This window comes from Tiliqua scincoides, chromosome 3, assembly GCF_035046505.1.
Source record: "Tiliqua scincoides isolate rTilSci1 chromosome 3, rTilSci1.hap2, whole genome shotgun sequence".
NCBI lineage: Eukaryota > Metazoa > Chordata > Lepidosauria > Squamata > Scincidae > Tiliqua > Tiliqua scincoides.
This window is the reverse complement of record NC_089823.1, coordinates 155,216,828-155,457,386: the sequence shown is the minus strand read 5'-3', so window position 1 is coordinate 155,457,386 and position 240,559 is coordinate 155,216,828. Positions and strand designations below refer to the sequence as shown.

At 43.2% G+C, this 240,559-nt stretch overlaps 3 protein-coding genes across 5 annotated transcripts; 1 reads left to right on the top strand and 2 right to left on the bottom strand.

The window, feature by feature from the left end:
• The first annotated feature begins 22,972 nt into the window (after nt 1-22,972).
• Nucleotides 22,973-36,190, top strand: PLA2G12B (phospholipase A2 group XIIB). Of its 2 annotated transcripts, XM_066622293.1 has the most exons (4): nt 22,973-23,207; nt 31,884-31,972; nt 33,133-33,298; nt 36,072-36,190. In XM_066622293.1, the coding sequence occupies exons 1-4, from the start codon at nt 22,973-22,975 to the stop codon at nt 36,188-36,190; spliced, it is 609 nt and encodes a 202-aa protein (XP_066478390.1). The 2 variants fall into 2 exon arrangements, with proteins under 2 accessions (XP_066478390.1, XP_066478391.1); XM_066622294.1 differs by lacking the exon at nt 31,884-31,972 and having other exon boundaries at nt 23,178-23,207.
• A 4,581-nt stretch (nt 36,191-40,771) lies between these two features.
• Nucleotides 40,772-73,525, bottom strand: OIT3 (oncoprotein induced transcript 3). Its single transcript, XM_066622285.1, has 9 exons — nt 73,456-73,525; nt 69,088-69,462; nt 65,499-65,609; nt 59,420-59,542; nt 58,348-58,470; nt 53,165-53,325; nt 50,450-50,865; nt 42,926-43,025; nt 40,772-40,948 (listed from the first exon to the last, which is right to left on the bottom strand). Exons 1-9 carry the CDS (start codon nt 73,523-73,525, stop codon nt 40,772-40,774), a joined length of 1,656 nt encoding a protein of 551 aa, XP_066478382.1.
• Nucleotides 73,526-91,976: 18,451 nt separating this feature from the next.
• Nucleotides 91,977-216,181, bottom strand: MCU (mitochondrial calcium uniporter). Of its 2 annotated transcripts, none has more exons than XM_066620439.1 (8): nt 215,989-216,181; nt 110,601-110,670; nt 104,077-104,247; nt 103,173-103,277; nt 98,852-99,012; nt 96,816-97,019; nt 95,316-95,432; nt 91,977-93,890 (listed from the first exon to the last, which is right to left on the bottom strand). In XM_066620439.1, the coding sequence occupies exons 1-8, from the start codon at nt 216,133-216,135 to the stop codon at nt 93,813-93,815; spliced, it is 1,053 nt and encodes a 350-aa protein (XP_066476536.1). In that variant the 5' UTR covers nt 216,136-216,181; the 3' UTR covers nt 91,977-93,812. The 2 variants fall into 2 exon arrangements, with proteins under 2 accessions (XP_066476536.1, XP_066476535.1); XM_066620438.1 differs by having other exon boundaries at nt 91,977-93,886.
• Between the last annotated feature and the right edge of the window lie 24,378 nt (nt 216,182-240,559).

Below are 240,559 nucleotides of genomic sequence, written 5' to 3'. Positions count from 1 at the left end.
GAAACCCAAACAACCAAATGAAAGATGAGCATTCTGAAAGTGTAATTTTTTTTTGGGGGGGGGGGGGCGTGCAGCTTGGGCAGGGTATTGGCCAGCGTGACCTGCTAGCAGCTTATAGTATTCCAAACTGTATTTTTGTAGTATTCCAAACTGGAGCGGAATATCCCTGATGGGGGTTTGGGATATACTGCAGCTTTTTATTGCAAGTTCCCACTAGTCTCCTTTTTAAAAAAAAAAATCCTCACCTGGGAGCAACAACATTTAGCTCTGTATGTTTGCTCAAAACTTGATTGGTGTTTGAATACTATGTTTCGACACTTTTCTCTTGCTGGTGTTACATATAGATTGCAGTCATAATTTTCCTCTCCTGCATGTACCAAGGCAACATACTTTCTCCCAGTTAGAATATCCATGACTTGTAAGGAGACACGGAAGATGCAAAGAACATACTGGGTTTGGGAGCATGGGATGGTTCACTGATGGTATACTATGACCTTACTTCATCTAGTTTGGTCTGCCCAGTAGCAACTCCTTTCTTAAAAACAAGAAGGAAAAACACATTAGTTTATTTTCATTTAAGGTTGCAAAATAATACTGAATATGAATTCCAGCAAAGTTTCAAGAGGTAGAACAAAAAAGTACTGGGACATATTTTTAGCGGATGGAAATTTAAAGTTGTTGCTTGGATTTGGCTTAAAGCTGAATAAGCAAAAGAGTGGATTGTTTAATTGAAGGTATTCCGTTTGAAAATTCATATATTAATAAGAATAAGGATATATACTGCTGTTCAACAACAGCAGTTCACAAAGCGGTTTACATAGTAAAATCAGATGCTTCCCTGTCCCAGAAGGGCTCACAATCTGAAAAATAAAAACACAGAAGACGCAACAGCTACTGGAAAAGATGCCAGGCTGAGGTGAAGAGGGATCGTTGCTCTCCTCCTGCTAAAGATTTTTTGGAGTGTGTACTTGGACAAGTGACCACAATGATTTTGGAGCTAGGGAGTTAGGAACTTGTAAAAATACCATTTTGCCCCTGCCGATTTGCTGGCTCTTTTATTACAAAACCAAATTGAATCATTTTCATCTCTGAATAAGTGAAACTTAAGGCAGTACTTTCTGTTCAGGCAGAAGTTCACTTGAATGCTTTCCCTTTCTGAAAGAATCTCAGTTTTGTATATAATCAGATCATTCCTAGTCATGGAAGATACATTTATCCCCATGGTACCAAAAGCCACTTTTTATTCCAGTGTTCTCCATAATTGCACAAAGTCTCAGGGCTTGCTGCCTCCTCTGTTGCTTTCAGGATTTAGTGCAGGTCTGGTGTGAATGCAATTTTATGTGAAGGATGACTGACAGCTGTTCTGGCTCACAATGATGGATATTTGAGAAAATGCCTTGGTGTATATTTTTTTTGCAATACAAATTTCAATCTTAAAAACTCAGGCTTTGAATAAAAGCCACTGCCATCAGAGGGGAGAGTCCTCCATATTCATGGTGTGCATCTTTCTGTTGTGTCTCCATCCTCGAATTCAGTTGTCATCTGGTGCCATGAAACTATGCAGAAGTCCATTTGAGGCCTCAAAAGATGGATGTGTTGTAGTTTGTTGTGTCTTACACATGTTTAATAAAATCAAATGGGAGGATTATGCTGTCTCACTCAAATGGCAAGCAAGAAAGAGTGTGCATGAAAACAAGTATTTAAGTGATTTTGCATTGAGTCCTTTGCACTGCTTCCCTGCTCTTTATTGGTATTAAGCCATCCAAAGTTGTGTAACATGCAGAAAAAGGTTGAATGTACAAAATTTTTCAGTGTGTTATACCACAGATTGCCACTCAAAGATTCTGTCATAACATTAGCCTAATGTTACTTTAATTCAGTTATCTCATAGGGGGGACTCGAAACAGGCGGAACTTTTATTTCATTGGTACAAATCTAGAATCCTGAGTTGTTTGGATTGGGGCAAACAAAACATAGTGTTTACTGTAAAAGCAGAGTAAGACTCTGAACCCCCAAAGGAGCCCAATAGGGAAGCTACTACTTTACCTCATTTCAGCCACTGAGCCACTAAAATCAGGCTAGTATTAGCTTGTTTATAGCTCTAGGCAAGGCTAAAGCCTAGTTCTCACAAATAACAGATGATAGGTAACTATGTATCTGGGCTGTCACATGGCTGGATGTTACTCCTCTTCCCACAGAAAAGCAGCATGGGAGCTGTCCTCATGTTGTCTAAGTCCTAAATGCAGGGAATACTTTCAGGAGGAGCATTTAGTTATAAAGTGGTGCACCCCTAGCACAATGTTCTAATCTACCATTTGTGAGAAGGCACAAACCACCCAGAATAAAACCGGTTGTCATAAGAGTACTCTAAGGGCCCAATCCTATCCAACTTTCTAGCTCCAGTGTAGCCACAGTGTAGCCCCATGGTAAGGGAACACATGTTCCCATACCTTGAGAAGGCCCTAGTGACTGCCCCTCCATCACAAGATGCAGCGCACACCCCTCTGGCACAACTGAACAGACACTGGAAAATTGGATAGGATCAGGCCCTCAAGCTGCTAATCTGGTGTGCATTGGCTTGTTTTACTCTTCTATAGCTGCTTTAAATTCATTCTTGAGAGTACTATCACAAAACATAATTTAAAAAATGCATGTTTCCATAAACTCAACAGTGGCACAAATTCTTCTGTACTTCAACTTTATCATGGGAGCAGAAGTGCTTGCCTATATGAAAGCCATAACATAGGAAGGACCTCCTTAAACGTTTCTATTTTTGTGTCAAACCTGTTAGTGGCTTTTTATCAAAAGTTGCCCTTCAAATGACTGTCATCAGCCCTACTGAGGAGATTTGATGGTCAGTGAAGATTTTCCTGAAGAATTCTGCAGCTGTATTCAGGATTGTTTGATCAAGGACTGCTTGTTCCACACAGGGTCCAGTACAGTACTTGTATAAATGCTACTACACGGCAAGGCTAGATCTTCTTGACTCTGTTAATGAAAGCAAGATTTGCTTCCCAGGTAGGCTTTTATACATAGAGGTGTTTGTTTCTGGTAAGATAGGTTTAAAGCCTAAGTCTTACCGAATACAATGAGCTTGCTTCTGAGTAAAATAACACAGTTTTCAAACATGTCTATAGTAAAATATGGTTTGTAAAGTGTTTTTAAAAAAATCTTCATAACTTTGGCAATCACCGCCAACATTGACTTAATTCTGTTTGGGGAGATGGCAACAGTCTTAGAAGCAGAGTTTATAGATAGGTGGAAAGATCTGTGTTTCTGTAATAAGGACTGGTCTCTTGATTGCTCCTGAGTCTTCCTCCATAGACTGTACAGGTGGAAGTTGCTGACATTGACAGTGATTTGGAGAACCCATTTATACAAGGAAAAGGGAAACATGTACATTTAGCTCTGTATGTGTGTTTTCAAGCAAAACAACCCTCCTCCCTTTTCTGCCACATCACAAGCAAGTTTCAGTGTAACCCACTGGTGAGAGGAAATGCTATGCTGAAAACAGTGAAATCTGTCATATGCCTCAGATTATGGCCACCAAGTTTATTTTAATTTTGTCATCAGAATTCATTATTATTATTATTTATATACCTCTTTTCAACTAAAAGTTCACAAAGCGGTTACAGAGAAATCAAATAACTAATTGCTCATAATTATTATAATTCATAATTATATGAAGCTAGAGTCAGCTAAGATTTTGTCAATCAAAGCAGATTTGCTAACTTGTCAAAATTATGTAAGTGATTTAATTATGTAGTGATTTAATTATGTAAGTGATTTGAATGCTGTGAAGAGGCTTAATTTTCACAGCTGCACTGAATCCTTGGACTAAATTTGGAAACACCAATGAAATACTGGGTTTTCTTAGCGATTGAAGTGGGGGGGGGGAGTGCAAGGACAGTGATTCATTTGTTGCCACATTCTTCCTTTTCGATATGGGTTCACCTGACCCTGCCCATACTCTGGGAATGAGCATAGCCCCTTTGTGGCTCAAGGGTATGTGCTACCCTCAGTCAGTGTGCTTAATAGCTGAGAAATCTCCTCTGGAAGCCCCATTCCATGACCATGCTTGCACAGAGGCAGGTCTGCAGGGAAGTGCAGTCCATATGTTTTTCACAATAACATGTAAAGCATCTTAACTGCATGTTACTTTTAAGTATGTACTTTTGAAGTGTCCCTTTGACAAGGAGGAAAATGCCCATGGGACAGTTTGCAACCATCAGGCATGAGAATCTGGATCAGAAGTCATGGTAGGTGATCCACACCACCATCCCCATCTAGTTGCAATTTAACTTTTTTTAAAGCACATATTTGAAAACTACATCCCTGGAGTAACATAATTTGGTACCTTACTTGTACATCTAAAAATGAAGGGCAGGGGTCTGTGGATGTATAGATTCTGAAGTTTTGGAGGTGCATATAAAAGAATGTAAATAAAGGATATTTGTCTTAGCTGCCCTTCCCTACTGTGTGCTATTATGTCCATGAGTTCCAGTATGGCATTTTCAGTGGTTTGACTGGGGAGTGGTTAGTGAGAGAATTGCATTTACTGAGTGTGGGTTTCAGATTTGATCTATTCAGGACACTGTGTCTGCAGTTGACAGGATGTGATTTTTTCCTCTGGCCAATGTGGAACCTTTAAACAGCAGCTGTTGAGTACCAGCAAAAACCAAGTAGTGAGGAGAGAAAAATCTCCATAATCATTCCTGCTGCAGCACCTTCACCAGTCACTACTGCTTAAAGAAAATAAAAAATATGCTTATATCTTGATTTTCTCTAATTGCCAGTCACTTGGGAGAAAGGTAATAAATACTATTCTATTCTAAATAATAAACAGGCTTCTATAGGCTCAGGCCTTTCAAACAAGAGAAGAAAAATGTTAAGACGGGGTAAATGCCTTAAAATCATGTATGCTAAGGATTTCAGCAGCAACAATTTGCTGATGAACAACACATAATCATCATGTGCTAGAAAAACATTTATTTTTAACAGAAGGGCAAACTTACAGCATCAACTAATTCCCACCCTTCCCAGAACTGAAGTGCCTTCTCAGCAGCTAGCAACTCATCCCTGCCCTCTTAATACCACATCTAGTGTCTAAACTGCAGGGTAATGTGCTCTTCTTCCATGCTCAATCCATTGAGATATGCATTTTTCCCAACTCTTTGTATGAATAGCAAAATTGTGTAAGTTACTGTTGTGAAATGTAATGCAAAAGACACAATGTAGGTTACATTTGGAACTTGAAACCAAGTTCAGTATTGACGCCTTAACTGAAAGCCATATTTCAATTTCATTCTCATAGCTCACAGGTTCAGTTATTCTGGCCAAAATCTGATCCGATTTTCAGTATTTCGTGATGCTTCCCCCCCCCCCCCCTTTAAAAGACACACACACACACACACTTTTCCCCTTTAAAAGACAGGCATACACAGCTGGAGTTTCATTTAAAGTTACATAACTTAGAAAGACTGCAAGTGAAGGTTGTTTGGAATCCTTTCTGGCAATGTCCTCTGCTGAAGATGTATTCAGGAGTGAGAAGATTTATTCTTGTGCTGAGCACCTCAAGTGCTTTGCATCAACATCTTAGAAATGACAGAACGGGTTGAATTCAAGGACATATGAAAGACTTTCTGTGCAATTGCACCTGCAAAGTCAGCAGAGGGAGCTGGTGTGCTGAGATTTTTCAGGCTCAGGGGCAACAGAGCTGTGAATTTTGGTCTTTGAATTCCTAGAAAGGCAATTATCAGTCATCTTGGTTTCCGAGCAGCTTATATATCAATAGATTTGGCCTGCCTGAAAATGGATATACAAGTTTCACCTTTAAACCAGAAAGGAGTGCTAGTACATTTATAGACAGATGGTGAGAGTATGCAAATACACTGGCAATCATTTTGCCATAAGGGGCAAGGGCAATGCAGGCTCCTGTCTTTATACTGTACTGTCTGTTTCAGTGAATCTCAAACTTTTAGCACCAGGACCCACTTTTTAGAAAGTGAATCTGTCAGGACCCACCAGAAGCGCCATCATCAAGCAGGAACATTTTGACTATCCTTGGCTGCAATCCTACCTACACTTACCCAGGAGTAAGTCTCATTTACTATTATTGTTAAAAGTATATACACAGTACCCTGTTAAAAGTACAGATGTGTAACATTTCTCCAAGTGCATTCATATACCATGGTGGCACCAAGTCTAATATATTAAAATATTGAAATGAATGGAGACCCACCTGAAATGGGCTTGAGACCCACAGTTTGAGAAACACTGATCTGTTTATCTGTGCAGTGGATGAACCTCTCCTTATAACACATTTTGGAAAGTTCTTTAATGTCCAGCTCTGTGTTTCCTTGAGATGGCAAAACAGAACAGTGGTGGTAAAAGGTTTTACTTTGAGATGATTGATCTTAGCCTTTAAATATATCCCAGCAATACCTGCAGGGACTCTTAAATTTGTCAGGGAGAGCCTTTCAAAATATTGTCATTTGATTATCTTTTTAGTGTTGCCAATTTCCAGGCCAGTTTATTCAAGATAAAACAAACACGCGGCACTTTAGTAATGGTAGTGGCCTGGCCTTGCTTTGTTCCCAGATGATCATATGCACCAAAGAAAAAGTCAGGTGTGAGTCAGCTCTAAGCCATGTGCTGTCATAAGCAAATTGAAGCTTTTCAACTCTTTAAAAAACAGAAAAAGGCAGTCTTTATTTTGAGAGAAAACTGTTTTGTTTTATGCGACTCAAGAACTTTCAACTATTTGGCCCTTCAGGATGACCCCAAACCATGAATCTAGTTTCACTTTAAGGTTTATAATTAGGTGTGCATTTCAAGTATTAGTGAAATGCCAGTTTGATACTAGAACTGCTCTCTTATCTGATTATCTTTATAACCATGCATAGTAAACCTGCATAGGTAGAAGACTGTACTCCCCATCTAGTATGTGTGGGAGTACATATAATTGAACTCTGATAGGATTGGCTACCCAGCAGCAAACCTAAACACAACTTGGAAGGATGTTCCTTTGAATCAATACAGTTAAGCCATAGACTGCAGATACATCTCTGTGGATTACATAATGTTTGATTTTTCAGGAGAGGAAAGAAAATCTCATGAAAGCCAACCATTGGAAAACTTGGATTTTGGGTTCCCAGAAAAGTTTGCTCAAAGACTGGCAGATATTATCGAGTGTGTGTGCCTTGTTTGTCCACATGTGGACAGATACCAATCAGATGTCCATCTTGGGCTAATCACCATCATCTATCCCACATATTTCTGGCACTGTGCCAACAGGGCATGTGCTACATTCTGTGGTTGGGGGCAGTCATGGGGTGGCATCCTCATGGTAAGGGAATGTTATGTTCCCTTAGGACAGGGGTCGGCAACCTTAAACACTCAAAGAGCCATTTGGACCAGTTTTCTGGAGGAAAAAAACTTCAGGAGCCACAAAACCCTTTTGACATCTAAAAGGAAGATAATACTGCATATATAGTTTTTTTTTAACCTTTATGCTCTTATAGGTCCCATTTTTATAATGTAGCCCCCTCTTGTAGCTTTTAGTTAGTTTTGTCATACATTCTTGTCCTGTGTTTTCAGACGCCTGGTCCTCTATGGTGTTTTGCCTGATTCCAAGGCCATTCTCTGCCTGGAGAATTATGCCCACTTTAAGCAAATTAGCTCCCCTTCTTTCCCCCAACAAATGACCCTGGTTCTGCCCTGCACTCCTGCTGGACCCCACCTCCAGGGTAGCTCCCCTGTTCAACCTGCAGAGGTCCTCTCTCCTGCCAGTAGCCTCCCGCCACTACAGCAAACCCTGGGTCATCAGCAGGTCTTGGGCACAGCAGCCACACACCAAACTCCAGTGTCTCCAGCAGTCCATTAGTCACAAAGTCAGTCAGAGTATCCAGGGCAGAGTCCAAAGTCAATAAGCCAAGTCACAGTCCAAGGTCAGATTCCAAAGTAAGTCAGTCAGAGTATCCAAGTCAAAGTCAATAAGCCAAGTCAGTCTCCCCTCCAACCTGCACTCCTTCTACAACCCACACCCCCTTCCTCAGGTGCCTGTTATATCCCTGAGGGCCCTAATGCCTTCAAGTGGCTGCAGCTGTGCAGCACACTCTGCTGGATGCCCAGGCCTTACCCTTAAAGGGGCCACTGCTGACACCACATCTACCTCCTCACCAGATCTTCCAGGATTCCAATACATATGGTGGTTATGACATCTGCTTATCTTACATGGATACTAAAGAACTCCCCCCCCCCACCTTCCAGAGGCACCCTGCTGGAAGGAAAAAAGGACACAGACTCCAGAGGTGGGGAAGAGAAGAAGCCAGAGCTGGGGGGGGAAAGGTGGGGGGCAGCCACAGGCCAGCTTCTGCCCTGCCTGCCTGCCCTCCCTCACTCAGGCTGCAACCCTCTCCACACTATCCTGGGAGTAAGCCCCATTGGCTACAATGGGACTTCTGAGCAGACAAGTTGGTTGGAGCTCTCAGGTTGCAGTCCTCTCCACACTTTCCTGGGAGGAAGCCTCACTGACTACTTGTGAGTAGACCTGCATAGGAGGGGGCTGAGGCTGCAGCCCTCCACACCTTCCTGGGAGTAGCCCAGGGACTACATGGGGGCTTACTCTTGAACAGACCTGTGTGGGCTCCCACTCAGCCGTCCTTGCGCTTGGCCTTGAGCGGGTTCCAAGGCTGCCATACCAGGCACCCTTTCCTGGGAGTAAGCATCATCAGCTGTAATGGGGCTTACTACTGAGTAGACACACAGGATGTCTCCTCTGCTATGGAGGAAAATCCTCTCCTTGCACTGAGTGGGGACCTGCTCAGGGAAAGGCGGGCTGTAAGGGCTCGCAATGGCTGAGGAGGAGGGCGTCCTGCTGGAGAGTTGGGGAAGGGAAAAACAGGGAGCTTAAGCCTGCAGAGCGGGCAAAATTGAACAGGGAAACCAATGTGGAGCAGGTGGGGGTGAAGGGAGAGGAGGGAAGCAGCCTGCCCTCCCAACACAGGTGCCTCTTGTTACCCCGTTTGCCACTTTCACCAGGAGGAGCCGCAGCAGACAGCTGAAAGAGCCACATGCGGCTCTAGAGCAGCAGGTTGCCGACCCCTGCCTTAGGACTGCATTTTGGCTGCACTAGCACTGGAAATTTGGCTAGAATTGGGTGGAGCCTTATCACAACAGCATTCATAAGCTCATACAACAGCTTGCATTCAAGCCTGTGAGAGTGGAAGAAATTGCTTTTGAATTGGTTTGGAATATGAAAAACTGCCTGTTTTAAGGGTACTGGCTACAGTCGGGTGTTCCCTGTGAACATCTAAGAAATCACCCATCCTAACTCTATGGGAAGAACTGACGTAAGAGGGGAGAGTCAGGTAGGTGGATTTCACAGGAAACAACCTAGCTCAAGGTTGCTGGCAACCAAGGTTGCCTCAAGAGTACCTGGCAACCACTGATATACACACTTTTTGGAAGTGGGCATGTGGGTGGGGGCTGCTAGGTCTGTTAGCATAGTATGCACTTGCCAGCCTTTATAAATCTATATTCTAGACCAGGGGTGCTCAAAGATTTTGGCAGGAGGGCCACAACATCTCTCTGACACTGTGTCAGGGGCCAGAAAAAAATAAAGAATTAATTTACATTTTAAATTTGAATAAATTTACATAAATGAATATATTAGAGATGAATAAATGAATTCAATCCAGTTTATGATCCATTCACCCTAATAAGGGGGAGATCTTCATGCCAGTTTATGATCCCATTCACACACACACACAAGTGGAGGGGGGATCTTCCACACTTTCACACACATACACCCACCTGCTCACCTGCCCCCTGGCCCTCCCTCCTTCCCTCCTTCATTTGCTTGGGCTGCCTGCCTGCTTGCCCAGCTACATGCCTACCTGCCTGCCCATGTGCTGCTGCTGCCTGCCTGCCTGCCTGCCTGGCAGGCTGGTCAGCCAACCAGCCCTCCCTCGGGAGGGAGATGTGGTGCGAGCTCGGCTGGGTTCCCCTCCCTCAGGATCTCTCTCTCTCTCTCTCTCCTGCCCTCCCCTGGCTCAGGTTGCAGGAGGGGAGCCGAGCCAAATGGAGCTGAGCCCAGTCCAGCCCATGGGCAAGAAAGAAGAGACTAGCAGGCAAGCACGCAGGGTCTTTTATAGTGGGAAGTAACGCGAGACCTGCAAGTCTCACATTACTTTCCCACTATAAAAGGCCCTGTGCATGTGCTGGGCTTGTCTTTCCTTTGCTGCCACTGAGCTCAGCGGCAGCGAGGGAAAGCAAGGCACGGAGCTCATGCGGCGGCCAACGCAGGCTGGGGTGATGGCCGAGTGCCCATTGGATGGGGACCCGCAGCGGGCCGCAAGTGGCCTGTGGGCCGGGGTTTGGGCATCCCTGTTGTTGTTGTTGTTGTTGTTGTTTGTTGTTATTAACAGTATTTATATACCCTGTTCTAGACCAGTGTTTCCCAAAGTGTGCTCCTAAGATCTCTGGGGTTCCCTGAGACCCCTTCAGGGGCTCTATGAGCACACCATAAGTGGTCAACATTTACCCCCTGCCCAATTAACTTGTCTGTCCCTTTTGCATCCCCCTGTTCATGGCTTTCCTTCCTCATTCCCCTCCTGTTCTGACTCTGCCAGTAGTCAGTGTTAGGCTTGGTACTGTACCACTTTGTGCGTGACCCAAGGGGCTCCCCAAGACACTGGGCTTACACTGATGGGGCTCCCGTAAAAGAATCCTTTAGAAATGTTAAGGGCTCCAGAGATGTGTGTGTGTGTGTGTGTGTGTGAGAGAGAGAGAGAGAGAGAGAGAGAGAGACTGTTCTAGACTTCTCAGTCACTCACTTTTTATGGGGCAGGTACATGACATCAATCAGCTGAGCTCCTTTATATTCCCTGTTCATTGTCTATCTCTTTTCACACCAGAGAAAATCTTTTTGGGACTTTGAACAGAACAGTAGCTCAGTCTCCACAGGTGTCGATCCCATTAGTGCTATTCCTCTGTCTTTTTGAAAGGGGGTGGTTTGTACAAACGCACCAACATATTAGGTGGTTGAAGCTTTGGCACCACTATTATCTTTCCTGATGAGTGTCTTTTTGGCACCATGTTTATTTTTTTAATTGATATTTTAATTTGTGCTATATACCTTTTTTATTAATTAAAGTATTTCAGCACAAATTTAAAACTGACAGAAAAAGGGGGGATTATTTTCCAATCAATGCCATTTTATGAATACTGGGCATTGAGTGAGTTTTATTTTTCAGTCTTATACTAAAAATATTCTTTTGCCTAAGTTTAAAAAGAATACATATATTTGCACGATATCATGTGAAGGGTCTACAGAGCTTGCGTCTTGAGTACACTTCTGTACTGCAGTGTGTCCTGGTCTCTTCTAACACATCAGGAGAGGAAGCTGAATGTTTTCCACATGCGCTGCCTCCAACGCAGCCTCAGTATCACCTGGCAGGACAAAGTTCCAAACAACACAGTCCTGGAATGAGCTGGAATTCCTTGCATGTACACACTACTAAGACAGAGACGCCTGCGTTGGTCATGTCGTGAGAATGGATGACGGCCAGATCCCAAGGATCTCCTCTATGGAGAACTAGTGCAGGGAAAGCATCCTACAGGTAGACCACAGCTGTGATACAGCTGTGGATATATGTAAGAGAGAGCTGAAGGCCTTAGGAATGAACCTCAACAGATGGGAAACCTTTGCTTCTGAGCATCCCACTTGGAGGCAGGCTGTGGAGCATGGCCTCTCCCAGTTTGAAGAGACACTTGGCCAACAGACTGAGGCAAAGAGGCAAAGAAGGAAGGCCTGTAGCCAGGGAGACAGACCAGGGACACACTATACTTGCTCCCAGTGTGGAAGGGATTGTCACTCCTGAATCGGCCTTTTCAGCCACACTAGACGCTGTTCCAGAACCACCATTCAGAGCATGATACCATAGTCTTCTGAGACTGAAGGATGCCAACAATATGTAAAGGGTAAAAATTACAGTTCAAATCTAAACAATTGTTAAAAAATAAACATGCTGCTAAAATGGCAAGCTCAGGTGCATTGTCCTTATGTCACACCTACCAAAGGGCATGGAACACAACCAGGTATGCGCACACAAAATGCACTAAACCTGTACTCATGAAGCATGGAATGTCGGTTGTAATTCTGCATGTGGCTTACTGTGGAATAGCAGTGCCTGGGTCCTTCTGTAAGCATCCCCAATTACAGAATATGCCTTCAGGATTTTACTTTATCTTGCCTTCATTCATAGTTCACCCCAATGTAGAATTTGTTCTTAGACAAGATTTTAACTGGAAGCAATTCAGTATGGTGCAGCACTCTCTTATTAAAATTCATACTGAATGTATTTGTTAAACATGACTGCACAACACATTATTACTTTGGTTGCAAATGTGATTTTTGAAGACATCTTTAATTGAATTAGCTCACACAATTGTTTTTTATTCATAAATGTTGGAAGCATGGAAATACAGTTGAGCTTTTTGATCTGCTTGATCTTCATTCTGTGTTTGAAAGTGGTTTTTAAAAATATTGTACATTTAGGAAAAAAACACACGTGCTGAAAAATAATATTGGTCAGATCATCATTTTGATAAAGTGGCATGGTCAACTTGGCCTGTGTGTGTGTGTGTGTGTGTGTGTGTGTGTGTGTGTGTGTGTGTGTACACATCCTGCTGTCTGATGAAGCCAGAACCTGTGGACTCAGCATCAACAAGTGCAATTTCTATTGATCCTGAATGAGAACTCAGACAGAATTGTCTGTTCCTGAGAAATTCCAATTTGGAGAATTGATTCTTAACCTAGTGTGTCACTTCTTCCCCAGGATAGAAATTGCTGTTTTAGAATAGTCACACACGCTACTCTAGATTCCACACACTGTACAGCATTTCCTTTGTTATATTGAGACTGAAGAGAGTTTATTACTTCCTTAAGTTGTAATTCTACATGTGGCTTACTGTGGAATAGCAGGGCCTGAGTCCTTCTGTAAGCACCCCTAATACATGTTTCCTCAAAAGTATGTTCAGCAGGACGTACTCCCAGCAGGACTTAGGAGATAAATCTGTGTATAATTGCATCTTTAAATATAATATGAGCTACATACAACCTCTCAGGCAACCATTGGGAAAGATGATGACCTGGTCATTAACATATGACCTACAGCAAATTTCTCAGTTTGCTTCCTGCTGAGCCGGATGATCCTTAAAATTTCTTTAAGGTCTTTAAATTTCCTTTAAGGTCCTTAAAGTTTCAAAGGCAGCACCTGAGTTTTTCTGCTGATGACATCATTGCTTCTGCTGTAGGAGAAGTTCCAGAGCTTTGCCTCCCCCACCCCATTACATCCCAGATTATAAAGAAGGACAAAGAAATAGGTCACATGTGTTGCTAGCAGGAGCTCTCAGGTTCACCCACATAAAGCGTAGATAGATCCACAGAAGGAGTTTGAAAGTGGTACAATTTTCAATCCAGTACTTTATGTGGAGAGATGATTCAGCTGAAAGGTACTTTAATTGCTCCTACAAGCAAAACAAAGTGGACAACATGACTCTTGAAGCTCATTTCCCCTGCCTCAGCATTTGCTGATAACAGATCCTCCAAATAACAACTAGAGGGCAAGAAAAACACATTTACCATTTGCTGTATGTAGGTCAAATTGATCTGATAACTACTTGACATGGCAATATGAGTATGTGTATGGAGAAGTGTTTCCAGCATCTATGAAGATGAATCCTCTTATCAGACCAACTCTGTATATGCTTCCTACAACTTTGCAGCCAGGGTTTTACTTGGGCAGAAAATTGCAAGTTTATTTCAGCCCATTAAATGATATAATCTTCTGGCTGAAGAGGTCACCTTTGGATCCAATCAAACTGAGTAACTTTTGCACCATTTCAAATCTACCATACTTGGGTAAGTCTACTTGAGTACATGGTGGCAAAGCAGCTCCTTGTTTTCTCAGATGGAAGTGACTGGATGCCTTCCAATCTGGATTCTGGCACAATTTGGGAACTGACACTTTCCAGGGGATGATTTGTGCGAATGGAGTATGACCAGTGGCATTGCCAATGTGGGTACCACACAAGGCAGGTGTCACCCCACTGCACTGCACGACATCCCCATGCACACCTGGAGGGACATGAAGCACCAGGAAGTGATTTGGCAGTGATGCGATGACATCATCTCACATACTGCCGGATTACTTGTGACCATTTACATCAGTTCAGAAATTTGGGGAGAGCTAGAAGGCCCATTGCCACCAAATGCACTCAGCAGGGGCTTATATGACATGCCCATCACCCCCCAAGGTGCGCAACTCAGGGTGGACTGTCCCCATTTGCTATGCTACTGATTGTGACCCTGTTGACTCTCCTGACTGCTCAGCAGTTTTCTGTACCATCAAGCATGGCACCTGTCTGCTCTACCTAGTTATGCTGAGATTAAAAAGTTAAAGTGGCTCTGGTCCTTTCTGGCACATAAGTGTGGGAGACTACTGGTCCATCCAAGAAGTGATGCGTGGATCAGCTATGGGCCTTTCTGGGGCCCCTAGGCCCTTGGCTACTGCCCAATGATGCTGAACCATTGCACCAACCCTGAGCATTAATGTGAAAAGGGCCCTCTGCACATATAGCTGTGCATGCATAGGTCTCCTTGCACACAAATGTCCAAGTTCAGTTTCAGACGGCCTTCAGCAAACTAAGCCTCATGATCTCAAAGGTGAGTTCTTAAAAGCTTCATGGTGAGGCTTATTTTGACAGATGAGATGGAAGAGAGGAGGTAACAATGGATCTTCTTAACTAAAAGAGTTGCTTTGTCACCACTGCATGCAGGTTACAGAAGTGCCTCAGAAATCAGAAGTAGGTCCTTCTGATACAGCAGTGGACTCTTGGCAACTGCCCAACAATACCAGCATTAGCTCAGTCCCTGCAAATGTCAAATGCATTGTTATGAGGGGGATGGGTTGGCATTTGGGATTGTGGCCAGAAAGTGCATTGTCCCATGTGTCCAGTATATGTGTGTGTGACAAGGGAGGGGTTTGTCTGCATACTCCTAGAGCCCAGAATCAGAAGCCAGGCATCACAAACTAGAAGCTAAGCAGATACACTTTCTGTCCAGATAAAGTAACAAATGTGTAAGCCTTCTGGGTCAGTGGGAGCCAAGGTCTGCCCATGGTGGGCAGAGTCTCTCCAGAGCCTCAAATATCTCAGTGCTCTGCATTGGTTGAAGTAGGAGGAATGAAAGCTTGGGGGATGAAAGCTTTTTGTTTGAACAGAAGCAGCAGCAAATTGAATGATCAGAATCATACGAGAGCCATTGTGTTTGTAATGTTGTAATGATCATGTGTCAAATGTATGACTTAGTATCACTCCCAAGGGGGAAATTACCTAGGCTTGCCAAGTTACCTCTGCCCTAGCTTTTAGGAGGTTGGCAAAACACTTATTTCACAAAAGGTATACAGGTGTACGGTTAATTACTCTGAGGCAGGCCCATAGCCAGGGTTCTAGAGGTGGGCGGCCAACAATTTTTTCAGGGGGGGGCAATTATATCAGGTATCTATACTGGTGTGCAAAATGAAGGACAAGTATGGAGAAACATCAAAGACCCATAACTAACCCAAATTTCATTAGGAGGAAATATTTTGAGTTGTTTTTTGTTTTTGAAAGATGCATTCATTATCTGTAAAGCAATCTAACAATGATCTGCATAGAATTAATGCATCTCCGTATGCAATGTAAAATCTATTTGTCTACATAGAAATAACATGCAACTTGTCCTTTCATTTTGGACACCAGTGCAATACACAGACTTGCAACACTGCAAAAGTAAAACATATCACTATGATACAGGTAATATTTACTTGTATATACTTTACATCAGTATTTACATCAGCCTTTCATTTGCCGATGACAAAAGTAAATTTACTTTACCTAAAAGCAAGAGGAAAGATATTGAAATAAACTATAGCAACGCCATGGAACATTAGTTTTTTACATTATTCATTACTTTTAAAAAGCAAGGTACAGAAGATTTGAAACTACCTAGTAGAGTTGAATTCTCCTATCTTTCTGAGAATTGAATCTTCTTAGAACTTTTTCCACACTTAAATTCTTGGTTCTCTTTAGCTCAAAAGCTAGGTATACTAAATTAGCCATTCTTGAGTGAAACATTGATAGTCTTTGAGGTCTGTTAATTCGTGTAAGCACTGAGAAGGTCAATTCACAAACTGCTGTGCTACATGCAAAAGTTCTTACTGCCACTAACATGCTGTAGCAATCTTCAAAGGCACTCAGGTATTTGTATATTTCACTGAAGAAATTTTACTTTTCAGTTTTGTTCTTCTCAAGGAAATGTTTTACTACTTTCATTTCTTCTTTACTTGGAATGGTAATATTGAAATTTTTTAGATAATTAAGTCTACCATTTTCATCATGTAAATTTTCTGCTGCAATTATTGCCTGAAGAATCTCTTCATTGTCATGGAATCTTCTTTTTATTTCGGCTAGCACTACATCCAGAATTTCAAAAAATTCAGAAGCATGCTTACTGTGGGTGTCGCTACATGATGCTCTGTTACCTGTTTCAGACACCTGTTTCAGACACATAAACATCAAGTAAGGAATTAAATTTCCTTTTCCTTGGCACTTTTACTTCTTCCTCTTTAGCCAGTTTTGATGTTTCCTGCAGAATTGATTTCAAAGTCTCACTGTTTCTTAAGTCTTCTAGTGAACTTTCTGTAGCTTGAATTAAGCTATAGGCCTGCTCCAAGGAAATGTCATGACTTGGAGTCCCTTATCTACTAGAGAAAGAATTTCCAAAATATTTTTCATTACCACTAGACAAAATCTAAACTTTTGCTTCCACATTATAAGATGGAGACCAGTGCTAAGAACCACATCTTCCCCAGCAAATTTTTTTCCATTATTTATTGATATTAGTTCAAGAGTTTCTGATATATGGTTGTATATGTTAACCCCTGCTAATTGGGTAAGAGGCACTTTTTCAAGTGGGTGCTCCTTTTTTTAGCAGGGGGAGAGTAACTGGCCCACCTCACCCCAGCACTGTCTGTTCTAGTGGCTGTCTGCTGGTGTTCTTTTTGCATCTTTTTAGATTGTGAGCCCTTTTGGGACAGGGAGCCATTTAGTTATTTGATTTTTCTCTGAAAACCACTTTGTGAACTTTTAGTTGAAAAGCGGTATATAAATACTGTTGTTGTTGTTGTTAATAATAATAATGATAATAATGATAATGATAATGATAATAATATTCTTCAAAAATTGTCCTACACACCTGAAGATGTCCTGACCATCTCTGTTCCAGCAGACGAGAAAGAACTTTGCCTTCATACTCAGCAGCTACTACCCACGGGATAAAAAGTTGTATAATTCCACACATTGTCCAAAAAATTCCCTCACCATTGGCACAACTTCAACTGCTTTAACTACAACTAAATGCAGCCTGTGGTTAAAACAATGGATGTATGGAATTTCTTCAGTTTTTTTTAATTAATGCCTGGACGCCACCTTTCTTGCCACTCATAACTGATGTTCCATCATAACATTGGCTCAACAGATTGTTAGGATTTAAACCATACCTTTGAAATGTATCTAAAGTTGTGTTTGTAAAAGTCTCAGCAACCAGAGCAGTTGTTGTCTCTATGGATAGCATGGATTCATAAATTTCACCGTCGTTAACATATCTAGTAGCAATTGCTATATTTTCTCTTCGATTTTTGTCTTTTGTTCCATTCTCCAAGACAGAAAAAAATGAGACATCTGCATTCTTTTTGTCATTGGAAACTTCCTCTTGAATGAGATCAGTCATTACTTTAACTATTTCATTTTGAATTTCTGGGGATTGGTAAGTGGCATTCTTTGGAATAATTTTATAAGATTCAACTAGTTTTGGGTCCTTTTTGAGGGTATATTTGAAAATGTTTTTAAATAAACTTTCCTCCACATGTTCTTCAATGTTGTATATTCCCCTCATTGGAAGCTCATTAGCTACAAGAAACTGAATGATTTCAACAATGCTTGAAATGTAATACCTATGTTTTTAAAGCACATTGTCATTAATTAGAGTTGAAATAGGTGTGTTTGAATCAGTTCTTTGGTTTCTTTCAGACCACATTAACACAGCCTGCACTTGGATCTCAGATGATGCATGCTTGAAAAATCCTGATTTAGTTTTATCCAATGCCTTACTGGTGCTAGCAGAAGCAATGATATCTCTATCTCCACCTGTTTCCAAAGTTTCTTGATTACACGAGTTTGAAGCTCAGTTTCTTCAGACAACAAAATGGTCCACGTTGAAAGATTTCAACACTAATTCTTTTGCACTCAGGTTCTTCAGAGTAAATATCTGTTTATTTGGTGGTGTATAGTCACAAAATTGCACCTGTCAACAAACCATTGCAAAAAATCACACTTTTAATGAAAATATAACAGTTTGCAGGAGCAAAGAAGTCAAGTGTTCAGTGGTCACCCAACATATGCACAGGAGGGCCACACCATATATCAGGCATGGAGTTTAGGGCCTAGATCTATTTTATTCCAATTTATACTAACTTTGAATTCCAATACCTGTGAAAAAAACTCTGAGATCTCTAGGAAAGATTCAAAATCTTAGAGGCCAGACCCTTGCTTTCCTCTCCCCCCTCCCAAAGAGAAAGGCCCTACTAGACCCAAACAGCAGAAATGGTCCATCCAAAATCTCAGAGACCAGAGCCATGCTTTTCTCTCCCCCCCCAAGAGAAAGGCCCTACCAGACCCAAACAGCAGAAATGGCCCATCCAAAATCTCCTGCCTGCTCACTCCCAAATGATGCCAGAGTCACTCAGCAGCAACCTCCAGGGTCCTGCAAAGTGCCTGCACAGCCACTCAGCCCCCAGGAAGGTGATTGAAGACACTGAGCACATTCCCTCCAGGCTTTTTCACACCCGACTCTCTAGTGTCCTGTGACTATCGGCAGGTGATACAGCAGGTGACTACCAGATATGATTGGCCCCTAAGGTGAGTTACTAAGCATCAGCAGCCTGAGCTGATTGGAGGAGGCTGCCTGCAGGGAGGGGCTTAGCTCTCAAGGAGCAGGAGCTAAACTGGAGGACATTCAACCATATTTACAAGACAAGTGTGGAAAAAATGCCAGGGGGGGCAAACTGCTGGCTTCGGGAGGGGAACCCTGCCCCCCCTAGCTACAGCCCTGCTCTGGGGATCTTTGTGCCCTTTTTCTGATTTTGTGGTTCTTTGGTGGCTTTAACTGTGCATTTTAACTGACTGATTTTAAAGGTTTGAATAGTCTTCATTGTACTTTATTGTTTTATGTAAGAAGCATCTGGGTTCCTAAAGGATGGAAACACAGAGTGGAAAGGAATAATTTGGGTCTGCACTGTGTTGGCAACCTTCAGTCTCGAAAGACTATGGTATTGCGCTCTGAATGGTGGTTCTGGAACAGCGTCTAGTGTGGCTGAAAAGGCCAATTCGGGAGTGACAATCCCTTCCACAACGGGAGCAAGTGCAGTCTGTCCCTGGTCTGTCTCCCTGGCTATGGGCCTTCCTTCTTTGCCTCTTTGCCTCAGACTGTTGGCCAAGTGTCTCTTCAAACTGGGAAAGGCCATGCTGCACAGCCTGCCTCCAAGTGGGCTGCTCAGAGGCCAGGGTTTCCCACTTGTTGAGGTCCACTCCTAAGGCCTTCAGATCCCTCTTGCAGATGTCCTTGTATCGCAGCTGTGGTTTACCTGTAGGGCACTTTCCTTGCACGAGTTCTCCATAGAGGAGATCCTTTGGGATCCGGCCATCATCCATTCTCACAACATGGCCGAGCCAACGCAGGCATCTCTGTTTCAGCAGTGCATACATGCTAGGGATTCCAGCACATTCCAGGACTGTGTTGTTTGGAACTTTGTCCTGCCAGGTGATGCCAAGAATGCGTCGGAGGCAGTGCATGTGAAAAGCGTTCAGTTTCCTCTCCTGTTGTGAGCGAAGAGTCCATGACTCGCTGCAGTACAGAAGTGTACTCAGGACGCAAGCTCTGTAGACCTGGATCTTGGTATGTTCCGTCAGCTTCTTGTTGGACCAGACTCTCTTTGTGAGTCTGGAAAACGTGGTAGCTGCTTTACCCATGCATGTGTTTAGCTCGGTATCAAGAGAAAGAGTGTCGGAGATCGTTGAGCCAAGGTACACAAAGTCATAGACAACCTCCAGTTCATGCGCAGAGATTGTAATGCAGGGAGGTGAGTCCACATCCTGAACCATGACCTGTGTTTTCTTCAGGCTGATCGTCAGTCCAAAATCTTGGCAGGCCTTGCTAAAACGATACATGAGCTGCTGGAGATCTTTGGCAGAGTGGGTAGTGACAGCTGCATCGTCAGCAAAGAGGAAGTCACGCAGGCATTTCAGCTGGACTTTGGATTTTGCTCTCAGTCTGGAGAGGTTGAAGAGCTTTCCATCTGATCTGGTCCGGAGATATATGCCTTCTGTTGCAGTTCCAAAGGCATGCTTCAGCAGGACAGCGAAGAAAATCCCAAACAAGGTTGGTGCAAGAACACAGCCCTGTTTCACGCCGCTTCGGATGTCAAAGGGGTCTGATGTGGAGCCATCGCAGACAACAGTGCCCTTCATGTCCTTGTGGAAGGATCTGATGATGCTGAGGAGCAGGTCGAAAGCCTTCATGAGATCTATGAAGGCTATAAAGAGTGGCTGTCATCGTTCCCTGCATTTCTCCTGCAGTTGTCTAAGGGAGAATACCATATCAGTGGTGGACCTGTTGGCTCGGAATCCACACTGTGATTCTGGATAAACGCTCTCTGCAAGTACCTGGAGCCTGTTTAGTGCAACTCGGGCAAACAACTTTCCTACAACACTAAGGAGAGAGATGCCACAGTAGTTGTTGCAGTCACCCCTGTTGCCTTTGTTCTTATACAGTGTGATGATGTTTGCATCCCTCATGTCTTGAGGTACTCCACCTTCTCTCCAGCAGAGACAGAGGATTTCATGCAGCTCAGTGACGATGATCTCTTTGCAGCACTTTAGGACTTCAGCAGGGATGCTGTCTTTTCCAGTTGCCTTGCCAAAGGCAAGGGAGTCCAGGGCCACGTGAAGTTCTTCTATGGTTGGTTCACTGTCAAGCTCCTCCAGCACAGGCAGGCACTCAATGTTGTTCAGTGCTTCTTCGGTGACTACATTTTCTCTGGAATATACGAGTAGCTCAGAGTAGTGCTGCACCCAGCGTTCCATCTGCTGCGCCCGATCCTGGATGACCTCGCCTGTGGCAGACTTCAGAGGGGCAATTTTCTTCTGCGTTGGACCTAGGGCCTGCTTGATACCATCATACATCCCCTTGATGTTGCCCGTGTCAGCTGCTATCTGTATCTGGGAGAAGAGCTGGAGCCAGCTCTGCACTGGTCCATCAGTGAAAACAATCTTTTTAGGTGTGCAGTGAGTGCAGGGAAACCTTCTTTGAAGAAAACCAGTCATTAGCAAATAATCTGGGTCAGAAATAAGCACTGAGGCTCTGGCACTCTGAAAAAATTTGGCCACACAAATGCTAAGAAATCTCTCTGAACAACTCTGGTATCTACAAGATAGCATGGCCTGAGGTCGATGAAGTTCACTGAAGTGTGTCGAGGTCACCATATGCACTACACAGATAAGGCAGCTCATGTTTTCTAGCTAGACCTAAGCAGGAGCAGGGCATAAACTAGACTTCTTTTAAACAAAGAGAAAAAAAGAAAAAAGTTTATGTTGTGGAAAAGACATAGTTCAATGACTGTCAGCAGACATATTGGGGTGGGGGGCTGGCAAGGCCTCACAGCACGGCCAGTAGCTGGGAAACTGGCAAGCCTGAGGGTAAACTGAGCAGGCACTCGTCAGGGCTTGCCTCAGCTAACACAAACAGCACTCGGGGGAACACCTGGGAGAGGGGGAAGGAGAAGACCTGCTGGCTGTGATGAGGAAGTCTTGAGGGAAGGAGGCTTGGCTTGCTGGGTACCAGCTACAACCTCTCTGGGAGTTGTCTTAACTCTCAAGGGTGGAGAAGAGAAAGGGGTGCCTCAACCCCCTTCCCACTCCAGCTTTGAGGTGGCATTAAGGGTTTTGTGAGCTCTCCCTCAATGTTTACAGCTTCCACAATTGTCTATTCCAGAAGAGGGCACACTCCCTCAGTAGTGAGGACCTCTTGCTGTGGTACCTCAGGGTTGCAATACTCCATGTGAGCAGCTGGGCGACATCAATGCACCTCTTACTCTTAAGTTATTTTGCTACCCTAGACATTGGTTGACACTACCACTCTGACACATGCCATCTTTCTGTGTGTGTGTGTGTGTGTGTGTGTGTGTGTGTGTGTGCGTGTGTGTGCGCACGCGTGCATGTGTGTACAGGAGTGGCATCTGGTGGTCTGAAAGGGTCCATAGCTATGCCCAGCTACACCTCACCAGGCTTCCTTTCCCCCATCACCAAGTGAGTGTCCCCTGACCTACCAGATGATAGGGGACAGAGTAGTAGCCACAGTAGCCTGCCTTCCTTTTTCCTGGGCACCATTTAAAAATTCCCAGATGTTTCAGCCTCCAGTGTTACTGCGACTGAGGCATCCAGAGTCTGGAGTGAGGAAGGCAGATGTCTGTTCTCACAACTAGATGTTTCTGACTAGCCTGGAGTCCATGGAACCCTGCAACTCCAGGCATCCAGTTGCATTGCCTCTTAGTCCTGGGAGCAAACAAAACAACCTTAAGTATTGGGCAATGTGTTCAATACTTTGAGCTCTGCTTGGACCAAAGTATCTGAACTTTGTGCTCTGTAATTGGGAGTGACCTCATCCCATGGCTGCAGCAGTGTTTAAAGTCCATCAGAGAGACATGTGCCCTGCTCTCCAAACGGCTCTGTTCTGATCACTCCTTCACTCTCTTCCTGCAATTCTGTACATTCAGGTTCCCAAGGGCTGGATTTCTTTGGTCTGACTTTAGCGATGAAGCGCACAGCCAGTGCATTGATTCTGTGCTTGGCTCTGTCTGTAGGGAGGTGCACTGAAGGGATAACACAGGACAACACCATCCACCAAGCAGCGGTGCCAGAGGAAGGCTTTTCGGACTGGGGAATTGGGACTATCCGCGGCAGCTTTGAAACTGTTACAGGCTATTTTGACTCCTTCATGGAGCTGCTTGGAGGAAAAAATGGAATCTGTCAATACAGGTGCAGATATGGTAAGCTTCTCGTCCTTCATTTCCAGACAGGGTTGATCTAAAGTTTTCCACTCTCCTGTGCCAATTAAACCCCCCATGCCTTCTTTCCATAGGAGTCAATGTGGAGAAATTACCCCAGTAAAACAGTGTTGAGAATGAATGTTGATGTACAGGATTTCTTTCACATCCTGATTGTAAATACAAGTTACCCTGTACCCAGCCATTGAGTACTAAAATGAAAATACTGCAGCTTGCCTAGACCTTTGATTAAATAGATAAGAATGAAGAAGTGCAAAGACACTAGCAATGCAGGGAGTATCATCCGTCCAACAAGCATCCCTTGCAAAATGTGCCACTGCAGGAGAGAGGTCTGCCTTCCTCTCCTGCTTGTAGACTTCCCAGAGGCAGTTGGTGGGCCAGGGCCACCCTGGGAAACAGGATGCTGAAACTGATGGGCTTCTGGCCTGGTCCAGAAGGGCTTTTCTTATGTTCTGACATAAACTGCTAAGGTTCCCAAGAAGTTGACTTCTTCCAGTTGTGCCCCTGGAATTTTAGCATCCTAATGACACCCTGTTCCCAGGTAGTTACCTAGTTTGTCCTTATGGTTGGGCTGCCTCACAGTCCAATCCTATTCATATCTACTCAGAAGTAAGCCAATTTATAATCAGTGGGGCTTACTCCCAGCTAAGTGTGGATAGGATTGCAGCCTTAAGCCTCTGGAACTGAGCATGTAGTTTGTGTCAATGCAATGGCAGCCAATCTATTAGACAAATCATTCACATTGAGATGCAGGCTCATATGCAGGCTGGGAGTGATGGCAAACTGGCAGGGAGCACACTGTGTCCTATACCCACCTGACCACTGCTCCATCCTTTTCTTGTCCTTGTGTAGCAAGTGAGGAGAGGATGCAGGTGCTTACCTTCTCCAATGCTGCTGCAATGGACCTGGTGGAGGTAGGGGTGTTTCTTAGGGTCCTGTTCCAAATCTCTCTCCATCAAACAATAAGAGGATTACTGCCTCCTTCCATCTCCTTCATGACTTCACTGGCCAGGCAAGGAGGGTCCTGGGAGCAGAATGTGGCAGGTGCAGGTGCTGGAGCTGAGAAGGAGGAGGTGGCAGTGTATGTGTAAGTTTGCACATACCCCCCAAAAACAAAACAAATGAAGTTGTAATTTGGGCCACCTTCATGTGCCATCTTAGCTCGGGTTGGGTCAATAAATCAAGAAGCAGGAGCACACCTCCAATTAAAAGGTTGGTGTTACCAACTATGAGTATTTGTTTAGGATTAGAGCAACTGAATTCATTCCATCCTCCCTCCTCCCAGGGCCATAGCTGGTGTCTTTTTCCTTCTTAATCAGAGAAGAGCATGCAACCTGTGTGAATACCTGGATCAAGCCATTAACCATATGTTGCCATATGTTTGCTGTTTGATGGGACTGTGGGACAGTGAAGAAAAGGGCACCTCAAAATGCTGGGAATTGAACCTGGGACCTTCTGCTTTTAAAGAGCTGTGCCCCTAAGCTACAGGATGTTGCCAAAATCATCAGCCCTGTTTTTGGACTCAAAATATTTTGTGTCTTCTCTCTCTCTCTCTCTCTCTCTCACAAACTCAAGACCATGAATTTTGCATTATTGATGCTGCCCACACTCCATTAACTTTCAAAATTGTTACTAATGGGGTCCCCAAGAGCTGTTAATCAACTCCCTGCTCTTTTTTTCTTCTTCTTCAGACTAGGTGGTGATTATTTTGCCCCGACTCTTGTTCTGCAGGTTCTAAAAACTCTCTGAGGCTTTGCATCTTTAAAAAACTAAGAGTCTTTCCTTTCCATAACTTCCAAATATTACAGATGGTTTTGAGCCATGTTTTTTGTGTTGTTTTTTTTTGACAGCTCCTAATATTTTTAAGTGTACTTCTAAAAATGTGCTGTGAATGAGACAAACAGGTGCGTGGCAATACGTGTATTATAGAGTCGCAATCATCAGAGAGCCAAATTGGCTGCAGCTGCTAGACAAGTGTTGACACATTAGCCATAAATCTGAGTTTCATGTCTTGTGGTGAACGCCCCTTCACCACTGCAAAGGTGCAGTAGCTCAGTGGGAGAGTGCAGGCTTTGTATACTGAAGGTTCCAGGTTCAATTCCTGGCATCTCCCATGCAGTGCTGGGGAAGACTCCCAGTAAATAGCCACGGTCAATCAGCACAGAAAATACTAAAGTAGATGAGCCAGCCATCCATCCAACTCAATATAAGGCACTTTCCTATCCTTCTAGAATGGTAGCTCAGATGCCAACAATGAAAGGCAGGGATCAGGCCCAGCCCAAAGGGAAATGGTTCCAGATGCCCCCATCCCATTGCCACTGGTGCTTCTGTGCAGGGGGCATGCCTCTTTAATGTCCGTCTTGAGAGGGGAGGCAAGGCAAAGAGGGCAGCAGCTGCCTACCTGCCCCTGCCCAACAATCAAGAAAGAGGAAAAGCCAGTAAAGACTGCAACAACAGTATTCCTCCCAATCAGGACTGCCATTGCCACTGCCTATTCCCCCCCCCTTCTCTGCCATGCTAATTTAAAATAGTGGGACAGAAAAGGAAGGTGGGAGATGCACTGTCCCACTTGTGCTTCTCTTGGCCTTCATGTTCCACCCCACACTTCCTCTCTGTTTCCAACTGCAGAGTAGCAGAGAGGGGGAAGAGGTAAGGGGTACCTGCAAGCTAGATGAGGTGTCTGTGGAGGTGGTCAGTGGATGCAGGGTGCCATCTGCAATCATCTGCTCCCTGAGGCAAGTTGCCTCCCCTTGCCTTATGGCTGAGCTGACCCTGAGAGGGACCCAACCTGCCAGTGCAAGAAGGGTCAGGGCACCTTATTCCTCTGAGATTCTTGGAATGCTGACAATTAGCTTGACAACCAATTTCAGTTTAAATAGCCTTCTGTCTGTGCATCAACTGCTGGAACTTCTGTAGACTATTAGACTACTGAAGGATAATGTGGCTCCCTGAAGCTCCAGTTCACCTCTTTACTACCCCACAGGGTTTACTTGGACCAACACCAGTATTTTGCTAGCACAAGTTCGAGTGGACCCGGTCTGTGGATTGTGGTCAGAAAGGGGGCTGGGATAGCTGTGGAGCTGCTGCTACTGCCCCCTTTTTGGCCTGGGAAGGGTGTGGTTTTGACACACCCTTCCCTGCCCTGGTCTCTACCCAGTTCCTCCTCCCCACCCTCCCACCGCCCACCCCCTTGCGCAGGGGTTCAGGGGCTTCTCTGGTGGCTGCTGGTGTGTGGCTGCAACTGCTTGCTACTTGCAACAGACTGTTGTGTCATGTTTTGTGACTGCTGCAAAGCATACAGCTCCACTGGAACACGTGTTCCAGCAGTGCAGTTGCTCAATAGCATTGGGCCCAGAGTAAATCAGGGATCTGTGCCAAGTGGTAAACAAAATCTTATTAGATGTCTGCATCTGATCTAGCTGGTATTGCAAGGCTGCAAGGGGCATCATTCCATGTCACCTCAGGTGATGGTGGTTGGGTCTGAAAACCCAGGAAAGCAGAGGAGTACACACATTCAATTCATCATTGGGCCAGACAGTGCAGATGAATGCCCATTTGTGAAGTGGGTCTAAGCATACAAATGGCAAATCACCATTTGGTAAATGGTTGTCAAATGTTTTACTATTTGGTAAAACATTGTTGGACATTATTGCTATACTAGACATATCTGGCCAGAGACCTCTTTAATCGAGAAATGATCTCCATCTCTCTATGCATGAGTGATTGGGCTTGGCTGTCAAAATGATTTTGATCATAAGAGTCTGTCCTTGAATGGCTTGGAGCAGCTGGAAAGGTCACCAAGAGAACCCTAGAATTCCAGAGCAATGTTGGCAAGAAGTGAAAATGCTCATTCTGCCAACAGATTTGATTATCTGAACATTTATATCCCACCTTTTGGGCCCCAAAGGAACTCCTAAGGTGACTTAATGGCCTATCCTGGGCAGCATATCTCACAAACCGCTGCTGTACGTTCTAGTCTGGTGCAAAATTTCAGTGCAAACAGTGGCATAGCTAAGGCATCTATCTGCAACCTGGGATCAAAGAAGATTTTGTAGCCTCCCCTGCATTACAAAATCAAACTTAATTAAGGAAAAAAATAAAAAGTTATTTTTTTGGCTGTATCAAAAGTTATTCCATGCTGTATCATAATAACATCTCATTGGCACTCAAGACTCATAAGTCAGTCTGGAGTTAAGCAAATCCACTTTTTGTTCCACAAGACGGTTGTGTTTTCATTTTCTGGTTAATTGGCCGTAACTTTTGATAGAAAACAGATATTCCAGTGCAGTTTGTTTCATTGCATTCTGCATTAAATTACCTTTCTAATGATATATAACATGATGATATTATTCATACATACCAAGATTTTCACAATTTTGGTCACTAGCATCAAGTTCAGCTTATTTCTCCCCTAAAGCTTGATGTCCGGTGCAACTGCTACCCCCTGAACCCCCTTAGCTATGCCACGGAGTGCAAAAGCCATGCTGCTGTTGTATGCTTCAGAGCTGCCAATGCAAATGGCCAGAGGCCCTGAACCCCCTTAGCTATGCCACGGAGTGCAAAAGCCATGCTGCTGTTGTATGCTTCAGAGCTGCCAATGCAAATGGCCAGAGGCCCTGAACCCCCTTAGCTATGCCATGGAGTGCAAAAGTCATGCTGCTGTTGTATGCTTCAGAGCTGCCAATGCAAATGGCCAGAGGCCCTGTGTGTGTGCCACTGACTCACCCAGCCCAAGCAAGTAAGGTGGTGGCAGGAGCAGTTCAGGTGAGGATCAGGGGAGAGTGGACCAAACTGGGAATGATTCAGGGGTGGTTTAGGGGAGGATCTCAGCAGCAGTAGCACATGCCAAGATCCTAGACCCCTTTTCCTGGCCCTACACACTCCAGGGCTCCTTGGACTTATGCCAGCTAAGGTCTGAGGAGACACTTTGGCAGCCAGGCAGCTTACAGGGGGGTAAGTAAACATTATTTTTACTTAACGTCTGGCTGCCCCTCCACGATAGCATACAGTGCGTGATCGGTTGTCATAGCTTATTGCACATGCTGGTGTGGGATAGGTTTGGGCTGTAACTCAAAATTAAAAACAAGAGAAACCAAGATAAGGTTTTAGTAGATGATTATGAATGTAATTTGTTTACTGACCACAGCTATGGTTTTCATTGCTTTTAAATGGAAATTATCAGAGGCAGCAGCATCACACCATAATTAATAGGTACAAATGTATATGAAGTGAGGTCTTACTAACAAAAATGACTTCATATAGAAGTTAAAAAGAAAAGCATTAACATGACAAGTTTGTTTAAAACTGGACATTATTCCTCATTCACTGGACAGCTAAATCCCCAGATAAGATATCACTTTATGTTCCCTTCTCATCGTTGTAAATGGAATGTACTTAAAATTTGTTAGATTTATATTTTATATGTCATATAGACTAATCCTAACTAAATTCCCATATGGTGATGCAGTGGTGCTGACATGGATGCAACTGCATCCTGCAAAGGGATTTTGGCTGCTGGATGTTTCTTCAGGGTAAGGGGACATTTGTCCCAGGGTAACCCTGAGTTGCCACAGTGGGTCAGCTCATACTTGTATATCGCTGGCACAAGTCCAAGTTGATCCATGCAGGCCCAGGAAGGGGGATAGGATACACCAGCAACCCCGCCCAGGCCCAATCCACCTACCCCTGCCCTCCCCACACCCCGTTCCACACCTCCTCACCCTTATCCGCTACTGCACTGGACTCACCTGGTCAGGCAGGCATCTCTGTGACTGCTGGCGCATGCAGGAAGGCATGTTAGCTAGAAGTACTGTCACAAAGCACTTTATAGCACTTTTGCAACAGCATGTGCTGGTGAAACACATTCCCTGGTGCTGAAGAAAAGGGCCAAAAATGTATTTTTAGCAGTGGGTGAGCAGCTTCATCACAGCTGAAAGCTATCTCAGTTCCCCGGGCCTCACTCCACCACTGGATGGCATAAGTAATGAGGATTGCTCTGGAGGCATGTCTTAGGACCATTCCTGATGAACATAGCAGCTATATATGGTGAGACAGCAGATTGCAGTTGCCTGCCCACTATGAGCCTCTGTCCTGTGGAACACCTACTTTGGGGTGTCTCGTTGGCATATGCATGTAGTGCCTATTGTGATAAATCTGATATGCATAAGACTGAGTCATTCAGCTGATTCCCAGACTTTACATGGGTTATCAACTGCCCAGTTGGCACCTACGCTTGTTTGGACACTGTGTCAATGAGATGTTCCTCGGTAGATGTCCAGTGGATCCGGAGGAGGAATAGGGTGGGTGAAGCAGATGCAATCCCACTTCCCCACCATGTCCACAGGCTACATTAATCAGACTTGGTCATCCTTGTTTTAACTGCTTTATTGCTAAACCAATCAGCAGTGAATGATGATAACAGCAAAAGAAATGAATTAAGAAGAAAAAAAACTACCCATGCTGGACTACCCATTAAGCCAAACAGGAGGCATGAATCTGACACACAGATGCCTTCCGTTTGTCTAATCCAGCTCTGTGTGTGTGGCTTAGACACCATAAGCACAAACTGTATGTGCTGCCTGTCTACACAGATTCTATTGAATTGTTAGGATTTTCTCCCTAAATATGGCAAATTCTTCAAACAATAAGTGAGAGCATTTTGCCCATTAAATTAGAAGTTCTGTCCCACTTAAGAAAATCTATGTTATATTTGGAGTTTAGTTTGAACTTATATTTTCCAGTATTTGATACACTGAAATTGTAGATTCTCTCTCTCTCTCTCTCTCTCTCTCTCTCTCTCTCTGTGTTGTTTTGCAAAATGCTGTTACCTGCTACTTTTCAGTTATTTATAGTTCTGGAAAAGCATTTCACATTTCAGCAGAATATTTGTCTTTTTCTCTCCCCCCCCCCCCCAATATTCATTTTCTAGGTGGGTTTCTTTCTATTATGCAACATGCATTGAAGTCCTAAGCACAAAGAGTACTATACATGTATAGATCAAGGCACATTTGTCATTGAGTTAAGTAAGGAAATGAAGGGTTCCTTGCTAAACCAGCTGTAGTACATCCTTTCCCTTGAGATGAAAGAGTGAAAAGAAGAAGAAGCCCTTTACTCACAGGTCCAACTTTCACTTGACAGGCTTTTGAAGCTGCCAGCTAGAAAAGGCTATCCAATACTTGTGATAAAGAGATTTCATTAAAAATCTGAACTGAAGCTTAACCTACTGACAGGTTCATTGCCTCCAACCACATCAGAAATTAGGTGTCTGATCTCTTCTTTTAAGGGCAAATAATCCCAACTCTTTGGCTGCTTTTTAAATTCTCTGCCTAACTAATGCTGATGAAACATGCTTTGCTGACATGCAGGCCACTGTTATACTCATCGTAATAAGTAGCAACAAGGCCATTTCCACTTTTAGCTGGTGTTTCCCCTCTTGTGACTTTTCATTCGTTTCATTCCTCACTGAGGTCTCAAAAACCTGCTGCACTGCAGAAACTAAGCAAACAAACCCAAAATGTTTCTTGACCTTTCATTCCCACTCCCCCTGCTATGGCTGTAGAGTATTGTGTTTTCATTCTGCAGATGTGTTGTATTTTATCATATCAGCTCATGTGGCAAGTCTGTTGCTTGACCTTATTGAATTTCCAATGCGTGCATGACCTGGAACATTAAACATGACTGGAAAGCAGTCACAATATTTTACTGTTGGCATGCCATGGTACTTTGAATATTTGGCGGTATTTGGCATGTATTGGTATTTGCTAATTGAAATTGATTGCATAAAAACAGTCATACCTCACATTTGCTAAAATAAAAAACAATCAAGATGGCAATGTCATGTCCAAAAAACTTGAATTTAGAGGAAAAGATCATATTCAAAATGAGGATGCAGATTTCAAAGGTGAAGTTGTGCATTCAACACTTCAAAAACTTAAAATTTTGCCACATTTTTGCTTAATTTCAATTAGGTTCCAATCTAAAGTAATTAATATGAAACACAGGCATATGCATATCTTTTCTATATATGCTTTAAGTCTCCCAACTCAGTTTGTCTTTCTTGCTGTGTGGCAAACCAAAACTCTGTGTGTTCTTGTAGTTCTGGAAACCTGTGCTGGGATTTGTATGTTGTTCTTTCCTAGATGTGTACATTTATGTATTTGATTTTTATTCAAATCTTATGCACAAAAGCATGGAACAGCATATTCGTTTCCCATGCTCATTTGATCTTCACATCCATCCTGTTAAATAGGTTAGGCCAGTGGTTCCCAAATTTTTGGCTGCTGCCTGATCTATAAATGCCAAAGGGTGTGGCTATAATGGTGATTGAGCAGCACTGCTTCCCTTCCCCCTCCCAAGTAGGTAGCTTGTTTAACCCCATGATGCACATAGCCTAATTTGTCCTGTCAGTTTTGCAAACCACCAAAAATTGGGTCATGACCCACTGGTGGTCAGTAGATCATGACCCACTGGACCAACAGTTTGGAAACCGCTGAGTTAGGCTAAGATGTAATGACTGACCAAAGTCACCCAGAGAGCTTTATGTCTGAGTGGTAATTTGAAACTGAGCTTCCTGGTCTACAGGAAATACACTAACCACTAAACACAGTACCTTTCTTGTGTACTTGTGATTAGTTGTTCCCTGTCTTGTTTTTCTTACAGGAAAGGCACCAACGCCCAGACCAGATTACAAGCCTCCAGAACCTAATGGCTGTAGCTCCTATTTCCTGGGTCTCAAGGTACCCGAAAGTGTATGTACTGCTAACATTTACCTTCCTGATGAAACAGGCACTAACCAAAATAGCCAGAGAGGAATAAACAGTTGACGTTGTAATTGCTTGCTTATTTCTGTTCCTAAACGTGTTGTCCCTGGCATGCTGATCAATAATCATGGACATCCTGGTCAATGTTCGCCACTCTGGCTATGATAGCAAGTGGAAGCTGTATGCCTGGGCATGCCAAAGGTGAAGGCTGGCTGCCAATGGCAAGTGAAAGGACTGTGTGTCAACTGAATGCTCTCCACTTAATTTGCTCTTTGATTGGCTAGGCCCCAGAGCATTTAGCCCCTGTCTGTTGGTGGCTGCTTCAGCAAGCGAATAAATCCTCTGGCTAGGAAGTGCATAAACGGATGCAAGCTCCAAAACTCCAATTAGCCTAATAATTATTGAGAGACAAAAGTGTTCCTCGCGGGAGGAGCAATAGGTTGCAATAGTAATTGGAAGAAGCAATATCACGGCACTTGGACAATGTCCAGGTTAGAAGGCATTAATGGGTGCCTGGCCTAATGCCAGTTGGTGCCAGAGCCTGAGAACAGATTCAGCAGCTGGCAGTTCAAGGCTTATGAACAATACAGAAACAGCAGCGTCCCCATGTTCATAGGAGCCGTTCGCAAGTGTGAAATGCTGTTTGCTGGCAGAAGCCTCTCTCCAGATGGCTTTCAGCTTCCTTTGTGCCGCCTAAACTTTCTTTTATATTGGGCAGCACATGAAATATATATCGCCATGATCAGGATGTTGTTTGGTGGTGTTGGCCCTTTTAAGATGATTAAACAAAAGGAAAATGTAGCATGTACTACGCTGGTGTTCCCTGTCAACTTCTCCCCAGAGAGCCGGGATAGTGGTTTCATTGACACATTCAGGGCAGCTGTAACAGAGAAAGTACATGTAGAGGAGGAGCAATCTCTGGAATAGAACTTTGTGCAGTTAAAAGCTATGGATGCAGCTAAGTGATAATTGACCTCACAAATGGTTACTCTCACTGTAACGTTCTATCTTCCTTCTGGGTTAGATGGATATTCACTATAAGGCAGTTGCATAAGTTGCAGAGACCATGATGGCATTTTATGAGCAGTGTTTAGGGATTGCAGGTGGGGAAAAAAAGTTCAGATATCTCTCTTCTCATCCTTGTACAGATGGATCTGGGCATCCCAGCCATGACTAAGTGTTGTAACCAGCTGGATCTATGTTATGACACCTGCGGCTCCAACAAATACCGCTGTGATGCAAAGTTCCGCTGGTGTTTGAACTCCATCTGCTCCGACCTTAAACGTAGCCTTGGATTTGTCTCCAAGGTGGAAGGTGAGTTTTCCATTCAAATACAGACAATGTGTAGAGCAAGGATGGTTGACTTTCTAAGCCCTGGGAAAGGGGTGTGTGTGTTGTGCTCTCCATGACTCAGCTATTTGTGTCTCAGTTCAAAAATGGCTTTTGAAAATGAGCCACACTTGTGCATGCATGAATGAGAGTGATAAGAACATCCCCAATTCAAACTGTGCCACTGCCATGCACTGGCTAGATGGTTTCAGGTAAGCAATTCCCTCTCAGTCACAATTGCAAGATAGAGATAATAATGCTACTTTCCTGGATTGTTGTAAGCATGAAGCTAAAGCAAGCAAAGCCCTTTGCGCTCTCAGAAAACGCTCTACAAATGCTATTTTTACATAGTGCTGAAAATGATGGTAGACGCACCAAACACTTGGGGGAATGTTGTTTAAACAAAAAAGCTGTTACTTTTGTCATGGATCTATGGGACATAGCAGTCAGGCATGGGATGTAGGCTGGACAAAATTATTTTGTGAGCTGTTCTTTGCCCTGGGCTGTGTTGACTGTGGTACTGGTTGCCTGTTGCCTATCACCAGTAATAATCTGCTTTCACATAGACGCCTTCGGACTGCAGTGCCCCTGTTCCCTAAAGGAAATGTGCAGAAAGTCCCAGGTTCAATCCCTAGCTTCTCCAGGTAGAACAAAGGAAACTTCAGGTCTGAAACGCTGGCAAGTTGTTGTCAGTCAGTGTCAAGAATCCTGAGCCTGAATATGGCCTGACGCAGATAAGGCAGCTTCCTGTGTTCACTGGCACTGCAACCGTAGAAGCAAAATGCAACCTTGCTGAAGATGATGATGAAGGGGTTCAAAACAGAAACAAAATATCCTCCTTTTAAGGACTGTTCTGTATGACAAAACTTCAGAAGTTTAAGAAGGACATGAAATGCACCACACATTGGTTTAGAAAATGTGGTTCTTTCAGAAATGCAGAGCCTGGCATTTCGCTCCTACATGCCATTCACCTCTCTCTGGTTCAGCCCCCAGCAATTAGATGGCTAAGGGGTCACTAATTTATTTTCCAAGTGTAACAATTAAGATAAATGGGGAAGTTCACACTTCAGTGCTGATGATGCAGACTCATTGCAGATTCCTTAAAACATTGCCTCTTGTCATTGGTTTCCTGTCTCATTAGGATGATTAAACATGTAGCCTCTAGTACTTAATAGGTGCCCATGACCTACCAAAAACAGCAGACAATGTCCAGAGCCCTGCATAGATTACGCCAGTGGTTCTCAAACTCTCTGGGAATGTTCAGTAGAAAAACTCTCTGGGAGAGTTTGAGAGCCACTAAGTACTTGCGTGGGCAGGGGGAGAGGCAGCGGGGGCGGGGGGGGAAGGCAGCAGCACGATCCCCAGGATCGTGCCGTCCAGAGGGGCTGCAGGGGCTTGGGTGCACTTACCCAAGCCTCCTTCAGCCTCCCCAGGCTGCGGGGAGCCCGGCGCGACCTGTAGCAGGGCTCCCCGCAACCGTGAAAGTAAATGCAGAGCGATCGGAGGCTTAAGCAGAGGCGAGGCGTGATCGCTCCACATTTACTTTCACTGCTGCGGGGAGCCCTGCTGCAGGTCGCGCCGGGCTCCCCGCAGCCTGGGGAGGCTGCAGGAGGCTTGGGTAAGTGTACCCAAGCCCCTGCAGCCCCCCTGGGTGACGTGATCCTGGGGATCGCGCCGTTGCCTCCTCCCTGCCTCCAGGCTGTTCCCGCCCCTTAAGGGGGCAGAGGCCAGGGCTCACAGGCTGGGGCGTCATGACGCCCCAGTTTGAAAAGCCCTGGGTTACACTTTGAGCACATCTTATCCAAGCTGCTGTTCCTCAAGGCTCTTCATTGTTCAGGTTCCATTGACATTTCTGTGCCTACTTCTTGTAAGAGATGAGAGAACACCAATTTTTGTTATGACCCGTGGTAGGACAGTGTTCTCAGGTTCCATTTCATTTGCATTAGGGGCTACCTTCTCATTGTTCAATCTATAGCTGGCCAGCAATGGCTGTAGCTGCCGCAGTTCAGAAACTGTTTTTGGGCAACTGACTCAGCATGGTTTACACAAAACTGCTTTGGGTTTTTAGAAAAGTGGTATAAAAAAATCATAAATAAATATCAGGCAGAGGGCCACAGTTGATTTGCACCTTACAGTAATGATTCAAAGAGGCACTCTCTTCCCCATGTAGCAAGTTGGGCATGTGTTTCTTTTAACCATGGCCCCTACAAACAAACAGTGCAATTCTATTAAGGCCTGCTGCCAGGGAAACATGTGTTGTCGTAAAAGATGCTCCAGTGGTGTGCAAACTCATGCACTACTGAAGCACTGGCAGGAAAGCCAGAGCCTTTCCTCATGTGCTGGAGGATCACCAGTTACCCACCAAGGTAGGTAGGTTGGCAGGGGAGGTGGAACAGAGGTGGGGAGGGCAGAAAGAGGAGGTGATGGGGGAGGGTGGATTGAGTCTGGGAAGGGTCGGGTTCAGTGGTAGTTATGGCCACTGAATCCTATCCCACTTTCTGGACCCCATCCTGCAGTCTGGGTTCACATGAACCCACACCAGCAAATTCACTAGTGCAGGTCTGAGCATTGCAGAGACTTACCCCCAGGTAAGGGAATGAGGAGACTCTGCAACTGCCACCACTGCAGGATGCAACAGTAGCTATTTTTGGCGTCATTGAATCAGTGGTGAGGAAGGATTGGGCTGTAAGTCTTTTAAAGCATGCAGTGAAGACATGGGATTGCTTCTGACATGCCTCCTCTTTTCTTTTTGCTACAGCATGCGACTCAGTCGCTCAAACAGTATACAAAATGGTCCGAACTTTAGGCTGCCGCCCCTTCATGAACAGCCAAAGAAGCGCATGCATTTGTCATGAGGAAGAGCGTGATGAGTTGTGATATGAGCATCCAGCTGCCTGATGGTGATGACTGTGGTTTCATATGTCCTTTGTGCAGAAGGGGCTCCGACTTCTGCCTTCCTAGCAGGTGCAGTCTTGATACCTTACAGGATAGGGGAGCAGCTCATTGCAACTAGCAAATGCATTGATTGCAGTTTGTATGGTGGCATTGACTGAGAAGGAAATGCAGCAGGAGACCACCTTGGCTGAACACCCACTTCAGTACCATGCAATGACTTCCACCTCCTTCTCTGTGCAACTGCCTGACGTAATGACAGTTCTGAAAACTGCCTGGGACACATATGACCAATTCCTACATAAAAAAAAGGACAGAGGCGGCAATCTCAGGTTTGCTGTAATAAGTTCCTGAAGCAAACATGTGCATAATAGACCTACCATTATCACCTGACACATCAAGCTACTGTAGCTCTTTCAGTGGTACATACACATTTGGACTGTTCCCCTGTCATGCATTGCCTCACCCAATTGGAAAAAGATATCAGCAATCCTGGCCTATAAATCACCTCACCACGTTATAGAATTGTATATTCGCCTTGGGATGCAGACGGATATAATAGGACCATACTCTGTATCATCTTTACAAGTCATTTTATTCCCATTAAGTCATTACTCCACGTAAAAAGAGCCAACATATGTATCACCTAATTGGGAGGGAGGGAAGAAAAAGGGAAGAATAAAAGTTATGCCAAATGGGAAAAATGTTTAAAATATGGGCAATTGTAAATCTAATTTTTATTAAATAATATATATTGTTCAAAATGACATCAGAGATTGCAGGTCACATTTATCATGCTTCTTCTAGCTATATAGAATTACTATTATTTTACAGTTTAAGGAGCTTTAACTATATATACTTTTATAATCTTACTTCCAAAATATAACTGTTACATCTTCCAGATTATTACCTCCATAAACACTGTTTTATTTTTATTTTTAATCACTCATCCCAAATGTAAATATCACTTAAATTTTGCCTATTGTCTTCTGAGCGCTGAAATGACTTTTGAAAGCATTTCTTGTTGGCAACCTTCAGTCTCGAAAGACTGTGGTATCGCGCTCTGAACAGATTTGCATAATTTGTTGCAAATGAACTTCCACAATCTGACTCCCAACAACCTGAAATTCTTGGAACTATTATTGCACTGCAGTGGCATTTTGTGTACTTCCAACAATTTACACAATGGTGTAGATGCAAATTTGGAGATGTGGCCATGACGTGGCTCCCTAACCACACCCCACTAAGATTAAACTACAACAACAAAATCAACTTTAAACTTCTTCATTAGAATGATTTTTCCTCTTGCCACTCATTCCAACTTTGAAATTTATGACACTTCATTTTAAGCATGTCATCCCAAATTTTGGAGTGGATTGCCATAAATTAAACTAAATACGAGGGTCGCCCAGAAAGTAATGCACCACATTTTTTCTTCAACAATTATTGAACACAATGAAACTTACACACAAGAAAGAATGATGTTTCTTCTACACTCCCTATTTTTCCACGTAATCTCTGTCTAGTTCTATGGCCTTCCTCCAGTGAGACACAAGGGCATGTATGCCCTGTCGGTACCACTGCTTGTTCTGGTCACGAAGCCATTTCTGCACTGTCCGAATCACCTCTTCGTCATCCTCAAAATGTCTTCCACGAATGGCATCCTTTAATGGCCCAAACAAGTGGAAGTCTGAGGGAGCTAGGTCAGGGCTGTAGGGTGGATGGGGTAACACAGTCCAACCCTGTTTAGTGATGTGTTCCGAAGTCCTCAAACTTGTGTGAGGCCGAGCGTTATCATGTTGAATCAAACATTCACCTGGGTTGTTATGGCGCCGAAGTCGCTGGAAGTGCTTCTTGAGTTTGGTTAATGTCTTCACATAAGCTTCAGAATTAATGGTGCTGCCTCTTGGCATCACATCAATGAGTATGATGCCCTCACAGTCCCAAAACACAGTGATCATGACCTTACCGGCGGAAGCAGTTGTTTTGAATTTTTTCTTCTGTGGAGATTGAGGATGACGCCATTCCATTGACTGTCGTTTTGTTTCGGGCTCACAATGGTGAACCCAGTTTTCATCACCTGTCACAATCCTGGACAAGAACGCTTCCCCCTCATCTTCAAAACGTTTCAGCAACTCAGAAGAAATGTTTTTTCTGAGAGATTTGTGGTCCACCTTAAGACAGCGCGGAACCCATCGTGCACACACTTTTGAGTAATCAAGAGCACGGATGATTGCATCCACACTTCCTTTGCTGATTGACAGCTTCAGCGCCAACTGCCTAGTCATTATGTGTCGGTCCTCCCAAATGAGCACATCAGCAAGCTGCGTCTTGTCAGGTGCGACAGCCGTGGATAGCCGCCCTGAACGCTGCAAATCTTGGAGCTCTGCCAAACTGCCTTCTAAGGGCCTCACCCTCTGTGCCCAGCGACTAACCGTACTTCTGCCAACTGCAGATTCTCCATAAACTGTACACAAACGTTTGTGAATGTTCCCAACAGTTTCTTTCTCTGCAGTGAGAAATTCAATGACGACACACTGCTTGTAACGTACATCACTTACAGACACCATTACGAAACACTGCTGCAGCTACGCTATCTGTCTGAAGAAACCAAAAATTTGTGTGCGCACTCCTGAAAATTCAAATAATGTATATCTAAAGTTTCGCATTCATACCATTACTGTAGGCTGAGAAAAAAAATGTGGTGCATTACTTTCTGGGCAACCCTCGTATATAAAAAATGAAATTAAAAAATACTTGATAAAAGGTAGTGTTAGACTCTGCATGTTTAGTCAGAAGTAAGCCCCGCTGTGTTCAGGAGGAATTTTTCCCAGGTAAATCTACACAGGAGTGTAGCATTAATGTGACACGAACTATCTCCTGCCTCTCAGGCAGTCCTTGGGAAAGAAAATTGTCTAGACATTAACATATGCTCCCAGATGAATTTCTAAGTTTGCCGCCTGCTGAGCTTGATACTTCTTCTTGGCCAAAGTCCTTTGAAAAAAGGTTTCAAAGACAGCATCTGAGCATTGCTGAGGCTTTTATAACTGCTCCTGCTCAAAGAGAAGACCCAGAGCACCACTCACCCCCCATTACACCCCTGAGGGCCCAATCCTAACCCACTTTCCAGTGCCAATGCAGCTGCAATGCAGCCCCAAGTTGTAGAGTCCTCCATGACTTCTCCCCCGCTCCGCCCCCCCCCCACAGGAAGCAGCAAATGTTCCATTGGCATGGCTGCTTCAGTGCAGGGAAAGTTGGTTGCGTTGCACCCTGAATATACTTTGTATTTCTCTTGCATTGGATTGTTGGTCCTTTTCTGTGAACCAATCACTCAGGGCATTTTCTCTTTCCCCATCTTGGAAGATGTGTGTTGACTTTCAGGAATGGAAGTTGTTAGCTCTGTCATTTCCCTAAAGCTTAGTCTGTCACATTATTATTACATTTTTAGCCTCTGACAATAATGTTGTATGTATAATAGCAGAGCAACAGCAATCTTGCCAAAACAAAGTAAAAGGTAAATATACCATGAACCATGCATGGGATGGAAGGTCAAAAGGGAGAGCACAAAAACATTGGGAACAGTGCAATTCATGCGATTTCTATCAATGCACATTTGGCACTGAAACAAGTTCAATTTTCAGCACTGTAACTATTTTATCAACATCTATTTCAAAAACATATTTTGGTGCAGATGATGCAGACGGATGCCTATTGCAAATTACTTCAGTTAGTACACAAATTATGACCACTTTACAAATAGGTCCTTGGGATGCAAGCCACAATTTCTTCTGGATAATTTTACAGAAGTAGAGAGAAGGGGTAGAAGTGGAATGGGAAAAGCACTAAAAACAATTCTGGCATCAGCTTTGTAGTGATCTCCAAATTCAATATCAGTTAAATACACACAATTTACCAAAGAGGAAATGATGACATTTACATCTGAATTAGTTCTACCAGCTTTAATGGAACAAAGGGTCGAGTCACACAGCCATTTTTTACAGGTTGAAGACAGCACAAACTGGCATTTGGATTTGTGTGTTAATCTGGTGGCTTCAACACATGTCCAGATTGCAAATGACATCTAATTTTTGGAAGGCTTGATGATGGATTCTCTCACCATGTGTTGCAACAAGACTGGCTCAGCATGTCTGGGTCCACCTCTTAAAAATCAAACTGTGTTCATGACAATGCTAAAAAATGATTGTGTGCCAGTTGAAGTTGATGGTGCATTTCAGTTAGTGTTCCCTTCCTCACTTTTATCTCCTTGCCAGTGTAGCTTTATAGAAATACAAAACTAGCCAACGATTTGATTGTGTGAACATTTTGGGTGCCATGTGGCTAAATACAACAAGTGGGTAATATTTTGGTCTGTGAATAAACACATTACTTATGGCTACAGTCATCCCTTGGGGGGATTAGCAGGTATCAAATAAGATTTGGATGTTGATTGCATCTAATTTGACCTCAACAAGGGCTTTCAATGAAAAATTAGACAACTACTACTGCTCATTATCAAAAGGTACATAGGAGACAGCCTCAGTAAGACAGTGAGCTACTGAGACAGATCTACTCCTCCAAGTCAATTCTAATGGGGCCACCCGTCAGGATGTGATTTGCCATGTGACTGGCTTCCTCTTCCTCTGTTTTAGCCCATCTGCGCATCCGTCTGAGGCAGCCCTGGGCACAACGAGACCTCTCATCTGTCACTCCACACACAAGGACACGGCAATGCAGGAACACTTCCTGAATATAAAAGGAGAAATGCATGAAGTACTGCAATAGTATGGCTAAATTTGTAACACAGCACTGGGGAAGCATTTTCTCTCTAGAATACTCAGTAGGGATACTAGGACTTGCAGGTTAAAGGGAACAAGCCAAGCTGATTAAGGGGACGGACATTTGCACTGAAGCAAAATGCTCTTGCATCCTGTTTTGCCATCTCAGCCCAGGGGAATGTATAGGACTTTCCTGGAAGTTACACTCTGAGCTTTCGATAGGAACTGAGAAAAATGTGGTTGAACATAAGAAATGGTCTTCCATCAGAACACTGCTCCATGTAGTTCAGTACTGCTGACATTGACTGTTTCCAGGGTTTCAGACAGGGGTCTTTCCCAGTCCTATCAGAAGATGCCACAGCTAAGACCAGGGCCTTTTGCATGCATAGCAGGTGCTCTACCACTGCCTTATCACTCCCCAACCACTTTGATACCAGGAACTTGTAGTTGGGAGTACTTGATGTGCTTGGGAGCACCTGATGTACGGGCTGAGCTAAGAGGCATACACTGACTCTGCCTTGAGACTAGTGTTAAAATTACTGCATTGCTAAGATTTATTCTCAACCTTCAGTGTATTTTCCCTTAAGAGAAACTGGCCGGAATGATATGGATCAAGTATGAGTGAAATATTCATCTCTTCCAGTTAAGAGAACCCCACCCCATTCCAGGCTGCCAGTCTCATTTTTTAATGTAAATTCAATATGAACATTCTGAGTTTTCCAGCATTGAAACTGAGTGTTAGGAAAATAACCAGTCAAGTCACAACATTCTGATGAGGGTAGCTTTAAACCAGCCAGGTGGCAAGTAGCTTGAGATGGCAACAGAATGTCATTCCAGAACAAGGGCTGAAAGCCATAGCCTGACATTAACAAGCTTCGTGTATCATAAACCTTGAACTTTAGCGCTTGAAGAACAGCTGGGCTCAGCAAAGTTCTCTCTTTGCTAAGGAAATAGGAGCATATCTGTAAAATTAAACTGGTTCAGTTACCAACTCCCTCTTCCTACTGAGCTAAAGAAACTGTAGTTAGAATTAAGGCTCTCTAGACTTGTTGGGAATTTGTGAGAACCTCACCAAAGCCTTGTGTGGGGAACCATGTCAGTCAATGGTTCAAAACTAAGGCTGCAATCCTAACCACACTTTCCTGGAGTAAGCCCCATTGAACAAAATAGGACTTACTTCTGAGTAGACCTGGTTAGGATTGTGCCCTAAGTCTGTAGTGTAGATGTGCTCTCAGGGGAAGTTCACACATACCCATTCATCACTTGATTGGTGATGTTCACACATGAAATAGCCATTGCAGATCAGGCACCATAGAGAGCACTTTGATATCCCAGTTGTGTAATAGGTACACAATTCCTATGCACACAGATGGCCCAATCCTACACTAACTTCCTGTTCAGCGATGCTGCCACACCAATGGGGGGCAAACTATATCTTGTGGGGGAATTTCAGGCCCTGAAGGTCTCCTCTGGGTAAGGGAACATTTGTTCCCTTGTCCAGGGGCAATCCCTTGTTGCCTAAATTGGTCTACTCAGACCTGTATCAGCTATATTGCTGGGGCAAATCCAAGTGGACCTGGGAAGGCGGATTGAGGCCAGGAATAGGATATTGGCAGTGCCCCAGTTGCTGCTACCACCTTCTTCTCCTCAGTCTGCTCTCCTCCCAACACCATTCCTCCCCTTCCCTGCCTCCCTTCTGTCCCCCATGCTGACTCAGGAAGGGAAGTCATCATGCACTGGTTTCCTGGTCCCATTTCCAAAATGAACTGAAATGAATGAAGGCACCATCGGGTACCTGAAGGACTAGTTCTGAGAAAAATAAGGATGAAGGTAATGCTACTCTGATTTGCATCCCACAGTGGTCCCTAAAAGCTCACTTCCTAGATACGGTGTCAGGCATATAACAGGCATTTTGCTAGGAAATTGTTAAGACGCAGTTGCTCACCTTATTGTCTTTACCCACAAATTTGAACACTGGGACCTGGAAGTGTTTGGCAAGGTGATCCTTGGACAAGTATTGCTTCACGGAATCATCGGAAACACAGCTGAAGAAAACAAAGAAAAATGTTAATGGTTTTCACAGATATAGTGGTGACAATCCCAGCATATTTTGGTCAGAACACAGTAAGGAATGTGGCTCTTCTTGTTTAATAGCTGCATTAATATCTGTGGTCATGTCATGAGGTTCAAAAATGAAAAGAGAAAAAAAGCAAACAAGGTTGGTAGCCTGGCCATTGAGCCAAACACCCAAGCAGCAAAAAGAGTTGTCAGTATGCATGTAGCTAATCTGTCACCACACTCTATACTGGCTTGTTTGAGCTGCCTTCCCAGGCTAAAGTCCCATCTACCCGGTGTCTGTTTAGTCACCTCTTACGACAAGTACAGCCAAACCGAGGGCTTATCCTCAGCCCCCAGGGGAAAAACGTCACAGCTGTGGATTTATAGATGTTTCTGTTATTTTCAGCAATCTGCCCTTTTGAAGAGAAAAAAAAATCTGCTTTCATCGTAAATTAAAGCGCTACCCAGCATATTCTTTCCTACAATCTAATCTCAGGAATGTGGACTTTGGATGTTATAAACACTGCAATAGAGGAAAGAGGGAAAGCAAAAGCTTCAGAACATGGACGACTGCAACCTTACACATCCAATAATCTTTAATGCATCAATTTGTGGCATAAATAGCTCAAGGGACAATTTATCCAGGGTGGGAAAGGGTTCATAGGATAGGATTTAATTACATTTTGGGGAAAATATTGATTGCCACCTCTGTGCACTTGCATAAATTACTATGGAGGGGAAAGTGTGCATTTTCTAAAAGTGTGTTCAAAAATGTTGTTTCTGTTGCAGATGCACAAATCAGGCGGCTGCCACAGATATTTTCTGCCCAAAGGTTAACAACCAGGTAGGGAAAGTTAATGGGCTGTGGTGATTGAAGCTCTGTTATGCCAAGTGCTTCTCTCTTAGGCTTTGATACGGTCAGCCTTTGAGCGGGAACAGGGGGCAGTGAGGTTTCTGGAATGTGCACAATACCTTACTTCAAGGAGATTGAAGTTTTGTCTAAATATAGACACGGTGCATTTGTTGCACAGGGAAACAGGGCCAAATCAAGCTGATTCACTGCCTGAAACAGTGGCTCATGAGCTGCCCTACTCCAACCCCTAAATTGTGCTGCCCCTCACCAGCATGCACATGCACCAGCACTCCCCACATGCCAGCAATCTCAGCACCAGACAGCAGACACAAGCAGAAGTTGCTCCCCCCCTTATATGTATTGGCACATATATTCGCCCATGCCCTTTTTTACCACTGATACTTCCTCTGAACTGTCCAGATCACCCTCTCTGTCAGTTTTGAGGAACTGGTAGAAGATGGGAGAAGGTGGCAATGAGATGCTGGCAGGAATTCCCCTGGTAGCAGGATCTTCCCACTTTCTCCAGCTTCACTGCCACAATCTTTGGCAGCAGCACTAAAAACACTCCCCTCCCCCCCAGCTTGCCTGTTCACCCACCTACTGCCCTATCTTATCTTTTTCCTCCTCCATCTTCACTCTGTTGCTGTTTTGAAAAAGAGCAGCAAAGCAGGCTTGAACAGGATTTTGGGAGAAGCACTGCTCCCCTCCAAAAGGGGAGTCCCCCCCCCATTTTTTGAATATGGGAAGATGCTTCTCCTGGCCTCCTTGTTTTGGACTACTTTGCTGCTCCATTTCAAAACAGGATGGCAGGAGGCAAAGCAGGTAAGTAGGGGCAAGGAGGCAGCTGTGGAATTGGCCAATGGGCTGGGTGCCCACCTGGCAGCTGAGGCAGCCCATCTCCCCTTGTCTCACGGATCCTGTAAAGAAGGATGAAGACCAGCAACAGTTCACTAAGCTGGAGTGGATTCAGATCATGGGGAAACAAACTAAATGCTAGCACTCCTTGGGTGCTTGTTTTTGTACCCCTATAGTCCCCACATTTGTAAATAAAACAATGATTCCAAAGTCCCTATCAGTCTCCAGTGCGCTGTCTACTGAAGGAGGCTGATCTGATAAAGACTACCACAGATCTCTTACTAACAGTGAAATAAAGAGAATGATGCAGCACTAAGGCATCCAAAGAGATTATTCACCAGCTAAAACCAGCTGGATATCAGACAAGTTGGCCTACAGCAGGGGTGCTCAATAGGTGGATCGCGATCTACCGGTAGATCGCGAAGCAAAATGAGTAGATTGCGGAGTGCCGACCCCCCCTTCAGGTGCCTCTGGGAGGAAACACTGGGAGTAAGGCCCATTGTACTCAATGGGGCTTACTCCCAGGTAAGTGTGGCTAGGATTGCAGCCTCACACCCTAATCCTAGGCATGTCTACTCAGGAGTAAGTCCTGTTATACTCAGTGGGGCTCAAGGTACACCAACATACAATGTACACATAAATGTTATATGTTATGATGGCGCGAACATTGTAAAAAAAACTCTGGTAGATCTCCGGGCCTTGCTGGGTTTCAAAGTAGCTCTCGAGCCAAAAAAGTGTGAGCACCCCTGGCCTACAGTTATATGATGGCATAATCTGACTGTCCTCGATACATGCATGCCAAATAGCTTAAAGTAAATCATCATTTAGAAGGAAAGACTGAAGACCAACGCTAAAGCCTCAATCCAGCCACAGGGAACACTGAGCCATTGCTAACTTTCTCAGCTCCTCATCTGAAAGTGGGAGTAGGAGCAACCTACTTTGTAGGGTGGCTGTGCAAGACTAAATGAATGGAGCACTTGTAAAGCGCTCTGCACAATCTAAAATGATGTACACAGTATTCACAATGAATTTCCATTTTCCAAACAATCTGAGAAATTGACCCTACTTTACTAAAAATGTAACTGCACTAGCAAAATGCAGTCAGTCCAGTACAGATTCAGCAATCCTCCATAGGCTTTGGAAGTGCCCTGTATATTTCAGGATTTCTTATAGGACTGCCGCACTGGACAACAGTCACACTAGACCAAAAAACATGGAGCGAGTGTGGGCCACTCTGGAAAGATTGCCAATGAGGATGGACCATCAATGTATCAATGTACTTACACTATATACGTTTATCAAAAGATGTTAGAAGTCAGTATCACACAGCTGTTTGCAGATGAAAGCCACAGATTGTGTGGCTGGCATTTTGTTTTTTTTACTTTATAATAAGATTAGTTTAGGGTTAGCACTTTAATAACTGCTCAAGAGGCAGCAGACAGAAAGAAAGAACGAGCTCTGCAGAGAATTTATAAATGTATGAGGTACATCTGAAAAGACAATACCCACATATCTTACTAGACAAGATAAACACCAGATGCTACTGAAGCACCATAAGGCTGTCCTTTAAGGCATGCCTCTTAATTGACTGCAGAGGGTACCATTTAAAGGAAAAACACTCAGCTGTCATCTTGCAAGGAAATTTCACTCACTGTTTATAATGCAGGCATCTTGTAGTTCAGTTTGAACAAAAGACTATAGATTCGGGGAGGCGGGGCAGGGCAAGGAATTATTTTAGAACAGACATGGTTGAGACTATATAGCTTCAAGTATAAATATATTTGTTAGAGTGTTAGTTTCCCCTACAACCAGTAGATTGCTTTTTATAAATGAGCACATGAAGAACACTAAAAAAAAAAAATCAAATTTGCTATAGTTATCTTGTATCTCTTTTAGGGCCCAATCTTATGCAGCACAGGAGCATCCGTGCTAAATGCCCACTGCTGTATCCTGTGTTGGACACAAGCAGTCTGGCGGTCTTGTTGGGGGAAGGGAACATTTGTCTCCTTACAAATAAAGCCCCTTACAAGTAAAGCCCCAGCCTGCTCAATGCGGCTCCTTGAGTCAGCACCTGCTAAATTGCTAGTGCAGACTCAAGAAGACCCACATTGGGCTTCCGAGCCAACAGGGGATAGGATTCAGCAGAGAAGGCCTCCCCTGGTCCAAACTGCCCTCCCGGGACTGTCCCTCCCTGTTCCACCCTCCTCCACCCAGGAACGCCTCCCCACACCCTCCCGCCATCCTCCCCATTCCTTCAGGCTGCTTGGTACTCAGCTCTGCTCTGACAGTGACTGGGGCTCCTTTTGTGGTGATAACACAAGCCTCCCCACTGGTGCCATTTACTCACAGGGTGGCACAACCCAGCACCAGTTTGGATGAGCTTTTAGAGATTGTCAACATCATATGATGTGCTTTGCTGGTCCACAACACTTTATACTGCATTAATGGGACTAAAGGTTTGCGTACTTTCCCATTAAAAAAGGAAATAATCATGTACACAGAAAACTAACATGGCCAGTAGTAGGTTGTAGCCTATCCTTCTCCCTGACATGTTAGTTTTCCTTATGCAGTGAGGTTTTTTTCTTTTTGATGTGGGAGAACATTTCAATAGTAAGTCCACACCACCTGACATCTGAAGTGGTATAAGCTAGTAGCAGGTACATCTCAAGAGGTCATTGATTGTGCCACCTGTGCCCTGAATGGACAGGAATGTAATTTATTTGATAAACTCTTTTATTGTGTGGGTTTCAAGCACTTCTTTCTGAATGGCAGAAGAATCCACTGGATGTAGTCAAAGTATATTTCAACTCCCAAGCAGGAAGATTTCAGGCATTAGAACAACCTGATTTGCTTTCTCTCACTGTAGCTGCTACAATAACACAGAGGCTTGAGCCTCTGGAGCAACAGCTGCAATTTACAGTCTTCTATGCAAGAGAAAGAGGGCAAATTTATCTTGCTTTGTCCAATTTGCCCCTTGAAAGTCCTTGAGTTCATGCCAAAGTTAGGCAGATGTACCCCCCCCCCCCAATGACTCAGGATGCTACTCACAGATTAAGTGGGGAGACCTGGTGCTGACTTTGCAATTCCCTTGCCTTGTGCCCCTGCAAGACAGTGTGGCTTTCTCCAACAGCACAAGGAAAGGATCAGCTTTAAGCAGAAGAAAGTGTGCAAGGTATACCTCCTTGTGTCAGTGCAAGGTAAGTCTGGCTTATAAGAACATAAGAACATAAGAACAGCCCCACTGGATCAGGCCATAGGCCCATCTAGTCCAGCTTCCTGTATCTCACAGCGGCCCACCAAATTCACAGCGGCCCACCAAATACACAGCGGCCCACCAAATTATGGTGATTTCTGATGATCCTTTGCTCAAAAAGGAAAGCTCAAAAAGGTTTTTGATGATGATCCTTTGCTCAAAAAGGAAAGCTCAAAAAGGTTTGCTTCAAAGCTCAAAAAGCTTTGAAGCAAAGCTTTGCTCAAAAAGGAAAGCTTTGCTTCAAAAAGAAGCTCAAAAAGCTTCTGATGATCCTTTGCTCAACTGGATTCTAAAGGAAATAATTCCTAACCACATTTCATCTGCACCAATTTGTACAGCACAAGCAAAATCCCCCTCTGAAGTTTCCAAAGAAGCTTCATAGCAGGAATGTGCAACTTGTGACCCATCAAGTTCAATGTAGACCTTCAGGCATACTCTGGGATCTGTAAGACAGTTAACAACCTCTGTGTTTTTGCAGGACCCAATAGGCAGCAAAATTATTTGAGCTATGGGGTTGTCTGTAGCGTTGACACCAATTTGCTGGGGCCCTGGGGCAAAGCTCAGTAGTGGACCTCTCATGACCCCACCTGCCCAGACTATTGCATGCTACCACTGCCATCAATCCTAAGAGTTCAGGAGCTGCCCTAACCAGGTGAACCCTCTGACAGGCATGAGTCCTCATCCAGTGCCTCATCTGGCTGTCCACGAATCCCACCCCTCACTCTTTAAAGCCACAGTCTTACAAATGGCCAAATTCACAAGTCTTTCAGCATTGTTAAATTGGGTGTTGGGTAACTTAACATGGGTGTTGTTTGACCTAGCAACTATCCAATAGACAACCCAGTAGAACAATGTGCTGAGAGTTCTAATCCTATAGAAGTCAGACACATTACATCAATTCAACTGGCCCCTGCTTTAGGACACATGGGAAAATCTGAAGAGCTTCAGTCATTCTGAGAATAATTACTGGGGTGTGTAACACTGATAATAAAATGTATATCAAAGTGAGCGTCATGTCCAGCCCATCACACCTAGCTTCCACTTTGCAGTGTCTCCATGCCCTCTAGAGGACAAAAGTAGCAGATGAGTTGCTGCATATATGCACCATGAAGTAATCCAAGCCTTTTAATACAAGGAATATTCTGCATGTATGACTATTGGATGGTATTGCATGTCAATATGCAATAGTGGAGATGCCAGTGCTCTCTCCTGTTTGCCCTGGTGTTATGTGTAATACACACAAACGTCCACAATGCTCAGAACTGCAAGACATTAGTGGGTGTTTGGAGCATGAGTTTGTCAGCGTCAAAAGGCATCCTTGATAACCTAGAAATACAGCATAATCCTTGGGCCAAGTGGTAATTAGCCTTGGTATAGTGATGCTGACTTACTACTAAGCAGTCCAGGAACAGGTCAATTAAAAGCTATTGTGCATTACTGTTGTGGACATGCTCTTTTGCTTAGGCCAAATAGCCTTTTGCTCTGTAGATACTGTTTAACCTGGCACTGGATGGTGAACAGGAGGCTTAGAGACCTCTGGTGGCTGGTGGCCATGCTAGCCAGTGCAATTTGTATAAGATCCCCATCTGTCTGGTTAGGGCCAGAGGAGATTTTGCAGTTTGAATGTGGGCAGTAGAGAGAAAAGGCAGTTTGCATGTGGAATATGAAAGAAGGATGCTAAGGAATTTCCACACAGCTCTGGAATTTCTTAATGGGGAACTGGGGACCATAAATTTATACATAATTTTTTCTCATTAATTTCAAAGGTGGTTAATCATGACTAACTTTCTTTGATACACACACACACACACACACACACACACACACACACGCTGTGGTTGGGATGATCTCCACACAGGACAAAAGTTGTATATGAAATAGCATCTAGAGATTAGGAATATCAGGTCTGTAAGAAGCTCCAAATACAGTACTAATCTGCAACACTAATCATGGGGCTTGATCTGTCAAGAAACACTGTGCAAGGTCAAAAATTTTATGCCTGGTCTGTGGTCTTGTACAAGCTGCCCACTGAGGTAACCCAGCCACTAAAGAGGGCAATTTTGCTAATTGGTTAAATATGCTCTAATGGTGGGTCACCAGCTGGCCAATACAGAAAGGCACAAGGGTTTTACTATGGGAGCCAAATTCATTATCAATCAGTATAATTAGAGGAAGAATTGCCCCCTGTAAATGCTGTTGTAAGCCATCTATTTGCTCACTCAGTGGCTCCCTCTGGATCCTTTTATGAAGTGAGAAGTTTTGCCTGGGTAGACCTGACAGCTGGTGATCGTCCTGATTGGCAGACTATCTATTCCCTACCTGCCAAAAGCCATTTTGCTTTGGGAAAGAATTGGCACTTTGTATATTCTCCAGGCTTTGGGTGACCCAAACAGCAAAGGGAACTGGGTTCAAACATTAAATACATGGAAAGGAACAGCAGTGACACTTGCCCATCTTGAATTAGGTAGTACTTCAGGATTTCATCAGTCTTGGATGTAGGAGTTGCAAAGCAGCTTTCCACTAATGTCTCCAGACCACTCACGTACACCAAGGGCTCAATGCCAAAATACAAAGAGTCTCGGAGTTTCAGAACAGGGACAGTATCCCTATAGGACTCTTCAAACCCATTGTCTTTGAATATCTCCAGGATGAAGGGAAAGACACCCCGGTTCCGGCTCATGATCTCCAGCGGTGCGCTCTTGACATTGGGGACGTAGCCCTCTGAGATGGTGTAGTGGCGAGGGAATTCACAAGTAATAGGGATCAACAGGTTGCCGGTCCGAACAATGATGTCGCCATTACTGCCAGGAGTTTGCTTTGGCAAGCCAGTCACCATATTTGTAGCAATGATTTTGTCATTTACTACCTGTACCCCAAAAGAAAATATTGTTATGTCAGATGGGCACAGGCAGCAAAACTATGCCAGGAACAGCTTTATTAGAACTTGGGCTGTGTGTACACTGCAAAAGTGCAGGAGAAAGGCAGGATGTGGTACTGGGAGTGGAATTCGACTTCCTACTGCCCAGTCCTATGGAGGATTGGGCTTCTGGACAGAGTGGGTTATGATAGTGGAAGTGACTTCTGCTGTTGTAAAATGGATGTTGATGGCATGCGCAGCACTCTGTAAGTAGCCATTTTGCACGCGCTGGTACTAGAGGCAGCAGCACTGCAGCTCCATTGCTGGATCCTGCCATGCCCGTCAAACCCAATGGGTCAGTGGTCACGATGAGGGGTCTGCAGGGAGGGAGTGGGTGCATCTAGTGACAATGGCATACACCAGATCCCTGTCTCTTTCATCTCCTTGGAAATACTCTACCAAAAGTGGTAGCACCAGGGTTTACTGGGAGGTAAGTATAAATGTGTTACATTTACCTCCCCTTTGCCCTTGGGTCGCCTGTTCCCCTACTGCTGGATGCAGCACAAACCTTTTTGGTACAGCTACATCGGTGGGGGCGGAAGAGGATAGGATTGGGCCCTCAGGCATCTTGGCTTTTTATGAAAAGTGATTCCTAGTTCTTGTGGCTGCAAAGTTATGCTTGAAGACAAATGGGCAATATTTGCTGAAATGTCATGGGTGTCCAAATAAGAATTCCAGTGGTTGGTGCTTAGGGCTTTAGGGCCCTGTATAGCTTCTCCCTGGTCCCCTAACAAACAAAGCAAGAAATATGCAAAACCAGACTAAACATTGCAAAATAGGGACATTATGCACATTTGCTCAATTTGCATAATGTATACAGGCCACTCTAATTAGCTGAGATTTTCAATTGCCCAAGCATGGTATTTTAATATTTTGAGCAAGGATTATGCAGAGGCTTAATTATAACTAAAAATACAATACTGGGGTTTGGGTGGAAGTGTGTGTGTGTGTGTGTGTGTGTGTGTGTGAGAGAGAGAGAGAGAGAGAGAGAGCGAGAGAGAGAGAGAGAGAAGCTAGTGCAGTGCAATGGCTAAGACACTGAGCTATGAATCAGAAAGTCCCCAGTTTGAATATCACTTGGAGACCTTTAGGCAAGCAGTCACTTCAGCTTCCTCTCCGCAATATCATAAAGCTCATTTACTTTATTATAAGGTTGTTGCAAGGGTTACTGCAGGACAATCAGTGCCCACTTAGCAGGTGAAATGCATTGAACACTTGAAAACACTATACCAACGCTATATTATTGTTGTTATTATTGCTTAGAGACGAGACAGTGGCAATGCCTGCACTAAAGGAGTTTGAAGATGGAGGAGAACATTGGAACAATCATTAGTCTAACAACCTCACTACAAAGGCCTTGATATAGGTACTGACTCATCCTCCAATGTTATGTATCACTATGTAATTTTCAAGAGCCACACTTCTATATTATGGAAGCTGTTTCATTTTATTGATATTGTAGGATACAGACTTCTTACTACCTGAAAGTGCAGTCTTCAAATATTTATCATTTGGAAAACTCAGCCACTAACTCTTCCTAACTGCATGACTGTCTCCTCCTATTTCACTGTCCTGATATTCAGAAAGAGAACTGTATGGATGTATACACACACAAAGGCTAAAATGTGTCTTGCTTCCATCAGTTCTGTCACGCAAACAGAAAACCTACAAAATGCTCATTCATGTGACAGATCTCTCTCTTTCACTTTCTCTTCTTCACAAAAAAACATGTGAACATGGCTGATGTAAATCTTAAACATGAAAACACCCTCCAGCATTTGGTTTAGATACAAACCAAACACAGCTCTACTGTGAAGCATAGCATTAAAACCAAGCTGGAAGGAGAAGATGCCAAACTAACTTAAGCAGACTGGGTTTGGTTGAATCAGTATGTGGTACAAATATGGCATCTTAGGATATCTCCACACAACAGATTTAAAACAGTAAAAAAGAATGAATAGCAATTATTTTGCCTTGGTCCCGAGGAACTGTATTCATTCTGTGTGTGCATCTCTAACAAAGAATTCACAGCACCTTTGTCCAACTGCAAATCACAGGATTTCTCAGGCGAAGCCATAACAATTAATCTGGAATAAAACCTATGTAAATTTGTACAATAGGTATATTCTTGAGTACATTCTTAAGTTACATTTAAAGTGGTGCACATAAAATGAGTTTATGGAAATTATGATCTCAGAGACACATTCAGTACTTTCAGATGATAAGGAAAGTGAATGTCAGTACATACATCTATAATGGTGCCACAGGACTTCAGACTGAAGACGATGTTGACATGTGTGCCATTGGAAACGCCTTTGCAGGAACCATTGATGAGTGAGAGGTCCATTCCTCCAACAAGATCCTTAGGAATGTTCACCTCTATGGATGTAGATTTGCATAGGACTGGGACTATATGAAAGAGCAAGTGAGGTGGACATTAAATGCATCACCTTGTGAGGAAAGTCAAGCAACTAGACAAGCCTTCTTTTGATGTCTGTTTCTCTGATACATGTTCACCTTCCCCCATGAAAACCTTGCTTTGATCTGTCTGCTTTTAAGAGGCGATGATTATTTTAGGTTTTACATGCAGCTCCTTTTCACCCCCAGGGAGTTGTCTGTCTCCTTTACTGTGACATTCTTGCCCATCAGTAGGTGAATTTACTGTGCTTACGTTGTATTTCTAGGATCCAGTAGCAGCATTAGCACTTTTATGATGATTCAGTATTAGAGTGGGTTATTTTTTTAATTCTAATCTTCTGCAAACCAGGAGCTCTTCCAGATGAGCTCTTCTCCTGTTACAGCAGAACTGCAGTGGCTAGCAGCAATAGCCTCTTCTTGACAGCCCAGAAGAGTATGGGAAGCTGAATTGTCACAGACGGGAAATTCAAAATGCCCAGGGGAGAGAATTTGAGCACCTTCTCTCATACAACCCAGTGCCATTCAATCAGCCAAGGTGGCTATGATGCATGCTGGGAGTTTTAATTGTGCCACGTGTTGGGACTGAGAACACTTTTCACACCATCCTCTGTGGGGTGCTATCATAAGGATTGTTTGGCCATGGCCTTGAAAACCTCACAGCAAAGTATTCTCTAAGATACTTTATCCTCTTCCTTACATACTGGTTCAGCTTGTTGTACGTCATGGCATTACCCTGTCTTCTACTACTTTCTCTTTTGTCTAAAATACCAAGCAGTCCTCTAAATATTTGCATTAGATGTTGAATCATCAATCTGATGTGCTCCCTCTCTGTGATTATACAGCTGCAAGGGACAATGCCCTCACGTGTACTCATTTACATCCAACTTAAACGGGCCCTACTAGAGAACTGTGTCATTGCATTTTGGTCTTTCAGAACTTCAAAAAAAGCAACAACTAGCAACCATGCCCCCCCCCATCTGTATTGGGACCACAGTGAAGGAAGAAATTAGTTACTCTTTTGTCCCCATATCATTTTCCGAATTAAAATTGCTCCCCTCCCAACTGATATTTGCCCTGGGAGGAAAAACAGGGACCATTCATATTTTTTTCCTACAGGGAAAATAGAATTGGTGGATTTTGTCAGGAAAACAGCATGGGGGGAAAAGGTTTAAAAATCCTCCTGCATGGTACAGTCCCAGTTTAACATAAAAGCATAAAAAGAGCCCTGCTGGATCAAGCCAAGGGCTCATCTCATCCAGTTTCCTGTATCTCATAGTGCTACCAGACACCCCAGGGAGCACACAAGGCAACATGATGCATGTATCTTGTTCAAACTCCTTCGCAACTGAAGTTCAGTGAAACCTACCTCTAAAACCAGGTGGTTGCATATTATAATCATCATAGGTTGTAACCAGTTTGGATCAACCCTGCCCACTGTAGCTTTTATTGCAAAAGCAGTTCAAAAATACAAAAATGCAATCACACCTAAAATCGTCTACATTGGCCCCAAGTTTGGCCAACTTGCATTTCTTTGCTACTGTAATTATTCTACAGAGAAACATTTGACAGAAAAAAGCAGCACTATCGGCCAGATTCTGAGAATTTTTCACAGCCCAGTTTCCGCTGTTTTGCTTACACGTAATTTTCTAGCTTGAGGGATGGATATACTATAAATTACTTTCAGTAGGGAAAGGTGTAGATTTATGAATCCTGCTAACAGCATAATATTTAGCAAACACCCATTTTGCCAGGTAATTCGGAACTACAAAAATAGGTGTTACCTATACGTAAATGTGATATATTGATTCCCAAGTCCCTGGAATTTGAGTTAAAACAAGCACCTTGAGGCATACTTTTCTTTTCTCTTTAATGTAAAATGTTACTCTTCACATTTACATTTGTTTTTAAAGCCACCTATCTACTTCAGGGATGAGTTTTAGGGGGGGAAATGTGTGTGTGAAAAAAGAAAAGAAGATAGCCAGTAATGTTCCTGGAAATGGGTTTCCCCACTGCCTTTGCCAAAGTTGCTGTTTTGACAGAAGCAGAAAATGAAAGGTAAAAGGCACTTCTCAGCTCCTGCTCTGGTAGATAAACAGAAGGAATCAATGCATATCAAATATCACAGAGCAAATCCAGGATAAAAACAAACAAACCCAAAAGAAGATGAATATTACTTGCAAGCCTCCAAGGGGCAATTTGCAAACCATTGCAAATCATGTCTGGCTGACAGATAACTTTGCATAGATGAATTGATCAGCTCAGGGCCCTGATTTAGGATGTTTATTAAGTCGCTGAATGAACTCTTTGATAAATGGCTCTGCTTGATGGTTTTCTGCTATTTAGATCCCAATATGGGGACCCGTCTGCATTAATCAAACAGGATGGAAAATGTACGTTTACTCTAAGCTTTTTTTTAAAACAACAAATTAAATTATTGTCTAGGTCTCTCTTCTCCCACCCATCCTCACAACTGAAGGCCAGATTAGACAGCACAGCAGCAGATCTGTGTATACAAGGCGAAATGATGCTAAAGTGTGCCCCATCCCTGGTTGCCTTTTGCAATCTGTTCCTCAATCTCAGTAGTCCTTCTGATGACAAGAGCTCAGCTGGAACAAAAGTGCTGGGGTAGTGTGTGTGTATATGCATGTGTACAATGGAGGGGGGAAGCTGCAATGGAGGGGGGAAAGGATTCACTGGTATCCAAATTAGAAGTGGACCCAGCCTGATAACCCTACCTTTTATGAAGTCCATCTTCTAAGCAATTGCTTCTAGAAGGCTACCAATAGGAGATTTTTGCTATATCTTTTAAAATACAGGTATAACCTAATTATCCACAGATTTTCTAGCTTGAGGTGATTTTCTAGGCTGATGGGTTCTGAGCTGTCTGTGACAGATCAGGAGAGAGATCTTGGGGTGGTGGTGGACAGGTCGATGAAAGTGTCGACCCAATGTGCGGCGGCAGTGAAGAAGGCCAATTCTATGCTTGGGATCATTAGGAAGGGTATTGAGAACAAAACGGCTAGTAATATAATGCCGTTGTACAAAACGATGGTAAGGCCACACCTGGAGTATTGTGTCCAGTTCTGGTCACCGCATCTCAAAAAAGACATAGTGGAAATGGAAAAAGTGCAAAAGAGAGCGACTAAGATGATTACGGGGCTGGGGCACCTTCCTTATGAGGAAAGGAAAGGCTACGGCGTTTGGGCCTCTTCAGCCTAGAAAAGAGACGCTTCAGGGGGGACATGATTGAGACATACAAAATTATGCAGGGAATGGACAGAGTGGATAGGGAGATGCTCTTTACACTCTCACATAATACCAGAACCAGGGAACATCCACTAAAATTGAGTGTTGGGCGGGTTAGGACAGACAAAAGAAAATATTTCTTTACTCAGCGTGTGGTCGGTCTGTGGAACTCCTTGCCACAGGATGTGGTGCTGGCGTCTAGCCTAGACGCCTTTAAAAGGGGATTGGACAAGTTTCTGGAGGAAAAATCCATTATGGGGTACAAGCCATGATGTGTATGCGCAACCTCCTGATTTTAGAAATGGGTTAAGTCAGAGTGCCAGATGTTGGGGAGGGCACCAGGATGAGGTCTCTTGTTATCTGGTGTGCTCCCTGGGGCATTTGGTGGGCCGCTGTGAGATACAGGAAGCTGGACTAGATGGGCCTATGGCCTGATCCAGTGGGGCTGTTCTTATGTTCTTATGTTTTTTTTACCTGCAGTTTTATCTCAGTGCGATGAGAGGGGCTCTTTAAATTAAAGGAAAAACGTCATTCAGCAATAGCCTTGTTAATGTGAGAGAGAGCAACCTGCTGACAATCCATCAATCATTCTCTCTCCAGGCACTTAGAAGGGCTTCACTCCAAGGCAAGTGACCCCTCCCTCCCCCCCCTCCCGAGCACGTGAAAGAAAAATAATCATTTTGCATTATTTCCCAGCAGTGTGATCTGGGTGAAGGGAAGGGTCGCTGGCTTGGAATGAAGCCTTTCTAAGTGCCTGGAGAGAGACTGATTGATGGATTGTCTGCCTAATGACTCTGTCTTACATCACAAAGGTCAGCAAGGCTGTTTTTAACTCACCTAGCAAAAGGACATTTTTTTTAAAAAATGGATTTGCTTTAATGTGATTTTTGCCATGCACAGCAGTTCTGGAAAGGGAACCCTTGCGACTAACGAGGCTCAACCTGTATAAGTTATTCTTTAGAGGCAGCTAATCAGTGAATGAGATACTATGAATACAGTTGAAGAAAGTTAATGTTTACTACCAATTTACAGCAAGAGTGAAAAATGGAAGTGGAATCATTAATGTGATACATAAAAACTGCTTTAGGTAACTACCGGCACAGCTATCCCTCATATCACCATGTGCCTAATTAGAATTAATAAAATTCTGTATTTATGCAGAAGAAGGCAGGGGTCTACATTTTATGCCCCCATAAACTATTGTATGTGGTCATAAATTTGATACTTAGCTGTAATAAAGAGCAATGGTTATTTCTTTAACATTTCCTTAAAGCTGTCCTTCAGCACAAAATCTGTTTGAGTCTTGCCTTCTGCTACATATTTAAAGGGAAGCACTTGACTGCAGGGATGAGCCACTATTGGAAAAATGGGACATTTACCCCATGCATTGGTCTTGCACAGGAGATTGCTACAGGGTGAACTGCTAAAAGCCCCACAGATGTGGACCAGACCACGGATAGCACAGCCATTTAGTTGTAGCAAGGGAATGTGGAATCGCATGATTGCCCACCAAGGGCCCAATCCTATCCAATTTTCCAGTGTCGGTGCTGTTGTGTCAGTGGGATATGCACTGCTTCCTGTGTTGAGGAAGCAATCACAGAGGCCTCCTCAAGCATGGGAGCATTTGTTCCCTTACCTCGGGGCTGCATTGTGGCTGCACTGGTGCTGGAAAGTTGGATAGGATTGGACCTTAAAATGGCAGCTAAAGCAGACTTATTGAGCCAGACACAATGTACTGCTTACCCCTAGAGATCCATACTGGCCTACCTTGGCAGGTGTGGTTGTCATCTGACAAAGCAAGACCCCGTGGGCACTCACACTGGTAGGTGCCTCGCACTGTGATACAGATATGGCTGCAGCCTCCATTGTTATTGTGACATCCTTCAATTTCTAGGACAGAAAGAATAGTTAGACACATATATAGCCTACTTTCTAGAGAATGAGCAACCCAGCAAAGGATCTGTTTGAGATACTGCTAAGAATTTTTCAGTTTCCTGACATTGGTTCCTCTAGTTAAGAGTCACTTAACCGAAAAGACAATTTGAGGAAGCCTCTGAACATCTTGAAAAGCATTATGAGTGTCTGGGTAAGATTTCCAAACTTTTGAGCTTTTTAGATGGAGGAGCTCTGGCCAATACAAATGAGCTTTAAACTGGCGATCGTGTGATGTGCTTGAATACCCCACCATTCTGCGACTATTTAAACACATTACGTCCTTTGAGAAAGTGGGGATATGCAACAAGTGTTGGGAAGGCTGCAGAGTGACTGATATCTTTCCTGGAATGGCTCATAAACTGCATGGCATGTCTGTAAATGGGAAACCACAAACCCTGTTGTATATTGCTTAACCAATTCCATTGAGAGTGTTACTGTCTTGAAAGGTGCCCCCTATTAACCCAGGGCTTCAAAAATATCTGCACAGCCAGAACAACCTTCCAATGTTTAGAGAAAAAGAAGCAATTTTTCTGCTTTAAAAATAAAATAAATGGATGTTACCGGCCCTTTTCCCCAAAGACTGGGAACTGTGAAGAACCACATGCTTGATCAAGTAGGGATCAGAATACTTTCAGTGGGGGTGAACCGGATGGATGTCTTGGCCTTTGTTTCTCCTTCTGTGAATGCAGCATCAGGAACAGTTGCTGATTACTGCCAGAAGCCACTGATATGACTACCTCACTGAATTTGTGTAGGAAGTGTATGAGCCCCAGGGGACATTAGCAGATCCTGTGGCTCCTGGCAGAAAGTCCTAAAGTGAAACGGTCCTTTCATTAGCATCAACGCGTTAATCAGATTGTGCCATTTCACGCAGGCGACTTAGCTCATTTATCTCTTTCCTCACCATTACAGGTCTTTCCGTCCGGCCCCAGAACACGCCCAACTCCACAGTCACAGCGGTAAGAGTTCTTCAGGTTAACGCAAAACTCACTGCAGCCTCCATTATTCTGCTCACATTCATTTTCATCTATAGAGGAGTCAAACATTGACAATTGAGCAATATGCAATCGGTATCATGCATCACACCGTATCACACAGGTCATGTGACCTAATTCAGGATCAATCCAGATCTTCACACGCTGGCTTATCACTGGTGTGCATTGTCTCAAACGGGCCATAAAGCATGTCTGCAATCCTTACTACAGGCCCAGCACTGGAGCTAGTCCACGATGGGCCAGCTCCAGCGCTGGGCCCATGGTCCGCCACGCAGTGCTCTGTGTGAAGCCCTGGGCAGCAGAGAGGTAAGATGGGGTCCGGGAGGCAGGGAGGAGGCATTCTGGGACAGGTGGGGGTGAGGGAAAGGCATCGCAGGGGAGGGAGTGGGGTGGGAGGGGGGCAGGACCGGCAGAGCTGAGCTCTGCCAGATCCAGAGCCCCATGTTCGGCCATGCAGCCCAGCAAGGGACTCCTTGATTCTGCACCAGCTAAAGAGCCACCGCAGAATCAAGTAGCCCCATTGGAGGGCTACTTCCCTTTCCCTGAGGAGCTACAGGTGGCTGCCCAGCACACTTAGGATGCTGTGACAGTCCCATGCGCTGGGCAGCTCAGGATTGGGCTGCCCACCAATCACTGGTTCATTTATCTTTGGATGTCATGGGATAGTATTTATTTCCTATAGGATATCATAAAAGAATAACCAGTATTTTACCTCCGGTAAAATAGGTATGGTCTCAATGTACACACATGAGCATGTATAAACACATACATGGATAAAAGATAGTTATATGAACCAGATTTATGTAACATCTTGTTTTTTTGGGGTGCAGGCAGACAGAGATTTTATGACACAGCACAGCTAGGTAACAAATGAGTTTGGGTACACCCCCAACCTCATACATAACTAAAACCTGAGTCAGGTGGATTACATTTTCTATAATGTAATTCACTGAGAATGCCTGCTTAAAACAATATTCAGGACAATCCTGAATGAGAATCTATTACCTTCCTAATAAAAATAATAATAATAATAACAACAACAACTTTATTTGTATCCCGCCCTTCTCCCTGAAAGGGACCCTAATCAATCTACCATTAAAGTGGAAATGCAGGAAAAACTAAGGAAAAGCAAGCCGCAGATTCCTGAAGAAAAAAGGAATCCTGGGGGAGGGAAGGAGTGAAAAACTGTTCTCAATATAGTCTTGTTAGTCTACTCATGCAGTTCAATAAAGCTTTCACAGGGTATCTTAATTTAACCTATGTTTCTCAACCCCATTATGAGCTACTCATAGGAAAGACTATCCACTAGGCCTGATTTTATGGGTGGGAGTTGAAGGATTATATGCAGAAAAGATTTACTGGGGCTCTGTTTCCAACTCGTACTTAATCAAGGATTGAACCAAGATATTCAAGAGGTTAAAAAAATGTTATGGCATATTCTTAACCAGAAGTTGTTCTAGTGAGTAAAGTGGTGTCAGTCCTACCCTTTTAAACCAGGGGTGCCCAAACCCCGGCCCTGGGGCCATTTGTGGCCCTCGAGGACTCCCAATCCAGCCCGCTGGAAGCCCCCAGTCTCCAGTGAGCTCTGGCCCTCCAGAGACTTGCAGGAACCCACGCTGGCCCAACGCATCTGCTGTCAGCATGATGGCCAACTGCTTGACCTCTCGTGTGAACTGTGGGACAAGGGCTCCCTCCACTGCTTGTTGTTTCATGTCTGTGATGCAGCAGTGGCAGCAAAGGAAAGGCCGGCCTTGCTTTGTGCGAGGCCTTTTATAGGCCAAGAGCTATTGCAAGACCTTCATTCATTCATATAAATTCCATCTTTAATATATTCATTTATGTAAATTTAGTCAAATTTGAAATGTAAATTAACTCTTTTTTCCCCCTGGCCCCTGACACAGTATCAGAGAGATGATGTGGCCCTCCTGCCAAAAAGTTTAGACACCCCCTATTTTAAACCATCATTAACTTTTAAGTTAGCTGCAGTGAAATTGAAAGGAATGTCAGAATCAGTAGTTGAGAACATGCAGCCAGGAAACTGCATTTTAAATAAGAAGCTAATCTAGTTACATGATTGATTAAAGACTTCCCAGATGATGGTGTTTAGTATTGCTGTAGCACTGCCAGTCACCAAATTCACTACATTGCGGAGAAAATAAGTGGCGTGTAAGAAAAACTTGGGAGGCTAAAGTAATTTCATTTTAAATATATCCGAAGTAGCTATTACTCAGAGCTCAGGCAATTAACTGGGAAGCTGAATGGGCCTTAAGGTTCAAGGCAGAAGAATGTGAAATATTTGTGCTGGGAGGCTGTGGCCTCTGGTTACTCTACATCAAATATGGAATAAAGTTGTTAGTCATGACAGCATGGACACAATCCTTAAAGCCATTCCCAAAACAGCCCTTTAAAGGGTTTTTTTTTTTTAAAAAAAAGCCAACATCTGGGAATCATTCTAACATCATCCACGGAGACATAAGAAAATGATTAACCATAAGCACTATTCAAATGTTTTACCAAAGGAGACATATCCAGGTAGGAAGGAGCATTAACAGTGCACTGGCAAGCTGTGCCAATGCATGCACAAAACATGCATGCACAAAACAGTCCTCTTGGCCTCACCTGTATATAGGATTTGAATGAAAAACATTCAACTTTGAATTTCAATTTTTAATTCAATATTCAGTTTTGAATTGAAAAACACTGAGTACCCAGAGTTCCAAATCATGGAAAAGATCTCTCCCCAGTACAGCATTTGTCACTGCAGACAAACATTGAATGTGTGTATGGTGGAGTTCATTGGTGTAGGGGGGGCCCTGAAGGTACACTCTGTTCCCTCCCCCACAACATGTGGGCGAGGGTGAATCTTTCCAGGGAGGTGAATGTATGAAAAATACTACTGATGTGCAAGTACATTACAGTATATTTAGGGCCAGACTACACATGGTGTTTAGTGCATCATTAGATTAACAGGTTAACTGTTCTTTAGCAGCCAGGGGGTATGTGTGATCTCAATTGTGACCACCTTGAGATGACACAAGGACGAATGTTGCATTAAACATCCCGTGTAGTTCTACCCTTAACATATGCTTTTGCAGGCATGCTGTAATGGACTTACAAACATCTATTCCAGGGGTGTCCAAAGTTTTTGGCAGGAGGGCCACATCAGCTCTCTGACACTGTATCAGGGGATGGGGAAAAAAAGAATTAATTTACATTTAAAATTTGAATAAATTTACATAAATTTACATAAATGAATATATTAAAGATGGACTTTATATGAATGAATGAAGGTCTTGCAATAGCTCAAGGCCTATAAAAGGCCTTGCACAAAGCAGGGCTGGCCTTTCCTTTGCTGCCGCTACTGCATCACAGGTGTGAAACAGCAAGAAGTGGAGGGAGCCCTCATCCCACAGCTCATGTGAGAGGTCAGTCGCCCTCATGCTGTGAGCAGTTGCGTCGGGCCAGTGCGGGCTCCAACAAATCTCTGGAGGGCTAGAGGCTCATTGGAGACTGGTTGCTTCCTGAGGGCCACATTGAGAGGCCTCGAGGGCCGCATGTGGCCCCAGGGCCGGGGTTTGGGCACCCCTGATCTATTCTAACAGATTACTTAAAATGGGTAGCTGGTAGCCTGTAAATTGGATCCAGACTCTCAGACACCCAAAATATGTTCCTGTCAATCTTACTGAATTTTAATTATGCTGAAATAAAAGGTTTGCCCACAGTTTTACTCATAAGGTAAGCAAATACATTTTCAAGTTGTAAGAAATACATGTCACATTTCAATTTTTACTTCACATGTAATATGTGAATGCATATATTTGCATATTATACTATATTCCAGAGCTGGGAACCTCTCACTGCTAGATGGTGCTAATTTCATTGTGGAACCTGGGCACTCATGAGGTGCTTAGTTTGTGACATAAAATATACTTCTGAGACCTGGACCAGACTGTTGCTTCAAGGACAGAGATGGCCCTGAGAATCCTGAAGTCGATGATCCTTACAGATCCAAAAGTAGATCACCCCAAAATCCAAACAGATTTTGCATCACAGAACTGTCGGCTATTGAAGGAACAGAGAATTTTTGGTAAGAGCAATATTAACAGTGTGTGTGTGTGTGTGTGTGTGTGTGTGTGTGTGTGTGTGTGTGTGTGTGTGTGTGTGTGTTATCAAGAGTTGGGAGGAGGGCAAGAACCTGATTCTGAAGGAGAGAGGAACTGAACAGATCAGCAAAGTCTCTAATGAGAGGTAGCAGGCTGGTTTTTTAATGTGTTTGAGACCAACTTGCTGTACAGTACCCTTGTAAAGTGATTCATTCTTTGCAAGCAAAGCTAGCGCCCTCTGACCAATATTTCATTAAAATATTTGCTGTCTCACCTTGAGGGGCGAACTAGAACCACGTACTACATGATACCAGAATAATTAAATCGTAGACAGAATGCTGAGCCTGAGTTAAATCAGAAGAGGAAGCTTTAGACTACAAACAATATATCAGGAATAGGAAAGGGGTGTTCAGCCCTCAGAAGCTTCTCATCTAGCCCCAAATATTGCCTACATCAAGGATGCTCGCTACATCTTATGCCCCTCAGCTGCTTTCTTCTGAGCAAGCTGTTAACTCTCTTCAGAAACTCCAGGCAGATAAAGTTCTGGTTAGCAAAATCGGGAGGGGAGGAATTCTGAAGAAAGAGTGGGAAACAGTACTGCTGACTGCAGGGAACCAACGGGAAGCTTCCCAGCTTCCCTCTCGGAGCAAATGGGAACCATGGACTCAAATCCAGGTTAGGATCATGGTGGAGCCAAGAGTTAAAGCTTCCTCCACCCACAGCACTGTTCCAATCCTGATTCTCTCCCTGCTACTGGCTGCTATTTAAGTTATACAAAACAAGCACATCAGCCCCAATCATGGGGCCACATAATGTGTGTCCTGGTGGTAGGAATAAACCATGATTTGGGTCCCCATAAGTGACCCAGGACTGTGCCAGAGGTAGCCATTGTAATGGTCCCTGGCCCTGTATCAGAGATTAGTACAGTCAAATGTTTGACTTGTTACCTTCTCCTTTTGCAACTGCAACTTCAAACCTACGCTCACAATTCTTTCTCATAAATCAATGTAAAGATTTATTTATGTATGCAAAACACTGAAAATACCATCTGTTTTCAGATAGAATGTTTCTTTTCTATCTGACAACCTTCTCTTTTTCTACCATTGTCTCCTTCCAAGTTTTGCCCCCTTCTGCTGAATACCTAATTACCCACGTTACTTGGTATTCCCTGTAGGAAAGTACAAGTAGAACCTTAAGAAGACCAACCCAACACTCCTATAGCTGCCAATGAGGAACAGAGACAGCCATTTCATGAAGTGAGAGGAGGCAATCACCTCAGATGGTGGTGTGTGGGGCACCACTTTGCCATCACCCCACCTTCCCATCTGCTGTTACCCTCTCCCCCTCCTCACTGGTCACACCTATTCTCCCTCTGTCACCTTGCCTGGACACTCCCCCACGCAAATGCTGCCCAGTGCCTACCACCCACCGCTGCTCCTGTGTCATCACTGTCTTTTATTCACACCATTCCTCTTCTTGGAGGCGGAGAGTGGAGCTGGCTGCTGCAGCAGGGGGGAAGGTTGCTGATAGCTCTTCTTCTCACCCTGTGTTCCTTTCAAAACCTGCAAGGGTTGAAGTTAACGCTTGCTTGGAGCTCCCAATGACACTTGCAAACTTAGAAAGAGACACAGGTTGAGGCGAAGGGGCTGCCAATTGCCTCCCCTCTTTACCTCTACTCCCTTTGAAACCTTAAGGACGCAGGGTGAAGCTGCCTTTATTGCCTTGCCTCAGGTACCCAAAGGCTTTGGGCCATCCCCAGTGAGAAAGTAAGGAACTGAATTATGAATTGGCAGGGAAGAAACACTTCCGTAACTGGCTTGTTTCTTTTTCCCCCTTGGCACTTCCTGCTGACTTCTTGTGATCTCAATTCAAGGTTCTTCCTTACCAAGGCAGGTCTGTCCATCTGGTCCCAATGTGGTCCCTAAAGAGCATACGCATTCTCCATTGTCTGAGCAACGTCCATGGCAATCAACCACATCACAGATGTCATAGAAATCTGCAGAACGACAAAATACACATATTTCACAAAGACACAATACGCTTGTCACAAACACACATATTTCATATCACATAGTCTCAGTTAAATTAATAAATTCATAAAGAGTAAACTAAGGGCCAAATTAGATGCAACAGCTCAGCACAGTGTGTTTGAGTCAGTCACTGCAGAATTTCTAAGATGTGGGGCTGGGTGCACAGGAGAGGGATGCTGAGCCCTTATCCTGCCCAGATTTCCTTTGCAAAACCGCTTCTCCTGAGCAACTTGTCTCCTAGTGGACTCCAAGACTTGAAGAAATTTTAAAAAGTAGCTGGAGAGAAGAGATTTGGAGGAAAAGCATGGGTGGGGGAAGGGTTCAATACCTCTCCCCCATGAAACACTTTAAATCGTCTCCTTCCCCCCCCCCCCTTAGCTTATAGGCATTTAGCATGACTTCTAACTAGAGGTGGGTGAAAACAATTTTATTTTTTCGCAGATTTCAGTGTTTTCCAAAGTCAGAGGTGCAGAAAGCAGTGTTGTGTGTTTTTATTCCAAGAGCGCCTTTTTATACATTATAATTCTGAATTATAATTGCATTAGAAGTATACTAGATAAGTGATACAGGTGGTATAGTGTCAGCAGATGCAGCCACATGCATGTAGAAGTGTTAGAGAGCAGTTTTATTTTTTTGCAGATTTTACAATTTCAAGGTTTTTTTTTTTGCCTTTTTTTTTTTTTTTTACAAAAATGAGAAGTACAGAAACTGGTGTTATGTGTTTTTATTTCGTTATCATCGATGGCCGAGGCCATCAACAAATCACAGAATTTTCAGTTGATTATTCATCCATCCTTTAATTATTTGTTCATTAAATTTGCATGTCAAATCTCAGTCTATAAGTCGTTCCTTCGTACTGAAAGAAGTGTGAAATACCTAAGCAACAACAAGGATCTAAGGACAGGTCAAGATTTTAATACTTTCATTTAATTCTTTATATAGTAGCACATATTTACCAAAGTAATCCTTGAAAAATATTCAAGTGTGTTCTTAATCCATTTTTGCCTGGACCACAGGTGTACATATTTGGTCCCTGTTGCATATATACAACGTTAGGCAGAAACGGCTTAATGCTAACTGATGTTGTTAAATTAATTTTTACCCCTCCTTTCTACTATCCAATGGGGCACCCAAGGCACCTTACAATGTAAAAGGAACACAATACTGTACAATAAAAGATTAAAACAATATTGTCATTGCCCTTTAAGGGCAATAAAACAAATGTCATTGCCCATAGGTTGGCACAAAGAGAGAGGTTAGATGGTGACAGTAGATTTTTCCCCCTCCTTTTTCAAAGAGTGTTTTAAATGCATCGTGGTGGCCGAATTCTGCATTAGAGATTTTGATAATCTCTATTTCTGATTTGCAAGAATCCTAAATAACTCTCTCTTGCAAACTCGGTATACATTTGTCTGCATTATAAATCCAGTTGACAACACTCTCAGGAAAATGTAACAAGTCACAGATTTTATGATTGCAGTGAGGGCTGGGACCATGTTGTATGGTCCATTCATTTTGTATAAGTCAAATTGACATTGTCACAGCGTCAGTGCTTGTCTATTAATATTGCTTTGGAGGGAAAGAACTAGAGGAGACATCTAGCAGGTGAATTTGTCATCTATGCAATAAAAGATAGTTTTGATTACCTGCAAGGAAAAGCAATTTTATTCCACTTTAAGATAGCAAACGGCTTTGTTTCTAGTGCTGGTTTAATTCATTCAGTTGAATGAGAAAAATGTTCAATAACAATGTCAGTAAACCCAGATCACTTCTTCAGTCACGAAATTAGGCCAAAATTAAAGTACTGTTGCCAGAGGGCTAGAGCATGCCCAGTGGAATATTTGACTTCATTTGGAACAATCTTATTTTTATTCATTGTATTCTTACTCTAGCCTTCCTTCAAGAAGATTCAGAAGTGGTGTATGGGTTCCCCTACCATCCCAAGTTTTTCACAAAATCCTGTGAAGTAGCTTATAGCTCAGCAGGGATTTGTATCCGGGTCTTCCCAGTGTGAGGGCAAAACCAGCCCCCCCTTACCTGGTGGGGAGCAACCTGCTGTATCTGCTGCTGTGCTTCTTCTTCCTGATTCCTGGATTTGAAAAAGAAGAGGGGAAGAGGATAGAGAAAAGAGTGGTGAACCAGAGCACTGGAGACGCTCTAGCCCACCTCCCGCCTCTCGTCCACACTCCCTTTTCCACTCTATTCCCTTCTTCCTTTTCAAATCCAGGGAGCAGGAGGAAGAGCGGTGGAGGAAGTGAGCAGTGGCAGTCGCAGTCTGCTGTCTGATGCAACTGCCTTAGTCATCCTCCTGGGTAGGCTGGCCTTTCTATAAGGGCCAGCCTATCCAGGAGGAAGACTAACAGTCCATTTCTGAGCTGCTGGGCACGAGGGACTGCAGCAGCACCGGAAATGGCTGCCGCTGCATCCAGCGTGCCCCAGGCAGCCGCCACTGACTCCTTGGTAGAAGGGGACTTTAGTCCCTTCCCACGGGTAAGGCAAGTAGCCCTGCAATGGGGCTACTCAATTCTATGGCGACCCAAGCGTCAGCATTGGGTCTCTGTGTTGGGCGGATGGCCCAACATGGAGGCTTAGGATCTAGTGGAGTGAAGCTCCACTGGTCCGGCCTCCCTCCCACCCCACTTCCTCCCCTGGCACGCCTCCTCCCCACCCTCTCCCCACCCTCCCTCGACCTCACCCGCCCTGGAGCGCCTTCTCCCCGCCTCACCTACCTCTCCACTGCTCAGCGGTCCTCACGACCGCTGAGTGTCGGAGCTCCTGTGCTTCATCAATGCTAGGGACCGCAAACATACCTTAAGGCCCAAAAATGTCAGAGGTGATTGAATTTTCCATCTCTTTAATTTTCTTTAATAAACAACTATGGAGGGCAAGGAAAACTATAAATTTCCCCTAACAGAGCAAATAGCAGCTAAGGAGGAAATGGATAATTTATTTTAGGAAAATGGTGCTGAGAAAAACAGATGAGACTTCCCTTCCCCAGCACCATGGTATCAAGTCTTTTGAGGCCCCTATTCTGTGAATACTTTAAAATGTTTTCCTATCCTGAAAGTTGATTTTAAAATTACAGTGTGTCTGAGAATGGGCTTGCTGGATGTTGGCACCATGCCGGCCTTTGACCCCAAGGCAAGCTCGTGAGCTCTCCAGCCATTAACCCCATGCCAACAGGGAGTGTGTTTTATCCTGCAGGGGAATTTTGGGCCTTGGTGGTCTAATTGGGTTAATGGAACACTTCTTCCCTTGCCCCAGGGTAAGCCTGTGCTGGCCCACTGAGTCTACTTGTTCTGGTGGCACGTTCTGGCAGTGTAAGACCTTTTTAGGATTGGGCCATTAGTGTACTGTATATACTCAAAAGAGAACCACTTCACGCACACTTTGCCTGAAGAAGTGCTTGAAAAGAAAAAAAATCACTTAGGTGGCGTCACTTACGCCCACAGTAGGCATGAAAGCAAACGCTGGGTTTGGGCAAGTGGTAGACATAATAGCCTCCTGGGCATGCCTTGATATCAACTGTACTGTTCCAGTAGCAGCAGTTTCCACTGAAGGTTGCGCAGGCCTGCCTTTGGACAATGCCGTCTGACTCTTGAGGATGGCTGCCATTCAACCAGATTGGGGCATGGGTACCACAGTGGTTCTCAGGGATGCAGAAGGTGGGCATGGCATCACCAGCCATCCCAGTGAAGCGGTACCATTCCCCATTGACATGGCTGTCACACTCAGGCTGGTCATACGAACTGTTGAACTGGGATTCGGTGTTCCTCCAAGGTTCATTCAGACTGATGTAGGCAGAGCACGGATCAAGAGCTGGAACACAGATAGGAGAGATAACCTACTGACAATCACAACAACACAATACATGCCTGCCCTGAATCATTTCATTGATTGCTTTTCAGTTCTGAAAACAAAGAGGCGTCTGTTGAGGCTTGTACTTTATATACTTTCTATACTGGGAAAATGAAGCCTCAGATCCCTAATATGTAAAGGTTTATATAGGTTGGAAGCAGCCCATAGTTTGAGCCTTGACTCTAATGAAACACAAAATATGTTTTCACCTGGTAACTGAAGAAAAGCGTTTTATTTATTTTAAAGCAATTGCTTGCTTTTAGTTTTCAAAATCATTTACAACCAATTAAAAAATCCCCTTGAAATATAATGAAATCAAATGTTTAAAAACTAATTTAAAACACAACCAGAAGTGCAATTCTTAAACAAGATTCCGAGGAAAGGTCTTGCTCATTGGAAAGCTCTTTCATTTTGCAGTGGAAAGGAAACAGAATCATTGAATTGGAAGGGCCTACTTGATCATAGACTCCAAGCCCCTGCCAGTGCAGGCTGGCATAATTAGTCCATAATTATGTCATCCCTGGTAAATGACTGTCCATCCTCTGCTTAAAGACCTCCCATGATATCAATGATTCTACCATGTTCCAAGGCAGACTGTTCCACTGCTGAACACTTCATACCATCAGAAAGTTCCTTCTAATGTTTAATCAAAACTACCATTTGTAATTTAATCTCCCTTTGAAACCGATTTACTCTCTGGAGCAGCTGAGCAGAAATCAGCTCCACCTTCCACATGGGAACCTCTTAAATTAGAGGATAGAATTATCATGTATCCTCTTAACCATCTATTCTACAAACATGCCCAACTTATTCAATGTATCCTCATAGGACATGGTGCCCAGCTTCCTCACCACCCTACCTGCCCTCCTCTGGATCCACTCCAGTGTCAAAATCCTTCTTAAAGTGTGATGTTTAGAACTGGACACAATATTCAAAGTGGTGTCTGAGAATGGATGATGGCCAGATCCCAAAGGATCTCCTCTACGGAGAATTTGTGCAAGGAAAGCACCCTACAGGTAGACCACAGCTGCAATACATCTGCAAGAGGGATCTGAAGGCCTTAGGAGTGGACCTCAACAGGTGGGAAACCCTGGCCTCTGAGCTGCCCGCATGGAGGCAGGCTGTGCAGCACGGCCTTTCCCAGTTTGAAGAGACACTTGGCCAACAGTCTGAGGCAAAGAGGCAAAGAAGGAAGGCCCATAGCCAGGGAGACAGACCAGGGACAGACTGTACTTGCTCCCAGTGTGGAAGGGATTGTCACTCCCGAATTGGCCTTTTCAGCCACATTAGACGCTGTTCCACAACCACCTTTCAGAGCGCGATACCATAGTCTTTCGAGACTGAAGGTTGCCAACAAGTAAGTCTATCGGACTATAGCAGATGCATAGTGGTTTGATGGATCTTCCTAGACAGGGAACTCCAGAGGACAGGTACATCATGATAAAGGTGTGACAAAGTGTCCCAAACAACCTTCTACATGAAAAAGAAGGAGCATGGAGCAAGTGATTTCTCTGTGGGTGAGGAATGGTACATGAAAGGCGGGTTTCCTAGGGGGCCCAAGGTATTTCAGGGCTTTACCTTGACAACTGCCTTGACAGCAAGAGGACAAGTTCTTGGATCTGTTCTGAAAGTGAACTGCCAACCTGTGCAGATAAGACCAAATTTTCTTGTCTTAAGTGGGCCACAGAGTTCTGTAGCAGTTGAAGTTTACAAGCTGCCTTCAAGGGACATTTGTTCCCTTACATTGAGACTGCATTGCACCTACATCAGCGTTGGAAAGTTGGAGATTGGGCCCTTAGAACCGAGATTCTCCTATGTGGGTGACAATGAGGGGATGTTGAGAGATGTCACTCGAGCTGTGTCCTTTCCTTGATTACCCACAAGTTCCTTGTTTACCCACAAGTCTGCAGTGGGAACTCTGTGTATGCGCAAAGGACATTGAGGGGACCCTCTGTTCAGAGCGTTTAATAAGATTCTGAAAATATTTTAAATGAAGTCATCAGAGAGAAGAATGTAACAAAAAATATTCATTTCACCTTTCATCAAGGCCGTATTTAATCTTTCTTTAGCAGCTTCTGAAGTGGAAGTTAGCAGCTTAAATCTTTGCATACATTTAACACCCAATTAAGGACCCGTTAACCATGACTGACCATGTTCACAATTAAAGCAGGATTTATGCTAATATTTTTCTGACTTAGGCAAATGCAATACCTTTTACTATCATTATACTAAAAAAAGCCAGTTGATCTGATTAGAGGCATCCAAATTGGACAAAACACATTTTCTTCCTTTTTGAGATTTGATTTTTCACAAAGAGGCTTATTATGTCAAGCTGGCACCATTTTATAGGTACGATGGGATACCGTGCTAGTAATTCAAACTTAGGGTCAAACTAAATGTTATTCAGGAAATCCATGATCAGTGTGTGTGGACACACACAAGCAAATGTGAACACGTAAGTCACCATTTCATTCAGAGCACTAGAGGGATGTGTTTGTGTACATTTTATCCTTTCTTCCTAGATGAATTTTTCAATCAACATCCCCTTACCAGCAGCTCCTATATGCCCGGGAAGGGGGGGGGAGAAGAAACAAAAGCCATAACCCACTGTGGTTCAATGGCTCAAGTACTGGGTCTTCACAATTTAACTCTAAATAGATTCATTCTGGATTGATTCATTGCAGAAGCTTGCTTTCTACCATTGCAACCTTCCTTCATTCCTTCTTCCCAAATTCAAAACAGAGCCTTTCTGAACTCAAAATAAGAATTTGGTGCATTGGTCTCCAGTGTTTCACCTTAGTTATTTTTTCAAGTACATTATTCAGATTCTGCCTTAGTGGTAAACCATCAAGGAAGGAGTGCAGGAATGTCTTGCCCATTTATTAAATTAGCATTTTCCTGCACCCTCCTACCTGACTCCTTGTTCAGCCCTGAAACTCACTGGATGGCACTGGCCAATTTCTGTCTCACCCTCAGTCACCTCATGGGGTTGTTGTGAGGATAGAATGGAGTAAATCTCCATTATGAAGCACTTGAGTCCCTTGGTGAAATGGCAGGAAACAACTTGATAAATAAATAAATAACACACTAGAGAACTCAAAGACCATCTGAAAATTTATCTGGCTATGGTTTAGTTTTTTCAGAGCATTGGGTTTTCAATTTCATGAAGAGAAACATGCTTAATTTTGTTCTCATAAATGGGACGTCATGTTACCCATTCCTGGGTCTATGGTACCATCTTTGAACTTAACTTATCAGCATTTGCTCCCACTTTAAAGCCCTAGCTCGATATTCAGCCTGCACATGATTCATGTAAGAAGGGGAAAGAGAATTACCCTCTGTTGCTGCTCTGATTTTTTTTCCCCTCTTCCATGCTAGCACTAGAGTCAGGAAGCTTTCCACCTTCAAAGAGCTAAATAAAATTGGATTAAGCTGAAAATAACATCAAAGTAAAACATTTCCACAATGATAGGGCAGTACTACAAGGTGAGGTTTGTCGTACTCAGGCAAGGGAAAGGGGGAACATTGTATCTTCTCTAAAGTATTAAAAAACACTTAAAGTGTAATCCTATCCATGCTTACCCAAATGTTAATCCCACTGTGTTCAATAGGGTTTGAAAGTGTGCATAAGACTGCAACTGCACTGGTCCTATTGCACATAACCCATCATGCTACAAACCATGTCTAGTAGGTGCCAGTTGTTCAAACACGTTATGCCACAATTCCAAGATCTGTGGTATGGGATGGATAACATTTTCCCCAAGCGACAAAATTCAGTACATTTAGTGCTGGGGATATGAAAGAGAAATGCAAATGAGACCATGGCATGCAAGAAATAGGTAGCACCCTATGCCTTTACTGCTCTAAAAACTGGCTACATCCAAGAGAAGGACATGGTCACTGGAAGAACACGGCCTGTCCTGGCTGCAAATAAACAATTTGGCGTCTACTCACCCACGGTGTTCTCCTGTATGGGCTGTGCCTCAACACAGAGGCAGATGGACAAAACCAGGAACCCAAACATTGTCCTCTGACAAAAGTTAACTTTGAGCAGCAACAGAATCCTTTTAAGCACCTGCTGTGAATTCAACAAGATGTTCTCCCAATAGCAGAGATATCCTCATAGGTTTTGGAGTTTTGAACCACATTAACATGAAGATGGACTCTATTAAGGGTACTGGAAGACTCTTTATCAGAGGAAACAGGTGAGGGGACACTGAGACCAGCTTTAGCCTTGACCTGTCAGAGGCAAGAGGGCTGTTTTTTTCCCCACATGTTCATTTTGTTTTTAAGCCCATCCTTCCATTGTTTTGTTGCACAATTGCTCAACAGTGACATGCCTGCTATCTTATCTGGAAAGAGCTGCTAAGGAAGGGATCCATGGACATCCTGTGGAGGAGGAGGATGGGTCCCAGTTGTTATCATTCCTTCATGTTTTTCTGCTTCCATTCATGAAAAAGGACAAGGCTTCCCTTCTGATGTTGTCAACATGGAGCTAAAAGCCCAAACAAATACTAAGGTAAAAAGATCCATCTCAACTAGATATTTGGTGACTTTGAGAGACATGAGGTTTTCTTTTATTGTACATAAGTGAAAGGCAATTTCTGCTATTGGGTGGGTCCCTTTGAGTATTCCTCAACAACTCTGAGCCTTTTTGGCTTATGAGCAAAACAATCAACAGTTTCAGCCCAGCAAACATAACTAGTGTGTACACACTTAAAGGAGCTTGCTTTCCCCCCACTCCGCTCTGTCCCTGCTCTTTGACCATTTTATGAATGGATTTCCTGATCTGCCCTTATGCAGACTATCAATTTTTCGTACTACTGCAAATCCTCCTCAGTGCGGATTGAGGCTATTTCAACACTTCAGAGTAAAAACTGGGAGTTCTGGCTCCTTGTTTCACTGGGACTCCTGGCCAGGAGCACAGTGGGAGAGGAGGAGAGTCAGAAGTCTAACTCCTGTCTTTAAGGATAGGATCCTAATCCTATCCCCTACCAACCTAGAAAGTGCCACCGACAGAGCACGTAGTACATGCTGTAGGCTGGGGAAGGGGGAACACCAGATAGCTCAGGAGAGGCAAGTAAACTTTTTTACTTACCTTTCTGTAGGCTGCCTGGCCTCCAATTGGACTCCTCAAACCTATGCCAGCTCTTTTGCTGGTGTAAGTCCTGGTGGCAGGTCCTGGACAGGTAGGAGGGATAGGATCTCAGTGTGCATGGCTGTGGCCAAGATCCTTCCCCTCCCTCCCCTGGCCAGGCCCACCCCTGCCCCAATCTGCATCCAAACTGCCCTCACTGCCACTCTATTTGCTCCAGTAGAGGTTCTGCCGCTTGCTGCTGCTGATGTGGCTCCTTCACTATCGCTAGCAAAGCACAAACCACCAGTCAGATCCAGAGCCAGATGTGCCAGTGTAAGGCCAGAGCAGGACTGGGCCATAAGACCAATGCTAAGTCATCATTATCAGAACCTTTATTGGCATAATAAATTTGTATACAATACACGACATATATTCCACACAATTCTAAGCTACGTGATTCACCTTACAGCCCAAAATCTTCCTGGCCTGGAAAGTATTAAAGGCAGTGCTTTAAAAAATAAAAATAAAAAATTGTAACTTGTAAACATGGAGGAAAAACATTCATGTGCAGGGATCCAGTATTTTGGTCAATGGCGTGTCTATGTAATTTAACGGAGAAAGGAAAATGGTGGTGAGGTTGAAGGTGAACAGTAGAAGTACTCAAATTTCCAAAAACTGGGGGTTTGAACTGGAACTACCCAAATTAACTTTCATTTTTTATTCCATACAGGGGGGAATCTGCCACTGACAGTCACACTCAGTGGAGAAGTATGGAAACCCATTAGGAGGAGGGGGAAAGAGGATGTGGAGGAGAGCAGAAGTCCTTAAAAAGAGAAAGGGCAGAGGAATGAGGGAGAAATCGGGGGGGGGGGAGAGAAGGGATATTGGTAGATTAGATGGACTTTCCAGAGATTTTGAGGTGCCAAGGAGAAAGAGGAAAGGAAAAGAAGGAAACTGGGGAGCATTAATGGAAGGGAAAGGAGAATGGTTAGGATGGCCTGGGCCGTGGTTGGGAACGGCTCTCTGTAGCCTGAACTGAGGGCTACAGGCAAGGGGTGAGCCTAGAACAGGCTATGAAAGCACTTCACTTGTGGTGGGGGTGGAACGACTGTTCCAGAATGGCACCCCTCCACCAGCAATCTGGAGTGGTATAGACCATTGTGCCCCCTTAGGAGTCTGGCACCTCATTTTATGGACTGCGTGGAGCTTGGGCAGCCCAGGCTGCTCTGCTGTTTAGTCTGCTTGCCTCAGAAACCATATACCTTAAGGCTGCTCATGAATTGCTGAGGAGACATTTATTATGCAGGCGGATTCAGTACTTGGCATTTGGCTAGTTTCTGAATTATTGTCAGAAATCCAGCCTCCCCACTGCACTTTCAGCTGCTCTAGCAATATGGAAATAACCCACACGCCCTGCTTTCCTCCCCTGTGCATAACCTTTTGCAATAACTATACAGTATAGCAAGAGGAAGTAAATAATCTGAAGGGGCCTTGTTCACAATGATCTTCACAGCCAAGCCAATGGTAAGGTTCTCTGAATCTAATTGTATAAACCTACCCCATTTAAAACATCCCAAGGGTGCATAGATACTTGCCAAGGGTGACTAAACCTAAAGTAGCTGGAAGCAAATGAAAAGATAAAAGGTATGCATCAGGCAATTATCTTTTTCCAGCCTCAGCCTGTAAAAATGAGAGGAATCTCCACATCCTCCAAAAAAATAGCTAAAAGCACTCAGAAATCTGGCAGCAAAACACTCCGTCCTCACAAGCCTTGCCCAGAAGCAGAGTGTTCTCCAGCATAGCAGAACTCTTCCACACAGAAGTAGGATCACAGGAACATGTTGTGACCTGTTTGTAGGATCACCACTCAAGTGTGGTGGAAATGGACACATCTGGGCAGGGGTGATGACACATCTGGGGGATGACAACAAGTTGCCTAAGGGGTTGTGACAGCAGTCCCACTCTTTCCTTCTTCCAGCTGGTTGATTTGGGAGATAATGGGGTAATGTCAGCAGATCTTAGCTACCATCACTGGTTTTGGCAGGGAAAAACCAAACAGGAACAGGCCACCGTGGAAACAGTTCTCCTTGGTCTGTAAAGGGGTTCCCAAAATCCAGTGGATCTCCACTTGCACAAACAACCCAGACAAAAAATAGTAAGGACTGAGTGGTCTTGGAAACTGTGATAATCCCAGTTTGAGAACAGGGGGGGTAATAAAGAGCAATAAAAAGGAATTTATTAAAACTCTGGATACATAACAGAAATAAGGGGAAGTAGATGATGAAAAACAAAAGCAAGAGACAGATCAAAAGGAAAGCAGGGTTGTCCCAAATGGAATTTGTCCTGTTGGCACAGAGCTAAAAAAACAAGTGGAAAATAAAATAAAATCCCTGAATGCAAGATACTAGATACTCAACTTTTGCTACTCATGCTGCCCAAGAGAAAGGGAAGAGAGTCCAGTTACCACAAGCCTGTAATGCAGTGGTTCTCACATATTTAGCACTAGGACCCACTTTTTAGAATGAGAATCTGTCAGGACCCACCGGAAGTGATGTCATGACCAGAAGTGACGTCATCAAGCAAGAAAACTTTTAACAATCCTAGGCTGCAATCCTACCCACACTTACCCAGGAGTAAGTCCCATTTACTATCATTGTTAAAAGAATATACATAGTAGCTTGTTCAAAGTACAGGTCTTGAACATTTCCCCAAATGGGGTCGCATACTATGGTAGCATCAAGTCTAATATATTAAAAATAAAATATTGAAATGAATGGGGACCCACCTGAAATTGGCTCACAACCCACCTAGTGGGTCCCGACCCACAGTTTGAGAAACACTGATGTAATGGATAGGCGTCCTTCAGTAATGTGCAGACACAACACATCAGTGACAAACTAGAGGCAATAGCATAAGGCAGTTCTGTGCATAGATTTGACTATCCTGAGCTACCTGCAGCGCCCAGGCTCGGCGGCTCTGAGGAGGGCTGCCGCTGAATCCTGCACCTCCCGCACTACCATGGGAGGCACCTTGGGAGAAGGGGACGTTTGTCCCCTTCCCCCGAGTAAGATAAGCAACCCCGCAATGGGGCTACTCTCTTTAGCACCAACCAAAAGGTCGGCGCTAAAGTAAAGGCGCTCATGTAGGGCACGCAGCCCTGCACAAGTGCCCTGGATCCTGCGGAGCACAGCTCCGTGGATCTGCCTCTCTCCCTCCCTCCCCCCGACATGCCTCCCGCTCGCCCCCTGGCATGCCTTCCACCTCCCCGGAATGCCTCCCCATGCCCCCGCCCACACCCCTACCTCCCATTCCGCAGCCCGGCAGTCCAGGAGACTGCCGAGCTGCGGAATCTGGGCCACCACCCGGCGCTAGCCCAGCACCGGCTGGCACTGGGCTAGCACCAGTGGGAGCCTAGCGGTGAGCCCCGCAAATGTGCCTTATGGCACGTTTGCGAGTGTGGTCCACGGCACGGCTCCGTGCTGTGGACCACAAGATTGGGCTCTAAGTTTGCTGATATCATCGGGTCATCTGATAGGTAGAGTGAGGGTGGTTTGCCAATATGCTCAACATCAGATGGAAGAAACTGAAGGCAAAGGTACTTTGTGAATGCAAGGGGCTTTGTCGAACAACATTTTAGCATACAAATATGAAGGATTGTGGGGTAAACTAGCATATACTTTTTGGGGTCCTAAGGGCTAATCAAAACATCCCCCTCCCGGCATCCATATGCCACCAAACATTCTTGACAGAGCTGTCAAGCAAGCCAAAGGGAAAATCCCACAGCAATGACTTTACAGTATATTTCTCTAAGGGTGACAATGGAAATTTTCACTGCAGTCTTTCAGAACAATCATAGCTTCAGGACTCCCACAAGATAAATGATCAATGAAGGAGCAGCAATACTGCAAGTCAAAGGGAGTTATGAGTTGTCATATGAGTGGCTGATGTATTCAAGTGGCTGACTTCAGGATCAAATAAAAGGCAAGAAGTTTCAGCTGAACATCTGACCTGTAGTATAAGTGCACACACTCTCTGATTTCCTGCCCATTTATATGTTCAATGCCTGCCCCATCTCAGGTTTCCAATCTGGCATTATTCATTTTGACACTAGTTGCATGGCTGCTGTTGATCAAAGAGAAACCATTATAAGGAGAGGATCAGTGGCGTCTCTTGTTTACATTTGTGCTCCTTTGTCAGGAAAACTTTTTTTTTCTAAAAAAAATTTTATTTCCCAAAAACAACTACAAACAAAAACACACAACACATAACACACAACACAAAACCCATCACTACACACACAAAAAAACCAAAGGGTGCAGGAAATCATACATCACCATCGTATATCACTAAAACTAATAAATCATTACATATCTTAATCCATTTCCTCTTTTAAATTTACCTCTCAATATCATTTTTCATCCATAATTCAAATATTATATCAAATATAATATATATGTAATACAATTATCTAAATGCCCTATCATATTTCTAAAACTTCATTTTCAACCAAGCATAAAAGGGTTTTTTCCATTACTCAATTTGTATCGGCCTTCATTATTGATCCAAAATTTCCAAAAGTCTGTCCATCTCCACCACATTCATCACTTTCTGTATTAATTCATTTTTCACATAGATATTGGAAGTATTTTAAAATACCAAACACATAAAATCCTCGCTACAATTAAAATCCTAATAACTAGGTATACATCATTTTCTTTATCTATAATATCTAAAATAATAAAAAATTTGCTCCTCTAGTAAGTTTCTTATTATGCTTCCAGATCTGTTCCCATTGATCTATTGTGATATTATCTGCATCATGCTGATTTTCTTGTATCTCCGATATTTTAGCTTGATCTTTTCTTATCGTTTTTCCCAATCTCTCAATCTTTTGTTTATTTTCTTCTGATGTAACTTTCACCCGTATCAGTTGTCCACTAAGTTCATCTAATTGTTTGGTGAAAGCATCCACACTAACTTGAGTTTGTACAGATTGGTTTGTTAGTTGCTGTACCATTGCCAACAGTTTTTCTATGTTGTCTTGCACAGTCTGTTTCCAGTCTTTCCCTTTCGGTTCCTCTTGTGCTAATTTTCCAAGTTCTGTCTCAGACACTGGTGAGCCTTGAACTTTCACTGTTTTGCCTGCCGTCTTCGTTCTTCCTTCCTTCTGCTTGCAATGTTCTTTAAGACCACTAGATGTCCTCAGTGTATTATCTTCCTTGCTTCAATTATAAACACAAATCCAATTCTTGCAATGTTTTTTTAAATCCACTAGATGTCACTGGTGCACTGTTCTTGTTTTGTTTACATTTCTCTTATCTTGTTTATAGTTGTAGCCTTGGCAACGCCATTCCTCAATCCGTAGGAATGTCAGCTTTTTCAGCCAGCTCTTTCAAGCAATCCAGCCACTCTTTCAAGCAATTCCAGATAACAGCATCAAACCAAGGCAATAAACGCTCCAATACACAAACTTTCCACATACAGTTAATTTGTAATCCACCGAAATTCAAAGTTGTAAAGTTATAATTATATTTTCATATATCCATAGCAAGCTTGGTAAATCTCCTCTACAATTTCTCCTCACACTGATAAACAGCTGGGGGGAGCCTTCATCCCCCCTCCTCTTCTCACAGCAAGAAAACAAATCAGACAATCAAATTACTCAGTCCACGCCAGCCATACACAAATGGAATAACACTTTCTTAAGTCTTTCAATGTCTTTCCCTGCAGGGGCCTTCAGCTTGATTCAAAATGAATTCTTCACCATTGCTGCCAAGATGGTGAAATCTTCTGGGAAAGCCCCCTGGCTGGGCTGTATCCCCTCAGCAATCGTGCCATCACATGGGGGAGTTTGTCTCTCCTGACAAACAATCCTTGGATCTCCTCGGATCCGCAGTTTTTGGGAAAAACAGGGTGCCTTTCAAGAGCTTGAGAAAGACACGTCTGCTCGGCTGCTGACTGGCCCCTCCCCTCCCCCTTTGTCAGGAAAACTTGTGCAAACGCATTGCCATTAGTGCACATGAGATGGAGGAATTTTGAACCTCCAAAGACTTATCTGACAGAAGGAAGGACTGGCATTTGAATTACTCACAAAGAAGCAGCAATGGAGAGCACATCACGCTGAAAGAACCATAATTGTCCAGAGAACGCCCGTCTCCAGGATGCCACTTTCTGATTGATCATCACTTCAACCTGTTCTTTGATGCAAATAATGCATTTATTTAGATCCCAAAGTTTCCAGACAGGTGGCACAGCATTAAAACATTCATTAAAAGAACATAAACATTGCCTGAACAAGCTGGGGTTGCATGCTTGAATACTTCCACATTTTTATTTTTTAACTCGGCCTACAGACCTAGAATGTCCACGAGGGGTTTTCTTTTAGATATTTTCCTGAAATGCTATTTTCCTACATGGTTCTGTTGACTTGATTCTGTTGAACACATTCACTGACCCTTACAATTTATTCAGGCTGGCTTGGACTGGTATTAACTGGTAATGTTCCAGAGCTTTGAGGATCCCTCTAACTTGGCACGCAGGGGCAATTTGAGATCATTATGGCAAGACACCTGAACCAGTGTATTGTACCACTGGTTAGCCCATGAGCCCACTGCCACACTTCCACAGGAGTACAACAACATCCACACCTTTCCATTTTTTCTTTCACTGCTTGTGGAAGGCCCCTGTAGAGGCAATAGATGGGTGGCCCCTTAATTTTTCTCAGTATGTCAGCATATTGTCATAGTACCAATAACTTAATTTTTTTTAAATGACAGATGCATAGACAGATGTAGCTGCTGTATCCATGCAAAATTAACAGGAGGAACACCACAGGTAAACTCCATCACAGTACCTACGACTTTGTTACATTTAAAGCACACACTGCGATAGTGTCTAAAGATGAATATATCAACATGATACCAATATTTGTGACACAATTCTGCTTTTGACTTGTTGCATGGAAGCAACATCTGAGTGATGTTACAGGTGCCCCATCCAGAAGTATCCTACAAAATGCTGTTCAGAATGATTTTTTTTAAAGCAGGCTTACAAACAATCAGTCATTTGTAATGAACAAGAATGTCCTCCAGACAAACAAGCAGAGAAGTTGTTGTAAACTGGAAACGAAAGGAACTGGTTTCTCTCCTCCCAAATATCTGATCAGGCTTCAAATTTGCCACAAATAGCTAATGTAGGTCTGTGGGGTCAGAAAGACTGGTAATAGTTTGTGGGCTATGTTACCATATGTGCTCAGGGACACACGCGCACATGGCAGTAAATGCATTTGTATGGGACCATGACCATTGGACAAAAGCTGCCCACCATTTATAGAAAAATATGGGAGAGTCAGAAATAGATGCAAACATATATTATTTATTGGAAGGATAAGCAATTACAATGGTGGGATCAAGAACAAGAGTGGTATTGAATAAACAAGTGGAGTCAAGAAGTTGTAGTCACAGTAGCATTATATAAAAAGTGGTGCTAGACCTAACAAGCACTGGTTTCTGGGAATCTGAGAAAGAGGGAGAGAGAGAAGGTGACAAATAATGCTGCTTTAGCTCCTTGAAAGAGTCAGAGGAAGATGTAAAGACACAAAGTAGAGAGATATTAACACTGAATGGAGATGAGAGTGTTTACCTAGTGGGCAAATAGGTCTTTGGGAAAATAAAGGCTCTAGGATGAGTAAGAGAGGGACAGAGAAATCCAGCCACTAAGCATGGAGAAAACAGGAGCTCAAGCTGAGATGTGGAGATGTGGCTTCTGCTTGGCTTGAAATAGCAAAGGAACAATGGTCAAAACATGACACGGACCCTCTAATGAGCTAGTTGGCAAGTCACTATAAACGCTAGATTTAGAACATAGGATGTACACTTGGAACATAAACTCTGGGAAGAACAGGAGTGAGGCACAGCAAGTCATATTGTCAATGGGCCACGTGCAGGAACTGGAAGATAAGGAGAAGGGCTGATGGCCAAGGTTACCTCTCCTTAATCTGCTGAGACAGCGTCTTGTCACTGGAGCACAGAGGCGGGGTGGAAATCTCAGGGCTGGATAGCCAAGACCCAGCAGACTCCCAGAAAAGAACCAAGAATAGCAAAGCACAGATAAGAGGCAAGAATAATTCCCAACTGGGGCGCTAAACAGGCAAACTCAGCAGGCACTTGAGACCTATATATTACTGTGATTTACTGGGCAGAATGGGGCAAAAAATGTTCACAGGGTGCTTGAAGCAAGGGCAACGGAGATGCCACCTGCAGTATCAGCCCTGCTGCATGGATCATGAGTACCAGCTTGCCTGTGGAGAGAGAGGAGGGATGAGAAGGGAGGAGGACACAGAAGGGGAGAAGGCAGGGCAGGAAGACAAATGAAGAGGCAGGCTACCCTCCTAGTACCTGGATAGGTCTGCAATTGGTGGGGTGGAAATATGTGGCCCAGCCCAGTGATTGATTCTCAAACATACCAGAGTGAGTTAATTATGGACTGGAGAGTGAACAAGCTGAGTGTCTCCAGCCAGACTTCTTATAGGAGTTTTGAGTATCGAGGAAGAACAATCCTCTGAGCTAATAGGGACTTATTTCTGTCTGTCTTCTGTTCCCCCAAAGGTTTAATTCAGCGGTTTTCAAACCCTCTCAGAGAGTTTGAGCTACTCAAAGTCCTTACGGGGGCAGGGGGGAGGCAGCGACGCAATCCCCAGGATCGCGCCGCTCAGGGGGCTGGAGGTTTTCCGGAGGCAGGGTGCGATAGCTCCACTTTTGCTTTCTAAGCTTCAGGGAGCCCTGAGACAGTCGCGCAGGGCTCCCCGCACTCCTGGGAGGCTGAAGGAAGCTGTGGTAAGTCCAGCCAAGCCCTTGCAGACCCCTGAGCGGCGCAATCCTGGGGATTGCACCACTGCCTCCTCCCTGCCTCCTGGCTGCCAGGAAAGAGGCTAAGGCCCTCAGGCTGGGGTGTCGCGACACCCCATTTTGAAAACCCCTGGTTTAATTGTTTACAACAGTGTTTCTCAATGTTTGTCCCCCACTGTAACACTTTGCATGATCCACCTATTCGAGGTACCAACAGAAGTTACTGGCAATGACATCATCACCAGTTACTTCTGGGTGGGAGTCCAGATGCGACAAACCAACACAAGTAAGAGGCTCAAGGTGGTTGGGAGGGCATTTTCAAGAGCAGAAAAGCATGCTTTGGAGCTCTGCCTGCTGAGCTGAATCTCCTACTGCTGTTTGTTGTGTTGTGTTCCTGGTCTTGCTGCCAGGCAGCAAGTGTCCAGGGGTCCTGCAAGTACCACCAGATACCACCTCAAGTACCACTGGTGGTACCCTTACCACTGGCTGAGAAACACTGGTTTATATTCACTTCCTTGGGGTTGGGCTGGTTCAGCTTCCTCAGCTTCCTAGATTAAAATAAAGTTCAGGTGGGTCCATGGACTGCTCTGAGCAGCAGGGTCACTAGGGATTCTGTCAGCTGGTGCAGAAGGCCAGAGCATCACTCTTTTGATGGGCCTCCGCCCATGCAGTGGGCATGGTGATGTACCATTGCCCCCCTCCTGCTGGTTTTTTTTGGCTATAACGTTTGATAGAATAGAGGTATTTCAACATGGTTCATTTCATTGCATTCTGCATGAAATCACACATCTATTGATATAAAATATGATGGTATTATTCAAAAATACCAAGATTTTAACAATTGTGGTCGATAGTGATGCCACGCCCCCCCCGTGTGCGTCACCCAGTGCTGCCCACTCCCAGTGCAGCCCCCTAGTGATGTGACTGGCTCTGAATCAGAACAAGATATTTTAATTTAGGGTCTGGTCAATGGTGGAGATCTTCAATCTTTCAAAAATGCCTTAGTTGCTGCACCCTTTTGGATCCATGAGGAGGCATAGAAATTGAACTAGGTTTGGTGGGAGGCTCCTGAAGTTGGGGCCTTTGTCCTTCTGGTGCCACACTGGCCTGGTTTTTCTTGTGGCATCATATCCCAGGATTGTGTCATGTCTTGTTCGCCTCCATACTGCAATTATGCAAGTGGAATCACATCTGGAAATGTTCATGCCAGTGGTGTAGCTAATGAAAATGTAGCCCAGTGCCAAGCGCAAAATGATGCCCTGGAAGTGACGTCACACCCATGCCCAACTAAAAAATGGGGCAGTGGCATAGCTAAGGCATCTGCTACTGAGGGTCAAAGAAGATTTTGTAGCCCCCCATGACAAAATCAAATTTATTAAATAAATAAATAAATAAATAAATAAATAAATAAATAAATAGTTTTCCGGTTAATTGGCCACAACTTTTGAAAGGATACAGATATTCCAATGTGGCTTGTTTCATTGCATTCAGCATCAAATTATCTTTCTAATGATATATAACATGATGGTATTATTTGTATATACCAAGATTTTCACAATTTTGGCCACTAAACTCACCTTGTTGCCCAGTAAAATTGCCACCCCCTGCACCCCCTTAGTTACGCCACTGGTTCATGCAACTTCTCCAAACAAGGAAGGGGGGAGTTGGAATAATAGGTCTGGTAAAATAGTGGAGGGGAATAGATGGTCTCTTAAGTTGGACATGGCCTACATGCATCTCTGACATTTGACTCTTGACCAAAGACCTGTGTTGGGGTGCCCCAAAGTAAACAGTTGTTATTGATTAGAGCTAGTAACTTCTGCAGACTTATCTGAGGATGTGTTTTAATTCTTATTGGGAAAAACAGCAATAATGAGTGATAAAGCCCTATGAATGCCCATCATCACTCTCTACCCAATGTGAAGTGAAACAGGGACACTACTGAACATTGCATTGCAAGCCCTTCCTTTAACCTTTCATAGAATATGCTGCTATTATATATTCCTCAGATCGTGAAATGCATCCATGCTGACACTTACACACTGCACCATTTCATTGTGCATATGTGCCATAGATATGATTTATTTCTGGCACCAACTCTACTGCACCTAACAGGTGATGCAGCTAACAGGTGATCTGAAAAATGTTGTGAATCCTGTGTCTACTACCAATTTTGCAGAAATCTTCATTTTATGCCACATACTATAGCCAGGGCAGACCCAAGGCATCCCGGTGCCTGAGGCAGTATGCCACATTCCTGCTCCCCTTATTTAGTGGTGCACCAGCCCCTGCTGCTCCTTCTCCTACTGCTAGATTGCAAAGGAAAGACAGAAATGGAGTGGAAGAGGAAGTCAGAGACACTCTTGCCCAACCCTCTCATCTTCCTTGTCTGCTCTGCTCCCTTTTTCCATTTCAGATTCAGGAGTTGTGGTGGAGGCAGGTGGGCGTTCCCTGTCCATTCACTGTCTGAGCCAACCACTTTAGTCAGCCCCACAGATGGTCCAGTCCTGGCTATAGCAAACATACAGCCCAATCCCCCATAACTCCCTGCACAGCGCTTAAGTGGTGGCAAATGTGGTGTCCACTGCTTCCTGCAGGGGCATTTCTGCTTCTGGAGACCTCCTCATGGAAATTGAGCATTTGTTCCGTTGCCCAGGGTGAGCTTGTGCTGGCCCATCTAGTCTACTCGGAGCTGTGCCAGTGACATTGCTGGTGCAAGTCCAAGTGAACCTGGGAAGGTGTTTTGAGGCCAAGAAGGGGATTAGGTTTCGGCGTGTGCTGCCACTTCTGAAATGACCCTCTTCCCAGTTCTTCCTCTCTGCCACGTTGCTGCTCTGTTCCACCCACACTTGCCTCCTTCCTACTCCCTGCATGTACTCACTTGTGCCAGTAGGCATCTGTTGTCTGCTGGCGCTTAGAGTAAGCCATTCAGCACTTGCAGTGGTGGCCAGGCTGCATGCTCTGGCGTGTCACCTTTGGCAACAACTGGAAAGTGCCAAAATGCTTGTTCCAGCAGCATTAGGCACCAAGAGGATTTGACCAATAGTCTGGACCAGTAGTTCTCACACATTTAGCATAGGGACCCACTTTGTAGAATGAGAATCTGTCAGGACCCACTGGAAGTGATGTCATGACCAGTAATGACATTATCAAGCAGGAAAACTTTTAACAATTCTAGGCTGCAATTCTACCCACACTTACCTAGGAGTAAGTCCCATTTACTATTGTTAAAAGAATATACATAGTAGCTTGTTCAAAGTACAAGTCTGCAACATTCCCCAAATGAGGTCGCATACCATGGTAGTGTCAAGTCTAATAAATTAAAAATATTGAAATGAATTGGGACCCACCTGAAATTGGCTCACAACCCACCTAGTGGGTCCCGACCCAAAGTTTGAGAAACACTGGTCTGGAGAGTTAGGGAAAGGAGAAGGAACATTCAGGAAAAAAGAGCACTTCCTGGGAATCCACCAGGAAACAGTCTCATGTGGCAAGGTCCTGCCTAAAGTTGTTGTTTCCAACTGAGCCCAGACACACTTCTGAAAAGGTGTACTGAGCATTAAGGTGAGGAGAGAGCTCAGTTGGGATAAACAAGTTATACTAGGATTCCATTGGATCATATTCCTTCAGGGCAAAAGTAAAACACAAAAAATCACTTGGAACAGAAGACACAAGTACGGCAACAGAATGCTGAGATAGCAGTATATAAAATAAATAAGAATTCAGGAGAAAATGAGAAACATGAGAAAATAAGCTGTGGAAATGGGAGAATCCAAATCTCTTAAGCCCTAACCTCAGAACTCCATTATCTTTCTTTGCTTTGAAGGATATGCACACATTTTACTTCCAGTTGCCAGGAATATTTCTCAGTGTAGTCCTCCATGTGCTTTGTTGACACATAGGTAAGTGGTGGTTGGAAAAGAGCTAAGCAGGTCATAAGAGTGACCGGTAAACAACAGCACGGCAGCACCATTACACAGGAGGAACATATCATGATGCCAGCAGGCTTACAAGAATGATAGATGTCTCAAATGTTCTCCAACATACCCAAGGAATACTAAAGAACTTGTGAGATAAAATGTATTTTACCTGACTGGTAACTGGAACCTCCTAACTCCCCCTGATGGTGCACTGGGGACCACTGCTACCACCTGTGCTAAGTGTTCAGATTCAGCCCAGCTGGGAGGGCCTAACCAACTCACCCATGCCGGATACCAGTTCTGATTTCAGGTTTAAATTCCTCAATCAAGAGCCCAAGCAAGAAAACTCTTCAGACACAAATGCCATGATCAAGTAGCGAGGGCCCTGGAGAGTCTCCCTTGGGGGAGCTTAGGGGAGGACAAGGAAGTTCATTGTCCTGTAGATTTAATCAAAAGAACGCTATCTAAAAATGAGAACTCTTTTGGACTCTGCTCTCCCTCTTTTTGTTTCACCACCCTAGAGAGGCAGACATGAGGCAGCCACAAAGATGCTGCCCCCAACCAGGATCAGGAACTAACCACAAGGAGACTATGCTAGGAAAATCTGCAGGATACTGCACATGTGTAGGGAGAGAAGGCACATTTATCCCATACTTTTATTTCTTGTTTTGATCAAAGTAATGATCAATAACTCTTTTGTTTGCTTGTTTGTAGTTTTTGTTAGAAACATAATTACCTAGTAATCTTCTATCTTTGTCTTTAAAGAAAAACATAGTAGGTGATTTTCTTTCAGGTTTGCTCTAATTAACACCACCTAATTATCATGCTACTGAAAAGGGTGAGGGGGTGGGAAGCAAATCCTGTAAGCAAGCATGTCAACCTAGAGAAATTCCCAAGAGCTGGATTTTCTAATTACTTTTACTAGATAAACCTCTTTCACATATTTTGTTGATGTTGTTTGAGAAGCAGGATATAAATAGCAAATTATCCCTAAACAAGTGCCCCATGCAAATTTCAAGAGAACATTACCATGGGTGTCAGAACTGGCTGTAAAATGGAACTGTTCTAATGCCACCTCACCTTCCCCTGAAACTCTGCTTTTTAATGCTAATGCAAGTGTGGGGAAAAGCTAATCCCCTAGTTCCACACTTCTCTCTGCATTTGATATCAAGGATTTTTACTAGCTGACAGGAGGAGAATGAGAAGGAATGTCACTGGGGACCAGTTCTATACATAATCTGATGCAGACAGCAGCACCTGGGAAAGAGTGTGTTGTGCTTGTGTTATGGCACACAGTAAAATGCTACTTTTTGTCACAACCAGATAGATCGAACAAGGATAGACGGAAGGTACAGTACTGTTTTTCCAACACAGCTTTCACACTCCATAACGGACTACTGGTCTGAATGCTAATCAATCACGAAATCAGTGAAGCATAATAAGAAAATCTCCTGGCACCAGATATTTAGGGGTTACAGCCAAGAAACTAAATATCCTGCTGATTCTAATCTTGAGCAAGCAGCCAGGTACGGAAAAAGATTGTTGGAGCTGGAACACAGCCACACAAACCCTTCTGCATATATCTCTCTGCAAATAATCTCATGAGGGTCTTAGTTCCCTCTATAATGTAAATCTGTGTTTGGACTGTACTGCTTCGGACACGGACTCACATGCTGGTTTTATATATAAGAAAGACAATGTGAAGATCCTAGCCTTGCTTCCTCTCAGATATGTCAGTTTTCCATGTGCCACAGATGTACGTCCTCAGTGAGATCTCCGCTTAAATGCCTAGCAGGAAACAAAAACAAAATGGCAGAGTCACCATTGGCACATCCACTTGTGGGTGCCTCTCTATGTAAAGGGGTTTGAATTGGTTCAATCCAAATTCACCAAGTGCCCTGTGTGGAGAAAGGTAACAAGGCATATTCCTGCCCCTGCCCCTCCCTCTGTTTTTTTCTGTTGCAATGCTTTTATGGTGATGTTTTTATGTTTTTACCAATGTGTTCATGTCTTTCATTGATGGAAACTGCCCTGGGGCTTCTTCAGAGGCCAAAAGTCAGGATAAAAATATCCAGAAGGAATGATCAACATCCCTTAGTGCTACTACTCATCTAGAACCCTGATTAGCATTTTCTTTGCCAAGAATTCATGAAATTTGGCAAAAGAATGTGTGTTACTACTTTATAGGGATTGCCCCAGGCACTATTTTTAGGTTTAAAGGAAGTCAATTGGAATCCAATGGAAGTTTTCTGAACCAAAAAAAGCTTGATAGGAAAGACTGCAATCCTGTCCAAAACTGCAGAGGCAGCAAAGTGCTAGTACTTCCCTACACCCAGCCTTGCTTTTGCCAAGTTTCACAGGCCCACCCCCCCCCCCACCTTTTTGCTATTGGAAAAGAAAGTTGGCTTCTAATACAGAGTATTGTAGACTTACACATACTGGGTTTGACACTCAGAGAAAGGGTTTGGTGAATAAAGTGATGATATAAACAAAATGAAACATTCAACCAAAATTGGGTTGAAAGAAGAAGAGTTGAGGCAGGGGAGGTGGGCAAAGGAGATCTGGAACGGCCAGTTCCATCTTACACGCGCATGTTGTTAAGCAAATGATGTTCTGCAGTGTGGACTGACTTTATTAGGTGGTGGCAATTGCCCTTCATTCCCCCTTGTAACACACTCGGATGACATAGATTATTTTGATCCACTTAAAGCCAGGTTCTTGCACCGGTTCAACAAAAATAGCTTGGTCACGCTGAAAGGTTAGTTTTGACAGACAGTGGGAGTTTAATTCACTTGGACCTCTCAGTGGCTTTCCACACTGTCAACTGTGGTATCCTTCTGAAATGACTATTTGGAGTAGGGATGGGGTAAGATTAGGCTTCAGGGACTTTATACCTATCTTTGATAGCTCTTTATGGAAGATGGTGCAGGGGGAACATTGCTTTGCCCCATGGCAATTGGACAGTGTACAGTAGAGCTGCCTCTGGTCTCCCATGCTTTTCATTATCTACATGAAACTGCTGAGTGAGATCTTCTGGAGATTTGGTGTGAGATGTCATCAATAAGCTGATGACATCCACCTCTAAGTGGTGGAAGTGCTGAACCAGTGCTTGGATTTACTAACCGACTGGAAGATAGCCAACAAACTGAAGCTTCGTTCAGACAAAAATGGAACTACCATTGCTGGGTGGTTTGACTGGAAAGAAGATATAAATCATGGTCTCAGTTGAAGTCACAGTCCCTCTGAAAGATCAGGTGTGCAGGCTGGGATGTTATTAGAGCTAGCCTTGCTTTTGCAGATCCTAGTTTCCTCTGTGGCAGGAAACACTTTTCATGACCTTTAGGCTTGTGGGCCCTTCCTAGAGCATGGCTGAAGTTATTCATGCTCTGGCAACATCCCATTTTGCAATATGTTGTACATGGGGCTAACCTTGAACTTTGCTGGAATACTGCAGTTAGTTCAAAATACAGTGGCTAGCATCACCAGTCTTAACATAGCTTCAACTATTCAAAGTCATTTTTGGACACAACTCAAAGTGGCAGTTTTAACTAGTGGTAGTTTTTAGGGTATTAAACAGCCTGGGATCCAGGTATGCTTTTCCTTGCATGAATCTGTTAGGGTATGATAGTTTCTTGGACAACCTTCTCTAGGTTCCCTCATCATCAGGTTACTGGGTGGTGACTGGTGATGAAGGCTTTGCAATAACAGCACTCTGACTTTAGAATGTCAGCATCCAGGGAAGTGTGTCTGGTGCTGAGTTTGTTTTCTTATTGGTCAGGTGAAAACCTTTTATTTGCTTAGGCCATTTACCATAGATCTTTGTTTGAATGGTATTTTATCATTGAGACTATCTGCTCTTTTATCCATTTTATTGGTTTGCTATTTTTATCAGTTTTATAGATTGTTATGTAAGGTGCTCTGGCAGCCTTGCTGGCTAATCCCCACTAAAAAAATAAGATGCAATACGATAAAATAATGCCACCTATAAGACAAGCAAAAGAAGCTAAGATACACATGTGCTTCCTACTAAGTTTTAAGGAATACTGTAAGGCCTACAAATGAAGCTGCTTCCATCTAGTTCAGTGATGTTAATATTGACTGGCAGTGGCTCTTCAGGGTTTTGGACAAAGGGTTTTCCAGCTCTACTTGATAATACCAAGTATAGAACCTTGGATTAAAGATTTACCTCTACCACTAATTTTATAAATATCCACTGAAGCAGCATTTCTAGGTAGAAAATAATGCAAAAGCAGGCACATGGTCAGTCGCATGTGATCACACATTAGTTTCTCACACCATGCACACATTTGGGGTATATGCATTGGAGAGTCACTCAGCCATGGATTTCTAGAACATACACACAGAGCACAAAACCCCACACATGATCACAAACTATGATATATGCACGCTACTTTTCTACTAGAAGTACTGGTGCTATCTGTGTGGGGTTTATATGTTATGCATGAGGTGGCCCTAAGACATCTTGGTTTTCTCTTGACTGTAACTACCAAGACCAATCAGGTATTTTATTTAATTACAAGAGAGGAGACAATTTGCCATATCAAACTTAGCAAACTTCTTCACCAAAGATTTTCTCCCTTTTGTTGGGCACAAAACAATTTCAACACACCATTTTCAAAAACTGAATATTTATTGATCCAGAAGTACATTGCTCTTTTATACATATTTAATAAATGATACAGGATTTTACACATGTTCAGTATTTTATTATTTTTTTAAGGACTTTTCTCCATGCCCCCTCCCTCACCCCAAACACACAGAAAGGATTCCGCTATGGGACCACTCATTGTCTTCCTTTTAAAATGCTGCATACAAAGAGGATACAACAGATCTTAAAAAAAACAAAAAGAAAATCAAAAATGTAACTAAAACAAAAAAAAGAGGGTGGGGGGGAACACCTTGGAACATGCATCCATTCAGTCTAACATGCCATCGAGTGAGAGGAGGCAGCAACATTCCCATCTGCGCTTCCACATCTGCAAGGCACCTGGCGTCTGGTTTATATTTATTTTATACACTTTAAAACATGGTTCTCCAGAAAGTGGGAGCCTCTTGCCTTGACACAGTGAGAAGTGGTGAACTCAAAAGGAAACACCTGGCCTTTCTGCAAATTAAGCTTAGAGCCCTTCTCCAACCTCCATCCTGTCTCCACAGTATTTATCAAACAGGACGATAAGTGGTGGCTGATTCCACTCAGTGCAGGATGCGAGATCCGCTTCAGGAAAAAAATCAGCTGGTTTGCAAGGAGGTGGAGGGCAATGAGTGCCATTTCCTTAATTGTTTAAAATAAGAAAGAGGTTTGCAATCTGCTAGCCCACAGAAACCCTGACCCTTAAGGCATCAGAGCATTCATTTAAAGCTACTTAAATAGGAGAGGGCTTGTGAATCAACATGGAACTCGGTGTTTTTTGCCCCTGTCTTTGACACAACCTCCAGACCAGGCAATCTCAGCAAGACACGCAATTCTGCTACACAAACATAAAATTTAATTGTTCCTGCTCTAAAGCTGCTTTGTCATTATTTTAAACCAAGTACCCAATGCATAAATATTTTAAAAACACAACCTTTTTGATTTGGTAATCCAGATGGCTACCTGATTTGGGGGTGGAAAGGGTGGGGAACTTCCCCCCTTAAGACTGAATATTCAAAATTCTCTCATGCAACATCACCGTTTATATCTAAGAAGTAGATCTGGGGCCTTGGGACTTGCTGAAGTTTAACAAGGTATTCAGGAATAATTCAAAGTGTCAATTGTTCCATGTTCAGGACATGGATCATTTTAGTTCATGATCCTGATAAAACTGATCAGTGACATAATCTTCCAATAAAGAGGAAAGCCTGATTGACATCAAGTGGACAAGGAAGTGGACAAGTGTTTTTGTTTTTAAGTAAAAAGCAGTTTCACATTAATTTACAAAAGACTCACAAGCCCCAATCTAGACCGCATGTGGCTGAAGGCAGAGCTCTAGTTTGGACCACCAGCCATAACTTCTTAAGAGGGCCAGATTTTTTTCCTTTACTTTTTTGGTGCATTATTATTGGTGCTTGGAAATAGAAGATTTTTTATTATTATTAAAAAGCTGAGCAGGCTGCTGGTGCATCATCAAGAGGCAGACACTGCAAAGCTGGAAAAGTATGCCCCCCAACATTCTCTTCATGAAATGCCCCATTGTTGAATATATATTTTCATTCAGAAACAAAGAACATTTGAATGTGACAATACTTGCCAAGTCTTTTGAAAACAAGACTTAACATCCCACCATGCCTGACCTTCTGATTGAACACATTGCCCCTTCCCCAGCTAAGGTCCTTGTTCTTTTTTAATGGTAAAAAAAGCCCTCCACTCTTACGAGATCTCCCAGCTTCCACCTGCAATGCTTTAGTTAGAAAGGCGAGAGCTATGAACACATTTGCCAATTCTGCCAGGGTTCAGAGGTCCTCTGCTGATCAGTCTTTATCACTGATTTGTCGGACAGGCAAATGCACTTGCAAGGGGTCTCGAAGCCTCTTAAGATCCAATTCTGCCTGAAAATTAAGAAAAGCAAAGCCATAAGAACCATCTTTCTGCTTAACACAGTGCATAATATTTTAGGCTCTACACAATTAGAAACTAACCTCCACCCCACATACAACTTTGCATCAGAAATATTGGCAATATACAAGCAAAAACGTTATCTAAATATTCAGTGAAATATCCTAATTCACAAAGAATTTCATCTGCAGTAAGATACTGAACAAACTGCCTCTCCCTGTCTTAGAGACCGTATGCGCATTCCATCAGAAAATGCTCAGGACTTGCCTACATACAACCCAGAATCTAATATTCCACAGAACCCAATGGCAGGGAAGATGGCATTTCATGAAAAAGCAACTTTGGTTTCAAAAACCTGACAGACCAGAGCCAAGGCCTTAGGCAAGACAAATGCAGGAATCGTATCAATTAGAAGATTACTTTATTTGGCCTGTTCTGAAGTTCACTGGACTGGGAAGCACGATACTGGTTACATTCCAGAATGCCATCTAACCAGTCGGAACAGTAAAATAAAGAAAAAATTGTACTGCTAATAATAATAATTGTAAGAATAAGATGGCATACGACAAACCCACATTAATGTTAAACGTAAATGGAAATTTAACAGAACAGCAACCTTTTCGGGAAGAGAGAACACAATTATGAAATAGCTTCTTAATCTGCAACTCAGGTGTTATCCCCACATCTGGACAGTCTCCTTGTTACCTCCTCTATTCCCCTATTGTTCTAACAGCAAGGGCCATAACGATTCATATCTAAATCTAAATATGGCTAAATCTAAATAGATTTAAAAATAAATCTGTTTGGGAAACAATGTTATAAAATCAGTAAAGCCTTACTGCTAGGATATACTATGGAGAGGAGTAGAGTTTCTTGCATAGCTCACATGACCATTAGTCATGAACTAACTGCATGAAATTCCTGCATGTGTTAGATCACTTTCCTGGCCATGTGAATCCTCTTAAGCCATTTGCCTTGGCAAAGAGTAGGCAAAATGTTTGGTGTGTGATGCCAACTACTTAGGGCTTGTGTTATACTTAAAGTGGCTGCTATGCACCCCATAGACATATCCAAATCCTTCTGGCACACCCGCATCAGTCACCTCAAAACAGAAGCAGGGCTTTGTTTTCTCAGGTGATATCCTTACAAGTTTAAACAGCCACCCCAACTTTGTACTAGGATGTTATCAAAGTCAAAACATCCTTTGTACTAGGATGTTATCAATATCAATGTGATCAAGTCTAACTAAACATGCAATGCTTTTCTTAACTTTTTAAAAGGTATACCTCTTGGTGAAGTAGAAAGGAGATGGGAAAAATTCCGACCATCAACTTGCAACATAAAATGCATCAATTAATAATCAAAAACAAACATGGAGGAATTCACTTCACCCCTGCTGAGAAATTACTTTTTATTACCTGAGCAATAGCATCCTTGAGTTGATTGTATTTTTCTAGGTCAAAACGCGTCTTTTTGGCTCCTTTATGGAAAAATAATAAGTATTGCCTGTCTCTGGCATCTGGGTATACATACTCCTGAGGAAAGTGAGGAAGAATGAAAATAAATTATCAGGACATGACTTAACATTAATGTTCATCAAGGTTTGGGGAAGAGAAGAGGAAAAAACTGCTGATTGATTAATTCCTGTACTGACAAAGTATGGGATGGGGAAATAATACATCACAGACCACCAAATCTGATCTATATCCATGAACCTCAGCTGGAGCTTTTCCTGTTGTAATGATTTCCCATTGTTTACGTAAACCACTGAGAGAGCCTTGTTGGCTGACGGGCGAGATACAAATTCTCTAGCACACACACACGCACGCACGCGCACAAGGACTGCAATCCTATGCACACACTCCTGAGAGTAAGCCTCATTGAATAGACAAGCATAAAATTGTGTTCCAGGTCTAGTAGTCAGTTGCTCTGCCTTCTCAGAAATGCAGTGGTAAGCAAACTCAGAACAGGGCAAGCATGCAGTGCCTCTTTATATACACAGCAGTTTGGAAACAAGACCCTAATTTAATGAGGGCGTTTACTCAGCCCAATTAATGTTCAGGGAGCCTTTGCAAGGATGACAGTAAAACTCTGTCTCCCCCAGAGCAGGGGTGTCCAAACTTTTTGGCAGGAGGGCCACATCATCTCTGACACTGTGTCATGGGCCGGGAAAAAAAGAATTTACATTTCAAATTTGAATAAATTTACATAAATGAATATATTAGAGATGGAACTTAATATGAATGAATGAAAGTCTTGCAATAGCTCAAGGCCTATCAAAGGCCTTGCACAAAGCAAGGCCAGCCTTTCCTTTGCTGCCGCTGTTGCATCACAGATGTGAAACAGCAAGCAGTGGAGGGAGCCCTCGTCTCACAGCTCACGCAAGAGGTCGAACAGTTGGCCATCACGCTGAGAACAGTTGCATCAGGCCAGCGCAGACTTCAGCAAGTCTCCGGAGGGCCAGAGGCTCATTGGAGACTGGGGGCTCCCTGAGGGCCGGACTGAGTGTTCTCAAAGGCCGCAAGTGGCCTCATGGTTGCAGTTTGGGTACCCTTGCCCTAGAGCTTAGCATTCCAGAATGATAGCTTGAAAAACACAGAAAGTCATGTAAATCAAGATGGAAAAACCGATCACCTCTCTTTTTGAGGGGGATTGGCTAGATCAGAAAAACCCTTAAGGACTGGTTCACATATGCATGCATATCACTTGATGAGTGACAACTGAACAGTACTGCATTTGAGGTGATATGAAAATACTCTTTGGTGAATCCTCAATTTCATGAACATATGCATGTGAACCAGGCCTACGATTACTCTGGTTTGCAAACAAGAAGCAGTACTGGTGAAAAACATTTAAGAAAATGATTTTTCATAAACCTTATTTTGAAAAGGTAGAATAAAACCAAATTCAAGTCTCACCTGGCGCGTTACTACGAAGTATGCATACATCGCCATGGCACTTCCATATGTGATGAAGTAGGTGACTGGCTCCATAATGTCCCAAGAGTATTCCCACCAGGTGAGCCGAGCCAGAATCCCAAACTGAGTGGCCATGTAAGCCAGCCCACCCCAAAGCACCCAGGTGGTCCTCTTCTCTGATTTTCTGCAGATTTCCATCTTTATCTGCAGGACAAAAATAGTCAGAACTAGCCTGTTGTCTACATCTCAAGATGCTGAGTCATTTTTCAGCTCTCTCTCTCTCTTTCTTTTTTTTAAAAGGTGAGATAAGCACATACATTAAGACTGATGTTCTCAATACTGCTCTATAGAGTGCTTTTTATAATGATTGACTGACATTTCAAGTTCAAACTGAGACTAAGTATTTCATGAAACCATATTTCTGCTAAATACACCAGCTTCATTTTTGAACCATCAGCCACTCTGAAGGTGTGTTTATAACCACTCACTTCTTTCTTGAGGAAGCGGCAAGCTATCCCTTTTTCCTAAAACTCTTATGATGCTCTTTGTGGAAATGCCTATGCCAAGGAGCACAAAAATGTTTGAGTTTGCACCTCACCCTATTTATGAAGCAAAAAACTGGGGTGCTTACTCATGAGTAGTTATGCTGTTGGGAAGGATTCCAGTCTGCTTGCTGAAATAAAAGGCTAGACGCCAGATGAACTGCTCCAAGGAAAAGATACTACCTGATGCCAGAGCTTTTTCTTGAGTACACAATACCTGACTAGGAAGGGCTTCCACATGCCATTTCAAGCACCTGGCTGGAGCCCTTTCAAATCAGCCAATTTGCTTCCAAAGAAGTACACAACATTTCTCAAAGCCCTCTGGAAAGCAACTGCCTTCTTAACAGTGTACTCACTTTCCGGCAATGAAAAACAGAAGTGGTGAAACATCCTACTAGCTTTTATATTGTATATGTTGTCTGGCATAGTTTACAGCTGTGATTAAAGAAAAATAAGCAGAATGATTTAGCAATTTAGCTAATAATTCTCACTTGCTGGCATTTAAGCAAAGAGCTTAAAAAAAACAGACAATACACAGTCCAAAGGAAAGTTACTACAGATCACTTCCAAAGTGCTGCACTACTGCTTTAGTCCAGCTCAACATATCTCAAGGAAATCAGTCTATGCAAGCACCACCTGGGAAAGAGGGTCAGGATTAAAGTACTCTTTGCCCAATTTATTTCTTTGGTATGTAGAGTGAATAACTTTTTTGAAAGAGGCTACTATGGTAATATCTGACATAAGGGCAGGCCTTAGGAGCAGCAGGGCTCAACTGGAAAGATTTTTTGTGGGGGCCCCAAGGTCATAGTCAAGGTCTGTAGAATCTTAAAGATATAAATAAAATTATAGACTTTATATTTCTAGGGTAGAATGGAAAGCCATCAAAATGTGCATTTAAATTGCATGTGAGTTAATGGACCAAATGGATCTAAAAACATTTTAATATAAAATTGCATACATGTCATCCTACAAGTAAAAAAAATGTGTGATTACCATTGGAAAGTAATCAGTTACAAAAACACTCATTTTCGTGACTATGAAATGATGTACAAAAAATAGTTTATTCTTTGTTTAGAAAAAAAAATCAATATGTCCATTTTGACAAGAGTAGATTACCCTAGTGTGGGGTCCAACTGGGGCAGTTGGACCAACTGGCTTAAAGTCGGTTCTGTCTGGGATACATACTATAATTACTTGAAAGTTTAGCCCAGAAAATTTATTTTGTGTACGAGTGTGCACTTTTATCCTCCACCCCAACATAACTCACTTTCAACATATTTAATGTTTTGGTGCTCTTGTAGAGGCCTGAGAGGAGTACATACTCTAGGTTTTCCTTTAGGAGCTAAATCTTATTAGCAACAAAAAAAACTACTAAGTTCTACTTTTTCAATTGAGCTTATTGTTGGCTCTCCAATACAACTGATGCCCAGTCAGTCACCTATTCATTTGTCAAAGCAAATCAGAATGCAACCCAATGAAACAGAGATCCCCCACCTTTTCCAAGGGTGCCAGCTCCTGCTTGAGGTCTTCTAGCCTTCCAATGAGTTCCTTCTCCTTATTCAGCTGGTGTTCCTCAATACACAGCGTGGTGTAAAGCTGTTGAACCAGTGTCTTTACATCATTCAGTGTGGTTGCATCTTCGTGGCTTAAGAGAACTAAAGAAACAGAAGGGATTTTTTAGCATTCTAGCCACCACGTTTTTCCAACAGCTTATAAAAACCAAAGTTACAAATGTGTTCCTTTCACACAGGGTTTTATAGAACCCATACAATCCGGGTTTCAAACAAAAACTCATGGAAAGACTAACAACCGCCATATTCTCACAAGCTTACTACAAGTCAAATGATAATTCAAAAACAGTTAGTAATTTTCTTGTACTTGCATCTCCTGTAATAAAAGCATATACATGAGATCAGTTTTCATCAGCAGTTACAGAGATAAAAAGGCCCAGGATCTCACTTTTGTTCAGTTTTTGAGAATCTAATTTCAACAATAGGCCAAGTTTACAAATTGTATTATCTGTTGTTCAGAGCTAGTCATATAGCTCCCAATGATACAAGCAGAAGCTTCCCCATAACCTGGGTGGACACTGATCTTACAATACAGGCCGGGAAGAAAGGAAAACATGGCATGCTTTTGAAAAGTCAACGCCTAAATTCATCATTCATGATTTAAGATCCACTGCCACTTGATCTACCTCAATTTAATGCATCAATAGCAACACTAGTGGTTTAAACCACATATATTAGCTTAATCAACTGGAATAAATTATTCCATAATCAAATAGAGTAGCCATTTTCAACCACTGTGCCGTGGCACACTAGTGTGCCGTGAATGGTCTGCAGGTGTGCCGTGGGAGTTTGGGGGAAGCTCATTTATTAATAGGGCCTTTGGGGGATGTGAGCCCCCTGTTGGCAGTACAGTGTGCCTTGTCAAAACACTGATGGTGTGCCTTGACAATTTTAGTACCTTGTCAGTGTGCCATGAGACAAAAAAATTGAAAATCACTGAAATAGAGGATGCACTTACAAGTTCAGTAAGGAAACAGCCTTCTATCTTACGATAACTTAAATTCATGCAACATACTGCAACCAGTATGACAGCATATAAGTATTAAGAAATAAAATACTAATAATATTAAGGTTGTTAAGATTAGTAAAAACTCTTGGTTGAGTTTCTACCTCAAAATAAAGTATTATGAATTTTGTCAAGATGAGGCGAACTAAAAATATATAGAACCTTGCATGCAGTAAATTTCAGCACATAATCTTCAGGCTTAGCTTGCCTTTGTAAGTCTCAGTGAAATCTACAAAACAAGCCAAGTTTGACAGACATCAGTTCAGCAGTTAATATAACAGTGGACGATCATCAGAAACAAAGTCAGCATAGCATCTGAACCACACCAATATCTGCAAACTCTCATCTTATATCTAATTTGACGCATAAACAGAAATGTTTTATGAAGTACAAAGTAACTACATATTAATGTGGTTCAGGAGACCCCCAGCATCTCAAACAAAAATATTCCAACTTTATCTGAATTTGAAGTTGGCATTTCAAATTTTTTGAAATCAGACTCTTCTAAACTTACCCTGGTTTCTGTACCCCTTACCAAGGCAGTGTCAATTTTATATATGGGGGTATTTTGTTGTGACAGACTGAGTGCACAATAGTCTTGGATAGTCTTGTAGAAAGGTGCTTCTTATGAATATTGCCAAAAATCATAGTGGCCAAGAAAGGGCATAAAATGGAGATAGGCGGTACGAGATTATGCCTTAAGAAACTCTAGAGAACAAAATGAGAGCAGCTCAGGTTTATCTTGAGGGAAGGGGAGAGCACAAAGGAACGTGGCCTATAAAACAATTGAAGGCTTTATGGACACCACTGTTTGTTACCATGAATTTTATTACCAGTATTATACCACCACTGTTGTGATCAAAGTCGAGTACAGTAGTTATGATACACAGGATAATCTTTCAATGGCCAGTATTACTCATACAACTAAATACCTCTACCATCATTCTACCTAAGGTATAAACTTCTATAAAGAATTGTGTGAATATTCAATGCATCTGCTAGTGGCAGTCTTACCACTCCACGAAGTTACAACACACTCCTGAAAGAATACAAAACATATCATGCAAGCACAATCATTGCCCTCCAGTGCTCTTCCCTTTTCACTAGTGTTATATGTGACCAAATAATATGGGGCTAAAAGGAACTTCATATGTGACTTTCTCTATTTTTCTCTGTCACACATATTCAGACCTGCCACATACATGAGCTACTTGATCCACTTACTTAGGTGCAAGACATGCTTCCTCTAGGCATCATTACTTATATTCTACACGTTTCTACATGGACACTGTGTCTGTGCAGAAAAAGCATAATGTCTGAAGTGGCCCTAAAAGGCTATTACCTCTCATGAGAACAACCAATGATAATAGAATCCATAAATACGATTGTCCTCAGTACAAGTTTCAACGGAGAGCAAAATGCTGCTATAATTCTTTATAGGCCATTGCATAGAAAACAGTTTGTTTCTCATACCCAATGAAATTTTTTTTTTTGATATTACAAAATCTGCATTGTACAACTTTTATTTAACAGCTGCATACTCATGAAAATGATAACAAATCACCTGAATTGAGGAATGCCATCTTGAAAACTTTTCAATCACTTTTCATCACAAAAAGTAGTAAAGCAAAGCATAGACAGTTGTGATACTGGGAAGGGACAAATCAGAAAGGGAGGTGGTGCTTGCAATAAACTCAAATAGGAGCAGCAGAGAAGCAGATGCACATGCATACTAAAACAACAACCTGACCCTACTGGGCTGCAGTGCTGGAGGACCACACATTCCACTGGGGCCAGCTACTGAAAAGTATCTCATGGACTGGGCCTGGGAGAGGGCAAGGTTGGTGGCAGCAATGCGTGCCAAATTCAAACCCTCTTCCTGGGCCTGATCCACCTGCATGGATCAACTCAGACTTGCACTAGCTATAGAGCTGGCACAGATCTGAGTTGACCCATAGCAGCTGCTGGGGCTTATCCTGCAGCAAGGGAAAAATGTCCTCTTATGCCGAGGAGACCTCCAGCAGCCAGAACTCCCCTACGGCATACAGGAGTGGCTGCACAGCTGCCGCTGCATCACTGCACTGGTAATTAGGATTAGACTGCACATCTGGGAAAACCTCACAATCATGTTAGGAACATTGCTTTCCTTGAACATTTAAAAACAATCTTTGTGACACTGATCCTTGCTGAAACATGTTCACAGAATGCTGAACTGGAAAAGGTAAAAAAGCAGAAGCAGCTTGGGCATACTGCTTAAAAGTTATGGTAGGGATGGAAAGACAGAGTGTACTATTCTATTCAAGAACAGTCACCATGTGGTCAATTAGCACTGTCTATTACACTGTAGGTGCTTTCTGTCCAGTGGTCATATGCTACTTCCCCCCTTTAAATTAAAAAAGCCAACATCTAAATGCATTGCTAGCCACAGGTATTACAAGAACAGGGTCTTCCCAAACAAACTCTAGCAGGCTATTTAGCTACCTTGAGGTATCAGCAATGTTTGCAACAGTCAAATTACAAGGCCAATAATTGCCACATACCCAATGTCAACATTAGGTTACTGGGGGCCATGGGGCAAAGCCTTGCACCAAGCCTCCCCTGTGACACCCCTAGCCTGCCCTCGGCATTGCACTGCATGGTACTCCTGCCACTGGTACTGATAATTCCAGGGTTTGGCCTAGGCATGTGGACCCTCTAATGGACACTGGCCAAGAGCCCACACCCAACTTAGATAACTTCTGATGCTACTCCTACATATATTCAATGATTTGCATTCTTATTGGTTCTACTGCTACAAGCATTCTCTTAACAATGCCTTGGAGAAGTCTCTTCTGTGAAAGGGTAGTAATGTTTTACCTGGAGCATGCTTTCCTTCTAATGGATTTTTTGGTATTGCAGCAGAAAATCCTTCCTATAGAATTGGAATTTCTTTTAAAAGGATTAAAGCTGAGAACTAAGCATGAGGGTGCACATCTGCAAAGGAAAATGGTGACCGGGGACTGAGGGGATGCATAAGACTATGCAGAGTTTAGTCCCGCCCTATAAACACTGAAGACTTAGTGATGATGCTTGAATGTTTTTATATTCATCTCTGCATTACAAGGACCAGAGATAGTAAGGCAATTCTGAACACATGGATTTGCTAGAAACAGACCATCAACTGTCCTTCTCACCACAGATGGAGAGTCTTCCTGAAAATGACTTCTGGAAATATATCCTAATTGCATGAAGCTGTTACCTCTTTTTGGTGGACGAACATGGTAAGTCAAGTCATTAATTACTAGTTTGAAATCGTCAAGGAGCAGAAGATCTATGCCTGTTGAAGAGGCTACACGTGTCCCATCTGTAAGGAAAAGTGAGGATAGAATTTATTAAGAGTTGGAAATAACTTATTACCATTAATATCCACGTACCGCTTTCCAGTAAAATCAGTGTACAGTACCCTACGAATTTAATATATTTTTACAACACCTGTTTCCAGAAGATCATTCCATAGTTTCAAATTTGTGTAATGGATGAAGCTGGAATGAACTCCCAAAGGTGCCACTGAAACAAATGGTATTTTTGCTGCAGCAGTGGGGTTGTGGTGGTTCAGCTGCAAGAGGGTCTCCTACTTCTGAGCTGCCTTTCCAGTCCAGAAAAGACCCAATACAGCTGTTTTTACTTTAAAGTAATCCCCAATCTAGGCAATTATGAATTTAATGTCTCATCTAGAGTTCAGCCCTAAGTGATTCACTACTGCTAAATTTTTAAATCACCTCAAGCAGAACACAGCCTAAAATCACAGCACATTGACTATCCCAAAAACAAATAGGTCAGCAGTGATGTATAGTTATCAGAACTCCAAGACATCTTATATTAAATAAATATATGCATTATAAATCCTAGGCATACCCATTAACACAAAAGCACTGTCTAAAGGTTACTGATTTTCTGTGTGGAGAATTTTCTTCAATTTTATCACCATTAGCCCCAATTCAGAAAATAGTACAATATTCCTAACCTGAAGTGGTGTCTGACAAGCAGCTTTGGTTTCATTTAATTAACATAAGCAAAGGAGTTGTAAGGACAGATATGAAGTGCAAGGTTTAACTGTATATTGAAGAAGCTCATTTCACTGCCCCAATCATGCTTAACAGTACCTGGTGAGTAAATTGCAACTCGGTCAATCCCCCGGTCTTCTGCCTGTAGTTGCCGTAGGAATACTCCAACAGAGTCTGAGATAGGCTTAAGTGTAAACTGGCAACGCTCACGACGGGATGGAAGATTCACAGATATCACAGGTAACCCGTTTTGGTAAACCACTGTCACATCTAATGGAAGAAAGAAAAATTAGCCAGTTAAGACAGTTTCTGTTCCAATTACATCTTATAATTTAGAAGAGAAGAACTGGCATGAATAAAACACACAACATGTCTTTCTGAAGTTGTGAGACAGAACTGCAGAACAGAACCCAGATCTATTCTGACTACTGATGTCTAGATTTCACCTAGCCAGAACAAGGCTGGAGCTGGCTTGCACATAAAAGGAATAGGCATTTTTACTTTGATCAGTGTTTTGGGAGGTATTCCAGGGCAGGAGTCCCACCCACTCTAATAATAATAATAATAATAATAAAGGTATTTCTATACCGCCTTTCTTGGTCCTCAGATTTCTCCTTAGACTTTATTCAAGGCGGTTTACATAGGCAGGCAAATTAAATCCCCGTAGAGATTTTTACAATTTGAAAGAAGGTTTCTATCTTTTAAGAAACCACAACATTCAAGATGTTTCTTTCTTGATCTGGTCGCACATTCTGGCCTCCATCCTCCCACGCTCAGAGCAGATGGAATAACTCGGCTCAGCTTGTCAGCTGCTTCAAGGTCGCAGGGTGCCGGTGGCCTCGAACTGGCGACCTTCAGATGTTATCTTCAGGCAAATGGAGGCTCAACCCTCTAGACCAGACCTCCTGCCCATTCTCTTTCCCAGTTCTCTATATAGAGCCTCAGTGTGAGCCTTTCAGCTTTGTCCAAATGTCCTTCAGGTCTCAGGAAGAATCTAGTACTCTTTCCCTATCTATGTTAACCAAGTCTGAATACATGCAACTGAAACACTTGCATATTCTTCCTCTGCCTCTCTTTCTCCATTTACCTAGGTTGTAAACAGATCAGTGTTCCCTGCAAAAATCACGCAGACTGTGTGAAGTCATACATTTGCAAGGGCACTCTCCATACATCTCCAGAGCACTCAGAGATGATGCCATTATTGCCAAGTTCTAGATCATCATGAAGGCAGCTGTGCAGGGCTCTGATTTGAGCTGCAAGGCCACACAGCTTAAAGGGAAAAGTGGTAGGGATCCACTGTACATACACTAATGGTGTGACAAGCTTTTCTTATAGCAAAAACTTTTGAGTACAGCACATTTGGTGCCCCTTTCTTCAGAAAAGGAGCTGTGCATATTCAAGGGAAAGACAACAACAGGTCTGTGATGCCCAGTAGCATAGCTAGAGGGGTGCAGAGGGTAGCAAGTGCACCAGGCTACAGGGTGGATGGGGGCAACAACGTGGCTGAGGGGGCAACAACTTGCAGGTAACAGCACCTGTGCGCAACAATTGGGCTGCTGCTGGCAGCCCTGCCAGTGCCAGGCACTCTGGAGGGAGGAGGGGCAACAGTCACGGAGAGGGGCAAAACTGCATGTTGTCCCTCCCTGCAGCCTAGATGGAAGGTAGTCTAGTTCGTCACTTCCGGCAGAGCTCAAGAACCACAGGTCTCAGTAGGCACGAGGAGCTGGCCCTCTCTCCCTCCCGCAGCTGAGATGCTGGCGACTGGCACAGACCTCCCCAGAGTCTTCCTTTCATGCACCTGCCAGCCCTCATTCCCTCCGTGATTTCCTCCACCTGTCCCACTCAACATGCTGCCCCTTGAGGCCCTATTTGGCTTAAATGGCAAGAGAGGCATTCTCTCGTGGGGAGCGGAGTAGAGTGCATCAGTGCTTGTTTGTGTTTAGAGAGGGAGGAAGATGTGCGTTGGTGAGGGGGGGCTGTTGGATACTGATCAGGACACAGGGTGTGTGTGTGTGTGTGTGTGTGTGTGTGTGTGTGTGAGAGAGAGAGAGCCCCTGGTAGGCAGGAACAGCCCCCAGAGACCCTTGTGGAGCCCAGCCTGGACTGAGGAGGGGGTTCCCCTTGTGCAGCAGCACCAGTTGCTCACCACTCCCCTGCCCTGCACCGCCTACTCTCCTCTGCTCGTCACAGTCCTCGCTCTACCTGCCTGCCCCCTTATCCACCTCTCTCCTCCTGGCAAGGATGCAGCAGCCCAATTGTCTCAGCAATCTAAGCCAGTAGAGGTTGCTCTTGAGTAGACATGCAGGAGATTGGGCTCTGAGGCTGCAACCCTATCCACACTATCCTGGGAGTAAGCCCCATTGACTAGACTGGGCTTGCTTCCAAGTAGACAGGCAGAGGATTGGGCTCTGAGTTGGCTGACTGTGATAGGTTACCTGCGCATGTGCAGGAACCTGAAGAGGGTAGCAAGCAAGGCACAGCAACCTGGGAGGCAAGTTGCAGCAGGAGCACTGAGCAGCAGGTGGTTTGGCCTCATCACTTATTCACATAATTCCTCAATTCCACTTCCTAAAGGTAAGCTGCTGGCTCTTATGATTGTCACCAGTCCCCTCCGGCACATCTCAAACTGTGTAAGGTTGCAATCCTACCTTACTTCACTTACCAGAGAGTAAGCCCCATTGAACACAATGGGACTTACTTTTGAGTAGACAATAGATTGCGCTGTAAAAGTGCAATAAGTACTTTCAATAAGTGTTTGCTATTTTAAAATATTAGCTAACATTTCTTACTCACTTTAACAAATAAAGAGACCCAACATAATTAATTAAATTTGATGTCATTGCTGGGAGAGGAGCTACAGAATTTTTTTTGCAGCGGGCAGCAACTTGGTTAGCTATGCCACTGGTGATGCCCTTAGTAGTTATGCAACCCGTGAACGGTCGGCGTCCAACTTCTTAGAGGGAAGAAGCTTGGCCACCTGAGACTGAGCAATTCAAGGGACAGACCTGTTTGAACCAATTCTACATTTCACTGAACATAGGAGCTGATCCTCTCCCATTTACGATCCCAGTCTAAGCACTGCAGGGGACAAGGATGTGCAATCTTTGTGCCATTTCAGGCAAGAATGTATTTTAGTCAAGCAACTCAGTCTGTACACCTTTGTGATTTATCCAAACATTGCACTTCCATAATGGATTCACTGCCACCTTTGTAATAGGAGATGGCTGGACCTGTCTGTTGGAAATAAGTGCCACTAGAAGAGATATATAGAGCTGAACCTGGGTAGCGGATCCATATATTCACTAGAGATTTTAAGACAGACACATCTCCTTTCTGAACTGGAGCATTTACTCAACTTTCACATGCTTAAGCAGAATGTTCTCCTTTGTCCAGAGGGAGAAAAGAAGGTTTTCTGATGGAGTTGCACATTTCTCTTCAAAAAAAAAAGGACAACAACATTTTGACAGTCCTTATTTGATTCTGCTCCCTCAGTTATGAAAAAGCAGGGTGTTTTGGCTTCTGGGCTAAAAATCTTTTCTCCACTGTGGCTGGATACAAGTTTGCCTTTCATTTTTTCTTTTCACCTGAAAAGTTGGTACTGGAAGAGAGAAAATCTCTGCTTTCTTCATAACCATTCTGCCTCAGAGGGACTTCTCTGAAGGTTAAATGCCCTTCACTCTCTCTCTCTCTGTGTGTGTGCGCATGCACACCCCCAATGTGAAAATCACTAGAAATCTGTCTGCGAACATTAGACCAAGCATTAGCATGCGGGTTTCCGACATAGCAAACAGCTGGTCAATCAATGCCCCAGCAGCTGGCTCTAGAAGTCATTTGGGAAGCTTGAAATTCTTGCACAATAACAAAGAAATCCAGTATCTAAAAAAGCAAAGGTGGCATCACAAGTTCAACATGCATAAGCCACTCTAATCTATACAGAACAAAATTTGCATCATGAACTGACACACCTTAGACTAGGGGTGCTCAATACGTCGATCGCGATCGACTAGTCGATCACAAGGCAAAATGAGTCGATCGCGGAGCCCTGTCTCTCCAAGCCTCGTCCCTGCCTGCCTGCCCAGCTCAGTGCCTGCCCGCCCGCCTCTTGCCCACTAACTTTATTTATAGCGCTTGCAGCGCTGCACTTCAAAGGCACAGGCAGGTGCTCATCACTGGCTGAGCGGGGAGAAGACCCTCCCCTCCCCTCCCAAAAAAGAGGGCTGCCTCTCAGCTCAGCTCTCCAGGCTGGTCTCTTCCCTTCACTGCCTGCTGCCCTTTCAGCAAGCAGCAGGGCGAACAGACTGCTGCCTTTCTCTCCTGCGGGGGGAGAGCCAGTGCTGCTTTCTCCAAAGCCCAAGGCTTGTACATCAAAGTTGTGCAGAGGCTCTGATCAAGACAGCCATTTGCTGGAGGGGCTTTGGATTGCTGTGTGACTTCTGGAAAAGGTGGCTTGCAAACCTAACAAGGTAGTTTTTTTTTTACATTTAAAAAATATTTCAATTGGCAGCCTAATCCTAAGCATGCCTACTCAGAAGTAAGTCCCATTAGAGTCAATGGGACTTACTCCCAGGAAAATGTGGATAGGATTGGGCCCCCAGTTTCCTCCTCATACATGCCTGCGCACATACAGAGCTAAAGAGTAATGTTCTTTTCCCCACCCCTTAACAAATATTTTCCCTGGAGATCCAAAAGCAAAGCCCCCATTCTTTCAATTTGCTCACTTGTTTTCCTAAAGGATTGGGGGGGGGGGGAGAAACTGATTTCCCCTAGGATAATTCTGTTATGGCAAATGCTATTATGTTGAAATGCCAGCAAATATACTACTATGAAGCAAAATAATTTACTGGAGGCACTGTGTATTGCTTAGCCCTGAACCAGGGAAACTGCCAATGCCTGATTTTTTATCTTTATTGATTTATTTCACTATGTAAACTGCCAACATACATTGTACACATAAATGTTATATGTTATGATGGCCCGAACATTGTAAAAAAAACTCTGGTAGATCTTCGGGCCTTGCTGGGTTTCAAAGTAGCTCTCGAGCCAAAAAAGTGTGAGCACCCCTTCCTTAGACGTTTTCAAAATCTGCTCACTGTCAAAAGGCATTAAGTTACTGTACGGTCATTTTACACCACAAACCTTGTGTGAAACATTATAAACCTCATCACCAATTTTTGCTGACTAATTGCTACATTTTGCTGGAGATGCCCTGATCTAATCCACCATTTTTAACAGCATTTTAGATTTTTTTTTAAAATGGTAGGTTGTGTCCCATATCACTACCAAGCTTCTCAATCCCAAAATTTTAAAAAATATTCAACATATATTCAGCATATTTTTTTTAAAAGGATAATCCTAACCAACAAACCATTCAATCTTGTTGGGTTAAGATATCAGGCATGTTTTAAAGTGCATTTCAAGTGACCTTTAAAGTGCATTTCAAGTGAGTTAGAGAACAAGCACACTTTCTGTTACACAGAGTAGAAAAAAGAACTTTGAACCAATCCATGTACACAACATCTAGCCAGGCCACGGATCTTGTATTTTTAGATTCAATTCAAAGAATGTTTCCCTTTAGAGGCCTCTGAAATTTTAGAGGCCTCTGAAATAAAAAATAAATTGTTTGGTTAGTTATATTTTGCAGTAACATGATCTGTTTACCAGCTTTTAGTCAGCAAAATATTTCAGTACTGTTTGTAGATTCCACAATTGTGAGCACTCTCATTTCCATTTTTGGCTGAATAAGGCTGACCAAACTTGTCTGCAGCATTCCCAGGAACATATGACCCACAAGCAGACAGTGGGGAAGGAGTTAATGGCTCCTTGGAGAAAACACAACTGTTCTCAAACACAAAAACAAGACATGGACTGAACAACTTGGAGATACTGGGAAAATGAATCCAAGAACGCCTGGAATACATCCATTGTGGACACTGAATCTATAGTTGAGGAAGCTGAGGAGTGCCAGTTTAAAATCCCATGTGCATTTTAGCTAATATAGGCTTCACACTCAAAATAAGATGAAGAAATGCAAAACTTATAATATTTAGATATTTCAGTTGTAATGATTGCCTACACTAAGTATACTTTTGTAAATTAAACAAAAAAGAATGAAAATGCAAAATTAAATGATGCATTTCAAGACAGCTGAAAACCAAGTCCCAGAAAAGACCAAGCACAGCTATGTTACATAGTAAGAAGAAATTTGACAGAATTGACCTTGAATTACTACCTTAAAATTAGGTTGGCACGGTTATGTTTTGGAGAAGAACAAGCCGCATGAAGTCACCAAGAACAGCTAATCATGAAGAAAGATCTTTTGATGTGTATGAAATGGGAAACACGGAAAAAATATCAGGAAGCTAACCTAGAAAAGGATGTAATCCTTTTTGCAATTGAGAATCGTTAAAATACCAGGGCAGGCAAAATGCCTTCTAAATTTCTTTCAACAAAATATGTTTTGTTTTGAACTGCTTCCGTTTTGAACTGCTTCCGTTTATAACAATGCCCACTGCCATAACTTCTATAAAGTGCCAAGTTACACTTCTGATTAAAAAAGCAAAAACCCTAACTCTTGAAAATAAGAATAGAAATACTTGATTAACCAAATTATTTATTGTACTCACCATCAGAGGGCACTACAGTACTACAATAGACCACTCTCATATTCTGCCATGGAGGAAGCCTTTGGTGTGCCTAGAAAGTGAACACAGCAGGGCAAGATTTATTAATAAAACAGCAAATGCTGGGTTATTTCAGATGACCTGTGACAGGATGCAAATCTAGTCACATCCTACTACCCACTGCGGAGAAGGCAGAAAATCAGAACCATCCAAGAACAGAACTCCTTATTCCTATATATTATTCAGTATGGATATTCTTCATGAGTTAAATCTCATGCCTTACACATTTTTGCTCACCCAATCAAGAAATAAAAAAAGAATCATTTAGGAGTCCTGAAACTGTTAAGTAGCACTTTCATGTAGCAATACTTTGCTTAAAATGGAACATTTATGTCCAAAGGCACATGTGTGTGCGTGTGCATGGTGTGTTGAACTAACAGGGTGGGTTGTGAACACATTCCATAAAGGTGATGTATTACTTTAAGAATCCTAGACAGCACAACTAAACCCATTGTTAAATGTGGTATATTTCACTCAGGCAGGCTTCCTGAAGTAGAAGGAAGTAGGGAAAACTGAAAGAGTAACTACATCACTAGCTTTCAGTTTATTTGGCTATATCAGTTGCACAAATTAATTACTGCCTTGAGCAATTTGTTCATTTGTTTAATCAACTCCACATAGTGGCAAAATTCACAACCAGTTCAATTTAAAATGTGCTCTATTCTTATAACATTTGCACTTAGTTGGTGATGAAATCAGAGTTTCATTCACAAGCTATGGTGGCACAATTGAACAAAGGGTTCCTAGAGACAGAGGTGCACAGTGAATGTATCAAAGGTCTAATAATTAGACTAATTAATTAACCTAATTAATCAAATTAAACCACCTAAATACATTCCATGTTCCTTAAGCATTTACATCTCTCTCTCTCTCTCTCTCTCTCTCACACACACACACACACACACACACACACACACACACACAATACTAAATTTGTCTTACAGGAATTGCCGTCTAAACTTCTTATAATTTAAAAAGCTAATCAAAATTCTAAGTACCTTACACTTGCACCACAACCTTCAATCTTATCTGAAAGGGAGACCCAGCAATTTGGACAAATGTAAGCAGACTGAAGGCTACAATTTAATTATTTCTAATGTTTAAGACAAAGAATTCAGCCCAATCCTATCCAGCCTGGCGCAGCAGAGCCATGTGGCCTATGCTGTATCCAGAGCTGAGACTGAGCAGGCTGGAGCAGACAGTGCATAGCCTTCTTGAAATTAATGATATGTAATAAATTATAAGCAACATACTTTTAAATTTAACAAAAGGAATATAGTGTTTAAATTAGCCACATGGAATCAATATTCGAGCGTTTTTAGCATGTCCTACATTTTTGGGTGCCTTGTTCTCTTTTGCAATTGTGACATCTGGTCACCCTGTCTCTGCTGATTCTGCCTCCTCCCTCTTCACCCTCCCCTGCCCAGAAACATCCCTTCCTTGCAGCACACAGAGCAGCTCTTTAAACACACAGCCGAAGGTCCAATCTGCAGCTGGCGGGAAGATGCATGCCTTCCCACTCCTTTCTTCCAAGGCACTGAAAAGCACTTTTGCACTGGTGCCAGCAAAGCTTAAGATTGGACCATAAATTACTTTTCAGAAACGTGTAAATTTAAAAAGTGGATACAGAAAAATAAAAGGTGCCTTGGAAAATATGTGATAAATCTCAGCGCCAACATAACATCTTGAAAAACGTTTTTCAATATATGCTTTTCTGTATATAACATTTGAAATGAGGATGTTTTGCAAGTGACCGCTTCCATATTTGTAACTGAAGGAGTTCCTGCAATCACCTGCAAGACATTTCCACTTCAGATATTACAGTACACCGTTAATGTGTATAGTTCATGTGCGCTGTTAATTACAGGGACTAGCCTGCTGCAATAACATCTGTGCTGACTCAGACTGGAGGCTTCCAAGAGAAAAAGAGGCTGCCCACTATTTCTGCTGCCCAGTAAAACAATTTCACCTTCTCCAGTTCCTTAACCCAATATTGTATTTAGGGTGATTGTTAAAATATACCATATCAAATTCTTCACGGTTTTATTGAGCTGAATGAGTAGGCATGCCTGTCCTGTGCTTCCTTATACCGTATGCCAGGGGTGCTCACACTTTTATGGCTCGAGAGCTACTTTGAAACCCAGCAAGGCCCGGAGATCTACCAGAGTTTTTTTTACAATGTTCGCGCCATCATAACATATAACATTTATGTGTACAATGTATGTTGGTGTACCTTGAGCCCCACTGAGTATAACAGGACTTACTCCTGAGTAGACATGCCTAGGATTAGGCTGTGAGGCTGCAATCCTAGCCACACTTACCTGGGAGTAAGCCCCACTGAGTACAATGGGCCTTACTCCCCGCGTTTTCTCCCAGAGGCACCTGAAGGGGGGCGTCGGCACTCCGCGATCTAGTTATTTTGCCTCGCGATCTACTGGTAGATCGCGATCCACCTATTGAGCACCCCGCCGTATGCAAACTTATTTTTCTCTCATGCCTGCATTGTCTCAAGCATTCTGGAAAGGATGCTGCAACATCAACACACCCACGGCTGTATTCATTTGTAAGTAAATTGTATTTCTACCAAGGATGTTTGCTATTATTGCTGAACACGAGTCAGTAGCTATTTGGAGGTATACAGTATCTCGGTACGCAACGAATTATTTACTATTGGAGTGAGTGGGCAAAAGAGAGGGTGACCTTTACTTTTGCCTAGTTACCTTTGAAGCAAACCCATTCTCTTACTGCATAGGAAACAAGCTACCACTGGTGTTATATCTATATTTTAGGACCAGATGCAAGGTATAAGAAGCATTGCCAATAAGAGATTACCAGGGATCACTTGTTGCAAGTCCAGGGTTTCTCAATTGGTTCACTACAGTTTAAAGACTTCACTGTCTGTGCGCTAGTGGTGGTAGTGAGGCTCCTCTTGTCAACAGAGCCTAATAGTAAGGTGGGAAAGGGTCTGGTACAGCAGGGGTGTCAAACATAAGGCCTGGGGGTCGGATGCGGCCCGTGAAAACTTTTTATCCAGCCCTCAGGTTCTCAGCTGCTGAGCAGTGCTGAGGAGTTACTGCTGAATTGAACTCTCCCATATCTCAAAATATTATCAAGGTTTGCATATTTCTCTTCTGCCATTGCAGCTAATGAATTCCTAAGTGAGAAAAAGTGCTTATTTTTGGTTATGACCTATTTAATGACATCACTTCCTGCCTAATGACATTACTTCCGGCTCTCAGCAGGCATCATGAATGCTATGAAACGAGTCTGACACCCCTGTGGTACAGCATAAAGTTATCTTCCTGTCCTATGAGTGATAATCCAAAACAATTCAAAAATTACATAAGGTGGGGGACAAGATGACCCAAGACAGTCAACTTGCTTCCATTGACAAAGGTACTGCTGTTCAGTGGCATGGTATCTCCAAACTTTTTACAAGAAATTATTCTTCAGATGAGCATCTGAAGTGTTATATTCCTGATGGGAGGCACCATAATTAAAACTCTAATGAGCAAGATTACTACTTAGATTTACACAAAAATGATTTTTTTTCTGTTACTCCTTTTCTGTAAAATAGGATGAAACAAACATTTGAACAGAAAGATACATTCACGTCTCTGTTCAATTGTTTTTTTCATCCCATTTTACAGAAAAGGAACATGCTTAATCAGGATAGAATAATGAGAGATAATTTATAATTTGCAATACAAAGTCTTAAACCTCATGCAGTCATTCAAAGAGTTCACAAGCACTTTCAAGGTCCACTTTACTAGCACTATACAATTATTAAGGCCCAAGTAGATTTACAGTATGATACTGCTCCACTTTCTGCTGTGATTGGAGAATAAAATGTTTGCTATTGTCATGTCATGGTGAAAGTTTGTGGAAGTCAGATCTAGAAACAGCAGACTCCCTTTCTACGCATCTTGAACTGAAGTTTCAGTTTATAAGTAGCACAGATCTGGTAGGTTGAAACATTCTGCTCTGAAGGCAAACACAAAAGCAAGCAAACAAATTACATCCTGTTAGTGCTGGCAGAGTGAAAGGCACCCACTGGAGCAAGTAAGTCCACTGCAGGGATAGAGAAAAGGGACTGAACAGGATGGGGGAGGGATCTGCAGTGCTGGTGTGTGAGCCTGCATGGATCAATGAGGACTTGTGCCTGCGATATTGCTGGTGCAGTTCCAAGTAGACCTGTTGCAGATACTGGAGTTTACCCCAGGGCAAGGGAAACAAATTTTACAATGATTACTTATTTCTGGGAAGCTTCCTTGCTGCACCCACTGTTTGAACTATGTTAAAGTTAATTGGGCTCTTCTTTCATGGCATAAGCTGTGTGGTTGTTCTGATTTGCCCAAAGCTTCTGCTCAGGTGTATACTGTACATTTACCAGATAGAACCAGGGAGACAGGATCATTAATTTTCTTTCCGCCTACGCTCATGTATCCTAGAGCTAGATTGAGGCTGTGACAGGTGCTTTCATATAAAACGTTCTTAAGGAAGATAAGATTGAAACTCTGCTCCATTGTACAGACAGTACACAACTGTTGCTATCTTGACCGCTTACTGCAAGATGCTACAGGAGTTCCTGTTTGTGAAACACGGGCACAATGGAGTAAGTTAAGCACAATGGAGCTTGGTGTCAAGGTACACCATCAGCTTTTTGGTAATTGACAAGGCACACCATGCTGCTGGTGGGGGGCTAACATGCCCCAATGGCCCTAATAATGAATGACATTTCCCCCAAATTCCTGCAGCACACCTACAGACCATTCACAGGTTAAAAATTGCTGGTCTACACTTTTGTCCACCCCCCCCCCCCACACTGTGAATAATAAAATGGCAAAACAAAAACAGTGAAAAAAATCCAAAAAACAAAAGAAAAAAGGAGAATATAAAACAAAGGACAAAAAACCACATTCAATAAACATACAAATAAACAAAGTAATCTATAACAGCTGAGGTATTCAATCTGTAAGTCCCGCCTCCCTAGTGAGGCATGGCTAGCCTCCAGGGGCATCACTAAGCATCTTGGGGAGAGGGGTGGCTGCAGCTGCTCTGCTCAGCTCAGCTGCAATGGCTGCCTCCTGACTTGCTGCTTTTCTGAGGCTGAGAACGAGGTGGGTGGGGCAGTGTGAAACATGGTGGGGTGAGGTGGGAGAGAAGGCTGGCTGGGCAGGCAGAGGTGCTGCATCTCATCATGGAGCTCTCTCCATGTGCAACCTTTGCCCCAAGGACTACATTTCCCAGTGTGCCCCTCGCCCTGGGCATCCTGGGATTGGTCAAGGCTGGAGGAGAGAAGAGTGCGGAGGTACTGCATCTCATCAGCACAGGGCACGCTCTTGGCATTCTTCAAACTGGGAGGGAAACATAAGTACAGGCAGTGCAGTGCTTTCCTCTGCTCCTAGTTGGGGGGGGGGTGTCCAAATGCCCCAGCCTGCATCTCACCATCTTGCCTGGGGGAACAGGGGTGGCATCTGCATGCTGGGTGTATGTGTGAGCAGCCCCTGTCTACTCTGGGGTGAGTTGTAATCTTGCCATATGTGGCTGCAATCCTTTCCACACTTTCCTGGGAATAAGCCCCATTGACTCAAATGGGGCTTACTTCTGAGTAGACCTACATAGGCTTAGGATCTGTGTCAGTTTAACCCAGGATCTTCACTTTTCTCTTTCCCCCCCTTCAAAAAAAAGAAAAAAACCCACTCTTGATGGCTTTGTCTCCAAAAACTGATTAAAAATGAAAAAACCCCATTTCTTTTCAGCCATCCGCTTTTTCCTCCTGCCTCCTTTTTTTTGGGGGGGGGGGGGTACTCTGTTGGCTGCTATTGTAAGACAAAAGGCACAATCCTAGCTAGGTCTACTCAGAAGTAAATCCTATTGTGTTCAATGGTACTTACTCCCAGGAAAGTGGGGTTAGGATTCCAGCCAAACAGTCTCTAGGTGTCAGTCTGCATCTAGTAGATACACACAAAACAAAGTCTTTCCCTCCCCCCGGCAAATTCATCACTTCCCCCCTCCCTTCCCAAAACCCTCCAGGTGTGCTGCTAACAAATTCAAGGCACAATCCTAACCAGGTCTACTCAGAAGTAAGTCCTAATTTGTTCAATGGGGCTTACTCTCAGGTAAGTGTGGTTAGGATTGCAGCCTCAGAGTGCTGGCAGCTGTATTTTTTTGTTTCTAGAGTATAATTATAACACCTTCATCCCCATTTTGGGGGTAACTGAGGTGAGGTGTTGTAATGGGGAGCCATGGCCAATGGCTACAAGGATCAGGGGAGGTGCGAGCTGGAAAAGTTCGAGAACCACTGTAAAACAGTCTACGAATAAGCTGCTAAAAAAGGCTTCCAAATATCCAAAAACAGATTTGGACACAATTGTCTTCTATAAATTCATATGATGATAGAGTCCACTGCTGAATATTAATCTTTCCAGCACTTCAATGTAAGTCATTTAGCTATGGTAAGGACACAAAGAGTTCGTTTATATTGTCCGCAGACAACTTTGTGTTTCTTTTTCTCTGAGTGTGCACACCTGCCAACTAACATCACCCCTTCCTATATCTCAGCACTGCTCAAACCCAGGCCCACGAGCCACTTCTGGCCCACGGGGACCCCCATCTCCAATGGGTACTCAGACCACTGAGGACTCACCAGGGCCCGCACTGGCCCAACACGCAAGCTCTGTGTCTGGCTTTCCCTCGCTGCCTTGAGCTTCGCATCTGCAAAGCTCAGCTGGCAGCGAAGGAAAGATTGGCCCAGCGCATGCGCAAGGCATCACATTACCTTCTCAGTATAAAAGGACTTGTGTGCGCGTTGGGCCAGTCTTTCCTTGCCTGGCTCATAAGCAGCTTGCACCGGAGCTCTTAATGTTTCCAATGCGGCTTACTCCCAGGAAAGTGTATAGGATTACAGGCTTGAAGCTTTCCACTCAGCATTTCCCCCCCCCCACTCACTCACACACATACACATATCCTCCCCCAGTTCCTTCTCTTGCTCTCCCCCATAATAAAGAAGGCAAAAGGAAGCTATAGCACACAGCTGCTCTAGCAGGTTCCCCTCCCTCCATTCAGAGCTGAAAGCCCAGTGATTCAGGAGGCAGTGCACCTCCTCACCAGCCACCCCCTCCTCCCACTTCACTCACAAGCTTAGTGCTCTCCACTTGGCATTCCACTCACTTGAACACACACCTTCCAATCTCCTTCACTCTACACCCCCAACAGTAAAGGTAAAGTAGGCACCTCCTTGCCAGCAGCCCCTTCTTCTAAGAACGCTGCCACTCCTGTCCATCTCTTCTGGCCCTGGGGCATACCTGAGGCCCATTTGCAACCTTAGAAGGTCACTTCCAGTTTTTTGGGAAAAACCGGAAGTGACATTTTTAAAAAGGTGTTTGGAGGGCCAGTAAAGCCCTCCCTGGTCCTCTGAAGGCCTTTTACAGCTTTAAAACATCATTTCCGGTTTTTCAAAAAAACTGGAAGTGACCTTCTAAGGCAGGGGTGCTCAATAGGTGGATCGCGATCTACCGGTAGATCGCAAGGCAAAATGAGTAGATCGCGGAGTGCCAACCCCCCCCCCTTCAGGTGCCTCTGGGAGGAAACGCGGGGAGTAAGGCCCATTGTACTCAATGGGGCTTACTCCCAGGTAAGTGTGGCTAGGATTGCAGCCTCACAGCCTAATCCTAGGCATGTCTACTCAGGAGTAAGTTCTGTTATACTCAGTGGGGCTCAAGGTACACCAACATACATTGTACACATAAATGTTATATGTTATGATGGCGCGAACATTGTAAAAAAAACTCTGGTAGATCTCCGGGCCTTGCTGGGTTTCAGAGTAGCTCTCGAGCCAAAAAAGTGTGAGCACCCCTGTTCTAAGGCCTCAGAAACATTCTGAGGCTGAGAAGGCTGCATGCAGCTTCCCCAGCCCTCAAAAGTCCTCTGGAGGCAAAGGAAGCAGAGAATTTTAGGGCTGCCGAGGGCCAGATGGAGAGGCTTGTGGTGGGCCAGATGGAGGCTCACCAGGGGCCAAATCTGCCTGCGGGCCAGGGTTTGGAGACCCCTGTAACTAGATGATCTTCAAGTAAGTTCTAGAGCTCCTCTTCTATTATTCTACCAGATATATAACACTGCTCTAAAAGAAATTTATGTTGGAAGGAGGAAAATCTTGGAACTCAATCCCAGTATCATATTTCTGAGTCATTGTTACTGGAAATTAGATAAAATAAATTAATAGCACAGCGATGAGAAACACTGAGATAAATGAACCTACAACTCTCAAGTGCAGCTCCTTATTCTATTAAATTTCCTCAACCTACAACGCCACATGAGCAGACTGCAGTTTATGAAACCGTCAAACTGTTTCACCCTGAAGGGCACAGAATGATGTTAAGGGCAAGAAAGCATAACACTTATGATCCAGCAAGCTTAAAAGAATTCAGCAGAACAATTAAGTTTTGAACCAAATAAAAATCAGTGCTGATTCCAGACTTAATTGATTATGCTTCATGACCAATCATTCAATGACATTTAGCTAGTCGCCAAAACACTCTGGCTTTAGTTCAGGAAGCAATACAGAATAATTACATCCAGGTTTCAACTGGAGGCGTGCGTTTACTTTAAAGAGCATCTGGTAATGGAGAACTATAAGGAAAGGTAAGAAGCTTCTTGGCATGAGTACAGAAATGTTAAGTAGCAAGAGTTTTGGAATTTTCATTTCCATTTCTGATCATAATTTAGTGAGAATAGTCAATGACAAATGATGTTCATAATTTGAAAAGAGTACAATCTCTGTTCACAAGAGCAACAAAACAAAAAAACTTGTATGATCTTCCTAGCCAGTCTCTTTACTCACACCTCTCACAAATGTGCTGCAGAGAAAAATGAAAGTCCTGCACGCTTTACCAAATGCTTGAGAATGAGGAAAGGGGGGCGAGGAGGTATGAAAAATCATTGTCAAATCTCTAGTTATTACTGGAGTGCCTGAACTGTAACCCTCAGATCCTAGTAATCTCTCTATTGGTAAAAAGGTTCAGGTTATGTCCTGTCTCATTCTCACTGGGGCTGTTGTTATTGTGAGAGGTATTTAACAAGTTTAAGCACAGAGGCTGTTTCATAACTCAGCATGCCCCGGAGCCGCATTTGCAACTTGGATGGAAAGCATCAGCCAGCATTTGATACAGGCTGTCAATCATCACTGCAGATGGTTTATCACAATATTTTCTTGCCAATTAATTTCACCCAGGAATCCTACACAGACATGTTTATCCATGGTTTTCTTAAATCACAGTGAAGTGCTACACTTGAACATATAAATCATGGTTAACAAACCAGTGGCAAACCGGATGTTGTCTTGCCAACCACTGCCTGATTTAAGCACGGTTTAGCAAGACACTTGGCTTCATGTCACATGCTGAGGCAGTTGTTCTGCCTTCCCAATCAATTTGCCTGCTTATTAAACAGGTTTTCCCAGACAAGACTTTAACCAGGGTTAAGAAAACCAAATCATTACTAATGATAACTATAGTTACATGTGATGCCTGCACCAGGCCAATGTGAGCCAAGTACAAACTACTTTAATTATACACCTGGCCAGAATCTTTTTGATAAGTATGTCAGAGAAAGTTAGATGTGTCTGCAAACATATAAAAGCATTGTGGACATAGAAAAACAAGGTATAGCAAATTTGTCTCCCTCAGGTTATGCAATCAGAAACTGGATTAAATTTCTGAACTTCAAGATTCCCTTTGGACATGTCCTTAAAAATTTCTCCTTTCCTAACATCTAGTACTGGGTCACTTAGTTAACCTATTTCTTCCCAGCCCACAGGTGCACACATTTGATCCCTGTTGCATATATGCAATGTTGGGCAGAAACTGTAAATACTGTAAATTTGTAAATACTGGTGTAAATACTGGAGCTTTGGAGTTGTTCAGTTCCTGCTGTAGGAAAAATTAAAAGGTTTGAAAAGGGAAACTTCAGAAGCATTTTTTTTTTATCACAATGCTGCAGGTCCCCAAATATGAATCTTGTCACATCTGAACCAGAGTCAAGTCAATTAGTTTCTGGTGGCTGAAAAGACAAATCTTGCTTCCAGCTCTGCACTGCGAAATAAAAATCCATTTTTGGCTCTGACATTCAAATACCTCAAAACCTGTTGGCCACAATCCCAGTAACATTACAGGATTGCTGCAAGCCTTCCTAAAGCAATCTCAGTACCTCCGGCTGTTAAACTAGGGTTGGACTAAACAGAATGTCATCTCTCATCCTATCTTCTGTTTTTGTGCTTTTCTACCTGAAGCCAGTAGGTTCGCTAAGGCTATCAAATAAGAAAAATTCCTGGTGCTGATCAATAAGTTGATCTAATGTAAAATTTGTGACCATATGATTAAGGACTACTGCAAACAACTTATCTGCCTGCTTGAGATACAGCATGCAATTTCTGATACACAACTATCATTTCCTTGTGCCACACAGACAAACATTAACTCTAGCTTACAGAGTTAGAAGGGTCCTATAAGGTCATCTAGTCCAAACCCCTGACTGTAGCAGGAAATCCTCTTAGAAAATCTTCAGCAGGTGTCTGTCAAGTCTCTGCTTGAAGATTTTCATTGAGAGAGAATCCACCACCTATCTCGGCAATCTGTTTCACTACTAAACTGCTCCATCAAGAATTTCTTTCCCTTTTCCAACCAGAATATCCTCTCTTCCAGTTTGCACCCATTTGATCTAGTTCTACTCTCAGTTGAGAACAAATTTGTTCTTTCTTCCACAGGATAGCCTTATCCCAGCCCTCCCTCCTCCAGGCTAAACATACCAAGTTTCCTCAGCCTTTCCTTGTACGACTTGTTATCCACCCCTCTGATCATCCCTGTTGCTCCTATCTAAACCCATTCCACTTTGACAACATCTTTCCAAAAATGAGGTGCCCAGAACTGGACACAGTACTCCAGGTGAGGTCTGACCAATGCAGAGTAAAGCGCAACCATCGGTTCTTGCCACTTGGAAGCTACTGTTCTACTAATGCAGTCTAAAATTGTGTTTGGCTTCTTTGCAGCTGCATCATTTTCATCTTTAGATTCACTGCAGCAGCAAGATTCCCTCACGTGTTGTGCTGCCAAGCCAGGTATCTACTATACCTATACCAGGGGTCGGCAACCTTAAACACTCAAAGAGCCATTTGGACCCATTTTCCGGAGGGAAAAAAACCACAGGAGCCACAAAACCCTTTTGACATCTAAAATGAAGATAATACTGCATATACAGTTTTTTTTTTCACCTTTATGCTCTTATAGGTCCCATTTTTATAATGTAGCCCCCTCTTATAGCTTTTAGTTAGTTTTGTCATACATTCTTGTCCTGTGTTTTCAGACACCTGGTCCTCTATGGTGTTTTGCCTGATTCCAAGGCCATTCTCTGCCTGGAGAATTAGGCCCACTTTAAGCAAATTAGCTCCCCTTCTTTCCCCCAACAAATGACCCTGGTTCTGCCCTGCACTCCTGCTGGACCCCACCTCCAGGGTAGCTCGCCTGTTCAACCTGCAGAGGTCCTCTCTCCTGCCAGCAGCCTCCCACCACTACAGCAAATCCTTGGTCCTCAGCAGGTCTTGGGCACAGCAGCCACACACCAAACTCCAGTGTCTCCAGCAGTCCATTAGTCACAAAGTCATCCAGGGCAGAGTCCAAAGTCAATAAGCCAAGTCACAGTCCAAGATCAGATTCCAATGTAAGTCAGTCAAATCAGTCAGAGTATGCAAGTCAAAGTCAATAAGCCAAGCCCAGTCAGTCTCCTCTCCTACCTCCAACCTGCACTCCTTCTACAACCCACACCCCCTTCCTCAGGTGCTCTTTATATCCCTGAGGGCCCTCTTGCCTTCAAGTGGCTGCAGCTGTGCAGCACACTCTGCTGGATGCCCAGGCCTTACCCTTAAAGGGCCCACTGCTGACACCACATCTACCTCCTCACCAGATCTTCCAGGATTCCCATACATATGGCGGTTATGACACCTGCTTATCTTACATGGATACTAAAGAACTCCCCCCACCTTCCAGAGGCACCCTGCTGGAAGGAAAAAAGGACACAGACTCCAGAGGTGGGGAAGAGAAGAAGCCAGAGCTGGGGGGGAAGGGGGGGCAACCACAGGCCAGCTTCTGCCCTGCCTGGCTGCCTGCCCGCCCTCCCTCATTCACTCAGGCTGCAACCCTCTCCACACTATCCTGGGAGTAAGCCCCATTGGCTACAATGGGACTTCTGAGCAGACAAGTTGGTTGGAGCTCTCAGGCTGCAGTCCTCTCCACACTTTCCTGGGAGGAAGCCTCACTGACTACTTGTGAGTAGACCTGCATAGGAGGGGGCTGAGGCTGCAGCCCTCCACACCTTCCTGGGAGGAAGCCCCACTGACTACAGTGGGGCTTACTTGTGAGTAGACCTGCACTGGAGGAGGCTGAGGATACAGCCCTCCACACCTTCCTGGGAGTAGCCCAGGGACTACATCGGGGCTTACTCTGGAACAGACCTGCATGGGCTCCCACTCACCCGTCCTTGTGCTTGGCCTTGAGCAGGCTCCACGGCTGCAATCCCAGGCACCCTTTCCTGGGAGCAAGCTTCATCCACTGTAATGGGGCTTACTACTGAGTAGACACACAGGATGTTTCCTCTGCTGTGGGAAAGGCGGGCTGCAAGGACTCGCAATGGCTGAGGAAGAGGGCTGCTCAGGATTGGCTGGTGGTCAGCCAGTGAAGGGCCCTGAGCCATTCCAACAGAAAAAGCCAGGAGCCTGCTGGATGCTGATTGGCTGAGCCACCTGGAGAGTTGGGGAAGGGAAAAACAGGGACCTTAAGCCTGCAGAGCGGCAAAATTGAAAAGGGAAACCAATGCGGGGCAGGTGGGGGTGAAGGGAGAGGAGGGAAGCAGCCTGCCGTCCCAGCACAGGTGCCTCCTGTTACCCCCCTTTGCCACTTTCACCCGGAGGAGCCGCAGCAGACAGCTGAAAGAGCCACATGCAGCTCTAGAGCTGCAGGTTGCCAACCCCTGACCTATACCTTTGGTTATTTTTGCCTAATGGCAGAACGTTGCATTTGTTCCTGTTGAACTTTGTCTTATTCCATTTCAGCCCAGTATTTCATTCTGTCAAGGTCTTTGCTACTTCTCCCAGCTTGGTGTCATCCACAAGTCTGATGTGGCCTCCTTCTATCCCGTCATCCAAATCACTGATGAAGATGTTAAAGAGAACCAGGCCCAAGACAGAGTTCTGGGACACTCCACTTGAAACTGTCCTCCAGGTTTACGCAAAGCTGTTTATGAGCACCTTCTTTGTAGTTATCCAACCAGTCGTGAATTCACTGAGCAACTGTATCATCTATTTCCCCTGGGGGCTGGGGATAAGAATAGGCCCTCAGTTTGGCTGTACTTGTTGTAAGAGGCGACTAAACAGCCACCGGGTAGATGGGACTCGTCAGCCTGGGAAGGCAGCTCATCTGAAAGAAGGAAAACTCTGATCCCAAACCTCCACTGCCTTGTGGCTACATCCAGTTATGGAAAAGGCTTCAGGAGTCAACCTCGAGGCCAAATCCGGAGCCTGAGTCCCTGAGGCAGTTCATGGCTGAACACAGTCACGTTCTGGCAACTCCTGCGACGCCGCTGGAACCAACCGTATTGGCCTCTGCCTTTCCATTGGACCATTTCAGCGATGAGGAGAGGGGGGATTTGCTGCATGGGTAACAGTCTATCCTCCATACCTGCTTTACTCAGGCTTCGCACACTGGAGAGGACACTCTGTTCCAGAACTACCATTCAGAGCGTGACACCATAGTCTTCCAAGACTGAAGGATGCCAACAGTAGTGTATCATCTAGCCTTTATTTTACTAATTTGCTGATTAAGATGTGGGTAACCTTGTCAAATGCTTTACTAAAGTTGAGATAAATAATTTTCACAGCATTCCCATTGTCCAGTAAGATAGTAACCCAATCAGAAGAGATTTGTCCGGCAAATAGTAGCTTCTATTCATCACTGAGTTGTTATCCAGATGTGTGCAGACTGTATGTTTTATCATTTTTTCTAATATCTTACCCGATATTGAAATCAGATTGATAGGTCTGTAGTTTCCTGGGTCTTCCTTCCTCCCCTTATAAAAATTGGGATTACATTACCCTACTTACAGTCTAGAGGCACATTTCCCGACTTCCAGAATTTCTCAAAGATTGTTGACAGAGGCTCCATGAGTGCATCTGTAAGTTTTTAGTACTCTAGGATGTAGTTCATCTGGTCCAAATGATCTCAATTCATTTAGGCCAGTTAGGTAGTTCTTAATTAGTTCCTTGTCAATCTTAACCTGCATACTTGTGCTATATACTACGTATTCTTAATACAGAGATTGTTACTCATATAAAGTGCAGTCTGAAAACTGCTAAGAGGGAAAAATCATGAGCACTAAAAACCTTCTGGTAATTGGTTTTTCCATAATATTCAAGGGTCTCCTGTACCAGGGCAAATAGCTAGGCAAGGAAATATTTAGAACAGGTTCAAGAAATGTGAATGAGACAACAAACCCTTTACTAATAAAACAAAAGATAGTTGTGGGCTTCCTAAAGGTAACTGGTGGAACACTGTGGGAAGCAGAATGCTGAACTAGGAGACCTTGTCCTGATCTAGCTGGGCTCTTATTTTCTAGCCTTGCAGCAGAAAACAATATACTGCACTCTTACATATCTGGTGCAATGGCTGCTATAATACTAGACATGGACATCACTTTTTCCATGGTTCCCAGAACAGAAGAAAAGCTTTTGATATTTTCAGTTCCAGCACAGCCCTAAATACCTATGCCATAACTGATTACACAAGTTATTAAAAAATAGTCTCATGTGTATGTCTGTGTGCCAGCACATTATGGTTGAATGTTATGATCTGAGAAGTTATGGCTTAAAAAAATATTGTATCAGACATCCCAATTTTTTTCTCTCTAAACAACCCTCCCTCCAAACAACCCTCCCTCATGAATCTAGAGGGATAATTAATTCACACCAGGCAGGGAAAATTTAGAGTGGGATTCACACCAGGCAGGGAAAATTTAGAGTGTCAAAATAGTATTACCTAAGCAAATGTAAAATATGCCACGCCTATGATTATGTTGACTATTTAGGAGATTAAGAGACCTTGGATGTTCATTGTTGCTTGGGTATCAGAATGCTAATCCATTTGCTATCATAATTATGACTACATGCTTTAACTGTTTTTTTTACTAAAATGAAACTTTTCATTAGCCATGTTAAAATAACCATATGACTTTGGACAAATTTGTCAAACTTCAGTTCTGACCATAATTCAAGAGGACAATGCATAGGCAATTCAGGGGGTATAGATTTCAAAAGGGAGCATGTTTCACTACAGGTTGGTCCTTCAACACAGATGGGCAAAACCTGATCATCTCCTCTTTCTACTTTTTCAAATACCAGTTGGCCAACAGGAGCAATAAAATGTCTTAGGTTGATGTAAGGTAACTTTAGTTTAGTAGTATTTGTCCTGTTTTAAGGAATTTTTGGTTAGGAAAAGCCCTCAATGATTTACACCGAGTCTGAGACTTTAAGTCCTTCAAAAACTCTATCTTTCAAAGAAAAATAGACTGGACAAAAGGGAGCACTGCCAAATATACTCTGATGTCACCACAGGTTGGAGTCAAATATTTGTTCTGTTACACTTATGCGACCAAGGTAGTCACTCTCAATTCATACTTCATATCAGAATTTCTGATAAGTTACATGAATCCCAACTCCTGTTTAACAATCATGTATTATTAGAAATGTCAGTTACTATCTTAAAGTATAACTGGCTGACACAAGCAAAGTTTACTCGTGGAAAGAGGTTTTTCTGGTTTTTTTACACTAACAATACTCAACTAACAGGTAGTTAGTTAGTTGAGGTTTTTTTTTGTATTCTTATACACGCCAAAACACTTGGGAATCATGTCATTTGACAATGACAAAGTTGTATAGATATTATCTTCCAAAAATACCTGTCATGATGATATGTTTACATGATTGGCTTTTCATTTTGTCTCTGTTCTATAGCCAGTTACCAGTACTCCTGGCCAGAGCTCATTACACAATTCACAACAGCATAAATCTAAAAGAAAGATCTCTGAACACAGCAGATGCACAAGTTATTTCAAGAATACATTTAAAGTAATCAAAGAATTTGAGCCATAGACAAGTACAAATTTAACTCTTTTCATGCTGATTCTGTTTGCTGGACCCGCACACATTCCTTCAAGATAAACAGCAATTTACAACTGTAATAATGCACAGAGTGATGCTGAAATGAATATATATAAAAAATGTACAGTACTTTACAGTTACTGCTTTCTTCAGTACAGGTGGGCTCCTGTATTCGTGGAGGTTCCATTCCATTCTGCCCCCCATGGATAAGGAAACCACGGAACACTACATAAATAGTGCCCCTTGTGCACCCATTTGTTTTACTGCAGTAGCAGTTGCAGTGTGGGTTTTTTTGTTTAACATTCTTACTTTACTGAAGAATCGAATGTGCAGGCAACCAGCCTGCATGCTAGAGGGCAACTTAGAGGAAGCAGGAACTGTCTGTACGGTTGCCTTAACCGGTTGCCTGTACATTCAGTTAAGCAAGAAGCACCCGCAATGCAAGCATTACTACAGTAAAACAAAGATACAGTTGAGTCCTTTTCATGTGCAACTGAACTTGGGATATTTTGGTGCTGAGATGTAAGATTTCAGGTGGATTCTGTGTCCAGAATTGCAGTGGACCAGCTGACTCTTCAGGAGACAATAGGAGTTCAAATGCTTATGCTGCCTGCAGACAGGTTTCAGGGATACAGAAAAACATGGAGCATATCTTTTTGGTTCATTTATGAGCCCATATCCTCTAGATTACATTGCTGTTGTATTTGTATGGACTTAAAAGCTATGCAAACCATGTTGACTTTAAAAGCAGCATATAAATTTATAATAACTTTTAGTGCTACATTGCAAGTGATAACATTAGATATTAAAGTGTTTGAAGTAGTAACTTTTTCAGGTTGGCACCTGAACTGGAATTAATGCAGATAATTTAAAAAAACAGACAAACCTGATCTGAACCCAAACTGTTAAAGGTTCAGAAGCAGGCAACCAATTTGCAGGTGCAACATTGTGCAGTTGCTTAGCTATGGCTGCTGTTGAAACTCATATAGGTGGAATATGTGGTTTAATCTGTGGACAGTGAGTGAATGTAGATAATTCACTTTAGCGGTCAAGGATTAGCCTTGATCAAGTTGCTCAAAGTGCTAAATCATCACCTTCTACATACCCAATTAGTTCCATAAAGTCACCTCTAAATCCCTATTTATTTTTATTAAAATCTTGCGTATCTCCAAACAGCATAATATGTTTGCTTGGAGAAAAAAAAATGTAGAACATTAATGTCACCAGAATAAGTGTTCTCAAGAGATCATTAATTTGGGGAGAAAAGCAACAACAAATTAAAAAGTCAAACTGTGCTAATATAACTAAGTAGCACAGTTCCCTGTTATTGATGACACAGTGCTCATGCAGCACTTCAGGGAGAACCATTCCTAGATGTGAGCTGCATACACAATATTATCTTTTTATCAATAACAACTACAAATTATATTTATTAAAATCCAAATATAGTAATTTGGCCAAATTTTTCAACCAATACAAGGTCACCAGAAAAAGCAACACTCTGTATCCTGGTTTCTACTTACAGTCAAGAGATCTCTCAGATCTTTAAATAGGGTTTATTTCTCTTACAGATATGCCACATTCTGGACAGCAGCAACCTACTTCACCCAACCCACTTAATGATTCACTAAGTGACCATCCTCCTTAATTCATGGAAGGGTTTCAGGCATGGTTCCATATCACAGGAGATTTTCAAAACACTCTGCAAACATGGAATGGTTAGCTGCCGTTCAAACAGAATGGAAATCAATCATCCTGCAGGATAACAATGTTCCCTATCAAATGTGTGGCCACAGAGCTCAGCAACCACATACTGTCATCAGCAGAGCATTCAGAGATATGTCCCGACCCCACATCACCATGCAAATGAAGGGGTTCAAGCACTAGCATAACTCCTTAGGAACATAGCGGGGCACCTGTTTGGCTCCTAGTTGTAACTCAAAAGTTCAGTAACCTCTGGTTTTATGGACATTATACCTCTAAGTCTGGACTCAAGAAATCCTGGGTAGCAGGTCATCACAGAATGTTCAGCAATAACTACTCACTTCTTTTAAAGTTATTGTGATAGTAAAATGTGAACAGCAGCACAATTGAACAGTACCACAGAACTTCTACCTGCTACAAATACATATTCTGAGATTTGGGATTTACCACAGTAATAGTTTATTGCTGGTCCCACTGTCAACATACAAATAAACCTCACCATTCCTTTTTTTACCTCTTGCTTTCGCATCCTTTCCCTAAACTAGAGGCAAACAAACTCCTCTAATTCTTCTGATACGACCACAATGAAGAACCCCATAAGGCTTAATGGATACAGACTAATAATGCAATTGCCATTTATGAGGCTTGTGAAGATGAAGGCCATTCTTGTAACCCTCCACCTAAATAGACTACTCTGAAGCAGAAATTCCTTTTACTATTGCCAAACAAGGCCAAATATGTTTTTAAAATAGAAGTTCAGAAAGTTTGTCAAGGCTCTTCATAATCTCTTGTAATAGCTTTAGGCTCTTGCTCTCTCTCTTATATGGAAAAGCACAGTAAAACAAAGTGTTAAGACGTGACTAATTCAGTGAAGCTTTCAGTAAATGTACTATGTGTATTACTGATGAGAAATGGTGACTGGCTCACCCACTGAGCTTCATGGCTGAGTGAGGAATTGGACTAGAACCAGGGAGACCCAGTTTTAAAGCTATAACCACTACTATGCCACCTTGGCTCACCATTATTTTCTATTGTATACTATTTTTTACAATTATTCACACCCATATTTTGTGACACTGCATCCACTCACACAACAGGCATATTTATTTTTTTTAAACACATCTATACCACCCTTTTTTAAATCCCTACATAAGGTCACTTAACACTGTATACTTACTCATTAAACTTTTAAAGAGCTTTCACAACCAAGGTTTAAGAAAGCAGGGTTGAGAACCGGAGAACTGGAGAATCAGCACGCGTCTCCTCCAAAATTAGAGAAAGTGCATGCTGCTTCCCACCACCCTGGTGGCTGCTCCTGGAGGAGGAGAAGTGGAGGGCAGTGCTTTGATCAGCATGAAACTGCACCAAAAGTGGCTGCGCTCCTGCAGCCACTTTCAGCATGGTTTCCAGTCGTGTCTGAGGACTGCCCCCTCTCTTCCCCATTAATAAAAGGGGAGGGGAGGGGAGGAGACACCCTTCAGAGCAGTGTGGAAGCAGTGGATCAGGCTATAGGCCCATCTAGTCCAGCTTCCTGTTTCTCACAGTGGCTCACCAAATGCCTCAGGGAGCACACAAAACAACAAGAGAGCTGCATCCTGGTGCCCTCCCTTGCATCTGGCATTCTGAGGTAACCTACTTCTAAAATCAGGAGGTTGCACATACACATCATGGCTTGAACCTGTGATGGACTTTTCCTTCAGAAATTTGTCCAATCCCCTTTTAAAGGCATCTAGGCCAGATGCCATCACCACATCTTGTGGCAAGGAGTTCCACAGATTAACTACACACTGGGTAAAGAACTATTTTCTTTTGTCTGCTTATGGAGACATTTATGAGGACGTTTGTGTTGTTTATGAGGACATTTGTGAACGCAGAAGCAAAAATCCTCAGGGGGAAGTTCCCATCCCTTTTTGCTGGCAAGCGCTGCTGGGATACCTGCAGACATAGGAAGTTATCTGAAGAATAACTGGCAGTACTGGAGGATGGACTAACATGGCTTTTGCCTCAAAAGAGTTTCTGGATTGCAGTGAATGTCTGGACACAAATCCCACTTGGATGGAAATTCACAGATGTGTTTTCCCATGGAATAACTGCACATTTAGTTAGGGTTTGAAAGCTTGCACCATTTCATTCGCAGTTTCCCATTAGAAAAAACTCTCAACTCCAAAAGCAAATACACACCTGCTCAATGCTGCACATATATAACTTGCACATTATCCAGTGAAATTCTATGTGTGTATATAATCCCCTAAAAACTTTCACTGAATGATGTGCAAGTTCAATACTGAAAACACCTGCATGTTTAAATATTCTTACATTATCTTTACTCTAAAGATACCTGATTTTTCAGAACTGGTACTCATCCCCTAAGGGTGAGAAGCATTAACTCACTCATTTGAGTATGAGCACCAAGTAGCTACATCTAGGTGGGCACAGCCATGGAAAATGGTGAAGTAACTACTGTCTTCAACTGAATTTAAATCAGAAGTGTTACATTAAAAGCAATCTTCTTCTTCTTCATTTCCAGACATAAAGGAAAAGAAAGAAGCCCCTGGGATATTCTCAAAGACTTGACCTCTGTGTGAAGTAGAAGAGAAACTCATTCAGGAATACAATCCTTTCTACTCAAGCTGCACTACAGATTGTTAGAATTTTAATGTGTTCACATTAAATTATGGCTCCTGGCCAGCGAGTAATCTACTAGCTTTCCAAGAGACAAGACAGTAAGCCTAACCCCAGTAATCACACACAAAAAAACCACATCACTCATAGAGAGTGGGCTCTACAGAAAGAGCGTAAACAGGAGACTTTACATATGTGCACACCCCATCTCACATGTTCATCAGGATACACTCAGTTTAAAATATCAGAGTGAGGCATAGCTGGGCTATGCTGCTGGTCATGCATCAAATTTGCAGCTGTAGTCAGGTGTCACTAATGAACTGTTATCATCATCCAAGCACGGAAGGAGAAAATGCTCTGACTATATTTACAGCAGTTTCCTCTACCTCACCGACATAAATTTTTTAACGTGTTAACAGCCAAACAATATTGATAAGCTTTCTCTGAACACCACAAATGAGGAGGGTGCTTTCATACATTATAAGGACCTTACTGGGTGACAGACACATACATTCTTTCTAGTGAACTGCTAGTTCCAATCCAGAGCTAGAAGTGCACCATTTTATCCTAATGGTGGGGTTTGCTTGCTACACAAGGAACAACTGTGCTGCCGAGAGGGAGGGAGAATTGAATTCTTTCAGTTGTACTTGTATGAATGTACATGTAAATAAAGATACTCCAGCTCAAACAGAACAGTGAGACACATCAACCACTGATAAGAGAAAATGTTTACATAGTACAGTGGTGCCCCCCTTATGTGTGGGGTTCCATTCCAGAACCTGCCCCCCCAAATAGCTGAAACCACAGATACAGGCAAATTTGGAACCCCTCCCAAGACAAGGGGATCCCAGCTCTGTTGCCCTCCAGAGGGGCTTCTGAGTTCAGCAAAGGCCAGCCTCTAAAAGCTAAGTCTGAGCTTTAGAGTTCAAAATACATGACCTCTGGTTTCACAGAGACACCGAAGTAATGTTTTTAATGCCTGTTAAGACACTGGAAGCCTAGGGAAGCCCTGTCTTCCCCAGGCCTCTCAGTACCTTAACAATGCACTAAAAACATCACTTACAGTTCCTCTGTGAAACCAGAAGTCATGTGTTTTGAGCTCTAAAGTTGGGTTTGAGCCCAGTAGAAGCCGTGGACTGATGTCCACCGCCTCTGCCGAGCTCAGAAGCCCCTCCAGAGGCGAGGGCAGCAGAACTGGGGTCCTCACGTCTCTGGAGGGATTGCATGTTGGGAGTGGACCCGCGAACCTGATCCACAGATAACTGAATCTGTAGATACAGAGGGCCCCCTGTAATCTGCTTAAGAAAACTGTAAGTAATAAGTTGGCCCTGCCTCATGGTAGAGGGAGGGGCATTCTCAAAGGGTCAAGGATGTCCCCCTTCTTCCACAAGAGATTCTGTTCTCTGTCCCTGTGTTCTATTTTTTTTCTTCATTTTTGATATCTAGTATGAAAACTGATTGCTGCCCCTTTCTAAAAATACAAGTATGTTTTCTGTTCCTGTGCTCACTGACCTGTTCCTAAATGTTTTTTTTATACCATAGTTATAGTCATTATATAAAAGCAGCTTGCTATGTAGGGTCAAAGCATTTGTATCCTGTTCTTCAGCTGACACGGCTCCAGAGTCACCGATATAAAAACAAACAATGGGAAATTACAACATAAAAAGCAGGGTGAGGTGGGATTATGCCTCATTGGTTTTTTCCTCCTCACAGAGCAGTTGGTGGTTCTGTGGTCTCTGCAAGTGCAGGGGTGCAAGTTCTACTGGTAAAAGTACCAGTAGGTGGCAGTGGTGACTCTCCTTTTTCCCTCTCCGCCTCCCAAGGCAATTGATAGTTTTATGGCATATGCATTCTATAAAAAGAATACTCCAGCTTATTCAAAGAACCTGAAGGATGCTAGCAAAGTGTTTTGATGACCCATGCTGATCTCAAGCATTACATTCTCAAAAGAAATATTTAAAAAAATCTGCAGTTTTCTATTTAAGCTCCCAGTTCCACAGAAGATTAATTAGATTCTAGGAAAGTGAGGTACTTAATGTTTCTGGAACAATAGGCTCTTCAGTTCAGAAATGGCTCTGCAAACCTACTTTCCACAAAAAGTCTGTATCAGTCCTCAATTCACATATTACCTGAAGACTTCTAAAGCAAGACTTTGTCCAAAGCAGAGGCTACTACTTATGGAAGAAGGAGGCAACAACCAGGAACAAAATGATGTCAAATAAGACGGTAAAAAGCAGAGTATTCCAGGAAAAGACTGTGTCTCTAAAATTTTTATTGGACTTTGAAAATCAAAAACATACAGAATATTTACCACGTCTATTGTAAATTTTCAGTGAAAATTTGGTGTGTTCTTTTTTAAGTTTAGAGAAGACTCTTTCTACAAAGACAACTCATGCCCAAAAGATTTGTGAAGGAGGAGTTAAATAAGAGAGCCAGTGCGTTATAGCAGCAGGCTAGGAGTGGGGAGAAACAGATTCAAATCCACAGTCGGTCATGAAGCTTGCTGGGTAACCCAGAACCAATCATTATCTCTCAGGCTAACCTACCTCACGGGAATTTAGAGAAGACAAATTTGGGAGGATGATGGAAATGTTACAATTATCACCACTAGGAAAGTTGGAAAAGTACCCTCTACCCTACTAGAGGTTGCTGGACTACTTTATAGACACAACCCTCTGAAATTACTTTTACTGGTTGAAAACAAGCATGATCCCTTTCTGTGATGTTTCACATTCAGTATTGTCATCTGCCAGTACTGTCATCTGTTCAACCAGAAATAGAAAAAAGGCAATGGCCTGGAAGTTGCTACATTTAACCTAGACTACTGACAAAAGTATCATGCTTGATTGAAGAACCTGAACTCCAGAAGGTAAAAAGTATATCTAACTACAGGAGATTGGACATGAAAGAGAATATATAGTCTGTTAGCACACCCATCCAAGTTATGGAAAGATCATAGTTATCTCAACACTTAATTGCACATGAGCACTGGATGTTAGCCCACACCACTGCATATGGTATTGGCAACCTTCAGTCTCGAAAGACTGGTATCGCGCTCTGAAAGGTGGTTCTGGAACAGCGTCTAGTGTGGCTGAAAAGGCCAATCCGGGAGTGACAATCCCTTCCACACCGGGAGCAAGTGCAGTCTGTCCCTGGTCTGTCTCCCTGGCTATGGGCCTTCCTTCTTTGCCTCTTAGCCTCAGACTGTTGGCAAAGTGTCTCTTCAAAAGACACTTTGAATATACGTCACTGCATATACTTACTTCTATATTAGACAGACACATAGACAGGCTTAAGGTTAACACAAACTAGGAAAGGTCTCATGAATAAGCATAATTTAAAAAGATTTTTATTAAGAATAAAAAGTTAAAAAGTAAAGATATTGCAAGTTGTGTGGCAAGTGTGGAGATCTCAATCTACATTTCTTTGTTCTGCTACAAAGTCATACAACATATTAACTATTAGATCTTAAACCATCTTTTACTTATTAAAAACTTATTCAATTACTTATTTTCAACACCAAAGAAAAATGGGAAAAAAATAAAAATTAAATCCCTTATTTATTCATTGAATCCATAAGTTATTTGGCCCATTTCCCCCTTGATGTGCAGGAAGTCCATAACGACTTCCAACTGTCCATAAACGTTTCTACTAACTTGTATTTAATAACTGTAAGTTTATCCATTTCTGCCAGATCCAATACCTTTAGCCACCATTCTTCCAGAGCAGTTATCTCTGGAACTTTCCAGTATTTGGCATACAGTATACTTGCAGCAGTTGCCATATATAAAAACATAATTTAATAGTCTTCCTGAATCGAATCATCCAATATTCCCAACACAAAAGCTTCTGGTTTCATTTGTAAATTCACCTTAAATATCAACTGCATTTGCTGGTGTATAAAATCCAGTATTTTTTTTGCTTTTGTACAGGTCCACCACATATTATAAAACATTCCTTCTTGTCTTTTACACTTCCAACATCTATTCAGTACATTTTCATACATTTTTGCCAATTTACCTGGTGTCAAATACCATCTATACATCATTTTATAAAAGTTCTCTTTAAGATTTACATTAAATGTAAATTTTAATCTTTTAATCCACAATCTCTCCCATTGCTATCTCATGACCAACATTTCTTGCCCATTGTATCATATACTCCTTTAACCAGTTCCTCTTCCATCTCATTTTATGAACAAGCATAATAAAGATAGCAATAATTACGAAAAACTCCAGTGAGTTGAGCACTGTAGTTTTGCTGAGTCATAAGACACAAAGTCATTTTAGACACAGTGGGTCAACACAAGTATCCTTCCAGTTATTAAACACTGATAGCTGAAATTCATCTTGTAGGTGCAAAACCCTGTAGCAGGAAGGCCCCCAAGACCTGAATCCTACCTGTTAAAGGTCATTACTTCTAGCTATTGTTGTCTGTGTGCAGTTTAGTAGTCAAGCTTTACAAAACTATTTGGTGAAGCATCAATTAAACATGAACACTTTGGTCAGTAACAAAGTAACAGCTGCCAATTCGTTAACACTTTTAGAAACCTAACTCTCACCCTGCAAAAGTCAGTCAATATTTGAACCCAACACTCAACGTACATTTTACGTACGATCTTTCATTTACAAATTTTATTTCTCAGATGGAACTCAGTGCCTCACCAATGGAGTACCAAGGCTGCACTGAGGGAATGATATTATACACTACACTTAATATGTTCAAAATGACTATGCCACTTTGCTGCCTGTGTTTTATTTCCAAATGGGTTCAGCAAATATCGAATGCTTAATAAATATTTTAGAATGTTTTTTCTAGTATATTTTCATTCAGCCAACTGCACTTCTGAGGGAGAAAAAAAAGAGGAGAAAATGAAAGGGGACTGTGAAAAATCTGCAGTTAAACTAGTACTACATGATAAAGAGGCTTGGTGGAAGCATCTACCAGACATTTTTTCCTGCCCATGAATGGATACTGTGGAAAAGACATAAAGAGGTCACCAATATTTGTGTGGTATGTCTGAATACTTGGTGTGTTTGACACAGCTGCCAGTCTTAATCATATAAAAAGCTCCTGAACACACTGCATTTATTCAGCTAAGTATTAAAAACTATTCCAGTACCTCACATGAGAATGAATGCCATGCATTTACAATCTGGTTAGCATCCGAAGGTTAAAGTACAGACTGTCAAGAAATCTTTATCAGGCAAAAACAGAATGGAAGCCAATTCTCAGGTATTTAAAAAGGAAGGTTATATATGAAGGCAGCCACTTTTGGTAATTTAACAGATTGCAAATTTACACATGGCCAACAGTGGAGAACAGAACCAAATCCTCTACTACAGAGGTTCTCAAACTTTTCAGCACCGGGACCCACTTTTTAGAATGATAATCCACTGAAATTGATGTCATGGCTTGAAGCTACAGCATCAAATAGGAAATTTTTTAGTACTCCCCCATACGACAAAATCAAATCAAGTAAAATAAAAATTTACAATAAGTTTAAAAATTTGTTTAAACTAAAGATAAAAATAAAATTCTATACTTCTATAGAATTTAAACCTTTATTTTTAAATGTTAAAAATAAAGGTTAAAAACCTTTTTAACCTTTAAAGGTTAAAAATAAAGGATAAAACCTAAAAATTTTATTTTTAAAGGTTTAATTCTATAGAATTTATAAAGTTAAAAATAAGAATATATTTTTAAATTTTTAGACTCATTCTAAAAAGTGAGTTCCGGTGCTAAATGTGTGAGAACCACTGCTCCAAAACAGTTGCAGATTGTTTAAAATAAATTCCCCAAGCATCCCAAAGGCTGAAATCCTATCCACACTTACCCAGGAGTAAGCCCCATTGACTATCATTGTTAAAAGCATATACATAGTAGCCTGTTAAGTACAAATCGATAACATTTCTTCAAGTACATATTAAAAATAAAATATATACTGAAACGAATGGGGGCCCATCTGAAATTAGCTCGCGACCCACAGTTTGAGAAACACTGCTCTACTAATCAGTCCATCTGTAATACATAAATCTTGTTATGACTAGGTCAGCACCTTTCCTGAAGTTTAGTCATAAGCATACAACCAGTGTTTGTTGCTAATTCCCTGTTTCACACTATATCATATCTTGTTTAGATGCTTAATAACAAATATTTTAAAAACGGCAACATCTTGGTCGCCAACATACTCACTGAGAATCAGCTTGGTTTGATGAGGATTTCCTTCTAAGCCAAGGTCAAATTGGATTTTACATTAAATGTATAATGTGGCTGAAAGTGTTTTTAAAAAATAAAATAGAATACTATTTTAGCTCCTGAATGCGTCTCTCCAGACGCGTGTGGCCTCTGGGAACCCTAAGTGCCTCTGGGACCCCAACTGCCAGGTAAACTGAGAGTTTAGCATCTGGGCGAGGAGACGGCAAGTAGACCTCTGAGTTTTGGAGAAGGAGAGGAAGAAGACGACGAGAGGGTAAGTGTACTCTTTCTAACTCTTTGTCTTTCTAACTCCCTGTCTTCTAACCTTAACTTTAACTTTAAATCAACCTTAAAGCAAAATTGAAAGTTAGCACCTAAGAGGTACGTAGGTCTACTCTGAGCAGGAGCAGAGTCCTTTTAAACTGATCCCTGGGGGAAGGCCGACAGGAGCCGAGGGGCATCCGGTTCGGGACTCCTCATCCCTATGGGATGAGGATGGGGAGGTTAGAAAACAACAAGACAAAGGCAGAGTAGGAGAAGAAATTGGGAAAGGTAGCGTGATGGGATGTGATAGACGGTTTGGCACACTGAGAGAATGCGGGGACAAAGGAGCGAATAAGCAGCCCATCCTAGGGTATTCCGTGTACAAATGCTTTTAGGCGAATGCCCGAAGTCTACGAGCAAAGGTGGGAGAACTGGAATGTCTGGTGACAAGGGAAAACATTGACATAGTGGGCATAACGGAAACCTGGTGGAATGCGGAGAATCAGTGGGATACCGCAATCCCGGGCTATAAACTCTACAGGAGGGACAGGCAGGGGCGTGTTGGAGGTGGGGTGGCCCTTTATGTTAAGGAAGGATAGAATCCAGCAAAGTAGAGATTGAAGGTGGGTCCGACTCCACCATAGAATCTCTGTGGGTTAAATTACCAGGCTTGTGCAGCGATGTAATACTGGGGGCGTGCTATCGTCCTCCAGACCAGAAATCGGATGGGGACCTTGAAATGAGGAAACAGATCAGGGAGGTGACAAGGAGGGACAGGGTTGTAATCATGGGGGACTTCAATTATCCTCATATTAAGTGGGTCAATTTGTGTTCTGGTCACAATAAGGAAACCGGATTTCTTGACGTGCTAAATGACTGTGGCTTAGAGCAGCTAGTTACGGAGCCCACCAGAGGGCAGGTGACTCTGGATTTAATATTGTGCGGTATGCAGGACCTGGTTACAGATGTAAACGTTACTGAGCCATTGGGGAACAGTGATCATGCTGCGATCCGTTTTGACGTGCACGTTGGGGGAAGAATACCAGGCAAATTTCTAACAAAAACCCTTGACTTCCGACGGGCGGACTTCCCTCAAATGAGGAGGCTGGTTAGAAGGAGGTTGAAAGGGAGGGTAAAAAGAGTCCAATCTCTCCAGAGTGCATGGAGGCTGCTTAAAACAACAGTAATAGAGGCCCAGCAGAGGTATATACCGCAAAGAAAGAAGGGTTCCACTAAATCCAGGAGGGTGCCCACATGGCTAACCAGCCAAGTTAGAGAGGCTGTGAAGGGCAAGGAAGCTTCCTTCCGTAAATGGAAGTCTTGCCCTAATGAGGAGAATAAAAAGGAACATAAACAGTGGCAAAAGAAATGTAAGAAGGTAATACGGGAGGCCAAGAGAGACTATGAGGAATGCATGGCCAGCAACATTAAGGGGAATAATAAAAGCTTCTTCAAATATGTTAGAAGCAGGAAACCCGCCAGAGAAGCGGTTGGCCCTCTGGATGGTGAGGGAGGGAAAGGGGAGATAAAAGGAGACTTAGAGTTGGCAGAGAAATTAAATGAGTTCTTTGCATCTGTCTTCACGGCAGAAGACCTCGGGCAGATACCGCTGCCCGAACGGCCCCTCCTGACCGAGGAGTTAAGTCAGATAGAGGTTAAAAGAGAAGATGTTTCAGACCTCATTGATAAATTAAAGATCAATAAGTCACCAGGCCCTGATGGCATCCACCTTAGAGTTATTAAGGAATTGAAGAATGAAGTTGCAGATCTCTTGACTAAGGTATGCAACTTGTCCCTCAAAACGGCCACGGTGCCAGAAGATTGGAGGATAGCAAATGTCACGCCTATTTTTAAAAAGGGAAAGAGGGGGGACCCGGGAAACTATAGGCCGGTCAGCCTAACATCCATACCGGGTAAGATGGTGGAATGCCTCATCAAAGATAGGATCTCAAAACACATAGACGAACAGGCCTTGCTGAGGGAGAGTCAGCATGGCTTCTGTAAGGGTAAGTCTTGCCTCACGAACCTTACAGAATTCTTTGAAAAGGTCAACAGGCATGTGGATGCAGGAGAACCCGTAGACATTATATACCTGGACTTTCAGAAGGCATTTGACACGGTCCCTCACCAAAGGCTACTGAAAAAGCTCCACAGTCAGGGAATTAGAGGACAGGTCCTCTCATGGACTGAGAACTGGTTGGAGGCCAGGAAGCAGAGAGTGGGTGTCAATGGGCAATTTTCACAATGGAGAGAGGTGAAAAGCGGTGTGCCCCAAGGATCTGTCCTGGGACCGGTGCTTTTCAACCTCTTCATAAATGACCTGGAGACAGGGTTGAGCAGTGAAGTGGCTAAGTTTGCAGATGACACCAAACTTTTCCGAGTGGTGAAGACCAGAAGTGATTGTGAGGAGCTCCAGAAGGATCTCTCCAGACTGGCAGAATGGGCAGCAAAATGGCAGATGCGCTTCAATGTCAGTAAGTGTAAAGTCATGCACATTGGGGCAAAAAATCAAAACTTTAGATATAGGCTGATGGGTTCTGAGCTGTCTGACAGATCAGGAGAGAGATCTTGGGGTGGTGGTGGACAGGCCGATGAAAGTGTCGACCCAATGTGCGGCGGCAGTGAAGAAGGCCAATTCTATGCTTGGGATCATTAGGAAGGGTACTGAGAACAAAACGGCTAGTATTATAATGCCGTTGTACAAATCGATGGTAAGGCCACACCTGGAGTATTGTGTCCAGTTCTGGTCGCCGCATCTCAAAAAAGACATAGTGGAAATGGAAAAGGTGCAAAAGAGAGCGACTAAGATGATTACGGGGCTGGGGCACCTTCCTTATGAGGAAAGGCTACGGCGTTTGGGCCTCTTCAGCCTAGAAAAGAGACGCCTGAGGGGGGACATGATTGAGACATACAAAATTATGCAGGGGATGGACAGAGTGGATAGGGAGATGCTCTTTACACTCTCACATAATACCAGAACCAGGGGACATCCACTAAAATTGAGTGTTGGGCGGGTTAGGTCAGACAAAAGAAAATATTTCTTTACTCAGCGTGTGGTTGGTCTGTGGAACTCCTTGCCACAGGATGTGATGCTGGCGTCTAGCCTAGACGCCTTTAAAAGGGGATTGGACAAGTTTCTGGAGAAAAAATCCATTATGGGGTACAAGCCATGATGTGTATGCGCAACCTCCTGATTTTAGAAATGGGTTATGTCAGAATGCCAGATGCAAGGGAGGGCACCAGGATGAGGTCTCTTGTTATCTGGTGTGCTCCCTGGGGCATTTGGTGGGCTGCTGTGAGATACAGGAAGCTGGACTAGATGGGCCTATAGCCTGATCCAGTGGGGCTGTTCTTATGTACACTGTATACAAGAACAGCTGCAGTCTTGGTCTGCTGTTTTTACATGACTGCTTGAAATACATGACCCCGTAATATTGTCTACTTTTAGTAGTTATTACTACTGTTCAGCAACAGGGATTGCTCAACAGAGAACTATAAATAAGCAGCGAGGCCTGAAGACCTTGTTGTTTACACAAGCCTTCTGACTCTATGGCCTTTTTAACATCTTTTATACATCTTTTAGTTTTTTACAGGCGTGATTCCTCCTTGAACTGCTGTTTTATGCTCTTTTTATTCTGACTTTTATCTGATTACTGTTTTTATGGTTTCTCTTAATGTGTTTTTAATATGTTTTTATCTGATAAATTATGTTTTAATCTGTTGTTTTTTTTTAATATGTTGTAAGCCGCCCTGGGTCGCTTTGGGGAGAAGGGCGGGATAAAAATAAAGTTTATTATTATTATTTATTATAAGCAGCAGGGAATCCTATTAATGCTTCAAGTTGCATGATTTTTATCTTGCAAGTAAAACCAATTCAATGGGAGGTTTGTATTTCAGTCCAATACACCATCTCTGCTACTGCAATAAGAAAATAAGCAGTGCAGACACAGGGTGAGTGGGCCTGCATTCTGATTACTAGATGAAGTCTCTTTCAAGGCATGATTCATTTCTCAGAATTCCATTCATAAAGCTGCTCTTTTAACTCTGTACACAGCAGTGGTTTCCTGCAGAGATAATGATGTGTGAATACTGAAACCACGATGAACACTACACTACAACGGCAGCTACAATAAAAGTTTCTAATAATATTTTTCTTAAAAATCCAATCTGCAATGCAACAGGAAGGATTATGAAAGCTTTATGGTAAAAACAGGTTTTTCCTACAGTGTTTCCTGGCTCAAACATATTTCAGTGGGATTTAAACATTTACTGAAATAGTAAACAATGGCAATAATTAGATTCCCAGGACTTATGTGCTAGGCGACGGATAGGAACACAGATTTCCCTGTGGTGGAACAGAAGCAGCTTACCTGTGAATACTCTTGATGTCACCAAGGCATTGGACTCTACCACCACTAGATCACTATCAGTCTACCCAGAGCACTGGTTCCCACAGGCCTGGGAACTACAGGTGGTCCGTGAGACCCTGTGAAGTGGTCTGTGAAGTCTCAGGGGGAAAAAAGATTGCCTTTGATCACTTCTAGTGTGCACCCCCATGGACTGCCAGAGAGGGCAGAGAATGAACTGCCCGCAGCCAGAAACAAAAGTAGCACCCCACAAATCTTTACTATGAATAATACATCTAGTAAATCTCTAATTGTTGCAAATGTAATTGTATTTTTGTGTGAAGGTGGGGGTTGCATGCAGGGTTCAAGAGAAGGAGGTACCGGAGGGGGATAATTTTTACCCAGGCCCAGGGTCAAAAAAGGCCCCAGGAACCAAAGGAAAGGACCCAGAAATTTCCTGGGATCTTATATTTTCCAGTATCACCTGGACTTGCTGCCTGCATGGGATGCCAGGTGCAAGGTGGCCTCTGCAAACCATATGTGCTGGGCCAAGTAATGCATACATGACACTTCTGAACACTTTCAAATCTGGGAGGAAACTGGCCTGCTGCAGTAGCTCTTTGACTTGTAGGTGTCCTTACCATGGAGGAGTGTATCAAGGACACAGCTGTGGAACTGTAGCTGGTGTAGGAGTATGTTTTGGTACACACAGGACACCTTCCATTCTAGTGTCAGCCTCAACAGGATGATGCTCATTTTCTTCAACGATGTTTATATTTAAAATTTTTTAGAGACTTAGGAGTGTGTTTGGTTTTTTGTATTACTGTATCTAGCTGCTGACACTGTGTGGGCAGTTAAACCTGGGTTCCACATTGGGAAGCACAGCAGACCAAGGCTCCAACAACTCTTCCTGCTGTTGCAACCCTCTCCTTGCCCTGTGTTGCCCCTCCCCACCCTGTTCTGCCCTGGATGGCTCTTGCTACCCTCCCCAACTGTTTCACTTCCTCCCCTTTTCCTTTGGGAAGGGGCTCCAAAGAAACATTATACCCCCTTATAAAATTACGCCTCAAAACCCTGGTTGCATGTGGTCTGCACCAATTCCAATTTTTGTCTCAGTGGTCCATGGGCTCCTAAAGGTTGGGAACCACTGACTTAGAAGCAAACATGAGATCCAGAGTATGTCTGGATCTGCATGGGCGATGTTATTAATTGGAGCAGGCCCATGGTTGCCACAGAAGCCTAATCTGCACCTCCGCCCAAAGGCATCAGCATGCACACTGCAGACCTCCAGCACTAAAAGCCTAGAGGACTCCAATGCCACCTCTGAGATCACCCCAGTCCGCTTAGGAAGGGAGACCACTGGGAAACATTAATATGTTAATGTAATATAATGTAACAGAATCCCAACTCTGTCCCAAACACCCAATATCACAAACATGTGCCCAAATTTGGGCGACTACTAGGAAGTACACCTGGCTGGGTAGACAGGATCATGACAGACTACTGAAACACCTCCTCCCTGTTTCTGCAGTTATAGCTGCTGAAGTGTTTTGAAACCTCATATATAACACTGGGAGATATTAACTCCTCCTGCTTCAACCAGGTCTCTTATCGGAGTGAGGGGCAGGACATAAATCTTTTAAATACATGTGAATACCAGATTGGCTTGTTCATCCAAGATTAAAGCCCAGATGGATATGAGTTTTTATTAACTAATCTAATGCTCAACAGCAAGAGATTCAAGGACTACCATCATTGGTGCCCAGACACTGTTAGCTGGAGAAAGGGCTAGATGACAGAACGGTCATTATTACATAACCAATTCTTCTACCATGGAATAGCCTGCTGTAATATTAACATAACTGTGTTATATATTTGCTAGCTCAAGAAGTATTTATATTACTAGTGCCTTGGATAACTCCATGTAATTTAATGAAACACAATCCAGCCTATGATACTGAGCCATCCACTTAAAGGGAAGTCCAAGACTTCAACACTTCATCTCCTTGCTGGGGTAGCAATTTAAATACAACTTTTTTCTTGCCAGCACAGTATCATCACTCTTCCACTACTTGCTTGCACCGCATATCAATCCATTAGCCACGATGACTCTCACACCTACTTTCATTCACACTGCCTTTCAGTGAAAGTTGCCCAGGGAAAGTTGCCCAGAACTGCCTTCTCTAAAGGTATTTATTTAAGAGATTTATATCCCACCTTTCCCATGCCAGAGCAAATATTCAAGGAATAGCAGGAGGATACATTTGTCATAGATAGGCAAATATTGTAATTTTGCCAAAAGATAACGCACCATACTGATGACTTAAGAATTTCCGACTCAAGGAAGTATGACTCTTGCCTTCTCTGGTAACAGAAAATATTCACATTCAGTTTAATTTGCATGAATAGTGACCCCACTAGGACAAGTTAACAAGTATAGAAACTATTAATCAGTTATAAATTAAAGCAATCTAACAGCATTACTACACATGTTAAAGGGTGTCCTTGAAAGACCCAAGATCAAATCCCAGCTCACAACATTGCCTGGAGCAGTGGTTCTCACCCTTTTTCACCCGGGACCCATTTCTGAGAACAACAATCTGTCTGGGACCCACCGGAAGTGTTGTCAGCAACCTGGAAGTGATGTCATAGCCAGAAATGACATCAAACAGGAAGTGACATCACTGTGATGTCAGAGCCGGAAGTGATGTCATCAAGCAGGAAGTTCTTGTCTAGAAACTCAAACTGAAAATGGCAAGAGACAGTATTCCAGCTCAGAAGCTTCTTCCAATTCTCCCTGCCCTCGCTACCATTGCTATCAAGCAAAAAATAAAACATCTGGAACAAAATATTTGTGTATTTATTTACTACTGTTTTTATTTCTGTCTTTATTTACAAAATCTCAAGCTACTTCTTGTATTGCGCTTGAAACTAACAAACATTGATGTGGCTATTGATACTATGCTCAGCACTAGCCAGAAACAAGTGCATTCTACTCATACACCTCAATACAAGAAGTAGATTGAGCTTTTGTAAATAAAGGAAATAAAAACAGTAGTATCCCCCTCAGAAGAAATATAAGCAAGGATGCTTCCCCTCATCTCCCCCAAGCCTAAGCACGACTACTCAGAATTGACTCCCATTATTGGCAATGGGGCTTACTCCCAGGTAAAAGTAGACAGAATTGCAGCCTAAGAGAGGGGAAGGGTGCACATCAGAGAAGCAGCTGGGGGAGCAGCACTCTCCCTGGGTGCTTCCCCCCCCCCCACATGCCAAGCTTGCCCTCCCTCCTCCTCCCCTTCTGGCTGCTCTCTTGGCAACCAGGCAACCAGGGATCCCCCCGTCACCCCAGCAAGGATATAAAGAGAGGACGTGCTAGCCAGGGCAGGAAAGGATTGTGGCTGCCAGGCGATTTCAGAGAGGGAGAGAGGTTATGATGCAGAGGACGAGAATGGCAGTGGAGAGGTGGCGGCGGCGATGCTGTTTTCATGGCAGGCTCACAAGAGGGGAGATCATGCGGGTCTACCTCTACTCACCCAAGCCCTGTGTTCAGGTCTCCGCCTGTGGGGGGGGGGGCTGCTCTGTCTTGCAACCCCGAGGCAGCCCATCCCATCAAGGCAGCCAAGCTGACAAAGGTTGGTGGGGAGAAGCCTGGCTGGCTTGTCCACGTCTCTCCCGGTCCTCCTTTGCCTGCAATCCAAGCCTGCACTCCGCAACTGGCTCCCTTGAGGGAAGCCTCCAAGTGCAGAGGGGGTTCCAGCTGGAAGGCAGCAGCATGCTTTCTGGGGGAAAGAGGCACACGGCTTTCTTTGCACATGTGCAAGCAGCTCTTAGTTACGTCTCAATGCTGGGAAGCTTAAAATGGCAACGCCCAGGCTTTGTCCACTTCCAAAATGGTGCCACCTAGGTCTTTTGCCATCTTCCAAGACGGCTGCCGCCAGCTTCTTGCGACCCACCAGAAATCGGATCGCAACCCAAAAAGTGGGTCCCGACCCACAGTTTGAGAACCACTGGCCTGGAGAATAGCAATCGAGGACACCATTAACAAGTGAAAATCTTAAAGTGACCAACTTTATAAAATTATTCAAAGGATGAAGAAGGTATTCTAACTAGGAATGCTAAACTTTGTCAATTCATCAGAAAGATAAAATTAAGTTTGTGATTGATTTTAAAAAGTGTCCTTGTTTGATTGCCAAAATGTATTAAATGTTTTTACGTACTTATAAAAAAATAGGGGAGGCTGGTGTCTTCATACAGGCATTTCCCCTACTCTCTCCCATGCATGCATCATCTATAAACAAAGTAGGCATTTGGTAGTAGTATACCAAACTGGTATACTGGTCTTAACCCATGTAATTAATCAACTGTGATTTATTTAACTAGGCAGTACTTCTAATTGTAACACATTATGTCAAACAAGCATGACATGAAATGAGAGCAGGACTGATGCATACATCCTTGTCAGTTGCACTATAGTTCATGAATCACATGTACCTCATGAGCTACTGAAGTGTACCTCTTGAGAAGGCTGTCCCATAGGCATAGAAGGAAGCCAAAATCAGCACAAAAAAGGCAACAATGACAGTGAATGGGAAATCAAGGAATTCTAGATTTAATTAAGAAATGAAGAGCAACCTAAGCACAACTTGGGAAAGATGAAGAGAAAAATTAAGCAGGGGCACAGTGAGAAGATAAGGCAGCACCCAAGGAACAATACCATGGAGGAGGAAGCTGTTGTAGGTATTTCCGTAGTGTCCAGTAGCTGAAACTATCAGAAGGATTATTGGGCTAGTTGAAAAATTGTTTTAACCTGGTAACCACTATATTGTTACTCTTGTATTTAGACAGAAAAAAATTAAGTCACAGAGTGCCTTCCCTACAGAAGAAAAATAATATACTTAAGGTTTCAGATGAACTGCACTTTTCCCTGCAATGAGTGTTATAACACATACAATTGATATTAAGAGCATGAGTTGTTAGAGCCCTCTCTCATACTAAATACAATTTCAATATGCGCAGCCAGTGTTGGAGAGGAGGGGGAATCTTTGAACCAGGGCTGGTCTTAGGGCAATGTAGCCTATGTCATGACATTCGGCTTCACTCTCGGGGGGGGCTCACACTGGGGGGGGGTTAGCTCTCCCACCAGTGCAGCCAACATCTAGTAGCCTGGGAGGGCAGAGCAGTGAACCGAGTATGGACTTGCTTGTCCTCCCTTGGGGCTGACTGAAATGAGCCTCCCAGAAGTAGTTGGCACTGACATTATGTTACCAGCAACTATTTCCGGGTGCGATGCTTTGCACACAGAACCACAAACAACTAGCTCACCACGGCTGCAATTGCTGTGGCTGCTTGGTGAGTGGGGGGGCCCTGCGCAGGGGCCCTGCATTTAGCCCCGCCGGTCCTGAGGCTAGCCCTGCTTTGAACCCAGATGGGAACTTAGAATTACCACTCACTAGCAGGCAGAAATTCAGCCACTAGCATAGCTCCTCTAAGATTTACTTATGCAAAATTAGTGTCCAATTTTGATCATTTAAAAACGGTCATAGATTTCGGCTCCTCCCGACAAAAAGTTTTAGTTTGTGTCCCTTTCCCCTCACCACCATTCACACACAGAATACAGAGGGCTCCTATATAGTTTATAGTTAGACAATTAAGTTGGAAAATTAATGTTCTTTTGTTGGTTATCCCAAAATATGATTATATATAAATGGCAGGATAAATTTCTCAGTTCTCACCATCACTTAACTGCAGTTGTGTCTTTGTACTTTCACCTGAAAAGACACCGACTTCTCACTCTCTTGCACTTTGATCAGCCAAACCTATAACTGTAGTCTACCACTTCCCAATATGTGCGGTACTGCACATTCTCACTGTAAGTGATAATTTTTAGACAGACTAGATCTAGCCCTAATAGAAGTTAGGTTCCATGCCAACTGAAAATGTGTCTGCTCCTTGCTTTCATTCAGATAATCTTCCTGTGCTTGGGGAAAGGGGCGATGGGGAGGGTTTGAAAATACCACAGCTGAAGCTTCTTGTGCATAATTTATCAAATCACTTACGCCTGCTAGAGTCACTTGCAGAGGCGTGCTAATGTACCAGCTTCCAGTAAAACAATTGCTGAACTGTACTCCTAAGTCTTCCACATCTACAGATATATGAATGGCCTGGCAACTTAAAGCAGTAACTGTGATCATTTTAACTTGCTAACCAAATTCTTTCACTACGCCAGATCAATTTGCAAGAAATACAGTTCAGGAAAGGAAATTAACTTGCGGTGTCAAAAAAAGATACCTATCCATCACAGACACCACAACTGGCCAATGCACACATTTACTCTTAACACCACAACAAACTAATCCATAGTAATGAAGTTACTTAACAGAGCCAAGCAATGCTGCTGACTGTAAGCTTTTCTATTGTTGTTAAGTCAATTTCAGCAGGCTGCAACACACATACTGCTTTCTAAAAAGCATTTTCAACTTTCAGTCAAAAGCATACGGAGCAAAAAGGGATGCAATATAGATTTTGTAGGAGTGTCTAGTCTTCTCATCTTGCACAGTCATAATCCATTTGCACACCACCTCTCCCACTTGATACTGCAGCTGCGTACTCACTTTTGCCACCACCAGAGCATGACTGTTACACAGAACCTCTCACCATAAGTGCTAACAGTTGATAATTTTTTTTAGAAGAGAGAATGTTAACGGTGACAGAATTTCAGACAGTTGCTCAAAGTTTCATGCTTCAGTGGCTCTACTTCCTAGAAGAACAGAAGACTCTTCTAGAATGTACCTGGTGTAAAACATACCCATCTATGTAGTTCTCACCCCATGTAATATATACCTAAAAGCTTGCTGGTGAAGGAGTAGCAGTTTTACAAGTTGCCACAGAGATACTTATTTGTAACCTGTCAAACCTCTACTTATAGGTGGTAGTATGTAATTCTCCACATTTGGAGGATCACCAACCTGGCCTTTAAAAACACCTTTTTCCACTCTTGCAATGCTAGTCTGTCATTGTTACTCATTTTAGTCTCATAGTAATTTGAAAAGAGTAAGATGGCAAACACACCAAAGTTATTTCTCAAACTCATCAAGAAAAATGAAGGAAAATGCTGAGTAAATAACAATTTACCTCTTGCAGTCATTTTTGTAAAAGTCTAGAAACAGATGAAAAAGACTGAGGTAATAAACCTAATCATTGTATATGAATATGCATGAAGTGGAAGCAAAATTCCTCAAGAAGAAACACACTCAATGTCATCCGATTAATTTGGTTTCTGAGCCTGGAAAGTCAGAGATTAGAGGAAGAATTAATCAAAAGTTGAAGAAATCGAAGTTTGGTTCACAGATGAGGTGTCTAATACTCAGGTGACTAAGACAACTTACACATTAAAGTGAGAGTTGCTAGCTTGGTTTCAAGAAGGAGCTTTCTAGGAACTATGAGATATTGCTGGAAAGACAGAGACAGAGAGACAGAGGGGTTTAATAGTCTCTAAAGTTAGCTCCAAGAGGGTAAGATTATTTACTTCATAGAAACAGCTTCTGGAAGCTGATCTTACTTTGTCTAATATCCTGATCCAAGAACTGGGAGGTAGATGAAAACAAGTTCACTGTTATATGGCTGAAGTACTGTGTTCCTTCAAGCGAATGCACTTGTGAAGGTTTTGCTTAAGTTTAGTTTACCCATCTCTTTTCTATATTATCAAACTAATCATGTGCATTTACATATGAGTATTACAAATTCCAATTTGAAACACTTCTATTTAGATTGGAAAACAGAATATAAACACATGACTTGCACAGGACAACACTGGTCCATGAGGTTTCCTTTAACAAGGAGTGGAAACACTGTTGACAGCCTGAGTACAACCTTTTTTCCTGCAAATTCCAAAAAAATACTCTGCTCTGAAAACAGCTTGTCTATCACAACAATAAACAGAATATACACCCAATGCTTTCACCAGAGAGATTACTCAAACTAAGCAGCCAAGCACATTAAGAGCTGCTAAACACAGATTCACTTCTAGCATTTAGCATCAAGGATGATCATTCTGGGGAGAGAATTCTTTCACTTTCATCCATTTGACATTGCTAATCTTGGAAGCCAATTTGGATTGCCTGGGTAGACTTAAGACAGCTAAGGGCCACTCTATGCTCTGCATTTGTACTCCAAAAAATTCCCAAAAATAATGTACAGTACACATGAACAATGAAATTTATCAATGACACCAACATGCATACATCACAATTTTGACTGCAAAATATATGAGTGGGGTTTGATCCTTTTTAATTGCAGCTGACACTATATACACACACGGGCACCAATCAGATCACGCACATATATCAGTACTCAGGAGACTAATCCTGAAGATAAAGTTGCACTTTGAAGACAAAGTTGCAAACTTGAGAAAAGATAGCTAGAAAAACTGAAAAACTAAGGTTGATTACAGTGCAACAACCCCACCAACCAGTCATGCATGTTTTGATACATGCACCGAGATTATACTATATGTGAACTATGGCATAATGATTATTTCTAGACATTAAGTTATGTGAGTGTACAGGTTAAAAATAAGTGTTTGAGCACAGTATCATGCACAGTGACTCAAATGAAATGAGACTATGTTCAATAAAACAATTAGAAATATCAGGATATCTGGACAATTTTAACTTTTAGAAACAGACAGTACATGTATTGCATGTAATATTTTATCAGTTCAAAGAAGTAAAATAGAAATTTTGTTTTATGTAGTTAAGGAGTGATATTAGTTTCTAAACTTAAAATTCCAAGTGCTTAATTTTAATCACAACTCAACTACTGGAGCAGACACCTACAAAAAAACAAAAAAAGGCAGCATAGATTAGTCCTGTTGAATTTGCAGATTGCTGACAACCTTTTAAATAGTTTTAAGAGAGCAGTTATTAACAACTCTAGAAAGACAGCATCCCTGCTGAAGTCCTAAAGTGCTGCAAAGAGATCATCGTCACTGAGCTGCATGAAATCCTCTGTCTCTGCTGGAGAGAAGGTGGAGTACCTCAAGACATGAGGGATGCAAACATCATCACGCTGTACAAGAACAAAGGTGACAGGGGTGACTGCAACAACTACCACGGCATCTGTCTCCTTAGTGTTGTAGGAAAGCTGTTTGCCCGAGTTGCACTAAAGAGGCTCCAGGTACTTGCAGAGAGCGTCTATCCAGAATCGCAGTGTGGGTTCCGAGCCAACAGGTCCACCACTGATATGGTATTCTCCTTTAGACAACTGCAGGAGAAATGCAGGGAGCAACGACAGCCACTCTTTATAGCCTTCATAGATCTCACGAAGGCTTTCGACCTGGTCAGCAGAGACGGCCTCTTCAAGATTCTCCCCAAGACTGGATGTCCACCCAGGCTCCTCAGCATCATCAGATCTTTCCACGAAGGGCACTGTTGTCTTTGATGGCTCCACATCAGACCCCTTTGACATCCGAAGCGGAGTGAAGCAGGGCTGTGTTCTCGCACCAACCTTGTTTGGGATTTTCTTCGCTGTCATGCTGAAGCAGGCCTTTGGAACTGCAACAGAAGGCATCTATCTCCGGACCAGATCAGATGGAAAGCTCTTCAACCTCTCCAGACTGAGAGCAAAATCCAAAGTCCAGCTGAAATGTCTGCGTGACTTCCTCTTTGCCAACGATGCAGCTATCACTACCCACTCTGCCAAAGTTCTCCAGCAGCTCATGGATCGTTTTAGCAAGGCCTGCCAAGATTTTGGACTGACAATCAGCCTGAAGAAAACACAGGTCATGGTTCAGGATGTGGACTCACCTCCCTGCATTACAATCTCTGAGCATGAACTGGAGGTTGTCCATGACTTTGTGCACCTTGGCTCAACGATCTCCGACACTCTTTCTCTCGATACCGAGCTAATCAAGCGCATCGGTAAAGCAGCTACCACGTTTTCCAGACTCACAAAGAGAGTCTGGTCCAACAAGAAGCTGACGGAACATACCAAGATCCAGGTCTACAGAGCTTGCGTCCTGAGTACACTTCTGTACTGCAGCGAGTCATGGACTCTTCGCTCACAACAGGAGAGGAAACTGAACGCTTTCCACATGCGCTGCCTCCAATGCATCCTCGGCATCACCTGGCAGGACAAAGTTCCAAACAACACAGTCCTGGAACGAGCTGGAATCCCTAGCATGTATGCACTGCTGAAACAGAGACGCCTGCGTTGGCTCGGTCATGTTGTGAGAATGGATGATGGCCGGATCCCAAAGGATCTCCTCTATGGTGAACTCGTGCAAGAAAAGCGCCCTACAGGTAGACCACAGCTGCGATATAAGGACATCTGCAAGAGGGATCTGAAGGTCTTAGGAGTGGACCTCAACAGGTGGGAAACCCTGGCCTCTGAGCGGTCCGCTTGGAGGCAGGCTGTGCAGCATGGCCTTTCCCAGTTTGAAGAGACACTTGGCCAACAGTCTGAGGCAAAGAGGCAAAGAAGGAAGGCCCATAGCCAGGGAGACAGACCAGGGACTTGCTCCCGGTGTAGAAGGGACTGTCACTCCCGAATCGGCCTTTTCAGCTACACTAGACGCTGTTCCAGAACCACCTTTCAGAGCGCGATACCATAGTCTTTCGAGACTGAAGGTTGCCAACATAGAAAGCCCCAAGGAATGTTGTCCAGAGGGGCTCCTACAGCCCTGTCATCCTGAATCTAGCTCCAGTTTATGAATGGGAATGAAGAGCAGGCCTTGAAAGCAGTGTCTGTTCGCAAACGGATAGTCTTAGTAGATTGTCCTCTTCACATGCTGCTTAAGAGCACGATGATGGAATTTTCTATAGAGTTAGACTCTGGAAGCAGCTTCTTTCTAGCCTTGTTCACATCAGTGCAGGTAATCGGGCTGGTCATACAACAAACCTTTCAATGGTATGTAAAATTTTTCAGACTGGCATGTACCAGTCTTAGCATCAGTAAGCTTTGGCACAGCATTCCACATGGTTCAGGCTATGTGCAAGACATACTGATAGAGATTGGAAGATGGCTTTCCTCTAGCAGGATCCCGGCTGCTGGAGCTCTTATCAATTTTACCCTTAGTGGCAACACGGGAGATTTTCCCTTCTCCCAAGATATTTTAACTTGCTGAAGATCTTGCTGGTAGCATTGATACTGGTTATTTCACTGCTTTGGAGTGTCTACTCTTGTGGATTGATTTGGATTGTAAACATGGGCAGGAGGAGGAAAAGGCAGCGAGCTGGTAGCGATTCTCCATTGAAGGTCTCTAAACAACTTTGATTGGACCAAATAACATCTTGGAATGAGTCAGTAAGTGTTACTCCCAATCCTGCTTCATTTGACAAACCTGTCTGTCTAGAGACTGAATCTGATCTGGAGGGGGAAGAATGTAACAATACACTATGTTTGTGAAACACTAAGTCTGGATCCTGCCCTGAAGCGACTCCACAAAATATTTATGTTTGTGAGAGTGCACTGGGAGCTCAAGGAACATAAGAACATAAGAACAGCCCCACTGGATCAGGCCATAGGCCCATCTAGTCCAGCTTCCTGTATCTCACAGCGGCCCACCAAATGCCCCAGGGAGCACACCAGATAACAAGAGACCTCATCCTGGTGCCCTCCCTTGCATCTGGCATTCTGACTTAACCCATTCCTAAAATCAGGAGGTTGCGCATACACATCATGGCTTGTACCCCATAATGGATTTTTCCTCCAGAAACTCGTCCAATCCCCTTTTAAAGGCGTCTAGGCTAGACGCCAGCACCACATCCTGTGGCAAGGAGTTCCACAGACCGACCACGCGCTGAGTAAAGAAATATTTTCTTTTGTCTGTCCTAACCCGCCCAACACTCAATTTTAGTGGATGTCCCCTGGTTCTGGTATTATGTGAGAGTGTAAAGAGCATCTCCCTATCCACTCTGTCCATCCCCTGCATAATTTTGTATGTCTCAATCATGTCCCCCCTCAAGCGTCTCTTTTCTAGGCTGAAGAGGCCCAAACGCCGTAGCCTTTCCTCATAAGGAAGGTGCCCCAGCCCCGTAATCATCTTAGTTGCTCTCTTTTGCACCTTTTCCATTTCCACTATGTCTTTTTTGAGATGCGGCGACCAGAACTGGACACAATACTCCAGGTGTGGCCTTACCATCGATTTGTACAACGGCATTATAATACTAACCGTTTTGTTCTCAATACCCTTCCTAATGATCCCAAGCATAGAATTGGCCTTCTTCACTGCCGCCGCACATTGGGTCGACACTTTCATCGACCTGTCCACCACCACCCCAAGATCTCTCTCCTGATCTGTCACAGACAGCTCAGAACCCATCAGCCTATATCTAAAGTTTTGATTTTTTGCCCCAATGTGCATGACTTTACACTTACTGACATTGAAGCGCATCTGCCATTTTGCTGCCCATTCTGCCAGTCTGGAGAGATCCTTCTGGAGCTCCTCACAATCACTTCTGGTCTTTACCACTCGGAAAAGTTTGGTGTCATCTGCAAACTTAGCCACTTCACTGCTCAACCCTGTCTCCAGGTCATTTATGAAGAGGTTGAAAAGCACCGGTCCCAGGACAGATCCTTGGGGCACACCGCTTTTCACCTCTCTCCATTGTGAAAATTGCCCATTGACACCCACTCTCTGCTTCCTGGCCTCCAACCAGTTCTCAATCCAGGAGAGGACCTGTCCTCTAATTCCCTGACTGTGGAGTTTTTTCAGTAGCCTTTGGTGAGGGACCGTGTCAAACGCCTTCTGAAAGTCCAGATATATAATGTCCACGGGTTCTCCCGCATCCACATGCCTGTTGACCTTTTCAAAGAATTCTATAAGGTTCGTGAGGCAAGACTTACCCTTACAGAAGCCATGCTGATTCTCCCTCAGCAAGGCCTGTTCGTCTATGTGTTTTGAGATCCTATCTTTGATGAGGCATTCCACCATCTTACCCGGTATAGATGTTAGGCTGACCGGCCTATAGTTTCCCGGGTCCCCCCTCTTTCCCTTTTTAAAAATAGGCGTGACATTTGCTATCCTCCAATCTTCTGGTACCGTGGCCGTTTTGAGGGACAAGTTGCATACCTTAGTCAAGAGATCTGCAACTTCATTCTTCAATTCCTTAATAACCCTTGGGTGTATGCCATCAGGGCCCGGTGACTTATTGATCTTTAATTTATCAATGAGGTCTGAAACATCTTCTCTTTTAACCTCTATCTGACTTAACTCCTCGGTCAGGAGGGGCCGTTCGGGCAGCGGTATCTGCCCGAGGTCTTCTGCCGTGAAGACAGATGCAAAGAACTCATTTAATTTCTCTGCCATCTCTAAGTCTCCTTTTATCTCCCCTTTCCCTCCCTCACCATGCAGAGGGCCAACCGCTTCTCTGGCGGGTTTCCTGCTTCTAACATATTTGAAGAAGCTTTTATTATTCCCCTTAATGTTGCTGGCCATGCGTTCCTCATAGTCTCGCTTGGCCTCCCCTATCACCTTCTTACATTTCTTTTGCCACTGTTTATGTTCCTTTTTATTCTCTTCATTAGGGCAAGACTTCCATTTACGGAAGGAAGCTTCCTTGCCCTTCACAGCCTCTCTAACTTGGCTGGTTAGCCATGCGGGCACCCTCCTGGATTTAGTGGAACTCTTCTTTCTTTGCGGTATACACCTCTGCTGGGCCTCTATTACTGTTGTTTTAAGCAGCCTCCATGCACTCTGGAGAGACTGGACTCTTTTTACCCTCCCTTTCAACCTCCTCCTAACCAGCCTCCTCATTTGAGGGAAGTCCGCCCGTCGGAAGTCAAGGGTTTTTGTTAGAGATTTGCCTGGTATTCTTCCCCCAACGTGCACGTCAAAACGGATCGCAGCATGATCACTGTTCCCCAATGGCTCAGTAACGTTTACATCTCTAACCAGGTCCTGCATACCGCACAAAATTAAATCCAGAGTCACCTGTCCTCTGGTGGGCTCCGTGACTAGCTGATCTAAGCCACAGTCATTTAGCACGTCAAGAAATCCAGTTTCCTTATCGTGACCAGAACACAAATTGACCCAGTCAATATGAGGATAATTGAAGTCCCCCATGATTACAACCCTGTCCTTCCTTGTCACCTCCCTGATCTGTTTCCTCATTTCAAGGTCCCCATCCGATTTCTGGTCTGGAGGACGATAGCACACCCCCAGTATTACATCGCTGCACAAGCCTGGTAATTTAACCCACAGGGATTCTACGGTGGAGTCGGACCCACCTTCAATCTCTACTTTGCTGGATTCTATCCCTTCCTTAACATAAAGGGCCACCCCACCTCCAACACGCCCCTGCCTGTCCCTCCTGTAGAGTTTATAGCCCGGGATTGCGGTATCCCACTGATTCTCCGCATTCCACCAGGTTTCCGTTATGCCCACTATGTCAATATTTTCCCTTGTCACCAGACATTCCAGTTCTCCCACCTTTGCTCGTAGACTTCGGGCATTCGCATAAAAGCATTTATACACGGAATGCCCCAGGATGGGCTGCTTATTCGCTCCTTTGTCCCCGCATCCTCTCATTGTGCCAAACTGTCTATCACATCCCATCTCCCTACCTTTCCCAATTTCTTCTCCTACCCTGCCTTTGTCTTGTTGTTCTCTAACCTCCCCATCCTCATCCCATAGGGATGAGGAGTCCCGAACCGGATGCCCCTCGGCTCCTGTCGGCCTTCCCCCAGGGATCAGTTTAAAAGCTGCTCTGCCACCTTTTTAATGTTATGCGCCAGCAGTCTGGTTCCATTCTGGTTCAAATGGAGCCCGTCCCTCTTGTACAGGCCCCGCTTGTCCCAAAACGTTCCCCAGTGCCTAACGAATCTAAACCCCTCCTCCCTACACCACCGTCTCATCCACGCATTGAGACCCCTGATCTCCGCCTGCCTAGCTGGCCCTGCGCGTGGAACAGGTAGCACTTCAGAGAACGCTACCTTTGAGGTCCTGGCTTTCAGCTTCCTGCCTAAAAGCCTAAATTTGGCCTCCAGGACCTCCCAGCTACACTTGCCCACGTCGTTGGTGCCGACATGCACCACAGCCGCTACCTCTCCCCCAGCACTGTCTACTAGCCTGTCTAGACGAGAAGTGATGTCCGCAACCTTCGCACCAGGCAGGCAAGTCACCATGCAGTCCTCACATCCGTCGCAAACCCCCCTCTCTATGTTTCTAATAATCGAATCCCCCACTACAAGAAGCCCCCGACCCCCCTCCCGCCGAGGAGTATCCCGAGTGCGCTCGGATACAGGCCCATCCCCTGGAGAAGGGATCCCCCCTAGGGGATTGTTTCCCTCCTCTCCAGGATGACGTCCTCCAGTCCCGAGACTTCCCACCCGGGCAGCCGAGGAGCTGCACACCTGAGGTTGGGACGAAGCCTGATCGTCCCCAGAAGTCTCCCCACGGTCCTCCTCTGGCTGCCTGTGCTTCTCCAGGTCGGCCACCAAGGCTTCAAGGGAGCGGACGCGTTCCCTGAGAGCCTGGAGCTCCTTGCACCGAGGACACACCCATGACTTATGCCCCAGAGGCATATAATCATACATGTGGCACTCGATGCAGAACACTGGATAGCCCCCACTCTGCTGCTGGCTGTCTGACTGCATAGCTTTGTTGTTTTTGTTGTTGTTGTTTTATTTAGGGGTCCTTTTAAAAACCGTACACTGGATAGCAGCCCTTTTCTCTAGGGAAGAGGAAGGGCAGTGTATGGGGCCCTGGCCTCCTCGCCCTGCTGCTGAACTCGCCCAGATGCTAAACTCTTGTGCCTTACCTGGCACTTAGTTCCCAGAGGCACTGGGTTCCCAGAGGCCACACGCGTCTGCAGAGAGCCTCACGCGATGGCCTGCCTAGCTTTATACTCCTGGCTGGCTCCTCCCCCCTCCTTCCTTCCTGATTGAAAGGGGGCTGGCCTTCCCAGGTGAGTTTACAAAAGCTCAGGAAAGCAAATGGCTGCTGATGGGCGTGACCTACTCTGCAGGCTCCTGAATGGACTGCTTGGATTAGCCTAATGGGGCTCTTAATGGGTTGGGAATTGGCCCTTCCTAGGTCCTTTCCCTCCTAGTTCTGTTCTCTTAGGCTGGACTGTTTTTGTAACCTCAAGCTAGTTTTTATTTGGGTTAGTTTAATTATTTATTGCTCTCTAGATCCTGTGTCCCAATTTACTGACCTGTTTAGGTTATGTTCTAACTTAGATTAGGTTTAACCTGGGTTAAGTATAGGTTTAATTTAAACAAGTAGAAAACCTGCTGGACCGAAAGGAAACCGAAAGGACCCAGAGGACCTTGAATCAGGCAACACATGCCTCTTAACCCTATTGGGTGATCACTCCCTAGCTGCAACTAGAACAGTGCTGGCTATCTTTTGAGAACTTAAGCCAATATCTTCCCAAATTGATGCACTATAGGAAAAGTTGTAGAAGCAAACAGCTCCAAGACCGAAGGGCAGCTCCCCAGCAACAACACAAGTTTACAGCTACACACAGATAATATCCAAGGACGCCTCTGTCTCTGCGAAAGAACCTAGGACTAAACCTGTCTCCTTACCTAATACTACTGGTTCTCACTCACGCTGTTTCCAAGCAAATCAAATTATCTTGGAAGTTGGCAGAGTGCCAGTAAACTCTGGAAAATGGCAGGACAGGTTCTGTATAAAACTATCCTTAAGCAAACTTTTATGTATGGAACTAAAGCAGACTGATATAAGTGCCCAATGGCTAAGTAATTCTGCCTTTAAAACCAGACTCCTTTTGTCCTTTGACACCTCTACAATTCCCCTGACTCAGTTTCGGATGAGACGGTTCCTCAGCACATTTAAAATAACAGCAGAGAGAGTCTTCTCTGATTTCTCAGACTCTGACCGAGAGCTGCTGCCCTCCTCCACACATAGCTCAAAGCCTCTGACCACTGTCAGACAGCTGATAAGATTGCAGCAACAATCTTTGTTGCAACAATCCAAGGAGCAAACACACTCTCAGAGTCCAAAAATAATAAAGAACATAATTGAAAGGGATTCAGCTACCCTGCACAGCCTGACTCTCTGCCTAGAAGAAGCTTTAATGAAGCTGAATCATTCTCCCAACCTGCGATGCACAGGAACTGATAAAGACATGTATGGAAAGCTTCCCCTGGCTATCCCATCAGAGCCCCATTTGATGCATATGTCAGCCACACGGCAGGAACAAATGAGGGAAACTGAACCTAGGTCAGTAAGTTTTCCTTTGAACAATGATGAAACAGCTGACACTGCTGTGGGCACAAAGCCTGAAGAGCCTAGGGAAGACTGTTCAACACACCTCGAGGTCACTGAGATTGACATTATGGAAGCTGTTGAAGAATCCAATAACTCAAGGAAATTGGAGGATCAGTTTGCACCTTTGGATTTTCTTCTACCTACAGAGTTGACTACTAAAAGTGTATCAACCTCCTCTTCAGGTTTGAACCAACAACCCCTTGAAACTCCAAATGACCAGCTGGTTAGGAGGGATCATATGGAGTCACTTTCTACAAGGTACCCAGAGAGGGTTATTAACTCACCCACAGAGCTACAGGATGAGATGCCCGACATAGACATGGAATGTACCAGGAAGCACTCTTCAAGGAATTCTGTGCTCAGCTCTGAGGATATTAAAAGTACCGGTGATGTTCCTCAGCACCCCTCTAACAACCCTCCTCAAACTATGATGTCACCTTGGAAAGGCTTTCCCAGCTGTGGCACAATCCTCCAGTCTTTAGATTTACTGCTGCAGTTGGACATCGATGAGGACGAACTGACCAGGGAGGCCCTGGAGGCATTTAGAGTTCCTCCCCGACAGGAGCAGCTGCGGATGTTCAAGAAGGTGGAGATGGTCTGGCAAGAATTAACGGGCATCGTGCTGATCCCCTGTTCTTCTGCACCACCCAAGAGCTTACCTCCTTCACAAGACGGTCCAACATCTTTCTCAGATGTGACCCCCCCCCCCACAGGTGGTCTCTCCTGGCTGAGATCTATCAAGAGCCCCCAGCTGGGAGAGGTTTGTCCTCCTGCCCTTTTTATGGGTGCTCTGCCTCCTCAGGGTCATCATCTGTCAATGTGGCTCAGATCCCTGAGCCTATTAAATTGCCTTATAATCCTATGGACTTACCATCAAAGATGTCCACTGTCAGCGGCCCTTGCCAACTGGATGTGGTGTTGGAGGAAGCAGCAGCAGACACATTCAAATCACCTCCACCAAGTAAACAGTCAACATCTGCTGATCTAGAGGAAGCTACAGTATAATCACCTCAGCTTTCATCAAAGGATATTTGGTTTAGTCAACTGCTGCAGATATCTTCTACACTTGACCATACTCAATCCCTTTTAGTAACTGGAACAGCCCCAGAAGGAGCTAATCCCCGAACTTGGAAGCCAAATCAAGACTGTCTGAGGACTCTATCCCTGAGCCTGGGACACAGCAACTTGTTATAAGTAACCAGAGGGGTCTAGACACTCAAATCCCCTCAACTTCAATTCCATCAGATTGACCCTTACCCAACTGCTCCCAGAGCATCCCACGAGGCCAGCTGAAAATCCTATCCTGGAATATCACTGGCTGGTTTGCAAAGACACGGGGAAAAGAGCTAGACACTGTCTTAAGAGATCGAGATGTTATTTCACTGCAGGAAACTTGGGCAATTAGACCTATTGAGTTTGAAGGGTTTTCTTCTATATCTTTGCATGCACAGAAGAATACAGTAAAAGGCCGCCCAGTTGGAGGCCTTGCTATATTAGTGAAACCTGCTTTCAAGTATGAGTTGTTATTTACGGCTGATAGTTGTTGCAAAATACAAGTGATCAAGCTGAAGTTAATGCCCCAAAGCATAATGACAATTATGTATACATGCCTCCTTTAAAAGATAAATCTGCAACAGAAAAGCAATGGGTATATCTTAGTGGTATAATCAATGACCTGACTGGTAAATTCATGTCTTATAAATTACTAATCACAGGAGATCTCAACTCCAGGGTGGGGCAAAATTCTGACATCTTTTATCAACTTTGGGATTTACCTATGGATATGATATTGCCAGAGCCCTGCTTATTTGAAAGGCAATCAAAAGACAGAACAATCAATGCCGTAGGGCTGTTTCTAGCCAAAATCTGTGTTACCTATGGCCTTATTTGGCTGAAGGCCTACATGTATTGGGCGATAATGGAGAATTCACTCACATCTCATCTAGAGGTGCGAGTGTCATTGATTACATTTTGGTCCCCCCTCAACTCCTTCCACAGACAGCTAACTTTTGTGTTGGATACACTCATTCTAGTGACCACCTACCTCTGATGTGTGATTTAGCTTATTTTCCAAATTGTTATCATAACACTAATATCCAGGAGGAAGCTGGCTACTCAAGCATGACAAAAAGAATTAAATGGGACCCAGATTCTAAGGATTTGTTTTGTGCATTGATATAAACAAAGGAAATCCCTCAGTTGTCTACTTTGGATCAACCAGGGATTATCCTCTTTTTTGAGGACCTAATATCCACTCTCTTGAATATATTAGGTCAGATCCCTTCACCCCAAAGAGCTGAGGGTTGGAGAGATGATTCTACCAAGATTGATCAGATCTGCTTATATCTGAAAACTGCCGTTCGCAGCACTTATAAAAAATTCAGAGATACTAATAGTAAACTACTTTTACACCAATATTTCAAGCTGACTGCCCGCCTGAAGGATGCTGTTAGAGTTTCAATCCATCGCATTGCAGAAGCAAGATGGTCACTCTTAATTAACGCTGTTAGAGCTAAAAATGTCAAGAGTTTTTGGCAAATAATATCAGGCTGTTTTCATAAAGAGCCAATCGGTATTACCACAATTTCTGCTAATCTGTGGGAAACACATTTTAAATCAATTTTTTTTTTGAGGAATCTAAATCTCTCTCTGTTGTTAAGGCACATATCCTGCCAGACCTCCCAGACTGGCCCACAGTCTCGGTGGATGAGGTAATTTCAATTATTAACCAGCTAAAATAGGGTAAAGCAGCTGGCCCAGACACAATTCCATCAGATATCTATAAAGCAGCACCGGATTGGTGGGCCCCAATCACTGCAGATTTACAAGAATTGATTAATTTGGAGTAATTTCAGAATCCTGAACTAGATCAATTTTGATTCCTATTTTCAAAAAAGGAAATAAGAACCTTCCTTCCAGTTACAGGCCGATAAGCCTTTTGGATGTTGCAGGGAAAATGTACACATCCCATTTACTGAGGAAACTCTCTTCCTGGATATCTGATCACAACATCATAGGCCCAGAACAAGCAGGCTTCAGGCCAAACAAGTCCACAATCGACCACTGTGTAATATTGTCCCATTTAATTTTCAAGCAGGTGACTCAAAATAAATCTCGACTTTATGTGGCATTTCTGGACCTAAAGTCAGGTTTTGATTCTATTGATAGAGACAAACTCTGGGAAAACTTGAGAAGATGGGACTCAATAAAAGATTATTAGAATTAATTCGTGTCCTCCACCTAAATACCTCTGGCCAAGTGAAATTATCTCCGCAGGGTCGCCTTTCAGCTCCAATCTCAATCAACAAGGGGGTCAAGCAGGGTTGTGTGCTGGCACCCATTTTCTTTATTCTTTTCATCAACGACTTGGCCCACTTCCTAACAAAGTTTGACACGCATTGTCCCAAATTGGGATTGGTGGACGTTCCTTTACTTTTATATGCTGACGACATGGTTCTAATCTCCCACACAAAAATAGGCCTATGAAGACTGGTTAAAGCCTGTATTGAATATCTTGCAACTAACTCTGCAGATAAATTATGAAAAGTCCAAAATAGTGGTTTTTGGGAAACTCATGGAAACCATAGGCTTTTCAATGGAAAACTAATACAGCAGGTCAAGGAATTCCAGTACCTTGGCCTTCAGTTTCATTATAAGCATTCCTGGTCCTCCCATCGTTTGATTGCAATTAATTCGTCCAAACCAGCTGTCCAAGCCATAACTTTTCTTTTCTTTTCTTGGGGCAGGCAACTCACTTGTACCAGCTGCTCTGCAAGCTTTTGATGCCAAAGTCATACCTCAAATTTTATATGGCATCCCTGTATGGATGCCGGCATTAAATGACAATCGAAAGGGTCCAGTCTAAATTCCTTTACAAAATTTTTGGCTTACTGTATTGTGTTCCATATGCAACGCTCTGCCTGGAATCAGGTCAACATAGATTGGAGCTACATGCATGGTCCAGTTTTTTAAAATACTGGGCCAAAGTCTTTTTCAGGGTTGATCATGATTTGCTGCTAAAAGGGCTGATAACTCCTTGCCTAGCCCTATTCTATTAAAAAAACCCAACAGATTGGACTTGAGGTTGATCTACAAGGGGCTCCCTCTCCTGAGGTTACTATCAGGCTTATGACAACCAGACTACATGACATAGAGAGGCAAGAGATTTTAGGCGCAGCACAAAAAAAATGTTCCCCACTGAATTTCCAACTTAAAATGACATTTGGTTAACAACCAAAATATCTGTCCCTCCTAATACGCCCTCCGGAGAGGAGGGCTTTCACCCTGGCATGTTGTAATGTGACCCACTCTAATGACCTACTTGGCAGATTTAGAAATGCCTCCAGGGGAGAACGTTTGTGTAACTGCTTCTTAGGCAAAGTAGAATCAACTATACACATTATGCTGCACTATCCTAAATATCAAGCACTAAGACATCAAGCACAAGACAGCAATTCAAGGTGCTGGTTTTGACCTTTAAAGCCCTATACTGCTCTGGGCCAGGTTATCTTAGAGATCGCCTACTCCCGTACAATCCGACTCGTCCTCTCAGGTCATCAGAGAAGGCCTTTTTACAAGTGCCGCCGCCTAAGGAGGTACGTGGGGCGGCGGCAAGAAATAGGGCCTTCTCAGTAGTGGCACCAACGTTGTGGAACTCCCTTCCCCTTGACTTGAGAATGGCTCCCTCTCTTGAGTCCTTTCGGCGAGGCCTGAAGACCTTGTTGTTTAACCAAGCCTTCTGACGTTATGGCCTTTTTAACATCTTTTATATATCTTTTAGTTGCTTTTTTACAGGCCCGATTCCTCTAAGAACTGCTGTTTTATGCTCTTTTATTCTGACTCTTCTGACTACTGTTTTTATGGGTTCTGCTAATGTGTTTTTTAATATGTTTTTATCTGTGAAATTATGTTTTAATTTGTTTTATATGTTGTTAGCTGCCCTGGGTCCCTTTTTGGGAGAAGAGCGGGATAAAAATAAAGTTTATTATTATTATTATTATTATTATTATTATTATTATTATTATTATTATTATTATTATTATTATTACTCTCTCCCTTGCTCAGTGCTAAAACAGGGCTTTCAGAGAATGCTATAATTCAGTACCTTCTGGGGGGTGACAACGAGCATATAACCCTTTCAGTTGCACAGTTTCTAAACCTGAGTAACTTGAACCGAGCCAAGCTATTGGTCCCAAGTAACCACTGAGTAGATCACAATCCTGGCAAAGTCTGTAATTGGCTGTTTTCTGTTTTTTAAATAATATATGCACGTATGTATAATGTTATGTTTGTATGTATTTGTGTGTACATTTGTGTGTGCACAATATATCTGTGTATTGCTTAGGTCTCTATTCTCGGTATGGTATCTGTTCACAGACCTTATTTACCAAATATTTATGTCAAAGGTTGAACGAATGAACAAACATACTGATAGAATATAAGCACACAGAACACTGTGTGAGCGTGTGAATCCTTAAGATCCAAGGCAAGTGGACATTTCATGAGCAGCCAGGAAACAGAGAAGCTTTCCTGACCAAAATGTCAGCCACAGTTCAGGATCAAGTGAAAAATGTCTGCACTACCACTAGACAACGACTTATATCCTGTCCCTCTCTTCCCTCTCTTCTGGTCCCTTTGGCTTTGCTCAGCCTCTAGCTCTCTGCTACAGAGGCTGGCAAGGCCTGGCCCCAGTGCTCCCCTGTTCTTGTCTGATAGGCTGTTTTAGAGTGCAGTGAAGATGCACTGCTATGAGCGGTGGCGCTTGGCCACTCTGTTCCCCTTTCTCAATGATCCCTGAGGCATATTCATGCAGGCTGGATAAAGAGCTTCTGCAGGCCAGATCTGGCCCACAGGTCTTATGTTTGACACCCCTGAATTAAGCACTGCTGTAAAAGAATAAAGAGACCATTTCAAGTGCCTCCATATCTGAAAGTGACCCTTTGGTATTTATGTTTATGCAAATTTTTGGATCCAGTACAGGCAAAATGTACAGCTGATCTAATATAATTGGAGCTAATGCCGCTGCACTATGGTTATACAACTGTACAACCCATATAGTGAAAGGTTGCCCAAAATAGCCAAATTCAAAAAATTCAGGGCCTAGGTAAGTCAAAAGGTTATTTACGGTGGCATCAAAGCATCCCACACTGGGATATACACAAGGCGATGTCAAAAGAGTAATGGCAGAAAAAAGAACTCGGTTTAGAGCTGAACATCAGATATCGACAAGGTCTATATATTTCAAAGTGCAGTTTCAACCACACACAGAATTCTCTGAAGTCAAACTCACAGTTTTTGCACAGAGGTCAGCTTAGTCATTGCACAGATGGAGGCAGTATTTCTTCAATAAAACATATCAATATCATGAAAAAGCTTTGGTGGGCTGGATGCAGACCATGAGACTTGTATTGCCTTCCCGAGCACTGTATCATCAATGCCAGGGAACACCACCAGATGGGGACTGGCTGTAAAAGATGTGCAATCAGATATTTTTGGACCAGAGTAAATGTACAGGGAAGAGTCAAAAGAACTCTTTGCTATAAAAAAACCTGGGTGTTTCCTATTAAAAATAGAAATCACCTATTGATCATTTAACTGCAACAAGTATAGAAAAACCGCTAGCAACACAAGCTACGAAACAAATGTATTTGGTACAACTTATTTTAGCAAGCAAATTTTGAGTTTTCTGAGATCCAACACATTTGTTTCAGTAATTTGTTGTAAAGTACCTTAGAACACTTTAATCTTTTTTTAAAGTAACCATTATATATCAGATCTGAATTTTATCTATATATCAAATTTCTATTTTAGTGCCAGACTTAAGAATATACCCGTTCCTCCTTAGAGAGGATGGCAAGTTTAAAAGGGGAAACCATTCAAGTACCTAGAGACAATCTGATAATGGAAATAAAATTGTCGCTTTCAGTCAATACCATCAGTAACCTTGCAGCAAAAGCATCAAGGTTATTAGCAAAATACTAGCGTTTGTACTGCCAGGGTTTTCTGCATCTGCTGCTGCTTAGTTTGCCGAGTGTGTGATGTATGAGAGAAGGGGAGATACATGCCCAGACGATGGAACTCAATCTGCATACTAAGCAGGCAAGGCAAGGGAGGAGTATTTTAATGTAAGGAGTCCCCGCTCCCCTGACTCAGAGAATTCTTCCCTGGTACTGACTGCAGACAGGCTGATGGAATGGAAATTGTTCACTAAACACAACATTTCATTCTATTTGTTTTTCTTCCATTCTGTCCTCAGGATATCTGGGAATTACCTTCAGGTGCAGGGAACTCCCATATTTATGTCCTAGAAACACAAGGCAGTTCTGCAGTCCTTTACAGTGCAAGAAGCTTGGAGCATCTCCAGCACAAAGTCAAGTGTGCGTTTCCTCAGACTGTTTTGATGCTCCAGAATTTGTTCACTAGTGTGAACACTCAGAAGCTCAATCAACATTCATGGCAGCTAAATGTGAACTATAATTTTTTTTCCTAATGTTCAAGGACATCACAGAACTCTAACCTTCAGCATTTAAATATTTTTCCCCCCGACTGCTTCTGGACTCACTACAAAATGTGGTATTGAACTATATTAAGCTCATTTCTACTGTACCTTCAACTCCTTAAGTCATCTACAGAAGAGAACTATTTTGTAAAAATGTAAGCACTAACGCCAGTCAAAAAAGGATATGCAAGTAATTAAAAAATACTTAATACTACATAACTACATTAAAAAACCTAAATACTTGCTATAAAATTTGCAGGTTTTTGATCAGCAAATGACAGCCTGAAATAGGTTCACAAAAAAGTAAACATGTTTTACTAATTCAAATTTTGTATAATTATTTGGGATATTCCAATGGATGTTTCTTCTTTGCCTTCATTTTCTCCCTACCTCCTCCTGTAGTCCGGTACTTTTGTATTCATTTATGTTTAATAGGTTTGGAAATTATTCAGATATCCCTGCTGACAAAAGTCTGCTTTCCCCTAGCTGACACACGACACCAAGCAGCCATAGCTTCAAAGCATTATGTAATAATGCAGGTTCTCCCCCCACCACCACCGTAGGTAATGCTTCACAGCAGACTGGTGAAACCACACACTTCCAGTTATCTTTGCAACACATTAACAAATGAACAAGTAGTATACAATGAAATCTGGTTCTCTAGCAAACAGTTTCCAGAAATGTGCTTCAAAAGTTATTTTTGCATTTTTTTATATTTTTAAAAGTAATAATATTACAAAACATTACTACTTTTAATGTCATATGCATGAAACCTTTAAAAACTGAGAAGTACTGTAAATTAATTTACAAAGGAATAGTCACTTCATTCCTAATTTACAAAGGAATAGTTTACACTTCATTAGCTGGTCAGTGGTTTTTAATAGTCCTGAAACCAGTACAAAGCAACTTCACCTTCTCATAACCACATTTTATATAAGGGTGCAAACATGTTTTAGACAAACAGACAAAAATTATTAAGAATATTTATATACTTAATATTTATATACATAAAAAAGTTCACAAAGCTGTTTACGGACAAAAATCAAATGGCTCCCTATTCCAAAAGGGCTCAGAGTTTAAAAAGTTGCAGAAGAACATCAGCTGTCACCAGTAAAGACACTGTACTGGGCTGAAGTGTGACAGTTACTCTCCCCCTGCTAAGCAGTCCTAAAAACCCCTGCTAAACCCTTCCCTGCTAAACAGCACCAGCAATTCAAGGTGCTGGTTTTGAGTTTTAAAGCCATTTATGGCTTAGGACCAGCGTATCTGAGAGATCACCTCCCATAAAGTCCATTCTGTTTATCTGAAAGGGTCCTTTAGGTTGTGCCTCCATTAAGAGAGGTCAAGGAGAAGGCAGCCAGAAACAGGGCCTTATCAGTGGTGGGGTGTGTGTATTATGGAATTCTCCCCCACCCCCGGGGCAGAGAACAGCTTCCTCATTATTAACATTCCCGAGAGGTCTGAAGATGTTTTTATTCCAAAAAGCCTTCGGTGCCCTGTACATTATAGAGTATGATGGCTGTAGACTAGTTCAAGCTTTTTAGTAATTGATTTCATGTTCTATGATTGTTTTTTTTTATGCTGCTGCTGGCTTTGAATGTGTATTTTACAGTTTTATGTATTTTATCTTTTCTATATTTTAATTTGTTGTAAGTCGCCTTGGGTGCTCTTCAGGGAGTAAGGTGGGTGAAAAATTGAATAATGAATTAATACAATCAGTTCTCGTTATCCGCTAGAGCAGTGTTTCTCAGTGTTTGTCCTCTGCCATACAACTTCACATGGTTCATCTATTCAAAGTACTACCAGTCATCATCACCAGTTACTTCTGGGTTGGGAGGCCATATGTAAAGCAACAAACACCGATCAGAAGCTCAGGGTGGATGGGAGGGCTTTTCTGAGCACAGAAAAGCATGCTTTGGAGCTCTACCCACCAAGCCAAGCCTCCTACCATTGTTTGTTGCGTAGCATACCTCGTCTTGCTGCCACGTAGCAGGTGTCCAGGGGTCCAGCGAGTACCACCAGACACAACCTCAAGTTCCACTGACAGTATCCATACCACTGAATGAGAAACACCAAGCTAGAGTGAGGTTCCTGGAAATCCTAGCAGATACCAAATCAGCTGATAACGAATCATTGAGCCCAAGGGAAAAATGGGGCTAGTTTCCAGGGGACCTTCTTCACCATACACTCTATGAACTTTATGAAACTTGAAGTCTACGGCGCTGCATGATAGTAAGGGCTCATCAACATCTATTGTTTCCTCCATGCTGGCTATTCACTTGACTCATTGAAGGTTGCTGACCCAACAACGACTAGGTCTCATAATCCAGCAGTAGGGATAGGCTTGCTTTATCCTTCTCTACCTGCCCCTTGGATTCTTCTCTGGGCTTGCCCCAGCCCCAGAGCAGCCCTCAGGGAGCCTTCAAGAGGCCTCTCATTGTAGCCTTTCATCATTGCCAGGGTTGTGAAGGTTCAGCTGGAGGCTCTAAGGTGGTGGGGCAAGTCTGGAAGCGGACACAATATGTCTGATGATTTTCCAAAGGCCGATCCCAAGGCCCGTTCAATGTGGAAAACTGACCCAAACCAGACAACTTTCTAAAAAATGAGTATATTTGGTTGGATGCAATTACTACAACCCCCTCCCCGTCAATTATATACTATACTGTCTCATCCTATTCCCCCCTGAACGACACTGGCACTGTCTCATGTGGAGACAACTGTCTCTTCTCCTCTTCCCACAACCTCTCTTACCTTTGCATGGTGTTGCTAGATCGTTCGACACCTGGGACCCATAAATTTTTGACACCAATTCCCCATGCAACAAATTAATCTGGGCTTCACATTCAGATGGGAGCCCAGATCTACCAACCCACCAAACCTCAGCCACAGAGGCCAATTCAACCAGGAGCCCAGGTCTACCCTCTGGGAAGAGATGGCGTCAGAGGGTAGTCAGAATGGGAGCCCAGGTCTACCCAGCAAACCTCAGCCACAAAGGCCTAAGTTCAACTGGTAGCCCAGGTCTAGTCGACTGGTTGACCTGGGCTTTGGAGAAGAGTGCTAACCCCCCTCCCCCAACACAAACACTCGATCCATCCCTGAATCAGTAACAGACTCTCCCTGCATCTGGAGGTTCAATGTAGCCATCATGGTTAATAACCACTGCTCAACTATAGTACATCATGAATGTTTAGAATCCACTTTAAAAGTCATCTAAGCCAGTGACCAACACCCAACCTTCCCACCAGTGGCATCACTAGGTTGGTGCCAGATGCAAGGGAGGGCAATGCCAGATGCAAAGGAGGGCACCAGGATGAGATCTCTTGTTATCTGGTGTGCTCCCTGGGGCATTTGGTGGGCCGCTGCGAGATACAGGAAGCTGGACTAGATGGGCCTATGGCCTGATCCAGTGGGGCTGTTCTTATGTTCTTAGTGTGGTAACTCATGGTGTCACCCCCATTTATCTATTTTTACTTTAGAACAGTACAGGTTACCAAACCAATCTGTAACCAACAACAACAAAAACAGTGATCTCCGTTTAGAGCAATTTTCAAATTGTCTCCAATATTCCTCAATGAGATCACTGACAGCAGGCAAGCTTCCCCAAAAGATTCATTACAAATGACCTTCCTCCACAACACACAGTGCAGACACAAAGTGTTGGGTACATTCTAAGGCAGATAGTCTGCTCACAGACGACAACATGGCATAACAGACCTAGCCAGTGTCCATGTGATACATATCGGTTAACTGTCAAGTAAGATTACATGGAAGGAGTTCCCTAAAGTTAGACCATGTGGAGATAACTGACATAGCACGTAGGATAGCAACCTAAACGTGGAAAGTATGGTACATCTTATTTAATGGCTGGTTAAGTGTAGCTGATTGGTGCAGTAGCTTTGATTCCAGCTTCCTCTTTCACGGCTGAATGTCAGGAATACACAACTAGGAATGGGGAACAAACTTTGTATAAGGAATTAATTGTTCATAGAACCATGAGGAACCAAAAAATCATCCAATCCAACATGTTAAGCAGGAGAAGGAAGTCTGCAAAATGATGCAAAAGCAGGAGAAGGAAGTCTGCAAGTCTGCAAAATGATGGTGGAATGATAGATGGGTTTATTTTGCTTTCCATTGGAAGGGGTGGATGACACACCTGGCACCCTTCTGATTTCACTGAAATAAACAAATTTACCACTTTCTTAAATCGGTCCACTCAAATCTGAAAAGCCCTAAATTGACGCATGGCCCATAATGCATGAATTCTGTCAGGTACAATGATAAGGTTCCTACTAGCCACCCCAGATCTAGGAATATAATTGTGAAAGACTAAATTTTAGTTTAACAGTGGATGAGCATCTTGCTGAAACTGCTACAGGTCAACAAAATGAAATTTGGGTGCACATACAAGAACTTTTTCAGACTTTAAATGGAAGTTCCATACACTGTAAGAACCTCTATATGAATTTATTACTGTGACAGTACCCCTCCCCCCAATTTTGTGCCCAAGGATTATCAACTACCTTAAAACCATTACTTGTCAGTACCATGGAATAAAATAACTATTCTGAATGAGAAAGCAGTAGTAAAACAGCTTCAGCAGTTTTACAGCCATTAACATTTTTCACCATACAAGCTAAAAATAATGACATGGTCTATAAAGATGTTTCAAGATGTAAAAATGGTCACATGTTGCACTATGAAGTGACCCAATCTTTTCTCAAATGCACCTGCCTAGAAACATCATCAGTATCAAGGTAGGGAAAATTGCTTAAGACGGCTTTATTAATTCCCATAGAATTCCAATTTAACCTTGTCAGAGCCAGGTCACAGATATCTTTTCTGTAAAACTAGTAAGATATCCACCATTATGAAGGATAGACCATGTATTGATGGAAGATTCTGCCCGGAGTGACACATTGCTTCTACCCACCACAACTCCCCACATGGTGCAAGACAATGGAAGCTAGGCAGTCCAGTGAAAGTAGCTGGGAAGCAAGTTTTGCCCCACATCTGTTTTCCCAACTACAACACTTTTTGTCCAATCCAACAGTAATGAATGACTATCAATCTTTTATACAGGAAAGTCAAAAGGTGTGTTAATCTGACTTTGCTGACCCATTCTTTGGAAGCCCATTTTATCCTCCACTGCCCCAACTGTCTTGCCAACCACAGTTCTTTTAAATTCTATGGGTCAAAATAAGGAAAACTGAAAACAAGTTTGGTCTATCATCACACCTTATGCCAGGTTCCATTTCTGGTTCACACTATAGTAAGACTCTAGATCAGGGGCCTCTAAACTTTTAGGCCAGAGGGCCACATCAAATATCTGGCATTCTGTCAAGGACCAGAAAAATAAATTTTAAATATAAAATTTTAATAAATACATTAGAAAGCCTCAGAAAGTCGAAGGCCTTCAGACAGCCCAAAAACATCACTTCTGGCTTTTCAGGAGAACCAGGAAATAATGTTTTTAGGCTTTTAGAAGGCATTCTGAGGAGAAGTGCATGGCCTCCCCAGGACTCAGAGCACCCTCCAGACGCAACTGGAGTACAGCTCTGGTCACATTCGGTTGAGCAGGCCAGAGGCTTGCCACGGGCTGGAGAGACGCTTGTCACGGGCCACATCTAGTTCCCGGGCTGGGGTTTAGAGACCCATGTTCTAGATTACAGAAGACACCAGACCCAAAGACTGCCTTTTAAACATAGGGCTGCATTAGGGAGGTGGTAGTGGTGGTATTGAAACACCAAGGCCTATTTCATTGCCTTGATTGGGTCCAAATACAAATGGGCTCCTTCCCTTCCAGAACTGCCTCCCTCAACAGCTGTTCCACTAGTTATTATAACCATTAGGTAAAATATACCTAATATTTGTTATAATAACTAGTAAAACAGCCATTGGAGAACCAAATTTGCCGCTTGTTCTCTTCCCTTCCACCCCTTTTTCTTTTCATGCAGTGTGTTAGTCTACATGCCATTATTTTAAAATTGTGAACCAACTGTGAGTGTTCTGGCAAGAAAGTGCTACATAAATCTAGTACATAAATAAAATAATCATCCAGAGCTCATTAATGTTCAGGCAGAACTAGTTACAAAGCATTTTACTTTTTCTATCTAAACCAGGGGTGCCCAAACCCCTGCCCTGGGGCCACATGCCTCTCAGTGCGGCCCTCAGGGAGCAACCAGTCTCCAATGAGCCTCTGGCCCTCTGGAGATTTGTTGGAGCCCGCTCTGGCCCAACACAGCTGCTCTCAGCATGAGGACAACTCTCTCGTGAGCTGTGGGATGAGAGCTTCCTCCACTACTTGCTATTTCATGTCTGTGATGCAGTAGCGGGAGCAAAGGAAAGGACAGCCTTGCTTTGTGCAAGGTCTTTTATAGGCCTTGAGCTATTGCAAGACCTTCATTCATTCATATAAGTTCATCTTTAATATATTCATTTATGTAAACTTATGTAAATTTATTCAAATTTTAAGTGTAAATTAATTTTTTCCCTGGCCCCCGACACAGTGTCAGAAAGATGATGTGGCCCTCCTGCCAAAAACTTTGGGCACCCCTGATCTAAACCACAGATGAGCAAGAACAAAGCATGTGAAAGATAGAAAAATGAAGGTTTTAGAAACATTTAAGTATAATCATTGCTCAGATTTCATTGAATAGATGAATTCTATTAAAAACGCACTGCTGCTTCTTCCCCCACTTGGGAGAGTAGAATAAGCTAAATATTCTACTTTCAGTAAAAGCCTATGACTCTATGATCAACACGTTCAAGACAAACGCAAGACATACTCAGATAAGTGGTTCCCAACCTTTAAGAGACTGCAGACCACTGAGGTCAAAATTGGAATTGTTGGGGACCACAGGCAATCTCCCACACCTGCACACAAAAATACATTTAAATTTGTAATACAGGTAGCCCTCATTATCCGTTCCTGGAACCCCTACAGATAAGGAAAACAAAAGGTATTTGAAACCTGTGGTTTTCATCTTCCCCCCCCCCCCGAACCCAACCAGAGCTGATCGCCAGTCAGTCTGAAGCCCACAGAGGCTGCAGGTGGACACACATGGCTTCTGTGGGCTTCAGAAGAGCCACTGGTGGCGAGAGAAGCACAGCTCTACTCACCTCTAGAGACTCCAGTTTGGCCCGTGCCACAGGTTTGGGAACCCGCAGATAAAGAAATCCGCAGGTACAAAACCCACAGACAATGTGGGCTGTCTGTAATTAGAAAAGATTTATTAGAGATTTATTACTTATAAAGATATGTGGTTTGCTGCTTTTGCTTCCAGCTGCAGGCAGTCTGTTTTCCACCCTCTTTGGTGATCCATGGGGGACTGTCTGCTCAGAGAGATGCTGAGAGTGATCAAAAGCATTTTTTTTTTTGAGACCTCACAGATCACTTCTCAGGGTTTCGTGGACCACAGGTTGGGAACCAGTGATTTAGATAGAACTAAATTCCATCTCTTGCATTTATTTTACAACAAAAATGCCCTTGTTAAAACTGTTATTAATGCCCTCATTAATAAGAGTATTTATATACTGCTTTTCAACACAAAGGGCACAATCCTAACACTTTGTTAACACAATCCTAACTCAGGCAATGCAGCTCTGAGGTAAGGGAACAAAAATTCCCTTACTTTGAAAGGCCTCTGTGAGGATGCAGCACATGTCCCATGGGCACAGCTATGCCAGTGCTGGAAAGCACTGACATAAGGGGTTAGGATTGTGCCCAAAGTCATTTACATATCAAAAAAATAAATGGGCTATTTATTTAAGCTTATTCCTTAGCTTATTCCACCAGCAACAGCCAAAATGAAAGATGTCATGCTGGGATAAAGGACAGTTGCTTTCCCCTTGCAAAATATAAGAGGACAACACATTAAAAGGTCTCTCTTGGCCCAATTAAAAGAAGACTATATGTGTGTCATATAGGGGTGCTCTAATGCCTCACCTAACTGTATTAGTACATCACAGATATTTCAAGAAACCAGTCTTTGGAGCAAAATCACAACTGTTGTATTCATAAGAATCCAGGTACAAGATATTTAACAACTGAGGAAACAATAAGGCAACAATTGAGGAATTAAGAAACAAAATGAAATAATTTAAGGAAAGCAATAAGATGTATGGTTCATTTCACAAGTTATACCCAATTCTAAGCTATTACAATTGAAAAAATATACAGCACACTTCACAGTAAATCTGCTATGAATTGTGCCATTGTGTGATATATTTCAAAGTGCAAATCAAAACATTGGTTATGACCTACAAAGCCCTACAATGGTTATAGACTCAAGAGACTTTGTGTCAGGCCTTCAGGCCCGACATGTAGTTTGGGATACAGCAGAGCAGAGGTCCGCTGGTCCTCCCCCCTTCTGCTCTGGTTCCTCCCCTTGCCCCAGAACACCTCCCCCAAGCCCCAAAGCCCTCACCTCCGCCAAGAGCTCATACCTAGCTTCGGGCGGTATGCAGCCAGCACTGGGTTCAGCACTGACTGGCGCTGGGCTGCGCCAGTGTTGACTTGCCACATGGTGTCACGAGCGAGTCTTACAGCATGTTCTGACACCCAGCACCAGCGCTGATCCAGCTCAGGACTGGGCCCTTAGTCCTCACAAAATGGGGGAAGTATCTCGCTGGAGTAATAGTTCACTTCCTTTCTCTCATATCTCTGGCAGGTGTTAACAAGGATATAGTCAGAATGAACCCTTTTGCATTCACATTTCCTACTTGTGTCTATATATAAAAATCATCTCTGAAACTTGTCTATTAATCCAAGACTTTTTGTGAAGACTCAGCAAAAAAAACAAATACCATTTTTGTTCAGTTTTCGTAAGTAATGAAGAATAAAAAGGGGAAATGAACTGTATGTCTCCATACTGATTACACTTGATGCTCTTAAGAGTATAATTCCACAATAATCATACTGGGCTTCACTGAAGTGTGTCCTATTACTATATTAAAGCAAATAAGGGGAGAGAGAAAGAAGAGAATACATTTTTCTTATGTCACAAGAAAAATTTCCCTTAACATTTCCAATTCATATGGAAACCTACTTGGACATTCAGTGTGCTGATTTTACCTGACAGGTTTTCAGTGGAGATACATATATATAGGTAACAATGAATTCATAATAATCTAGGTTATTCTGCAAAAGCCACATGTGTGCATTTATTATACTTGGTAACCCTGACAAACTAAAATTAATGAGACAGTGTACTGGTCTCTGTTGAAAGCTGTATCCAACCAAACCCGGAATTTCATGCAAAAACTCTGGAGTCTGGCGGGGGAGGGTGGTTGGGTATACAACACTTCAGAATGTGTTCCCTTACATAAAGTCTAAGGTAGAATTTAAATGGGAGTGGTCTTCACCCCTAATGGCAGAACTTAAAATAGAAGTGGCCTTCGCTGGATTCACTTGCATGGCCATATGACATGCCAAGGTTCTGTTTTGGTAAAAATTCTTGATATTCAGGGGATCCATTGTCTAGAACAGAGGTGTAAAACTAGTTTCATACAGTTGGCAAAATATTATTCATGACACCGGCTGAGGCCCAGAAATGATGCAATTAAATATGACACAACCAAAAATAGCACTTTTTCTCACTTAGGAACTCATTAGCTGCAAATGACATAAGAGAAAATATGCAAATCTAAACCATATTTCAAGTTATGGGAGAGCCCAATTTTCATGTGTGCTGTCCTTTAAGCAGTAACACCTCAGCACTGCTCAGGAACTGAGAGCCGAATAAAAAGCTTCCACGGGCTGCATCAGGCCCCCAGGTCTTATGTTTGACACCCCTGGTCTAGAATTTTTCTAGCGACATATATCTTGAAGTCAGCCAATTATTAGTAAACTGGCAGTTTTAATGCAGTTCAATTTTAGCCAAAGTCACATGGAAATGCTATGCAAATATACCCCAGTTTTAGAGAAGTAGTGTACCTTAAGTTTGTTTGCCGTTTAGTAATTTAAAACATTAAATAGAAACTACTACCCGGTTATTGAAAAACTGCACTAATACGAGTTCTTTGATGAAGTGTCTTCATATTAACTATTAGACCTACAGGTTGTAGTTAGTACAGATTAGAACACTAAGTTAATTTCAATCTGTGGGTCTATGAAAAGAATCAGTCTCCACCACTCCTCCAAACTGGAAACCCCTTCAGATATTTGAAGGAAGAATTCTCATTCATTTCTCAATGGATCTGCACCAAAGTTGGTGACATGGTGTAGTCTGCACTCTACATCCCTCATAACAAATTCCTTGATCATTTCTCTGCAGATTAGGTTGAACTTTGGGAAGGGGGGAGGTAGATCCAGACATAAGAAATTGCTGCTAAGTACATGAACAAAATAACTTTCAAACCAGGTAGCTCTTAGTATAGCAGCTCATGACTGTCAAGGGAAACAAAATATAACTACACTTAACAATAATATATGGCACAACATTGTAAGTACAGTCAGTAACAAGGATAGGAGTTTAAAAGACAAATCAGTTAAAAGTACTAGATGGGTTTTCTTCAAAATTACAAATGAATTACTTAAAAATATCTAATTTTAAAAACACTTTCAGGGACCAGGAATACAGCCATTCTCTTTGGGGACAAATATTAGCAAATACCTTGGGCCCTTGGTATCTGTGGGGAATTCTGTTCCAGGACCCCCATGGATACTGAAATCTGCAGATAGAGAAATCTGTAGGGGGCTGGAGCAGTGCCACAAAACTTACTTGGAGGCTGTGCATATCCTTCCAGCCTCCTCAGAAGTTTCCTAGACATGACTGGAAACCACTTCTGGATCACACTGGCAACTTCTGGATGCAACTGGAAGCTGCCAAAACGAACCAGAAATGGCTTCTGGTCGTGCACACGAGACCCTCTGTTAGGCAGGCTTGGCATCCATGGATAAGGAGAGCCCACTGCATTAAATATTAGAAATATCCTCAGAACTCAGGTAAGGTATTAAACTGCTGCATGTCCTTTATGTCCCAAGTGGATTTATGCCAAATTCAAAGGGGATGGTGGAAACTGTCAATTCCTGCATGCCAAATTTGAGACACATAGATTGGAAGGTTCTGATTTTATGACCAATAAGGTGTTCAGGTATGATAAACGGCAAAGTGCTATTTTCCTACCTCGCCTTAAGATGGTCATCTTGAGTTGCTTATGCTACAAGATTTAACATATCAACTCCTAATTAGCTGTGCTTAAACTATAACAAGTTCATAAAGTTTGCCATTCTCTATCAGGCAGCATACTATCCACTAGGCAGAGCTTCATGAAATATGGGTCTGGATACTGAGCTACATCAAAGCATTTTGTGCCTATAAAAACTGGAAGTACACAGCGTTACTCTTCTATTCTCTTCTAAAAAATGTTATCAGTGTTCATATACTGCACTTGCTCCCGGTGTGGAAGGGATTGTCACTCCCGGATTGGCCTTTTCAGCCACACTAGACGCTGTGCCAGAACCACCTTTCAGAGCGCGATACCATAGTCTTTCGAGACTGAAGGTTGCCAATACTATGTTTGATAGGCCACAGAGGAAAGCTGGGCTGCGCTGGAAGGAAGAGGCTTTATTGCAACATAATTCAGCCTGTCCTTAACAGGAACAGTAGCATTCAAACTGCTAGAGAGCCAATTGTTGCTCATACCAGCAAGGGAAGATCAGATTGGACTCAACTGGAAATGTCTATGAGCAAGTCACCTCTTTGTTCGACGCACTACCATACTGATCTCCTAGCCTCCACAGCTCTTCTCTCATGGCTGGTCTTTTGGTTTGTACGCCAGACTAGCATAGGGATCATGTCTTATTTTCACTTGGGGTGGTGATCTTGGGGTGGTGGTGGACAGGTCGATGAAAGTGTCGACCCAATGTGCGGCGGCAGTTGGGATCATTAGGAAGGGTATTGAGAACAAAACGGCTAGTATTATAATGCCGTTGTACAAATCTATGGTAAGGCCACACCTGGAGTATTGTGTCTAGTTCTGGTCGCCGCATCTCAAAAAAGACATAGTGGAAATGGAAAAGGTGCAAAAGAGAGCGACTAAGATGATTACGGGGCTGGGGCACCTTCCTTATGAGGAAAAGCTACGGCGTTTGGGCCTCTTCAGCCTAGAAAAGAGACGCTTGAGGGGGGACATGATTGAGACATACAAAATTATGCAGGGAATGGACAGAGTGGATAGGGAGATGCTCTTTACACTCTCACATAATACCAGAACCAGGGGACATCCACTAAAATTGAGTGTTGGGCGGGTTAGGACAGACAAAAGAAAATATTTCTTTACTCAGCGTGTGGTCGGTCTGTGGAACTCTTTGCCACAGGATGTGGTGCTGGCGTCTAGCCTAGACGCCTTTAAAAGGGGATTGGACAAGTTTCTGGAGGAAAAATCCATTATGGGGTACAAGCCATGATGTGTATGCGCAGCCTCCTGATTTTGGAGGTGGGTTATGTCAAAATGCCAGATGCAGGGGAGGGCACCAGGATGAGGTCTCTTGTTATCTGGTGTGCTCCCTGGGGCATTTGGTGGGCCAGTGTGAGATACAGGAAGCTGGACTAGATGGGCCTATGGCCTGATCCAGTGGGGCTGTTCTTATGTTCTTACTTACATACCTCACCCTGTTACAAGTATTGTATATTTAATTTGACTTTCTGTGAGCTGCTTCAGGAGACTTGTCTGAAAAGTGGGATAAATCTACCATATATACTCATGAATAAGTCAAAAATTATGCCTAAAACTTGACCCTGAAAACCTGGGATGACTTATACACAGGTCAACGCAGTGAATGAAGCAGAAGCTTCTGAGAAGCTTAGCGGCTGCCTAGTGAAGTGGGGGGTGGGACAGGGCTGAGAAGCAGGACACAGAGGAGTGGAGGAAAAAAGGAGTAATTTTACTTGCCAGTAATTACAGTATTCAGAGGCAGGCATTTTAGCTTCTTCTCCAGACAGGAAAAGAAATGAAGCCACTTATGGGAATTGTAATCTGTATGAAGGCTGCTGCTATGGAAGTGCAGCACTGAACTCCTCACAAAGCCTACAACTAGCAAAAGCCCCTTCATCTCCCATCCCATTTGTCCTTTTTGCTGGTCTCTCTGCTGTGTATTGTATTGCAAACTCCCAGTTATGTGTTATATTTAGAGCCTCTGGCTTAATACACCAAGAACCTGAAAGAAGGATTTGATTAATGGTTTTACTGGTATGTTGTTTACAATGCACTTACTGATAGTGTTTACAAAAAGGTTGTGAAGACCAGAATTTAAAAATAAAAATGTATCTTATGATCTTTTATTATATTTTTAATAAACTAGAGACTGTACAGTTCTTAGATTACAATTACTGGTAGGTTGTTTTTCAGGATCTGGCTTTGGGTAAAATCAGACAAATGATAGTCAGATACCCACCTAAGCTTAAATGCACCCATCCCCCTGACATATCCAAGGGTCAAAGAAAATTCCATGATTTTTGGCTCAAAATCTGCTCTCAGCTTATCTGTGAGGTTGACTTATAGGCAGGTGTCTGCAGTGTGTGCATATACAAAATACAAGGAACACAACCAGAATATTTTTGATTAAGTGCCAGTGGAGAATAACTCACTCACTAGAATAACCAGAAATGGATTGGTCTTACTATGCACACACATAGTTACATCTCTCCATAGTTACTCACAGGAAATATTTTGACTCAGAACTTTCAGAAGGGAGACAAAAAGCTAATGCTGAAAACCCAAACACACTTACTATAACAAGTTAGTCACACTGAATGTAGCAGGACTTGCTTCTGGGCAGCTAATGATCGTGTAGCTCGGTGCTGAGCTCAAAATGATACCCCAGAAGTGACGTCACACCCAGGCTTTTAAAAAGGTAAAACTGGGGGAAAATCTACCTCTTCCCCCTAGCATCTCACCACCCACTTGCTCTGCCGCTTCTCCTCAGGATCCCCTCATATTAACACATTATTGGTTCCCTCCTGTATCATAACACCTAATTTGCTCTCAGAACAATCAGTCTCATTGGTCAGTTTTGCGTAAGAAAATCCAGTTTTTGTTACATAATGCAGTCGTGTTTTATATTTTATGGTTATTTGGCTATAATGTTTGGTAGAATAGAGATATTTTGACCTGGTTTGTTGCACTGAATTCTGCATTAAATTCCACATCGAATGGTACATAACATAATGGTATTATTAAAAAAAAAAACCAAGGTTTTCACAATTTTGGCCACTAGTGTCAAGCTCAAGTTGCCCCCCTAAAGCTTGTTGCCAGGTGCACTACTACCGACTGCACCGCTCCACTGCTTCCAGGTAAAGCATTTGCGAACTACCTCACCAAGCGAACATGAGCTACTATTGTTTACTTCAGTCTCAGTTTCACTTTGATGCATAACTGTATATGCTGTAAAGTCCAAGAAGAGATGCTCTTCTGCAAGGTAAAGCAAAATGTATATTTGGCAAAATTAAAGTTATACCAATTTTTCCCAAGTCAAGTATTGAAACCATTCCCAGAAGATAACATGCTCCTTTTAGTGTAGGAGGAAAGGGGGGGTACACGCAAATGCTGTTTTCAACATGGACGCGTGTGGCCTCTGGGAACCAAGTGCCTCTGGGAACTAAGTCCCAGGTAAGGCACAAGAGTTTAGCATCTGGGCGAAGAGAAGGCAAGGAGACCTCTGAGTTTTGGAGAAGGAGAGGAGGAGGAGCAGGAGGAGGAGGTAAGTGTACTCATTCTAACGCTTTGTCATTCTAACGCTTTGTCTTTCTAACTCCCTGTCTTCTAACCTTAACCTTACCTTTAAAGCAACCTTAAATCAAAATTGAAAGTTAGCACCTAAGGGAGGTACATAGGGCTACTCTGAGCAGGAGCAGAGTCCTACTCGTGAGTAAGAGCAGCATCCTACTCGTGAGTAAGTGCCCAAGGGTCAGGCATTTAAAACAAAATTGAAAGTTAGCTGCACCTAAGGTAGCACTTAATCGAAGGAAGAGAGGAGGATAAAGTGAAAAGCAGGTTTTCTACTTGTTTAAATTAAACCTATACTTAACCCAGGTTAAACCTAATCTAAGTTAGAACATAACCTAAACAGGTCAGTAAATTGGGACACAGGATCTAGAGAGCAATAAATAATTAAACAAACCCAAATAAAAACTAGCTTGAGGTTACAAAAACAGTCCAGCCTAAGAGAACAGAACTAGGAGGGAAAGGACCTAGGAAGGGCCAATTCCCAACCCATTAAGAGCCCCATTAGGCTAATCCAAGCAGTCCATTCAGGAGCCTGCAGAGTAGGTCACGCCCATCAGCAGCCATTTGCCTTCCTGAGCTTTTGTAAACTCACCTGGGAAGGCCAGCCCCCTTTCAATCAGGAAGGAAGGAGGGGGGAGGAGCCAGCCAGGAGTATAAAGCTAGGCAGGCCATCGCGTGAGGCTCTCTGCAGACGCGTGTGGCCTCTGGGAACCCAGTGCCTCTGGGAACTAAGTGCCAGGTAAGGCACAAGAGTTTAGCATCTGGGCGAGTTCAGCAGCAGGGTGAGGAGGCCAGGGCCCCATACACTGCCCTTCCTCTTCCCTAGAGAAAAGGGCTGCTATCCAGTGTACGGTTTTTAAAAGGACCCCTAAATAAAACAACAACAACAACAAAAAAGCTATGCAGTCAGACAGCCAGCAGCAGAGTGGGGGCTATCCAGTGTTCTGCATCGAGTGCCACATGTATGATTATATGCCTCTGGGGCATAAGTCATGGGTGTGTCCTAGGTGCAAGGAGCTCCAGGCTCTCAGGGAACGCGTCCGCTCCCTTGAAGCCTTGGTGGCCGACCTGGAGAAGCACAGGCAGCCAGAGGAGGACCGTGGGGAGACTTCTGGGGACGATCAGGCTTCGTCCCAACCTCAGGCGTGCAGCTCCTCGGCTGCCCGGGTGGGAAGTCTCGGGACTGGAGGACGTCATCCTGGAGAGGAGGGAAACAATCCCCTAGGGGGGATCCCTTCTCCAGGGGATGGGCCCGTATCCGAGCGCACTCGGGATACTCCTCGGCGGGAGGGGGGTCGGGGGCTTCTTGTAGTGGGGGATTCGATTATTAGAAACATAGAGAGGGGGGTTTGCGACGGATGTGAGGACCGCATGGTGACTTGCCTGCCTGGTGCGAAGGTTGCGGACATCACTTCTCGTCTAGACAGGCTAGTAGACAGTGCTGGGGGAGAGGTAGCGGCTGTGGTGCATGTCGGCACCAACGACGTGGGCAAGTGTAGCTGGGAGGTCCTGGAGGCCAAATTTAGGCTTTTAGGCAGGAAGCTGAAAGCCAGGACCTCAAAGGTAGCGTTCTCTGAAGTGCTACCTGTTCCACGCGCAGGGCCAGCTAGGCAGGCGGAGATCAGGGGTCTCAATGCGTGGATGAGATGGTGGTGTAGGGAGGAGGGGTTTAGATTCGTTAGGCACTGGGGAACGTTTTGGGACAAGCGGGGCCTGTATAAGAGGGACAGGCTCCATTTGAACCAGAATGGAACCAGACTGCTGGCGCATAATGTTAAAAAGGTGGCAGAGCAGCTTTTAAACTGATCCCTGGGGGAAGGCCGATAGGAGCCGAGGGGCATCCGGTTCGGGACTCCTCATCCCTATGGGATGAGGATGGGGAGGTTATAGAACAACAAGACAAAGGCAGGGTAGGAGAAGAAATTGGGAAAGTTAGGGAGATGGGATGTGATAGACAGTTTGGCACAATGAGAGGATGCAGGGACAAAGGAGCGAATAAGCAGCCCATCCTGGGGCATTCCGTGTATAAATGCTTTTATGCGAATGCCCGAAGTCTACGAGCAAAGGTGGGAGAACTGGAATGTCTGGTGACAAGGGAAAATATTGACATAGTGGGCATAACGGAAACCTGGTGGAATGCGGAGAATCAGTGGGATACCGCAATCCCGGGCTATAAACTCTACAGGAGGGACAGGCAGGGGCATGTTGGAGGTGGGGTGGCCCTTTATGTTAAGGAAGGGATAGAATCCAGCAAAGTAGAGATTGAAGGTGGGTCCGATTCCACCGTAGAATCTCTGTGGGTTAAATTACCAGGCTTGAGCAGCGATGTAATACTGGGGGTGTGCTATCGTCCTCCAGACCAGAAATCTGATGGGGACCTTGAAATGAGGAAACAGATCAGGGAGGTGACAAGGAGGGACAGGGTTGTAATCATGGGGGACTTCAATTATCCTCATATTGACTGGGTCAATTTGTGTTCTGGTCACGATAAGGAAACCGGATTTCTTGACGTGCTAAATGACTGTGGCTTAGATCAGCTAGTCACGGAGCCCACCAGAGGACAGGTGACTCTGGATTTAATTTTGTGCGGTACGCAGGACCTGGTTAGAGATGTAAACGTTACTGAGCCATTGGGGAACAGTGATCATGCTGCGATCCGTTTTGACGTGCACGTTGGGGGAAGAATACCAGGCAAATCTCTAACAAAAACCCTTGACTTCCGACGGGCAGACTTCCCTCAAATGAGGAGGCTGGTTAGAAGGAGGTTGAAAGGGAGGGTAAAAAGAGTCCAGTCTCTCCAGAGTGCATGGAGGCTGCTTAAAACAACAGTAATAGAGGCCCAGCAGAGGTGTATACCGCAAAGAAAGAAGGGTTCCACTAAATCCAGGAGAGTGCCCGCATGGCTAACCAGCCAAGTTAGAGAGGCTGTGAAGGGCAAGGAAGCTTCCTTCCGTAAATGGAAGTCTTGCCCTAATGAAGAGAATAAAAAGGAACATAAACTGTGGCAAAAGAAATGTAAGAAGGTGATAGTGGAGGCCAAGCGAGACTATGAGGAACGCATGGCCAGCAACATTAAGGGGAATAATAAAAGCTTCTTCAAATATGTTAGAAGCAGGAAACCCGCCAGAGAAGCGGTTGGCCCTCTGGATGGTGAGGGAGGGAAAGAGGAGATAAAAGGAGACTTAGAGATGGCAGAGAAATTAAATGAGTTCTTTGCATCTGTCTTCACGGCAGAAGACCTCGGGCAGATACCGCTGCCCGAACGGCCCCTCCTAACCGAGGAGTTAAGTCAGATAGAGGTTAAAAGAGAAGATGTTTCAGACCTCATTGATAAATTAAAGATCGATAAGTCACCGGGCCCTGATGGCATCTACCCAAGGGTTATTAAGGAATTGAAGAATGAAGTTGCAGATCTCTTGACTAAGGTATGCAACTTGTCCCTCAAAACGGCCACGGTGCCAGAAGATTGGAGGATAGCAAATGTCACGCCTATTTTTAAAAAGGGAAAGAGGGGGGACCCGGGAAACTATAGGCCGGTCAGCCTAACATCTATACCGGGTAAGATGGTGGAATGCCTCATCAAAGATAGGATCTCAAAACACTTAGACAAACAGGCCTTGCTGAGGGAGAGTCAGCATGGCTTCTGTAAGGGTAAGTCTTGCCTCACAAACCTTATAGAATTCTTTGAAAAGGTCAACAGGCATGTGGATGCGGGAGAACCCGTGGACATTATATATCTGGACTTTCAGAAGGCGTTTGACACGGTCCCTCACCAAAGGCTACTGAAAAAACTCCACAGTCAGGGAATTAGAGGACAGGTCCTCTCCTGGATTGAGAACTGGTTGGAGGCCAGGAAGCAGAGAGTGGGTGTCAATGGGCAATTTTCACAATGGAGAGAGGTGAAAAGCGGTGTGCCCCAAGGATCTGTCCTGGGACCGGTGCTTTTCAACCTCTTCATAAATGACCTGGAGACAGGGTTGAGCAGTGAAGTGGCTAAGTTTGCAGATGACACCAAACTTTTCCGAGTGGTAAAGACCAGAAGTGATTGTGAGGAGCTCCAGAAGGATCTCTCCAGACTGGCAGAATGGGCAGCAAAATGACAGATGCGCTTCAATGTCAGTAAGTGTAAAGTCATGCACATTGGGGCAAAAAATCAAAACTTTAGATATAGGCTGATGGGTTCTGAGCTGTCTGTGACAGATCAGGAGAGAGATCTTGGGGTGGTGGTGGACAGGTCGATGAAAGTGTCGACCCAATGTGCGGCGGCAGTGAAGAAGGCCAATTCTATGCTTGGGATCATTAGGAAGGGTATTGAGAACAAAACGGTTAGTATTATAATGCCGTTGTACAAATCTATGGTAAGGCCACACCTGGAGTATTGTGTCCAGTTCTGGTCGCCGCATCTCAAAAAAGACATAGTGGAAATGGAAAAGGTGCAAAAGAGAGCGACTAAGATGATTACGGGGCTGGGGCACCTTCCTTATGAGGAAAGGCTACGGCGTTTGGGCCTCTTCAGCCTAGAAAAGAGACGCTTGAGGGGGGACATGATTGAGACATACAAAATTATGCAGGGGATGGACAGAGTGGATAGGGAGATGCTCTTTACACTCTCACATAATACCAGAACCAGGGGACATCCACTAAAATTGAGTGTTGGGCGGGTTAGGACAGACAAAAGAAAATATTTCTTTACTCAGCGCGTGGTCGGTCTGTGGAACTCCTTGCCACAGGATGTGGTGCTGGCGTCTAGCCTAGACGCCTTTAAAAGGGGATTGGACGAGTTTCTGGAGGAAAAATCCATTATGGGGTACAAGCCATGATGTGTATGCGCAACCTCCTGATTTTAGGAATGGGTTAAGTCAGAATGCCAGATGTAGGGGAGAGCACCAGGATGAGGTCTCTTGTTATCTGGTGTGCTCCCTGGGGCATTTGGTGGGCCGCTGTGAGATACAGGAAGCTGGACTAGATGGGCCTATGGCCTGATCCAGTGGGGCTGTTCTTATGTTCTTATGGAGACACATTCATATTTGAATGCTACAAACTGGTGTTACTAGCATAAACTATTGAGGGAACAAGTGTATTGTACTTTGGACACATTTAGGTAATGTAACACCAGAACCCGCAACAGAGATTTTAGCATACACTGTATTAGCTGCATTTATTACCATTCCTTAACTGCATCACACAAGTGTATACCAAAGAACACGCAATGTGAATTCATTCATTCATTCATTCATTGAAGGTGCATGAATGTACTGCACACTATATGCATTTTCACAGAACTGCAAATGTGATTCCCTATTGTGTATACATTGAGACAAAGGCAATTTGGTGCCATTTTGCATGTACACAGTAACAAGACTCTTCCCTCCCCCCCTCAGACCCAAATGTCTAGGTATTCAGAATTAGGAAGATATTATCTCAAGAACCAGACCTAAAGCTGCAGGTAGCATGGCACGCTTGATACCAGTGGCAGCCATTCCAGCTCAGATGTGAGATTCCACAACAAAGCCTTAATTTAGTCACAATCCCATGAACACCACATGTCTGTTTCCTGGGGCCTGTCCTTGGTAAATCACTGTTCCTATTTTATCGCTATTTGGTTTCTAGTGAAGAATTGGGGAATGCTTTTTAAAACTCTTGGGCACAGGCATGTAAACCCATGTGCATTAACACAAAATATTGGTGTACCAATTCCCTTCCATTCCACCTCCCCCAAAACCGCCTGTCAAATTAAATACATTTATTAACACTTTTTGAGTTACAACTACTCTACAGTAAGTACAATAAAAGAGAGAGCTGCACAGATTGCTTAGCTGCAATTATAGTTCTCCGATTGGTAATTTTCTGCAGATAAACACAGAGCATTCACAGAGCCAATCTTGGAAGTTCCCAGATCTTTGCTGAGCATTCTGCCTCTGCTCTCAAGTAAAGAGAAACCCCATGCACACCACACCCCTCAAGAGCATGAAAAATGCCTAATCCCTCAGGTCCATTGGGTACCACCCCTGAATTTAAACTATATAACTTGAAGTTACAGCAGTTGGAGCCATACCTGCAAAAGGAACAGTCGGGTGGGCTGTGTGCTTGCACAGATACTGCTTGAACTGAAGAAGTGGTTTTCAAACTGGGGCATCAGGACGACCCAACCTGAAGGTGCTGGCCTCTTTCCCCTTAAGGGGCTGAGGCAGTGATGAGGCAGTGATGCGATCCCCAGGATCATGTCACTAACAGGGCTGCAGGGACTGGGATGCACTCACCAGTCCCTGCAGCAGCCGTCCTGGTGTGCGGGGAGCACTGTACAAGTGTCTGCAAAGCTCCCCAGCTTGTTAGAAGTGAAACTGGAGCAGTCTTGGCATTTGCGGATATTCATATCTGTGAATGCCAAGCCCACAGATAACGAAGGTCCTCTGTATTTGAATATTAGTTTGCCCTACACCAGCCATTTTCAACCACTGTGCCGTGGCACACTGATGTGTCGCAAATGGTCCCAAGGTGTGTCGCGGGAGTTTGGTGGAGGGTCATTTATTAATAGGACCAATGGGGATATGAGCCTCCCACCAACAGAAAGGTGTGCCTTGACAATTGTGCAAAAACTGATGGTGTGCCTTGACAATTTTAGTACCTTGTCAGTGTGCAATGAGACAAAAAAGGTTGAAAATCACTGCCCTACACTATTATCAGCAGTGTTTATTTTAAAAAGTTGACTGGTGCAAGATGTATAAGTCTTCAAAATTAAAAGTTGTCCCAAGTGCAACTCAAAAGGGCTGCCTCTAAACACCCAGTCCTTCAAACTAGGAAAGGATCACACCATAAAAGCTGAAAAAATTACAACTTGCAGTTGTCTGAAGAAAAGCAGGTCGTCAACTGAAAGTAGAAAAATAGAAAGGACTACAGATTTCACTTAAGTAGCTGCAAGTCAAGTTACATATTACATGGAAATTCCATAACTAGAACTCCTCATAGTTTTTCCTCCTTTCTCTATGATAGGAGGAGGGAGATTTAGTCTAAGGTTGCAATTGTAACTTTCCTTCTCCCCCATGCTGCAGCCGTCTTCCAAACACCCCCCCCCCCAACAACAAAAAAAGAACTGCAGTTAGCCAAGAGAGAAAACTTGGGCAGCCATAGGTTTCCCCTCTTGTAACAACTTCAGAAAGGGCTATTTAAGTTGGGAAATTGTCCAGGAGCAAATAATTAGATTGAAGGCAACAGAAACCCACACCTCAAGATTCAATTCTCTCATTAATACTTATAGCTTGCATGGGAAAATGAAGGTTCCATATTTGAAAGACCCAGCTATAATCATAGAACCAAATCCAGCATGCAAGCAACTAATAAAAGAAAGACAACATGAAGCCCCCCAAAGCCACAAATTACAATTTCAAAGAAACATGAAAATGTTTAATTGATGCATTTTTATCTTGTTCTTCAGTCAACAAGGCTCCCAAAGCATTTTGTCTAAAATCAATCAACATAATAACAAATCAATGAGACAATAAAAACAGAACAGCAAGAATTTAGAAAAGCATCATGTCAAATATGCTCAATAAACCAATAGCCATTTTAAACCCTTATATTCAGTAAACCTTGCGATTTCTAAATATTTCATTCTAATTTTGAACCTTTTGGTACTAATGTGAGTTTGTCACAAGCTGGGAGAAAACTGATAAGAGACATATCCAGCTCCCCAATTACCAATAATACACTTTTACTGTGGTCCACACCATTTACAACCAGGTCTTTTGTTTCATTTTAAAATTATTTCAGCAAGCTATTTTCATCACATAAGGATACCAGCCTGTAATATACTATCTGAACAAGTGGGCAGATTGTTCAGATGAAGTCAACTGAAGAATTTGTTGTCATCTGAGGATCCAACTATAATGGAGACTATGGGGGCTATTCTAAAGCATCTCCTGAAACATCGTAACTCAGTCAATAGAATTAGGGAAATGGGTGGTACCTTCTAATATTCTGAGAATTATTGTTATTCTTCAAGTCAGTGAACTGTCTGTGTATACATATGTGTTAATATGCCAATAAAGGTTCCGACTGGGGGGAAAATGTTTCTATTGACTTTCATATAAATTCTTTTTCTTGCCATAGTGTGTAGGGGCACACAATGGAGATAGGAACCACAATGACGGCTAAATGCTAAAGCCCTTCCCTCTACTGCCTCATTTTTGGGCCATTTGTATAGTCCCTCCATACTACAGTGGGCTCTTCGTATTTGTGGGGGATCTGTTCCAGGACACACACCCCGTGGATACCAAATTTCACAGATAATGAAATCCACAGGGGGGATGTAGTGCTGCAATTCCTTACCTGGGGACTGTGCCCACCCCTCTGGAAGTAGCACATGGCCTCCCAGCCTCCTCAGAACACCTCCAGACACAACTGGAAGGCACTTCCCATCGCATTCAGGAGGTCCTGTCAAGCCCTCCAGCCATGGGTTCAGCATCTGCGGATATTCAAATGTGCAGATACCAAGCCCATGGATAAGGAGGGCCCACTGTATTTGAAAAGAAAAAAACACAAGGACAATATATACGTGTTGATCAGAACATGTAGTCTGGACAAAACAAGTAATCAAATACAAAGTAAAAATTCTAATATCTTACTATAAAACGCCCCAAATAGGTAAATAACTGAAATTTATTACAGAAAAGCAGCATTTGATATCTATGTGGTCTACATGGGCTTTGGCCAAGCAGCATGAAGAGAAAAAAAATATGCATTGTTACACACAAATGCCACCTTGCAATGCAAGTCTCCTGTGAATCACTTTAAACCCAGTGCATCTGTTGCTGTTTTTCGGTTACTATGTGGTGCACACATTCATAGCTGGCATACTGCAAGACCAATAAAGCAGCATTCTTCAGATATTTGTGGCTTGGCTATGTGCTCATATCCTGCCAAGCCCAGTAAAAATCAAGGGAGAGAATTCCTGTGCATTTTGAGGGAAGTTCTCATTGACAGTATCTCTCTTCCAGCCTGCTTCACAATTACCATAGCTATCTTACAAGATCATTTTTTTATATCCATGGACTAATCATTATGACTACATGCACAAGAATGCAAGAGATAGGGTCAAGGTTTGCACATTTCCTAGGAAAGACTAGCTTTGAAGCATTTACAACTGCTTGAGTCAATCAGGTATACACAACACAGAATTTAAAACTCCTAACTCTAGAAGATGCACCAACTGAACATTATTGTGCATGGACAAATCACTGGATCTAGCAATTGGAACTCTGGTGCTGATTTGTCAAAATTAAGACCTCTCACTTGACAATCAAAAGTATTTTGATTTTCCTCATATATGGAAAATCTGCTTGAAAAACAGACTGCATTCTGATTTTTGTAAGAGACAAAAATAAATACTAAACATGAACAGGAGACATTGAGTGTAAATAATTCTTGGTTACCAGTGCTCAAAAATACAAGTATCCAGAACTTTAAGAATTGAGGTAGAACATTAGGTACTTGGGACTTTAAGATCAGAATATGATCAGAATATGAGTTATACTGGATAGTTTCAAGAACTACTTGTTGTAGCTTCATGCTTTGAGAATGCTTGCTACAGCAGTAGGCAAAACGTTAGGTGAGAACAGTTTTTATTCAACCACGGCCTATCAGCCCAAACACTGTCAATTGTTAAATTTCAATGTTAAGAGACAAATAATTCACCAAGCTATATTCCACATCACCATTCCTTCAAATGCAGGCACAGAATGTAACTGGCTTATCAAAACTCACTATGCACTTAGACTGAAAATTATTTCTCACTCCAGTTTATGCACTCTATATTATAAACAGAAATAAGAAATAAGAAAAACGTTTAATCCCTCATTAAGGATGAAACCATACAGCTCTTTAAAACAAAATCAAAAAAACCAACTCTGTATGGGCAGTTAGATGTTTGCAGTCACAGCTTCTTTTTTTTTAAAGAAATAGGTGTCCAATTCTACACACATACCCTACCCAGCTGAATCTCACAAAAAAAATCAAATGTGCATGTCCTGATTCACAACTCAGTTGCTTAGCCACTGTGCTAGAATTCAGCATCATTCTCACATCTCAGATGGAAGTGGAGGCTGATGAGAAAGGAACTTGCTCTCCCAATGAGCTCATATCTGAAATAAATTTTGAACCAGATATTTCTCAGGATTTTTCATGACATCTTGCTTATGAACACACTGCCTACGAGGCAGGAAGGTTGAAGGACCTTCCTACACATAAAACATAAAAGAAACATAAAAGATTTTAGAAGAAATGCTAAACTTCATAATGCAACAGAGGTACAGGTATATGGTGCAGATGAAAAAGCTGTAAACATTTTCTTTCAATCTTTCTATTGGGTTAAGGGGCAAGTTATTGTAATTTTAATATTCTCCTTTAAGGGGCAAATTATTGTAAAGCTACTAAGCCTATGCCACTTCAGGTCCTGTCTTTTCACAGTGAGGCGGGACAGGGAATTTGCCATTGTGCTCAAGATGGGGTTAGAATGCTTCCCAACAACCAAAACCCTCATCAAAAATATGTAACAGAGAAGGTTAGGTTGAAATCTTATTCCTAACATGCTAATTCAGTACATTCTAGAAGGTTTGTGGAACACCCAGTCACTTATTTCTCTTCCTCCTTCACCTCCATCCTGAAATGTTGCAGTTCAGGAAAAGCTTCATTAATTTGCTCACTGTATAAACTGACCTTAAGTCAATGCATAAGGAAAATGCAAGGAAAAAGTATTTTTAAAATTACAGTACATACACAAACTAAGGTTTTGACAGAATTCAAACTAGTTCCTTGTTTACCAAGCTAGTTATCAATTGTTGCAAAAGTAAAGAACCTGTAAGGAAATTGTAAACTATGACTGTGGTCCAACTCGGTAAAGGTTTTTGGTTAAGAAGTTTTTGGTTAAGAAAAAGGTTCTTTAAGAAGTGGATATGAACATTCACTGTTAAAAACCAGGTCCAATTTTACTGTATCTGAAGCCTGTACTGTATCTATTGAGAGCTACTTTATCACTATTTTTACATGGTTTCTATCTGCCAGTAACCAGGCAAAAGATCTTGATGGAAAGAATGCATCTTCATAAAACATATGTTAGCTCCCCAGTTCACATGCATAATCAAGGGGAACTGAAATGTACAATCTAAATTTGATTTATTCTACATGACTCTTTCAACTATCTAAATTTCTCTTTCAGCTACCCAGATTAAAAATAGCGTGGTAGGCATTTTCAATCTCCTTTGCTATTTATAATCGTATCCTTTTTAAAATATAAAATATTCATTGATTTATATTATGAGTTAATGGAAGAAATCATTTACATTTCTTGCCTGAAGCACAACTACAATGAAGGTGTTGTATAGACATACTTTGACCTCCTTTTATTGAAGAAACACACACCTATTCATCCTTGCTGTTCATATATTCAGAGGGGACATACCTGAACATTGTATAACAGAGATTTAATACAGTCCTTCTCATCCATTCAGATGAATAGGAAAGGAAAGTTCAAGTTAATGAGCATCTTTCCAAGTTTTCAGCACCAGATTTTCTGCATTCATTCCAAGAATCCAATGCTTTCCTTAATTTCAGCAAATACCAGCACACATTTATTCCACAATGTCTATTAAAATGTCCTGTTTAACATTAAGTCACCCAAGGCAGCTAACTCATAAAATCAGAGGATAATCAGTTAAAGCTAGGACAAGCCCAACACAAACATACGAAATAAGAAAGCAGTAGCAAGATAAAAAATAGACCAAAGAAGGTTAATAAATTCAACCTCTCCCACACTACCTAAAGCTAAGGTAAAATGAAACAAACACACCACTTTAGAAATGGAACATTTTTAACCCATTCCCTCAAGAGGAGGGTGCACAACAAATGGAATACAGAGGGAAATATGCAAACAATCATAGGATCCAGTCTCTAAAACCTGATTTAGCATCAAGCCTCTCCTAAGATTAGCTAATGAATGAAGTCATCTGCCTTCTAATGCCAACACTCAAGGCTCAAGTCTGCTGCTAGTCAACTTCTAGAATGAGAATATGCAGAAAAGTTTTCTAAAAGTTTAAGTGGAAACGGAACAGTTTAATTATCTGACTAGTAGCACATTTCAGTAGTTATGCTGCTCAGAAGCTGACATTTACATTTGCATTGTACAATCAACTCAACAGATCATTAAAACCCACCTCTCTAAAAGCAGTCATAATTTTAATCATAGTGGTAGATGCCTTGAGCTGTGAAAAAACAGGAAATTTTTTAAATAAAGACAGGCCCAAAGCTAGTTTCTTTGGAGCAATTAAAATAATCATCCTTCAAATTCTTCTCACTGATTCCTGAAGGAGGAAATCTTTACAAATTTTTAGTGCTTGGAATAGCTGGAGACAGAGTGCTTCAGCACTCAACATTTTGCGCAGTACATCAAGTATTTCACTCAGCCTCAAATAATTTCTGCTACAATTCATATAAACCTGTATCAACAAGAGTTTTGGATCTGACAATTTTTTCTACCACTTTTAGGATGTCCAAGTATAGATGGTTGCTCAGTGCAAGCCTAAATACAAATTGTACAGTTCAAGATGAAAAAGTTATTTGATACCTGAACTTTCAGTAACACACAGGGAAATTCTGGTTTTTACACAATCACCACCTGTAAGCTAAAAAAACTTTAAAGAAGCTGTGCAACAACCCCACTTCCTCTGCATGGGGAGAAGTCTACACCAGGGGTTTGGGAGTGACATCCTTGGGTTTCAAGAAGGAGTTACTTACACTCATGCATTCAGGTCAGTCATTCTGTACAGGGGGCCCCCGTATCTGCAGAACCCATATCCACAGTTTCAATTTTCTGCAGGCATGGGTGGCCCCTGAGCACCATCTGGAAGCAAGAGGAGTTGTGCTTTAAAGCCTTCTGTGGCTTCCCCAGTCCTCATAAAGCTTTTTAAAAGGTATAAAAATGTTACTTCTGGCTTTGCTGAATAAACAGAAGTGAGTTTTTTTGTTCTGAACTACTCGTATCATTTCTGAGCCCCACAGAGGCTGCAGGCGGATGCTCGCAGTCTCTACAGAGCTCAGAAGAATCTCCAGAGGCTCCCTTCACCTCTGGGTGAAGGCATCCTCTGTATCTGCAGTTTCAGCTATCCATGGGGAAAGGTTCCAGAAAGGAACCCCCGCAGGTACACGGGCCACACACCACTTACAGCAGTGGTTCTCACTGTGAGTTGTGGCGCCCCAGAGAGCTGCAGCAACCAGTCAGGGGAGCAGTGGAATCCTTGAGAAAAATCCTCAATGTATCCCTAATGAGGAGCCATGGCCTATGACCCAGTAGGTCAAGGCCAATTGAAACAGTTTGCTAACCACTGCTTTATAGGCTCTTTGAATCTGTTTGCCCTCCGGTTTTCAGTTTCTTTTGGTTAGAGGGTTTTTACAGGGAAGACCATCTTCCTTGGTCTCCTGTCTCCCTAGTCACATCTCAGATCCTGCTGTCACTTCTCTTTCTCACCTCCAACCTTCATCCTAGTTTCTTTTCCATCAGCTTTATTGCTCCTGGCCCCCTACATAAACATCTTCCTCCCTCTGACTCTGTCCCACTGTAACACTGTTTCTGCTCATCTCTGCTGCCCTGCTTCTGCAGCTCCAGTCTTTGGGGCTCTAGTCTCCACTGAGTTTGCTGCTCTTTCCTCCTTCCTTGCCTCAGCCCTGACTCATTCATCCTCCTCCAGTCCTCTCTGTGCTGTTTTCGTGCCTTGCTTGGTCTGCCTTCTTTCTTACTTGCCCACTTTCCATTCTTCCTTTCTCTTGCCTCTGGTTCTCTTTCCTTCCCAGACCTTTGCCTACTTCTCCCTTCTCCAGCTCTTCCACCCTTTGTCCTACTTTTCCCCTCATCTTGGGACTCCCTTCTCATTTCTCCCTCCTGCTTTCTTTCCTCTCTCTCTCGCCTCCCTACTACTCTTTCCTTTTTCCTCCGCTTCTGGCTTTGCCCACTCTTGTATCCCCCTTCCATCTCCCTTGTCACTCACAGACCTGAACCCACCTCTTACCAGCAGACTACAGGCGAACCATCACTGCAGATCACCCATTGACATCACTGAGTGCAACCCAGAAGCTCCACAGCCCCGACTGAGCTCTTGAGGCTACGAGCACTGCAGATAGACATACACTTCAAGGTACCCTTGCATTCTGGTTCTACCATTCATGGGCATAACTCACAATACTGTCCACATTGAGATATTCTGAACATTAAACTTACAGAAGCAAATCAAGTTCTAATCGCTGTACTTCTAATCCTCATGTTGTAGCTATATCTGAGGGCTATTGATGCTGGCTCTCTAAAAGCTTTTATTTCATAAAGTAAAATACAGGAATGGAAGAAGGTGATAGTCAGACATCTTTCAAGTTTATTCATCTATTTTAAATAAATCCAACTTGATTTTATTACAACTCCCAACCATTCTACAGAAATTCACTAATCCAAATTCTTGATAATCTACTTCACAGGTACTCAGCCTCCATTTGAATATTCTGCACACACACCAAAAATATGAATACTTGCACACTAATGTATGACTTCCACTAATGTTAATGGGGACCGCAAAATCCCAGTGGATTCTACCCATAATACAGAACTAAATACAATATTGAAAGTAACATTTGCTTTATCTCATCTCTTCAAAATGTTTAACACCAATTTTAGTAGAACTGGCATCAATCCTCTGGGCATGCAAGAACTGAAAATAGATGGTCCAAATTAGACACCTGCCTATTAACCTGCATTACAATATAAGTTCACTGGTCCATGTATTCCAGTACTGTTTACTCCAACTGGCAGTGGCTCACTGCAGTCTCAGAAATGTTGTCTACTCCTGCTATTTGAAATCCCTTGTCAGAGATACCAGTGATTGAACCTGGGAACTTTTTCATGGAAAGGATATGCTCTTTCACTGAGCTATACACTGCTCCCTACGAACTCTAACTGCCTGAAACTTCCATAAGTTAGTAACCAAGTTAGTAACAAGTGGGTACTCCTTTTTTTAGCAGGGGGAGAGTAACTGGTCCATCTCACCCCAGCAGTGTCTGTTTTAGTGGCTGTCTGCTGGTATTCTTTTTGCATCTTTTTAGATTGTGAGCCCTTTTGGGACAGGGAGCCATTTAGTTATTTGATTTTTCTCTGTAAACCGCTTTGTGAACTTTTAGTTGAAAAGCGGTATATAAATACTGTTAATAATAATTAATAATAATAATTAGTATCAATTTAATGCAGAACTAAGTTGCTACTTAAATTCCCAGTTTTCCCTTTTCTGTGCTCCTGGCAGCCAAGATTACTGAGAAAACATCTGAGCTTTGAGGGTAGACCTTACTTACTAACACTGAAGGAACTGCCATGACATTACCAGAGAGGTTTCAACTAAATCATATCAACTATGTGGCCAAATCTAGGTCACAAGAGAGTTTATGTCACAATCACAGCACGTATTAATTAGTAATGAATAGAAAACAAAAACCCAATTTATTTTCAAGGCAATAGACTCTAAAGCCAAACCCATAGCAGGTAATTAAATACAGCAACACTATCCTCCAATACCTGACTTTTGATACACAGTAAGTCGCCAAGATACATATCTGATCTGTTCCAGTGGTTTATTCAGAAACAAGAACATATGCAAATCAAAACTGGCTCTTACCAGCTCAGCACTTTTGTGCCTGTGCAAGAGCACCACAACATATTGACTGCAAATGCACAAAAGCACCAATGTGGCCATTTGTAACTCAGATGACCATAACTTGGGGACCCAGTATAGTGCATGCAATGTTCTCCTCCCATGTTCCAAGCCCAGATAAAAGGAGATTTTTATCTCCCAGAGATTTGGATACCTGGCATAAAGATTACATTGTTGCTGTATCTATAATTCTAAATATAAGAGGGATTGGATCACCAAGTGGCTGAAGACAAAAAGGAAAGTACGCACTAGTCAATATCCCCGAAGGCGTATAAAAAATCTTTTCAGTTGAAGAAGACAGAAGGAAAACGACAGCAACATATGCCAATACGGAATGATAAGTAGCAAGCATGTGTCTAGGCTGCAGCAGAGACAGACACACTCAGGAGATTATATGCAATTCTTGTATTTATATTCACTGTCACATTTGCTTTTTCTTCCCATCAGCATGTGCATGTTAAAATGAAAGTGAAAAACTCAATGAATGATATATATTTGTTTTTGCCTCATGCTTAGATTTTTCTGATTTTTAAAAGAGGCTGCATCTTTCAAATTCAATGTCACACTTGTACAGTATGTTCTTTGTTAAAGAAGCACAAGAAACTCAGCATCAATAACCATCATCACATTGTAATCAGCCCTATTTTATGGTCACATAGTGCATCCTATTGTCACTCAAGCATTTGTAATCTAGGAAGTTAGAAATTTGCTCTTCCTAGGACTACTGGACACAGCTATGTCTGGTTTGAAAAAACCTACCTTGGAGAGATCAAGGAGGCAAAAGCTTTATTTTGTTTTGACTGTGTTTAAACAAACCTCTCTGCCTCAGTTTAGATAAAATTCTTAAACAGTTTTCTATTATCCCTTTTATTTATTTTTATTATTTATGTTCACCTTCCTTCCATTTAACTCAATGTGGTAATGCAGGATGCTCAGGTTGTCTCCCATCCAGCCACTAACCAGATCCACATCAATGGAGCTTTGCCATTATCTTGAAATATTATATTCTACTTTAAAGTGACAAAAGATAACCCAAAATAGCTACTATATTATGTACCTTTACATGAAACCCTAAAAGCACTGTACTATGACCCTGCCCATCAGCAAACCACCTATAATTCTACTCTACAATTTAAACATCTTAAACAAAGTAGAACTTATAACACCACCATAAAGAGAATTGGTGTCATTGCAATACCTAACAGATTGTGTTGTGAGGAATTTCTCGATTCCTATATTGGCAGATTTACTAGAAGCTCTCAGGCAAGCTGCTCTTCCCCAGCCCTGTTAAACTAGAGGTGTCAGAGAAAGCAACTAGAAGCTCAGAGGTATAAGGCACACACTCTATCCCAAACCTATGACCCAAATGATAGGATTTTTGTCTAGTACAGATACTGTGATATTTACCACATTATTGTTTGCAGAGGGAAATTAATTGGTCCCACAAACAGTAAAGCTGAGGTTCACTAATAACTTTACTGCACCCATTGTTACACAGGCGGAAGACAGGAAAACGAAGCTAATGAGAAGTCTAATCAAAATAGGAGAGAGCAACCAACAAGCCTTTAAACTTGGAACTCAATAGATAACTGCTCCCCCTACTAGTGAGGATGAACAACTATACATAAGCACCCACTGTTACTGTAAAGATCTCTAGCTTACATGCTGTCCTGCTTTCAACATGGGATCACCCAACTGCTCCCATCCTCTTTGAGCCCCTGTAACTCAGTTTCAGGCTCTGTTAAACTTTTTTAACATTAGCTTTCTGAATAGGGATTAAAGAAATTGCTGCTTCAAGCTTCCTAATGGAAGAATGAGTGAGGAAATGCTCCCTGACTAAAGCTTGTCAAAGAAGTTGAGTCACCACTGAAGCAGCCCTCCTGATATTATCAAATTCAGTGTCCAATTACATTAATTACACCCCATTCTGAGATGGCAGCATTCACTCTAAAGCAAGAAAGCAGAGACAATGCCACTGCACACACAGGCTTTCACTTCATTTTCAGCTCCAACCTCTGAGAGCTTCCTAAACATCATTCCATCTGCTGTTTCAGCATTTTCAGATGATGCATAACGCTAGCTCAGATGGACAGCCAATCAGTGCCACAGATTTTCCCTTAGCAAATAAGTTATTCAGTGCAACAACAGCTTAACAGTATGAAGCAACATTCATCCATGCTAATTCTTCAATTCAGAGATGGATTTTTAATGTTCCCATTTTCAAATTTACATAAATTTGGAAATTTACAAGGCTTCTTTAGAAAAGTGTGAATTAGGATGATTTAATCCTTGTTCTTGTAACCTTCGACTAGGGTGTTGGGAAAGCATCTTGTGCGTATTAGAGCAAAAGCTATTCACACAACTAAATAAAACAAAACTCAAATTCTGGTTTGTATTATTGAAGACAGTGATGATTTCCCAAGTCAATTTTGTAGCAAAGCAGAAATCCTATTGCAATTAAAAGCTAACTGCAGATAGCAAGTGATACTGCAAAATCTGAACACACTGAACTCAAAACAGTTTCCCCAACATGATAAATGAGTATTTCCATCCCTGAAAGATATAGGCAGAGGAACTGATACCTTTCTTAAGTCATAATGAGCACAAAGGACCAAGCTATTTTTATGCAATAACAAAAGATCCCAGCTGCTAAAGTGTTACAGTTTGCCCCCAAGTTCTCTCTAGTCTTATTTTCAGGTATTATACAGAACAGTAAGATAACTGTTATAACCACATTTGTATTACTTAGTTTACAGTTAATGCCTAGAAAAAAGACTGTACAGTATCAGGTGAATCTTTCTGAAAGCAACATTATGCAATCATTCAATTTTTGACATCAGCATTTGATACATGAAAAACTCATACCTTCCAAGATAAAACTGCAAGATTTTGGCTGACTTCCCATACAAACCCAATATGCAGATCTCGAGAAATAAAGCTCACTATACCTACCCCTCACTGTTTTTTAAAATATTGTCCTATTATTAAGACATGTCAACTCAACGATTTAAAAACTTTCCAATCTGTAAAGGTGATCTGTCAGGCTGAGCCATGAACCTACCAGCAAGCAAGTAAACTGAAGAATAAATTGGCTTCAAAGTAAGATAAAACAAGGAAGTACATTAGGGACATCATTCTTGACATTATTCATTCTTGGCAGAAAGAGAATTTATTGGACAGTGTTATAATTATGAAATTAACTTTTGTCATTTAAAGTATTCCCAGAAAAAATGAGACCATGCCAATTTTCCATTCTCCTATAATCTATCAACATATATTACAAGATCCTGTAGCTTGGCACTTACTGCTGGCTTGTCTGAATGTCACACTTTTTCAAAACTTCTAATTTTATGCACAACTTCACTGGTAGCAGTACCAAGCATTCTAGCCTGCCCTCAGTTGTAGTCACTTATCTTCTCTACAAGTTGGCCAATCAGCTTTATGGAGAACAGCCCATGCACATGAAGAGGCATAGAAAGTGCACCAATATCCTGACTCCTAGTACAGTATAGGACAAGGAGGAACTCAAGCCTTTTAACAAATAAGTAGAGGGAAACCAGGTGTTATCAGGCGTGCTTCAAGACACACATAGTATGAAGACGTGGCAAATATGAACGCATGCCCAGAGAAATGGCTCATGGCACACTTAAGTGAACTGGCACTTAAGGATGAGGGACACAAAGGTATGGATGTTAACACAACACAATTTACTGGAAGGTTAAGCATAAAATAAAAGGAAATGGGAATCTGAAAATATCCAGGTACACACGCGCACACAGAGCAAGGTTGCGGTTGCTTTGCTGCAAGAAAAAGGGAAACAGTCTTAGAAGGAGGAACATAAACATACAAAATGAAGGAGGGAAAGGAGAAGGAATAGAACACAAATGGGGAAGACCTTTTATACCAACGTTTCTCAACCAATGGTACCGGTGCTTAAAAAGTTTGGAGACCCCTGCTATATAGCTATACATTCAACAGCCCAACACCCTCATGTAATCAGCACTAAATAGGTACCACGGTTGGCATAATTACAGCACCAGCATCTCCACAATGTTGAACTACAGTATGAAGGACCCTTTGATTCCCCTTGAACAGATACAGTCTGCTGAAGAATGATTTATCACATGACAATGCAGACACATTGATCTAAGCAGAGTCCCAAGAAAGACATGCTTATAAATTCCATAATCCCATGATCATGATACCCAAAAGAGATACCTTGGAAAATTCCATTAACAGCACAACCCAATAACTGTCTCCTCCTCAGAAGCAAGCTCCCATTGTGTTCAGTGGGTTTTAATTTCTAGTGAATGAGTTTAGGGCTATCTCCTAAACCACTGAACTATCCAGAATATGTTTTCAACATCTCTTTTGCAATTTTTAGATCTGAGTTTTGCTATGACTTTATTACTTCTGAACCTGAGGTCGTCCCAACAGCAAGTCTTGACAGTAGCAAGTTCACAGTGTTCTATTAACGGGCATTACAGGAGACTTAGAGACTTTCCAAAGGGATTGCTTTCCAAAAGGGATTGCTTTTAATTTGTTTATGTACTGAATGCTGTTAAGACAAATCACAGATGCTAAATTTCCTATTTGCCACTGTCTTTTTCAAATCCTTAAATAATCACACCTCTGCTTGTATAGAATATCTCATTTCCAACAAACTGCAGCTGAATTTTGGGAAGTCCAAAATTATGGTTTTTGGTTCTCAATGGAAACCAAATTCATGGTCCTTTGGGGGTGGGGGGGGGGCAATTCCACAAGTTAAAGCAGTGGTTCTCGAACTTTTCCAGCTTGTGCCTCCCCTGATCCTTGTAGCCATTGGCCACGGCTCCCCATTACAAGACATCACCTCAGTTACCCCCAAAATGGGGATGAAGGTGTTATAATTATACACTAGAAACAAAAAAACAGCTGCCAGCATTCTGAGGCTGCAATCATAACCACACTTACCTGAGAGTAAACCCCACTGAACAAAATAGGACTTATTTCTGAGTAGACCTGGTTAGGATTGTGTCCTGTGTTTGTTAGCAGCACACCTGGAGGGTTTTGGAAAGGGAGGGGGGGAGTGATGAATTTGCAGGAGGGGAAGACTTTGTTTTATGTGTATCTACTAGATGCAGACTGACACCTAGAGACTGTTTGGCTGGAATCCTAACCCCACTTTCCTGGAAGTAAGTACCATTGAACACAATAGGATTTACTTCTGAGTAGACCTAGCTAGGATTGTGCCTTTTGTCTTACAATAGCAGCCAACAGAGTACCCCCCCCCCAAAAAAAAAGGAGGCAGGAGGAAAAAGCGGATGGCTGAAAAGAAATGGGGTTTTTTCATTTTTAATCAGTTTTTGGAGACAAAGCCATCAAGAGTGGGTTTTTTTCTTTTTTTGAAGGGGGGGAAAGAGAAAAGTGAAGATCCTGGGTTAAACTGACACAGATCCTAAGCCTATGTAGGTCTACTCAGAAATAAGCCCCATTTGAGTCAATGGGGCTTATTCCCAGGAAAGTGTGGAAAGGATTGCAGCCACATATGGCAAGATTACAACTCACCCCAGAGTAGACAGGGGCTGCTCACACATACACCCAGCATGCAGATGCCACCCCTGTTCCCCCAGCCAAGATGGTGAGATGCAGGCTGGGGCATCAAGAGTGGCTTTTTTCCTTTTTTGAAGGGGGAGGAAAAAAGAAAGGTGAGGATCCTAGGTTAAGCTGACACAGACCCCAAGCCTATGTAGGTCTACTCAGAAGTAAGCCCCATTTGAGTCAATGGGGCTTACTCCCAGGAAAGTGTGGAAAGTATTGCCTCCAGCCTTGATCAATCCCAGGATGTCCAGGGCGAGGGGCACACCGGGAAATGTAGTCCTTGGGGCAAGGTTGCACATGGAGAGAGCTCCATGCTGAGATGCAGCACCTCTGCCTGCCCAACCAGCCTTCTCTCCCACCTCCTCCCATCATGTTTCACACGCCCTCCCAGCCTCATGCTGCCCCACCCACCTCATTCACAGCTGCAGAAAAGCAGCAAGTCAGGAGGCAGCAGTTTCACGATATGAACTCAATCAAAAAACATGGGAAGAGACTCGGCTCTTTGACAAGATCTAAAAATCTACAGTTAAATGAAGGTAAATAACAACCACTTAGTAGTGTTAGATTTAATAGTTAGTAGTCACTTCAAGTTGTATCATTTATTCAACAGATAATTACTCTAGGTAGTTACATGATCAGAAAGCTCAAACATGATAATATCTTTCTATTTCTTTTAAATGTACTCTAAATCAGGGCAGAAATAGCCCCAGCTATCCAGGTTATTTGGAAAACTTTAAAATATCTGCTCTACCTCAAGCATTGATGTTACCTAAGAATGTTTAGCATTTGAACGCTGTTACTGATGAATGTTTTCCAGGCACTCATGTGATTCATACTAATGAAGTAAGAAAATATTACTGCTGCTACACTAGTCTCTCAAACACATGCCAAAACTTAAGTAATCTCACCACTGATTTCTCTCTCTCATTGCACAAACATTCTCCCCTAAAAGCAAAGGTATGGTTACATTAAGCATGGTGGTAAGGCAAGAAAGCACCATGGGGAGATCCAAAAGCTCCTATACAGTGCAGGCAACCACCACAGTTCCACTCAGAGACAGTTGCTGAAACAGCTGTTCATTCACACTATCCTCATTTTTTCCCTGCCAGTCAGCTCTCATCCTTGCACCTATATAAGGAGACCTTCCACCTTCCCATCCACCTAGAGATGAAACAACTAAAAGAAATGTTAGCATTACTTTGCCTCAATTCTCACAGCAGCAAATGCAACAGCAGGCTCCACTGACAAGGTTCTCCACATTCTCAGTGGCTGCTGTCGGGGGAGACAAAAAGTGGATATTTTTTTGTAGCAGAGGTTGAGTGTGAGAAATAACCCAATAAGGAATCTCTAACAGAAGTTGTGAGAAACTTTTAAAGAGTTATTGTCTGAAAATGTAGATTAATTATCCATCATGACCAACACATATACCAAGAGGGAACAAAACCGTGTCATACACTAAACTTGGTTCACAAATCTACATATGTTATAAGGCAGCCTATTTTACTTCTTGTTTCCCCCCTCATTTTAAATTCACAAATGTGTTTCATTAGACCTTTTTACACACCACAGCTCCTAGCTTAACAAAGCTTTTAATTAGTTTTTAGGTATTTTTTTTTAATCCATAAGAATAAAAGGCAGACTATATCCTTGCTTTCCATCATATACCTGTACAGCAGGGTCAACAACCTTCTTTCATGTAGGGGCCAGACATCAGGTACTTCAATAGTAAGAACACATACACATTTGATACACATGTGCATACTTCCTGATTTGGCCACAGACCTAAGGAAAAAAGAGATGGGCACAGCACACAAAGATGTATGGCCAGGTAGAGAATGATGCTTAAAGAAAGCTTCTGCCCTTGGTGGCTAAGTTTGCAGACGACACCAAACTTTTCCGAGTGGTGAAGACCAGAAGTGATTGTGAGGAGCTCCAGAAGGATCTCTCCAGACTGGCAGAATGGGCAGCAAAATGGCAGATGCGCTTCAATGTCAGTAAGTGTAAAGTCATGCACATTGGGGCAAAAAATCAAAACTTTAGATATAGGCTGATGGGTTCTGAGCTGTCTGTGACAGATCAGGAGAGAGATCTTGGGGTGGTGGTGGACAGGTCGATGAAAGTGTCGACCCAATGTGCGGCGGCAGTGAAGAAGGCCAATTCTATGCTTGGGATCATTAGGAAGGGTATTGAGAACAAAACGGCTAGTATAATGCCGTTGTACAAATCTATGGTAAGGCCACACCTGGAGTATTGTGTCCAGTTCTGGTCGCCGCATCTCAAAAAAGACATAGTGGAAATGGAAAAGGTGCAAAAGAGAGCGACTAAGATGATTACGGGGCTGGGGCACCTTCCTTATGAGGAAAGGCTACGGCATTTGGGCCTCTTCAGCCTAGAAAAGACACGCCTGAGGGGGGACATGATTGAGACATACAAAATTATGCAGGAGATGGACAGAGTGGATAGGGAGATGCTCTTTACACTCTCACATAATACCAGAACCAGGGGACATCCACTAAAATTGAGTGTTGGGCGGGTTAGGACAGACAAAATAAAATATTTCTTTACTCAGTGTGTGGTCGGTCTGTGGAACTTTAAAAGGGGATTTAAAATTCGCCTTTAAAAGGGAATTGGACAAGTTTCTGGAGGAAAAATCCATTATGGGGTACAAGCCATGATGTGTATGCGCAACCTCCTGATTTTAGAAATGGGTTATGTCAGAATGCCAGATGCAAGGGAGGGCACCAGGATGAGGTCTCTTGTTATCTGGTGTGCTCCCTGGGGCATTTGGTGGGCCGCTGTGAGATACAGGAAGCTGGACTAGATGGGCCTATGGCCTGATCCAGTGGGGCTGTTCTTATGTTCTTATGGTCTGCTTACACTGTGTAAGCCTTACAGAGACAGAATTACAAACCAAAATTATTTTTAGGGTTGCCTCAGACCAAGCAGATATAACTTTTTGGGCAGAATGATTTTTGGGTGGTGGGCCAGATCTGGTCTCTGGGTTTGGAGGTTGCCTACCCCGACACACAGGAAAACAGTGAATTACTACTAAGAGGGATTGTGTTCTGAAATACTAAGCTAGAAAGGTTTATCCAATAATGCAAGGGAACCAAACAGATGATTATATAAATATTTCCAATGCAAAGAGTGTTTAACCGTTCTTAAGTGTAATTATAATAGCTGATGCATGTTGTCACAAGATTTGATGCAGTTAGAATCCTAATATTTCTACTTAACATGTAAGAGCTAAGTGTGGCTTATTCAAAATGTTGGGACAATATACATTTGGCAATTATCATAATTGTCTACACATAACAATGGTTATATACCCTGTGTTACAAGTGTTCATATAATCATCAATTTGGTTCACTTGCATTATAGGGTGAACCTTTAGCATACAGCAAAACAGACATGGGCATGTTCATCACTCACCAGTGGTGTAGCTAGGTCATTTGACATCCGGGGCCCATAAATTTTTGTCACCCCTACACAACACATTAATTAATTAATCAATCTTTTTTTTTACATTTTTTAAACCACTCTTCCTTTAAGGACCTCAGGGTGGAGTGCATGGTTCCTCCCCTTATTTTGTCCTCACAACAACCCCATGAGGTAGGTGAGACAGAGACAGTAATAGTCATGACATGAAATGAATAATAAAAATGGTCAGAAAATAAATGCAGTCAATATTTCCCCACAAGCAATTGATGAAATTCTGCATCAAATGGTATATAACATACTGGTATTCTTCCAGATTTCAGTCACTACAATGTCCACCCACCGAAGATATCCCATTGATCTGTTTTGAGTTAAGGCAGTGGTTCTCAAACTTTTAGCACCGGGACCCACTTTTTAGAATGATAATTTGTCCAGGACCCACCGGAAGTGATGTTATGGCTGGAAGTGACACCAAGTAAATTAAAATATTATAAATAATTAAACTAATAATTACATAAGGGGAAGCAAGCCCTATCTACCAAGTGAATTTTTTCTGTAGCCTGCCTGCAATAACAACCCCCCCTCAAAAAAAAAATCAGCAAGATTTTTAGCCCTACCCAGTACCCAATTCAAGTTCTTATATTTAAACCATATCACTATCAGGACCCACCTGGCTTTACAAGTCTAAAAGAGAAAAATTCACCTTACCAGCTCAAGCTGTTTTACTCTTTATAGGGAGGCTGCCTTCTGGAGCATTTGTTGAGCTCCACTTTCATCAGGACCATACTGATAGCCTCATTCCCCTTTGCCTGACCTTACCATGAGTCAAGGCATGTTTGCTTACTCGCATGTAAATGTGATCGTGTGGTTTAGCATCACTTTGTATAGAGCTAAATACACTTGTCAGCTTGGAAAAAGAGATCTCCTTCTTGGGTGTTTTTTGGGGGTTGCGTTCATTGGATTAAGACCATTGTGGTGTCACTCAATCCCTCTCAGCTTGCCCTTGCCAATGGACTAAGGCACGTTTGCCTACTTCTGAGTAAACACATGATACAGCTCAGTTTCACTTTCTATAGGGCTCCATGCATTTTTTGTTTTCTGGGTTTTTTGGCCATTAATTTTGATAGAATGGAGATAATGCACTCCGGTCTTTTTCATTGCATTCTGCTGTAAATCCCGTATTGAATGGTATATGACATGTTGGTGTTATTCCTAAAAACCGCGATTTTAGCTATTTTGGTCACTTGTGATGTCACCCCCCCAAGGCTGGTACCAAGGGCAGAAACCTCCCCTGCCCCTCGCTAGCTACACCACTGTCACTCACGATGATGTACATGTTACTGACCCACACATTCTTGGTATCAATATGGGAAAAACTCCACATATACTGCTGAAAATTTACTTGAAAGCCAGAAATTACATACATCTTGTCAAATCAGCAGCTTTATGAAATGTTTATTCCAAAGTTCACACAAGTACATGCCAAACTGCTGCCAGAGGCACACTCTCCCCCTCTTAACCTTCAAACTCTCTGTGATTTTATATTGCATAGAAATATTTAAAAAGTGTTCTGGTTCCCCTTCAGACATCAAAATTTCCTTTCATATGGAAAGCATATACAGGTTAAGTATCCCTTATCCAAAATGCTTGGCACAGTAGCATTTCAGATTTTGGAATATTTACATATACCTAATGAGATATTGTGAGTGGGACCTAAGTCAACACAAAATTCATTTGTCTTTCATATACACCTTATACACATAGCCTGAAAGTAATTTTATACAATAGTTTTAATAATTGTGTGAATGAAACAAAGCCTGTGTATATTGAATCTTCAGAAAGCAAACACTATCTCAGCCATCAGTTTTGGATTTTGGAGCATTGTGGACTTTTGGATTAGGGATGCTCAACCTGTAGGGACCAACTGTCTACTATAAGTCCTCTAGAATATTTAATTAGCTATTTAATTGGACTTTTAGATTATGTGTTCAGAGGAGAACATGTCCCACAGTCATGGTCTGAAGCCACATAATACAGCCATCTCTCAAGAACAATGCAAAACTGTGTCTAGTAAGTACCTAGATCAGCGGTTTTCAACCTTTTTCATCAATGGTCATGGCACACTGACAGGGTATTAAAATGGTCAAGGCACACCATCAGGTTTTTGACAATTGACAAGGCACACCATGCTGCCAGTGGGAGCTCACATCCCCCATTGGCCCTACTAATAAATGACCTTCCCCCAAATTCTGGTGGCACACCTGTGGACCACTCAAGCCACACCAGTGTGCCACAGCACAGTGGTTGAAAATGGCTGACCTAGATAGTAAGTACCACAGAATCATATGTATAATACCTTTGAGTTTCATGACAAGATACAAGTGGAATAAATCAACAAAAATAAATACTACCAGTATCAAAGTAATATTAAATAAACTCTCCAGTTCATCCACTAGGAGGCAACATCTTCCTGGGAAAATGGAAAATACATTTGTCTACTGTTTATTGTTAGTTACATTTATAATCCACACTTCCTCCAAGGAGCCAAGGGCAGTTTACATAAATCTTTCCTGCCACTATTTTATCCACACAACCTGAGATATAGGTTAGGCCAAAAGAGATTAGTCTAAGGTCACTTAGGCAGTTGTGGCCATGTGGAAATTTGAACCAAGCCTTCCTAGTCCCCATCAGTATTGGAAAAGGCAAGACACAGTGGTTATCATATTAGTCAAGAATTAATGAGTAAGCAAACTATTAAGTATGAATGGTAGCTTAGTCTCAACAGTCCCAATTTTGTCCTAAGACACAAATTACACATTTATGAAAACTAAGGACCAGACAGCATAGGAGAACTGACACCATCACTCTTATTAGTTTCAGAATATTATGTACTGCTTTTCAACAAAAAAGTTGACAAAACTGTCAGTTATCATATAAGTACAGGATGAATCTCATTATTCGTGAAGGTTCGTTCCCAAAACTCAGTCCCTTTGCTCCAGTGATTTAAAAACAGCCTTGCTGACCTTTTGTAATGCACACAGAGGCAATCAATCTCTCTCCAGGTGCTTAGGCTTCACTAGGAGGCAGCAATTCTTCCCTTCACCAGGAGCAGCAGTGAGGGGGAAAGGTGATAATCACTGCCATTTAGCCTTCTTTCACGTGCTCAGTGAGGGGTTTGCCTTGTCCCTGGAGAGAGAATGATTGTGGATGGTCAGCCAGCTGCCCTCTCTTGCATTAATGAGGTTATTGTTGTTTTCCTTTAATTTAAAGGGTACTTCCCATCATGTTGAGATAAAATCTATGGATAATTAGGTTATACCTGTAATCATTTGTATGACTGTCTCCCTACAACAGTAAAAAGCAGTTTTTAAAACTGATTTTAAAGAGATGTATTTTTCCCCTTCTCCAGAGATCAGCACATTCCTTCTCATTTGCAGTGCTCATTCATGTTGAGTCAAACTCGTGCATAAAAAATCCATGTATAACAAGGTTGGACCTGTAATCCAACCCTGCACTCCATCTGAAGGACCAGGTCTGCAGCTTGGTGGTTTGCTTGAATTCACAACTACTCCTGGATTCCCAGATGGAGGCTGTGGCCAGCAGAGCCTTTGCCCAGCTTCAGCTAGCGCACCAACTGTAGCCATAATTGGATTATGCAGACCTTATGTGAAGTGATCCATGCCAAGATTACATCAAGACTAGACTACTGTGACATGCTCTACTGGAAGCTGCCCTTAAAGACAGTTCAAAAACTTCAAATTAGTGCAGAATGCATCAGCCCATATACTTGCTGCAGGTAGGCGATTCAACTTGGCTGGACCACAGCTGCACTGGCTGCCAATTCATTTCTAGGCCCAATTTAAGGTGCTGGTTTTGACCTATAGGGCTTGGAATCAGGATATTTGAGACCCCGTCGTCATCTTCTTCTATATCACTGTTCTTCAACCTGTGAGTCAGAACCCCAATGGAATTGCAAACTCCAACTCATTTGGGGGGTTGTGGCAATCTTTCAAAGACTTGCAAGAGAGGACTTGGATTCAATTCAGTAAAGGTACTGACTTGTCAAAACGGAGTTCTTGATATAATCCTGCACAGCCTCTTCTCTCTGTCTTGTCCCGCAGCTCCTACCCTGCTCAAGCTGCTACTTCACAAGATTGTTGTGAAGACACAATAGGTGGGCGGCAACAGGGGTGGGTGGGTGGGTTTGGGTTCCAGGAGGGGGGAGGATCAGTGCTAGGTTCCCAGTCTCATGCTTTATTTGGGGGAGGGGGGGTATCATGGCATGAAAAACATTGAGGAGCACTGTTTTATATAATCCAGCTCTCCATTTATTGGAGGGGGCCCTTTTACAGGTGTTGCCAGCTATGGAGGTGAAAGGAGCAACAGTAAAGAGTAGGGCCTTCTCCATAGCAGTACCAACTCTGTGGAATTTCCTTCCTCTCAATTTATGAACTACTACTCCTCAGAGGCTTTGAGACAGGGCCGAAAGACAATTCTTTTTTATGAGCCGTAGGCTTTTTAATATAGATATTTAAGGTTTTTATACCGATTAGTTCTATGGGCCTGCTTTTTTGTTTGCTGTTGGTTTTCTTGCTTTTGTCTACTGATGAGATTTTTAGGTTATTTACCATTTCTAGGAGATTTTAATGTTATATTTTTATGTTTCATGTTTTTATGATGTTTATTATTCCTGTAAATTGCTTTGAATGCCCATTAGGAAGATAAAGCAGCGTATATATTTGTAAATAAAATAAATTTATATGGCACTATCAACATACATGGCACTTGACAAAGAATGAGTAGACAAGTCCCTATCCTTAGGGCCTTACAATCTAGATCAGGGGTATCAAACGTAAGGCCGCAGAAGTTCTTTATCCAGGTCACATGATAATTGGGCTCTCCCAGCTCCGCCCTTTCAGCAGCATCATTTCTGCCAAGGCTCTGGGAGGGAGAGATAGAAGGCAGCCACAGAGGCCAAGGAATGCTACAGAGAAAGAGACAGACCAAAAGGGGTGAGAGAGGGAGATGCTGCCGAGGCCCTGGGAGAGCCCAATCATCAGGCAAGCCACTTCTGCCAAGGTGTCACTTCACAGAGTACCTCTCAGTTGCTGAACTGCAAAGTGAGATCTCAGTAGAAGCAGTGCTGCTGAAAGGGTGGCCTGCATGATAATTGGGCTCTTGGTACGATAATGGAATCATATCTTGAAAATATTATCAAGATTAGTGTATTTTATCTTCTGTTATTTGCAGCTAATGAGTTCCTACCTGAAAACAAAATGCTTATTTCTGGCCAACTGTTTAATGATGTCACTTCTAGCCCTCAACAGGCACTATGAATGCTATCTGGCCTGCTGTATGAAATGAGTTTGACACCCCTGCTATAGTCATACACAAGAGGAACATCAAAGAAAGGTGGAAAATGTAATTGTTCAAGTTATACATATTTAAACTTAGTTAGAGCACTGTGAAGCGCTATGGCCCACCATGGCACTGTATGAACTTTGTAGAAGTGAACAACAGCAAGATACCTGGTGATGACATCATCATCAGTCATGACCAATTCACCCATGCTAGCCAGTTCTCCAACTGTCCATCAGCAGAAGCTGATTACAGTTGGAGACTGGTATCAGCCCTTAAAAAGGGCTGGTAGAGGATGATGGGGTTGATCAAGGAGGGCGACACTGGGAGAACAAGAGAAGAGAAGGTGATGAAGAGGGTTTTAAAGGCTGAAGGGAAAGGAATGTGAATTGGGAAAAGATGGGGTAAGGTATAAGAGGAGGGAAAGGGCTCAAGCTGAAGGACAGAGGTAACCTGTATAAAGAAGGGGAAAAGTCCTGGAAAGGGAAGGAGCACTAGATCACCCAGAGGTATGGCTGGAGACAGGTAAGATCATTCCTAAGGGTAGCCTAAATGATAGGGGCATATTGCCACAGCATAACTGCACCCCCAGAGATAATTGCCCCTGGGAGTGACGTGAGACCATTGGACTGTGGGTAGTAGTACTCAGGAGCCTCCCTTCATGCAGGCAAATCCTAGAGACTAGAGTGCTGGGCAGAATAATACCCCCTACACTGTCCCCGTGCAGCACTGAGCATCACCTGACTTAACAGAGAAAAACCAATTCATACAGAAGAACTGCTGGACATTTGGACTATGTTCAGGACAATGGTGTGGCAACCGCCTTCTGTGTTTTCCCATCAAAGATTGTATGTGCTTTAAATAAATTAGTGGAACATATCCCCCTCTAGTTTCTGTTCTTCTAACAAGATGTCACATCCCCTCCCCAAGAAAGCAAAACACCCCCTAAGGGGGGGAGGCACAGACACAAGTAGGAAAAAGTAAGCTATGGCATTGTAGCACAAGGCTTCATGGAAAAGGTATATTTTTAGGAAATAACTTGAAAACAGAGAACTTTTGTCTTCAGTAGCCTTGTGATGTTGGTAGATTAATACATAAAACACCAATATAATTTATATAAAAGCACTAAAAATCAGACTGATCCCAAGAAGGTTATCACAAGGGGTTCACTCAATTTTGTGAGTGTGTTAGAACCAAATCATTTTTCTTACAATGAGTGAGTACCATATTTTTGTGCCGCACCAAGATGCAAAGGAGCAAACTACACCCTCAGGCAGAGCTCTTTTAGCTGTTCTTTGTAAAAAGAAGAAAGTGGTAAAACTCATTAGTGTATCTCTCCCTCTTCTCAATGCCAGTAAGATATAGCCAAAACTCTTGAAAAAGTAATAGGACCCTTAACTGCTGGCAAAGTCTAACTCAAAGGATTATACTCTTCTAATCAACATAGAAGTTTGCTCTTTGGAGCACAATGGCTCCTATACAAACAAGGCAGATACACCCAGCATCAGAGCCACATCTCTTTGACTTTCAACTTGTACACTGCCAAGTCAACTGGAGAAGGCTGTTCCACATGACAGCGGGCCATGATGATTCATGAACTGCCATACACAGTTCAACCACCTTCAGTGTGCCAACATACTAGAGCAGTTGAATTGCATGTCAGATATAATCCAGATCTAATACGAACTACCAGAACAATGCAGAGTGCCATCTACTGCATTCACAGGGTGACTGCTCAGTAAAAGCCAACAGTACAAGCTTGAAACAAAGTGAAAAGCAAACCAAAAAAGTATCAATATTTCATAAAGATGTGATGTTCTTGCACATGATGGAGTGTCTTTTTTACACTTATTCCCATTTATTTTGCTACATTAGCTACAGGCAATACTTCCACATAGCTATGCTTACCAAAGACAATTTTATTCCCTGACAATACAGCAAGGTTACAAACTTTATCCAGTGGTTGACTACAATCTGTTTCATATAAAAATATCAATAAATCTCTTCCTTCTGTTGTCACAGAATGCCTTAATGAAACTGAACTACTAAGCCTACTGTTCCAAACTTTTTTATACTCACAACAGTATTTTTCTGCTAGATTTAGACATCCTTTCAACACTTTGCAGAAGTAAGGACAAAGTTAAGCAAAATAGATGTCTTAACAGGGATCTGACAGTGTCGTGTGATATTTGACTACAGTTACTACTTCCTTGACCTTGTTTTCATAGGTTACCCTCCAACGTGTCAAAACTATAGGTGACAAAATAGGAATTAGCAAGTAGAAATGGTTTAAGAACAAGGAGTCTAGATAATAAAACCCTTGGGGAAAAATCTGTGAGACACATTGAAAGTGTACAAGTATCACTTAATAGGAAAGAGACTTCAATTTACAATTTTACATGTTGGTGGAAAATTTAGTTCCAGCATAGTAGCCTCAAACCATTTGAAAAGCAGCTTGCAAAGTACACACACTTATACATTGCAATAAATGTATTCTGGCACTTATTGTTATAAACATTTTCCAGAACTAGATGTTAAACAGAATGATTTTAAAAACTAACCAAAAACTACACATGAGATTTAGTAAGACTCTGAAGGACAAACTGAAGGCCTTTTAGACCACAAAAGCCTAGCAAGGAATTTGAAACAAGTTGCAGAAAACTGGGGGGGGGGGGCAGAGAGACATACATATTGCTGCTCTGCCATCAAGACTGTATAAAAATAGAACATAATTTTCATAAAACACATATGAAATGATTTATACCAGTCACCCAAAGTTTGATTAAATGCAAGTGAAAGTGGAGTGTAACCAGAAAAGCATCAAAGCTCGTAACGTAGCAATGGTGAATACACAACAAAGTTCAGCAACAGGCATTTAACACACTGTCTTGTTTTATCAGTTTCACATCAGAACTTTTTATTACCATCTGCAGACTCCTTGCTGTCAGAGGTTAACTGCACTTTTAGATTAACCTGGATTTTACTCCAGCTTTGATCACTGGCTCACTTGTTACAGAGAACTAATGCACTTTTTGAATTTTACAACTTAAACATTACAGCAAAAAAAACAACACACAGATCTGCATTGAGTTCAACCTTGCTGCACCAATTCTGTTACTAACAAATAACTACGCCAGGAAAAAAAACAGCAGGAAAAACTGGGAGGGGGGAGAGAAGAAGAGAAAAAGAACTTCTCACAACTGTGAAAAATCACTGGCTGGAATCCAGCTACAGTATGGACCTAGGCCACCGGTTCCCAAACTGTGGGTCCAGGACCAACCAGGGCTCATGTCCAAAATTTTGTTTGGTAATGAAACTGACAGGGCCAATTAGGTTATGTGCCTTCAAGCGTTAAACAAGCTGCTACTGGGTGGGGAGCACTGCTGCCCAAACACCACTGTACCTACAGCCCTTGGCATTTATAGATCAGAGCAGTGTCAAGGGCTCTAAAAAGTTTGGGAACTACTGACCTAGGTAAGGGAGGGGGAGACCCTGTACAGTGAATCCGAACCCTTTCCATTTCAAGGTGTGTTAATATGGGAAGGAGAGTGAGAAACAGAATAACAGACCTGTCTCCACCCAGTTCCTTGAATGAATTAAAGAAAACTGGGTGGGGTGGGAAGCCCATATTCTGCCCCTCTGCAAAAGCTCCTTCACAGGCAACCTGCTCCCCCTCCACCCCTAACCCCATCAGTCAAGTTAGAACCCAATCCTATCCATGTCTACTCAGAAGTAAAAACCCATTGCAGCTAATGGATCTTACTCCCAGGAAAGAGTGAATAGGATTGTAGCCTGAGAGCCCAATCCTAGCCATGTATACTAAGAAGTAAATCCCATTGCAGTCAGTCATTACTCCCAAGTGTAGCCCCAGCCTATCCATGTCTACTCAGAAGTAAACCCCACTGCAGCCAGTGGGGCTTACTCCCAGGAAAGTGTGGCGAGGACAGTAGCCCTGAGGCGCGCGGGGACGAGGCAGGAAGGGGGACGGATGCGGGCAGCGCCCGGGAGAGTCCAGGCTGGCTTCCCCACCAAGTCACTGCAGCACCAGCAGCCTCCCTCCTCCGCCTCTTCTCCCCGCACACCGCAGCGGCGGCTCCCTCTCCACGCCAGCCACACAGCCCTCCGCCTGAGGCGCCGGTGCCGAGCACCGGGGGAAGCCCGACGGTAAGTGAGGAGCGAGGGGTCGCCCTCGTCCCAGGCGGGCGGTCCCTCCGCTGGCGGGGCGGACCCTGGGCGAGGACTGGGCTGGGCTCCCCGCCTGAGGGAGGGGAGAGCGCAGGGAGGCTCCGGGCGGGCGGCAGCAGGGCACGTCCCGCGTCAAAGCCCCGCCGCCAAAGTGCCTCGCGCGCCCCAGCCCGGTGCCTCCGGCGAAGGGCGAGCGCTGGCCTCGGCGGCACCTGCCCTCCCGCCTGCCTCCCCCGAGGCGCTCACCGTCCTGTGCCGCGGGGGCTGCTGCTGCTGACGGTGCCTCCCCAGCCCCGGGAAGCAGCCGGCGGCTCCTGTCAGCGCCGCCGCTCCTCCTCCGGGAGCCCGGGAGAGGAGGAGGAGGAGCAGCGATCTGCCCGCGGTGGCCGCCATCTCTCAACTGGAAGTCGCCCCGCTCTCCGGCAGGCAGCGCTGCGGGGTTGCTGGAAAGGGGGCGGGGAAATCCCCGCGCGCGCACCAGCCAACAGCGCAAGCCCTACTCCGCGCAGGGCTCCGGCGGCGCGTGTCAATCCCAGGGCAGGCCCGCCGCCGCTCGCGCCCTGACCAATCGCCGGCCGGCAGCGATTCAGGGAGGCGGGATAGAACGGCCGAGAGCTGTCAATCAGGGGAAGGTGAAGCGCGGGGGGGGGGTGCGTGTGAGACGCTGGCTTGGCAAGCCGGTAGGAGTGAAGGAGGAATTGGGTTTGGCAACTCTGAACCGGAGTGGCCTCTGAAGGAGGGTGACGCTGCCTTGCCAGCCTTTCAGTGCAGAGAGCCCAATCCTAAGCATGTCTACTCAGAAGTTAGTCCCACTGGAGTCAGTGGGGCTTACTCCCAGGAAAGTGTGGATAGGATTGTAGCACAAGACGTTTATGGTAGTGTAAGCTTTTATGGGCTGCAGCCCATCCTTGATGTTTTTGCTGCCTTAGGCTGCAATCCTGTGCACACTTACCTGGAAGTAAGTCCTACTGAGTGTAATGGGACTTACGTCTAAGTAGACATGCATAGGTTTGGGCTGTCAGTCAGCTGCCCCTCTGGAAGAAGCAACTTATGGTGCTATCATGAGTATGTCTACTCAGAGAAGTGAGATCCATTCCATTTAATAGAAATTATGCACACTTCCTTGGGAATACAATTGCAGTTTTACTATTGCTTTTTTATTTTCTGATGTTAGGTGAGAAGCTCACAACCTGATCCTGTATATGGCCTCTCAGAAGTAAGAGCCCAATCCTATGCATGTCTACTCAGAATCAAGTTCCACTGAGTTCAGTGGGACTTACTCCTATGTACATGTGTACAAGAGCACAGCCTAAGCCCTGTTTGCTTCAGGGGGAGTGTCCTCCTGTGTAAGTGTACATAGGATTGCAGCCTCAGGCACATTTCCACATTTACCTGGGAGTAGTCCCCGTTGGTGACAATGGGATTTACTTCTGAGTAGACATGCATAGGATTGAGTTCTCAGGGCCCAATCCTATCCAACTTTCCAACACCAATGCAGCTGCAATTCAGCCCCAAAGTAAGAGTACAAATATTCCCTTACTTTAAGGAGGCATCAGTGGCTTCCCCCCCCCCAATGCAGGATGCAGCTTATACCCCACTGGTATAGCTGCATTAGTGCTGGAAAGTTGGATAGGATTGGGCCCTCTGTCTTTTAAGTGTATGCAGAAGGCTCTCTGGGTATGTGGTATTTCACTTTTCTTCTAAGGCTACATGATGACTTTGTCCAAAACAGTCTTTATGTCTTACTGGGTATTGAAATACCTTTTTTTTTTTAATCAGCTAGTTGGTTCACTAAAAAAATGCTTCATACCTTTATGTCTCTCTGTAAGGCCAACAAGACTACCACCACCATAATTTCAAAAGACACCAGATTTGGAATCAGCAACCAGAAGCCTCAGAGCCAAACTGCCACATAAAGACAGGGCCAGCCCAGTTATGATGCTGACTAAAATGCTCATGTCAAGCAATAAGTTGTGGGGGAGCAATGAACTAATGAGGTGTGAGGCACCCCACACCTTGTGACTGTCCCCCTGTGAACTGTTGCTCACCAAGCTACTTCACTTGGCTCACCACTCCTTGGGATTGGGGTGGCAGGAGCCATCTCTTCCAGCAGCATTGGGAAAAATGGGGGCTGCAAGTTTTTCACTGCCCATTCTTAGTTGAGGGGGGTGCAGCATACCATGGCAATCCAGGGCCAGTCCCCTCAGCCTGAACTGTGGATAGGTGTGGAGCTAGAATTAAGAGGACAGAGAGTGCTCTGGATTGCCACATTTTCACCTCACCTACACCATGAGAAGAGAGAGGTGGCTATAAAATTGCACTGTCTCCCCCAAGCAGGTGTTTGGGCTTGGGCCAGACCTGCTGTCAGGTCACTTTGGGAGAGGAGTACTTTTGTGCATGTCTTCCTAATACTGGCCCTCCTATGATACTGAGACCATTCTATATGATAGCAATATCAAGAAAGAAGGGAAGGCAGCCTAAAAACCATAGGAAGTTTGGAAGGTAGGTCAGGACTCACTGAATCAGAAATGATGGGTCCTAAACAAAGCCATTCTGCTGTGGCTATAGGGCTTGCTGTTGCCATGCTAGGTTTGTCTTCTAAAGAAACTGCTGACATAAGAATGGTACTAACAGTATAAGGAAGTGTGTTGGATCTAGATCCCAATTCAGATTTCAGCGCAGTCATGGCTTTGCCAGTGTCTTCCAGCTTATGTCCCTGAATCTATCATAGGGCAATAATAATGACTTAGACAAGGTTATTATTGTAAGAATAAATCTCATAAGGAAATGTTGCTATTACCCCTCAGCCTTCAAGATAATGTAAATCTAAATAATGCATAGTACATTGACTTTGGATACCTCCAGCAGTGTTTTTCTGAGATCAGGAAAATCCTCAGATGTTCCTATTTCCGTTGGAATGCTCTTCTTCCTAGGGGTTATTTATTATTTTCAATTTGTATTCCACCACATGCTTTCAAAGCCTCAGAGAGGCAAACAACAATTTAAAAAAACAATAAAATACAATTAGTATAGTACAATAAAATCAATGGAAAAGCAACATAATTACATCCATTGTAGCAAGGATTTAAAAAAAAAAGTATCAGAATGCTGGAATAAAATTCATGTGTCTCCCCAAATGGTCACTGGAACCATATGGTCTTAACCAATCACCAAAAAACAAAAGCTAAACAGATCTAGCAACAAAGCTAAGCTGCCTTCCTCTAGGGAAGGGTGCCACCACTGAGAATACCCTGCCCCTTGACCAGCCAACTTGTATGCTGGTCAAGATCACATTAGCAACTTTAGTTTTGTACAGAAGGGCCCATCTCTCAGTGGTAAAGCATATGCACAAGGCCTCCAGTTCAGTTCCTGGCATTTCCAGTTAGAAACTGGAATAAAGAGACATCTGCCTTGGACCTCAGTGAACCAGACATTACTGAGCTACATGAACTAGTGCTCTGATTCACTATAAGACAGATTTATATATCCATATGAAATAGGATCCATTATCCAGGGCTTAAGCTATTTAGGACTTTAAAGGTCAAAAACAGTACTTCAAATTCTGCCTGGAAATTGGGATCCAGTGTTGATTTTTCAGCACAGTTGTGAATACTCTCTCAAGCCAATTTCTACTAGCAGGCAGGACAGGCTGTCACTATGCAAACCAATTGTGTTTTCTTCTGGTCAGTTTTCTAAGGCAGTCCAACTCAGTGAGATATATTTATATCCTGCAACTTTCCATCTCATTTATGGGACCATCAGGCCAGGTAACAATCAATATGGACAATATATGTAAAAAATCACCTAGAATATATCAAAGTTTACAATTAAACTCCATGGCACTCCATGGCACAGCTTCAGTGCAGTGTCGTTCAGAGCTGTCACTCCCTCCCATACTGTATATGTTAATCATTTAACTTAATGCCCTTTGTCTAGTATTGTGGTTTGACTTAAAAAAAAATACCACCACACTGGATGATCAATATAACACATCAGGCTATGGTGAAACCAAGTAAGTATCAGTGCTGCCCTTCTTCCAGTCTGTAGGACAAGGCATTTGAATGAAATTCTTCATTCTGTCAGCCAGTCATAGGAATCCCTGTAAGAAACATGGCTATAGCAAAGTCATGGATGTCATGAAACGGTAATGTTTGATGGGGAGGTGTGGTATTAATTCCCTCTATTTTTTTGGTAAAATCCTGTGTGTATGTAACATTGTGGATCATTCCCCCTCCCCCTTTTTTTGATAATAGAGTTTCTTAGTGACTTTTTGCTTATTTCATTTACATGGTTCCTTTTGTGTAAAGTCTCAAGTGGTGGTGAGCTTCAGTTGGAAAAGAAGAGGTGGAAGCGTAAAGTTATTTAATGAGAGAGTTGGCTAGTCCTTTTAGTTGGACAATAAATGATCGGGAAATAGGAACCTTTTGGTCTTCTTCTCTAGACAGTGCCCACGGGAAAGTTCAGTAAATGATTCCTGGGAGTGTGAGTAGAATGCTGATGGAGCCTATTATTTTAGGATGGTCAGTTAGGGACTATCTATCTAGAACATGTTAGGTTTTATGTTATTTTGGGTCTACCTTCTGTCTGCCATGTTACAAAGCTCTGGTGTTTGTCGTGCTATACTGGTTTACTTTGGCGTACAGTATTGGGCATGAAAGAGATCTTAGTCCATCCTTAAGTACTTTGCAGCAGTACAGTGCACTTTAATACTTGTTCACCTATTTGTTGAAATTGTTTCCTCTTGCCTAATTTGATGACCTTGTTGTTTTATCTGTTTAATTCGCTTTGCCATATTTTATTTAATAAAATCTCTATTTTTGAATCTTTCTTTGTTTTATTGAAAGAATATCAGTGGAGCGGGTATGCCCTTGTTATTGCAAGCATGTTCTTGAGAGAGAGCTTTGAGGCCTTGTAGTAGGTTAAGGTGGAGAGGGGTCTGGCCCAGGGGACTTCCTCAGGATAATCTAGTTCCTGAGCCAGTGGCAGTGGAGGTCTACGCCCCCCAAAAAACAAAAAAAACAACTTCTGGCTATGACAGGGGACATAAATCCCTTTCAGTTATCAGTCAGTTACATATGACTCACAGTGCAATCCTAACTTGCACTGGAACAGGCAGGCCAGTGGGCCTGCACTGTATCCAGCACAAGGTTGGGGCCAACTGTGGCTCAGCCTGGGCCAAGGATAAACTTTTCCCCTTACCTCCCTGGGGGCTCCACTGGAGCCACAGTGGCTCCAATGGATGTACTTGGATCTGCGCCACAGGAGGTGGCACAGATCCGAGCAGAATGGAGCGACCTGGAGCCACGCCACACTCCTCAGGGAATGGGGCTAGGATCCAGCATAACTGCCTGGTCCTGGCTCCACCTCCTGCTCCCTGCCTGCCCCTGGGAAGCCTCCAGATCCACCCCTCCCCTGGATATAGCATGCCTTTTTTCTGTACAGCTGCATCAGCTGGGGGGGAGGGTAGGATTGGGCCCAAAGTAAAAGAAGCCAAGAGGGCCCACAGCTAAGCTGTGACCTATAGGAAAGGCGGGGGAGGGGGTTAGGACAATAGCTCGTCCTCCAGTTTCCCCGAGAAGCAGAATCTGGGGAATCTGGGGAAGTCCATTTCCCTAGTTAAAATGGCATCAGAGTAGGAAGAGAACAACTCTGACCCATTCCTAAAATCATGTTCAGGACACAATAGGAACAAATTAGCAGCTTTCCAGGTTTTCTCTTTCTAGGGGCACACTCCGAAGCGGGTCTACTCAGAAGTAAGTCCTATTTTGTTCAATGGAACTTACTCTCAGGAAAGTGTGGTTAGGATTGCAGCCTAAGTCACACAGGGCAGTGAGGGTGCAATCACTCCTAGAGATCCAGTGTGGATCACTGAGAGTTGTCTGCCAGGGGGCATTCAAACACCCAGGCTTTGCCTGCAGGAGCAGCAAGGTACCACTTCCTTCAGGATCCTACCATTCTCTAGAACTCCACCCCCTGAAAGTTTAAAATGGCTATGTTAAGGAAACTGATTAGTATAGCAGGGAAAAACAAAGTTTAAGAGGGTACATAGTCCTGTCTATCCTCTTACAACCCAGCCTGTGCAGATTCCTTTCAATCCATTCTGGGGTGTTTCTCTGAGTTGCTGGCAGCAACATGGAAATTTAATGGTACTTGATCTCCTAGACAGAAACAGATGCAAGATCTACTTTGGGGGAGTGACTGACAATGCACTTGACTCTGTCAAAGAAGCACAAATTTCATTTTAAGTTTCATTTTAAGCCAGCTGTATTGCTGAATCTACTCAATGGCATGGTTTGTTCATGAGCTTCTAAGGTCACTTTTTTATACCTAAGATAACGTTAGTGCAGTCAGTCTGGCTCGAAGGGGACTGCAGCACTGGGAAAAGAGATCCATGTACATAGCATTGGGTTGTGAAGAAGGGATCATTAGGGGTGTGAGCAGAGCAAAAAGAATCACAATGAACAATCAAGTTCATTGGCCTTGAGTATTGGATATAGTGTAGCAAAGGTTAATTCTTATTAAGAGGAAGTGAAGCAACAAATAGTCAGGGGAACTTTCACAATAGTACCTGCAGTCAAGTTTCACAAGAATAAATATTATACACAAGCTCTGTATGGACTGACACACAACTACGGTATCGAAAAACAAGAGTTTCCAGGACTTGGCAGTAGGCTGGAGTGGACTTGTAGCACTATTGTATCACAACAAATTGTTTTAATGGGCAGTGCAATGCTTCAGCCTTAAAGCAAAAATGAAGCCTAGCAAGCTACGGTGAGGGATATGAAGACCAAGAAACCACAGTGAAACAAGTGGAATGGAAGTATACTTGTATATTGTGCCATGTTGGGACACTAAACCATTGCAGCTTAGAGAGATAATCACTGTTGCAAAAACATAAGAAAACCAACTGGATCAGGTTATTCCCACAGTGGCCCACCAGCTGCCCAAAGCCGGATAGAAAAGCATATGTAGTTCCTTCTGTTCCTGTATTGCAGTGCCATAATGCTGCTGAACCTGGAGATAGTACAGTATAATATCCATCATGGCTAGCTAGTGGCATCCTGTCTTCCATTAATTTGTCCAATCCCGTTAAAGCCACCCAAACCATTGGCTATCACCACCTCTTGTGGCAATGAACTCCACAGACTAATAATGCACTATGTGAAGCAGTATCTGCTAGCTTTGCTCTTTTTCCATAGTTCCTATCACCATTGTTCCTGGATGCAACTACAAATGCACAAGATGAGGATAGAGGGCTGTAGCCCCATTTGACACACCCTGTCATCTGAGTCCTGGTCTCTCTAGCAGAGGCTTTAGTACTGAGATTAATGTGCTGTGGTTGGCTGCAGAGCATACTCTGTGTTGTAATATGGTCATTAATGTGTTAAACATTGGAACTTACTATTATGGCAGTGGATCTCAAACTCTCTGGGAGAGTTTGAGAGCCACTAAGTTCTTGCATGGGCGGGAGGGGGGAGGCAGCAGGGGCGGGGGAAGGCAGCGGCCCGATCCCCAGGATCGCGCCATTCAGGGGGGCTGCTAACGGAAGTGGAGTGTGATCGCTCCGCATCTACTTTCACTGCTGTGGGGAGCCCTGCTGCAGGTTGCGCCGGGTTCCCCGCACCCCCGGGAGGCTGCAGGGACTTGGGTACATGTACCCAAGCCCCTGCAGCCCCCCTGAGCGGCACGATCCTGGGGGTTGCACTACTGCCTCCTCCCTGCCTCCAGGCTGCCCCCACCCCTTAAGGGGGCAAGGGCCAGGGCCCGCAGGCTGGGGCATCATGACGCCCCAGTTTGAAAAGCCCTGTATTATGAGATGAAACTAGACTCCACTTTTAGACTTTTCTTTCTTGTTCCTTTCAGTTTCTAGCTTAATCCTGTCCTGCCCTACAATAAAGAAGTACTGTACGCTTGTCTGATTGCAATAAATAAGGCCACAATCCTATCCTCACTTTCCTGGGATTAAGCCCTATTGACTCTAATGGTACTTACTTCTGAGTAGACATGCATAGGATTGGACTCTAAGAGTTATTTTATTCCTTCTGAAATGCAGGGCACTATACAAAAGTCTATATCCTATATTTCACTTACATTTTCACTGTAAGAAGGTGAACAGGGCAAACAGGTTGATGAGCTTGTCTTATTTTTTCCCCTCTCTGTGTTGTTTTCTGTGGGTGGTGTTTTGTTGTATGCCAGCTCAGATGTTGGTATAGTGTTACACCAATGTTTGGAGCATGTCTGTCACCTGGAGAAAGTTTAGGATATGGTCCTTATCCTGTGTACATCTCCACTCCATTTTGGCTTTTATACCAGCTGTACTTGCAGCAGCTGTCAAGGTATGTTGGCACAGTGTTGTGCTGGGATCTGTGGTGCACGTGCTGGCATAACTGGGGCTAAGCAGAGGGGTTTCATCACTGCTGGCACATCTGTAGTTGCACCAGTTTCTGAGGATGTACATATCCTATATCCTACACCACTCTGAATGGTGTTTCTAAAGTGAAGGACTGGCTGCCGAGACTGTGTAATTTTAAAATTTGTCAGTATCCTCTAGAACAGTGGTTCCCAAACTTTTTAGCAGCGGGACCCACTTTTTAAAATGGCAGTCTCTTGGGACCCACCAAGGTTTACCAGACTTTTTAAAAAGGAGGTCTAGAAAGAAATAGTTTTATGTAATTTTAAGTAGAGTGAGTTCGAGTTCGAGAACCTTTATTGGCATTAAAACAATTTGAACAGAACTCAGAGAGCAAAATAAATACAATCTACAACCAAAATTCTGTTCAGAACATGGGGATCAAACAGGAGGAACACATGGGGGGATTTTCCTTATAGCGGCTCAAAAATAATCAGCGACCAAATCAGTAATTGCCACAGAATGATCTTCCAGAACAGGGGTGCCCAAACCCCGGCCCTGGGGCCACTTGCAGCCCTCGAGGCCTCTCAATGCAGCCCTCAGGGAGCGCCCAGTCTCAATGAGCCTCTGGCCCTCCGGAGATTTGTTGGAGCCCACACTGGCCCGACGCAACTGCTCTCAACGCAAGAGCAACTGTTTGACGTCTTGCATGAGCTGTGGGATGAGGGCTCCCTCCACTGCTTGCTGTTTTACATCTGTGATGAAGCAGTGGCAGTGAAGGAAAGGCCAGCCTTGCTTTGTACAAGGCCTTTTATAGGCCTTGATCTTTTGCAAGACCTTCATTCATTCATATAAGTTCATCTTTAAAATATTCATTTATGTAAATTTATTCAAACTTTAAATGTAAATTAATTCTTTTTTCCCCTGGCCCCCAACGCAGTGTCAGAGAGATGATGTGGCCCTCCTGCCAAAAACTTTGGACACCCGTATTCCAGAAGAAAATGTAGGGAATCATCAGTGGAACCAGGAAAAGCTGACAAAATTGGCTCTAGCAAGGTATCATGGAACGTTCGAAGGGCAGGGCAGTGGCAAAGGATGTGGGCCACCATATCAGGTTCCTGGGAGCAATGTTTACAAATCCTGCTATCGAGTGGGACATTGTGAAATCTTCCCTCAAGAACTGCAGAGAGAAAGATATTAAATCTAGTGAGCATAAAAGCCCGCCTCTTGCTAGGATTTATTAATTCCCTGAAATAACAGGCAACATGGTCAGAGGATGGTAATAGACCAAAATAATAAGGGGAACATGTGGGATTAATGTTAGAAAATAAAAACTGAATTTCAGCTTCAAAAGGTCTGGACAATGATAGAATGGGCCTGATAGAGTCCAATATCAGCAAATGATTCTAAAACAATACCCAGAGATTGAAGTTTGGCTTTGAATAGTCTGAACCAGGTAGAAGTATAAGGATCTTTTAAGAGATTGTAAAGAAGGGAGTCAGGCTGGGAATTTAAATGGAGGCGCAACCAATATTTGAAGGCTGACAACCACGCCATAGTGGAAGGGAGATGGGTCCCAAGTTCCAAATTCCAGGGCCATGGTCGATAACTTGATTAAATTTGGGACTCCCAGGATGCGCCTAAAAAAGGTAGCCGCTACCTGGTCAAGTTCTTTATTCATGGCCTCAATCCATATGGGAACACCATACAGGAGTTGACTAAGAGTTTTAGCACGAAATATCTGAAGAGCAGCAGGGGTATATTGATTTCCAGAATTAAAGTGGAAATGGGCTATTGCCTTAAGGTGAAGCTTTGTTGAGGAAATAGCCAATTTCCTATGAAGGGACCAACTGAGGCGATGATGGAAAGTGATCCCAAGGTACTTAAAGGATTTAACTTGTTGGAAGGAATTGTTACCAATTTTCCATAAGACCGGCACCCAAGACTTGGAAAAGATCAAAATTTTGGTCTTCTCCATGTTAATTGTCAGATCGTTTAATAAACAGTATGATTGCAATTCTGTCAGCAAGTGGCGCAAACCTGGTCTGGAAATAGATAACAGAACAGCGTCATCGGCGTAAAGCAAAATAGGAAGAGGGTCACCATTGAGGGTAGGGGCAAATTGATCACAGTGGGACAGCCAAGTGTGCAAATCAGCCAAAAATAAATTAAATAGGAGGGGAGCTAAAATACAACCCTGGCGCACCCCTTTAGTAACTGAAATCATGCCCGAAAGTGAACCAGATCTATCGATATGGACCTGGCAAAAGTTAGAGGAATGACGACGTTGGATTAAAAACAGCAATCGTGGGTCAATCCCCCAAGAAGCTAGCTTGCTGCATAAAATTCCTCTATTAATGGAGTCAAAAGCTCCACGCAGGTCAATGAAAGCCACCAATAGTTTGCCCTTTTGGTGGACTAGGTATTTCTTTACAAGGAAAGATAGCAGAAGGGCGTGGTCAAGGGTAGAGCAGCCCGAACGGAAACCTATTTGTTCCCTCCCCGGCAATATTTTTAAGTAATAACCAGAAAGACCTACAAATATTTATTTCCCTATACAGTATTTACATATGCTTGTAAACTGCAGGAGATCAGCTCCTTGCAGGGCAATTAGCAGTTACAATATCTGATTTCTGAATAGTTTCAGGGCTTGAGGCAATTAGTTATCTGATCTTTCCATCACCCTTTGGCAATCCACCAAAAATCAGGTCACGGCCCTACAGTTTGGAAACCACTAGAATCTAGATCCTCATTCCTTGTCATTTCTATCTGATTCTGATTTTCAAACTTCCTTCCTGAGATAGTCAGTTTAGGCACAGATATCTGCCCTACATCTTCTGTAATGAAGACAGATGCAAAGAATTCATTCAGCTTCCCTGCAATCTATATTTAATCTTCCCTTTTATTCCCTTATTATCTGACATTCCAACTGCCTTCTGGACAGGTTTCCTGTTTCTGATGTATTGTAAACAAACTTTTATCGTTTGCCTTTGGTCGCAATCCTAACCCACTTTCCAGCACTTACATAAGGGCAATGCAACTCCAAGGTAAGGGAACAAACATTGCCCTACCTTGAGGAGGCCTCCATGAATGCCCCCCAACTGCAGGATGCAGCACATGCCCCACTGGCACAGCTATGCCAGTGCTGGAAAGTGGGTTAGGATTGCGCCCTTAGTGTTTTTAGCCATGCTCTCCTCTTATTCCGTTTTTTACGCCCATTATTGTCAGGTTACATTTCTATTGCCAGAGTTTTGGCACAGTCCTTTTGTTGCAATTTGCCACCTGAACTACTGTTCCCGTGGCAGAACGTGCTTTCCAGCCATCGTAAATGGCAATCCAGAAGTGTGCGTAACCATTTACCTTAGGACCATAGTCAGAGACAACACAGAGGCCTCTCATGCAGCTGTGGAGCAAAGAAGGCCCACCAACACAGGTGAGATGGTAGAATGGGGCAGAGTGGAAAATGGAACAGGGCAAGGTTGAGAGGTGTGCTAGAGGCAGACGGGGTGGCACCTGGCACAGGCAACGTGCACCAGATACTATCCTCTTCCTCACATCTCAACACATACCCCTTTCTCTTCTAGAACTTGTGCTGGCTAAAGGGCTAGCACAGGTCTGAGGAGATCCAATGGCAATTGGGAGGCTTATGGGGAGATAAAGGAAAGTATTTTTTCTCTTGCCTCTCCCAAGTCTTCCAATCCACACACCCCCCTCATAGCATTCAGCACAGCCTGTTTGGGAGGCTCAAAGGACTGGGCTGTTTGTGTTCCTTTTTGTTCTCCTCATTTGGGCAAGATTTCCATTTTCTGCAGGAAGCCTTCTTGCCTTTTAGAGCTTCCTTGACTCATGAGCCATGCTGGTGTCCTTCTGTACCTCATGATACTGTTCCTACTGAACAGTATACATTCTAGTTGAACTTCTGTTATTGTGTTTTTAAATAACCTTCATGCACTTTAGAGAGGCCTGATCCTCTGACTTCCCCTTTCATCTTCCTATTTACCTGTCCACTCATTTTTGAGGTCCCTATTTTGAATGTGTTTGTGTTGGACTTCCTCGGAAACTTTTCATTTACAGTACATATATGTTGAACCAGATACCACTACAGTCACTGTTCCCTATCAGCTCAACAAGACTTGAACTAGTTCTGGGTGCCGCATAGGATTAAGTCTAGAATCGCCTCTGCTCTGGTTAGTTCCAAAACCAAATGTTTAGGGCACAGTTGGATAGGGCAATCCTATCCAACTTTCCAGCACTGAGGTAGCCCTGCCAATGGGGCATGTGCTGCATCCTGTAGTGGGGAGAAAGTCAAGAATACCTCTTCAAGTTAAAGGATATTTGTTCCCTTACTTCAGGGCTGCACTGTGACTGCATTGGTGCTGGAAAGTTGGATAGGATTGGGCCCTTAGTGTATCAAGAAGTTTGCTGCCGTTGTCAAGACCGGAACATGATTTACCCAGTCTACCCATTACAAGAACACTTTCTCCTTTGGATGCCTCCCTGATTCCTTTTCCAAGTCAAAGATCAAACACATTTTGATCAATAGGGTAATAATACAGCCTCAGTACTAAAGTATTATTTGAGTCTGTTATTTCCACCCACAAATTATTTTGCAAAGGAGACTGGTCACCTCAGGTCTACTGCCCATCATAAACCTATCTCTGTCTATGCCTAATGATTGAATTGTCCACTACTAGGAGCCCCCCCCTCCACCAGAGGACCATTTGGTGGCAGATGGAGGCATGAAAGAATAAAGGCTAATCAAGGAATGGGTAACTTCTAAAGAATAATTTTTTTCTTTGTCAGAATGACAGGCTCCTTTTATGAGACTCTTGCTCTTCATTTCAGCAGCGGAGCTGTCAGCTCAGGAACGAAAAACTTCTTATCATATCCTTGAAGGCCTCATCCGCATGCTCCGGTGACCCCTCAGCTTCTTCAGGTCAGCTGCCCTGGCTTCATTGAATCAGGAGCTTATTGCACCAAGAACACACCCATGATTTATGCCCAGTAGGCAGTAATACGTAAGGCTCTCAATGCAATATACCGGAAACTAACCACCCCACTGTTGGTTTTCAACCTGCACAACTACTTATTGATTGCTTTTGTTTTCTGTGGGGGACTGATGACTAGCTGACTTGGAAGGCTAAGTCTTACTTTATATTTTATTTCTATATTTTATTGCCGGGAGCTTGGTTTTGATGAGAGGCAATGTTCGTGTCCTGGCCTCCATGCCCAACTGCCAAATTCACACAGATGCTTAACTCACTGATTTGTTTCTTATTAACTCAATGCTTTGTCACCAGGATGCTTTATAAATTGACTTTTCTCTGGCTAAGTCTACACTGTGGCCCCTTTCAGATTATATCAATATAATAGCTTTCCCCTCTTCATGCTGGGGATTAGTTTGGGTTTCTAATTGAGTTTTACCACAGCAAATCAAGCTTTAAGTGCTATAGCAGAGCATAAAAGCCGTAGGTTTCTACAGAATTAATTCCCTAGTAGTCAGCTTCTTCCTAGCAATTCCTTTCCTTGCTGTGCCCACATATAAACCTGTTAGTGTGTTAAATAAATAAATGTTAGAACTTACTTCTCTCGCACAGTTGCCTCATTCATCTGTTTGTTTTCTGTTTACCTCAAAGCTATGTCACTGTGTTAAAAATTTCCCCTCTCCCAACATGTGTGAAGCCTAACCTACAGTAACTCCATTTTAGTTTTTGCTGGCATTTCTGGGAGCCAAGCAGGGCTTTATATTTATTAGTGATCTGCGCTCAGGTCTGGGCATTCAAAGCTTTTTTTCAGCAATCTGCGCACAATACCTGATTCTCCTTTGGCAGGCTCTGCAGAGGGAGCGCCATAACAAAGTCAAGAAGCCAGAGGGAGGGAGATGGAAGAACTGATAAGTGCACGGCAACTTCTTTTATCTACGGCAACTTCTGCTTTCATGTTTCAGGTACACATTCATGGTCCTGCGCACCTTAGAGAGGACAGTGATGGTGGCTGAAGTTCTTGCTGGCTTTCCTCCTGCCTCTCCTTTCTGGATTACACTTCAGCAGTCTAGAAAGGATGGGCCAAGCAGAGAGTGATCTGGAAGTGGAAGGGGTGAACATAAAGGGGTGGACAGCAGCATAATGTGGGCAAGGTGGCTGGGGCAGGCTGCCCCATGGCGCTGCACAGGTTTTTCAGGCTCTCCGCAGGGCAGGGGCACTGCAGTGCTCAGCACCCAAGTGCTCAGACCAGCAAGCAGAGCGCTGAAGGGCCTCCCACCCACCCCTTGCTCTGTTTGGCTCCAGTTTGGAGCCATTCCAGGAGCGAGATGGGTGACACAATGGTATCGCGTCATCCCACCCCAGATACTGGCCAGCCCTATTGGCTGAATGTGTGCTTAACAGGTGCACATGCCCCGAAGGAAATGGCAACCAGCTCTACACTTAACACACATTTGGAATTTGGGCCATCCTTGCCATGTTAAGCCCAATCTATTTCCTTTGTCACAAGCAAATTGGGTTGCATTTACAGTACTTGGAATTAAGTTCCACTGAAATGTGTTGAAGTTCTTCTTGAGTAAAAATACTTATGATAGGGTTGTTAGAATAGGAGCTGAAAGATCCCTAGAAATACAAGAAGGCTGCAAGTGTGTACATAATTGAAGGAAGGAAGCCAGTCTGGTTGGATGGCTCAACTTTTGATGAGGTTAGAGGCTATAGCTCAATATGACCAGCTTCCTCCTGCACGGTGAAAACATATGTGAGGAAATAAAAGCTATCAGATCTTGTGTATAACACAATATGTGCAGGATAAATAGCTGATATAAAATGTACAAAAATTTCTTGAAAGGCTACTCATTTACATTTAAAAAAAAAGATTTTCTTCTTTTCCTGTAGTTACTTTTTAGTTCTTTAAAAGGAGCAATCTGAAAGAAAACATCAATTTTATCTTTTGGAAATCACCCCAAAATCAATGCATTAAAAGAATCATTTTTTTAATGGTTCTAAGAAATGTACATACTGTTCCCACATGTACTAATACTGTTATGGCTGTGAATGAAATAAAGTATTTGGCTCAAAAGCACCTGGGTTCATGCCTTTCTTCCCTCTTTAATGAAAAGTGCAAGATGATTAGTTTCCTGATGAGAATGAATGAGAGTGCTCATTTTGCATGGAGGATTTATGCTAAAATCGTGGGCAGACACATAACCCAGCCTTTTGCAGTGTACAAACAACTGGATCTCATTCTCAATCATACCTCCAGTAGGCAGTTTATTGCTGTGTTTTAGAGTTGCCATGCTTCTGGAGAGTTCCAGCTCAGAATTCTCTCAACTCCATCCTCATACCTATGTGGTAGGATACTTTCTCCAGTAAAAGCACTCTATCACAGATTTCACCAACTTGTGTGTTGTGCAAAGTTGTTGTACCATAATCTAGTCCTGTAATTTGTTTATGAGTTTATTCAAGTAAACAGCTGACTATCAGCATGGCCCAGGATACAGACTTGGACATTCTTTGTCTGAGGAGACCTGGGAGACTATGGACTGATTAGGGGACCTATCAGCGTCCCTGAAACACATGAGTCAATATCCGAGCATTGCTCCTTTAAGTGGGAGCTTATCTTTTCCAGGGAGGACAGGCCAAGTCAATACATCCCAGCAGTATTTCAGTCCTACTGACTGGCACTGGAGCAACATTTGACTTGGCTTTGAATCAGTTTTATCATCTGTCCTTTGCCCTAATGTCTTGTCTTCCTTCCCTGACTCCTGAACTTATGAAACCTATTTGCACCCTCTCTCAACCTTTGGAAACTTTGGAGTCTCTTGGGCTGGCAGAATGTCTTGTGTGACAGCTCTCCACTTACTTTAATGCTGGAGCCAAGGATGCTGGTTTAAAATCCAGTGCTGATGGAAACTATCTCATCCCTGCCCAGCCTTGAGTTTCTGGCCAAACTGCTGCCCCTTTCTCTCATCAGCTGCCATGATTTGCTACCATGAGGTCCCATAGGTTACAAAGCAGCTGTTTCCCATCCTGTTTCTAGGCCCACCATGTGACTTGAGAAGGAGGGGGAAAGGACACAGCTAGATTATATTTTGACCTCCAATTGTACAGGAACATGCAGATAGATTGGTTGACCTAACTCAGGCATGACCAAGAGCAGAGTAGTGAAACTGCCTACTATGCCTTCAAGTAGTAATGAGTTGGTGTGACATAATGGTTTGTAGTCTGAGCTGCAAATTTGAACTGTTTATCTTGCCTCTGTCATGGATCACTAGGGTGGTCTTAGGCTCCCTCTCCATCTCAGTAGTAAGATAACAATATTGATACTTTAGGGTTATTATATTACATCAGGATAATTCATGTGAAATGCTCTGCTCAGTCAAAAATTGTTAACTGTTAAATATTATTAATGAGACATATTGTGTATTGTAGTGGCTAGCAGTGTGAATTGGAACTGGGAACTTTCTGATTCATATCTCACTTCAACCAAAAACAACTTCTACTTTGTCTCTTTTGAGAAAGGCTTTCTTCCCACTCTTCAAACCAATCCCAAATCATATGTTACTTAATGGAGGAAAAAAACAAACAGGGAAATTGATTTTTAACTTTCAGATTAAACAAGTAAATTGAAATGATAATTATAATAAAAGAGAAGATAGAAAAATTACATCAGCATTTATCATCTTGATTGTATAGTGCTATAGATTGAGATAAAGGATGTAGCTCTTGCACGAGGACCAAAAAAATACAGTCCATTATTTTCACTTTACTGTATATCAGGATCTGATGAATAATTACCTGCTGAATGTGGTGTGGTTTTAAGAATGGTTACTGTCTCCTGGGTTACTGCAGAAATTCCTACAAACCTTACTTTTCTAGACATTATCACGGTGGGTAGGAAAATAATTCCAGGGTTAGAATCTGAACTCCTCCTGTTATGTCTTTAAACTACAGGAGTTCTCCTGCAAAATACTCCTGTTTCAAAAACCTTACTGTGGGAAAAAGCTTTAAACATATAATGGAGTTGCATCTTACATGGGGGTTAGGTTCTAAAGTCAGCATGTATGGTAAAAATTGTGCATAATCAAAATTATCCTTGAAAATTCCTGAAATCATTTAAGGGCGCAATCCTAACCCCTTATGTCAGTGCTTTCCAGCACTGACATAAGGGCAACACAGCTCTGAGGTAAGGGAACAAACATTCCCTTACTTTGAGGAGGCCTCTGTGAGTGACACCCAACTGCAGGATGCAGCACACGTCCCATTGGCACCGCTATGCCAGTGCTGGAAAGCAGTGACATAAGGGGTTAGGATTGTGCCCTAAATTGCTTACATTTAGTGGCCATGTTGTACAAAAAATACATACTGACACTTCATCTCACACTTACAGGGCAGGAGGTCTGGTCTAGAGGGTAGAGCCTCCGTTTGCCTGAAGATAACATCTGCAGGTTGCCAGTTCGAGGCCACCGGCACCGTGCAACCTTGAAAACAGCTGACAAGCTGAGCCGAGTTATTCCATCTGCTCTGAGCGTGGGAGGATGGAGGCCAGAATGTGAAACCAGATCAGAGTGAAACATCTGAAATGTTGTGGTTCTTGAAAGATAGAACCTTCTTTCAATTGTAAAAATCCCTACGGGGATTTAAATAGCCTGCCTATGTAAACCGCCTTGAATAAAGTCTGAGGAGAAATCTGACGACCAAGAAAGGTGGTATATAAATACCTGTATTATTATTATTACTACTACTACTACTACTACTACTACTACTACTACACTGGGGCATACGCTCACTGAGTGGAATGGAGGGGAAACACCTGCACTAGCCGCCTTGAGTGCCCTGCGGGAAGAAAGGTGGATTACAAATCAAATCAAATCAAATCAAATCAAATAAATAAATAAATAAATAAATAAATAAATAAATAAATAAATGTTTGCTGAGCACATATAGCTGAATTTGTGTAAATAATATGCATCTATGATGTGACTTCACTGTACTGTATCTACTTCGGGGAGAAGGTATTTGTACGTTGAAAAGCCAGGAATGGCCCATCACTATGTTCCCAAAGAGCCATGCTTAGACCTCTGGTTTTATTGATGTAGACACTTATCTAAATCAGCCATAGTCGTGGTTTTCTGTTGAGAATGACTTGCAAGTGCATTTTCATATTTTAAAACTATAACATAAAGCACTCCCCCAACTGTGCTTTTTCGTCAAACCGTATATGCCTCTTCATAGCGTCCAGGAAGCGTTCTGAGGCCTGGGGATGAAGTACGACATCCCTGTGCTTCAGAATGCCTTCTGGATGTTTTGAAGAGGCACTTCCAGTTGCCAGCATGCCCCCTAGCCCAGCAGAGAAATGTATGTTCAGGGGTCCGGGAATGAGGCCCCAATAACTGAGGGCCCACTGTACTGCTATATATCATTTTAAGGTAACAAAAAGGAAATAAGTACAACAAACACTTTTTAAAAAACAATTTAGAATGTTTAGAAGGGACTTAGTCCCAGGAAAATGATGCTTAACAGGCCTTTGGATGGCACTAGAGCTGCAATCCTATATGCACTTACACAGGGGTAAGTTCTATTGAACTTGGTGAGGTTTACTTCTGAGTAAACATGTGTAGACTTATGCCAGTGCTATTCAAACTGGGGTGTCATGATGCCCCAGCCTGAGGGCCCTGGTCTCTGCCCCCTTAAGGGGCGGGGGCAGCCTAGAAGCGGGGGGAAGTGGATCGCTCCACATCCACTTTCCCTGCTGCGGGGAGCCCTGCCAGAAGTCACGCCGGGCTCCCCGCACCCCAGGGAGGCTGCAGGAGGCTTGGGTAAGTGCACCCAAGCCCCTGCAGCCCCCTGAGTGGCGCGATCCTGGGGATTGCGCCTCTGCCTTCCCCCCGCCCCCGCTGCCTCCTCCCCTCACCCCTGCAAAGACTTACTGGCTCTCCAACTCTCCCAGAGAGTTTGAGAACCACTGGCTTATGCTCTGGCTTCTACACATACATCTGAAATGTAAACCTGGTCTATACTCCAATCATGCTTACAGTGAACCTGACAGACAATAGATAATCAAGGACAGAATAAAACAAGAATTTCTTCACACAACACATAATACATAGAATTTTTTGCCACAAGATTTGGTGATGCCCACTATCTCAGATGGCTTTAAAAGAGGATTACACAAATTCATGGAGAAAAAGCATGTATCAATGTCTATGATTGATTGTTTGGTTGATTACCTTTCCCAAACAATGTGGGATGCTAAAGGTAGCTTACAACTTGACAATAAAACAAAATAAATCATAATGAACACAGTCGATTAAAGACATTTTAAAAATTCAATAAAAGCAGTGTAAAAAAGAAAGATAAAAGCAAGATTAAATATAGAAATTATTTTAAAAGATAAAAATTAAAATGAAAGAAGTGCTAAAAACAGTAACAATGCCTAGAATGTCCTGACAAAATAAGAATTTTGCCCCTGCTAGAAGGCCAACAGGGAGGGCGCAGTTTTCACTCTAGTTTTCACTTTGGGGGACCCAATACTGGGCTAGATAGTCTAGAGCAGGGGTGTCAAACTCGTTTCATACCAAGGGCCGAATGGCATTCATGATGCCTGCTGAGGGCCAGAAGTGATGTCGTTAGGCAGCGAGTGATGTCATTAAACAGGTCATAACCAAAAATAAGCACTTTTTCTCACTTAGGAATTTATTAACTACAAATGACAGAAAAGAAAACACGCAAATCTTTATCATACTAGTATTTCAAGATATGGGAGAGCCCAATTTTCGTGGGGGCTGCCCTTTTAGCAGTAACACCTCAGCACTGCTCAGCAGCTGAGAACCTGACGGCTGAATAAAAAGCTTCTGTGGGCCACATCCGGCCCCCGGGCCTTATGTTTGACACCCCTGGCCTAGATCATCTGGTTCAGCAGAAACAAGGCCTTCCATGTAGTATCATGATCCTAAGCACAGTTATTTGGAAGTAAGTTTTCTATGAATCTACTTCCAAGTAACTGTGTTTGTACTTAAGTGCTCAGAACGGCAACCTTGGTCAAATTAAATTAGCAGATCTTATAGATGGTTAAAGTAGTTGTTAACTCCATAATGATAGACTTGTTAAAGAATTGAGTCTTAAGGGATTAAATTTACTCCAGAAGTTTATCTTGCAGTCTGGTGCCAGTAACTATGTCTTTTGGTACAGCAAACAGTTCCATCAAGCACAGGAGGGTGTAAATTGAATCAAGTCTAAAAATGCCCTTATTCTGCCTTTGGGAAAGTCAGCAGAGAGGTTGAAGAAATAGTCTACACAGTCTTGGGAATGCAGCTTAGCTCAAAAACCAAGTGACCCCAAATGGGGTCATCTACATAAACCTTGTTGATAAGATCACACGTACAAGCTAAGTCACAATCAAGCAGTAAGGAACCAACTGCAGAGCTATTTAATCAGGAAGAAAAATCATTACTTCAGAATGTTTATATTTCTGCTGATCTTTGTCTTACTGCAATAACGCAGGCTAAAATTATGATGTGGGCATAAAAGCACACTGCACAGATATTTAATTTCTGCCAATAAACACTAGAGCAGGGGTGTCAAACTCATTTCATACAGAGGGCCAAACAGCATTCATCATGCCTGCTGAGGGCCGGACATGATGCCGTTACAGAGGAAGTGATATCATTAAACAGGTCATAACCAAAAAAATAAGCACTTTTTCTCACTTAAGAACTCATTTGCTGCAAATGACAGAAGAGAAAATAAATTTTGATCATATTTCAAGATATGGGAAAACCCAATTTTCATGTGGTCTGCCCTATTATCAACAGTAATAGCGCTGCTCAGCAACTGAGAGCCTGAGGGCCAGATAAAAAGCTTCCATGGGCCACATCCGGCCCCCGGGCCTTATGTTAGACACTCCTGCACTAGAACATCTATTTAAGGTTCCTAAGCAAGTGAGTAGATTTGATAAGACTTTTTTGCTTCTTTTGTTGATCCAGGGATTTGTGCCTTGACCATGACTCCTCCTGGGTCAGACTAGGCACCCTGTAAACAAGCTTTATCTTCAGGCCCTAAATGGTAGAACTGAACAACTGAAAGTTTACAGGTCAGTCAGCATCACATGGACCCCTATGTGCAACGAACCCATCTAATCAATACTCGGCCACACACTGCTTTCAAATTAGGTATAAACCAGTGTGAAGCTGTCCTGTGCAACTGGTATTACAGAAGGGTGCAATTTCTGCATTGGAGTCGGAACTTAATCAGAACCAATCTCAGAGCTAACAATATATGGCCATTCCACTCTTGACTTAAGACCTATATGGCACCTACTGTGACCATCTTCCCATTTTGGTATATTTGGAAATATTAGAACCGATTTGTGCTTATCAACCTGTGGTACTAGTAGCACTAGTGGTACTTCACAAAGTTGGCTCCACTTCCACAGTGACCACATGGCACTGAGCTGGCCTACCTATCCTGACCCTGTTAGAAGTGGAGATGGCTGGGCCAGTAGTGCACTGGGGGCAAGGTATGGATTTATGCCGCTGTCTGACCTTTCAAAAGAGGCGTGATTGGGAAGAAGGGTGCAGAACTAAGCACCAACTGTGCGGCAAGCCACCCATTCCTGTAAACACCCACCATCTATGACGGAAGTGGTGGTACTAACAAAAGTGATACCTACAAAAGATGGTACTCATAGCAACAACAATGAAACAGTTTGAAAATCTGCCCCTTCAATAGGAAGTTTCTGGTGAGAACTAAAAACATTTATATTTACAGTAGTTTTTGGGGGTGGGTAGCGGGGAATATTCCTGATTGTCTTTTATGTAACTTTTTTATTGTGTGCTGATGTGTTTTTTTAATTTGGTTGTTTATTATTTTTTTTACCTGTCACGACTTACGGTTTTTTAGAATTATTATATTACTGCTGCACTGGTTTTTACCTAGATTTTAATTGGTTTTTTTAAATCATTTTATGCTATTTTTTATGTACTAAGTTTTGTAAGCTGCCTTGAGCTTTTGAAATGGTGGATTACAATTTGTTTAAAGAAATAAATAAAAGCTCTGGAAGTAAAAGAGCCCAACATCCAGATGTTTTTAACCCTGGCCTGCATCCAGATGTTTTATCCCTATTCTTCCCAAGTCAAGGAGAAAGGACCTCCCTCTGCCAGCACTTCCATATACCTCTAGCTAGCTCACTGAATCTCCATTTTATCATCTTAAAAATATTAAATGGGACTATATTACAGTTATGTAAAAACACAGATTATCTTTCCTTGACAAAGGTATCCATTGATTATGTATTGATGGCATTATAGCTATTTATGAAGTATACAAAAAGTAAGAAAAGGATCACATAAATGTCTTTTTAAAGACAATTCTCCTTGCTTAAGCTCCCCAGCAGGCAATCTGAGGCACAGCAGGCCTCAGATATCTTTTTTTGGGAGGCATTCTCAATAGTAGGATTCTCTTTGGCTTAATACATTCCCTGTTTATTTTCTAGGAAAGCGATGTCTCATTTTCATGGAGTGTATAAATTCTGCTCCTAATATCAGTGTTTTAGGGCAGCTGCTGCCAGGTGCATATGTTATCTCAGGGTAATACATTGCAATCTCTTGAACAGTAGATAAGCTCTTCAGTCAGCATCTCCTTGGTTGTGCCCCTTCTTGCTACTAGAGCTTAGATTTTGCCAAATATGCAGCTTGGGCAGGGGGAGGAAAGGTTTATTTTACATGCTGCCGATGCCACAGTGATTCCCCGTGCAGGAGGAGAAAGTAGACAGGCTCACCGGCCTGTGGAACATTAACAGCCCAATCTTAACTGCCCTAAAGCAGACTGCCTTAAACTGCCCTAAACTGCCTTAACTGCCTCACATCCAGAGTAGAGTTGGGGCCAAAAGTAGTTCAGCCTGGGGCAAGGGGAATTGCTTCCCCTTACCCCAGGTAGATCCACATCAGCCCCAATGGGGCTATTCAGATCTGCACCACCTAGAGAGGTGGAGCAGATTGAAGCAGCCAGAACCTGCCCTGGAATGCCCGGGACCGGGGATATGATCCAGTATAAGTCCCAGATCCTGGTTCCACCCCCACTTATCCACTGCCCACTCACCACCTACCCTCGCCCACCCCCAAACGCCTCCTTCCCACCCCTCAAGACTCCAGTACCAGCCTAGCTTGGCTGGCATGGGCGTACTGTTGTGTCCATGCCATAGGCTTGGGCCTACATCTGGAGGCCAGCACGCATCTGTGCTTTGGCCTCCCTCCTCTTAGGTTATTGCAAAAGTATTTAATGGCACTTTTGTGACAGTCATCAGCTGGTGCAAGGGACTTGTGCTGGCTCAGGGCGCTTTCAGGATTGTGCCCTAAAACAATTGGTTTCCTTAGAATCTGATCATTCCTCCAGTGTATCATTCAAGTGTGAGAGTGAAATCTAGACCTATATATAAAAGCCTATTATCACATAAAGAACATCTCACCTCAACTGGAAGACACCAGGAATGGGAACTCAGATTGGGTGACCTGAGTCTGAGTTGCAAAAACAGGGTTTTTTGCTGACTTGTGTACACTTGAGTCAGGCATGTCAGTGACTCTGGCCCTGACTTGAGTCTGAAGCCACTGACTCAGAAATGAGTCCCCATGCATGCAGACTCAAGTCTGTGTCTGGGTGTGCTTGCTAACTTTTTTTATGTTGTGAAAGACCTTGTGGGGCCATCATTCAGATCCAGCAAGTAGTGGGGAAGTTCCAGTCAGGAAGCAGGAAAGAGTTAATGTTTTGGTTTCACATCGAGCTGGAGGCAGGGGAGAGAGGTGGGAATGGGCTGAGTTGTCCAGCTCTGAAGGAACCAATTGATTATTGGATGAAGGTGTTTTCCCTAGACAAGTGAGGGGAGAAGGGGGGGAGGCAGTTCCTATCCATCCAGGAGAAACTCATGGCATGGCTCCAGCAGGCTCGTTGAATGACTGGCCACAATAGGACTACTTCTGAGTAGAACTGCCAAGGATTGGGTTATATGGTAAGACTCCCAGCTGCTGTGACCCTCCTCCCTCTTGCTGCTTCTAGCCCCGCTCTCATGCAGTTCGTCCCACCCCCTCCCTCCTTGTTTATAGATGGGTTGGGGACATCAGAGTATTAAATGAGAACTCTGACACATGCAGTCATCCTGGCAGTAGCTCCGTTGTTTTTTTCCCCACAGAGCTGCAGCTGACGTTTTTAATGAAAAGACTCAGGACTTGCATCTTTTAGAGACCCCAAAATGCTCTTGGCACCTTGGAAAGCTTGCCTGTTAGGACTCATTTTTGAGTTGAGTTAAAGAAGGTAGAGACTCGAGTCAAGCCACGTGGGATTTACCCAATTCTGGAAGACACACACATCTAAGCACCAGGCAGTATTCTTCAATGGCTGAGTGTTGGAGGTCTGGCTCTCTGCCATGTTCTCTAATGTGGAGCACACACTTATTCTGCCAAGCTCCTGCTCACAGCATTATACTAATGCACGC

Bases quoted from the DNA above. Each gene is read 5' to 3' on its own strand.
- PLA2G12B (XM_066622293.1), top strand. From the start codon at position 22,973: ATGAAGCGCACAGCCAGTGCATTGATTCTGTGCTTGGCTCTGTCTGTA. The intron at 31,973-33,132 runs GTATGTACTGCT...ATCCTTGTACAG, and splicing joins GTCTCAAGGTACCCGAAAGT to ATGGATCTGGGCATCCCAGC. The intron at 33,299-36,071 runs GTGAGTTTTCCA...TTTTTGCTACAG, and splicing joins ATTTGTCTCCAAGGTGGAAG to CATGCGACTCAGTCGCTCAA.
- OIT3 (XM_066622285.1), bottom strand. From the start codon at position 73,525: ATGTTTGGGTTCCTGGTTTTGTCCATCTGCCTCTGTGTTGAGGCACAG. The intron at 65,610-69,087 runs GTAAGTGACGCC...GTCGTTCTGCAG, and splicing joins CTTTCATGCCTACTGTGGGC to ATTTCTATGACATCTGTGAT. The intron at 58,471-59,419 runs GTGAGGAAAGAG...TTTCTGTCCTAG, and splicing joins GGACGGAAAGACCTGTAATG to AAATTGAAGGATGTCACAAT.
- MCU (XM_066620438.1), bottom strand. From the start codon at position 216,135: ATGGCGGCCACCGCGGGCAGATCGCTGCTCCTCCTCCTCCTCTCCCGG. The intron at 110,671-215,988 runs GTGAGCGCCTCG...TTCACTTTCTAG, and splicing joins AGCCCCCGCGGCACAGGACG to GCACACCAAAGGCTTCCTCC. The intron at 95,433-96,815 runs GTGAGACTTGAA...CACTTTCCTCAG, and splicing joins ACTTCGTAGTAACGCGCCAG to GAGTATGTATACCCAGATGC.